The sequence below is a fragment of the Perognathus longimembris genome, chromosome 2 (assembly GCF_023159225.1).
Source record: "Perognathus longimembris pacificus isolate PPM17 chromosome 2, ASM2315922v1, whole genome shotgun sequence".
Classification (NCBI taxonomy): domain Eukaryota; kingdom Metazoa; phylum Chordata; class Mammalia; order Rodentia; family Heteromyidae; genus Perognathus; species Perognathus longimembris.
Window position 1 is genome coordinate 56,232,687 of NC_063162.1, and position 288,358 is coordinate 56,521,044.

At 41.5% G+C, this 288,358-nt stretch overlaps 6 protein-coding genes and 2 long non-coding RNA genes across 15 annotated transcripts; 4 read left to right on the forward strand and 4 right to left on the reverse strand.

The window, feature by feature from the left end:
• Positions 1-4,114: 4,114 nt before the first annotated feature.
• Positions 4,115-13,387, forward strand: C2H10orf99 (chromosome 2 C10orf99 homolog). The gene is made up of 3 exons (XM_048339174.1): positions 4,115-4,214; positions 5,546-5,626; positions 13,302-13,387. The coding sequence occupies exons 1-3, from the start codon at positions 4,145-4,147 to the stop codon at positions 13,385-13,387; spliced, it is 237 nt and encodes a 78-aa protein (XP_048195131.1). The 5' UTR covers positions 4,115-4,144.
• Positions 13,388-16,608: 3,221 nt separating this feature from the next.
• On the forward strand, positions 16,609-39,183 carry Cdhr1 (cadherin related family member 1). Its single transcript, XM_048335916.1, has 17 exons — positions 16,609-16,663; positions 17,335-17,430; positions 18,764-18,909; positions 19,741-19,791; positions 21,160-21,249; positions 23,759-23,845; positions 25,254-25,370; positions 26,209-26,352; positions 27,456-27,534; positions 28,183-28,283; positions 31,728-31,931; positions 32,593-32,745; positions 34,709-34,873; positions 35,426-35,493; positions 36,051-36,279; positions 37,221-37,478; positions 38,653-39,183. The coding sequence occupies exons 1-17, from the start codon at positions 16,609-16,611 to the stop codon at positions 39,181-39,183; spliced, it is 2,574 nt and encodes an 857-aa protein (XP_048191873.1).
• Positions 39,184-43,766: 4,583 nt separating this feature from the next.
• Lrit2 (leucine rich repeat, Ig-like and transmembrane domains 2) lies at positions 43,767-47,957 on the reverse strand. The gene is made up of 3 exons (XM_048336840.1): positions 47,848-47,957; positions 46,773-47,554; positions 43,767-44,515 (listed from the first exon to the last, which is right to left on the reverse strand). Exons 1-3 carry the CDS (start codon positions 47,955-47,957, stop codon positions 43,767-43,769), a joined length of 1,641 nt encoding a protein of 546 aa, XP_048192797.1.
• Positions 47,958-54,476: 6,519 nt separating this feature from the next.
• Lrit1 (leucine rich repeat, Ig-like and transmembrane domains 1) lies at positions 54,477-63,323 on the reverse strand. Its single transcript, XM_048335928.1, has 4 exons — positions 63,202-63,323; positions 60,855-61,321; positions 57,166-57,471; positions 54,477-55,435 (listed from the first exon to the last, which is right to left on the reverse strand). The coding sequence occupies exons 1-4, from the start codon at positions 63,321-63,323 to the stop codon at positions 54,477-54,479; spliced, it is 1,854 nt and encodes a 617-aa protein (XP_048191885.1).
• Positions 63,324-67,962: 4,639 nt separating this feature from the next.
• On the forward strand, positions 67,963-79,966 carry Rgr (retinal G protein coupled receptor). The gene is made up of 7 exons (XM_048335941.1): positions 67,963-68,041; positions 70,173-70,329; positions 71,669-71,790; positions 75,482-75,635; positions 76,476-76,593; positions 79,215-79,328; positions 79,835-79,966. Exons 1-7 carry the CDS (start codon positions 67,963-67,965, stop codon positions 79,964-79,966), a joined length of 876 nt encoding a protein of 291 aa, XP_048191898.1.
• Positions 79,967-113,592: 33,626 nt separating this feature from the next.
• LOC125346531 lies at positions 113,593-127,486 on the reverse strand. Its single transcript, XR_007209955.1, has 3 exons — positions 127,201-127,486; positions 125,298-125,301; positions 113,593-113,604 (listed from the first exon to the last, which is right to left on the reverse strand). It is a non-coding gene; the product is annotated as an uncharacterized LOC125346531 (long non-coding RNA).
• Ccser2 (coiled-coil serine rich protein 2) lies at positions 119,935-237,588 on the forward strand. 8 transcript variants are annotated; one of them, XM_048339176.1, is made up of 11 exons: positions 119,935-120,153; positions 128,075-128,109; positions 151,409-152,868; positions 154,113-154,309; positions 181,923-182,013; positions 190,355-190,517; positions 196,641-196,836; positions 206,068-206,151; positions 207,540-207,626; positions 214,518-214,607; positions 236,311-237,588. In XM_048339176.1, exons 3-11 carry the CDS (start codon positions 151,452-151,454, stop codon positions 237,118-237,120), a joined length of 3,135 nt encoding a protein of 1,044 aa, XP_048195133.1. In that variant the 5' UTR covers positions 119,935-120,153; positions 128,075-128,109; positions 151,409-151,451; the 3' UTR covers positions 237,121-237,588. The 8 variants fall into 8 exon arrangements, with proteins under 8 accessions (XP_048195133.1, XP_048195138.1, XP_048195139.1 ...); XM_048339181.1 differs by lacking the exon at positions 128,075-128,109 and adding an exon at positions 221,441-221,573 and having other exon boundaries at positions 151,413-152,868; positions 236,311-236,552; XM_048339182.1 differs by lacking the exon at positions 128,075-128,109 and adding an exon at positions 221,441-221,525 and having other exon boundaries at positions 151,413-152,868; positions 236,311-236,552.
• On the reverse strand, positions 211,541-212,915 carry LOC125346530. The gene is made up of 2 exons (XR_007209954.1): positions 211,835-212,915; positions 211,541-211,619 (listed from the first exon to the last, which is right to left on the reverse strand). It is a non-coding gene; the product is annotated as an uncharacterized LOC125346530 (long non-coding RNA).
• Positions 237,589-288,358: the final 50,770 nt, after the last annotated feature.

Consider the following 288,358-nt stretch of genomic DNA (forward strand, 5'->3'; position numbering starts at 1 on the left):
GAAAAGGAAAAAGAGGAACAAAAGAAAGGAAAAAGAAGAAAGAAAAGAAAAACAGAAGGAAGAGTAAGAAAAAATACAGAAAAAAAGGAGGGAGAGAGAGAGGGAAGGAGTGAGGGAAGGAGGGAGGGAGGGAGGGAGGGAGGGAGGGAGGGAGGGAGGGAGGGAGGGAAGGCACACATGCACTCACACACGTAGGCAAGTGGGATCCTGTCCCATGTCATTGTCCCAGGACAACCTGCTAGTCTGTGAGTTGTATGTGTGAATGAATATGTAAGGGGAGAAGCCCCTGGGCAGCCCATTCCTTCCCTTATCTGTGCAATTAATTACCCTAATCCCTATCCTCTCTCTTAGCTAGTCTTTTCCCCTCTGATGATGGTTTGCCAAAAGCAACAAGGATCTATTTCAGTGCAAACAATATCTGTTACAACAGGTAACAGGTATGCAACAGCCCAAAGTGAGCTGCTGCCCAGAGAACTTGGACAGCACTCTCAAATGACCCTTGGTGAAAAACAAGTGATAATGGTCCTTGACATGGACAGGGGATGTTGTCCTAATCTTAGGTGATCACCTTTAGGACAGTTGGCTGGCTGTATAAGTCTAGGTCTTAAGAACCTTGTGCTGGCCTACAAGTGCCCAGTGCCTCACCCTCTTTCCAACAGTGAGCGCCCTAGGTCTCTCTTGGGCACCAGCTCTAGAGTTGTCCCTGTAGTCAAGCAAGGCCATCAGGACTTAGAGCACACCTGGCAGAGGGACTCAGGCTGGGGCCTGGGCAGGTGATTGACATAACATGACATATAATGCTTAAACCTAGCAGCTTCAAATAGTTCTTTCTGAAAATTAAAACGGGGGAGGGGGTGTGCGCATGCGCGCACACACCATTCCTTGAACTCTGGGGCCTAGTCTTTGTACCTGAGCATTTTTGCTCAAGACTGGCATTCTACCACTTGAGCCACAACTCCACTTCCGGCTATTTGGTAGTTAATTGGAGCTAAGAGTCTCACTAGCTCACGCCTGCCCAGGCTGGCTTCAAAGCATGATCCTCAATCACAATAGCTCAACAGCTATGTACATATGATTATATAAGATGAGTCTAAGTAAAATGAACTCCATGAACAGGAAACAGGAGGAATTTATTGTTGTTGTTATGTTAAATGTACTAGGTGAATTTCCTTTGGCATACAACATGTTGTATATGATTTTGGTACACTGAATATTGTATATATGCTTACCTGAACTAGGGAAGGGTAAGAAAAATGAGGAAGGATGTAACAAATATGACAAGAAATGTACTCACTACTTTATTATGTAACTGTACCCCCACTGTACATCACCTTGTCAATAAAATTTAATTAAAAATAAAATAAAACATGATCCTCAGATCTCAGCCTCCTAAATAGCTAGGATGACAGGTGTGAGCCACCAGCACCCAACAATTTTAAAGCTTTTGATAATATATAGAAGCATTCAGGCTATCCGAATATTCCCTACTCATTGATTTGCTCATTTAGCTGTTCTGAGCATATGGCCTATTTTTTTTTAATCTATAGCAGAGCAGGAGGGCTAGGGGAAGTATATCATGAGCAACCCAGCAACAAGGAATATCTGATTTGGCTGCCAGGAGCCACAGAGATCTTGGAAAGCTGGACAAATACTGGCATCCTCCAGTGGGAGTTGCCAGGATAGGAGCCTGCATCATCTCCTTGGGTAGAAAGACATACTTACCAAGGCAAAGGACAGATGGCCAACCCTCTTCACTGGCTCATCTCCAAAAAGAAGCTCCTGGTCTACCTACAAAATAAAAATTCTGTTTCCATCTTCAGCCAGAGATAATGAAACCCCATCACTCACATTTCCCTTCCACTCTTGTAGCTGGAAGGGTGTTTACATCTTTCTGTCTGTATTCTCTGGACACCAATCTGGGAATATGGTACCGTTTCCTCTTCTGTAGGGTTGCCTCTTCCTGCCCAAGCCTTGTCTCCCATCTCTATGGATGACAGCTTGCCCTGGGCAGGAGAGCAGGTGCCACAATGGATTTTCCCCACATTCAAAGAATTTCAGTACCCACACATTGCTCACAATTGACCAGATGGGCCCTACTAGGCCATAGCACTTACCCCAACTCTCAGAAATTCAAATTTCCATTTGTGCCCTGGGCTGAGGACCAGGATCTCCAGAATCTGTATCATGATGGAAATAGTATGAGTGCTAACATCACAACTCTTGCCAGCGCTGCCTGTACCAGGGGCCAGGAATGCTTTGGAAGAGGGAATCCTAAACTTGGTCTGGAAGACTAGCAAGAGCTGGCTCAGAACATGGTCTATACTCCTAAGCAGGGGCTCGTCAGAATTAATAAGAAATACCTGTCCCTCCATATCCCTGAAGTCCAGGGACTTCGTGGATCTGGACACCATTATTAGGAGAACACTTAGGAGACCATCCCTGGATAGAAAAGAAACCTTGTTTATATCATCAGTCTACCCAACCAAATCTTCCATGCTTCCTTTTCCTTTGTTCTTCTTTTAATGATTATTAAGTAGTTCTATAAGGGGTTACAATTCCATAAGTCAGGAATACCAGTGCTTCTTGGTCAATATCACCCTTTCATTCTTTCTTCTCCATTTCCCCCCTCCTGCCCCTACCCTCAAGTTATATAGTTTTTACACAATGTACATTGAATGTAATGACTACATATACTCACTCCTATTCCTGTGTGTCCCCTTTGCCCATCCAACCAAAATATGTTTCCACTTCCTGGTATTCATTTTCATAAACAGAACATTACTTGTTCAGAGGAGTTACACCTTTGGAGTCCTAAGTATACAATCACTTAGTTTGTTTGAGTGTAAATGCTATAAGCCCCATATCATGCATAGTTGTATTTTAGATCTAGTTTCTACAGATGAGAGAAAACATGTTTCCTTTGTCTCTCTGGGCCTGGTTTACTTAACATGATTTCTGGTAGGTCTATCTATTTCCCTACATTTCACATATTATTCTTTCTAGAGAGTAAGTAAAATTCCATTCTGTATACGTACCACATTGTCTTAATCCATTCATCCACTGTAGGCATGCATGCCTCCATTATTCAGACCTTAGCTAATCTAACTCCTCTGCTATCTCAAGAAGCCACCACAACCTAATTTACCAAGCTAGCCCAGCTCCTAGCCTGCCCATTCTCTTTGTACAGCTTCCTCTCTCTTCCCTCTGCCACAGCCAACACTTACAACAGCTATGTGTCAGACACTTGTCCCCACACCTGCCTCTACCAACAGAAGCCTCCCAAGTCTAGGCAAAGCATCTTCTGTATCCCTGAGGCTCAAAGCATGTCCCATCCTGGGACATGTATCCAATGGATGGACGACAACTGAATCTGCTGCCCAGGTCCAACTTTCCCAACTCATGCCCTGGTGAAATGCCCCCTTCCCTCCTCCATGTCTTGCTCCAGCTTACTTTGTACCTAAAGTAGCTTTCCATTTCATCCCCTCCTAAACTCCTATCAAGGGCCAGGTGCAGCCTAAAATAACTCAAGAATGGGGTGAGTGTCCAGCTTGGTGCAGATGGCTTTCTCATATACATTTTCATGTAGTCTGTGAGAAAGGTAACCCTGTACCATTCCGCAGGTGGGCAGCAGATTCAGAGACATTCAATGACAAATTCAAGGTCACACCTCTGTCAGGTGTCAGAGCAAGCCTTCCAAGCCAGGGCTTTTGACCCTCTCTGATGCTTTGCTGATGATTTTATGGCCCTTATTCTCCCAGCCACATCTAAGGAAAGAATATGAAAGTCTGAATTTGATGGAATTATTACTAACATTAAAAGTTAACCTTCAACCTTAGAGCAGGCATTTCCTGCTCTAACCCCTGAGGCCAGGCAGAGAGCTAGCTCTCAGGGCTAGGCATTTATGGTTCTCTTCACTTCAAATCACTTAATGTTCTTAACTTCTTGAAAAACTGGGTGGTTTTTTTTTTCCCTCTTAGGAGGGGCTGACTGTAATTTTTATGAGACTTCCCAGGGTGTGGTGCCCTTGCCAATCAGGAAATACCTCTCTGTGTGTCTTTATAAATGTCTGCCAGGATTCAAGGGAGACCTTCTGTGGGACATTTTCCTTCCCAGGACCTGAGACTGAGACTCCCTACACTTCACTATGAGGCTTGGAGTCCTTTCCAGCTTGCTCTTCATCCTGCTGCTCTGTTTCTCCATCTTCTCCTTGGAAGGTAGGGCTGCCTGTCCCATGCCTCCTCTACCTACACCCTTCCCCCTCACTCCTAGAATTCAGGGACAGCTATTGTAATATCTGAGAAGGTCCCAACCAAGAAGGTCCCCTATATACTATAGTACCCTAACGTTGCTTGGGGGCAACTTCAGACTCAGAATTCCACCCACCACTCCTGCAGCTCCCTTACAATTCATGGCTGCTCCACTAGACAGTGGGAGTCCTTCTTGTCTGGAAATTCATAACCATCCATTTGTATTGTGCTTAGATCAGAGTACATTTGTGCTGGGTGAATAGTCACATTAGCTGGTTAACTGTTTGATTTTGAGCATTCCAAAACCTCATGCACACAAAACACCCACAGGCATATGGAGTGAAGTGAGATGGAGTGGGATGTGCTTGTATGTGTTCAGCAATGGCAGGGAGGGGTGATCTTTTCAGCCTCATGGATGGGCATATTTGGCTCTTCTATCATTCCTGATCCCAAGAGGTAAGTGTTAGGGCTTTTTTCCCCCTGTGGCCTAGAAACTGCTTACTTCAAAATATTGGCTGAGAACAATTTCTGCCTTTCCCCATAAAGTTTTCTATCTCCTTAAGATTATCTGGCAGATTCCAGAATTGGTATTATTCAATTAGCACTTTGTATATGTAACTTCCCACCCTGAGTGATGCATGCTACCATGAATTAGTATGCTTGGGCATCACAGTGATTTATAACTTCACATTGTATTAATAAATGGAACAAAGCTATATGTACATAAAACATTTCTTCTACTTAGGATTCTTACACTAGATTGCCAAGAGAACTCCTGCATGGAAGAACATCATTTCTTCACAATGCCAAAAGGCTTTTCAGACTGGGGCAGCATTGAGAAAGGTCTAGTCTCAAAGCACTGTTACCTGCCAAAGCTGACTTTGCTATCTATGAAAAGTAGTAACAAAGCCCACCCTTTATCCTGGTCCAAAGCCAACTAGGGAAGAAAAATCCTGAAGATTTGAATTTCCAGTTAACCACCAAAAGGCTAGAAGTGCAGTTGTGGCTCAAGTGGTAGAGCTACAGTCTTTATCAAAAAAAGCCAGTAAGAGCACTTAGGCTCTGAGTTTAAGCCCCATTACCAACACACACACACACACACACACACACACACACACACACACACATACACACACTCACAAACGACCACCTCTTCCCTCCTCATCCTGAGTTTTCTTGAATAAATACTTCTGTACACTGAGCCTTGGAAGTAGAAACTTACTAGGAAACTCACTGCAAAGCTCTACCCCAGGGTGCCCCAAACCCACTGAAGTGTCTGTGTTTCTTTGTTTCCTCAGGGAAAAGGCATTTTGCCAAGCCTGGGAAACTCAGGTCCTGTTGTCGTCTAGTTCCAAGCCGCAACCAGACAACCCAGAAAGGTAAGTACCCATGTCCTGCTGGCACCCAAGGGAGGCATAGAGCAAGCCAGACTTGCAATCGGCCCCACATGTCCCTACCCTCACGCACTAGTACAGAGGGGCCCACAAACAGGTGAAATGACAGTCTCGTGGAGCTTTATATCGCCAAAGAGGGCAACAAAATCAATGATTTCCAACTGGACACTTTCTGTTAAGTGAAAACATTAAGAAATGACGTGAAGGCTGGGCCTGGTACATACCTGTAGTCCCAGAACTCAGGATACTGAGGCAGGGGAATAATGAGTTGCTGGCAAGCTTAGGTTACAATAAGAGATCCTGTCTTAAAAAAAAAAGGGGTGGGGGAGGCATAGGATGTAATTCAGTGGTAGAAGAGTACTTGCTTTAAATGCACAAGGCCCTGAGCTGGATCTGAATACTGCAAGAAAGGAAGAAAGGAAAGGAGAGGTGGAAGAAAGGAGGGAGGGGGGAAGGGAGGGAGTGAAGAAATTTAGGAAGGAAGGAAGAAGGAAGGGAGGGAGGAAGGGAAGGAGGGAGGGAGGGAGGAAGGAAGGAAGGAAGGAAGGAAGGAAGGAAGGAAGGAAGGAAGGAAGGAAGGAAGGAAGGAAGGAAGGGAAGGAAAATTGGAGTGTGTTGGGAGAGCATCTACACCTTGGGTGGGAGGAGTCAGAAGGCGTTGTCTTGACATTTATGAAATCCAAGGAAAGGCCAGCAGAAGAAGTAGCTAGGATGAAGGCCTGCATGATGATGGAGGTGATGATGGAGGCAATGATGGAGGCATCATTTAGTGGAAGGAGATGAGGAGTGAGGGAGCAGAAGCAAGAGGCCTGGAATAGGTCAGCAGGAGGCACAGAAGAAGAGAGGAGCTGCTCACACACTATAAACCAAGCCTTCCGGCCTGCTTGCCTATAGACATGAAGTACATGGCATAATGCAAGTCACTGATGGGGTGGAGTGGGGGGATGGTATCTGGGTGTGGGAAGCCCCAATTTGGTGGAAGATGAGGTGGCTCCCAAAGACTCATGCATCCAGACTTCAGTCCTGAGCACCCTGATGGAGGATAAAAACCAGAATCCATGCTCAGGATGAGTTGCAGAAGACCAAAAAGACTGACCTTTCTCAGGTTTGGAGAAGAGAGCCACTGAGTAATAAGGGGGAAAGAGCCTGGCCTATGAGGGCTGTGGGCTCCTAGCACTGGAGCTCCAGGCCAGGGGTAGACTGACACATTGGGATTTCTGTTCTGAGGTATGTGACCTGAGCTGCAGGACCTCTGTGGCTTTAGGCCAGAGGATCATAGATCCCGGAGTGGGCAGAGCCCTGCAGGAAGACTGCAGAGCCAGGACGGCAGCTTCTTGCCTGAGCTCCAGCTCTGAGGCCCTGCTGGCTCCTCTGGATAGCAGATAAAGGAGTCCACGATCAAGGGCAGAGCCCTGGGTCTTCTGTCTACCCAGGAAGAAACATGGGTGAGGAAAGATGGTGGTAGAGGTAGAGGGAGGGGAGGAGGGTGCCTGAGTCCTACATCTACCTGGGAAAAAACATGGGTGAGAAAGATAGTGGTAGAGGTAGAGGAAGGGGAATAGGGTGGCTCCAGGCTCAGGCCACCCAACAGCCCCTCCTCCCAACCAGCATCACACCCAGAGCGGGGCTGGGTAAAAATAACCAGTTGTCACACATACACCTCGAGAACTGAGAAAGGAGTGTGAGGCATCCGCCTAGGTAAGGTGGAGGGCGAGCAATGGCTGCCTACAGCTCCATCCCCCCAGGCTGAGAGGAGGAGGAGCCAAGGAGCAACAGTGTTTCTGTGAAATGAGGAGGTGCAAACCTAGGAAGAGAGAAGTGAGGCTCTCTGCTGAGAGGGGCTTGTTCCAACCTGCCCATGCTCTCTAATCCTCCCTAGCAGGATGCTCAGCAGTAGGAGGGAGAAATTGGAGGGCAGGTGCACCCATTCATACTACAATCGTACATACCCCATACATATAACACATATACACAACACACAAGTACACACACAGGGACATACACATATTACCCACAGATCACTCAGACAGATACAAATACATACACCACACACTACACACAGAGAGATATATGCAGATACACATTCAGGCATACGCAGATATGTATACAAATATATACATACACAAACATATGTGCCACACAACTATGTACAAGTATACACAACACACACACACACACACACACACACACACACACACACACAGGAAACAGCCAGGATTGCTCCTTGTACACAGCCCTAGGTCAGCCTTCTTGCCAGTCATATGACAATGTGGGAGAACTGTTTAGATCCACGGTTCTTATGTGGAGATTAGAGTTCTTACTTGTGTGTACATTTTCAAAATCCCATTGCAGAAATGGATCAACAACTTGGAACAAGAAGAGTGAAATCAATGTATTGACTGGGTCCTAACCATGTGATCTCTCTGAAATCATTGGATCTACCCTTGAGGGTTTTATGTCTAATGTATAGTTTGGGAAACAGACTCAGAGAGAAACTGATGCAGAAACAGAAACCAGGGTCTATGGACTTCTTTCCTCGGGACAATCTGACTTTTCTCTGGAGGGAAAGTTCCTGTAGTCCATGAATGGAGACAGGCACAGGCCATGGGATGCAGAGTGTGCTGGCTGTGTGTCCTTGAGCAGTCCCCAGCTTAGCTGAGCCTCCGGCTGCGGTGAGTAATCAGTGGGGTCATGTCCATAAAGCCCTTGGCGTCCAGCCTGCCACATGACACACAGCCTGTTACCTGAGATGAAGGCTAGGCCAACGCAGAACAGAAAGCCTGCCCATTATTGTCCAGGCTGTCTTACAAGCCAACCTGGGAACCAGAGAGAAGGAAGGAGATGAATCAGGTGTTAAGTGACACACAGCAGGATTTTAGAATTTGCCAGGTTCGTGAAATCTAGACTCATGTCCCAGTTCAGAGAGAAGACATTGCCTCCAAGAGCTTGTCAAACCTTCAGTACACCTTGTCCCTGGTTATTTTGGAGACAGAGTCTTTCTGGATGGCTTCCAACCATAAGCCTGTGCCAGGCTAGGTTCGCCTCCCCTGGCACGGAGATGCTAGGCTTATTCTCTTATCTGTGCTCCCTTTCTCACCCTCTCCCCTGGTTGCCCGACCAGCAGGCAAGACCAGGGTGGAGTGAGGGGCTAGGGAAGGCCTCAGGTGCACGTGGCCGAACGAGATCCCCTTTCCTCCCTCCTTACCCACGAAGGAAGCCAGGCGTACGTGGAGTCTTGGAGACAGCTTCAAGAGCAAATCTGATTTAATAGGGGAGTGGCTAACAGTTAAGATAGTAATGCTGACGAGAAAAGGGGTGATAGACCAGGAGCTGGCGATAGGCTGGCAAGCTTGTCTTAAGACCCCCTCATGGGCTAACGTCACTCCCATAGCACCACCCCTGGGCAAAGCCCGTGAAGAGGGGAGCACACGTGCTAGCTGGCGAGAAGTTGGGGGGCTGGTTGCCAAGCCACCCCTTCTGGTTCCAGACCCAGAGAGGTGTGGCTTGCTTCCACAGTGCCCCAGGGCTGGGGGAAGGGCAGCGTCTCAGGATAGCTTTCCTTGCCCTTCCCCCCCTCAAGGCCAAAGCTGAATCCCCAACAAGCCTGCACATCTCAGTCTCTTGAGCAGCTAGGATTACAAGCCACCAGCACTCAGAATTATTATTTTTTTTTGTCTTTTTAAACTGAGAGCCAGTACTTGCTAGACAAAGGTTCTACCACACCCTCTATGACTCCTTCCCCAACCCTCCCCCAAAGCAACATTCAATATACTGACCATGTTGGATCTTGAAAGACATCAAGCACTGGCCCCAAACCTGTGAGGTCAGATTGATGATTGTTTAGGCCCCATCAGGTGAAAGGTCTATGAGTCTGAAGCCTCTGTCAAGCACTTTCCTTAACTATGTCCTGAGGCTGCCAGAAGGAAAGCTCCTGGAGGCTCTGGCACCTGAGAGACTGCCCAGTTCCAGAGAGCCACTGCCACCTCCCTGTGTCAGAGCTCAGCAGAGGAACTCTATCCTGGGGGCAGAAGGTATAAGCCACCAAGTGGCTACATTTGTCCTCAGAAAAGACCTCAGGCTGCAAGGACAAAGGCTCCTATTGTATATACTGTGGTGGCTTGTCGTTTCTGATTTCTGCAATGGGCCTTGAATGAAGGGGTAGAGCAAGCTCAGATGGATAGTCTTGATCCTTGTAATGATACCCATAGCTGCATTACAAGCCATCCCCAGCTTTGTACTTAGGATGTTTTCACTAATCTTCATGTCACTATGTATGTTTTCTTGGCTTAGCTGATTCCATCCCCTTCCTTTCTTCTGTTCTTCCTTTATTTCTCCCTCCTTCCTTCCCTTCCTCCCTCCCCTTTTTCTCTCTTGTTTTCTTTCCTTCTCTTTACTTTCCTTCTCCCTTCCTTCCTTGATTTCTTTCTCTTCCTTCTTTCCTTCTTCCCTTCCTTCCTTCCTTCCTTCTTTCTTTCCTTTCTTTGTTTTCTTTCCTCCTCTCTCCCCTGATGACTTTCTTTCCTTCCTTTCTATTTTCTTTCTTTGTCTCTTTTTCTTTCTTTTTTTCTCTCTCTTTCTTTCTTTCTTTCTTCCTTTCTTCTTTCCTTTCTTCCTTCCTTCCTTCCTTTCTTTCCTTCTTTCTTTTTCTCCTTTCTTTCTTTTCTTTTTTTTTACTTTCAGGATCAGGTACCTTTTCATTTATTTGTTTTGCTTTTTGTTCAGTCCTGGGGCATGGACTCAGGGCCTGAGCACTCCCTGGCTTCTTTTTGCTCAAGGCTAGCACTCTGCCACTTGAGCCACAGTGCCACTTCTGGCTGTTTTCCATATATGTGGTGCTGGGGAATCGAACCCAGGGCTTCATGTATACAAGTGAAGCACTCTTGCCACTAGGCCATATTCCCAGCCCCTCGTCCTCCCTTTCTTTCTTCCTTTTTTTTTTTTTTTTTTCCTCAGAGAGAGTCTCACTATGTAGCCTGGGCTGACTTCAAACGCACAATCCTCCTGCCTCCACTTCCCAGTGATAAGATCATAGGCTTCATCCATCCTTCCCCAAGTTTGGGAAAGTGGCTTTGTGGATGGCTGGGCTCCCCGGCCTGTCTGGAGTTGGAGGATGGGTCCAGTTGGAGCATTTAGAATCTCTGCACAGTGTCTTTCATTCCCCAAGCATCTTATTCCAGACTGTTCATGCAGGGTTGCTGAGCTCTACTTACATGATGGGAAATATGTACTTTAGGCAGGAGTCCAGAACTGATCCACATTCATCCCACCCCATGCTATTGGCTGAAGCAAGTCACAAGGCCAGTCCAGATACCAGAAGCAGGGAAATGTATTCCATATCTTAATGAAAGTAACCACAAAGGAGAGATGGAGGATTATTCCCATATTTTCAGTCAACCACAATGTATATTGTAAAAACTAGAAAAGGTTGTCTGAGATTTAAAGGTAGGAATAGGAGCAGAGGAAGTTGTCAGGAAACCATGGGCCTCCATCAGGAATGCAAAGGAAAAAGAAAAAGTAGGAAGGAAATCACACCAATTGTAGTTATTTGTGGTTATTGCATGAGGCTTGTAGTTGAATTATGATCATTAAATCTATTTTTAGTTTAGCATGTGTTTGTTTAACAATGACTAGGAGGAGGATTTATAACTGCTAACAGACTTAATCTCAAAATAATCCTAAGGCTGGGAATATGGCCTAGTGGCAAGAGTGCTTGCATCACATACATGAAGCCCTGCGTTCAATTCCCCAGCACCACATATATAGAAAACGGCCAGAAGTGGCGCTGTGGCTCAAGTGGCAGAGTGCTAGCCTTGAGCAAAAAGAAGCCAGGGACAGTGCTCAGGCCCTGAGTCCAGGGCTCAGGACTGGCCAAAAAAAAAAAAAAAAAAAAAAAAAAAAAAAAAAATCCTAAAAGTTACATACTATGACTGTCCTCATTTTCACACAGGAGGGACTAAAGCACAGAAAAGATAGAATTCGTTGGGCTGGTGCTAGTGGCTCATACCTGTAATCTTAGCTACTTAGGAGGCTAAAATCTGAAGATCAAGATTTGAAGCCAGCAAATCAACAAGATTTTTTTTAAATTTTAGTTTAGTTTTGCTGGTCCTAGGGCTTGAATTCAGGGCCTAGGTGCTGTCTCTAGCCTCTTTGTGCCCAATGCTAGAGCTTTACCACTTTAGCCACAGTGTCACTTCTGGCCTTTTCTTTTACCTTTCCTTTCCTTTTTCTTTCCTTTCTTTCTCTCTCTCTCTCTCTTTTTTTTTTTTTGGCCAGTTCTGGGGCTTGAACTCAGAGCCTGGGTGCTGTCCCTGAGCCTCTTTGGACTCAAAGCTAGCACTCTATCACTTGAGCCACAGTGCCACTTCCAGCTTTTTCTGTTTGTGTGGTACTGAGGTATCGAAACCAGGACTTCATGCATGCTGGGCAAGCACTCTACCACTAGGCCACTTTCCCAGCCCCACTTTTGGCTTTTTCTGAGTAGTTCATTGGAGATAAGAGTCTTGGACTTTTCTGCCCGGGCTGGCCTTGAACTGCAATCCTCAGGTCTCAGCTTTCTGAGTAGCTAGGATTATAGGCATAAGCCTCTGGTGCCCAGCTATGAGATTCTTATCTACAATTAACCAGAAAAAGCCAGAAGTAAAAGTATGGCTCAAATGGTAGAGTGCCAGCCAGCATTGAGCAGAAAAGTCACACAAGAATGTGTGTCTCGGCTGGGAATATGGCCTAGTGGAAAGAGTACTTGCCTCGTATACATGAAGCCCTGGGTTTGATTCCCCAGCACCACATATATAGAAAACGGCCAGAAGTGGCGCTGTGGCTCAAGTGGCAGAGTGCTAGCCTTGAGCAAAAAGAACCCAGGGACAGTGCTCAGGCCCTGAGTCCGGACTGGCAAAAAAAACAAAAAACAAAATGTGTGTCTCTGAGTTTAAGCTTCATTACAAGAAGGAAGGGGGGTGAGGAGGAGGAGGAGGAGGAGGAGGAGGAGGAGGAGGAGGAGGAGGAGGAGGAGGAGGAGGAGGAGGAGGAGAGAAAAAGAAAACTTGTTGGAAGTCACACAGCTAATAAGTGGCACAATGGGCTTTGAATCCAAATAATTAGGCTCCAGATTCTATGTTTTTAACTTCCACATTACAGTGTATATAGTAATGATTTGGACAAATGAGAGGAACAATTTTCATTACTACCACTTAACCCTTCCCATTCGTTTCTCCTTTGTTTTTCCTTTTAGTTCAGAAACATTTACTTAGCTTTATTTATTGTCTTGAATGACTGGCCCCTTCTGGGCTCCAGGGAGGACCGTAAGATCTGGTGTTTGCTTTGGTGCTTAGCAGGACAGTGGTGGTTCACATCTCTAATCCTACTACTCTGGGGGCTGGCATCTAAGGATCATGGTGCAAAGCCAGCCTGATCAGAAAAGTTCATAAGACTTCTATATCTGGTTAGGCACAAAAAAAAGCTGAAAGTAGAGCTGTGGCTCAAGTGGCAAAGCACAAGACTTAGGAAAAAAGCTCAGGGATAGCACCTAGGCCCTGAGTTCAAGCTCCAGAACCAGAACAAAAGAAAAAAAACATCATGTTTGAGAATGAATCTTGTGTCCCTCCTTCTCTCCATTCCCCACTTTCTGCCCCCTCCTTCTTGTCTGCCTGTTGCTCCCTTCCAGGAAATCGCATAAAGATCTGCAGAGTGTGCAAGATGAAGGCAGTGGCCCAGCCTTGGGTGGTACCTGGTGCACTCCCACAGGTGTGACTTTCCCAGCTCCAGGCTCTACCAACTGAAACCCTCATGTCCAGAGCTGGACACATTCAGAAGCTCCCAGATGGCTCCTGTGACTTCCACAGCAGTATACTGTAGTGTTGGAGGGCTTCATCTTGGGCAGCAAGGGCCCTGAGAAAATATTAGAACTCCAGGGCCTGAACATGATCGCATCATCAACCTTCATAATTATCATGAATCAGGCCAAGCCCACCGGGCTTTGGACCCCACAGAATCCTTCCATTGCTGAAAATTGAGGACCCTCGTCATGACCTGTGGCAACTCAGATCCAGAAACCCCCAACTCTGATACAGTGCAAGGTAGCAAGACCCTGTGATGGACCAGGACTGTGGCATGTCAGCAAGGCCTTACCATCCTCCTAACTTCCCAACCTGAAAGAGCAACCACAAATACATCTAAATAAACACACAGAAAGTACCACAGAGCATCCTTGTTTGATAAAGTTGATGATGGGGCCTGCGACACCATGTTCTTGTAAAAGAAATCTGTGTCCATCTTGGTATCATAGGTCAGGTGAGGGGGAGGGACAGTGTGTCCAGCAAATCAAGACACAAAACCCAGACCACCTGAGATTTTCTGTGTGACCCAGGTACAACAACTCCCTTCCATGCAGAATGGCTATCTCAGAACCTACTCAGAGGATCACGGCAGGAGTAAAGTACTCACGGAGGGGCATGGCTCAGAAAGTCCCTGCCTTTCCTGCCCTAACTCTTTTGGTGTGTGGGGAGGGTAGAGGTGTTGATGTTCACAGTGCACACAGAGCTGAGACACAGAAGGGACAGATGGCTCAGATCTAAGAGGCTTATCTATCTCCCAGCAAAGCTCCCTCTGATCGGATTCTCCCAGCAAGGTGAGAAGTCCCATTCCTACAACATCCATGGGCAGGAGTGAAAACACCAGGCTCCACCGGAGTGAGGCTGAGGCAGGGTCTAAGGACAGAACGCATTATCTTACCATGGTCCAGACTTCTCAGTCCTTCTCACAATCATCACATATAGGCTCTCTCACTCCTCCAGTCACTCATTCCCACATTAGGCCATGATCAGACTCTGTATAAGGTTCTGGGACTCAGAAAAGAATAAACTTGGTCCTTCAACTTCTGAAAGGTAATTAATGCTCCACAAAATTGCAAGTTCCAAGGAAAGACCTGAGGATGGAGGGTTCAGGAAGAGAGTGGAATATAAAAGCAAAGAGAGAAGCTGACACAAACTCAGTGAAGGGGAGAATCCCCACTGGGGAAGGAACACTTGTGAAGTGTGTATGGGCAATGTGCTGTATGTGCATGGATTGTGGTGTGTGTATGTGTGTGTGTATGTGTGTGTGTGTGTGTGTATGTGAGAGAGAGAGAGAGAGAGAGAGAGAGAGGGATCTGGGCTGAAGTAGGTGCACAGCTGAGACTCAGCAAGGAAGACTTGAATGTTAAATTGGAATTCAGCACCTGGACAGCAACATCGAGGTCAAAGGACCCAGAACCTCATTATGTATTTGAGGTTTATCTTGAGAAGAAGAGGTGTGTGTTAGGAGAGAAAACACAGTAAGAAAAGGAAGAATAAACTGGAATGGGTGAGGCACGGGGAAGACATGCAGAAACTGGGTAGGTAGGGACAAGTTAAACCCTCACCAGGAGCCTCATAGAAGTAGGTGGCCAAAATGGCAGAACTGTAGTTCCTACGTACTGACCTTCTCCTTCTCTCCTTTTCCCCAAAGAGGTAAAGAGACACATACAACTTCACCTGTGAGCTTACATCCACCAGGAGGGATAACTCCACGATCATGTTCCCTGAGGCTGAACTGAGCCCCTTCTGGAAATTGACAGAATACAGGAAAGCAGGAAGCCTACAGCCTCCGCCTCTCAAAGGGGGCATACTGGAAGGATTACAGTGACAAAGCTAGCATACATAAGTGACAGAAAGGCCCACCCTGGCACCTTTTCAGGGCAAGGGGGCAGGATTGTGATGCCATGGCTTAAACCACAGTGAAGTGGACATTGGCCTTCCAGAGACTCCAGCCACAGAGCAGTACCAGCCCCAAAAAAAGCACAAAGGAAGATGGGGATTGTGCGAGTGCCTGGCTCCACCTGTGGTGTCTGTGACATCGATCCGGTGCATTGTACACATAACGTGGCATGCTGAATAGAAACCCCTTTGTACAACTACTTAAAGTTAATCTACTTTTTAAAATCACTCACTCTTCCTTGGCCAACTGGAAGGGTAGATCTACTGCCTACCCCCTCCTCACTGTCCCAGACTAGATACAGGGGTAGGGAGAAGATGGTAGGTGTTGGATCCTGCCTACCACTTCCTCTCACACAGTTAAGGAGCGCCTCTGGGAGCGATGGCCTACTGGAGAGGCAAGGTAGGAACAGGCTGAGATCCCACCGAGGGGTCCTCATAACCCCCACAGCCTACTCCCTTCCACCCCTTCTCTTTGTATTTTGGTCTTGCCCTCAAAGCCGAATGTCTGGGTTGTTTCCTAGCCCACTGGCTATTTTATCTTCATGAATACTCAGCTCAGATGAAAGTCCTTGAAAGCCATAGAGGAAGAGTATGACAGAGGAAATCTCCAGCTGGGCACTCAGGAGAATGAGGTTTGAGGATCTCAATGCAAAGCCAGCCTGGGCAGAAAATTTCTTGGGCCTCTTATCTCCAATTGACCAGCACAACGCTGCAAAAGGGTGGAGCACCAGCCGCCAGGGGAAAAGCTTCGAGACAGTGCCCAAGCTCGGAGTTCAAGCCGCAGTACTGGAACCCTCCCACCTTGCTGCCCTAGACCAACTGCAGACTTTCCCGGACTCCATCTCTTCCTCACAGCGCCCCATCCCTGAGGCCCAGTGACCCTTCGCTCCTGAGAGCCAGGCGGGGAGAAGCGGGGCAGAGGGAGGCGTGGCAGGAGGAAGGGCATCCGTGGCACGCCCTCCCGCCCCCTTGCAGTGGCTGGTGCCCACTAATTGGCCTCATTAGGCAGTGGGCAGGAGCCGTCCAGCTGCGCAAATCCCAGGAGTGTCATCCGCTTAGCGCCCCGGTACCGCCCCGCACTCCCGCCCCGCGCCCCTCCCGCCGCCGCCGCCGCCGCCGCCGCCCGCGCTGCACTCTGCGCTCCGCGCTCTGCCCGCGCGCCCAGGGCATGATCCGCGCTCCGGCGCCCGGTCCCGCTGGCGTCGGCGGCGGCTGCGCTCGGCACCCACCCGGGGAGACATGAAGCGCGGGCCGCGGGCCGCCCTGGCCCTGGGGCTGCTGCGCTTCTGCCTGGGTGAGTGGACACGGCGGGGGCGGGGACTCGAGGGGACCCTCCGTTTCTTCCCGCTTGGGCTCCAGAGGCACCGTCCTGGTTCCCAGACTCAAGCCGCGGGACGCGGGAGGGCGGGTGAGGGGAGCCTTCCGGCCACCAAGCCCTGTCCGAGTAGTGTGTGTGTGTGGGGGGTGGTGGTGGTGGTGGTGGGTAGTGGGACGCTCTCAGAGCGCGCCCCAAGAGCGGATTTGCGCTGGAGCTAGTGTCGTCCTCGGTGCTTGGCCTCTGACCCTGGGCGGGAGGGTTTCCTGCTCCGCCGGCGGCATGCGGGGTGGGGGGCGGTCCTGCCTCCTGGCCTCGTGGGGTCATCTGAGCCAGGTCACTGCCCCGCCCTGAGCAAGGCTTCCCTGTCGATCCTTGGATGGAGAAGGGTTGTGTAAATGCTCTCACATCGTGTATGTCCCGCACAAGCTTGAGGCCCACAGCAGTGAGGTGAAGTGGGGGAGATCTTCAGGGTGTGCCAGTGGGGACCATCGGGGCGCTGTGGACAGCGAGTCAGAGCATCCTCCTGCCCACTGGTCCTTAGTGTCCATGCTGCTCTCTCTGTCTCTCTTTGTCTCTCTGTCTCTCTCCCTCTCTGTCTCTCTTGTTCGCTCGCTCTGGATGTCTGAGTGTCTGTCTTTTCTTCCTAGCCCAGGCCAACTTTGCCCCCCACTTTTTTGACAATGGGTTGGGCAGCACCAGTGGAAACATGGCCCTTTTCAGCCTCCCGGAAGACACGCCTGTAGGTAAGTAGCCTTGATTGACTCCAGCACCTCCCCGGACACCATCGGTCTCCCTAAAGGCAGCTCCCATCCCCTGGACTACAGCATCCAATGCCAGGTTGTGTGCTCCCCAGGGTGCCCTGTTTGTGCTTTGAATTCCCCAGAGTTATGAGAGGAAAGAGAGGTTACCGCTGCTATGGTGACCCAAGAAGCGAAGGCCATTCCTGGGGACCAGAGCAAGAGCCTAAGGCAGCATGCAGGCTGCAGACCGGCTCAAAGATGCTGCTAAAAGACTGTGCAATCTTGAGCACAGCCTCAGATCTCTAAGTTGAAAATCATCAACCTAAGCTGGGTACCCGTGGCTCACACCTATAATCCTAGCTACTCAGGAGACTGAGATCTCAGGATCTGCAGTTCCAAGCCAGCCCAGGCAGGAAAGTCCACGAGACTCTTTTCTCCAATTAACCACCCAAAAGCTACAAGTGGAGCTGTGATTCAAGTGGTAGAATACTAGCCTTGAGCAAAAAGCTAAGGGGTAGTGCTCATGCCCTGAGTTCAAGCACCAGAACTAACACAAATCAATAATAAATAATCCATAAGTCAAGAATATGCAACTGGCTGAGATGTGGCAATGGCAAGAGAGAGAAAAAAGGATGCACTTGCATCCAGAAAACCTATAAAAACCAGTTCAGGCATGTGGTGGGGGATGTAACACTAAACATGGGTAGTCAGTGCTTTTATTCCCCCTTGCCACCTCCCCTATCCCAAGGAGTCCCCTAGACTTGCCTCCCGGAAAGAGGAATTGGTCCAGAGAAATAAAGTTGTTACTGTTAGACATAGCAGTTTCCTCTGTAGACTGTAATGGAGATGACAATCTTGAATGTGGCTGATAATATCTAACAGTTGAAAAGATTAGAGATTTCTTTTTAAGTTGGAAGTCACCAACAGGTGTGAGGCCAGCTGTAAGTGCCCTATTCAGGGCTGTAACTTTGGCACTGAATTGAATATTCACTCTTAACAGTTGAATCCTTAGCTCTGAGCAGTTGCCACTTCATGTGTGCGTGCACACGCACATGCACCTCACTGGGGCTTTAACTCATGGCCTATATACTGTCGCTGAGCTTCTTTGGCTCAAGGCTAGCACTCTACCACTTAAGCCAACAGCTTCACATCCATTTTTTTTTTAATGATTAATAGAGTCTCATGGACTTTCCTGCCTGGGCTGGCTTCAAACTGCCATCTTCAGATGCAGCCTCCTGAGTAGCTTGGATTACAGGCATGGCAGCTGCCACTTTTAAAGGGAAGTTTGCATCCCAGAATCTAAGCTCCTCTCTCTGGTCCTTGTGTTTTATTTCAGGCTCTCACGTATACACCTTGAATGGAACAGATCCTGAGGGAGATCCCCTCTCCTACCACATCAGCTTTGACCCCGGCACTAGAAACATCTTTTCTGTTGACCCCAATTTTGGAAACATCACTCTGGTAGAGGAGTTGGACAGAGAGGTAGGGAGAAAGTTTGAGGAGTGCATTGGGGCAGCTGTCTCCTTGACTTGATGGTCTTGAATTTCTCCTAGCTGGGCTCGGCTGGTATCCATTAGGCCCTTTTGCTAGGAAGGGCTGAGGAGTGGGCTGTTCTCCCTCACTCCAGCAGCTCTGGTTCTCATTAGCAGAGGAAACTTTACTCACTCAGAGTGAATAATGGGCCCCCTCACATCTGCCAGCCCTGCTTACCTTTCAAGGATGTGCTATTAAGAAGAAATCTGCATGTTGAAATTTCTGAAAGAGGCATTCTCAAGACTGTTTTCAAGCCAGTGCTTAGAAAGGCACTGTAAGCCACAGGAGATTCTTGCAGCACACAGGAGAGAGAGAGAGAGAGAGAGAGAGAGAGAGAGAGAGAGAGAGAGAGAGAGAGAGAGAGAGAGAGAGAGGAGAGAAGAAATCAAGCTTGGAAAAGCTCCTGTCTGTGCCCTACTGAATCTACAGGGTTGGAGAGTGGGCTTTTGGGCTTTCTCTCCCTATTGAGAACCTACAGCTAGCTAGTCAGTTTAGGTAGCTACAAAGCTGGACCTCTGCTATGAGGTTGTGGATACCTCAGGTTCAATGGCAGAATCCACTAGCTTCTGGGGGGGGGCAGGGAAAGGTAAAGGAACCCACAGAGACTGCTGTGTGGACTCCGTGGTGGAGGCTAATGTCACTGCACAGCCCCGGCATCCTCTGATCTAGTGACTTTGTGATTGTGTCCCCTACATCTGAGGGGATGGAGTCCCACCCAGTCTCTGGTCCCCGGTGACCTGTTACACCCAAGGCTGTTCACTCTATCCCTGTGCTTTACAGAGAGAGGATGAGATTGAAGCCATCATCAGCATTTCTGACGGCCTGAACCTGGTGAGTCTTGCCTCCAGGGGTCTGGGCTGCATGCAGTCAGGCATGAGAGGGCTCAGTTTGTCTCCCAACCCAGTTGAAGCCTCCCTGGCAAGCTCAAGCAGAGACTAGCATGACTTGCCCAAAGTGCCCACAGCAGAGGGCCACAGTAAGACCAGAGGAGAAGGAGGAAAAGAAGAAAGGAAGAGAAAGAGGAAGGAAAGCAGGGAGGAAAGGAACGAGGAAAAGAGAGAGGGAGAGGGGGAAGAAGGAAGAGAGGGAAAAAATGAAAGAAGAGGGAGAGATGCAAGAAGGGAGGAAAGGGAGTGAAGAAGAAAGGGAGGAAGAAAAGGAGAGAGGAAACTGATAGCAGGCTCTCTCAGCTGAGCTTCTGATGTAGCAACCACACCCATGCATCTCCCCAGAGCTGCTTTTCTCAATTCTGTATCTGCCTTCTCCCAAATGGGTCTTGGCCTCTTCCTTCGTTGTCCAAACTAAACACCTGTCCACGCAGCTGTCTCCCCTCACCTACTTCCCCACAGCCACCATGTTCCCTTGCTCTAATTAGTGCTTGCTAGGATTGCTGTAGTAAGTCCCAGAGGCTCCCCAGCCATCCCAACCCCCCCCCCCCCTTCAAATTACCATCACTAGGAAATAAATGTAGATCTTGGCTCCCCAAATGGCAGCTGCTGGTCCCCACCTGTCCATGTGTCTGTCACTCAGGTGCTCAGGGATTCCTGTGCGATGCCACCTACCTCTCCTCGCCTTTCTTCATCCATCCATCCTACAGCCACATAGACAGGAACCTCCTGTATATCTGCAATCACACCCTGCATCTCACCCCTCTTTGCCCTTGCACATGCAGTCCCATTTTCCTGGCCTATTTTTCTACCTTGGCAAACGCACTTTAGGACTTGTAGCCAGCCCTCCCAGGAGCCCCTCGGCTGCGTACAGCTGGGGCTGAGGCTTTCCTTAGAGCCTCTAGCTCCAGTAATCAATCCTGAGCAATGCCTTTATGTAGGCTATGGTGCACAGCATGCCCTTGAGTGGACCCACACTCTCCAAACCTGGCACACTGGCAATTGTCACCCCAAATGATATCTGTACGTTTTCCTCTAGGTTGATCTTTGCTCCATATCTAAGCCACCCATGGCCATTGCAAATCAGTGCACCATCAGACTCTTTCTCTAAAACAGGACTCAATGCTTGACATCCAGTGTTTGATTCATTTTATATATATTTACTGAATGAATGGAACCAAAGAAAAGAAATGGAGGAGGAGGAGAAAATATGGCAGGACTATGCTCCCAGTTGTCTTAATAGCCAACATCTTTTTATCCACTAGAAGGTCTCAATGTCCTAACTCCTAGCCCATCTATCTGCCTTTATCAGGTGGCAGAAAAAGTTGTGATCCTGGTGACTGATGCTAATGATGAGGCACCCAGCTTCATCCAGCAGCCTTATGTCATCCTGGTTCCAGAGGTGAGTGAGGGCTACAGGGAAGAGAGGATGCTCTCACACAAGCCCTTGTCTGCATTATAGCCCAGAGAACTTGAATCTGGACTGCATAGCACCTACCCATCACCTGCTACTCATTAGAGGGCACTGGCTTCTGTGTCTTCCCCCATCTCTGCCACTGTGACCTCTCATGCAATCTATCTGACTATGTGTGTATGTATCTTATCTTATCTATCTACCTATCTACCTATCATTGGGGAGGGACAGTACTGGGGCTTGAATCCAGGGCCTGGGAACCGTCCCTTAGCTTTTTTGCTCAAGCATGGCACTCCACCACTTGAACCACAGCTTCACGTCTAGCTTTTTGCTGGTTCATTGAAGATAAGAGTCCCACAGATTTTTCTGCCTGGGATAGCTTTGAGTAGTTAGGATTACAGGCATAAGCTACTGGCACCAGTCTCTCCCATGCATTCTTATATCAAAGGAATGTTCACTTAGTCCCTTCCATTGTAATCATAATGCATACTTAGTAGAAATATGGTATAGAAAAGTAAGGGGGAAAGACTGAAAAAATTACTCTCAATCCCTCTGTGTAAAGTTTAAATATCTTTCTACTATTTTTGTGTTTTTTCTTCTTTATTTAACATACTTGTGATTGTACTATTCATGTACTTTTTATGTCCTGTTTTTCATTTAATTTATACCATAAGCCCTTTCTTCACTGACCATAAAATTTGAGTGACCATCACTTTAATAGCTTCCATCAAGTTAACACATTCTGGTTAATGGTTCAGTTAACTGAATCATTCCTTTATGCTTGGATATTTAACTTTGAAAATTTTGCTATTGTAATAAACATCCACTACTAAGCATACTCTCTCTCTCCCTCTCCTTTCCTTCCTCCCTCCCTCCCTCCCTTTCTCCTTTCCTCTCTGCCTTCATTCCTTCTCTTCTTTCTTTTCTTTTCTTTTTTTATTGGAGAGGGTTTTGCTATGCTCCCCAGGCTGGCCTCAAACTCCAGGTCCTTCCACCTGCACCTCTCTAGTGCTATAATTCCAGCATATAACAGACATTTTCTTTTGAGATTATTTCCATGGAGCAGTTGTGGTGGTACATCCTCTAATCCCAGCAACTGTTGAGGAGGAGATAGCAGGATCAAAATCCAAGGCTGGGTCAGATTAAAGTATGAGATCCTATCAAAACCTAAACTAATAATCAAAGGGCTGGAGACATGATAAGGTACTTGCCCAGCAACATGGGGGCTTTAAGTTGAATTTCCATTATAAAAATTGGAGAAGAAGCCAGGTGCCAGTGGCTCACATCTGTAATCCTAGCAACTCAGGAGGCTGAGATCTGAGGATCAAGGTTCAAAGCCAACGCAGGCAGGAAAGTCCATGAGATTCTTATCTCCAGTTAACCACCAGAAAACCATAAGTGGCTTGTGATAGAGTGCTAGCTTTGAGCTGATGAGCTCAGGGACAGCACCCAGACCCAGATTTCAAGCCCCATAACCCACCAAAAAAATGCAAAAGGAGAACAGGAGAGGAGGGGTAAAGAAGAAAGGAAGAAGCAGGAGGGGGGGAGGAAGAGGAGGTAGAAAAATAAGAAAGGGAGGAGGAAGAAGAGAAGGAGGGAAGGGGAAAGGAAGAAGAAGAAGAGGAGGAGGAGGAATTATTATTATTTTTTGGAATTATTTCTTTAAGGAGAGGAAGATAAGTCAATGGTGGCATACTTTGCCTATCTGCTCAGGATCCTATGTTCACTCCCACAAAACCAGATAAGAAGAAAGGGAATTGACGTGTTCCATCATATACTTTTTTCATGTACTAGATGGTTAGGATTCTAGGGAATTGATTATAAAATATTTTCAATACAAAAAAAAAAAGAAGAAAGGGAAGGAAAGGGAGTTGGGGGGGGTGAAGGGAGAGGAGGGACAGAGGACAGAAGAGAGAAAGTGAAAGTGAGAAAAAGCAGCAGGATGGAAAGATGATTTCTTTAAGATACAGAATTAAAAGCACAAATATTTATGTTACCAAGTTGCTTTCCTTGCTTTCTCCTTGTCCTGCAACTTAGAGGGTGGTTTCTCCCTGTGTCCCTTGCCTGTGCCAGGAATTCTCAAAGTTTCAAATGTTTGCTCATTCAACAGGAGAAAGATGTTTCATTCTTACTCTCATTGTGTCTCAGTGGTCTCAGGTGAATTTAAATATGTCAATTTGAATATTGCCACTTCATATTTAAACCCTTTATCTATTGGGGGGGGGTGTGAGACTTGCCTTTTCCTTTCCCCTCTCACTTTGAGTGCATCCCTAGCTCCCTGCCAAGTCTTCTGCCTCCCCCTTTCCTTCCCCTGTTCCCTGCTTCCTCCGCCATGTCTCCTCCATGGCTGGTCCTGCCTTGTCGGGAGCACACTTACATTGACACCATCTTCTCACTATTTTTGCTGTCCCCTTCCCTGGGCCCCCATGCATCTAGCTCCCTGAGAACCTTATCACTGCCCCTGACCCTCCCTTGTGGCTGTGACCCCTCCCCCCAGGACACCCCTTCTGGAAGCAGCATCTTTAAGGTTCATGCAGTGGACAAGGACACAGGCTCTGGAGGAAGTGTCACCTATTTTCTGCAGGTAAGATGGGACATACCCATTGCAGCCGGGGCACCTAGCCACCTTCCACCTCTATCACCAGCACCTCTGTTGTTCTCTATACTACACCAGGATTATACTGTACAACTTGAGAGGTTTTCCTCCCCTGACTGTCACTGCCCTCTCCTTGAAGCCCCAGGACTCACAGCCCTCCACTTCCCCCCATTTCCCCAGGAGGCCTGGATACCCTCAGAGCATAAGAAACCCACCTGAGCTTGGGATGATCAACAGGAAGGAGAAATGAAGAGGAAATTTTCAAAATAAGTAGAGTTATGAGGCCCAAGTGTGCATACCTTTCTCCCTTCATGTCACTTTGACAAAAGTTGTGGGTTCTTCCTTTTACCTCTGGGCCCCCTTTTTTGATACCCATCATGGGGCTTGAACTCAGGGCCTGGTTGCTATCTCTGAGCTTTTTTGCTCAAGACTAGTGCTTTACCATTTGAGCCATAGCTCCACTTCCAGCTTTTTGGTGGTTAATTGGAGACAAGTCTCAAAAACTTCCCTGCCCAGGCTGTCTTTGAACCTCAGTCCTCAGATCTCAGACTCCTGGTAGCTAGGATTATAGGCATGAGCTGCAGGTGCCCAGTACCCCTTCCACCTTTTTAGGTTTCCCCAGGAATGAGCCAAGTCACCCTCCCATGGCTGCGATTTCTGCAGCATTTCCTCTCTTCTCCCTATCTGGTTACCAGTCCTTTATAATTTTTAAATCAGTACAGGTTAGTGGGTAAAACCACAGGTTGTGAAGAAATGTCCTGTACTCCATGGGTACCAAGAGTGCCCCCTACTTACAAGTTATGTAACTCCAACACATTACCTAACTTTTATAGCTCAGCAGGAACGATAAGGCATAGGTTCATTACATTACTGTGAAGATCTCATATATAGAAAGCTACAGTCACAGTACCCGGTGCTTAGCCACTGACCTTCCCCAGCAGAATAAGGGTCTGAAGCACAGGAAGCAGGTGCTCCTGCCAGCCTGCTCCAGCCTGCCCTGCCCCAGCAGGGGCCACCGGCAGCAGGACACAGTCAGGTGCTTGGTGGATCTGAAGGTCTCCAAGATTCTCACCTCTCCATGAGTGTTAAGCCCCAGATACCTCTACCATTCTACTTGCTGGATTTTATCCCACGGCTGCATGTTTTCCAGCTGAGCAGATATAAAAAGCTAAGGACTTACTGGAAGGGAACAATTCTCACTTTGACTGAAGTCCCCAATAAACCCCATGAAGAAGGACCCTGGGATCAGAAAGGCCAGTGGCCTTGCCTATGGAACCTCAGCCTCAAGGCCAGCAAGTCCACCATGAGAGTAGATGAGAATTCCTTCACAAGCAGAGTGCACATTCCTGGGACTGGTCTGAGTTCTGCCCTGACATCTAACTACTCTCTGTTACAGAACCTGCACTCTACCTACTTTGCCATGGACCGCCATAGTGGTGTTCTGCGTCTCCAGCCGGGGGCCACGCTGGACTATGAGAAGTCACGGGCCCACTTTGTCACTGTGGTTGCCAAGGTAATAGAGAGGGTGGGGCAGAGGAGGATCCCCCTCTCCTCAGCCTTCACTAGGTTGACACGCAGTAAGGAGGGGCAGGTAGGTGTGTATCACAATCTGGCCAATAGGCACTTCTCTTTACCCTTGCCCCCCCACCCAATTCCTCTTCTCCAGGAGACCAGCTACCCTCTCATGGCCTCTGCTTCCTCAACTACTTATTCCTGAAGCTTAACTAATTTCCTCAGATTTCTGGAGTGAATAGGGCAGCATGCTTGAGAATCAGCAGTGCTCAGTCAAGCTCCTCCCTCCCCACCCCTTAACCCCAGGCGAGTACCTAGCAGCTTCTTTGACCAGAAGCCCCTTGCAGATCACATGTAAGCTATGAGCCATTCTCATCCATTGTGTTGTAGCTTGTTCGAGGAGGCTTGGAAATGGTGCCAGCTGCCCTGTGAGGGTTCTGCTCAGGGCACACTTTCATTACACCTAAGTCGTATTCCTGGTGAGCCTCTCTCAGGAACTGTTGGATGCTTGGTTCCTGGTGGGAAGTGAGAATTCAGCTCTGACTCTTCCCTGCTTTGATACTGGCTTCCCACTCCATGTCCCCAGAAAGACCTCATATCCAAAGGAATGTTGAGCATGTTGAGCACTGACGGAAAGCTTTCATGTGTCATCTGATTTTCCCAGCATCCCTGCAAGGGGACAATGAACTTCAGGAGTACACAGATCTCACTCAGCCAGGCAGCTGACCTCACAGCCTGTAGGTGGCAGGAGACAGTTTCCAGTGGAACCTGTCTGACTCCTGAGCCAAGCCCATCTGTATTCCTTAACCCTCCTTTCTGTGTCCGGGATTCCTCTCTAGGATGGTGGAGGCAAGCTTCGAGGGGCCCACGTGGCATTCTCAGCTACGGCCACTGTCACGGTGAATGTGGAGGATGTACAGGATACAGCCCCAGTTTTTGTGGGCACACCCTACTATGGCTATGTGTATGAGGACACACTTCTGGTAGGTGGTTGTGTCCCTCGTCCAGTATCTCCCTCAGACATACCCTGCCCTGTTCTTTGCAATTCCCAAGTCCCACTGGCTGCCCTTCCCACACAGATGTTGGCCCTGGACTTACCTGGGCTTGGGACACAAACATGTTCTTTAATCTTCTGAAGAGTAAGAGAGGGGAAGAAGCTCACACAAAGGTGTGCAGCATCTCCTGTGTGCTGAGGCTGGGTGCAACATTTGTTCATGCATTCCCAATTACTCCAGCCCAGACACATAGATCCGCTGCTAGAAATGAGTGGGAAATGAGGGGGTGCCAGGTGGCAGGCAGGCTCAGCTTAGGAAGAGCATTTCTCATACATCCAAAAGTTTCCTTTGTGCCTTGTCAGCCCCAAACCTATAGCCTGGATCAGTGGTCCTACCATGATCAGCCACTGCAGAACCACTATGATGTTTGTCTGGTTTCCACAGGCCCAGCAGGAAGTTAGTCTCAATTCCCCTCCTGTTTAGACTTCTGGTGGCCTCCAGACAAACCTCCAATGTTTCCACTCAGCCTGACCTCCAAGGTTCATCCTGCATGAGTGCAATTCTCTTTCCCAGTTTAGCTCAGGCGCTGTGATTCCTATCTCTTTGACTGATATCCTGGAGGTCACAGGATCAAATCCTAAATCTGAGACCTGCTGTTAGAGGTGCTCTGTGACTCCTCCTACTTCGCTTCCACCTACCTCTCACGTCTACCCCTATACCTCTGGGTAGGATGAAGGCCAAAGATGTCAGACAGAGCATAGTGAAGCTGGAAGTAGAGGGTTTAGAATGAGGAATGAAATAAGCATGGAATGAGCAGGAGTCAGTCAAAAGGCTCAAAGTCTCTGGGAAGCCCAAACTCTGACCTGGTGGGTTAGGAAGTGGCCAGGTTCACACTGTCTCTCCACTCCTGGGAGGCCAGTGGGTATTGAGACTTCTCATCTCAGCAGGACAGAGTAATGCTCTAAGGCCAGTAAGGCTTGCTCGTTAACTGTGTGGGAGCATTGCCTCCTCCCTGTGATAGAGCAGAATCTAGAGAGAGGAGATTCCAAGGATATACATCAAGCTCAGGGAGTTTGCTTTTGTCTCCAAAGGGCTCAGAGGTGCTGACTGTAGTTGCCATTGATGGAGATCGGGGCAAACCCAACCACCTCCTCTACAACCTCATGAATGGTGAGTCTGGACACTTTTGGGGTGATGTCTGAATTTCTAAGTGAGTAGAATTGTTTCCAGCCTTTTTAGAATCTGGTTCCCTCACCTACAGGCCTAGGGGGAGCGCAATGCTTTGGAGATGAGGGGCAGGAGATGAGTGCTCCATCCCTGCTTTTCATTATACCCAGAATGGGTCCCATGAAGGGCTGGAGAGCAACACAAGCTGCGGCCATTGCTCCTGTCATGCTGGGCATGCTGTCATAGTTTTTACACTCTTAGAATTGCTTCATTTTGTTCTTTTTAGCTTTTTTTTTTTTGCTTTAGAGCATATAGTTGAATTAAATAATTAAATGCAATGATGCTCTGACATCTCCCTAGTGTTAGCTCTATAAGTGGATGGGAAAACTGAGGCTCAGAGGTGCTAACCAAGAGCCCTAAATCCCCATCAGTGGACTGGAACCCAGCCAACCCTGGTGTGTACTGTTCCCACACCTAGGCAGAAGCTGAGCAGACATCAGGGTCCCTGGTGTGGCTGCAGCCTTCATATCACTTGGAGCCTGATCGCAAACAATGGCACCTAATAAACTCATGCAGAGTCCCTCTCCCAACTCTGCCTCCCCTGCTCCCTCCTTTGGCCCTGTGCTGAACTGCAGGGTATATCTCTGACAGGGAGTGATGGAGCCTTTGAAATCAATGAGACATCTGGAGTCATCTCTGTGATGCAGAGCCCTGCCCAGCTCCGGAGAGAGGTGTATGAGCTGCATGTACAGGTAACACTCCTCTCTTTCATTTGGCCTGCCTTTTCCACTCTCTAGCTCTGGAAATCTACAAAAGGAATACAACCCAGGGGTTAAATCTGGAGAAGGAGCTAGATAACGCTTCAAGGAGCACTTACTCAGATTGTTGCAGATCAGTGTGGTGTCTCCAGTGAAGAGAAACATGAATTTGCAAGCCAGAATCATGCAAAGGCAGGTGAAGGAAGGATGAATGTAGCAACGCATCCAGTATGGGTAGAATCCAGTCTGTGGATGAACACTGGTGGAGGGGCTGCGGGTGGGAGGAATGAAGGTTAGAGTGGAATAAAGGCATCCAAAGCCATAAGCCTGTGAATAGGGAATTGGCCAGGAGTGAAGTGAATGTGGAGCAGAGCCGATGGGTAGCAATAACAGGAGCATGGAAGAACTCCTAGCCATTCCAGGAGAGCAAGGCTCACATGTGAATGTTGGATTTTTCCTATATCAGGGTCTGCAATCTGTGCAGAGGCTGTTAGAAGGGTTCTATACCAAATTTATAATGCCTTATTGTTTGCTCTCTCAAAATCGTGGGGTTTTTTTTTGGGGGGGGGGGGAGGTGATCCTGAGTTGCTAGGATTATAGGCATGAGCTATAAGTGGCTGGCTCTGTTTTTAATTCTATGGTGTGGCTGTCCTTTTTGCAATCATAATTCTAAAAAGCACTGAAAGATTTGGGTCAGAAGCTCAATTACAAGTTAAAAAGCTCAGGTGGGCACCAGTGAGTGATTCATGCCTGAAATTCTAGTTATTCAGATATAAGGATCCCAGTGCAAAGCCAGCCAGGACAATAAAAACTGTAACAGACTCATTTCCACCTACCCAACAAAAAGCCAGATGTGGAAGCATGGCTCAAGTGGTTGAGTGCCAGCTCTAAGTGAAATGAGAGATCAAGGCCCTAAGTTCAACACCAATCAATACTAACACACTAACACACACACACACACACACACACACACACACAGAGAGAGAGAGAGAGAGAGAGAGAGAGAGAGAGAGAGAGAGAGAGAGAGGTTTAAAAGCTTACTCTGGCTGCTCAGTAACTAGTAGATTTGTAAACTATGGCCAAGAAGAAAAATGTTCTCCTGGGTCATCAATGTATCTAGGGCTGTGGATTCTGTGACTGTCCAGGAGATAAGACATCTATCAGTTGAGAACTATGGTCTCCAGCAGTTGGCAACCCTGGTTTCAAGTCAGGTATGATGGGACCTGAAGAGGAGGCAGGGCCATCCATCAAGGAAGAGGGCCTGTAGGAGTGAAGGAGGTGGGCTGACAGAAGGAAACAATTACAAAGTAGGAAGGAAGCAGATTTCACAAAAGATGGCAATTGAATGGGAATAGGAAGGGATGGCAGAGGGTGGATGCAACTCAGGTTGATACTATATGGTAAGCTCAGGAAAGGAGATAAGATTAGTAGAAGGTAGATGATGAGTCTCTGCCTAGGGGACATTCAAGGTTGGCCATCTAAACTTGATCACACAGGTCTGAATCTTGGAGGAATCTATGTCCACACGAAAGGCATGAGAGGGAATGAGATCACCCTGAGAACAGCTGTTGGGAGAGAGGAGAAGTGGAGCAAATACACAACTACAGGAGCATCAGAGGCTGACTTGAGGTGGAGGAGATCCAGGAGGGATCAGAAAAGTCAGTGGAAACTTGCTGAAAACAGAGCCACATTAGCCAAGTGGATGGAGCCCTTGGAAAAATGCAAAGGTGATTGCGCTGGATGCAGTGTAGGACTCAGTGTGAAGCCTCTAAGTGGGGGACAGGTGAGAATCCAGTGGGGGTAGGAAGTGGAGAAGGCACAGTCTAATGGAAGGACAAAGGGCGAACAAATGCAGCAGTGGTACTCACTAGACACTATGTTGAAAATGAACTATACAACTTGTGGGTGGCGACAGGAGAGAAAAACTGGGAGAGAGCAAGGAAGGGTGATATTGTCCAAAAAGAAATGTACTCATAATCTGAATTACATAACTGCTACCCCTTTTTTCATCACCTTTATAATAACAATACATTTTTTTTAAACAAAGAAGGCACAGTCTTCTGAGAAGGTAGAGTTAGGAAGTTAGGACAGCTGCCAGGTGTGAAGAAACAGGGTCCAGGGAAAGTCATTATAAAAAGAATCCTGACTGAGCCAGAGTACACTTATAGAATAAGGGAGGCTGGAGGAAATAACCAATCCTGGGGTTGGAGGCATGGTTCAGGTAGCAGAGTGCCATGCACTGAGCAAAAGCATCAGATAATATATTGAGTGAGTCCTGGTCTGGAACTAAAAAAATAAATAAAATAAAGTAACAAGGGAAAGGATGTGGAAGAGGAATATATGACATTTGCCATATGATTTTTTGAGGTGACTATGGGCCTTCAGCAACTTCTAATACTTCCAAACAAATTTCCCCAAACATCGTGGCTTAAGCTAACGTACATTGGCTGGGTGCCAGTGGCTCACACCTGTAATCCTAGCTACATAGGAGGATGAGCAATCTAATGATCACAGTTCAAATCCAGCCCACACAGAAAGGTCTATGAGACTCATTCTTGTCTCCAGTTAAGCCAGAAGTGGATTGTAGCTCAAGTGCGAGAGTGCCAGAATTGAGCAAAAAAAGCTAAGGGACAAAGTTTTAGGCCCTGGGTTCAAGCCTCAATGCCAGCACGCACAGACAAAAGAGACAATTTGCATTTATATCTGGCATACACTTCTATCTGACCCATTCACACCTGGGTCTTCACACCAAGGTCTCTTCAATGAGTTCTACAATTAGAGTGTCATCTGGGCCTCAGTTCTCAGCTGAAGGCTTGGCTGGGGAAAGATTGCCTTCCTACTTTGGTTAATTATTGGTATGACTCAGTTGTTCAACATGTTAGCTAGGAGTTATTGTTAGTTCCTTGTCACATAGACTTCTCAGCATAGCTGCTTGTTTCAGCAAACTCAGAAAGGGAGACTTTGCTAGCGAAATGCAAGTTAGAGTCTCTTGTAATTGAACTGCAGCCTGCTTTGTCATTTTTACTATATGTTTTAAATTAGAAGCAATTGCTAACCTAGTCTACCCTAAGGAGAGGGGACCACACAAAGGTACCTGGCATAGCACCAAGTATAGATGCTCGAAAGCAGGAATGTATGGACCACTAATATTCCACTGGAAGCCTGGCACCAGTGGCTCATGCCTATAGTCCTAGCTATTCAGGAGGCTGAGATATGAGGATCACAGTTTGAAGCCAGCCTGGGCAGAAAAGTCCATGAGACTTATCCCCAAATAACTGCAAAAAGCCAGAAGAGGAGCTATGGTTCAAGTGGTAGAGTGCTAGCCTTGAACATAAAAGCTTAGGGACAGCACCAACACCTAGAGTTCAAGCCCCAGGACTAGGAAAAAAAAAAGATTCGACTGGACACAGAGCCATGTCTGTTTGTCCCAACTCCCAGGTGACAGAAGTCAGCTCTCCAGGAAGCCTAGCTGCCCAGGCCATGACTCCAGTCACCATCAGGATAGTGGACCTCAACAACCACCCACCAACGTTCTACGGAGAGAGCGGGCCCCAGAACAGGTTTGAGCTGTCCATGTATGAGCATCCACCGCAGGGGGAGATTCTACGAGGTCTGAAGATCACGGTCAATGATTCTGACCAGGTATGCCTTCTTGCCCTCAAAACTGACGGGGCCTGCTTCAACCCTCCTCTGTATAGGCCAGACAGGTAAAAAAACAATGAGGTGAGAAAGTCTGGCCAGGGGAAGTGGAAGGGCAGTGCCTAAGCTGAGTCTAAATGTATCCATAACCAATTAAAAAATGAAAGTTGAGCCATGCACTGGGGGCTCACACCTATATTCCTAGCAACTTAGGAGGCTGAACTCCAAGGATCAATATTCAAAGCCACCTAGGCAGGAAAGTCTGTGAGACACATTTTCCCCCAACTAATCACCAAAAAGGCAGAAGTAGAGCAAGCTGTGACTCATTGGTAGAATGCTAGCCTTGAGAAAAAGGGGAAAAAAGGATTAGAAACCACACCCAGGGCCCAGGAGGAAAATGAAAACCAGTCAAACGAAAGGTCCTCAGATCCCCCAAACAGGTGTTTTTCCATATGTCCTGCCACACCCTTTGCCCAGTTGTTTGTTATCCTAATAACTGTTGCTTAATCCTCATAACCTGCTAAATCTTGCTGATCCTTGACTGACCTTTAGAAAGAAGAAATTACTCATTTTTTTCAGAGTTAAGGCCACAGGAAGGCTCACCACCCAATTTGAAATGAACACTGTGTTTTTGTTCTTATGTTCTTCCATTTTCCTTGCCCAGGGAGCCAATGCCAAATTCAACTTGCGGCTGGTGGGACCCGGAGGCATCTTCCGTGTGGTCCCGCAGACTGTTCTGAATGAAGCCCAGGTCACCATTATTGTGGAGAACTCTGCTGCTATTGACTTTGAAAAGTCCAAGGTGTTAACTTTCAAGGTGAGTAGGGCTTTGCACTTCCTTACCTGGATGAGGGGAGGGGATCGCAGGAACTCATTCCAACATCATCACAAGTTATCCTGGAAGGGACCCGTGTTACTCCCTTCTCTTCCTGGCCCCACTCTTCTTTCCAAAACCCCTGTTCCTCTGCCTCATGGGGAGCAGGTGATGTCTCAGGGTAGGAGGAGAAGAAGGGCTTACAGACAGCTTCTGAAGACCATTCACAGTCCGGGAACCACAAGGGCTGGTGAGTCAAAAGAAGATTGCCAATAGTTTGCCATTTTAACGGATGCACAATAGAAACTCCAACAATCAGGGCAGATGTTTTCTCATGAACCTTTAACATCTGACGTTTATTCTGATAATTCTACTTTGAAATTTGTAATTATATAAAATTTAAACGTATATAAATAATACTATATATTAACATATAAGTTAGGTACTGGGAAAATAATATCTTATTGGATGTCTTACATAATTATTTATAATCACACACAAACATACACACTCATAACATGCATCAGGATGAAAAATTAAATACTAAAGGAATACTAAAGGCAGGAACAAAGCATGACAACCCTCAAGAAGCTGAGATCTGGTTCAAAATCTTCCTAGGCAGGAAAGTTTATGACACTTTGGTCTCCAGTTGTCCAGCAAAATAAGCTGAAAGTGGAGTTGTGGCACAGAGGTAGAGAATCAGGCGAGTGAAAAAGCTAAGGGACAGAACCCAGCACAGAGGTCAAGTTCTGGTACCGGCCTAAAACAAAAAAAAACATTACTGTCTGCTATCACAACTGTCATGTAGCTCAATGTTTAAAATAACAGAATTCCTGGGTAAAGAAAGAAAATAAGCTGCAACATTAGCTGCAAACATTAGAAAGAACATTATATGTAAGGGACATTATTTCCTTAAAAATGTAAGAGAAATAACAGAAAAAACTGTTAGAAATACAGCAAAATTACTAACACTGTTGATTATAAAATGAGCACCCCAAATACAAGTTTTGCTATATCTCCACCTCCAAAAGAAAATATCCTGAAATGAAAGATTCTTTCTCTTTTACAAAAACAACTAACATAAAATTCCTTGAAATTTCCATAAGAAGAAATATTCAGCATTTAAATAATGAAAAGTGAAGAATTTCACAAAAGAATATAAAAAGGACAGGTATGGCTGAGTGCTGGTATCTCATGCCCGTAAAGCTACTTAGGAAGTTGAGATCTGAGGACTATGGTTGAAAGCCAGCCCAGGCAGGAAAGTTTGTGAGACACTTCTCTCCAATTAACCACCAGAAAACTGGAAGTGGAGTTTGACTTAAAAAGGTAGAGCACTAGCTTTGAGTTAAAAAGGCTCAGGGACAGCACCGAGGCCCGGAGTTCAAGCCCCATGTCCAAAAGAAAAAAAAAAGACAGGAATGTACCTATATGCTTTTTAAATTTTGTTTCTTTTGTTTTTCTTTTTGATCATACTGGGGTTTGAACTCAGCCTCTTGCTTGCTAGGCCAGTCTCTACAACTGAACCACACTTTCATTTTTGCTTTAAAAATGAAAATTCTTCTTAAGTTAATAAAGAATTCACAGCCACCCCAATTAATGCTTACCTAGAATTCCCTTTGAAGAGCTAATAAGAATCCTTGATAAAATTATACGGGTTTGATCTAGAGAAAGGAGCTTATAAAAATAGTAGGAAACTTGAAACTAGAGAGGAATGTGCAGATAAGCAGAGCAACAACAACAAAAATAAGGAGGCCCAAAGACAAATGGAAATGGTGAGAAAGCTGGCATTGAAGCAAGCTTATTGGAACAGAAGTATATGAAGTCTCACAGACAGTAGCTGGAACGGCCTGATGGCAGGTGAGAATGGAATGGGAGACAAGACAGGTAGATGCTGCAGCAGTCCTGGGAAGACAGGTAGTGAGAGGGCTTGAGGCAAACAAGCCTTTGATTCCCCTTCCTCTCCCAGCTCCTGGCTATTGAAGTGAATACCCCGGAGAAGTTCAGCTCCACTGCAGACATTGTGATCCAGCTCCTGGACACCAACGACAATGTCCCCAAGTTCACTTCCCACTACTACATTGCCAGAATCCCTGAGAACGCCCCAGGAGGCTCCAATGTGGTGGCTGTCACAGTAAGCTGGGGACCAGCCCAGGGCCTAGGGTTGATTTAATGGGGCTATTTGCACTGCTGTCCTTTCCTAGCCTCTGTTTCTTCATCTGTACAATGAGTTCTGTGTCCTCTATTACTGCTTGGGGGGGGGGGCGGTGTCAGAAAGGGGAAAGGATCTCCTAGCAAAAGAGCAGTCACAATCTTTAATCTATACATGATAGGATATCTCATCATCCACCTTAAGCTCAGTCAGAAGCAAGTAGCAAGGCCACAGGGAAGCCACTTGCTTCTCATTGTTTATAAGGAGGACTTTTATATACATTTCAGGCCTGGAACAAAGGGACCCATCCTTTTTTTTATTACAAGGAAGAAATAAAAGTTTCCCAGACCTAAACCTTTTGGTTCCAACAATGCACCTCCCTGGAAGAAATCTAGGGGCCTAGAGCAAACTGCAGGTCAGATACTCCCTGGCTGCTGAGCCCTAGGCTCCCCTTCTCTACATTGGAAGCAGCCTTGAACTCCAGGAGCCTCCTGGCTACTTGGCAGATACCACTGGGAGCTTTCTTTCTTCCAGGCTGTGGATCCAGACACAGGACCTTGGGGCAAAGTCAAATACTCCATCTATGGAACTGGATCAGATCTGTAAGTACATCTAGAATTCCAGGTGGAGCTTCTGGCAGAGGATTTGGGTGGTGAAGGTCTCTAGCAATTAACAGCAGGAAAGACTTAAAAGGGATAAAAACATGGCTTGAAGAATCCCCAGGTTTCAAGGTAGGGAGAGAGCAAGTGGTGGAGAAAAGTGATGGAGTCTGAGGTAGAGAAATAGGGGCCCTCACACAGTTAGTAACTGAGAAAGAAGAAGGTCAGGTCACAGCCTGGAGTTCGGGTCATGACCTCCCAAGCCAGGCAAGCAGAACTGGGCTCCAGAAGAAGTGGGCAATGGGAAGAAAGGGAAGGGCTGCAGTTCAGGTTGTTAAACTTCATAGCAGTAGATGGATGTACCAGTTGTCAGATCCACCCCCCAGAATCAGGATGCAAGGCTAACAGAGGATTGGTTGGGATACTTTGGAAAAGAAGCTGAACTATGCATCATGCGTGCACAGGCCTGTGTATGTGTATGTCTGGGCATGTGTGCACATGTAAGCGTGATTGTCTGCAGACAGGCACACCCCTGTGCCTGAACTCTTTGTGCTTGGCAGCTTCCTCATCCACCCGTCCTCCGGACTTATCTACACCCAGCCCTGGGCCAGCCTGGATGCTGAGGCTACATCGAGGTACAACTTTTATGTGAAGGCGGAGGACATGGAGGGCAGGTACAGCCTGGCTGAGGTGTTTGTCACCCTTCTCGATGTCAATGACCACTACCCCCAGTTTGGAAAGAGCATCCAAGAAAGGACCATGGTGTTGGGGACCCCAGTAAGAATTGAGGTAAGTGTTACAGGCCACCGAGCTCCCCTAAAAATCCTCATTCCTGCAACTGGGAGAGACTCTGGGAATTAACATTTAGATGGAATAATGGACTACAAGGTACTTTACAGAAGCTTATCTTTGTACCAACTCAGACAGGTCCTCTGAGAAAGACGACCTTACAAACGCAAACCTGAGGCTGAGAGAGATTGTGTCTGAGTGACCATAGCTGGCCTGCTTCAAAGCCTTCAAAGCAATGCTTTTCCTAATGTGGAGAAAGCATAACCTCTGAAAGCCAACCAAAGAGTTGGAGGCATCCCTCAGTTGGTAGAGTGCTGGCCAATAAGTGAAAGCATCAGGTACTAAGTTTGAGTCCCAGTCTCAAACCGCCCCCACCCCAACAAAAAAGAGAACAGAAACAAGTAAAAGCCAATTGACTTTGGTTTGAATCCCAAGCCCCTTCTTTTCACTTCTCCTTTTTTTTTTTTTGCCAGTCCTGGGCCTTGAACTCAGGGCCTGAGCACTGTCCCTGGCTTGTTTTTGCTCAAGGCTAGCACTCTGCCACTTGAGCCACAGCGCCACTTCTGGCCATTTTCTGTATATGTGGTGCTGGGAAATCGAACCCAGGGCTTCATGTATACAAGGCAAGCACTCTTGCCACTAGGCCATATCCCCAGCCCCCCTTCTTTTCACTTCTGTCCTTAGACAAGAAACTCAATATCCAAGCTTTCCTAGACGAATTTTAGGAATAGAACTATGTAATTTACACATTCAACCTTAAGTGACCCCACTTGTGGTAGAGAAGACATTCTCCTTTCCCACCTTAATCTATTCCAGACAGAATCAGCCAGCTTCAACTCAGCCAGCTCCATACTCACTTACACTCACTCCATGCTCACCCAGCCAGTGTGCCCACATGTCTTGCCTCTAGCCCAGCTCTGTCTACCCCACTCTATGTACAGGCAACAGACCAGGATGCAGAGGAACCCAACAACCTAGTAGACTACTCCATCACCCGAGCAGAGCCAGTCAATGTGTTCAACATCGACGCTCATACAGGGGAGATCTCGCTCAAGAACTTCATCCGCTCTCTCGATGCCCTTCACAACATCACGCCCCACAGAGACTGCACATGGTCTGTAGAGGTGCAGGCTAAGGACCGAGGCTCTCCATCCTTCAGCACCACGGCCTTACTCAAGATTGACATCACGGACACTGAGGTAGGTACAAGGCCATGGTGTATACCTAGACAAAGAGGGTAGCAGACTATCCCTGGCCACTCTCCAACACGAGCAGAGAGAGAAGGACCATCTTCTACTTCCTCCAAAAGACATTCAACGTTAAGACTTTTAATTTTATTTATTTATTTATTAATGTTTTCTTTTCCTTCTTTTTTTTTTTTTTTTTTTTTTTTTTTTTTTTTTGCCAGGCCTGGGCCTTGTTCTCAGGGCCTGAGCACTGTCCCTGGCTTCTTTCTGCTCAAGGCTAGCACTCTGCCACTTGAGCCACAGTGCCACTTCTGGCCGTTTTCTATATATGTGGTGCTAAGGAATCGAACCCAGGGCTTCATGTATACGAGGCAAGCACTCTTGCCACTAGGCCATATTCCCAGCCTCCTTGTTAAGACTTTTAAAATTTAGTATACATTAAATATATAAGAGATTTTCGTTGTAATATTTCCATGAATGGATATAAGGGACTTGGATCAAATTCACTTCTTCATTACCCTCCTAGAGCAGGAGTTTTTAATCTAAAAAGGTTGTTCTAGTTGTAATGGGAAATATTCAGCCTGCAGGCTGCAGAATCATTGGGTACACAATAGCTTTTTGTATGCTTCTGGTCAGTTGCTTGTGTCCCAACCTTGATAATTCTGTATTGCTCTCAACTGATGCTATATTTAAATAGCCCTTAGCAGGAAAACGATTCCCCACTTCTGTGAGGATGATTTGCAACATCCTCCCTCTGCCTGTATTTTTTTCTGTAAAGAAGTCTGTACTTAGCCAGGTGCCATTGGCTCACTGTTATAATCTTAGCCACTCAAGAGGCTGAGATCTGAAGATAGAGGCTCAAAGCCAGCCAAGGCAGACAAATCCAAGAGACCCTTACCTTCAATTAAACAGCAAAAACCTGAATCTGAAAGCATGGATCAGATGGTAGACAGCCTGCCATGAGCAAAAATGTCCGAGCCACACAGCTCAAGGCTCTGAGTAAACTCTAACACAACACTTAAAGAATGAATGAATACATATACACATACATACAAAAAGACATAAACAAATTCCATAATGCTTATCTCAAAGGGGTTCCTGGAACTGGAGGAAACTCCTATATCCATTCTGTCTCCTGGGTAGCAGGAGTGAACAACTGAATGCAGGAGGTGATTCTTTCTTCCAGACACTGTCCCGAGACTCCATGGCTGCCTTCCTGATAGAGACCAAAGACAACCCCATGAAGGCTGTGGGTGTGTTGGCTGGCATCATGGCTGTTGTGGTGGCCATAACTGTCCTCATCTCCACTGCCACCTTCTGGCGCAACAAGAAGTCCAACAAGGTCCTACCAGTGCGTCGCATGCTCCGAAGAAGGCCCAGTCCTGCACCCCGCGCAGTCCGTGTTGAGTGGCTCAAGTTCAGGAGGGCTAAGGCTGCTACCAAGTTCATTCTCAAAGAGGATCCTCCCACCGAGAACTACAACAACAGTGCAAGAAGCTCACTGCCTCCCAGGGCTCCCACTCTCCCCCCAGCCCCTAGGATGGCACCCAGCACAGCTGCCCACTGGACCGTGCCTACGGTCTCGGGATCCCTTACCCCCAAGCAACCCCAGCTGTCATCCAAACCCAAGGACTTGGGAGCACCCATCCAGTCTACCCTGGTGTCTGAGCTCAAGCAGAAGTTTGAGAAGAAGAATGCTGACAAGTCTTCCTTCTAGAGTATACCTCATGGCCCTGCTCTTCCTCTCCTCCCAACATCGACTCCCCGATGCTCCTCACCTACCCTCTACTCGTCAAGAAGATCATGACACCCCCAATTTTATACAGAGATATAACTCATATCCAGGGCTCTGAACAGGGAGAGTCTTGGGCAAGAGAATTCGTGGGCTATGGGATGCTATTGGCAAGTACATTGCCATTACCCAAATATTTGGCACAGCTTGAGGTTGGCTGAGCAGCCTCAAGACCTTGAAAACAACAACAACAGCAACAACAACAACAACAACACCACACACACGTTACCAGCTTCTTCAGGGAGCCTAGAAGCAAGTAGAAGAATGTTAAGGCCCCTCTCAGAGGTGCTGTCCCCAGCCCTCTTTGAAGAGATAGGGAAAAATGGTGGACAGATATGAGGGCTGAGATTTGAGGAGACTCCATATTTATCCAGGTCTTTTGTTTGTATTATGTCACCTTAGGGAAACTGCTTAAACTTCCTGATTGCCTTCTTGCTATAAAACGAAGAAAGTAAACCCTTGTATATAAAATGAAGAAAGTAAACCCTAAAAACATAGTGGTGCTGAGGATTTTAACCAACTGTAAGGCAATAGGAATACAAGGTATTTTTCTGCAGGCCAGAGTTCAGTTTTTCCAGAAAGTATTAAATAAAGCCTTGTAGTTTCTCTGTCAAGTGTCCCTCGCCCTGTGGGCAACCACACATCCGAAGCCTGATGCTGGCTTTGGTCTGACTCACACACTTCCCTTCTGCTATCCCTTTACCCCATGCCACTCTTAGAATGAGAGTCAGGCAGCCACATCTAGTTTAAGATTCTGTTTTGTCTGAGATAAGGGAACTGTATCTCCAAGAGAGGAGTGACTGCCCCCATACCACACAGTGGGTGGTGGCAGGGGCCTGGTCCCAGGCTCCTAGTCCATGACAAGATCTTTTAGTTGAGGCATACCTTGTCACTGTAACCATTTCTCCCAGGAAAGAACTCTTACAAAGCCTTCATGCGTAATATATTGAGGTTCTGTTCTACTTTAAGGAACCTCTTAGAAGGAAAATCTAGACATGTAGACAGTGATATAAGTTAAACTTGTTTTTGTATGTTGCTTCGTTCACTAATAGGCTCTTTGGAAAACATCAGTGGTTTTATGTGAATAGATTGTACACACATGTGATTTTCTTCATGAGTTTGTATTTTAAGGAGTTGTTGAGAGTCCTTGCCACGGTGTCTGCAACCCCTGAATCACACAGTATTGAAAGATAGACTGCAGCCTCCTGAGAGACAAGTAGACATGTATTTTCCACCCCTGCTTTAGGAGGGAGCAAGACTGAATGCAGAATCCTTAAAACATGCGTGTAATCAACTCTTTTGTAAATGGCAAATAAAAAGTCTCCTAATGAAAGGACAAAAAAAGGTGTGTGCTCACTGACTTAAGGAGACAAGTGTTCCTGAATCCTAGATCTGACTCTAAGGCAAGCTGCAAAACTTGTCCAAATTGCCACCTTAAACAATGGTATATTTGCAGACTCATATGCTGACCTTGACTTGTTCTAGGCTTGCATAGAGCTTTTATCCACAAACAGGACCAGCTTAGGTAGGGCTGTTTAGGATAGAATGAAGTCTGGAGCTAGAGTTAATTATCCCAGGACAGTTCTGAAGGGGTAAGAGCTGGGAGATTTGGCATGACCCCGACTGCCTGGAAAGCAGGCTGGTACAATGATCAAAAAGACCTCTGAGCTAGAACAGGCCAGCACATGGGCCTTGGAAGGAGAATAGGTCCCTGGATAAGCCCAGAAACTTGACCCAATTGAAAGACAATCTTGGAAACTGACTAGAGGGAAAGGGCCTAGTAGCCAGTGTGAGCCCCACTGGAAAAAAGAAAGAGGTACAGCCAACCAAAGCGACCAGCAAATGTGAGCACTGGAGGAGTTGCTGCAACCATGTCTTACTCTATTAGGGAATGGTAGTGTGAGAAACTGCCTGCTCAGTCACACTGGCACATGCCACTATCTACAAACTGGTACCATGTTAGGCTTCCAGCTAAGCATCTGCAAGGCAGGAACAGTAGCGAGGCAAAGCCACCTTTTTTTTGTCAGTCGTGGGACTTGAACTCAGGGCCTGAATACTGCCCTGAGTTTTACTGCTAGCACTCTACAACTTTGAGCAACAGCTCCACTTCTGGTTTTCTGGTGGATAATTGGAGATAAGAGTCCCATGGACTTTCTTTCCCTGGGTGGGTTTCAAACTGCGATCCTCAAATCTCAGCCTCATGGGTAGCTAAGACTACAGGAGTGAGCCACAAGTACCAGCTCAAAGCCTTCTTTTTCTCCCCAAATCCTAAGAATGGAGCATTAGCCGTGTGGAAAAAAAAAATCAATACTTGTAACTCAAAGGTATTAGTCTTTATTTTCTTGCATGTGGCTGATCTCAACTTTCTAATCATGTGAAATAATCGTTTTTTAACAGCTTGACAGCCTTAGATCTGAATTTAGGTTTTGCCACTTACATGTGATTTGAAGCAAGAGACTAAAGCTTTCTGGGCCTTGCTTTCCTTATCAACACAGAACTTGTTGCTGTTGGAGGTGACAAGAGCTGACATATGACAAGTGCCAAGAGCCAGCTTTGTGCTGCTAGTAGATCAGTAGGCAGTTGGTGTTCTGAGTTTCCAAGAGGATATCTGAGGAAGGCTGAGTGTGGTCTACACATCAGAGCACATGTCCAGGAGGGAGGACCTTTCCCTACAGCCTCATGCCGAGATTTGTCCACCCACCGGAGGCCCTGAAAGCCTTTACTTTGTGAGAAGATAAGGCAGAAGTGGAGGAGAGTAGGCAGACACCATAGCTGTTGGGGATTCACGCGGCCCTTCAACCAGCCCTGGGGCAGTGTGGGAGGGACCCTCCCACCTTCTGGCCTCAACCGGAAGAGAAGCAAGCGGTCCCCGCCTCCCGGCTTGGCCTCCCGGCTTGGCCACTTGTCTAATGGCAGAGGCCTGGCCCTTGGGGGACTGTAGTCCCCGCCCATAGAGGAAGTTCGTGACATCTCCGTGATGGACACGGTCTTTAGCCTATGATTGGCCCTTTGGCCAGTTCCCCTCCTTTCCCGCCATTACCTTTACATAACCGCCCCCCCTCAATTAAATCCTGTGAGACGCATGGACCATCAAACTGTCTCCCCGATGCCTCTCTCCGCCGCTCCTGACACATGAGGGGACAAGGGGCGGGGGAGGTTTTCAGCAACACTCTCTCCTCAGCTAAGCGCAATCCATTAGAGCACGCTTCGCCTCCTGCGGGCAGGAGATTAAAGCTGAGTGCTCTTTGACAGTTTGGGAATCAGGCATTTCCCCTGGGAGATAGGGGGAAAAGGGGGTCCCAAACCCCCCAACCTGGAATTCAGGCATCTCCCCTGGAGAAGTGGGGATAGGGGGTCCCAGAGATCCCGACACATAGCACCTGTTACCTGTGCAGCAAGCACCTTGGGTTTGGGCATCTAGCTATATGCTCCAAGGGAGTGAACAATGGATGAGATAAGAAAACCAGAAGCAGCACAATAGATCAAACATGATAGAGGAGTTTGGGGAAGAGCTAACATCCTCTGCTTCTCTAGGCACTTCAGGGCCTCATCTCGGAGCAATGGGTGTGTTGATGTTGTTGAGACAGAGTCTGGCACACTGATGGTATGGCCCAAGTAGTAGAGCACCAGCCTTGAGTGAAAAAGCTAACCAAGAACACTAGTCCTTGAGTTCAAGCTCCAATACCAGCAAAAAAAAAATTGTACTTCAACCAGCATTGATTACTGACAAGTCCTAATATTGAATAAGCATGGTATCAGTAGTGAGGAAGGTCAGTTTCTGCCCTTATTTGAGGAAACCATGGGGTTAGTGCTACTTGACACCGTAAGTCATTAAACTTTTCGAACTCAAGTTTCTTCACCTATAAAAAAGAGTACTTTTAATTTGTCTTTGGGAGGGTAGGTGTGGAAACAGAATTGGAGGGAGAAAGGATGAAAAAATACAGCAGTGATACTTACTAGACACTATATGGGAAATGAACTTTACAACTTGTGGGTGGGGATGAGAGGGAAAAACTGGGATAGAGTGAGGGAAAGGGTGACCTTGTCCAAAAGGAAGTATACTCATGACATGAATTATGCAACTGTAACTTCTTTGTACATCACCTTTATAATAACAATTACAAAAACTTAAGGATATTCTACCTCCCTGTTCAGGATAACATATATGAAGTGTTATATGCAAATGTACATATGAACATGTGACAATTATTGGGCTATGCACATACATAGAGTAATATATAGATCTATATACATAGATCATAGATTTATCTATCTCCAGGCACTGTCTATAATCAAACAATTAATTTGCTAGGTCTAGGCCTTAGATGCATAAAAAGAACTATGTCTCCCTTTTCACTTTAGAAAACTCTCTGTTAGTTCCCATGCCTGGAATACAGTCGTTATTCAATAAACACTTGTTGAATAAATGGTTGGAGCCAGGTTGAACTGCCATAGATGGTCGGATTCAGAGGAAATTCCACATCATTTCTACCCTGTAGCCTGGGCCATTAGATCTTATTTTCTTCTACTTTTTCCTCATTCTCTTCCAAAACTCTGTGTCCCTTGTCATCCTCACAGACAGTGTGATGGCCTTTAAAGGAGTCATCCTTGTATTGGGGGACAGTTTGGGGACACCTAGGAGCTTTTCTGTGATGAAGATAGCAGTGCAGGCCCCACTCTCTGCAAGGACCCTGCACAGCCCAGACATAAACACCCACAGGCACTGCTAGGAGCACAGCACACAGAACCACCGTGACATGAAGGAGGCGTTCACGAGCCTCTAACTCTCCACTATCTCTGCCTGTCACAAAGACCACACAATGGCTGTGGTGTGGGGGTTGATTCCCCAGACCTAGACATGCCTCATATTTTGTGCCAGGCAGGAGGTCATCCACAGCATATGTGTTGATTCCTGGACCCATGTGGATGACCTCCTTCCTGAGGGCCTCTTCAGATGCGATGTAGAGGGTGATCCACTCCTCAGGGGTGTTGGCCACAGCAAGCCACTCCAGCAAGATCCCACGCACTGTGTGCTTGACCACACGAAGGTCCACATAGGCACTATCTTCTGAGGAGATGGATAGAGAATTGGGTGCAGGCAAGGCCTGAACAGGCTGGACATGGAGGGAGATGACAAGGGTGCTCCTGCCAATGGAGTTAGAAGCAACACAGGTATAATTACCACTGTCCACCAGGTGAGCAGTAGGGATGACCAGCTGCGACAGAGCACCATCTTCTCCAGTAGAAGAAGTCAACACTAGGTGGAAAGAAGAGCAAAAAAGTTCTTTGCATTTCTCTGACAGGCATCTGGAAAGTTCCAATAATGCTGCTCTTTGTCCAACAATGATGGTGACCATCTATTATTAAGTATGTACTCAGTGCCCAGCATTCTCTTCCCAGGACCCCTAATATAATTAATTACATTCTTTAAAATATAAGATGTTGAGGACTAGAGAAATTGAATCTTTCAGATTGGATAGTGAGAGTTGTTCAACAGTGACAACTGATCTGGAACCTGGTTCTTCTATTTATAAACACCACACTCTTTTAAAAACTTTAGTTGCTCCCACCAACTACCTTGCCCTAGCAGAGTCTAGTATCATGGCTTTCTGATACCTCAGAATTGTATGATTAAAGATTAGACACCAACCTTGATTGCAAAAGTCAAGGAAGAGTATGAGGCCCTGATTTCAAGACCCAGTACCAACACACACACACACACACACACACACACACACACACACACACACACACAGAGAGAGAGAGAGACAGAGAGAGAGAGAGAGAGAGAATTGTATGATTGATACTGTGAACACCAATAAGTGCCTTCCAACCTCCCACATGTGCAGTGGTTCAGAGCCTAGAGCCAAATGCCTGGGTCCTATATCTTACTAAATATATGGTCTTAATCAAGGTGCTTTAAATTCTCTTGACTTTGACTTCCTTGTTGATAAAATAGGATAATGATAGCTTTCAAACAATAAGTTTGATAGTAAGTTTCCAATAAGTCTTAGCTGTTATATTTTTCCTGGAGACTAAATATAACACAATGCCAAGAATGATTACAGAACATTTCCTGCTTCTCTACAGTGATAAAGACTTTATCTCTCCTTTATGAGCATTTCACCTCCAGCCAAGAGGATGTGATCAAAATAATGAGGGGAAAAAAACAATCAATTTGGCATTTTTTAAGGTATGACAACTATCTTGTTTGACAAATTTTAATGTAGTACTTTAAGTTATCTTCTAGACAGAGGAAGATAAGGACACCGTTTCCCTCAACTTCACTGACAGCCTTGAAGAGGCCGTGCCTGGCTTTGCAAAACCTCCCAGTGCTACAGGAGATTCCTCTGGAGATCTGAAAAAAGAATACATGGTTCCTGGGAAGTAATGGCAGATTTTGAATACTATTTTGGAATCCATGGAAGTCATTTCCTCTCCTTGGGGCCTAGGGTTATAATTGCAAGATAACAAGGCTTGATCACCATAGTCACAAGACTTGAAAATTCATAGATACATATATATGTTAGTTATATATAGCATATACATATTATATACATAATATGTGAATATTATATACATATATGTATATACCATACACATATATACATATATACATGTTTACAAATATACATATCTGTTATGTACACACATAACACATATATGTTATATACATACACATGTGTTATATAATATATACATATGTATAGATCATATATACTATGTATGTATTACATGTATCATACATATGAGCATATAAGCAATACATATGAGCACAATATGCAAATATTATGTGTAATGTTTACATGAATGTACATGTGTGTATATGTATAGTATATATGTACATGTATATATGTATAATTTATGTGTAATATACATATGCACACATGCATATGTTATATGTGCATTATTTAGACATATTAACATGTATGTTATATATACATATATTCTCAGCCTTACTAGATAAGAGTTAGTTGTGCATTAGGGTTGAAGAGGAAAGAAACACTTGCTAAAATACATGACCTAGGCATTGGATTCACTGAATTCAACTCCCCATGGCAAGGGCTGGGAAATCTTATTCTAAGCAAACACCCAAGTAGCTTTGCTTGCTTTAGAAAAGAATAGATATTTTCTGGAATCAGTACTAGTTGGAAATCCTAAGATTCTAAAATTCACAGTATAGTGAACCTCACCTAGCATACTCTCAAATAATGCATTGTTTAGATAAAATTCTATAACATTTCAATGGTATACTAAATGAGACCCAGTAGATGTACTTCACTTATGCATGCATATATGTTTGAGCAAGATCTGTGCACAACCATTTGAAACAATGCTGACGGTGGAATACTACCTTGGAATCTTTTATGTTCTGTAAAGTTAATTTAGACCTATACCAATTTTACCGATACATAGCTTTCACAATGGACCATTTAGAACCTCTCCAGTGAGGTGGGGTTACTACAGACATCTGCATTTCTCCCAGATGTACTGAGAGGCTACATGTCGCTTACCATCGAATTCTCTCCACATGCTCAGGGGATATGCCCACACAATGGATGGTGAGGGGCTGGCCTGTGAAAAACACTGCAGTGTCACATTCTGTCCTGCCTGAATGGTGATATTGGCACTAGGGGTTGAGATCTGTGGCTTCATGCAAATCCTAAGATCAGTCTCATGAAAAAGCTTCCCTGCTTTAGAGAGAGGGCCCTGGCATATCAGATAGGAATTCACTAGAATAATTGGGAAGCTAATGGACTTGACAAACTGGACAAGCCCCCTTAGACGACAGTCACACTCCCAGGGGTTGTTGTGCAGTGCCAGCACCATGCTGGAGTGAAATTCCACCCCACAGTGAGGCTGCTGGTGTTTCTGGTAGGCAGGCCAGTTCAAGAAGACACTCTTGGATACAACTGTAAGCCTATTGGAGGAAAGATCAAGGTAGGTCAGGTTGGCCAGGAACTGAAGCGCTACCTCAGGGAGGAAATCAATCCTGTTGTGTTTGAGGTCCAAGACCCTTAGGAGCGGAGTGGCACGGAAGACTGTCCATGGTACTGAACGGAGTTTGTTCCCTTCCAGCCTCAGCTCTCTCAGTTCTGGCATGTGATCTAGTGCTCCGAGATGGATCACAGTGACATTGTTAAAGTTGAGCCAAAGGTACTCCAAGGCGCTCATGTTGATGAAAGACCCTCGGGGAAGTTCATACAAGGGTGTGTTTTCAATTCGCATTTGCTTCAGCTCTTCAGGAAGGCTCCCTGGAATCTTTCCCAAAGAAATAGACATACACTTCACAGTCCTGCACAAGAAATCAGAAAAGCTTTAGGATGAGTATTGGAGATTTGAAAGTGATAGATGGTAAATCCTGGCATGAGATTTGTAAATTAGATGGAAAAAAGCTACTATTTAATGAACTAAAAGAGATCTATATTTGATTTAAAAAATGCTCAGCTTACCAAAATCCAACACTAACTAAATGAGACCCATAGACATTCAAATTTCCTGCCAATTCTAGATACAGGTACACTTTGCATCATCTCTACAGAAAACCCAACCCCTATAACACTCTGGCATTCTGCCAGAACAGCGCACCTGCCAACACTCTCCTCTGAGCAGATGCATCCTGGCAGGCAGAAAGGCTGAGCTGCCTGTGTATCCAAAAGAACCAGAACTAGCAGAAAATAGTAACAACCTAAAGCCATATTTCTCTGTGAAAAACTACCTTGTATGCTTTGAATAAGCATAGCGCCAGCTTCCAAATGACAAATCCTATTATTGGTAATCCTTGGTGATGTAGGTCAGCACAGTGGTAGCAAAGCCCTTGCATGCCCACAGGTCTATTTTGGCCCAGATCACAGGCTCAGGCAGAGCCCATGTAGAGGGAGCTAGGTCTCTTGTCTAAGATCAGAACATTCACCCTTCATCTACTTCTTGAGTTTGGAAAGAAAACTCTTAAGTCATATATCCAGATTTCCTGGTTCTCTCTCCTCTTGGTCTCTTGGAGAAAGTAGGTGATGCTATGCTGGGCACCACTGCAGTTCAAGAGATTTGGCCAGAATCCATCAAAAACTTCATATCTCCCAGCTGATCCCTTAAGCCCAGGATTTCTAACTATTTATTTTTATTTTTTATTTTTATTTTTTTGCCAGTCCTGGGGCTTGGACTCAGGGCCTGAGCACTGTCCCTGGCTTCTTCTTGCTCAAGGCTAGCACTCTGCCACTTGAGCCACAGCGCCACTTCTGGCCATTTTCTGTATATGTGGTGCTGGGAAATCGAACCCAGGGCCTCATGTATACGAGGCGAGCACTCTTGCCACTAGGCCATATCCCCAGCCCCTCTAACTATTTTCTTGAAGTGACAGCAGCAATCATTCCTGTCAGTTGTTCTCTCTCCTGAACTTTGGGTGGTGAGTTAGCCAAAACAGCTGTATCTACCCAGCATGGTGCAGTTTCAAACACAGGATGGCATTTTCCAATAACACAAAAGCTTTGGGGACTGGGGGTAGAGATCAGTGGAAGATCTTTTACTGGCTTTTATCTTAAATGTGGTGTATTTCACATCATAATATTAGTTACTTGCATTTTAAAGTGGTGTGGGTAATATGACATCGCTCTGCTATAATTCAGTCTCTCAATATCTACTGGTCATCTGCTCTAAGATAGACACTTACTAGATGCCAGAAATGGACTGGTGAGCAAAAATAGTTATAAATTATCCCCTTTGCAATTTTCTCATTGCTTGTGCTTCTGAGTCTTGAGGGTTTGTCAATGTCAATGTCATTTTGACCTCTATGAGTCTGAGTTTCTCTTCTTCAGAGTGAGACTGTTAGGAAATGCCCCACAGTGCTTCTGGGATATTTTGACATTATTAACAGAAAGCACCTGGCATACAATACATGGTTTCAAATCAAGAACCTAGCTTGTAGTAGATGCCCATTCATTCACCTTCTATGGAAACAGATTCTTGAGAGGCAGAAGTGTAAACTTCTCTATTAACTGGGAGCACTTTGGATCCTGTGATTTCCTGTAAGACTCGTGATATAAAATGTACCATACAAAAGGCCTGAGTGAAAAAAATCCGCTTAATAGCCAACCAGTGAGCAGGAAGTGGGTCACCACCTAAGCTGATTACACTGCAGGGTTTCACTCATCCAGATGTATTTGATGGAGTTCCCAGGCAGCCTAAATCTACAATCTGGATACATCTCTGTGATCTCCCTCCACACAAAGTAAAAATCCAAAACAAAATGTGTAAAATAGAAGTAATGTTTATGATACTGGTAAAGATGTGCTGCCTTGATCATCATTCAAGAGTTGAGCTGCTGCTTAGCTCTAAGAAGTGTTTGGGGCCATGCCCCTTCCAAAGCAGCCCATTCCCAGAGACAGAGGAGTGAGGGAGCATTGTGGGCCAGTGTGTTCTGATGGAATCAACTTCTGTGTGTGTGTGTGTGTGTGTGTGTGTGTGCGTGCGCGTGCACACGCACGCGCCTGTGCTGGAGCCTGAGCTCAGTGCATCATGCTCCTGCTGCGCTTTTTCACTCAGGTCAAGCCCTACCACTTGAACCACACCTCTGCATCAGGCTTTTTGCTGGTTCTTTGGTGGTAAGGTTTTCTGGATTTGTCTTCTTGGTCTGGCTTTGAGCCTCAGCTCTCAGATGTCAGCCTCCTGAGTCCCTAAGATTAAAAACATAAGTCACTATCACCCAGCTGATGGATCAACTCCAGAGTTCTCACTCCAGAGTCTGCTATCAAGTTTTCCAAGACTGCATCAGACTTGCTTTTGAAAATACACACAACTCAGTCTATCCCAAACCATAAGTGAATTCCTTTCCTCTTAGAGCCAAATAAAAGCCTAAAGAATCTTCTTGCTTCCCTATTTCTTCTCTGTCCATTCCATGCTAACCTTTCCACAAAAATCCAGCTCCATCCAGCTTTCCATAAGTTGGCTGAGAATGTGTCAGAAACCCCCCTGGCATTCTATCACATAGGGCCCCCCTCCTCTTTTGACCACTTTGTTCTCTAGTTTCCTGATTTGGCATAAAGGTGAAAGGAGTAGTTAATGGTGGGAGTCAAGGCAGAGGACTGGGACAATTAAAGGTGTTAGGGACAAATCACTCAGGTAAAATAACTTGTGGCTAAGAAACTCTGACAATAAGGGGGAGGGACCCAAAACTATGCTGACCTCATTTCCCTTTCCTTATCAGGAATTCAGCTCTTAAGAGTTCTTAGAAGAAACAGAATTACTCTGTGCTTATGAAATAGCTAGATATAAATGGCTCCTGGGAAACTTCTCACTGGCTAGTCTTTTTCTTTTTTTTTCCAGTCCTGGGCCTTGGACTCATGCCCTGAGCAGTGTCCCTGGCTAATTTTTGCTCAAGGCTACCACTCTGCCACTTGAGCCACAGTGCCACTTCTGGCCATTTTCTATATATGTGGGGAATTGAACCCAGGGCTTCATGTATACAAGGCAAGCACTCTTGCCACTAGGCCATATTCCCAGCTTGTCTTGTATTTATAGACTTGGTAAGAGACTATCCTGCCTGTTCAATTAGAAAATTCCACTCACTACTATTAGCAAATAAATATTGGCATAATTAACAAAACTTTCACATAGCACAGATAGAGAACTGAACAGCCTATGAGAGATGAGACATGTCTTTCTTTTCCAAGCTAGAACTCTTTCCTATCCTTCCCAAGACACCTGAGAGATCACAATATCCAAGCCCCCCTGAAATACAAAGACCATGTGACTCATGTTATACCTAGTGAAATGTTAGGGTAAGATGTTTGAAAAATCCCTACATTCTTCTCCAGTCTCTTTGTTCTCCGTCTGGGGCAATTGTTGGTATTCTAGATGGTGGAGCCTCCATTAACCTGGTCCCTGAGTAAGTGATGCAGAGTCTGCTCCTTCCACCCCCACCCTCACCCCAATCTACATTCCTACTCATTCAAATATACTTTTTTACTCTTTTAGATTCAGGACCAGGATTTGAACTTGGTGACTGATGCTTTTGCTCATTGGCTAGTGCTCTACCAAGTAAGACACATCTCTGACACATTAAATTCACTCTTAAAGAGCAGGGAAAAAAAGATATGTGTTAAGCCACTAGAATTGGAGAAATGCTACTGTGTCATAAACCTAATGTAACTACAATGTCCTTGAAACTGAGTAAAATATAGTCTAATGCTTATCAATCCATACTTGCCTTTACTAGATTATATGTTAGTTAAAACCAAAATTTTCAGCTCTGCTCCTCTAAATAATCTGCTCAGTGAGTCTTCTTGATTGACAGCCTCATCTGATGCCTATATCCACTTTCCAGAACATATGGTCTATTGTTTTAATTTACCCTGAAACCTAGGTAACTGAAATAAGTGACTTTGGGCTTATCTTCTGCCTCCTTAGAGAAAAAAAAGATGTGCTGGAGATGCCACAATTACAACCAACCTCCAAAGTAAACTTGTAAGGTAAACCTACTGGGAGCTCATCATGAACCATTATATTGATCATCATCTTCTGGGACACTCAGAGGTCATTCCTTTTTCATGAACTGACTCATGCTTACTAGATATATACTAAAATATTAATAGATAAACCAGACACCATTTATTTTTCTGTAGCATGGTAATTTTTGAAATATTTGTGGAGACAATTCATAATGACCTTCCCCTATAAGAGCAAATCGGGGAAGAGCAAACACATAAAGGGAGGTTGACAGAAGGACATTGGAAGGCTGAGGCTGACCATTTTGAGGACCACGACTCAAGAGTTAAGACCTTAGTAAATCACTGAAAATTTTAATCTGCTCCTTCTCCTCCTCTTCCTCCTTTGAATCACTTACTTCCCCCAAACAATTCTCTCTCTCTTCTCTCTGTCTCTCTCTCATACTAATGCTTGCTCCCAAGTTCCTCATTTTTCTTCAAAGTCCATTAAAACTGGCTAAATGTCAAATGTTTGGGATCAATAACTTTTCAGTCAGGCTTAAGTCAACATTTAAAGGTGACATCTTTGATTACTTGTAGCTGTGTGTGTGTGTGTGTGTGTGTGTGTGTGTGTGTGTGTGTACACACCAACTCTGGGACTGGAACTCAGTAGATGGATTCTGTCTCTGAACATTATTTTGCTAAAGGCTAGCACTCTACCAGTTAAGCCACATCCCCATTTCTGGTTTTTGGATAGTTTATTGGAGATAAGAGTCTCACAGACTTTTCTGCCTGGGCTGGCTTCAAGTTGTGATCCTCAGATCTCAGCCTCCTGAGTAGTTAGGATTACAGGCATAAGCCACTGACATCTGGCTCACGTAGCTCTTTTTATCTACTATATTTATATTTGTTCTGATTTAAGAGTAGTCTGCAACTCTCCTCCTGTACTGAACTATTGTAAATAAGTCTTGAGTATCTAAAGACACAGCAGATATATATTTATATCTATATCTATCTATACACACACACACACACGCACGCACACACATATACACACACAATATACCCAGGGAAGGGGTTGACAAACTATAGTCTATGGGCTCAATCCAGATTTTCAGTTTTTTTATAAATAACATTTTATTGGACCACAGTCATGCCATTAACTCACAGATTGTTATTGAATTTACATCCCATTGGAAGAATTGAACAGTGATAGACTCCATAATATTTATTATCTGTTACTTGTTACAAAAAAAATGGCCCTTGATATAGATAGTTTTTGTCATCATCAAACTGAATAGTTTCTTTTGCCAATGATGATGGCTCACAGATATAATCAAACTATATCCCCACACAATGGAAGAAAAATATCCAGATATTGAAACTGCAAGCTTATCTACATAGGTGTTGTCATTGTGTTGATCCAAAACAACTCATTTTCCACAGTGAATCTATTATGGATCACATTGCAGAGATAAATACCAAATAACAACTCTTTGCCTGGCTAAAAAATTGCCCAATCTATATTTCAAAAGCTACTCCACTCCTCCCCTGCAAAAATCAATTCTTTGGTTCTCAGTTTTGTCATCTTCAGAATCAAGTAGAATCAACCTGCAGAGTGGGTTGTCATAAGAATTCAAATGTGAGAAAGTTAGAAGAGATATTATGAGAGGTCATTTGTAAGTGTGAAAAGGATTTGTATCTAGAAAATGTCCCCATGATGTTGAGTTTCTTGCTCATGACTAACCAAGTAATTCCTTAAGATCATTTTCTGCCCCCAAATATTCTCAGTTGTTACCCCAAATACTTGAAACTAGGTGTCTTGGTTGCTCCCCACTAGAGCTGAGCTCTGTGGATAAGGAACAAGAGAAGCCATCACTTCCCTGGGAATATTCATTTTCTCCTATGCAATGAGATACCAACTCAGTGGTTTCCAGCTTTAGGCAAAGCTGAGTAAAAATCATCTTCTGAAGGGGTACACTGAGTGACCAGGAGGGCTCCAAGACATTTGCAAAAGCCCATGTAAGTTTCTGTAGGGATCATCGAGGAAAAGGTGATCAGGGAGCCTGGCAGCACTGGTGTGACAGTAGCTCTGCCAGAGAAGGTCTCTTGGATTCCCCTCTCCCTCCCATCTTGAGAACAAATGAGCAAAGCTCTCCTGAGCATCAGCCAGATCTTAAAATTTATTGAACATCAATTGATTATCACTGAACAGAAGTGACATCCAGAAACAAATGTTGGGATTTAGAGAATAGATGTTGGAATTCCACCACATGGATGAGTGACGTGTGTGTGTGCTTGAACTCAAGTCTCAAGGCCTCATACTCTTGCTTAGCTTTTACAGTCAAGGCTGGTGCTCTATGGCTGGAGTCATACCTCCATGTCTGGCATTCTGCTGGATAATTGAAGGTAAGAGTTTCTTGGATTTGTTTCCTCAGGCTGGTTTTGATCAGGGATCTTCTGATCCCAGTCAGCTTCCTGAGTGGGTTTACAGGAGTGGGCCACAGGAGCCTGGCAGCTTTTGCTTCCATTTGTTATGTAGCAAAAACACCGACTGTCAGAGACCAATCTCTTAGCCCCCCCCCTGATAAACCAATGACTGTTTTCAGAGCTTACTGAGTTAATGCATATGAAGGACTTAGGACAGACACTTTCTGGCACACGATTGCTTAGAAAGCATTTGCTGTTGCTGATGGAGACCATAGGGATGAGCAGGTATCCATTCAATCGAAGTGTCTGAGCCCATCTTCAGGCGTTAGAGTGACTGTCGGACTCTGAGTGGACCAAGCGGCTCTGGCATCAGCAGAAGTATTCATTGATGCGCCGGCCACCCCTGGCCCCCAAGGCCTGGGAGTCCAGGCTGGAGCGGGCCGAGAGGAGCCTGTCCCCCTCCCCAAGGCTGCTCCGGGACAGCAGTTCGGAGCCGTCCTGGCTGTGGCGCAGCCTCTCCAGGTGGACATAGGCCCCAGCGGCCTCCGCCGAGCCCCGAGCGCGGCACTTGCGGCAGCGCCTGCGGAGCGCCCCACAGCACACCAGCAGCGTCGGAGGCAGTGCGATGATGGCGGCTACGCTGATCACCACCACGTTGATGAGCCGCTGGGTGCCCTCGGCGTCCACCACCTCGTCGGTGGAGAAGACCACGCATTGCTCCCTGCGGGGCGCCAGGCCCCGCGCGCACACGCACGCCACGTACTTGGTCTTGGGCGCCAGGCCCTCGAGGGTGACGCGGGTCTTCCCTGGTGGCACCAGCACCCGGCGCATGTCCCGCTGCCCGAACACCGCGTAGAGGACGCTGAGGGCGGTGGCGTTCCATGCCTGGGGGGCCTTCCACACCAAGGACACACTGTGGTAAGTGTCCCCCACCACCTTCAGAGACCTCACCATCTGTGCCTCCGGAGGCTCCTCCTGCCGGCCGGTGGCACCCATCTGCAGGTGTTGCAGGGTCAGTGCTTCCTTCAGGCTGGGCACAGAGGGCCGAGGGGCTGCGGGCTCGGGGACACGGGGGACGTGCCTGGCCACCAGCTTGTTGTTGTAAGCTGCGGCTTCCATCCCCTCCCCCATCCTGGCCAGCAGGGCCTCCGGAACCCCACTGTGCTCCGTGGAAGTCTGGGGCTCCGTGACTAGCAGGGAGATGAGAGTCTCCGAGGCTCCCAGGAAGTTCTGGGCCTGGCAGATATAGTCACCGGAATCTAGGCGAGTCACGGCAGGCAGCTCCAGCAGAGACCAGCTGGAGCCATCGCTGGAGACTTCCTGGTGCACTAAAGAGAGAAGAGGCAGATGTGAGAGGAGGAATGAGCTCAACTTCCCCCATGTCCTCTGCCAGGGATAAGTTCACAGCTTCTGATTTGCACACTCGATAATGGCCTTGCTATGCCAAGAAAACACGGCAAGCATTTAATATCATTCAAGGTTCAGTTCATTGGGTCATTCAAGGCTTCTCCACCAGCCCTTTCCCTTCATAGCTGAATACTATTGGCTTAGACTAGCCAGGGGATCAAGATTGCCTGGGCTCCAACTGTGAGGAGTTCATGAAGCTTCAGGCTGACACTGAGCCTAAGAATAAATTGCCTTTGAAATCTGAGCTGTTCAAAGTGGTTTTTTGTTTTGCTCTGTTTTGTTATTGTCAGATGTGGGACTTGAACTCAGGGCCTGGATGTGGTCCCTGAGCTCTTTTGCTCAAGGCTAGCACTCTACCACTTTGAGCCACAGCTCCACTTCTGGTTTTTGAGTAGTTAATTGGAGATAAGGGTCTCAAGGGGATTTTACTGCTCAGGCTGGTTTTGAACCTCAATCCTCAGATTTCAGGCTCCTGACTAGCTAGAATTACAGGTGTGAGCCACCAGGACCCAGCTCAAAGTGTGCTTTTTAGGGTGTAGGAGTCTCATAGAGGTTATTCCTTAGGAGCACCAGACAGGTGAATTGGAAGGTAGGATGGTCAGGTGGTGAGCTCAAGGCAAAGGCCCAGTTGGAAGTTCCCTTCTCATCCCTGCTCACACCCACTACCAAGTCAATGAGAGCATCTTTACCTTCCTGATTTACATAATGGAGCTTTGGGTACCATTTTGCTTGTAAATTTATTTATAGAACCCTCTGACAATCTAGTTGAGAGAGAGGGCCAGAAGGCATGTGAGGTTTACTGATTCAGTGCTAAATCACCCCCCCGCCCCCATTTCTGCCTGCGATGGCTGTGATTTCCACCTTCTCTGCCGCCATGGCAGAGATGAGTCATCTCTGCCCACACAGCCTCACAGAAATAGGACACACTATTGGAATCCCAGTTTCTTCTCACACAAGCTGTATGATGTAGGCAAAGCATTTACTTGCTTGAAAAGTAAAGATAATCAGGTTGTTCATTAAAATTCTAGGCATAATTCACTTCACATAGTGATAGGCACACGTGAAGAGCGCAAGAGATGATTACCTCCATTATTAATTACCCCTGATAACACTACCTTCATATTCACAACTGGGAGACTTGCTATAAGTATTAAATACATCAAAAGAGTATCTTTAAAAAAAAAAGAGTATCTTTGGCCAAATATCACTTTTTAAGATTCTTCCCCAAATGCCCTGAGTCTTGAATACAGTGCTGGTTACAGCACAGGTTTTGAGCATGGGGACAAGGGGACTTAAACAATTTTAAGTTGTTGATATCCAACTCCATTCAGACAAATGAAAGTCCAGCCTGGGTCCAACCTGTCTACCACCCAGTGTGGAAGTACAGCACAGAAGTCACTGCACAGCTGGGCACAGCTGGGTATACTGGTGGCTCATACCTGTAATCCTAGCTGAGATCTGAGGATCATAGTTCAAAGCCTGTGAGAGTCTTATCTCCAGCTAACTAGCAAAAAGCTTCACATCAGAGTATGGCTCAAGTGATAGAGCACCCCCTTGAGCGAAAAAGCCAAGAAAGAGTGAAAGGCCCTGAGTTTAAGTCCTAGTACTGGCATACACACCCCCAAAAAAGTCTCTGCTGTAGCTCACATACCTGTGCCATTGAGTGGGTGCCCATTGGCTCTCCGCCAACTCATCTCGGGCCCAGGGACCCCCGTGGCTCCACACCGCAGCAATACCGTGCTACCCACAGGGGATATGATGCTGGTCACCCCTGGATGCAGCTCCGGGCCCTGACATTTCCGGAGCTCCAGCTGGCTGAAGGCCACTCCAGCCAGGCTACGTGGGTTGCCACACTTCAGTCTGGCTTCAATGAAGACTAAGTTTGGGACCCAGCCATCCAGAAGATGGACCAGTTCATAGAGTCGGCAGTCACATACCCAAGGGTTGTCCTGTAGACCTGAAGGAGTGTGTGAGAGAAGGCAAGAAGTGAGTCCCAGGTCTCCCTTTCCCCTCAGGTAAAATGAAGCAGCTCAGGCAAAGGAAACAGAACTGGCCTACAGGCCCAGCTTCTTGTCTTGCTAGTTATATGACCTTAAACATGCTTCTTTATTTTGAATAGCACCATTACTTCCCTTCTACATTGCTGCCGGCATCAATAAAAACATATAAGTACAGGGCAAGTCATACAGCATACTGACAAAATGCATTACCACCATCATACTGAAGCTAATTCTCTCAAGCCACTGGCAGGGCTAAGGGCAAATTGTAGTAATTGCAATATGCCAAAATCTGCTTTGTTTCACTGACTCCTGACCTTTGACCCCAGGCCTCCCTGTCTAAATGGCATGTTTGGCATCAATAAGAATGGTTCATTTGACATAAGCTCAAGTGGGGAAAATGGTAGGGTAAGAAGAATAGAAAATAAAATCGTATGCTTTAGCCCCAATCCTCTTATTGTTGAATATGAGCAGATCACTGGTGGCTTATACCTGCAGTCCTACCTATTCAAGAGGCTGAGATCTAGAATTGTTATTTGAAGCCAGTCTGGACAAAAACGTCTGTGAGACTTTCATCTCCAATTAACTACTAGAAAACTGGAAGTGACACAGTGGCTTAAAGTGATAGAGTGCTAGCCTTGAGTAAAGAAAAGCTCAGGGACAGTGCCTAGGCCCTGAGTTCAAGTCCTATGACTGACAAAGAAAGAAGGAAAAGAGAGAGAGAGAAAGAGAGAGACAAAGGCAATGAATCTTGTTGAAATTGTTTTGAGAAAGGGGGGACAGGGCAGGATAAGGGGAGAAATAGAGGGGATGAGTTTGCATTTCTAAAATACAATATGAAAGTATTTGTTATAATGTTCTTTTTTTCATGGGGGAGGTATGCCAGCACTGGGGGTTTGAACTCAGGGCCTGAGCATGGTCCTTGAGCTTTCTCATTCAAAGATGATGTTTTACCACTTGAAACACACTTCCACTTTAGCTTTATGGTGGTTAGTTGGAGATCAAAGTCTCAAAAAGTTCCCTGACTGGGCTGACCTTGAACTGTGATCTTCAGTTCTTAGCCTCTTGAGTAGCTGGGATTATAGGTGTGAACCACCAGCATCCAGCTGTGATTTTCTTTTTGTATACTCAAAGGTTGCTATTAAATTTGATAGAATATTATAATCCATGTTATGTTATTCATTTATGTACATATATTTGGAAAGGGGATGTCAAAGGCTTAGAGAAGGTATGTTTGGATCTGCTTCATGTCACAGACTCTCAGGTCCTTTTGAGTGCAACTGGGGTACAAGCTGCTTCTTTGTTCCATCCTAACAAAAGCTGGTGCCTGGTGTTAAATGCACTCATAATACATCTACAATCCAAGATTCATCACTAATTCAGTTCTGGTGGTAAGCTACTTGGCAAAAGCCTGTTACAAAATGATCCCAAAAGAATCAATACAAAAAGTAAAGTAGAACAACAGTAAACTTTCACCTTTCAGATTAACAATAGTGAAGCGTTTTGACCAGTTTAGTTGTTAGTTGAATAAGGGAATCAATTTCTGGTTTCTAGTGGGAGTGGTGGTGGTAGTGTGTAAATGCCAATACTGGGGCTGGAACTCAGGGCCTCACACTCTGACTTGGCTTTTTCACTCAGGCTGATGTTCTACCCCTTGAGTCATACCTCTACTTCTGGATTCTTACTGGTTAATTGAAGAATCTCATGGATTTTTCTGCCTGGGTTGGCTTTGAAGCTCAATCCTCAGGTCTCAGCCTCTTGAATATCTAGGATTATAGGTATGAGACATCAGTTACCAGCCTAGACTTCCTGTTTTGTTCATTGATGTATATCTAGTACCCATAATTGTATAGCACAGGAAAAAAAATTGCTGGATGATTACAATGAATTAATGATCTTGACTGGTGCAGTGGCTCAAGTGGTATATTCTTCCAACAAAAGAAAGGGAAAAGGGAGAGAGAAAAAGTGAAAGAGAGAGCTAGAGTGTGAGAGAATGTAATTTGTTGGGCTGGAGGCAAGGCTCAGCAGTAGAGCACTTTCCTAGCTAGCACAAGGCCCAGGGTTCAGACCTCAATGCTGTCAAAAAGAAAAAAAGAGCTCATGAATGAATGGCCTTACACAGTAGTGTGGAGAATGGGAATTGTGCCAGGTATGTTTGAATTATGAGGCTGATTCTAAAATGTTCGCTATGCACACTCCATGATCTAGCAATTGTGCTTTCTAGCTCTTATGCTTCGGAAACATGAGAGTGTGCACACAAAAATATATTGGCGAGAATGTTCTCTGTGACATCCCAGGTTTTAACAAAATAATGAGGACATTCTAAGGGTGCTTTGAGGAGGGATGGCCACTATAAGATATGGTGAAATACACTATGGAATATTGTGCAGTAGTTTAAAAAAGGGAACTTGTTACATTTGTAGTAATTTGCAAAGGCCTCTGAGATACATAGTTAAAAGAGAAAGATAATAGACAGATAGATAGAGTAACACATATATATGTATAACTTTATGCATGCTTATATGTAAGAATTTGTATACATATACAAATGTATTTCAAAAGATAGGGATGTTTCTGGAGAGAATGAGAATAGGAAAACAAACTTGTCCTTAGCCTCCTTGGTTATGTTTTAAATATTTATATTCATGTAAGTGTTATGTGATTCAAATAGATTTTCCAGATGTGCCTCATCTATCATTCTCAGGACCAGGTGGGTGCCTTGGGAAGAAAATGGGACTTGGTTCACCTGGTAAGTCTTTATTACAAAGAGGAAGGAAGAGGAGATAAAGGAATCTGGTGATGTGATGTGTTAGGCTAACCCTGAAGTGGGAAACTGAGTCACAGAGGGAGCTTCCTGTTACTTTTATGACCTGGAAGGCCTGTTGTAGTTTTGTTTCATTTTGCTTTGTTTTTGGGGGGATATTTTTGCTTATTTTTTTTTAATTCACAGCACTGTGACATGAATTCCTATAGTAGGGCTTGAACCTTCAGCTCCCAAGACTGTTATGTTAGGAAGCCATGATTTTTCTTTTCTGGCCAATAAATTAGACTGGCCAATAAATTGGACTTTAGTCCAATCTACTCAGAAGGACTAAAGTTTGAAGCCAGCCTGGTCAGGAAAGTCCCTGAGAATCTTTATCTCAAAAAAACTACTCAGAAAAAATCTGGAAGTGGCGCTGTGGCTAAAGTGCTAGCCTTGAGCAAAAAGAGGCTCAGGGCAGTGCCCAGGCCCTGAGTTCAAAATCCATGACAGGCAAAAAAAAAAAAAAAGACAGAAGCTTAGAAACTTATTCAAGACCTCAGGATCCTATGAGAAGTTGAGAGGAAGGATGCCATCTCTTACCTAGGACCAGCCTGGTGTGGTGGCCTGGAGGGAAGGAGCCTGTCTTCAAGTGAGCCCAGGTGAGCAGCAGCTCCTGCGGGAGCCTCATCAGCTGGTTACTGGAGAGGTCCAAGAAGGTGAGGTTTCCTAGGAAGCGAGCAGCCTCAGGTGGCACCACAGAGAGGCGGTTGGCCTGCAGGTCCAGCAACCGCATCTGTGGGACGTCCCTGAGTGCAGCCCAGGGGAAGGTGACCAGGCGGTTCCCAGGCAGCCGCAGCTCCCGAAGGCGATGCAAGCCTCGCAGCATGAGCACACTGAGCTCACTGAGGGCATTGAAGGGCAGCCACAGCTGCTCCAGGCGGGCCAAAGACCTGAAGGCCTCCCCTGGCACCCTGCGGATGGCTGTCCTCTCTAGGCACAGCCTGCAGGTGTCTGGAGGGACAAATGCTGGAGGCAGGGTCATATCAGGGTCACTGCAAATCACTGTCCTGGACAGAGAAATGAGAGATACTTGAGTAAGGGTCCTGCCAGGTCAGGAGCTCACCACCACCACCCTCCCGCCATTACCTATATGAGCCTCACTCCCAAATCTGCCAGTTAACAAAGGACACTATGTCCACTGCATGATGGGCTCTGGAGAAGCCTGGAAACAAGCAGCCTATGTTTTCATTTTGGAGGACTATTGCTTTAAAAGCAGAGTCTTTCTGGCACTTGTGGCTCACACCTGTAATCTTAGCTACTCAGAATGCTGAGATCTAAGGGTCACTGTTCAAAAACAGCAGGAAAGTCTGTGAGACTCTTATCTTCAACAAAACTACTCAGAAAAGGCTGGAAGTGGTACTGTAACTCAAGTGGTAGAGTGATAGTCTTGAGCAAAAGAAGCTCAGGAACAGTGCCCAGGCACTGAGTTCAAGCCCTAGAACTGGCAATATATATATATATATATATATATATATATATATATATATATATATATATATGCATATATATATATTTTTTTTAATAAAAGGGATAACATACAAATTTAGCCTACTGAGAGTCTGGAGCTCTCATTTTCAAGACTTTTATCATTGTAGCCCCTGTGAACCAATCAGAGAGTCTTACTAGCTCCTTCCATTGCTCTTTTTCCCCAAACAGTGACAGGCATGCTATGTTTTGTTCTCTTATGCTTGTGTCTAAAGTTGAGGCTGGAGAGACCTCAGGAAGCTGTCTTACCGCCACCTAACACAAGGGAAAGAAAGAGAGGATGGAATTCCAGAAGATTGGAGAGTGGATAGGACAAGGCTGAAACAGAAGCTGAAGTCTTTGCAAGTAAAGAAATGCAGAGGTCATTCATGGATAAGCTGAGAAAGTTAGAGGAATAATGGTGTAAGGACTGTGGAAGAAAGGAAGAAACCCAGCTACGGCAGAAGAGCAAAGGTCCACAAACCACAACGGCCCTGAGAAGGTCCTATGGAAAGAAAGGAGAAAATGAAGATGTAGACAAGGACATCAAGAATGAGGCTGAGCCAGGCACCAATGACTCACACCTGTAATCCTAGCTACTCAGGAGTCTAGATCTGAAAATCTGGGCTCAAAACCGGGACAAGCAGGAAATTCCATGAGATTCTTATCTCTAATAAACTACCCCAAAAAGCTGGAAATGGAGCAAAAGAAGCTTGGGGATAGTACCCTGTCCATGAATTCAAACCCCAGGACCAGCACAGGGAAAAAAAAGTGCAGCTGAGGAAGGACAGATCATGCTCAAATGGACTGGAAACTCCTGGCATTTAAGAGCACCTACGGAAAGGGGTCAAGGCTAAAGCTCCTGCGGGCTTCCAGAGGTGTGAAGGGGAAGTCCTGGATATGCTTTGACATCCCAGAGATCAGAGGATTGGTAAAGGCCAAGGACACAGGGACTGGGATCCACAGAAACAAAAATCAAATGGAAGGAGGCAAAGATAGGAGAAGAGAGATGTAAGGAAGTGACTTGCTGGACCTTAAAGAGGGCTCCTTCCCACCGGGATCCTAGAGAAGGACGAGGAGGATGTCCAGGAGCAGAAACACTTCTTAAGTAAAGGTTCCTGAGACCTGCTGGGCAGAGAAACCCTCCTGCTTGCTGGAATACGAAAGAGCACAAACAATTCCTATAGGAGCCTGGGTTTCAAGAGCCAGGGAGTTGGGGCCTCTCCTAGCCATGGGTCAGGGGCCATGAAGCTCACTGTTCCCAGAAGCTCACTGGACCCAGAAGCTCACTATTCATCAAATTGTCTCAGGTTTTCAGGTAGGGATAAGTGCTGAACATCTAAGCACTCCCAACCCAGCCCAGCCCATAAGACAATGAGGACTCAGCAACATCCTCCCCCTCCCCTTACTCCTGGTGCCATACCTGGCCTTACTGCCATCGCCCAGGAGGTGAAGGCTGCAGCTGCATTGAGAGGGGCAGGAACCCCAGGCTTGGTAGGGCCCCCCAAGGGCCAGGAGCCAGAGCATGCCCACTGCTACCCACATGACTCCTGGATCCTCTGTGGCCTGGGCAGGGGGCCTGTACTTGGTCTTCTCCGTCCTGCCAGCCCCACAAACCCAGCAGCTGCCCACTTGCTTGCTGCCCTCCCTCCCTCTACATCCCTGCCTAAGGCCATCGGATAAACATGGACAGGCTGGGGATTAGGGAGGGAAGCCCTAGCCACACCACTCAGCCGCTTATTGCTTCCTGAATCACCAGCACTGAAGGCGGGAGATGGAGGACCCCTTTCCATAGCAACAGCTCCAGACTGCTGGGATGCAGCAAAACAAAGCAAGCGCACAGCTGGCCACAAGCAAACTGGCTACTAGATTGGCTGGCTGAACTGCCCACCTGCAAAGTACTCCATGCCAACCAGGCTGTGGGTAGCTCATTGGGCTGCTGGGATTCTGGGAAAATGGAATCAAAATTCAGACTTCTAATGAGGGCCTTTGGAAATGCTCTCTGATGACATTCTCTTTACTGAAAAAGCAGTCCATGGAGCAAGGCCTTCCTGAAAGTGAGAAGGGTATTAGGAAGAGCCCAAGCTCTACAGTCATGCTCCTAGGTTCAAATCTTAGCTCTTCCATTTACGGGCTGTGACATCGGGTGAAATTATATCACCTTTCTTGGCCTCTGAGTCCACATTGCTACTAAAAAGGAAACAAAGTTATTCCACCTATAGTGCTGATGAAAGTCAAACAAAGCAAGTTTCCATGGCCTTGACCACCTGGGGGAATGGATGATCTGTCATCAGTTGCATATACTCTGTGCTATTGGATGTCCCTGCTCAGGAGAAGCTGGAAAGATGCTGATGTTTCGGAGACCTCAGAGATGGCTCCTTTGGGCTCATGAGCCATCTCATCTACTGTGCAAACTGCTGCCTCCCCTGAAATCCCCATAAGACCTCCAGTCTTTGAATACTGAAATCACATCTGCACCCTTCTGGGTATTATCTTCAAAGCAAAAGGGAAGAGGTATGTCTGTGGGAAGGTAGAGTTCCCTACCTCAAGATGTGGTGCTCCAAGGAGGGGCCCAGGCAAGCACCTCCTATGACCTCCTATGGTTTGTAGAGAAGACACTTGTGGTCTTTACCTGTTGGCCCCTCCCCAATATGATCCTGCCTAACCTACTGGGAAAGCAAAAGCCCTAGGGGACTGGGGAAGGGGTTGGGAGGGCGGAGCTGAGTCACACTCAGGTGACTCATCCCTTTGTTCTTCACATTTGACTCTAAGATTTTGCTTTCTGGTCCAACATCTCTACTCATACCCTTTGTCTTTTCTAGAAGGTTCCCCTTTCCCTCAAGCCCAGGGTCTGGGTTAGTGATGTTGGCTTGAGGAAGATACCCAGGGACCCATTGCATACATAGGCAATGCCTAGCTCTGGGATAAGTCTGTTTTGATAATATTGGCTTCCAAAAGATGATGACTTCCATTACTTTCTCTCATCCAATTTAGCCATTAGGATTTCTTTAGTGTCATTACTGTGCCTGTAGCCTCCTTCCCCAGCTGAAAGACAAGCTTTGCCCTTTGCCTCATCAGGGCTATCTTTTCCTCTTCACTTGTGCTTCTTTTCCTCTTTCATTTGCCTGTGTTATGCCTAGATTTCGGGTCCTCAAAGACCACCAAGGAGCTGATTCCTATGCAAACACACAAGAGTCTTTATTGCAAGCTCGAGCCTGGACTCTCAACCATCACTGAAGCAGCGGATCTGGATTGAGAGCCTCGACCCTCAGATAGGCAAGGTTTTTTTTATTGTGATTACAACAGGGGCAGGGTATTTCCAACTTGGCAGATACTTGATTGGATGGCACTTAGCAAGCAAGTCTTGTCCTATTTCTATCAGCTATCTACCCTTGCAGTTATCTATTTTGGCTTTGATAAACAGGAACTGGCCTTGGTATCAGGAACTGACAACAGGTGGTCACATAGCACTGATGCAGGGGGTTAATGCAGGGGGTAGAGCAAGTCACAAATGGGTTAAGCAAGCCATTTACAGAAGCAGAATTTTGTGGTCAGACTGACCTAGTACCAACTTTATTTTAACAATTGCTACTATGTTTTCCCATTACTACTAAGCAAGCTTGAGTGGGCTAAGACAATCCAGTACTCAATCATAAGTAAACCAACCCAACAGTTACCATGGCATTTCTACTACTATTATGGTTATTTCTATAGTCTATCACTATGATCATTTTTTTTAACTGTCCGTTACCATGGTTGCTACCCAGGTACAGAGGAGAACAAGGGCTCCCTATATTTTTAAATGTCAAACTACAAGAAACTAGTCTCACAGGTGGGGGTGTACCCCTCGAGCATGGAGTCATCACCAGGGTTTAGAAGCTGTTATAATTTTAACACTAAAACTTACATTTAGTTACTCAGGTTCTCAGGTCAGCCCTTACACCTGATGACACTTTGGTTTTTTATTTATTTCTTAGGTCTGGGGCTTGAACTCAGGGTGCTTTCACTAAGCTTTTCTGCTCAAGGTTAATGCTCTACCATTTGAGCCACAGCTCCACTTCTGGCTTTCTTAGTAATTAATTGGAGAGAAGAATCTCATGAATTTTTCTGCCCAGGTTTAGCTTCAAACTATGGTCCCCAATTCTCAGCCTCCGGCGTAGCTAGGATTACAGGCATGAGCCACCAGAACCCAGCTTTGATACTACTCTTTATTGCTGGCCTTCTCCTCTCTCATTTTTCATGAGTTCTTTCTTGCAGTGTTTCAGGCATGGAAGAAAGATGGACATAGGTATTATGTAAAGAATAAATGGGTAGAAATGGGGGAAAGGGCAGGGCAGGCACTAGAAGACATGACTATAAGCTCAGCTCTGAGGGATAGATAGGCTCACACATCAATGGGAACTTACAAGGGAGAAGCCTGGGAATGAGACAGCCAGAAGAAGCTGCTTGGGCTGGGAAAGTGGCTTAGTGGTAGAGTGCTTGCCTAGTATGCATGAAGTCCAGCGTTAGATTCCTCAGGGTAGATCTCTAGCCTTGAGCACAGAGAGGCTCAGGACAGAGCCCAGGTCCTGAGTTCAAGCCCCAGGATCAGCAAAAAGAAAGAAAGGAAGGAAGAAAGAAAGAAAGAAAGAAAGAAAGAAAGAAAGAAAGAAAGAAAGAAAGAAAGAAAGAAAGAGAAAGAGAGAGAGGGAGGGAGGGAGGGAGAGAGAGGTAGGGAAAAGGGAGGGAGGAAGAGAGAGAGAGAGAGAGAGAGAGAGAGAGAGAGAGAGAGAGAGGAACATGCTGCTTAGATAGAGGGAAAATGTATGTGAAAAACACCCAAACCTACAAAATGGGAAATGAGACCTTTGTTCCAGCACCACCTAAAAATTACAGCAAAACTTCAGGTTGATTCTTAGCTACTTTTAGCTGCAGTTTTCTTATTTGAAACAAAGAGAGCAATGGCATCTAGTTTATGGAGTCCTTTCCAGGAATCATCAGAAGATGTCTTAGCACAAAGCCTGAACTAAGTAGACACCAGTTACATCGTTATTACACCTCTGTGACTCAGGTTCTTCTTCTGGTAATGAATTTAGTTGCACAGATCAATTTTATTGGGTATGGATTTCACCAGGGGCTGGTGAAATATAACTTATATAACTTGTATAACTTATACAAAAACTTCATTTGTAGAAGGCAAAGTTCTTAGTGGGTCATGAGGACACTTAAAAGAAGATAGTAGGGGCTGGGGATATGGCCTAGTGGCAAGAGTGCCTGCTTCATATATATGAGGCCCTGGGTTCGATTGCTCAGCACCACATATATGGAAAACAGCCAGAAGTGGCGCTGTGGCTCAAGTGGCAGAGTGCTAGCCTTGAGCAAAAAGAAGCCAGGGACAGTGCTCAGGCCCTGAGTCCAAGCCCCAGGATTGGCCGGAAAAAAAAAAAGAAGATAGTAGACCATCTGTTCCAAGCTGATATATTAGGATATTTTTTAATGCTCATAAGGTCCAAAGGCATTATGGGAGACAGAAAGTAAAGGCTTGCAATATATATCCATGATGTATTCTAATCAAGGATTAGTTAGATAGGACAGGGTATAAAAGATGCTCTTAAACTTCAAATGAGAAAATTGAGAAGACCCACTTGCCAAACTTTAGATCATGAATCTTGTTACTGATAGGTTCCAAATCAGAATCCTGGGCCTCAGCTAAGGGTTTTTCTATGATACCAGGTGCTATCTCAAACTTCGTTCTTTCCAGCACATCCATGTGATCCGACGAGTGTGTGCATACACACACACACACACACACACACACACTACTCTTACCCAGTTCTCATGAACAGCTGCCACTCCAATCCCTCCTTCTACTCCCCTCCTTGGTTATGCAACACTTTTTCAATTCAATTCTCAGCCACACACTATTTGGATCCCCAGATTTTAATCCTGCCAGTGGGGCTTAAGTGAATGAGTCGGGGCTCTGTTGTAACTTCACAAAGGCTGCACTGTCCAACTGGTGAATGGGTTCCTTTGTCTTGGTCCAAGAGGATGATTTAGAGGAGGGGAGGAAGAAAGAAGGAGTTCAAGCCCTTATTTCACAATAATTTGCATGTGCCATCATGTGGAATGGTCCTTTATAAAGGAAGGGCCTGAATTTGGAAAGCCAGAACAGAGCAAGACCTCTGACAGAAAGGAAGGCCAAAGGATGGCAGCATCGGGGGACCTGCCAACTGGCTTCGGAGAGCTTGAGGTGCTGACTGTGGGCACCGTGCTGCTGGTAGAAGGTGAGCCAGGCAGTGTGTTGGGTGCAACAGGGGCTCAGTGGGTTCTCAGAGCTCAAGCCACAGAGCTGGCTAGAAGTCCCTGAACTCAGCTGTGATGTTTTGTCATCTTGATACCCAATTCTTGCATCAGGAAGTCTTAGGGCAACCCCTCTTTGGGAGATGTACCATGCTGGACAGGAGCCAAGAGAAAGAAACCAGGCACAGGTAAGGGAGACAGAGGCTTGGATAGTCTATCCAGGAGTCAGCCAAGAAGCCAAACTCAGACTTTTCTTGTCCCTCTAACCAGGAGAAAATATAATTCTCTCCTGATAAATTCTGCTATGACGCCTACAAAAGATTAGGCCTTCCAAAGGCTCTTTAGGCAGACAGCTCGGACACTTGCTGTCTAGGTGACTAGAAAACCAAGACACTTCAGCTTTTGACCTCCAAAGTCTTGGCATTGCAAGTAGATAATTATGGAGGTTAAGAGGGAACATCCGTGTAAAAAGCTAGACTAGATAGACACTCAGGAGACTTCAGTTCATTGTTTCCTGTCCTTTTCAGTCCCACCATTAACTTCAACTAAGCCACTCACACAAACTCACATTTCCCCAGAGTAACTAGCTGGGCCCATGAGCTACCTGTGTCCACACAGAATCGCTGACATGCTCAGGGAAGCCAGAGGTACAGATATGATTGACCCTGGAGTTCATGGAGGATGCAGAATTGTTCAAACAGATCCAGAGAAGCAATTAGCACATTTTCTTGCCCAAAGAGAATTGGTGGTAGAGAAGGAGTGACAGTCATTTATTTTTTCTGGAGGCTCTAGACATGACTGTCTGCTAGCACAGTCCGTTTCTCCCTCATCTGGGTAGACTGAAACCTATGGTTCTCCAACATGCTGCAAAATTTAATCACATTATGTATTTGCACATACCATTTCCCTTTGCTGGAATGTTGTTCCATGCATTGTCTTCCAGGTAAAGGCTCTTATGGTTTTAAAAGGCTAGAACCTGCTGGGCACCAGTGGCTCATGTCAGTAATAGGCTGGGATCTGAGAATCATGGTTCAAAGCCAGCCCAGGCAGGAAAGCCAGTGAGACCCATATCTCCAAATTACTACCTAAAAGCCAGAAGTGAAGGTGTGGCACAAATGGTAAAGTTCTAGTCTTGAGCAAAAAAGCTCAGGAACCCTGCAAGGCACTGAGTTCAAGCCCCAGGACCAGCAGAAAAAAAAAGATTGTATTGATGGAGGAAGCCGAGGTTCAGAAAGTTCAAAGGAAGTTCAAAGTTCCTGTCCTTTGGGGCATTACTACCTCACAGGGAGGAATCAAGCTAAAATTCAAGTCCACCTAACTGTCTTGGGTCCTGGACAGCTCCCAGCTCTAACTTGAATCTTCTGTTCCTGGGTTCTCTCGTACCTTGTTCCATAGCCTTCAGAGAAGGCATTTTGGAATCTAAAGCACCTGAGATGGAGCCCTAGCTCTGCCACTTACCAAATGCATACTTAGGGCATGCTAGCTAGAGTCTTTGAGCCTTGGTTTCCAAACTGTACGTGGAGAGGAGAGGACTAATGACTGAATGAGCTGCATACCCGTGGCTTATGCCTGTAATCCTAACCACTCAGGATTCTGAGATGTAAGAGTCATAGTTTGAAGCTAGCCCAGATAGGAAAGTCTGTGAGAATCTTATCTCCAATTCACCAGTAAAAATTCTTCCTCCTGCCTCCCCTCTCTAAACCATCCTCTTAAGGTATGATTCAAGTGGTAAAGTGCCAGATCTGAGCAAAAAAGCCAGGAAGAGATTGAGAGCCTGAGATCAAGCCCCCAATACTGGCACACACACACACACACACACACACACACACACACACACACACACACACACAGATTGAGCAAGCTGATTCATGTCACAGGCTTTTATCAGAGCTGCCATACTTGCTCAGTGCTTATGTAACATGGTGTTCCTCATGGTAGGGGGGATGGCCAGGCATCAGAGCATTCAGCACCTCAGTAGAATTTAATGAAGTGCACCTAGAGAGTTGCTGAGTTTGAAGTGGGTGTAGACTGCTGAGGCTCCACCCATCACAGACCTGGTTGGGACCCTAGGTGACTCATACCAGCCCAGATGCTAGTCACTACCCTTCCTTTCAGCTCTCTCTGGTCTCAGCCTCAATGGTCTGACCATCTTCTCTTTCTGCAAGACCCCGGAGCTGTGGACCCCCAGCCACCTGCTGGTGCTGAGCTTGGCCGTGGCAGACAGTGGAATCAGCCTGAATGCCCTCATCGCAGCCATCTCCAGCCTCTTACGGTACCAGCCTACTCCCTGGTCCACAGGCTCTGGGGCCCTGCATGAAGCCCAATTTGGAGGTCCTGGGAAGCCAGGCCAGAGTATAACTCCTATAGAAAATGGATCACTTGCAGACTGAAGTAGTCTAAATCTAAATTCCAGATTATCCCTGAAGAACCACAGCCAATGTCTAGAAATCTCTCATACCTGAGAGATATGACAGGCTGTAAGGATTAGGAGCATGAATCTTCTAACAGGGTAGCCTCATCTTGAATCCTCCTAGCTTTCTCTTTCTGGCTCTTGGCTACTTCTTTTACTTCTATTTTCTTTCTTTTCCCTGAATGTGTGTGTGTGTGTGTGTGTGTGTGCACACATGCGGGTGTTTGCACGTGCACCAGCACGTCCATGTGTATATCCACAGTAGGGCTTGAACTCAGGGCCTGGGTGCTGTCCCTAAGGCTGATGCTCTACCGCTTGAATCACAGCTACACTTCTGGCTTTTTGGAGGTTAATTGCAGATGGGTCTCATGGAGTTTGCTGCCCAGGCTGGCTTTGAACAGGGATCCTCAACTCTCAGCCTCCTGAGTAGCTAGAATTACAGGTGTGAGACATCAGTGACCAATATCTCTCACCTACTTTTTAGAATTGAATATTAGTATCTAGTTCATATGGGTGGCTGGAAGTATTGATTTAACTACTTACAAATAACTTGAAACAATGCTGTCTAGGCAGCCTCAAATAAGTATTAGTGAGAACAAACAGGATTTGTGATTGGAGTCTCTTGTCTCCTTGCATGCAAGCTGAGGTGTCCTCACCAAGCTTGAGAAGGCATTTCTAGATTCTTTTCTTAAGCTGAATGAGCATTTCTGATCTGTGTAGGTCACTATGAATGAAAGTTGAGTTCGCTTGGGTGTGAAGGCTCCAGTGGGGTATAAAGCAGTGGGAATTCTCCTTCCACAATGGACTGATCCCTGGCCGATGGCTCTGAGGGCTGAAGGCTTGGGGTCTTCCCTCTGACTTTTCCTTTATCTATCTGTGTGATGGTTGCTCAGTGCCTTTTCTCTCTGAACATCCTTCCTCACCCCGTAGAATAAAGGCTGAACAGTTAGACCTCAGGCTTTGCAGAGACCTTTCATCCAGACTGGGACATGGCTTGCACTAGGCTCTACCCCTCCATCTGGGTGACTTCAGCTCTAAGGCCCTGCTTCCCTTCCTGGAAAAAAAAAATAGATGACAAGACTCTCTTTGTGGAAGCAGGAACAGCTTGCAGGAACCTACCAAACTGTAGCTGGGTGGGTGTGGGAATGGGGAGAGGGGAGTGGGTGCTGGAGAGATCACTTGGACTCAATGTTTCCAACAGGCGCTGGCCATATGGCTCAGAGGGCTGCCAGGCTCACGGTTTCCAGGGCTTTGCCACAGCCTTGGCCAGCATCAGCAGCAGTGCAGCCATTGCCTGGGGGCGCTATCATCACCACTGTACTCGTATGTCTTCCCCCCATCCCCCCCCCCATCCCTGGAATGAAGGGATAGCTCAAGCTTGGGTGTGAGAGGATAAGAAGCAAGATGGGGATGGCCACAAATAAGTGCCTTCCCACAGGTGAGGGAGGGAGTGGGGTACATGGGTACCAGGAAAGGAGGGAAGGTGGGAGAGCATGACACCTGCTTCTAGGCACAAGTTGGGAGAGCTATGTCAGATTGTGTGCTACAGCCTTAGCAAGTCAGGGGTTCCCTCTGCACCTTAGTCCTCTCTTCTGTAAGATGATAAAAAAACAAAAAAACACCAACTTCATAGTTTTGTTTTGAAAATCAAATGAGATCACAGATACAGAAAATGCCCTTGCATTCAGACACGGGGCAGGTGTTGAGGGAGAGAAGGTGTGTATGTGCATGCTTGTGTGTACATGTGCATGTGCATACATGAGTGTGTGTGTGTGTGTGTGTGTGTGCATGTAGCTGGGCATGTGGCCTGCTACCTCACACATTTACAGACCTCCGCTGTGGCATGGTTCCATGGAGACTTGTTCAGTTCTGAATTTTGCAAACCACATTTTCAGCACATGTCATTGCTACTAGCTCTGATTTGTGACTCTGTGTGTGTGTGTGTTTAAGCTAGTACTGAGGCTGGAACTTAGGACTTCCTCAAAGCTAGATCTCTACCACTTGATTCACAGCTCCACTACTGGCTTTTTAGTGGTTAAGTGGAGAGAAGAGTCCCACAGACTTTCGTGCTGACCTGGCTCAGAGCTCAGACTCTTGAGCAGTTAGGATTACAGGTGTGAGTCATGAGCACCTGGATTTATTTATTTATGTACTAATTTTTTAACAAGGACTCATTGCTTTTTCTTTTTCTTTTTTTTTCTTTTTTTGCCAGTCCTGGCTTGAACTCAAGGCCTGGGCACTGTCCCTGAGCTTCTCTTGCTCAAGACTAGTGCTCTACCACTTCAGCCACAGCAGTAGTTCTGGCATTTTTGGAGTAGTTTATTGGAGCTAAGAATCTCAGAGACATTCCTGCCCCAGCCAGCTTCATACTGCGATCCTCAAATCTCAACCTCCTGAGTAGCTACAGGTGTGAGACACAGGTGCCTGGCTTCTAAATTTTTAAATACTTATTTTAGTCTCATTCTGAAGAATATGTAACATAATTAGTTTAGTGTTTTATCATTTTAACACCCTTTGATGTACAAAATATGTTCACTGCCATACATAAACATGCTTGAGGCTCTGGGCCTCAGCTGACCACTGCAGCAACTCCATCTTATACAGAGAAGTTAAGCAGCTTTTCCAGTGTCACACGGTATATAGGAGCTAAGCTGGAATGGAGTGGCGCAGTTGTTCTTGTGGTCAGCCAGGCTCCAGGTTCTGAGCTGTGGATCAGCCCCACATTCAGGCTATGGCGGGGGCCATGGCCAGCATTGCCTACTCTTGGACATGGCCCCTTGGAATGCACAGATTTGCCCTTTCCACAGATGCTTGCACTGGTCACCAACCCTGTGGCTCTCTCTCATCATGTGTCTTCTCAAGCCAATATGTATTTCAAATGGTGATAAGTTAGTTTCTCCTACCCATGTGGCCTTGGAGTGCCTCTCCCAATATGTCCATCTCAGTCCTTGAACCATCACACACACACACACACACACGCACGAGCAGTTAATCCCTGCTCTGGGCCCTCAGCTCACAGCTCTCCTTGCCTTGAAAGGTGAACGAATATAAGGTAAAGACAGGGAAGGGCTGAATCATCTGGTCCACTGTTGGGCAGCTTTGGGCATGCCACTGTAGAGTTGAAGTAAACCCCATTTTTGAGGCAGTAGCCATTTTGTTGACTGTTTAAACTATGAGTAACCCAGGCCACCAATTATCCCGGCTAGCAGAACAAGCTTATTAGGGCCCAGCCGGTCAGGAAACTCCCTGCTTAACTCTAACCACGTGGGAATGCTTAACTCTCACCGCCCCGGAATGTCTCTAGCCCTGAGCCAATTAGATTTGTACCCATATCCTAATCTTGCTTGAACACCTGATTGCTGTAAACTTTGTGGTTTTTTGCCATTATAAGCCCGGTGAAATTTCAGCTCGGGGCCTTCCTCCTAATCTCCGCTGTGTCGGAGTGTAGGATGAGGCCCGAGCTGCAGCCCGCCTGAATAAAGCCTTGCTTTTGCATTTCAGAACATCTGGCTCTCGGTGGTCTTCTTAGTGGTCGTCTTGCGACTTGGGCATAACAGCCACCTTGCCTATTTGTCTCTGATGTTTCCCCCAAAGCTGGTGTAAGATATAGACCAAAGAGAGTATTAATTATTGTGCTCATAGATGGGGTGGAGGGTATGGACTACTGAAACAGAATAGATGGCTTAACCAGTAGATATTTTTTTCTCATAAGTTCAAGGTCAGCGGAGCAGCATGGCCAGTTCCTTTTGGGTCTGCAGAGGGCCACCTTTCTGTGACCTCACATGGAGGACAGCATATTTCCCGGTGCCCCTTCTTATAAGGACATTAATCTCACTCAGGGGTGTACCCTAATGACCAATCACCTTGACAAGGGCCCTACCTTCAACTATCATCATATTGAGGATTGAGGCTTTAGCATATGAATTTGGGGGTGCATACATCCCATCTATTGCAAGGCAGCATATCAAAAAAACTCCATTTGGGCCAATTTCCTAGGAGCAAAATGTCCAATGAGGGAGGTTGTAGACCTGCTCTTCTGTGCTGACCAAACTCCATGCCATCCATCTCTCGTCTGCCCTGGAGTATCACCTACAAAGCCACACAACAAAGAGACACATGGGGACACATGTAGCAGTCATTCAGAAATCAGGTCCAGGAAGAAGCTCTGGAGGGATGAGTGAATGTACTGCACCCATCTGTGTGGAGGGGTTGAGGGAGATTCGGTCAGTAGCACTGGGCCACACCCAGAACCATTTCTGGGACCTGTCATCTGCCTGCAGAGCTGAGATGGAATCCCAGGACCTCAGGTGGGATTCTGGAAGCAGAGTTTGCCAGCTTCTCAGCAAGAGCGAAGGATAGTCCAGACTTGTGCCTCCTTCTTCTGTGACTCTCCAACTTCCCCGATCTGCCGCCTTTGTCTCATCCATAACTCTGGGTTTGGGAAACACATCTCTTCATTTTGTTCTCTGAAGAAGCTAGTACCAAATACCATCTCTTCTACTAGAAACCTTCACCACCCATGATCTCATTGGCTGTTCATAATGATTTATAAGACCCATTGAAGAGCAGAAAACTAAGGCTCAGAGGAACCCTTAACTTTCTAGAAGTGCCAGGCTATCAGGATGCAGAGCTGGAAGCCAGGTGCTGGCGACTCAAACCTATCGTCCTAGCTACTCAAGAGGCTGAGTTCTTAGAATCGCAGTTCAAAGCTAGCCCAGATAAGAAAGTCCAGGAGATCTTACCTCGAGTTAACTACCACAAAAAGCCAGAAGTGGAACTGTGACTCAAGTGGTCGAGTGCTAGCAAAAGAAGCTCAGGGACCATGGCCAGGCCCTGAGTTCAAGCCCCAGGAAGGGCAACAAAAAACAAACTTAACAACAACAACAAAAAACCCAAACAAATCAGAGCTTGGATTTAGGGACATCCTGGGGCCCACCCTTTGTTGTTGTTGTCATTTTCACTTGGTCAAAGTATCTTCCCTTCATAACTCTGCTTCCTCCTCTCTTCTGTGCAGGCAGCCAGCTGGGCTGGGACACAGCCATTCTGCTGGTGGTCTTCGTGTGGCTGTCCTCTGTCTTCTGGGCAGCTCTGCCCCTGCTGGGCTGGGGTCACTATAATTATGAGCCACTGGGGACATGCTGCACTTTGGACTACTCCAAGGGTGACAGGTGAGATGGGAGGAGTGGCTTGCGGGCCCCTTGGCCTTGAGTTTCTGGGACAAAGATGTCTGAAATCACCACAAGTTCTTTCTGGGTCAGTCCTCCCTCCCATGGCCATGACCTGAGACTCCAGGCTCTTTTGGGGTATCTTCAGTGGTTTCTTCAGAGGCACACTAGACAGTCTCCTTGTCATCCAGAGTGTATGTCTCTCTCTCTCTCTCTCTCTCTCTCTCTCTCTCTCGTCAGTGATGGGGCTTGGACTGAGGACCTGGGTGCTGTCCTTGGGCTCTTTTGCTCAAGGCTAATGCTCTACCACTTTGATCCACAGCTCTACTTCCAGTGTTTAGGTGTTGAAGTGGGGAGAAGAGTCTCATGGACTTTCTTGCCTGGTCTGGCTTTAAACCGCAATCCTCAGATCTCAGCTTCCTGAGTAGCCAAGATTACAGGTGTGAGCCACCAACACTGGCTCCAGAGGCTCTTTGCAAATCTTTGTACCTAGAACACACTGTGAATGTCCCTTCCTCTTGGTTCCAGTGATATCATTTAGTGAATACATTCCCCGAACCAAGTTACCCCATTTTCCATGTTGAATAACAATTTCAAGTTCAAGGCCAGCCACTTGGACTTGAAGGAGCCTTTCTTATCTCAGCAACCTAGTTCCCAAGGCCAAATTCTAGGGAAACTTCATGAAGAGGTCAGCTGGGGCCAGGATTGAGCACGCTTCATGTGCTTGTCTGATGGAGGCTGTTCTTCCCCACAGCCATCTGTGGGGTACAAAGGCTGGGGGACTTGGGAGGGCAGGTGACCATCCTTGGGAACTGATCCTTGCCTTCTATCTCCTTCCTATAGAAACTTCACCAGCTTCCTCTTCACCATGGCCTTTTTCAATTTCCTAGTGCCTCTGTTTATCACACTCACTTCCTACCAGCTCATGAAGCAGAAATTCACAAGGAGTGGCCGATGCCAGGTAAGAACCAGATTCTAAAGCAGCCTTCGCTTGCTTGGGAGCCTGTATGATGTGATGGGTGTCCACCAGAGTTTCTTTTCATTTTTTGTGCTGGTCCTGAGGCTTGAATGCTGGGACCAGGCACTGTTTTTTAGCTTTTTTTTTTCTTTACTTGAAGATAGTCCTCTACCACTTGAGTCACAACTCTACTTTTGATTTTTTTTGATAGCTAATTGGAGATAAGAGTTTCATAGACTTTCTTGCCTGGCTTGGCTTTAAGTTACAATCCTTAGATCTCCTGAGTAGAATTACAGACGTGAACCACCAATGCCTGGCATTCAATCAGGGTTTCTGCATTTGCAATAATCAAGATAAATTTCAGCTTCTGTAGAGCATGGTATGTAAGAGGTGAAAGGTCACCCTCCCTCCTCACCAAGAGCTGGGAAGAAGGTCCTGGGTGATTGAGAGTGATGCATACCCTTCATCCCTGAGGATAGGGACTTCCTGCATGACCCTGCCCATGCCCTTACACTTAGCACGAAGTTACAGACCCTTTAAATATTACTTCAGTTGCTTTCCAGTGTTTAATTTAATCACAGTCACAGGCAGTTACAACATAAGAATCACACCTACAGGCATATTTGTCCAAGAAAAACAATGTTTCAAAAGAAGTCCTCTGGTCCATTTCCACATTTCTGTATTAATATTCCTTGCCACTTTTAACTCTGTTACCTGGACAATTTAGCAAATAAGTCATAGCAAACAGCCTGTTGAAGGGGCGGTATTTTTAAGACAGTTATCAATATTATTTTATGTGCATTGTCATTTCCTCTTCGTGACCACTCTCTGAGGAAGCAAAGCTTTATTCACCCTGTTATACAAACTGGATTGAGAAGGAGGTTAGCCAAGCTGTTCGTCAAAAGTCACATACCTGGTGATAGCATGCATGGATATGAATCTTGCCTGGGAGTCTACCACTGTAATGCTCAGAGAGCATCAAAAAGCACACTCGCCTGCCCGGTGCTGAGGCCTCACACCTGCAAGTCTTACTATTCAGGAAGCTGAGGTTTTCTGAAGCTAACCAAGGCAGACAAATCTTAGAGACTCTTATTTCCAATTAACTAGCAAAATGCCAGAAACGAAGGCATGGTTCAAGTGGTAGACTGCTAGCCTTGGGGGAGGGCGGGGGATCTAAGCCAGAGTACAAGGTTCTGAATTCAACCCTAGGTCCCACATCTAAAATAAAAATTTGTTTGTGATTGACTAGTATTTCTTTTTTTGTCATTCCTTTTGAACAGCTATCACCAATTACAAACAGCATTATATATCTTTTTAAAAATCCAGTTTCATTATTAAGACCCTTAATCTGCTTCTTCGTTATTTTATATGTTCCTATGAGTTGGTAATGGACTGTATAGATTGATTTCAGCAGGAGGTCACAGAAGAAGGACAAGGACTTGCACTGGAGACAGGGTCTCAACTCCCAGCTCCCAGCTTTCCAGCCTGATCACAGCCTGTACTCTGCTCACCCCAAGCCTTGTCTGAGGTTCAGTCAGACAGGGGATGAGGCTGGCACAATGTCTTTCTTGTTATCTCTGTTGACTTATTCCACCAGCAGAGGTCATCACACTGAGGCACCGATAACCTTGGAGAGATCTGAGTGGTCACCCACTGGGGTACAGATTCTTCTCCAGCCTCAGCTTCTCCCAAATACACTCTTTATCCATATTGACCCCCCCCTCCACACACACACCAGAAGAAGGGACAACTCAAAAGAAAATTTTATCCCCTGACTGGTCATTGGTAGCTCACACCTGTAACCCTAGCTACTGAGGAGACTGAGATCTGAGAACTGACGTTTGAAACCAGCTCAGGCAAAAAGAAAAAAAAAATTCCAGGAGACTCTTATCTTCAATGAAGCATCAGAGTCAGAAGTGCAGGTGAGGCTCAAGTGATAGAGTGCTAGCTTTGAGGGAGAAAATCCAGACAAGAGCATAGGACCCTGAGTTCAAGCCCCAGAACTACACACAAAAAAATGTGGTATTGATATTTATACTTTGCCTCAAATTTTTACTATGTGAGGAGCATTCAGGATAGAGAAGAATATAACAAATCCATCCTGAAATTAGAGTTCTACTTCCGTGCCCCCTTGTGGCCTTAGGTGGAACTTGAGCATCCACCACTCTCCAGTTTGGATCACATGCCCTGGAAATCCATTGAGCTCTGACCGGTCGCTGTCACCAGGTGCCTGCTGCCACTAATGATGAGCTGGTTCTGTGCCCTGGAGATCCTTTTGTACACACAGTCACAGAGCCCAGAATACTCCTAAAGAGGAAAGATCCTCATTATCCAACCCACCAATAGCTCTTGCCTCCAAGCAAGCCTCTTGAGTATCTATTCAGAGGCTCTTTTCAACAAGGCAACAGAGCTCAAGTAAACTTAAATAGCAGGCTTTGGGTCATATGGTGTTCCAAAATAGAGAGGCTCACAAGGTCCCTAGGTCTTCTGCTGATTCCACCTCTTCCTGAAGCCTTCCACTGTTGCTCAGAACTGGTGAGTACAGACCTAGTCTCCCTACCTACTCAGGACTGCAGCCACTTGGGGTGAACTGATGACTCTGATGCTTGTTTCTTTCTCTCCAGGTGAACACCACTCTGCCATCCAGGACGCTGCTTTTGGGCTGGGGTCCCTATGCCCTCCTGTATTTTTACGCAGCCATCATGGATGTGAACTCCATCTCCCCCAAGCTGCAGATGGTACCATGTCTAAAGCTAGAAGTCTCTCCTTTTTTGCATCTCTCTGTCTCACCTTCTGGTTCTCTCTTTGTGTCTCTCTGTGTCTCTGTCTTTCTCAATTTCTCAGTCTCTGTTTCTCTATCTGTGTCTCTCTGTCTGTCTGTCTGTCTCTCTCTCTCCCTCTCCCCCACTCTCTGCATCCTCTCTTGTCCCTCTGCATTCTCTGCTCACATTGTGCTGAGATGATGGGGTGAGGCAGACAGAGGATGAACGAGTTCACTCTTCAGTGATGAGGGGTTAAGATCGATGCCCAGGTCGGGTGCATGTGTGCCTGGATGGGCTGGGTTTTCATGGGCTTCATGAGCCAGGCACATCTGCTAGCTACTTAGGAGAGGCCCAGAGGCTTCAGAATCAAGGTGAGTACAAGGTGAAGGGCAGCCTCAGGGAGAGGAGAGAGTCACCTGGTAGGATGAGGAAGGAGAGGAAAGGCCCTCAAGCATCTTTCCTGGACTTTTCTGCCACCACAGGTGCCTGCCCTTGTCGCCAAAATGGTGCCCACGGTCAATGCCATCAACTATGCCCTATGCAGTGAGCTGCTCTGCGGGAGACTCAGCCCCTGTCTCTTGCCCCGTGGGAGCAAGCAGGACCACGCCAAGTGAGTCTCTCCACGGAGCTGCCCAGGACCAGGCCCATGCTCTACCACCCTGGGGTAAACTCCCACAACAGAATCCAGCCAAACCCCGAGGCTAAGCTCAGTCACTCATCCACTAGCAGTAATGGATAGGCTAAGTGGGGCTCCAGGCTAGAGCTAGGAATTCAGAGAGACACCAGGCTCTGTGGAAGAAGCATTGGAAGTGTCACTGTCTCCAACCCGAGCTACCTGAACCCAAATGTAACAGGCAATATGAATATGAACTTATACTAGGTTTCTGTGAAGATTGAACTCCAAGCACATAGCAAATGCTCATTAAAACAGCTGTCCTTATAAACTGTGGCTGTGTCTCCCAGTGATTCAGTCTTAGTCAGGAGACAAATCCCTGAGTGGAGGGGTTTCTTGTGGGAGCTTGTCCCAGGCCACCAGCATTTAGACACTATACATTAAATTGCATTGGCACCTTTGGCTTGCTCTGACACCAACTCAGAGACCTCCATGGGTATCTGGGTGTTCCTATGCCCCCCTCAGGACACTTCAGGGACAAGGTGCGGTGGGTGCAGAGTTCTAGGTGGGACGCAATGTCTTAGAGGGAACAGAAGAACAGGGTGATGGGGGCTATACAAGAAGACTAATAATGAAGGAGCAGTTGGTCCAGGCCCCATGGAGGCAGAAGAAAGAAGGCCCATTCTGTGGAACTGAAGAGATGGAGGGTGGTCATTCCAATGGCAGCTAGATCTCTAGACCAATGCAGGAAATCAGGCTACATATACCTAGAGCCCAAGAAGCTTGCACAAAACCAGCCAGTCCTATCACTTTGCAAAGCCAGGTGGGGAGGGGTGGGGGAAGGGAGGCCACCTTTCCAAAGCACTGTTTCCTAAGTCATGGCCATTGTGTTGTGGGGACGAGATGCCCCTCAGCCACAGTCAGTTTTGTCTTGGGGCAGGAACAAGGGCAGGATAGGGAAATGTCTGCACCTGAGCCTCAGCTGGGCTCTTACACAAGCTGAGTGGTGGCCAGCCAGGAAAAGTGATGGGGTCCATGCTGACCATCATGACCCTGCTCTCCACAGCTCATTCATCCCCAGAAACCTCAGGAGGGATGAGGGGAGAGGGCAAGAAGCAAAAGTGGGAGGAGCTTCCCCCAGAAAAGAAGGGTTGGAAGAGAAAGAGCCTGAAGACCCACAACAAGAGTGAACCTTGTCAGCGTTCTCCATGAGCCAGTCCCCACAGTAAGAAGAGGAAAACAGAGCAAACAGATTAGTACCCTCCCTGTGCTTAAGAGGACAGGAAAGGAAGGACAATTTATACCATCAAGCCTGATTCTTAAAGTTTGACTGATGTTTCCAGGTTTCCAGCTTCAGAGCTTCTTGGAGAGGAATAAAGGCTTGGTGCTGAGTCTCTCAGGCCTCCCGACTCTGCCCTGGGTTGACAGGAAAGGGGAAGAGTGGAAGCAGCTCCTGGTGGGCATGACCAAGGGTTTTCACTTTGGAAGCTTTGACTCTACCCACACCCCCCAAATCTTACTCATGGAATAACCCTATGCATCCTCACAACTTCTGGGTTTTCTACCCATGTCCCAAAGCCCTTTCCGGATTGCAAGTTTCCATGGACAAACTGCACTCAAGCAGAGCTCTGCACTGCCCCTTCCCACCAACCTCCAGCACCCCAACCTTGACCCTGGGGCCAAGGTTAAGGTCATCTCAACTGCCTCAGGGTCAAAATGGACCAAGAAGATGGCTGTGTCCCACCTGGGGTTTACCTCCCTTCAGGCCCTTTGCACATTTTTTACTACTAGGGCTTAAGCTTGGGGCCTTAGCTTTTATCCTGTAGGCTAGTGCTCTGCCACATGAGCTACACCTCCACTTCTGACTTTTTGCTGGTTCATTGGAGGTAAGAGTCTCAAGGACTTTCCTGTTCGGCTGGCTTTGAACCGTAATCCTCAGACCTCAGCTTCCTGGATAGCTAGGATTATAGATGTGAGCCCTCACAGGCCAACTCTACATTAGGTTTAAATTCAAGCCTTCCTCTGCCTGGTTTGCTTTCTACCTCTTCCTCAGGATGCTGTAAAGCAATGTATAATCTGTTCTTGGGAACCCTGGGTCCCCCCACCACCATTCCTTTAGTAGTCTCCTTGATACACACATTATTCCAACTTTTCCCATGCAGAGACACAACGGGTGTGGAAGAGGCCACACCAGCAAGGCATGTTAGCCCACACAACCCACCACTGGTTCCACCACAGTCCCTTTGATCCTCACACCCCAGGGAAACTGAGGTCCCTTCACACCTAAGGAAAAACAAGAGCAAGCTGAGAAAATTGAACCCCAAGAAGTCAGAAAGAAGGGCTGAAAGCCAGACTGCTAAAATCCCAGATCCAGAGGGCTCAGCGTGTTACCATTGGAGTGCTGCCATTGGAGGGCCCCCAGGCCTGCCTACGACCATGACCACTGGCCGCAGGCCAACCTGCTCCATGCAAGGAAAAAGCTGATGCCCAGAACTCCAGAATGGATTTAGGAAAGGCCACTGTGAGGCAAGAGGCTTATCAAAACCAGGCAAGCCCCAGGCATCAGAAAAGACCACCTGGAATAAGAGCTTTCTCATCTACAAGCCAGAATCCCCTTTAAACCCCCATCACTACCATTTCATTTTGCTCTTGCTCATCTATTAATCTAATATATATATATATATATATATATATATATATATATATATATATATATATATATTTAACGAGCAGGGGCCGCATGCCAGACACAACATGCGGCAACTGATGCTGCCAAGATCTTTTCCAGTGACTCAGGGAAGTGTCTGCTACCTCTTCTTCTCATATACGATTTATGAGTGTGGAAAAAAAAAACTTGGCCAAGTACCAGTGTTTCAAGCCTGTAATCCTAACTACTCAGGAGGCAGAGATCTGAGGATCACAGTTCAAAGCTGGTCTGGAAAGTCCATGAGACTCTTATCTCTGATTAACCACCAGAACATCTGGAAGTGGAACTGTGGTTCAAGTGGTAGAGAGGCAACCTTGAGAAAAATAATAAAAACCTATTGGCATGGAAGTCAAAGTAGAAATTATGGTACAACTGTGTCCAAGTAAGTGCAATAGAACATAATAACTAGGGTGATAAAGATAATCCAAAAGTTGCCTTCAGAATCTCTTCAAGTCCTTACCTCAGAAACACATTGTTTTCCCTCATTCCAGATAGATGAAATAGGTACTCATTCTCCACTTTAGGTGCCTCACAATACATAAGTAAGTTGGACTTTCTTACTTAATTTACTTCCCCTTTCAGCCCCATTCTGGGTGTGTGTTCTACTGGGGCTTGAACTCTGGGCCTCAAACTCTTGCTTGGCCTTTTCTCTCATGACTTTCTTTACCACTTGAGCCACACCTCTACTTCTAGCTTTTTGCTTGTTAATTGGATATAAGTCTCTCAGAGTTTTCTGTCTGGGCTGCCTTCAAACTGTGATCATCAGCTTCATGAATGGCTGGGGTTGTAGGCATGAGTCACCAGCTCCCAACCTTGGATTTCTTTATTTCAGTGTCTAGGGTTTAACCCACCATTATTTTTCAGAGCAATTTCTTCCTTAAATGAAACCTGCCAAGGAAAAAAGTAGCTCCATACATCCCTGTCCTGGCATGATCAGACACTGGTTCTGCTATGCCTGAAGTGGGGTTAGTGGGCTTAGAAAAAGACAGGCAGGCAGACAGAAGGAAAGAAGGAAGGAAGGGAGAAAGGAAGGAAAGAAGGAAGGAAGGAAGGAAAGAAGGAAGGAAGGAAGGAAGGAAGGAAGGAAGGAAGGAAGGAAGGAAGGAAGGAAGGAAGGGGAAACAACAAAAAATAGTAGAGTAATGTCCTCTACCCCTCCCATCTTATCTCCTTTCTGGGAAAGATTTCTCTATCTTGCCAAATGGACTTGGATTACAGTCACAAATAAACTAATAACTTGTTTTCAAAGTAAAGGACTGGCTCATCACCAAGCTTCTGCTGAGATAATTTTCCTGGAGAGACACAATGTCTGTATACAATTGATTAGCAATTGGAAATTGCCTACACTCTATCTATCATCAATCCATCTATTTAAATATAGATTGCTTATTAAAGGTAAGGGTAATTCTGAAATTTTTCCACATATGTAAAAAAGTTCAATCCTAAGAAAGTGATTGTTTATTTTTTGCTGCTTTTGCCACAATAGTGATGAGACTTCTGCTTGTTTTCCTTATCAGAGCCTATCTTGATTCAATTTGCTCAAATACGAACTTACTATCCTCACTCTCTGAGTAAATACCAGTGCTTATCTATCTAACTTAAAGTAAAAGAAATGGAGTAGGAAGAGTAAAGCTCCAATAAACATAAATTGTTCTTCCCAACAGTGGTGCTGTGCAATGTTTAGTAGATACCATGAGGTGGCAGTGTCATCTCAATGATTAATTTTATCCTGGTTCATGGGCCCTTGTGGAGACTTTCTGCAAAGTCTGAAGGTACCCTAGTAAGAACCTCTAGGTGGAGTGTTGATTCTTGTAGGGTCTTAAACAAACTTTCCTTTGTCTGCTTTTGGTGTTGAAACATGATGCCCAGCTATTTCTATGTCGGGAAATAAGATTCTCATCTTTCCTCAAAAGAACAAGAATCTCATGGGCTGTTTCCAGGACAGTCAGTCCCAACCAACTCCAGGCCTATAAAATAGTCATTGGAAGTTGATCTGGAGACCTACATCTTCCCATACACCAGGGAATTTGGTTGTGAGCTCTAGATTTGGGCTTTGTCTTTGTCTAACTGACAAATTGTGACTATCCCTGATTTTTCTGACCCTGAGTTATTCTTTGAAAAGAGGGGCTGAAGTCAGGAATGGTGGCTCATGTTTGTAATCCTAGCTACTCAGGAGGTTGAAATCTGAGGATTCTTGTTCAAAGCTAGCTTGGGAAGTCAAATCCAAGAGCATTTTACCTCCAATTAACCAGCAAATAGCTGGAGGTTGAGATGTGGCATAAGTAGTAGAGTACCAGTCTTGAACAAAGAGGCCAAGCAAGAGCACAGGGACCTGAGCTCAAGCCCCAGAATGAGTGCATGCATGCATGTGTGTACATATGCGCGCACACACACACACACACACACACACAGTGGGGCTGAGAGCCCATAAGTTAGGGTCTCAAATGAGAGCGTGTTGTAGGAGGGAGTGGGGGTGCGTGTCTGAAGAGCATTCCTGGTTCAGTGCCTGCAAAAGCAGCCCAGGCCTTGGCAGATGCAGAATAAGTAACATTTGGTGATAGACAATGTTTCCAAGGTAACAAATGCTGGGAAAGCACTGGTTGAAGTCCAAGGACATAATCCCTAAATTTTCCCTCCTCTTGGTTGTGATCATGAGCCACACCCTTAAGCTGTTCCTTGGCTCCACCACCATACACCTGTTTTTTCTTCCATCCATCCAACTCTCCTACAATGGCTTCCATTGTCTCCTGGAGCAGCACCGTTGGCTCAGCTGCCCATCTCCCCTGCAGCTGTTGGACATATGCAACTCCTTCACCCTCCTAGGTAAGAGACAGAGTGGCAACTTGGAAAGCACTTGAGTCTGGTATTGGGAAGACCTGGGCATGAATCCATAGTTTGCCAGCATACTCAATATGACAGTCTCTGGTTGATCAAACTTTCATCCACCTCTGATCCCTTCTGTGCACTTCCTTGTAAAACCCAGTTCGAATAAAACTCTGCTGAGCTAGTTCAGCAAGAGTACTCAACTTTCTGCATCTGATCAGATCCCTCAACCTCTACCATATCCCAAGCAATTATATGTGCCCCTTGGCCTATCTTTCAAGCAAGTATCCTGTTCACTTGGTGATACAGCTTAGACCATGGAAATCCTTAAAGGCCCATGTGTTAAAGGTTTGGTATTATTGGGAGGTGGGACCTTTAAAAGGCAGGGCCTACAGAGAGTTCTTTAGATCATTGGGGCATGATGCCCTTGAAGAGTGTGTTGGGAGTCCAGCCATTCCTCTTTCTCTCTGTTATTTCTTTCTTTCTCCACAAGGTAAGCAGACTTTTTCCCACCACAGGCCCAGAAACAATGGTGTCAACTGGCCATGAACAGGAACCTGCAAAACAAAGAGCTGAAATAATCTTTTCCTCTTTATAAGTTGGCATCTCGGGTATTTGGTATAGTGACAGAAGGCTCAGTTTAGCCAGAGTCCCCTGAAGGCCTTCTCTGGATCCTTTTCTATCTAGTTACTCTCCACTTTGTTTCTTAACTATAAATTTCCACTCACCCCTGTTGTATTTAGATATAAATATACAACATCTCTTGACAAGGTCCTTACACCTATACCAGTGGCACTAATAGTACCTTCCCTGCTCTGTGTGTGTGTGTATGTGTGTGTGTGTGTGTGTGTGTGTGTGTGCCAGTACTAGGCCTTAAATTCAGAGTATTCTCCCTTAGCTTTCTTGCTTAAGACTAACACTACCACTTGAGCAACAGCTCAACTCTAGCTTTTTGATTGTTAATCAGAGAAAAGAGTCTCACAGACTTTTCTGTCCTGGCTGGCTTTGAACTGTGATCCTCAGATGTCAGTGTCTTGAGTAGCTCTGATTACAGGTATGAGCCACCAGCACCTTCCATTCCTAGGTTTTTGGAGACACCATATGGTGAGATAAGGAGGAAGACAACCTAGGCTTAGGGTGGGGGGAGGGAGTAGACATTAGATATTTGTTTCTTACATATTCTGCACCCAGTGAGCATTTGGGAGTGTGGAGTCATGGCTGTCACATGGTCTCTTCTAGGTGTGGTTCAGAGTAACAAACTCCTTGCCACTTCTCAACAGTCTCTTCAACAGCTCAGGAGTCAGAGTAAGAATAACCCTGTGATGAATGAGCTGTGACGTTTTTTTTGTTTTTTTTTTTTTGGCCAGTCCTGGGCCTTGGACTCCGGGCCTGAGCACTGTCCCTGGCTTCTTCCCGCTCAAGGCTAGCACTCTGCCACTTGAGCCACAGCGCCACTTCTGGCCGTTTTCTGTATATGTGGTGCTGGGGAATCGAACCTAGGGCCTCGTGTATCCGAGGCAGGCACTCTTGCCACTAGGCTATATCCCCAGCCCCAAGCTGTGACATTTTTAAGCCAAATAAAGACATGAATGTAAGCATTCTGCTATTGAAAGTAGGAAAGATGGATTATAAAAAAGGAATTTATAGTGGGGCACCAGTGGCTCATGCCTGCAATCCTAACTAGTAGGAGGCTGGATCATGATTTGAAGTCAGCTTAGGCAAGAAAGTCTGTGAGACTCTTTTCTCCCAATTAACCACAAAAAGCTAGGAGTAGAGATGTGGCTCAAGAGGTAGACCACTAGCTGTGAGCAAAAGTAGCTCAAGGAAAGCACCAGGCCTCAGATCCAAGACTCAGGACCAGCATGAAAAAAAAAAAAGGAAAATAAATTATGGGAGGAAAACCTTCAATCTTCACATATCTCTTGTGTTGATGACCTTCAGATCACCCGAGGGAAGCAGGAAGGGGCTGCAGAATTCCAGTATTTGGATGGGAAACTCACAGATGAAATGGTACCTGAGTTCACACTGGAAACCTGTCCTCTGCATCCTAAATCAAACTCTAGTCCCTTCAGATCCCAACAAGTAGGGTCAGGAAAATTTGCTTGAAAACAACATTTCTACAGATCAGGACATTTTGTGACTCAACTCAGCACATGCAAGACATTTTTTTCAGGTGCTATGGGAGGTGGAAGGTGAGGTGGAAAAAAACTCTGGACTTCTAGACACACAGACAACTAACTCTGGAGTCCTCGGATGGCTGCTCCCTTCCTTTGTGACCTAGGATGAGTCAACACATTTTTCTGGGCTGCATTCTCATTTCCCTAATAGGAGGTTAGATTAATTAGTTGTTTTCAGACCTAATAATGGAAGCATTATAGAATGAAAGGTGGAAGGAAGGAAGGAAGGAAGGAAGGAAGGAAGGAAGGAAGGAAGGAAAAAAGGAAGGGAGGAAGGAAGGAAGGAAGGAAGGAAGGAAGGAAGGAAGGAAGGAAGGAAGGAAGGAAGGAAGGAAGGAGAAAATAAAAGCCACTTTAGAAAGTATAAGTTAGAGAGAAGCCAGGTGCTGGTGGCTTATACCTGCAGTCCTGGCTACTCAGGAGGCTGAGACCTGAGGATCACAGTGTGATGTCCATTTGGGCAGGCAATTATGAAAGACTCTTGTCACAATTAACTAGCAAAAAGCTGAAAGGGGAGGTATAGCTTAAGGGTCGAGCACTAAGCTTAAATAGAAAAACTGAAGGAGATTATAAGGCCATGAATTCAAGCCCCAGGACCAATCAGCACTAACTAAATAAATAGACTCATTGATTAGTTAATAAGAGAAAATCCAGGCTGGGAATATGGCCTAGTGGCAAGAGTGCTTGCCTCATATACATGAAGCTCTGGGTTTGATTCCCCAGCACCACATATATAGAAAATGGCCAGAAGTGGCGCTGTGGCTCAAGTGGCAGAGTGCTAGCCTTGAGCAAAAAGAAGCCAGGGACAGTGCTCAGGCCCTGAATCCAAGCCCAAGACTGGCAAAAAGAGAGAGAGAGAGAGAGAGAGAGAGAGAGAGAGAGAGAGAGAGAGAGAGAGAGAGAGAGAGAGAATCCATTGTATCACCCTTTATTAGATGTTTAAGAGAGAGCACGGGAAAAGCTTCCTCCCTCAGAATTCTTATCCTGGAAGCTCTCCTGCCCTTCTGCTTTGCTTCTCCACACCCCACCCCCATCCTGGGACTTGAACTCAGCATTTGAGCATTGTCCCTGAGCTTCTTTGCTCAAAGCTAACATTCTACCATTTGAGCCACAGCTCTACTTCCAGCTTTTTTTAAAAAATATAATTAATGGATGTAAGAGTCTCACAAGCTTTCCTGCCTGGGCTGGCTTTGAACCACAATCCTCAGCTCTCAGCCTCCTGAATAGCTAGGATTACAGGAGTGAGCCAGCTTGCTTTGCTTTATAATAATCTGCTAGGTAAGCAGATTATCTTCCTAGGTAAATTCTGGGATTGTCTACCTTCTCCCAGCCCTCATGCCTTCACTGCTAAAGTTATTTTCTTTCTACCTGGCCAGTGCCACAAGGCAGCAGGTGCTCACTGTTGATACCCCTACCTCTACATGAGCCCTATGGATGGAGTGCCTGGGCTATTCTCCTTTCCTGAGTTTCAGAGACCTTTGTGGTTCATCAGTTGCTATTGGCAGGTGCATTTTCCAAACTCTTGGTCAAGTTAGACAGGACATGATTAGAACACTCCCTGAGGTAAGGAAATGCAAAACTAAGCACTCACAACTAGAAAGTAGCCTTTGTTATATATATATCTCGTATCAACAGAGCTAATCCTCTAAACAATGTCAGGATCTCATTTTAATTTTAAGTTTTATTGCCTATCTTCATTGTATGCATGAGAAAATACAGCCTTTGATTATGAAAATTGCCTTAGGATAGCTTAATAAGTGATAAGATTAAGACACAACACCCTAGAACCAAGTAGATACAAAAGCAAGAAGTTTTTCAAGGGTTTTTTCAGATTAGAAAGAAATGTTAGCCAGGCACAATTAGCTCATTCTGTAATCCTAGCTACTCATGAGGCTGAGATCTGAGAATGGTGGTTTGAAGCCAGCCATAGGCAGACAAATCTTCAATACTCTATCTCCCATATCTAGTAAAAAGCACAAGTGGAGGTATGGCTCAAATGGTAGAGCTCCAGACAAGAGGGAAAAAAAGCCACATAAGGGTGAAGCTCTGAGTTCAAATTCTAGTACTGGCATAAAAGAAAAAGTAAAAGAGGAATAAAGACATTCCAAAACTGGAAAGAAAGAAACAAAAAGCAAAACAACAAAAATCCCAGACTTTCTTTATCTCCTCAAGACATATTACAGAATATCCCCAAACAGAAATGAAGGACACTACACAATAACTAGAATCCACAGGAAGAAGGATAAAGTGTCTTATTTGGCCTAAGTTGCCAACAAAACACCATATATGAGGTATCTAAACAATAGAAATTTACTCTCTCCAAGTTCTGGAAGCTGAAAGTTCAAGACCAGGCTGTCACCGTAGTTGAATTTGGTTGTTACTCAGAAATTCCTAGCTTAGAAGTGGTTGCCTTCTTGCTATGTTTTCATGTAACAGGCAGCCCTCTGTCTCTGTCTCTCTCTCCCTTCTACTTCTATCAGATTAAATCTTCACTACTGCTGGATACCAATGGCTCACTCCAGTAATCCTAGCTACTCAGGAGGTGAGGTGAGATATGAGGATCACAGTTCAAAGCCAGCCCCGGCAGGAAGGGAGCTGTGGTTCAAGTGATAAAGCACTAGCCTTAAGCACAAAAACTCAGGGATAGTGCCCAGGCCCTGAGTTCAAACCACAGGACTACCACCACCACCACACACACACACACACACACACACACACACACACACACACCCCTTTATTATTATGCCTCGGCTAATCTTACTTACCTCTTAAAACTAAAACTCCTGACTCCAAAGACAGTCAGCTAGAACTTCATCATATGAATTTAGGGAGCAGGGAGTGCCCACAATTCACAGCACAAGAAAGGAAAGATACAAAGTAACCCCTAAGAAGAAAGAAGGAAACAAAGATTACAGAGGAAATGAAATTAAGAATTGAAATTAATAGCAAAAACCAATAGGCCTAAAGTTTAGTACTTTGAAAATATCAACAAAATTAACATCATATTACCTAGACAGACCAAAGGAGCGAAAGGAGAGAAGATTCAAATGACTCAAATTAAGACCAAGAAGGGTCACATCACTATGTCCCAGGGGGGGAAGAAATGGAAGAAAGAATGCAGGTGGAATGCCATCCTGCCATTTCCAGCAAGGTTTTTACTAATCACACAGCATGATGACACTGTGGAGGTAAGGAAGTCACAACCCATTGACAGGATCCATCATGTTTTTCCATTGATCTGAATAGGACAGGAGCAATAGATACACACCAGGGCATGCATACACAGGCACTGTGGGTGGAGGACTGATTTGGAAATGGGCCGTACTGGGAGGAGTGGAAACTTAGCTCTACGTCCTGGACCAGGGAATGTGTTCATCTGTACAACAGGAAACAGCCTTTCCTCTGGCGTTCTGCACTTAGTATTGCTGAAATTTGGGAATGTTGTTCTCTTTTAGTTGGAGTGTTTTTGAGATGAAAGTGAAGGCACTGATTCAGGCCATTGGTGCCTAAGACAGGAAGTGGTCTGATGAAGCTGGACAGAAGCCAACACAGGAGCTGGTGGCTGATGTCTGTAATTCTAGCTACTCCAGAGGCTGAGATCTGAGGATAAAGGCTTGAAGTCCACTGAAAGAGGCTATAGGAGCCCCCTTGAGTAGGAAGTTACCCAAGCCCCTCTCCCTCCGGGACACGAGGACAAACCCCCCATCCTGCCATCTATTGTCATCTGGACTTTGCAGTTATCTGAACTATGCAGCCTGCAAGCAGTCACCCAACCCCACCTTGAGGGGAACAAACAAAAGGCGCCAGCCCATCCAAAAGGTCACTTGCACATTCCAAGAATCCTCGCACACATACAACTTGGCACGTATCCCTTACCAGCCCAAATTAGGATTCCTTAAAATGATTGGTAAATGTATGTGACTCAGTGTAAAATGATTGGCTGCCTGCGTGCAGACCACGATGTGTTACTTTAAATCTATTGGTTACAAATGCGCGGGCTTTACCCTAACGGATAGTAGAGTCCTATATAAGGTCACCCTCAGAAAAGCTCGGGGCTCTCAGTTGTTGACTGGTTTACGGTCATGCTGTGAGCCCGAGCTTGCTCGAATAAACCCTTTGCTTTTGCATGAGAACGTCTCTTGGTGTCCTCCATTCCGTGGATGCGCTTCTCGACCCTTTCACCACCAGGGCAGAAAAGTCCATGAAGGGGGCTGGGGATATAGCCTAGTGGCAAGAGTGCCTGCCTCGGATACACAAGGCCCTAGGTTCGATTCCCCAGCACCACATATGCAGAAAACGGCCAGAAGCGGTGCTGTGGCTCAAGTGGCAGAGTGCTAGCCTTGAGCGGGAAGAAGCCAGGGACAGTGCTCAGGCCCTGAGTCCAAGACCCAGGACTGGCCAAAAAAAAAAAAAAAAGTTCATGAAGCTCTTACTTCTAGCCAGGAAGAAGCAGAAACTGAAGATATATAACTCTAGTAGTGGAGTGCCACTCTGGAGCAAAAAAAAAAGCGCTAAGTGAGAGCATGAGATCCTGAGTTCTAACTCCTTACCAGCAAAAGAGGAGAAGGAGGAGAGGGAGGAGGAGGAGGGAAAAGGGAGGGGGAGGGGAAGGGGAAAGGGAGGGAGGAGGAGGGGGAGGAGGAGGAGGAGGAGAAGGAGGAAGGGGGAGGAGGGGGGGGAGGAGGGGGAGGGGGGAGGGGGGAGGAGGGGGAAGGGGGGAGGAGGAGGGGGAGGAGGAGGAGGGGGAGGAGGCGGAGGGCCATTTAAGCCCCTTTTGCTCCAATTTAAGAATTTGGGACTTTGTGCTAGGGGATAATATGATCTAACATATTTTAGTGTTCTAGAAGAAAGAACAGACTTTAATAAATAGAATAGATGAAAGGAGACCAGTTAACATCTACTATGGTCATCTAGGTGAAGACATTTGTGATAACGTGTTCTGTGATAGTGGTAAAGGAAAGAAACTGAAAGATTATTGGGTTTATGGGGCATGATACTAAATTCAGCCTAGTTTAGCTGTGGCTGATGTACTTTTTTTGACAGCCAAGTAGTGATATGGAAAAACAATTTAATATAAATGTTTGAAGTTCAGAGAAGGCTGGATAGGGTGAGCAGAACTGAGGACCAAGTAATTTGTCTAGGTATGGGTTTATTTCTCTTCCAGGTACAGAATTAAGAGGCAGGGTAGTGAAGTATACTGAAACAGTAAGTTTACTGAAAGCAAAAGTAGAATATAGACTTTCCACAAAGAGAGGCCCCAGAACTAGGAGTCCAGTGGAGTCTTCTCAGAGAGTGATGGTTACATATTATAGTAAGTAGGCTCCTCCCTGGGGCTTTACCTTGATTGCTTGGTGGCTTATGTGTGTACTACCCTGAATCTTTGTATTGGTTGAGTAGGAACCCAGAGCATTATGGGAAGAAGAAGCATTTCAGCAGAAATCCAGGGTAACATGGGAAGAAGAAATGCGATGATGGGTCACATGGCATAGCTAATGCTATTGTGTCTATTTTTTTATCCCTGTGTCTAATCGAGGAGGACTTGACCTAGAGCCTTGCAGTCTGTGAAGTAAGTGGTGGGTCAGTTGTGCCACAGGTCAATTTGAGTTGACAGAAATATGCTCCCCAGATTTTTTTTTTTTTGCCAGTCCTGGGGCTTGAACTCAAGGCCTGAGCACTGTGGCTGGCTTTCTTTTGCTCAAGGCTAGCACTCTACTACTTGAGCCACAGAGCCACTTTCAGCTTTTTCTGTTTATATGGTGCTGAGGAATGGAACCAGGACTTCATGCATGCTGGGTAAGCACTCTACTGCTAAGTCACATTCCCAGCCCACCTCAGATTTTCTCCCCTATTGGTTGGCCACAAGAAAAAACTCACATGACATTTGGAGAGTGGAATAGAAGAGTGGTCTTGTTTCCTTGTCACTTGGAAGTTCTGTGCAGGAGACAGTAAGTTTAAGCACTTTATTCGTTATTGACTAAGACACCAACTTACCAATAGCCACTCCCTTCTCCCCTGAATTGTAATTCACCTTCTATTCCTATGCCACCTGTGCTTAGCTCCGTTCGAAACAACAGTATTAGCCAGGCACCAGTGGCTCTTGCCTGTAATCCTAGCTACTCAGGAGGCTGAGATCTGAGGATCATGGTTCAAAGCCAACCTGGGCAGGAAAATCCCCATGAGACTCTTACCTCCAATTAACAACTCAAAAACTGGAAGTGGAGCTGTGGCTCAAAGTGGTAGAGCAGTAGCCTTGAGCAAAAGGAGCTTAGGGACAGCACTCAGGCCCTGAGTTCAAGCCCCAGAGCCAACAAAAAATATGTAAGTAGATAATAAAATAAAAACAACTGTTTTCTTACATTCAAAGTTGAAGCAGTGATACAATAACATGGATTCCAGCTGCAAACTCAATGCTACTATGTATTCCAGCTTAGTCTCTTTTTCCTCTCTCCCCTTCACAGCTTGCCCTGAAGACTTCAAGCTTCAGCCTCAGCTCGGAACATGGCAGCCTCATTGGAAATATTTAACTGCTTCTCAGGTAGTTAAGCTCCTCACCAGCCAGTAGAACATCAAATCATTGTAATAACTCACTATTATATATAACTGCCTACTGGTCTGCTCCTCTCATAGAATCTCAACTTATAGGTAAGAATTTTGACAAGAACACATTTAATGATTTCTAATGTGGGAGAAGGAAACTCACTTCTGTTGGATAGGAATGGTCATATAAGACTCTTTTCAAAACAATCAATTATGACACTGTCCACAGTATTGCCATCCTGCCCCCATCCCTCACAGCTGTTCTATGATAGTAGGCATTTCCCATGTATGTGCTTCGCTGAAGTTTAGGTACCTCTATCTAAGTTGTCCCTGTTTCTTCTTGACTAATGACCCCATCAAAAATGGCTCAACTTGAGCTTAGCCTGCTTTGTGTTGGCCTGATTTTCTATACAGAATACATAATGTAGGTAGATGGGACAAGGGGTAAAACGAATTAGGAAAGCTACATTTAGATCATTGTGTCTGACACTCAAGCTATCTCAGGAAGACATTCTCTTTCCTATTTGGGAATCTTTGGATTTGAGCCCTTCAGGTTGAAGGAAGTAATGTGAGTGTTCTTTATCTAAACTTTTTATACAGCAAATATTCATTTAGCTACTTACTGTTTTTGAGCTCTTCATACAGCAGTTTGGAGTGACAGTTTGGGGTGTCCAAGTGACAACGTCTTCCTCTCTTGGAATATACTTTGACCTGGAGAGTAGGAAGGAATCAAATGTTGATCATCATACTTTGCTATAGAAATGTCTCTCCCCTAGCTAGGTGCCAGTGGCTCATGCCTGAAATCCTAATGAGCAGACTGAGACCTGCAGATCCTGGTTCAAAATCTTCCCTAACAGACAAATCCATGAGGTTCTGAATGCCAATAAACCAACAAAATCTTGAAGTGGAAGTATGGCTAAAGTTTAGAGTACTAGTCTTGATTGAAAAAGTCAGGCAAAAGTCCTGAGTTCAAGCCCCAGTACTGGTACACAAAAAGAGAAGTGGGGAGGGAGAGAGGGAAGGAGAAAAACAAGGAAGGGGGGAGAAACTGCTCTCTCTTCTCATTCCTTCATTATACACTGCCCTGGAAATATTCCAAATATGTCCAAAGACAGCTTCCTTGAATACAATCACATGGCATTCTCCTTCAGCCTGGGCATTCTCTCGACAAGCAGCATCTTGAAAATCATGCACCTGCGATTAGACCAAATGTGGTAGAGGCATTATCTATCCTTGTCTCCTTAGTGCCAAAGAAACAAATTTGATTTTCCACATTTGTCTCATTTTTCCTTTACTCACAGCCCAGGGATCTGCTCTCAGTTCCTGCCCCACCCCCATGGAAAGGCTGTCTATTCAATCAGAGACACAAAGTTGGCTTGTGCAAACCAAGCGTAGAAGACACAGGAGTGATTTATTCTGGTTAATAAGCTGAGAGAAAACATATAGAGGCCAATTGTCTGCTGCAAAGAAAAGAGTTTTTTGTGTGGGGAGTGTATAATGTTGGGGCCAACAGCATCACTTGTTTGCCTAGTGAACAGCCAGCCTCCTTTATTACTAAAAGAAAACTGCTATAGACAGTAGGCAGGTGGCTACAGGATTTGGGAGACAATGATTTGTTACCAGTCCTGAAGGATGCATGAATCAGTTTCTTTATATGTTTATTATATAAACCTTCAAAATCCTATCAGTGATTCTTACCTCTGTGATCTCATGCAATCTTTTGCTGCAATGCACAGGGTAATGTGCCACCAGTAGGATATTGTGGAAAGTGCAGGATTTGACTTTTGAAGCTAGATCAAAAAAGATACGGCAGTGTTAAGCTGGCTCTCTTAGATCATTTGCATTCTGAAGGATGCACAGTGGAATATCATGAAAACTTTCAAGAAGCCCTTTGGTGAGGTCCATATGACTTGGACAATCATCAGAACAAGTTTGCCAAACATACAAATGAGCTAACTCTACTCAAATTACTAAAAGCCCAGCTGCTACCTTGACTGCAATTTCATAAGAGATTACAAGTCAGAACCACTTAGCTAAGTCTCTTATAAATTCTTGGCCCACATTAAAAGATGTGTATTATAAAACATTGTGAATGTAATTTTCTCCAACTCTATACCCAAAACATTTGCATTACAATGTATAAATTTCCTAGGTCAAATAATAATGAATATCTTTTTTTTTTTCCAGTCCTGGGCCTTGGACTCAGGGCCTGAGCACTGTCCCTGGCTTGTTTTTGCTCAAGGCTAGCACTCTGCCACTTGAGCCACAGTGCCACTTCTGGCTGTTTTCTGTATATGTGGTGCTGGGGAATCGAACCCAGGGCTTCATGTATATGAATCAAGCCCTCTTGCCACTAGGCCATATTCCCAGCCCAATAATGAATATCTTAATTTGAAAATACTATCATGAAAAAAATTCTTGGCTCAAAAACTATAAGAAGTATAGATTGTTATATTAGGCCACAAAATGTCAGTGTGATTTGCTATGCAGCAATGGTTAATTAACCTACCAAGAATATTCATTTCCATGGGAAATACTAAAAAGTAGGGGCACATTCATAAGAAAATAGAAAGACTTGGAAAAAAATCATACTGAGTGAAGTGAGCCAGACCAAAGAAACATAGACTCTATAGTCTCCCTTATTGGTAATAATTAGTATATGTCTAGGATAGTCCTAGCAGATGATCACAATCACTCAATAGCTCTGTACATATGATCACGTAAGATGACACTAAAGAAATGACCCCCAAACTATGGAAACAAGTGGTCCATCGTTGATGCTGTTATTTTCAATGTACTCTGTGAAATGATTTCTTTTTTCTTCTGTTCATCTTCCCTATGATTGATCCCCTGTTGTCACTGTATTTGATTCTGGTACCCTGAGTATTTTATATATGTCTGTCTGAATTAGGGAAGGGAAGGGGAACATTAAAATGGTGAGAGAAAGGGTAAAAGGCAAAGCAATGCAACAGCAATAGTTACAAAACAATATGTTGTAAACTAACTGTACAACTCAGGGACGGGGTGTTGGGGAAGAGGGAAGGTAGTAGAAAAATGAGGGAGGGAGTAACAAGTTTGACAAGATAAGTAACTACCTAACATATGTAATTGTAACCTCTCTGTACTTCACCTTACAATAAAAAGAGTAAATTTCCTGGTTCTGAGAGTAATACACACACACACACACACACACACACACACACACACACATCCTAAGGACATAAATAATAGCCCTTAACATTGCCTATGTCTTATTCTAATATACTTGGCCAGTGGCATATTAGTAAGTCCTATCTCTAGAGAAAAATTAGGAAGCCTTGAGTTGTAATATTTACCTAATTCTATTGTGTAAATATTCCCAACTTGACTAATCTTATGTTACAAATGTGGTGTCACTGAATACAGAATTGGAAAGAGATGGACACAGTTGGTTATCATAAGACCACAGGAGATATCTCATCTGTGCACCACAAGATTAAGCTAGCAAGAAACAGGTGAGACATATAGTCATAGTATTTAAGTCTTCTCATGTGGCCAGGAGCAACTTCTTAATATGCTTCTTAAGTACCATCGTGAGCTGAGAACTGGTATCTCCCTCCTGGAACCCTAGCTACTGAGGAGGCTGAGTTCTGAGGATCAAAGTTTGAAGTCATTTTGAGCAGAAAAGTCCATGAGAAACTTGTCTCCAATTACCCAGGAAAATGTCACAAGTAGAGTTGTGATTGAAGTGGTAGAGCCCCATCCTTGAGTGAAAGAGCCAAGGGAAAGAATAAGTCCCTGAGTTCAAGCCTCAGTACTGGTATTGAGGTCGGGGGAGAGAAGTAACATAATGTTCTGACAATAGCTTTAGGACCAAATAATGTGTAGTGTCTAATTTTGACTCTGCTGTTGTGGCCCCAACAATTATTATTTTCTGTTGACATGTCAGACACTTCATCTATGAAATAAAAATAGAACTTTCTGAGTTCTATGATATCAACAATCAAAAGAAAAGCTATTAGTTGGGTGCCTGTGGCTCACGCTTATAATCCTAGGTATTCAGAAGGCTGAGATCTGAGGCTCATAGTTCAAAGCCAGCTGAGGCAAGAAAGTCTGTGAGACTATTATATCCAACTTGTGGTGATGTGGCTCAAAGTGGTAGAGCACTATCCTTGAATGAAAAAGGTCAACTGACAGTGCCCAGGCCCTGAATTCAAGCCACAGTACTGACAAAAAACAACAAAACAAAACATGGATCACCATCTGAGCTTATTACATATTATTATTTCATTTAATAATATAGAGGAAAGTAGTAAAGACTTTAACAAATGCTAGCTATCAATTTCCTTTATTTTATTTCATTCCTCAACAGGGTGAATTCTGGTCATTAGGATTCATAACAGATTTGAAATGGTTGAAACAGGCTGTCTCCTACTGTCCAAACTGATTTAGCATCTTGTTGAACTGGGGAAAAAATGGCTCCAGTGGAGAGTTGTAAAGCGTACACAGGAGAGGACCAGAAGCCAAGCCTAAGCTGCCCACAGATCTGCAAGTCACCCAGTAACCCAAAGGAGTAACAGAAAGAGCAGTGAAGGGATCCAGGAACATGTCCTTCAGCACCATGGCCAGAAGTTGTGACCCTTGGCTGGAATAAGATCTTCTCCCTGTCCTTAGTGCTGAACCAAAGTTAGCATTGGTCTCCTTAAAGGGGGTCTGACTTGTGCTCCTAGCACTGTGTGGACCACAGGGAATATGACCTAGCAGAACTGGGGTCCCCCTAACAGCAAGAAATCTCTGAAGGAAACAAGTAAATAAAATATGACTCAGCCAATGCCTCCAACCTCTGTAAGCTGCCTTGACATCCACATATCTTTATAATAAGACCAATGAGCAGACATCAAAAGATTCACACTTTATTTGTCCCTGGGCTAGTTGCATTATAAATGTTCTGTTTTTTCCTCACCACACTATATGAACTTTTCCCTACTAATGAAGAACGTGAGCCACAGAGAATTTGAGTAATGTAGAAGACCAATCACCTATTCATCAGTGCGAAAAACAGTTTTTTTCTTTGTGCCTTTCCCAGGGCTTGAACTCAGGACCTTATCTCTGTCTCTGAGGTGTTTTTGCTTAAGATTAGTGCTCTACCACTTGTGACATAGCTCTAATTCTGGCTTCTTTTGGTATATAATTGAAGATAAGATTCCCACATGCTTTCCTGCCAGGGCTGGTTTTGAACCACAATCCCCAGATTTCAGACTTCTCAATAGCTATGAGTATAAGCATGAGCCATTGGTGCTTGGTAAGAAAAGAATTTGATTTTGTGTCTGTCTATCCAAAGCCCCAACTCATTACTCTCTGGACACTGCTACTTCCAAAATGTTAACAGTAACTGCAAACCCTCAAGCTAGCTAAGAACTAAAGAACTTATGGAACAGCTAAAAAATGTTGTACTTTATTACTGCACGTGTTTTTCTTGAAACCAGAGAATAGGACTTCTTCCACATCTCCCTCTCAAGGCTTTTTGAGGAGTGGAGGAGTTTCTTTTGGTGTTAGAGGCAGAAAACACAAGTTACAGAAGCTAAAGTCGTGGTAGGCCATGCCCTGGAGGCAAAGCACACCAGAACTTAACATGAGTTGCGAGATTTCCTGGTATGTACTTGGCTCCCTGGTGAACAGTATGAGCCTCTCACCCTAGGACTGGGAGCCCCACATGAGGCTGTGCCCTGATATATGGTCAGGTCAGTAATAATCCTGCATTGGAATAAACTTTTGTGCTAAGATCATAGCACAGTAGTGAAGGGTTGACTCTGATTTTCTGCATCTACATCAAGTTTCCTCTATCCATGAAGTTAGGGACATTTACTTAACTCTCTAGCCCTCTGTGTTCTCATGTTTAAAATATGAATAACAAGGTTGGTTGTAAATAATCATATACCATATTCTTGGCTTGAGGAACTATTCAGTAGGCTTTAGCTACCACTACTACTATTATAACTACTACTACTATTGTTATCTATTATTATTATTATTATTATTATTATTGCCACTGCTCTGTGATGCAGGTCACTGAAGGAAAAAAAAGTTTAATAATTAAAGGGGGTGCAGCTCAGGAATAGAGTTCTGAGACACTCCTAGGAGTGTGCATTTTCCCTGAAGGGGAGCAGGAAATATAGAATGACATATCATGTGCTTCCTGCCCCAGTCCTTCCCTGATGAGTCTTAGAGACATTCCTTGTTAAAAGTTACTCACCCACATGCTGAACCCTTCTTATCCAGGACCAGAGACACCATGACCTCATCCCATTAGCGATGCCACAATCAAATCACCTTTTTTAGCTTTGTGTTTGCTAGGCAAGTGATATACTTAAGCCATGTCCCAGCCTTTCTGCTTTTAATTGGTTTTCCAGATGAAGCCTCTCCTGCTTTTTGCCTACACTGGCCTGGACCTCCACCTTTGCCTCCTAGCTGCTGAGATTAGGAGTGCATGTACCCACCATGCCCAGCTCTTGAGCTACTTTTCAAGATGCTTACTAAATCTGGGGCCTTCTCTTTTCTGTCCTGTGATTCTTGTTCTTCTAACCAGGCTTCTGACTTGCTTCCTCTGCTGGATATCTGTTAGGGGATGGAGGTTTATCTGAATCTTGTACATCTTGTCCAAGATTGGGGGAGGGGAGAAGCTGTTCCTGTGCTTTGAAGTGACAGTGGCATTCAGTCCTGTGTGGTTGTGTTGACTGTCAGGAAAATGATGGCTCTGTCTGGGTAATGTGCCAGTTGTCACTATGATTCTTTCACCCAAATGAGCACTTGTCAAACCCCTGTAGATCACCAGCTGCTTCTTAAAGAAGAGCTCAGTCTTATAATTACCTAATCTGGCTTTTCAATCTACATTTGATAGATCTGGGGGCCCTGTGAGGCTTGAAGATGAACCTGTCATGACATTGAAACCATCCTGCAGTCATTGTTGGAGCCCCACCTCACCTCAGACTGCAGCCAACTCTCTGATTTCCCATGTAGACCAAAGGGATTCAGATGTTTTCCCACTCACTAGAGCTGACTGACCGCATTCTGTACCATAGTGCTGAGTGCAACAGAGGGAAATACCATTTCTCTCTTCCCTAGCTGTCTGTGCCCTGGGTTAATCTCAGTATCAGATTCCTGATGGATAGAGGAATGCAGGAAATTAGCAGCCACCTAAGAAATTGAGTTCAGCTCTGGAATACTCTAGAACTGGGAGAAATAAATGTCTGTTGTTTATATGCTACCCATCAATAGCATTTTGATATTTCATGTCTAATGGGCTAAGGGACAGAGAAGTTGAACTCAAATACAGATGGGGTCAAGTAGGCAGGTCGAGGGAAAGGACAGAGAATTACTAAGAACAAACATGGGCGAGTTGAGATAGGGGCAGAGGAACTTACTTAGAAAAAATGTGGAGATGATTCTTAAACTGGCTCAAGGCTCAGAAGATTATCTTTTTAACTGGAATTGGGCTTAATAGCAGGTCAAGGACAAGGCTTAGTCAAGAAAAGACTTTAAAGGGGTCAGACTAATTGGTGAAGGGAATAATCATGGTCAATATTGATCAGAGTTCTCCAGAAAACTAGAATCAACTTAACATATACATGTTCATATTAGCTGTATAGCTGTAGGAGCAGTGAGAGAAGAGAAGGAAGAGGGAGATAAGAGAATAGACTTTATTTTAAGGAATTAAGTCACGCAATTTTTAGAAGCTAGCAAATCTAATATTTGTAAAGCAGATCAGTAGGCTGAAAATTCGTGCAGAAGTTGAAGTTAGTCAAGTCTAAAATCTTCAGGACAGACCAGAAGTCCAGAAAATCAATTTCTTTTCTTTTAAAAAAAAAGCATTTTCTGATTTTTAAAACTTTTTTATTGTCAAGGTGAAGTATAGAGGAGTTAGAGCTACATACATTAGGTAGTGAGTACATTTCTTGTCCAATTTGTTACTCCCTCCTTCGTTTTTCTCCCACCTGCCCTCCACACACCCCCAGTTGTACAGTTAGTTTACAACACATTATCTTGTAAGTATCACGGTTGCATTGGTTTGCCTTTTACCCTTTATTTCACCATTTTAATGTTCCCCTTCCCTACCCTAATTCACACAGACATATATAAAATACCCAGGGTGCCAGAATCAAATACAGTAACAACATGGGGCTAAATCATAGCAAAGATGAACAGAAGAAAAAAGAAATAATTTCACATAGTACATTGAAAATAACAATATCAGCAATAAACCATTTGTTTCCATATTCTTGGCGTTCATTTCTCTTAGCGTCAACTCAAGCTAGACCCTTATATATCACCCTGAACCAGAATCAATTCCAAATGGGTCAAGGACCTTGAAGTAAAAGTAGATACCCTGAAAACATCGCAGGAAGTAACAGGAGAAATACTAAGGTTCCTTAGCACAGGTTGAAACTTTCTTAATAAAGACCCAGAAACACCACAAATCAAAGAAAGGCTGGAAAAATGGGATTTCATCAGAAACACAATTTCTATGCTGTAGTCTTCTCCTCTTCTTCCTTTTTCTTCTTCTTTTTTTTTGGGGGGGGGTGGTAGTATTGAGGCGTGATGCTATTCGGTGCCTCATGTTCTCACTTAGCTTTTATATTCAAGGTTAAGCAGTATATCATTTGAGTTACAGCTCCACTTCCAGCTTCTTAATGGTTAATTGGAGATAAGCGTTTTATGGACTTTCCTTCACAGGCTGGCCTTGAACCTCAATCCTCAGATCTCAGTCTCTTGAGTAGCCTTAATTATAGGCATGAGCCACTGGGGCCTATTTCTGTTATAGTAAGAATACGTTCTTTTCTGAGAAACCTCAGGTTTTGTTCTTAAAATCCTTAGCTGATTGAACATGGCCCCTCCAATTTTTGAAGGATAATCTGCTCTATTTAGAGGACGTTGATTTAAATGACACTCAAATCTACACAGTATCTTCCTGCAAGGACTAAGCTAATATTTGGTAGAACAATTGGCCAGAATAGCCCTGCAAAGTTGACATGTGAAATGAACCATCACAGGGCCAGGGAGTAGTATGGAGGAGCCTACCTAAGCATCTCAGTCCACCTTCCCTTCTGAGAAGTGCTTGCCAGTCCTCCCCACTTGATCGCCCTTTTAGACAAGACAAAGCAGAGCCCCCTTTCCCTGCACAACAGCTGTCTTATAAGACAGATAAAAATGAGGTAGAAAATACTCCCAAGTGAACATGGTCTATTTGGAGGCCTCTTCAGGGAACATCAGCCCCTCAGCTTCTGACTGCTGAGTAGAGACAACTTGGGCCGTTTCCCACAGGTTGTTATCCAAGATAGAACGAAACAGAAGCCAAACAAAGTAGGGTCTCATTACAGAACAGCAACATATGCATTTGCTAATGTTACTTCTGTGGCAAGGAAAAGGATTAGAATCCGGACCTTCAAATTGCAAAAGTAGAAAGACCCACTTCCTATGGTCTATATCTTTCTGCCTTTCTCTCTCAATTATATTTTTATTATCTTTAAGTAGTTATACAAAACAGTTACCATTCAATAAATCAGTTTATAAATAAAATGCATCTTGATTGATATCATCCCTTTTGTCATTTTCCATCTCTCCCAACCCAATTCCTCAGGGAAGAATTCAAACTGTAATTCCTTAGAAAGACTAACTCACAGTCCAACTAAATGAATACCAGGGAACTAGTACTTGAGAGATGGAAGTGGGTTAAGGGGGGGCTGTAGGAAAGGGGGAGAAATCAGTCTTAAAATGCAGTGCACATCCTTCTATCTCTTGACCCTGAGAAATGAGCTTTGAATTTGAAATTTGAATTTAAATCTCTATCCTTTCTTTCCCAAGTAAAACAGTGTGTGTGTGTGCGTGTGTGTGTGTGTGTGTGTGTGTGTGTGTCTGTTTGTACTAAGGTTTGAAATCACATCTCATACTCTTATTTGGCTTTTTATGCTCAAGTCTGGCACTACAGACCACTTGAGCCACCCTATGTTTTTGGCCTTTTACTGGTTAATTAGTGAGTCTCACAAACTTTTATGTCTGAGCTCCCTTCAAGTCATGGTCCTCAGATCTCAGCCTCCCGAGTACCTAGGATTACAGGTGTGAGCCACCAGCACCTGGCACCAAACATTTTAAGAGAGCATCTTGTGCAATGAATCTCAGAAACAGTATTGAAAACTAAGCTGTTGCCAGGGTGCTCAGAACCAAGTTCAAAAGTGCTGGCTTCCTCTGCTGCTTTACCAAGCACCTCAGCTGCACTGGGGTGGGCTTTCTTATGTTTCCCCAGAGAAACCTCTGGTGCCAATGATTGCGGGTAGTTTACAAAGGAGCAGAGGAAGGCGCATACTCTCCCCAACTTCTTTGATGCATTTCTCTTGGTGCAGCTCTAAAGTAAAGTTTTTGTTGTTAGAATGACAGCTCTTTCCGTTTTCACTTACAACATCCTGTTCTCCTGGGACCCAAACATTGAAGGCTGGGCTGAGAGACAGAGCTGAGAGACGCCTGGTCTGCTTTTATCCCTAATGACCAAGTTGGATCAGTTTTCCTTCAGCGATGCCTGCCTGTTCACTCACTTGCTGAAAAATAGATTGAAAACATCTTTTGAGTATCTGTTATGAACCAGGCGCCACTCTAAGTGCTGGAACACAGCTGTGATAGCACTGGTTCTGCCATCCCAGAAGGCCTAATTCTTAAAAAGAGAATTTTTTTTTATCACTGTCTCCCCAGTAATCAGATGTGTCCCCAAATGCCTAATTCCAGCTCAAATTCTGCTCTAAATGTTTAAATATTTTATATTTTGGTTTTGGTACTGGAGCTTGAACTCAGGTCTGGGTTCTGTCCATAGCTTCCTTTTTCTCTCAATAGTAGCACTCTACCACTTGAGTGTCACCTTTTCTTCTAGAGTTTTGGTGGTTAATCAGAGATAAGGCTCTCAGGGACTTTTCCTGCCTGGACTGGCTTTGAATTGGGATCCTCAGACCTCAGCCTCTTGAGGAGCTAGGATTACATACATGAACCACCAGTGCCCAGCTTATTTAAGTACTTTAAACATCTCTTACATAGTATCTCATGGCAGGTACAGTTTTAGAAAAGTAGGAAATTGTAGAAAGCACAAAAAAGAATGATCACCTTTGCTTCCATATCCTCTGCTTTTATATTCCTCTATTCCTTCCAGCTTCTTTTTGCTCTCCCTGATATACACAAAATTAGCAGCATCCCACACATTCTTGTAGTGCAAGAACTGGCCATTATCTCTGTTTCTTTCTGAATGAGTTGGGGGGAGCAAAGACTCTTGGCTGGGAATGAAAAGAAGGCCTTTTTAGGAGCGTCATTTTGCAGCCTCTATCTGGGTAACCAAGGCAGCTTCCTCTGAAGTATAATTTGGCTCCGTTATTTTGCAGGTCTGTAACAAGGAACAGCAGGAAACATGATAACCATGACGCAGCATCACAATGCATCCTGCTGGAACTCTCAGAAAAAAGGGAAGCCCGGGACTAATTATGAGGTCTCCAAGAAAAGTGCTCCGTATTCACTGTGAGTTTGGGTGCTGTCCTTGACACTTAGTGTTTATCACTGATTGATGTGAGGACTGGTATTTGATTTCTTAAGTGTTTAATTTAAGGAAGCAAGGTGACCTATTGCAGTAGCTATCAGAGCACCAAAGACCCTCTAGGCTCAGAATGCACTATGGTCTTTGTTCCTGGAGACCTTTCCCACAACCTAGCTGGGAGGCACTTGAGAAGAAAGACTCAGACTTGGAAAAAGGGACTGGAGTCCTATGAAGGGATGGGTGTGGGGACTGAAATCCTCTCAGCCTGCATTGCCAGACAGGCCTGGCAAAGCTGGCATAAAGAGTTGTCATCACAGACAGTCGAGTAATCAGGTGGCAGAACCTAGTTCTGGGATGGGCCCTGAGGTGACCCCTCCACAGGCCTCATCTTCTGCAGGCAACCCTCTCTGATTCTCAGAAGCACTAATTATTACTCAGAAGTACTAATTATTACTGAGACAAGCATTCAGCAGCAGGTCTAGAATAGAGTAGGCCAACAGGCAAACAGATGCTATTAAGAGGGCCTTTGTGTCCTGGCCAAAAAAGAGTAGTTACCTCCATACCTGTTACCAAAAAGATGTTGCTTTTGTGGTTATTGTTTAATGGAGGTGGGGGAAAGAATTTTAGAACTCCAGGACAGAAAGACACAAAGCCATACCCCTTCTTCCCCCTAAAAAGGAAATGGACTGAAAACATACTTTTTCTCTACAAAGAACATTGTTGATGTAGACATAATAAGATAGCTTCTCTTTATTGATTTCACTAAAAATAGGAAGAGAGCTATATTGGGAAAAAGGATGTAAGAGAGCTAAATCATGAGGAATAGGAGTTGTCTATGTCCATTTTTTGTGCTGTAACAAAACTCCTGAAACTGGGTAGTTTATACAGGAAAAGAGTTTACTTTGTTTTTGGTGTTTTGTTTTGTTGTGTTTGTTTTTGCCAGTCCTGGGGCTTCAACTCAGAGCTTGAGCACTGTCCCTGGCTTCCTTTTGTCCAAGGCTAGCACTCTATCACTTGAGCCACAGTGCTACTTCTGGCTTTTTCTATACACGTGGTGCTGAGGAATCAAACCCAGGGCTTCATGTATATGAGGCAAGCGCTTTACCACTAGGCCATGTTCCCAGCCCCAGAGTTTACTTTGTCTCATGGTCTAGAGTTGTAGAAGTCCAAGATTTGGAAGCATCATGGGGGAGGGTCAGTGCTTCAGCTCAAAGAGGAGAGGAGAAGGGAAGATGAGTGTGTACAAGGACTCCAGACATAGGAGGTGTCCCCATGTTAAGTAATTCAGTCTTGTAGTAACAAATCCAGGCCTGAGCAAGGGACTTCACTCCTGCTCCTTGAAAAGAATAAAGCTCTATGACCTAATGATCTTTTGAAAGTGCCACCACTTATTCAGTGGAAACTACATTGAAAATGAACTATACAATTTGTGGGTGGGGATGGAAGAAAGAATTGAGAGAGAACAAAATTTGTAGAAAGTACAGAAAGCATTTTTCTGTTTCCAAAGATAACTCCTTTAATACTCCTATATTCCTTCCAGCTGTTTTTTTTGTTCTGTTTTGTTTTGTTTTTGCCAGTCCTGGGGCTTGGACTCAGGGCCTGAGCACTGTCCTTGGCTTCTTTTTGCTCAAGGCTAGCATAGCACTCTGCCAGTTGAGCCACAGCGCCACTTCTGGCCATTTGCTATATATGTGATGCTGGGGAATTGAACCCAGGGCTTCATGTATATGAGTCAAGCACTCTTGCCACTAAGCCATATTCCCAGCTCCCCCAGCTGTTTTTTTTTTTTTTTGCTTTCCCATATATATATGTGTATATATACACACATTATCGCTCTTTCTTTCAGAATTACTTGGGGGGAACAAAAGACTCTTGGCTGGGAATGAAAAGAATTTTACTCATTGTCTGACTTATGGAATGGTAATTAACCACCAAAAAGCCAGATGTAGAGCTGTGATTCAAGTAAGCAAAAACACTAAGGGACAGGCCCAGAGTTCAAGCCTCAGTACCTGCACTAAATATAAAACAAAAACAAAAACACAGAAACCCTTAGGCTGGAAGTTCATTTCCCTGCATCCTATTCAACATGCAGCATTCCCACCGTCTTGATATCTAAACCCATTAAACTCTTGCTGTGGTTTGTCCCCTGAATAATGTACATTTGGTCCCAGCATAATTTAAATCTATTGAGATTGGGATTTCTTTGCTCTCCTCCTCTTGACTGTTTTGTCTTTTTCCTTTTTCAAATGGAAACTAAAAATTTTACCTTCACCAGGAAAAGGGATATGCCAAGGGGAGATGAGATTGGGCACTGAAATGAAGATAACGAAAGCACTAACTTCTGAGGACTCTTCTGGCCCTTTCTCCCCAGGTCAGCTGAATACCCGACATCATTGGTGGCTCATGCCTATAATCCCAGCTATTAAAGAGTCTGAAATATGAGGATAGAAGTTCAAAGCCAGCCTGGCCAGGAAAGTCTGTGAGACTCTTATTTCCAATTAAATACCAACAAGCTAGAAGTGGAGCTGTGGCTCAAGTGATAGAGTGCTAGTCTTGAGCACAGAAGTTCAGGAACAGCACCTAAACCCTGAGTTCAAGCCTCAGAACTGGGACACACACACCAGATAAGTTTTATATCTGATACTTGTTGAATATGGTAAGGAAGATTTTACTGGAGAATTACTATTGCATTGGGGGTTTGACAGTAAGGCAAATATATGAAACTCCTCTCTGAATAAATGGAAAAGTGGAAACTTAGAGCTAAGTAGTAGGGTAGGGTCAGTGAATGGCAAATTCCTAACAAGAAACATGAAGACTAGGAAGGATTCTGGCTAGATCAACTTAACAGGAATTTTTTTGTTTCTTTCCTTCAATCATTTATTATTTTTACTTTATCTTAGTTTACTTTTTCTGTGCCACTCCTATGGCTTGAACTCAGGGCTTCATACTCTCTTAACTTTTTCACTCAAGGCTGATGCTATATCACTTCTGTCTTTTGTTCTGGCTAATTAGAGATAGGATTCTGTGTGTGTGTGTGTGTGTGTGTGTGTGTGTGTGTGTGTGTGTGTGTGTACATGTGACTGCTCAAGTCCTAGAACTTGAACTCAAGCTTGGGTGGCATCCTTGAGGGTTATTGTTTTTTTTTTTTTTTTTTTTTTGTTTGCTCAAGGCTACCTAGATGCTCTGCCACTTGAACCATAGCTCCACTTATGTCTCTTTGCTGGTTAATTGGAGATAAGAGTCTCATGGACTTTCTTGTCTAGGCTAGCACACTGACATAAGGTAGAAATTAAGTCTCCTTTCCTTTTTTTTTAGAATTTTTTGCTGGTCCTGGGGTTTGAACTCAGGGTCTAGGCACGGTACTTGAGCTTCTTTTGCTCAAAGTTAGTGCTCTACCAGTTGAGCTACAGCTCTATTTCTGGAGTTTTCTGAGTAGTTTTTTTTTTTTTTTTGAGATTAGAGCCAATTGAACTTTCCTGCCTGAGCTGGTTTTGAACTATGATCTCAGATCTCAGCCTCCTGAGTAGCTAGGATTACCTGTACGAGTCACCAGTGCCAGTGTCTTCTTTCTTTTTGCATCTCATAGTATCAGACTACTGCTCTGAGGAAGCACCCATGATTACCAGTTTCTTGAGTGTCTTCCCAGAGATGGTCTTTGAGTTTATAAATATTTATGTATTAAATATATCTATTTTCCTCTACTCAAATTTTGTGATGTACTACACAAAGTGCTTGCTCTGTGCCTGGCTTTCGCACTTTAACATCAGGACTTGGAGAGAACTCCATTTCAGCACACAGAGAGCTCGCTGTTCACTCTTGCTAATAGGCTTTTAACTCTTTAGAAAAATGTCTTGGATCGTTCTGCAAATCTCCCTAAACCTTCTCTCTACTTGTACGGAAGCTTTCTGTAATGTGTACCCTCTTCTATCCACTCCACCTTCAGAGACATGTGTCATCCCCACAGGTTTCCCTGACACTCCTGCTAGTGGTAGAGAGTAGTAAACAGTGCTAGCCTTAGTGCTTGTATTTCTTCCACAGAGCAACTGAGCAGGAAAGGGGAATGGCTCTTTTCTGGAAGGGAGTCTGTGGACCTTCTTCAATGACATGCTGATGACTGGCAAGGAGCCCAGATTCACAAAGCCTCCTCAGCCATATCGGACAAATGGTATTTGTACCATTAGGGCAAGGCTCAGCAGTATCAAATCAGCAATCCTTCCTGCATTATATGCACGTTTCTCCTTTTGGATAAACAAGGGGTCATGTTACAAGAGGAGCAGCCAACATCCTTCTCAGGGCTTCATTATGTCTCCTTTTCCTTACTCATTGATCCTGTGTACAAGCACCAAGCATGAAATCTCTTAGCAGGTTAATATATTTTCATTGTCACTTCCTAAAAACTTAGTCTCTCTCACCTTCAATTCAGTAGATGTGTTGTTTTGCTTTGTTTTGTTTTGGGACGCTTACTGACATTGATGTGCTCCAGGGGTTGACATGCCTGTAATCCTAGCTATTCAGAAAGCTAAGATCTGAGCAAAAGCTGGAAGTGGAAATGTGACTCAAGAACACTAGCCTTGAGTAAAAAATCCAGTCAGCACAATGAAGTCCTCAACTCAAGCCTTAGTACTGGCAAGAAAAACACAGTGCCAGCACTGAGTGAAATGTTTATGGACATGACTGTGCACATGAAGAAGTGGTGTCTATTTGAAGCCTAACATGTTTCTCTTCCTTTTGTAATTTTCCCGCTTACCCTAAAATCTACATGTGGGCCACTTCTTGTGTAAATTCTCCACTGGAGAATGTCTTGAGAATGACAGAAGGGGTGATGACATTGATCAAGATGCACTGCACTCATAACTGATATGCTGAATTGAAACAACCACTTAAAGATAATAAATAATACCTTAAAAACACATCCCTTAGTTTTTTACTCAAGACTGGCTTTCTACTACTTGAGTTAAGCTCCAATTCTGATTTTTTGGTTGTTAACTGGAGATAAGAGTCTCATTACTTTCCTGCCAAGACTGGCTTCAAACTGCTATCCTCCAATTTCAGCATCCTGAGTAGCTAGGATTACAGACATAAACCACTGCCATACAGCTTGCTTTTATCTCTTCTTTCTTTCCCCAGAGATTTCCACAGACACAGTATGTCAACCACTAGCTTTCTTTGCTTAATGCAAGGAAAGAAATTAAAAAGAGATGAAATTAGACATTTCACTAATGCTTGTGGCAGAAATGATTCCTAATATCCATGCTTTTTTTTTCTTAGATACTTGCAGATTTTGTGTAGGGGCACAGGGTTGCTGAGAAGAAAGAATATATTTTCCAGTCTCCCTCTAATGTAGTATGTCATGAACTATAACTTTGGCTGAAGAAATGTAAGAGAAAGTGTCCTGTTATAACATGGAGGAAAGTTCCTTAAGCTTCTACAGCATGTCCTTTGCTTTTTATTTCCAACTTTTGGTTGGCAACTGCCTGGAACATAAATGCTGACTTATATCTCAAAGATATGAAAGAAAAAAATTGTTCAATGACCCTGTTAAAGATAGCAAGACAAACTTTATTTAGGACCATTGCATCAGATGAAGGAAACAGAAAGTACAAAATGGAATTTATAGCTAAGGATTAAGGAGAGGCGCAGAAGATCTAAGAGAAATTATCAAGGAAAATTGGACTCAGCCTTAGTAGGGATACTGCAGAAGGCAGGTGGGAGTGATCACACCACCTTGGAGAGGGGAGATTTGTACAGTAGGAGGAGTCTAATCAGATATTGAAGGTGATCAGACATCAAGGATGGAGAATTCTAGCCAAACCCAAGTAGTACAATCCTTGTTAAAGCTGAACAACAAACACAAAGACCTATTTGAGAATGAATTCAGAAAAAGATCAGAAGTATTTGTTCAAGGAGAGAGTCTTTGTCAACAACTACATTGTAAGCTGGGTGCCAATGACTGTGTCTACAATCTTAGCTATTAGGAGGCTGAAATCTGAGAATCCAGGTTCAAAGCCAGTGTGGGCAGGAAAGTCCATAAGACTCTTATCCCCAATTAATCACCAAAAAAACAAAAAATGGAACTATGGCTTAAGTGTTAGAATGGTAGTCTTGAGCAAAAATATTTCAGTGATAGCACCTAGGCCCCAAGTTCAAGACCCAGGACCAGGGCACAATCTCACAAAAAAGTATTATACTCTAGAGATGGTAGACTGCTAAGGAAGTTGATAACCCCATCCAATTTGGATTGCATATGTACTGACCTTTCCACAAGGGAGAAGTCAGTTATGATCTAAACACAGTTTGTGTTAAATTGAATTTTCCTTTGTGAAAATCCTAATCCAAGGCAGATGCTGGTGGCTCATGCCTATAATCCTAGCTACTCAAGAGGCTAAGATCTGAGAATTGAGGGTGGAAACCAACTGGGTAGAAAACTTCATGATATCTTTATCTCCAGTTAAGCAGCCCAAAGTCACAAGTGGGGGTATGGCTCAAGTGGTAGAGTGCCAGCATTGAGCAAAAAAGCTAAGAGACAATGTCTGGGCCATGAGTTCAAGCTCCAGTATTGACACTAAAAAGTGAGAGATGGGGTGGTGAGGAGCAGAACTGACAGGAGAGAGAGGAGCAGTGGAGCAGGGAGGAAAGGGGAAAGGAAGGGAGAAAAGAGGAAGGGATGGGAGGAGAGAGGGGGCAGAAGACAACACGCTTAAGAAAACTTAAAAACTCAATTTTTTCCTATTTCTATAAGGTCTTGAAAACTACAGCACTCATCCCATATAGTTACATCATCTTAGAGAACAAAGTCAGAAAATGGGGGCAGTCTTGGATACCATGAGCCTTTTTATCCAAAAATGATTCAAAGCTTCTTAAAATGTGTTGTTTAGATTACATATAAATTTCAAATAGATGGATATTTCAGTACTTAAAAAAAGATTCAGCAGGTAGAGATTTTTTGGGGGGGGAGGGAATCCAGATTGTCTACATGAAATAAAAGACTTTATATTTCTCTGTCATTATTGGCTGAATTGTGTTCTAAAATTCATGTTGAAATCCTGAATTTTCTCAGCTACTTCTAGCAGTTTAGATTGCAAAGTCTCTTATGTTTGGAGACTACATCTTGAAGGAAGCAATAAAGTTAAAATAAAGCTGAACATGTGGCTCAAACCCATAATTTTTGCTTCTTGGGAGGTGGAAATGAGAGGATCTCTAAGGTCAGTGCAGGCAAAAGTTCACAAGATTCCATCTTAACCAATATCTGGGCAGAGTGGCATGAGCCTGTTATCCCAGCATAAAGCAAAAATCTTGTAAGATGCAACTTAGAAGTCCTCCAGCTAAACCTGTGCCCTTTGTTCTGACCTAATCTCTGCTGAGTCAACTTTCAATCCTCATGGGCTCCAAGAAAGATCCACAGGTTATCAATCTGATGTGGAAAGACAACGATCTCTCAAACAAGCAATATCTTCTCCCTATTATCTTAAAGCAAACAGCTGAAAAAAATCCAGGAGACCATTTTGTTCCTGTTCCATTCCAGTAGTAATGTGATAACTTCTCTGGAACTCCTCCAAGGACAAAGACCGGGCTAATCGTCAACAAGGCCACCAGTTACTTGGGATTGTTTTTAACTGTGCATACCTTTCTCATCCCTTGCCCCCAGTTCTCCCTATTTAACATGAAGCCAATGTCTGTACCTCTGAAGATGGTTAATGATGTACTGAAGTCCTGGCTTCCCATGGCTGCCATGTATAAGTCTCCTTTCTCTGCCCTTTACCATCTCTTTTGATTTGGCATAAGGAGATGAATGGCCAAACCTAACTCAGGACTCCTGGATTTGTGGCATGAGGTGTCAAAACTTGATTTTATTTATACTCATGTGAAAAAGGACTGGAGGCATGGCTCAAGTAGTAGAGCACCTGCCTAGAAAGCCCTTTAATTCAATTCCTGGGGGAAAAAAAGCAAACAAAGTTAAAAGACTTTCTCTAGTATAGACCCTAGTCAAATATGACCTGGTGTCCTAGTAAAAACAAAAAGGATTTCAATACAAACATACACAAAGTGAACACCATATAAAGACACAGGGAGATGCCAATGTTTATAGCCAAAGACAGAGATCTCAGGATGATGCCAGTCCCACTGCCATTTGCTGTCAGACTTTTCCAAACCCACGAAAAAATCTCTATTGGTTGTTTAAACTATTCAGCCTGCAGTGCTTTGTTATAGGGAACCTAGAAAACGAACACATTTGTAAATCTGAATAATAGTGTGAATACATTTATATCATCATCACATCTTAATATTTCACATCAATGGAAGCATGTTATAATAAGAATACCTAGTTATTTCATTACCTCTCAAATTCCTCAGTGAGAGTAGTTATAATTGTATTTAGTTAGTATTCAGCAATTCTTACATTACAGGCATTATTCTCAGGACTTATATATTTAACTCATTGACTGCACAGAGCAATTTCATTTAACACCTACCTACAGTTGTGAAAACTGGGTACTAGACAAATAAAGTAACTTGCCCAAAGTCTCCAGAAGTTTAAATGGCAATGGATATTGCCAAGATTCCAAGTTAGATGGTTAGGTTTAGCTGCCACATTCTTCTTCAGCACAGTGAGATGTGGTTTTTCACTTCGAATACTTCCTTGCAGTTTTTCATGTCAGTACATACATATCTATTGCTTTTGTTATGTAAGCATGAAGTGAAATCTTTGCTGCCTTAATAAGTAGCCTTTAATCTCTCCTCAGGAACAAGAGAAAATGGAGGTATTTCCTCTCTCCCCACAGGGAAAAGTAGTCCTTTGTGCTTCTATGCACTGGTAGACCTGCCTCCATTTATAAGTACAATAATTGGTTTTGCTGACAACTACAACACATCTTTTATTTGCGTGGGAAGAGAGGGCCTGGAGTTTGAACTCAGTGTCTCACACTCTCATATCACTTTTTTTGCTCACAACTTGTACTCTGCCTCTTGAGCCATGCCTCCACTTTTAGCTTTTGCTGCATATCTGGAGATAAGATTCCCAATGATTTATATGTCAAGCTGGCTCCACACTGGGATTATCAGATCTCAGCCTCCTGGATTGCTAGGATTATAGGAGTGAGTCTCAGGTACCTGGTCTCTTCGCAGAGCTTTGCCAGAAAGGACTTCACATCATATTGTTTGAGAAAAGAAAGCAAATGAATGTTTATAGGGTACTTACTGGAAAGATTTAAGGCTAGAACCTTAAGAAGTGGTAGGGAGCAGAATATAAGAAGGACAATAGCCTTGGTCCTGTGCCACAGCCTAGCCCTTGAGTGGTCCCATTTATGGTGTGTATGCAGCCTGGAATAGGTCTGAATTGTAAGAAGGGACCATAGCATGTCTGGCACAGTGCCCAGAAGGAATAGCAAATCAGAGGATGGTTGTATGAATGCCCAGAGGCAGCTCTACAGAGCAGGCCAGGCACAGGACCCATGTCGTGCTTATGGAGCCTCCTGCCTGAAATCTTTTCCCATTGGGAATCTGCCTCACAACTTACCTGCCAGGTAGGACTTCTTAGTTACCCAGGAATCTTGAAAGGTTTCAGATAAAATCCATTGGGTTTTTTTTTTTTGCCTCCTATTCTCAGATCTTTTATTCCCTTGTGCATTCCAAATTGCAGACTTCCTCTTTATTTGCTATTGCTTTTACTGAGTTTCATCACTGCTGTATCTTTTTCATTTCCAAGGACTCTTTTGTGTGTTGAGAACATTTTTTTATGACATCTATTCTTGTATCAGGGGGTCAATTTTCTTCCTTATTGCTCTGAACATATTATTTATAACTTTGGAGGAGAGGAGTGCATGACAGTAGTTTTTCTTCTTGTTGTTATGGAGATTTAGAAATGTTCTATTAAACAACCCTAAGTTAAAGGGATTGTTTTCTAAAAATTGAAAAATTTACTGATCTACAATCTGTAATACAACTAAAGTAGTTATCATAGGAAATTGGATTACCTGAAATATGTGGCACAATAAAAGTGGAAACACAAATATAAAGGAATTTCACACCTAAAATAGAAAATAAAATAACAAAGTACTATAGTAAGGATCTAGTGCATATCAGGTTCATAACTCTGTTGGCTTAATTTGCCTTCCTCCCATGGGAAGAAAGCATAAAATTAATGTGGAGTTCCTCTAAAGTCAAAAGATGACATTTGGAAACTAGAGGCCCTCTTGAGCCTCTCTGGTGGGGTGCAAAGAAGGCAAGCAAGTGATGGAGTCAGAGTTAGAAAGAAGGGCTTGAAGCTACTCTAGCAAATTGGAGAACATGGAAGATATGGATTTTAGGGGTTTTGTCTGTTTGTTTTTTGTGCCGGTCCTAGGGCTTGAACTCAGGCCTAGGCACTGTCCATAAACTTTTCTGGTCAAAGCTGGCAATTTGTCCCATGAGCCACAGGTCCATTTCCAGGTTTTTGGTGGTTTATTGGTAATAAGAGCCTAATCTGGCTCCAAAGTACAATCCTCAGATGTTTAGCCTCCTGAGTAGCTAGGATTGCAGTTGTGAGTTGTGGGCACCTGGCCCTAGCGTGGCATTTTTATACTGTCAGCCTCTGACTTTTTGTCTTCTGTCTATTTCCCTAGCTCAAGGTCAGAGGTCAAGCCCTCAGCTGTTATCCAGTACTTGAAGGCTCCACAGCTGTGATATTTGTTCACATGATAGTAAGTGACACTTAGACTTTTGTGTCTCATCAATTTTTCAGGAATTCCTGGAGATGTTCCTTCCCACCTAGTGTGGTGATGGTTAAAGTTAATCTAATGAGGGAGAATGATAGAAGGACTGTCATTGATCCAGATGCATTGTACTTCATGACCTGTAGAATTTTACCTTTGTACAACTACTTAAAAAAATAAAGCTGGGTACTGGTGGCTCATGGCTGTAATCCTAGTTACTCAGGGGGCTGAGATCTGAGGATTATGGTTCAAAGCCAGCCTGCTCAAGAAAGTCCATGAGACTCTTATCTCCAATTTACTATCAAAAAAGCCAGAAGTTTAAAAAAAAAAGCCAGAAGTTTTAGAGCTGTGGCTTGATAGTGGAGTGCTAGCTTTGAGCAAAAAAACTCAGGGGTTGTACCCAAGCTCTGAGTTCAAGCCCCGGAACCAACCAACACACACACACACACACACACACACACTTTAAAAAGGCAATTCTAGTATAATGTTTTTCAAAATATGATCCCTGTGGAAGCAGTATTAAAAACAGAAATTTATTAGAAATGTTAATTCCTAGATTCCATCCCAGGGCTACTGAATTTGAAAATCTGGGTTTGGGGTCTAGCAATCCATGTTATATCAAACCTCCTAGAGGTTTCTGAAACATACTACAATTTGTGAACCACTGCTCAGCTTTGTCTGCCTTTTTTTGTGCCAGTCCTGGGGCTTGAACTCAGGACCTGGATGCTTTCCTGACCTTTTGTGCTCAAGGGTAGTGCTCTACCACTTAAAGCACGGCTCCACTTCCAGTTACCTTTGGAGGTTAAATGAAGATTAGGATCTCATGGACTCTTCTGCCAGAGTTTACTTGGAATAGAAATCCTCAGAATCCTCAGATTTCAGCCCCCTGAGTAGCTAGAATCATAGGAATGAGCCACTAATGCCCAGCTTGTCTGCCTTCTTATCCTTAATTCTAGCCATACACAGGCTTCAGACCCTCATGGGTCAGGAGATTATATATATATATATGTACATATATGTATATATGTACATATATATAATGAATACTTCTAAGTGTTATTCTAAATATACTTTCTTAGGATCCAAACTTATGGCCTATAACAACTTTTACACCTGTCTTACAATCTACCTTTTGTGGGCATGTGAAAGTCTTATTATACATTCATCAAACAGTTTAAAGCTACTCAACTACCCCCTTTATCTAACTTTCACATGCCAAGTCAGTATTTCCCTTGCTCTAAATCATCCAGGTCCAGGTATCAGATAACTGGAGAACTAGAGAACATTCCTATAGCCTCAAGGCCTCTGACCTTATTTAAACTAGGCAGTTCTAAGATGTCTACCTTCCCATGTTTTCTTCTCTCACAGAAATTGCAGTAAATCTCTGTCTTGTGCTTCATCCTGACTAACTGTGATGCTTCTTCCCATGGCTCTGCACTGCTCAGTGTGTCCAATTCAAAGAAAATGTAAGTCATAAAAACCAGTTACTACTGACCAGTGGTGAATACCTAAAATCATAGTTCTTTGGGAAGCCTAGCTTCAATTAACCAGCAAAAGGCCATAAGTAGAGGTGTGTTTTAAGTGGGGGAGCCCCCAGGTGTGAGGGAAGAAGGCACTCAAGAATATGACGGCTTGAATTCAAGGCCCAGGACTGGCACAAAACCAAAAATAACTAAACATGTTTCAATACTATTGACTTCTTCATGTCATCAAGGTCATCCCATGAATTAAAACCCAAGGGTACACATTGAAGCAATGCCTAATGGTTATATAATCAATGTGACATAATGGAAACCAAGAAAAGAAGAACATCAGGAAAAGAACAAAATGTGAATAGGGAAAATCAATTTAAGGAAGTACTCTTACCTTTGTAGAAGAGGAAGGGAAGAGTGACCTAGTACTTCACAACTGCCAAAGAAAACAGAATATATAATCATCCCAAGCATTCAGGAGTCACAAGACAGCAAATCAGCACTTAGAAAAACAAAATTCTTCCTGGTTTGGGACTTGAGAGATATTTCTTTCCAGATTCTTCTATGTTGAGAAAGTAGCATCTTTCCTAACTCCCAAGGACAAGCCAAGAAGACCATTCCTTTTCCCATTTTTCAATTTAGCTGATGGCTTAAACCCCAAAGCACATTTTAACAACCACATCTGTTGAGTGGTGTGTGTGAGGGGCATGTTGAAGAGCTCTCAGGCTGTCTAATGATCTCAACCCAAAGACATATTGTAGAGCATATATATGTATATATATTTAGACTTATAGACTTTCTCAATATTTTAAGCATACACATTCATCAAGAAACTAAATATATTAATATTTGATCTTTGATTAAAAAGTACTGTTTTCTGTTGTTTACGAAATATAAAGATATAGGTAACTAGAGAGCTGAAAGGTGGGTGAATTTGATCATAATATTCAATGTACATAAATAAAAATGGACTCAGGTAACTTAAGGGGATGGGTAGGGTTGGAAGAGATGAGTATGGAAGGGGTGACATTGATCAGATACATTGATACTCATAAACTGACATGGTGAATTGAAACCCCTTTGTTAAAGGTAACAAAATTTTTTAATGCTAAAATACATAAATAAATATAAAGTTCTATTATCATGTAAGATATGACTTTATAAATCAAACATTGCTGTCCCCTCTTTCCTCCATTGAGTGTCCCTGGTCTGGAGACATAGAAGTGGATAATTTTCAAAAATTTCTCTTTTATTTAATGTTACTTACTGTAGTCGAGCTATTGGGACCAGCAAAGATTTCAGTTTAGCTAGTTTGGTGTAAGGGCAGATCTCGTGCATCAGCAGCAGGCCAGATATGAAGCGCTGCAGGATAAGGATTCTCAGGGTTGGTCCAACCATCTAGAAGGAAGGAAGGAGGGAAGAGATGGTCTTTGGATAGCAGCAGTCTTCAAAGGCACGAAGACGTGGTCCCTGGCAAAAGAAAATTCAGACCCAGGGAATCTTAGCACTGAGGGCAGGGGGTGGGGGGAGGGTGTAGCACGAAGGGCCGATGGTGGGTGATGATTAGGTGGGAACGCTTCCCTATGGTCTTAGCCAGAGTCAGTGTTGTGGTGAGATAGGTAGGATATGTGTGGTCCATAGTGTAGAAGGGCAGGGGAAGAGCCATGCTAGTGCCAGTGTTCAGACCACTCCTAACTCTTCGGTCTGAACAGGGAGGTGGCAGGTTTGGTCCATAGTCAAGAAGCAGGCGTTGGTCCACAGGGCTATCTCGACTTGATGTCTGTGGCAGGACTGAGTCAGAGGGCAGGGAGGCCAAGGTGAGTTGGAGCAGGTGGCCACGGGGTAGGGGCGGGGCTGAGAAAGGCAGGGCGGGGCCACCAGATAGCTGCGGCTGGAGTCAAATGGGAGGCAGGAGCTGGGCGGCGGGAGGGGCGCGGCGCCGTGAGGTTCGCGCCTGCGCACAGCGCTCCAGGGGGGCGGGGCTGCGCGCGCGCGTTGCGCAGGGGCCCCTGAGGGCGGAGTCCGGGCGGGAGGAGTCCGAGGGAGGGGGCGCGGTGCTGTGGAGTCCGGCGCTCCCTCAGGCCCGGGACGCGATGCTGGCTGCTACGGCTCGGGCGGCGGAGCTGACCGGGACGTGACGGGCGGGGGCCCCGGCTTCGCTTTCTGTCCTTTGCGTCTGAAGGTCGCTTCGCTGGGCGAACCTCAGCCAAGGCCACCGTCGCGGAGGCAGCGCGACCTCCGCAGGGTGAGCGGGAGCCGGGTGCGGGCCGGCGCTGGGGTCGTAGCGGGCGCCCGCGGCAGCCCGGGACTGGGGGTCCGGTCCCGGGCGGGGCCGAGGCCGCGGGGCCCGGCTGGGGCGCGGACGCCCGCGGGTCTCCCGCCCTTCCTCCGACCCCCTCAGGCGCCGTAGGCTGCCTGTCACTGGCGGGCGTGGAGCGGCGAGGCCGGCGCCTCTGCCCGGCGGGCCGGAGACGGACGCCCGGGACGGACGCCGGGGGCCTGGGGTCGCCCGGGGCGCCGCCTCCTCCCTTCCTCCGCGGGGAAATCGCGGCGAGGCTGAGATGCACCGTGACTTCCCCGTCAGGATGCTCCGGAGGCTTGCTGGGGGAAAGTCCTGGGGCGCCCTGTAGCAGCGAGCTTTCATTCCTATTTATTTATATTTTTGAAAACAAAGACACGCCCTAAAACTCATCTTGAGACAAAACTTCGGTGCATCTTCACACCGTGGCTGTGATTTGGATGCTCATTCTTTTCACTTTGGATAGGTGCTATTTTTGGGCATTAAAAAAATGCACCTACTTTCTTAACCGAGTGAAAAGGAGGAATGCTTCTTTGGTGCTCACTGGTTGGTGGCTGAGCTTGAGTTTGAATTTCAATAATTGCAAATTCATCTCTGTAGGCTACGTAGCCAATTAGGGTTGCTGTTCCTACGCTAGGCCTTAAGCAGTGTGAGAATTACTGATGCACAGACTCTTCCTGGTCCTAGATTGAATGGTTCACTCTTAGGAGGAGAGAGACAAGGAGATTTAAGCATTTCAAATTAGACCTTTAAAAAGGATTTCCGTTTCTTTTGAGCATTAAAATATTAGTGGCACATACTCATTTGACCGTATACATTTGGTGATACACATTTGGCCATATGTATAGACAAGTATGTATATGTGTGTATGTTTTTATACGTATGGATCATCATTTAGGCTTTCAAAGAGATAAGATACTGTTCTGCAAAAGATACAAAATGTCTTCTAATCTCTAATCCAAGCATGACATGTAAACATTGGCTTGATGTCTTTCTTGAAGTCAGTCTTCTTTTTGGACTTGCCTCCCTTAACTGATTTAAGCTCTTTGTTGTTTTCTTATATGGTGCTTTTTTGTTTTTGTTTTCTTCTTCAGTTCTGGTGGTAGGGCTTGGATTCAGTGCTTGGGCACCATCCCTTAGCCTTTTCTGTTAAGGCTAATGTTCAGCCACTTTAACCACAGCTACACTTCCAGCTTTTTTGCTGGTTAATTGGAGATAATAGTCTCATGGGCTTTTCTTCTCTGTTTGGCCACCAACTGTTATCCTCAGATATCAGCCTCCTGAGTAGCTAGTATTGCAGGTGAGCCAGCACCCAGTTTTGTGGTTTTCTTTAGTGATCTCAGCAACATTGATTTTTGGTAATCTTTAGGTTAAAATGCATAATTTTATATATGCCATAATTTATACTGTCTTACCTCAGTGTCAGGTTATATGTCATAATAAGTGCTAAAGTCATTCTGAGAGCAAGAATTTTTCATTAAAATTATTTTTTCTACCTTTCTACAATTAGTGTTTTAGCTTATGTTACTTTTACTGTATGGGGGAAGAAGAAAGCTTTGGTTTCATGTCAGACTCTTCATATGAAGTCTCAAAATCCAGTTTTATACCATTTCTGGTTGTTGTCTCTGTTCTAGCTTTATCTTCTACTTTAGGCCTGTTCTCTTCCTGTAAAATGATTGGTCATTTGAAAAAGGTGACATCTTCCTTTGTGGTTTTGCTTGGTTTTCTCTGTTGAGAATTCTTTTTCTCCCAGTAAATAACATTACATCACAACATTACTGAAATACCACCTGAGTTGTTCTTGTCCAGTCACTGATCCAGAAGTTTGTGCGCATACTGCAGTTGACATTTTGCAAACTGGTAGTTAATTATTTGCTTCTGTGCCAGGCTTTTCAGTTTCTTCTGGAGTTTGCTATTCTGGCACATCTTGTTGTATGGTACAGGTGCTCAAAAGCTGTTTACTGAATACATTTGTGAGAAATAGTTTCAGGCTTACACATAGCTTTAGATAGGAAATATAGGGGCTGGGGATATGGCCTAGTGGCAAGAGTGCTTGCCTTGTATACATGAGGCCCTGGGTTTGATTCCCCAGCACCACATATACAGAAAACGGCCAGAAGTGGCGCTGTGGCTCAAGTGGCAGGGTGCTAGCCTTGAGCAAGAAGAAGCCAGGGACAGTGCTCAGGCCCAGGACTGGCCAAAAAAAAAAAAGATAGGAAATATAGGTTAGATTACTTCAGTATCACAAAACTTAAGAAAATGCTGTGAAAGTTTTTGTTTTTGTGCTGGTGCTGGGTTCTATTCTTGAGCTTTTTTGCTCAAGGCTAGCATTCTTCCACTTGAGCCTCAGTTCCACTTCTGGTTTTTTTGTTGCTTAATTGGAGCTGAGGGTCTCACAGACTTTCCTGCCCAGGCTGGCTGCAAACCTGGATCCTCAGCTCTCAGCCTCCCGAGTAGCTAGGGTTACAGGTGTGAGTCACTGGTGCCTGGTTGTAGAAGGTATTTTTGAATATCCAAGAAATAAAAGTAGTTGCTGGATATTTATGAAATTCTAGTTAGAACAAAAACAAAATTTCCAGACCATTCCATCTTATGGTTGAGGAGTAAGTGGGATACAGCCAGTAAAGACTGCTGTTTCATTGGTTCTGGAACTTTATTTTGAAGTGCAGTACTTTGCCCAAGGTCATGTGGGTATAAAGGAACAGAGCTAGAATGTGATCCAAGTCTTTTGACTATCTTTGTATTTCACCTTTGCTCTTAGTCTCCTACTTCTAAGTTTTAATCATTGTTTTACCATCTGAGTAGAGACTGAGAGAAGTGGGTGTGTACTGGGAAAGGGGTATGTTGAGGTAATAGTTATTGAACTTGAAAGAATAAATAGGTTCCTGGTTCAGTTTAAAAAAAAATTTGCCATTGAGCAGCTAAACTCTGAAAAGCCTGAGATTACATGAGATGCTTTCTATCTCACATCTCCTGACTTGACCCCATGCTTTTTTTTTTTTTTTTAACTATATTATTGTGCAGTGGAAGAAAATTAGGAATTTGCTGTTTTTTCACATGGAAAATGAATGTGCTTGTAATTTCTTTCTTTTTGGATCCTTAGCTGCCATTCTGGGGGATATGGAACCTGTGAGTGGTTGAGAAACATGATAACTCCTTGGGGAGTCCAGGAGAAACCCAATCACCACCATTCCACTCAGCCATGTAGTTTTAACTTCAGTGTTTGAGGCGTCTCTCCAGATGCCCCATAACAACTGGCTTCTGGTTGCCATATGGAGATCCTGCAGACAGTTATGTTTTGATGGTAAAATGAGAATTTAGTATGGTAAGATTAGAGCTAGCTGGTAACATGGCTAAAATTACACAAGAATAGCCTCTCTGATTACTCCTGTGTGATAGGTTTTTAGGGGAATAAATTAATGATTGTGGTTTTATGCCTCTGAAAAGCCAGTTTTGAAATATGTACTTAGTGGAAGAGGCCTGATCAATTCCGACAGGCTTTTTAGTTTGCAAATGATGTAATAGTCCAAGAAGTCAAGTCAAAATAAGCTTGTTTTAAATTTCTTGTCACATCTGCATGATTTTGTAATGAAACTGCAGCACAGAGCTTCTTATTTGCTTTATATGTAATATATCTTTACCTTTTGACAGCTTACTATTACCATGAGTTGAATCACTTTCTTAATATTTGGACATTTTAGGTTGCTTACCGTTTTGTAAGTCTTGTATTTATTATGTATACTTGCCTTTCTTGACCTCTCTAAACCTTAGCTTACTAAAATATCCCCACTGAGTCTTGTCCAGACATTTCATCCCTTTTGTCTTTACTGATTCAGTAGTAAGCCTTACATTCTTCAGCTAGTGTTCTGCCATATGGTCATCATTTATTTCCTTTCTTGAGACTAAAGGCTCAGGGGAAGGATTACAAGGTCATAGGGTTTGAAGGTTTTGTCAGCTTCAAAGATACTGCCAGGTATACTTTTGAGCGGTATTTTTGTACTGCCTCCAGTGAAATTTAGCTGGAGTCTGTCTGCCTTTTGGTTTTTAAGAGTTTTGTTTTTTGAAATGATAAAAGAATCAACAGTAGAAAAACAGTGGCAGCACTTTTCTAGCTTTATTTTCTGCTCTATATGGATTGTTTACTTTTGCCTATAAATCTACTGAAATAGTTTCACCAATTCTCATTAACATTGATGTAAGTGTTAGTGTTTTAAAAAGCATTTCTGGTCTGCGTCATTTTGGTTAGTGTAGAAGGCTTTGTAATTTTTTATATTGGAATCATTGACTTAAAAATTGTGATGTTAGTTGGGCATTGGTGGCTCATGCCTGCAATCCTAGCTACTCAGGAAGCTGAGATCTGAGGATCATGGTTCAAAGCCAGCCTGGGCAGAAAAGTCCCTGTGAGACTCTTATCTCCAATAGAGCTGAAGTAGCACTGTAGCTTAAGTGGTAAGAATGCTAGCCTTGAGGCACAGGCACAGTGCCCAGGCCTTGAGATCAAGCCCCCGGACTGCTCCCCCCCCCAAAAAAAAATTTGTGATTTTTGAGGTCAGGGGCTGGTAGTTCATACTTCTTATTCAAGCTCCTCAGGAGGGTACTCTTTTAGCTTCAAAGAAAGCACTAAAAAAGCCAGAAGTGGAGCTGTGACTCAAGTGGTAGAGCGCCAGCTTTGTCCAAAAAAGCTCAGCGACAGTGCACAGGCCCTGAGTTCAAGTCCAACGACTGACACACACACACACACACACACACACACACACACACACTGTGATTTTTGAGTTTTGATTATAAAGTGTGAGAATTCCTTCATTTGATGCATGCTTTTTATTGAGCTTTAGACTTTGTTTTGTTATATATATGCATCTTTAGTAAACTAAATTATATACAGTGAAGTGGAATTTGATTATGTAGATTTTGTGTTACAGAAAACCAGTTGATTTTGAACTTTTTAAAATGATGTTATGGGGGGCTTGAACTCAGGGCCTCCCAACTCTCACTTAGCTTTTACCATTTAAGGCTGGGATTCTACAACTTGAGCCACTTCTCCACTTCTGGCTTTTTGTTGATTAAATAGAAATTAGAGTCTCACGGACTTTCCTGCTCAGACTGGCTGTAACCTTTGATCTTAGTGCTCAGCTTCCTGTGTAGCTAGGATTGCAAGTGTGAATCACCATTCTTGTCAGTAAGTTTGAAATTGAATGGGAAACAAATGACTTTTTTTTAATAATAAAAAAGATAGTCACTTGCTTTTAAAAAGAAATCGTGGTAATTTTTAGACAAACTAAAAAATTTAAAAATAATTTTATTGTTATTATTAAGGTATTGTACAGACGGGCTACCATTTCATAAATCAGATATCTTTTCTTTTCTTTTTTTTTTGGACATGTCACTCCTTTCTTTACTTTTCCCCCAGTTTCCTCTTCTCACCCCTGCCCATAGTTACATAGGTCATTTTCCCCAAAGTGTATGCTGAGTAGCATGATTGCATTTATTAACTCTTTCTCCTTCTTTTTCTGCACCCGTAAACTAACATTATTATGAATGCAGTTGTATTAAAGGTTTTTGTGTTGGTTCAAGATTAACCAGTTATTTCTAATTTACTTCTTAGTTGTTAATCATTCTAAAATACATGAAACATAACCTTGGTTACCTTCTCCATTTAGGGAGTGATATGTTTTAGATAGATGAGATAGTCAAGGAAAATGGTTAACAGATTCACTGTGCTGATACTTAGCGTGGAGTTCCCTCCTTCTCATAGCTACTCAGAAGGTAGTTTTAAGTTTTGTAATTTTTAAATTTTATTTGTTATTGTGAAGGTGATGTACAGAGTGGCTACAGTTACATAACTTAGTCAATGAATACATTTCTTTTTGAATAGTGTCACCTCTTCCTTTGTTTTCTCCCAGTTTTTCCCTTGGAACCATCTCCCCTGCAAATTGTGTAGTTCATTTTCAACACTGTCTAGTGAATGTCACTGCTACATTTGTTCACCCTTGGTCTCATAATTTCTGTGCTCCCCCTTAACCTCCTCAAAATAGGTAATCATACATGAGATGAAAGGTACAGAAATCAAAAATAGTGACAGAGGAGGAAAAAAATGCAAGAAGCAAAGTAACATAAGCCCCTTATATCCATTTCTTGGAGTTCATTTTGATAATCATTTAGTATCATATGCTCATATCTATTGAACCTTTGTGATCCTCTCCTAAGAATATCCTCCTTTGGTGAATGTCCAGAGTCCTGTATACTTTATCATGTCCAACTGTCTTTTTCCATTCAGTGCGTTTACTTGCAGATTTATAGGCATTTTCTAATTACAACAAATGAGGGATACCATGCAACCAGTATTTCTTTGGCTTATGTACATTTTCTTGATGCATTTGTGCGCTGAAGGGCATCTGAGTTGATTCCATATCTTGGCTATGGTAAATAATGCTTTTGTGAACTTGGTTGTGCTGGTAGCTTTAGTATGACCTTGTTTGTGGTCTATTGGACAAATGCCCAGGAATGGCATTGCTGGGTCCATTTTTTTTTTAAATCCCTATTTTTGTGGATGAGAAAGCATAGAGATATAAAGTTACCTGCTAAAGTTAACATAGCTTGTAAGCAGGGGAACAGAAGTTCAAATTGCTTTTAAATGGTGCTATTCCAAACCTGTATTATATTCTTATTCCTGGGCCAAGGATCTGGATTTCCTCTGTACGACATTCTGAAAGATTTAGATCTTTCAAAGCAAAGGAAAGATAAGGTATTTTATCTCCTAGAGAGATGGCTGATGTTACTAGATGAGAATACATTGAAGTAAGTTTCTTACAGGAAGTAATTCACATATATCATATGAGAAATGGAGTCTGAATTGTGAGGTGGAAGCAGAGATCAGGGGTTATTTTGTGAAGATATGGGACTGCTTAACCAACTTATAAGAGAATGGGAAGGCGCAAGTGTTGGTTAGAAGAAACCAGGGAGCTAATGAAGACAAGTGTGTTTTCATAACACTTTCATTTCACTGGCTGTGGTGCATTGTGCTTAACCTAGACACACATCTAATCACTGTTGGATTGTGTGCTTGTTAGTGGTAGGGACTGAGTGGAAGGTATAAGTGAATATAGGATGAGATGACAGGAAGAGGGCAGGTTGATCTGAGAAATACTAAATCACCATGAGTAGGTGGGAGAGAAGAGGTGTTCTAGAACATGAAAGCTATCCAGGAGGGGTGAGCCATCGGTGCTGAAGCCCAAAAGGAGGTATTAGCATACAAAAGCAAGCACATATAGATTGTTAATTCAGGCTATAAGTAGGTGTGGTTGGTGCAGTCTAAAGTGACAAGCTGATGGCCAGAACTGTATAGAGGTAAGTTGTGTTTCCATAGTTACTGACACCTCCTATCCTGTGGCTTCCTGCCTCTTGGTTTCTAACTTCTATGTGCTAGGGTGTTGATGTTGGAGTATGACTCAGTTGATTGAGATCACTCAGTCAAAACACTTCTAATTTATAAGAGAATTGACCAGACAATTACATGTAATCTCAAAAGTTTTTCATTTTTCTATTATGAATTGGCTTATTTTAGTTGCAGTTATGTATCTGCCTTTTAGAGACTTCTTAAGTTGAGGTTTGGAGCCAATGGGGAGCCACAGAATTTTTCAAGCCTAGATTCATGAAGTTTTCCTTCTGTGTACTTTTCTGTGCTAATTTGTAGTTTATAGTTGGATCATCTCTAGGGCTTGTTGGTCCTTATAATGCCACAGATTACTCCCAAATAGTGAAGAATCTGTTTTCTTTGCATGATTTTTATAATTATATAAAAAGTATAGGAAACTATTTTAAATTCTTTTGGTCAGTTCCTAATTTCATTTTTTATTTATATTTTTAATGGTACTAGGCTTTGAACTTGGGACCTTGTGCTTGTTAGATGAGTATTCTATTTAAGCCACACTTCTGGTCTTTCTTGCTTTAGGTTATTATTCAGATAGGGTCATGGTTTTTGCCCAAGGCTGGCTGGCCTGGGATCATATGATCCTCCTACCTATTCCTCTTCCCTTCCTTTCTATAGTTATTACCATCCACCTACCCCCATCATTGCTCCAAACTGTTTAACTTGGCATGGCATCCTGTTCCAAATCTTGAGTTCTGAATATGGAGATAGGGGAAGTAGGACATGGCTCTTTAGCCAAGGATACTGGCTATCACAGGCTGTTTGGTATGTGATTTCAGTTTTGGTGTCTTGTATTGAAAACAGCTCAGTTGATATGTCATATTTTAGCAGGTAAGGTGAATATTTCCTCTCTACTACACCACACTCTTTTGAAATAAAAAATGAAAAAAAAATCTGTTGCTTTAAATTGTCTGCCTTTCCCTCAACCACTGTATCCATCTAAATCTTCTCCTCTCACCAAGATATTATAGTCTTTGATGACTGAGCTGCTAGTATATACACTAGGGACGTCTTAAGAGCAGCAGACTCCAGAAGGTTCTTTGAGTTGTTGTCATTATATTAATGATATTTGGTTGCAGTTTGAGGGCTTTGGGGAAATTTGAGAGCTTTCTCTGACCATTATGTCTTGGCAACCAGTGGTTGGTTGGGAGTTACAGTTTTAGAAAAGCAGGAGCCTTTCATAATAGCTATTAAGAATGTAGAGTGAGGGCTGGGGATATAGCCTAGTGGCAAGAGTGCCTGCCTCGGATACACGAGGCCCTAGGTTCGATTCCCCAGCACCACATATACAGAAAACGGCCAGAAGCGGCGCTGTGGCTCAAGTGGCAGAGTGCTAGCCTTGAGCGGGAAGAAGCCAGGGACAGTGCTCAAGCCCTGAGTCCAAGGCCCAGGACTGGCCAAAAAAAAAAAAAAAAAAAAAGAATGTAGAGTGAGCATGGCACTATTTTGGTCTGAGCTGGTAGGCCAGTTGCAGAAAGTATCCAGGTGTCATTTGTTTTCAGGGGGTTCAATGGCAAGAATGGCCATCTCATTGTTGTCTTCTTTATGTTCCTCCTTATCCTGTTCTTCTTTTTTTTTTTTTTTTTTTTTAAATTTTTTTTTTTTTTTTGCCAGTCCTGGGCCTTGGACTCAGGGCCTGAGCACTGTCCCTGGCTTCTTCCCGCTCAAGGCTAGCACTCTGCCACTTGAGCCACAGTGCCACTTCTGGCCGTTTTCTGCATATGTGGTGCTGGGGAATCGAACCTAGGGCCTCGTGTATCCGAGGCAGGCACTCTTGCCGCTAGGCTATATCCCCAGCCCCCCTATCCTGTTCTTCTTGGTATGCACTTGTCAGTACTTGTTCATTATTGGTGCCAGGTAGAGTTGTGTACTTGACTGTTGTTGTGGCCACTCGTGCAGTCAGAGTTTATCCAGGACTTGTGAATTCTACACGGAAAATTCCCTTAGTCTTGGCTTTGAGACCAGATCACAAGTCTGGATTTTCCTAGTTCTTCTATTACTTAAGAGGGGTGAACAATTGCTACAGTTTGTTTTGCAATGACCAGAACTAGCTTATTTAAGCTTACACTCAAATGAAAAGATACAGAAAACGAATACCTAACTATACAGTATATCAGCGGAATAAGGCAGAAAGAACATGCAAAGGGCATACTGCTGTTGTACATTACACTAGATAGTTAGGAAAGATTTCTATGAGAACTTCTACTTGAAGTGAGAGTGTGATCACTGCTGATTCTGGGAAGGGAGAGCATTGCATAAAGATGGGCCAGGGATGCCAGGAACCTGTGCTGAAGCATGCTAAATCTCTTCTGTGAGTGACAGGTACTACCTCAGTGGAAGCACTGAAGGGAATAGTTAGTAGACAAGTCAGGTAGGATGGGTAGGTGGGTAGAGGTTAAAGCATATATGATGGTACAGATTAGTAGGAATTTTGGGTTTTACTCTGTAGCTACGAAAAATTTTGACTTAAAAAATGTGATACTGGGATTTGAACTCAGAAAGGGCCTCATGCTTGCTAGGCTGGTGCTTATCCATCTCTATAGCCCTGTTTTTCTCTGTTTATGCTTAGGATAAGATTTTGCTTCTTGTGTGGGCCATGATCCACTGTCTTTACCTTAAGGATTCCCCTCGTTGCTGGGATAACAGGTGTGCACTATCTCATCCAGCTTTCCTCCAAGGGAAAGGAGTCATGTGGACTTTTATGTCTGGATGGGTTTAGATCCATGATCTTCCCAAACTCATTCTCTTAAGTAGCTTGGAATGATCAGTGTGGGCCACTGTGCCCAGATGCAGGTTGAAGAAGAAGGGTGGTCTCATGAACTTTTACTGCCAAGTCTGGCCTTGAACTTTGATCCTTCTGTTCTCAACCTTCCAAGTAGATAGTATTACTGATGTCACACTTGCCTTGTTTAAAATGGTCCTCTGGGTTGCTATGCAGAGAATGTCAGGTGTCAGGCATAATAAGAACACTTAGTGAGCTGCATCAATAATCTTGGGTAGGTAATGATATTGATTTTGGGCAGGAGCTGGGAAAAGCACTCCCATTGTGGATACATCTTGAAAGCAGAACCAACAATTTGATGGTGGATTGGATGTGGCATGAAAAACTGGAAAGATGGACATTTACTGAGATGAGTAAGACTGCAGAAGAAGCAGGTTTCAGGGGGAAATCATGAGTTCAGTTTTAGTTTTGCCAAGTTAGCAATTCAAGTAAAGATGTTGAGTATACATGAGTCTGCATTTCAGGGCAGAGATTTGTGATAGCTGGAGGTAGATGATGACAGGTAGCATTTAATACTATGGAAACAGATTAAGACAGGTTATGAAGTGAATATGGGCACAGAAATCTAAAGACTTCTCTGATTGGGAGAGTAAGGGAGAGAGAGAGGAGCAAAGGCATAGGAAGAAGCACCTGATGCAGGAAGAGAATTAAAAGTAAGTGGTATCCATGAAACTCAAAAAAATGTTTTAGGAAGGAAGGAGGGAGTGATGAACTATTATACCAGATTGTTAGATCTACAATATGAAAATTATTGGTGAGGTTAAATGGTAGGTATTTTTCTAGTGTATTTGTATATATACCACAAATTTATGGTGAATGGAGTGATCTAATAGAGAAAAAAGTTAAAAGAATCATTGCTTTGAAACAGAAACAGTTTCATCCTAATGTATTCAGCCAGTGTCCATCATTATCACATATATATCACAAGTATTTCCCTTGCTCTCTCAAATTAAGACAGTGGCCACACTTTTTAAAAGAGAATGGTTGCATTTTCATTAGTTAAAAATCATAGTTTTTATAGGTAGGTAAATTTTTTTTTTAATTGTGTGGTTTGAACTCAGAGCTTTGCACTTGGCTAGGCAAGCATTCTTCTCTTGAGCCACACCTCTAGCCTGTTTTGCTTTAGGTTATTTTTTCAGATAGGAACTCAAGCTTTTTTTTTCATGCTGATCTTTGAATTTCCTAATCTCTATGAGTGTCTGGGATTATATGAGTGATGTATACCTCTGGGCTTAGGTAGTCATACTTTTAATGAGTTATTTGTAAATGAGTTAAATAGCATGCTGTTACTTATTCTCAGCTGTTTTTCACATTGCTTAACCTGTTGTGGATTCCAAGTTATGCTATGGTAATCTATCTGGTAGTAGACTTAAAAAAATTGAAGTATAGTGAACTAGTTTTTTTGGGAATTGCTCTGTTAATCACCTCTTCCTTTTTTCCCCTAATACACCTGAGACTTTTACTGTAATTTTTTGTGATTATTGTCAGTATTTTGCTGTGAAGCAATTTAGTCCTCATTCTCCACTTTTTCTTCCATTAGCAACTGATCCATGTTCTTAACCTTTGATTTTCTGAATCCAGTCTGTCCTATTATTATTGCAAAAGTCTCTGTGACTCCTTCTTGTCTATAGAAGTTTGACTCCCTCACTCCCTTCTTAATCTCTCACTCACCTTCCGCCCACACAGGGAATGTGGAGTGCTTTGCCGAGGATTTTAAAGTACTCTGGATGTATAGGATAAAGGTCAGATTCCTTATGACTGTACATACAGTCCTCCATGAACTCCCTTGTCCTTGTCTTCTGTCATGGTTCCAGGAAGATGAGAATCTGGACATGTCTATGCATGCATCTCTATTGCACATCTATTTTTTTCCCTAGACCTATCATTTATCATCTTAGCTTTCTCATTAAATCATTTTGTCTCCTTAAGAGCTCAGTATAGATATTTCCTCTTCTAGGAAATATGCTAGGCATATTTTTTTCTGCCTTTTTCAACTGTCCCTCATCTTGTTTTGTTACCTGTCTTCCTGTAACACTGTACAGTTTATAACTTGCTAAATTTTACTCTATTGGTTTTCATGACTAGTCTTTCTTACCCCCAGCGTAAGATAACTCTGTAAGTTTTTCTTGAATGAATGATTGAATAACACAGGTAATTACTCACTGTTGACCTGGTTTTGATTGATATATTTAGTTGAGCATTTATATCATTTAGTTTGCACAATTTACACAGCAATTCAAATAACATTCTTAAGGGCATTCATACCCTGGTGAATCTTAGGCAGTTAATATTTTGTTAAGTATTTACTGTTGTTAGGACATGGTGATATGTGTTGACAATTTTACTGTATTTTCTAAATCTCTGGATTTCCCTTCCCCCCCTGCCCCCTCTTCCCCCCCTTCCCCCTCTTCCCCCCCTTCCCCCCTGCCCCCTCTTCCCCCCCTTCCCCCCCTTTCCCCCTGCCTCCCCCCCCCACCCGCCCCCGTTCCTTTTTTTTTTTTTTTTGCCAGTCCTGGGCCTTGGACTCAGGGCCTGAGCACCTTCCCTGGCTTCTTCCCGCTCAAGGCTAGCAGTCTGCCACAGCGCCCCTTCTGGCCGTTTTCCATATATGTGGTGCTGGGGAATCGAACCGAGAGCTTCATGTGTAGGAGGCAAGCACTCTTGCCACTAGGCCATATTCCCAGCCCCTCCCCCGTTCCTTTTTTAAAAGAAAAAACTCTCTTTGTCTCTCTGTCTCTGACTCTCTTTGTCTATTTTGGTGCTGGTCCAGCCGCTTGAGCCTTTGTATACTGGGTCTGTATACTGACCCTTAGCTTTTTCTAGCACAGTACCACAGAGCCACATCTCCACTTCTTGCCTTTTTTTTTTGGTGGTTAATTGGAGATAAGAGTCTCCTGGACATTCCTTAGCTGGCTTCAAACTGCAATCCTTAGTAGCTTGGATTACAAGTTTGAGCCACTGGGCTTCTTTTTCTTTCTTTGATATTTCTATTTGTCTTTTGTCTTTTAGACTTCCTCCACTCTAAAATCTAGCATGTCTTACACCTCATTCCTTAAACTTGATTCCCCTCCTCACTTCTCTGTTAATGTTTACCACTGTCTTGTAATATACTTAAGTGTCTTGGTAATCTTTTTTGGTCTCACTTCTATATCTAATCAGTTTCTTAATTCTGTAATTCAACAGATTTTTTAAAACAATTTCCTGTGGTGCTTAATTGATAGTACTTGTGAGAGGCAGAATAAGAAAAGTTTATATAACTGATTCATAATACTGCTTGGTGAGCATAGTAAGTACAGTAACAGTGGAATATTCAGTGCATCATTAAAAGTCAGGAAAAAAAAGGGAAAGCAGGTTTCTCATCTACATTGCAACACAGCTGTCTTTTAGCAGATGAATCTTCTACAATTTATCTCAAGTCTGACATTGTCTACCTAGACTTAGCATAAGATCTTACAGGATAAAGGCTTGGTTCCATAAAACTGCTCCTCACTAAAGATGCCTTTTGCAAGTTCCAGATTGTGACCTGTGCTTATGATTGACCAGCTAGCTACAAATCATAGTTCACAGGAACCCCTTCTTGAGTTCATTTGCTCATAGAACTTAAGGGAGCATTTTATTATAAGAAACACAGTTTGTTATAATAGATGTCTAGCATGTAGGTGAATAAATAAAATAGCTGGTGAAAGAGATTTTATCCTGTCTTTGGCCAGCCCTCCCATCAGCAACCTAGAAGCTCTTTTGTAAACCTTGTTTTTTGGGTATTGAGGCAGATGACTGATTATATCCTTGGCCACTGGTGATTAGCTTAACCTTCAGCCCTTGTCCCTCCCTGGAGGTATGGTGGGTGGAGTTGGAAGTCCTAGTCCTTTAATCAAGGCTTGATCTTTTTGGAGACCAGCCCCCATCCTGAGGCTGTCTATAGATGTCCTGGGCTGCTTGGAAGAAGGAGTGTCCCAAGTTATTAGTTATCTTGTTAGATGAATGAACACATAGTCTTGTCACTGGTAATTCCACTGGATTAGGGGCAGAGACCATATATATATATTTTTTTTAAATTAAGAAAGTAAGGTTAAAGGATATATGAAAGAGATACATTCTTTATTCTATGGTAACTGTGATATTATGATGTAACAATACCCTTCACCATCTTCCTTTTTTTTTAAACTTCAATTTATTTTCCCTTCTCCCAACGTTTTGCTTTCGCTGCCTAGTTATTGAGATTGCATTTGTCCTTGTAGTTTGTAACTGTGAACCTTTTATATGCCCATATTACCGACACCCTCTTTCGCTTTGCCTTCTGAGACATAGCTCTTTCCTGTTTCTTTTTGATATTCATTTTTCTCAGTTGTCTTTACTGACTTCTCCGTATGTGTTCACTTCATTTTTCTGTCTGCTTAATGGTGATGCCAGTAACTCGGCTTCACAAATTGTAATTCTGGAATCAATTTAACATTCATTCTACTGTCCCTTATTTTTCACTAGTTATATACAGTTTTGTTGTTGGATCTATTCCTTCTCCCTTTTCTCAGGCTGGGTGTAATGTCCTCCATAAAAGTCATCTGCCTGATCTTGGCATCCTATATAATATGTGTTCTGGAAATGCATGTGTTAGTTTGACTATCCTAGAATATAGTACTGGAACCCCAGGGCTAATAGTTTTGTTGTATTAATACTTTAATATCTGTTAACTTTGATTTGCAAAATATTTGTTAGACACATTGCTATAAGATACCCTTTTTGCAAGAAACATAACGACTAGGAATATTACTTGTTAAGATTACAGGGAAAAATGGAAGGGATATATGGAAACAGGTCTAGCTGGGAGAAATGCTATAAATAATCTTATAGGGCATTTTCTCAAGGATATTGTTAAAGGTTTGCGAATAACACTTGGCACTTACTGTCCAAATACCTTTAAAAAGCACAATTAAACACAGAAAGATTATGATAATGTGAATAGACAAAAACATGAGTTTTAGTGTGGGAAAATTTAAGCTAATGTATTTGAGTAGTACTTTGAAGAGATGTTGATTGATACTCAAGAGGAACTCATGTAATTATTGCATGTTACTGGTATAATGTACTGAAATTTAAGATGTGAAACCTAAGATCGTCTAGCATGCTTTATAAGAACAAGCAGTTGGGTCTTAAAAATTATTATTTTTACCTATATAGTTGTAGAAGAGCTCTTTGGCTTCCAGAAATGTTTCTTGGTTTGCCAAGCATTACTGATTTGTGGCATTTAGAAACAGTACAGTATTGCAGAACAAAATAACAATTGAGCGTGTTGGCACATACCGGGTAGAGCACACTTATTATTCCAGCACTCTGGCGTTTGAGGTAAAGGATATAGAGTTCAAGGCTAGCTCGAGTTACATAGCAAAACCTTGTCTCATAAACAAAATAAACAACAATAGTAAAAAATCCTCTATGTTCTGAATACTTTAGTACTTATTTCAAAATAATTGGATTTATGTTTTGTGAATAGTTTGCACATGTTTTCAGAGTGAGTTGAACTTAGGTGTTTATGAGGATAGCAATAGATTTCCATCTAATACGATGTATGTATCATTTTGATTTGTATTAATCTGTCTAGAGCCTTCTCACAAAAGGAGATGAGGAAAAGAGGAAAAAGGCTTCACAGAGAACTGGCAAGGTGGACCAGCATAGATGAGTGGCACTTTGACCCAAGGGAGGGATGTATACTATGGCAAACAGTTTTGAAAGGACAGAATTTGGTCAGGGGTTCTTAGGTGCTTTGGTATAGTTGGAAGACAGGGTTTATTGAGTAGTGGTCACAGGGAACAGCTAAAAAGGAATTACAAACCAGATTTAGAAGGTTTTATATACTTAGCTACTTTTGCTCATTCGCTGTGTCTCTAGGCAAACAATACGATTTAAGTTTGAATTTAAGAAACAAAAACAAAATTATAACTGTAGGATTGTGAGGTTTAAATGAGGCAATTAATGCATATTCCTGACACACAGGTACTCGACAAATATCAGCTGCTGTTGTTTGCACTGTTTTAAGGTAATTTATACTTTGGAAAATGATCCACAAGGGATTTTAAGTAAAAGAGTGATATATATCTAAATGACTTGTAATTTTCAATATTAATTCTGGGGAATATAAAAAATGGGTCAAGGAGAACAAAAGAAGGCAAGGAATTAAGTAAGGCAGTTTATGCTAGAATACTAGTTAAAGGTGAAAGTTCTACACTTTAAAAATGTTGTAATGGAGAGGGTAGGATATCTCTTGAGAATATTTGCATATTGCCATGTGTATTGTATTCTACCACCTGGAGAGGTCAAAGTGGAGCTAGGAGAACTCACAGCAAAGATATGGTCATAGTGCCCAGCTGAATAAGACAAGAAGCACTGTAGTCTGTTGTCTCCTATTTCTAATTGGCCTGGAGAGGATGGCTAGTCTGTGCTCACTCACCACTGCCAAGGATTTATGGCTGAACTTGGCTGCCTCCTGTTTCCCAGATGGCAACTCTTAAGTAATGAGTTCAGAGCAGTAACTTTGAGAAGCACACTTGGGGATTCCAAATATCTGGAAGCCTTCTTGAGTGCAGGAGGGGACATGAAATAAACCACAAGTAGACCTCATTACCAAGTATGATACAGACCAGGAAATTATTCCTAAGAGATTGGAGTGACAACTGAAACTCACAGGATTGCATTATGTTTGGATTTGAGTCTCTGAATTCTGTCCTTTCTGAGTGAAGATCAGGCAGTAACAAGTGTAGACTTATGTAGGTTTTGTTAATTTTGTAGCTCAGGAACATTTTTTGTAACCTTCTTATGTTTTGGCATTTTGTACTTGGACATTTGGAAGTGTTACCATTTAATTGTTTGGTATAATGTATTTCTACCTTACAGTTTTTGGAGTACTTTATGAAATTCTCACTGAAAGCTATTTTCTTTAGCAAATTCAAGTGCAGTAGTTTTTGAAAAGCTACCTTTTTCAGTACCATGATTAATTTTTAACTTGTTTACTAAGTTAGGTGTTCTTTTCTTTCTTTAATAATTTTACTTAAAAATTCTTTGAAAATAGAGAACAAAGTTCTGTCTAAAATATGACGTGTGTTTTCTTGTCTCTGAGATGTTCTTTATATTGCATTTACCATTTGTAAGTATCAGTTAAGTATAATGTACTTTGATCATAAGGTATGGTTGATATCCAGATCTTAGCTTCAGATTCCATTTTACGTGTGTGTGTGTGTGTGTGTTCTTCCCCTTTCCCCCAGCAGTACCAGGTTTGAACTCAGAGCTTCATGCTTGCTAGGCTGGTGGGAGGCTTAGCCATGCCTACACTCTGGTTTTCATTGATTATTTTTCAGATAGGGTCTTGCTTCCTACTTGGGCATGTGCTTGAGTTGAGATTTCCTATTTTAGACTTCCTGTCCTTGTTGGGATGCCTGGTGTGTGCCACCTTGTCCAGCTTTCTACCATGGTGATGGAGTCTCATATATTCTTTTGTCTGAGCTGACTTGAACTGTCTGTGATCTTCCTCATCTCAGTTTCCAAAGTAGCTAGGATTGTAGGCATGAGCCACAGGTGACAGCTTTATTAATCATGTTTTATAAAATTATAGTACTTGTGTTATTGAAGTAAACAAGATTTGGGGATTGAGTAAGGATTTATAGACATTTTTACTTGTTTATCAGACACTCCTTGATGTTATATCTTGTTTGCTACTGAATTAGAGAAGGACTTCCTGCATATTTCTATGTCCAAGGTCAAAGAGAGTAGCTTTTATTATAGCTGCATCCTAACATATTTACATTTGTAGTCTATATTTCTTCACTCAGTAGCTTTTATTGCTGTTGATGCCTTTTCTGTATTGAGCTAGTATTTAGGAATATAAAAAGTATTTTGTGTTTTGTGTCCTCAGGGAGTTCTTTGTCTGGTAGAGACAGTAGAACACAGGCAGACATGCTTTTAAAAAGAAAATAGTGGGATGATTACTACACTAAAAGAGCTCTAGCTATACTGTCTGAGCATGTAGGAGAAACATCTAACTCCAGCAAATATCACATGAATTTGCTAATTCATATAGTAAGTCTTTATAGTGAGAGTTACTGCTATGTATTACATGAGAAAAGAAATTATGAAGCTGAAAGGAAGCAGCAGTCTGATACAGATTAGGATGCTGGACATTGCAGAGAATGGAGTTGAAATAAATACTAATGGGAGATTATAGTACTCACCTGTTATAATCCCTCCGCTTTATAAGGTGTGTTGTGTATACTTTTTGTTTTCTTGATGGAGACAGATGGCTGGAATGTGTTGAGTTGAAAGGAATTAAACTTATTTACCATGAACAAGAGAATGCAGTCATTATATTAGATGCATATACTATGAAATTTAAACAAATCAAGGGGAGGGATTAGGGTGGGAAGGATGGGGAAAATTATGAAAGGAGTGTCATTGATGAAGATGCATTGCACTTATAAACTCATTTGTTGAATTGTAATTCATTTGTGCAACTATTTAAAGATAATAAATCATAATTAAAAAAGAAAAAATCGAGTATGAGTTGCATTTTTAAAATTATTTAGGGCTGAGGTATAGCTTAAGTGCTGAGAGTGCAGTTCTTAATTCAAGTTTCAGTATATATACATATATAGTGTATATATACATATATATGTATGTATGTATATATATATACACATAAAATTTCATCATCAGAGAAATGTTGCAACATCAAGAATATACAAAAACTATTTCAACAATATCTAGATTCACTGGTTAATCTTTTTTTCTTGCTATTTTCATATAATTTGCCTTCTCCCTACCTGGTCAGTACTGAGATTTGAACTCAGGGCCTTGTACTTTATCATTGACTGTCTTGTATTTATATATGTGTGTGTGTGTCATTATGTATCTATATTTGTAGATATAGATATATGATGTCTATGTGTCATATTCCCTAAGTATTTCAACATATATTTCCTCAGGATAGATTTTTTTTTTCCAGTCTTGGGGCTTGGACTCAGGACCTGAGCACTGTCCCTGGCTTCTTTTTGCTCCATGTTAGCACTCTACCACTTGAGCCATAGTGCCACTTCTGGCTTTTTCTATATATGTGATGCTGAGGAATCAAACCCAGCGCTTCACATATGCAAGGCAAGCACTCTACCACTAAGCCACATTCCCAGCCCTAGGACAGAATTTTTAAAAGAAAACAGTACCATTGACTTCATTGGATTAACATTGATATAAAAATTTAATCTCCCATGTGTACTTCATTTGATCTAATCTCCTTTATATATTTTCTCCTTCCAGTAGGGGGAAGTTTCAATACCTTTTAAAGAACAAAAATGAATCATGAGTGATTTTTGTTTTGTATAGATTTTCTATTAATGATCTAGAAAAACTCATGGAGACTGAGATTTGGATTCCTATTTGGTCCTACCTATCCTGTCCTCTTATCTTTATCATTTTAGAAAATGATAGCACCATTTGATTATTTTTCAAGTCAGAAACCTGGGAGTTATTCTTGATTTTTCACATTCCTTAATTCTGGGTTTACCCCATCACCAAGTACTCTCAATTTTATCACCTTCATATGTCTTGAAAGTCTTCTATTGCTTTCTATCCCATTCACTTCAGCTTTGCTAGTCCATAATCTTTCTTTCTTTCTTTTTTTTATTTTTTATTTTTGCCAATCCTGGAGCTTGGACTCAGTGCCTGAGCACTGTCCCTGACTTCTTTTTGCTCAAGGCTAGCACTCTGCCACTTGAGCCAGAGCTCCACTTCTGGCCTTTTCTATATATGTGGTGCTGAGGAATCAAACCCAGGGCTTCATGTATACGAGGCAAGCACTCTTGCCAATAGGCCATATTCCCAGCCCCATAATCTTTATTATATTGACTTCTACCTAGCTTTTTAACTGATTTCCCTGCTTTCAAGTTTTCTTCCTTCCAGTTCATTCTTGTGACAGTCACAGTGATCTTTTAGGAGTATAAATCAGATCTTGTCACTCCTTCTTACACATTCAGAGGTTTTCTAAAGTACCAGAGTGCTCTGCATGGTCCTCATTGTTTAGCTCACAATTAAATTATTCTGTTTAATTTCTTCATTTGTAAAATATGGATTATACTGATTTCATAAAGTAGTTATGAGCAATGAATGAACTAATATATACAAAGTGCTTAGGTGATTTTGTAGAGTTATAAAAGTTGCTGCTCTTACAGCTGCTGCCATCTTTTCCTACCATGTTAAATGCCACTGACTTAGCTTCTGATGTCCTTGTCCTTTCCTCTCTGTCTTAAGTTGGGCAAGCTATTTAATCTCTTTAAATCACTACTTCTTCAGCTGTGAAAGGGAAACCTGTACCTATCTTGTAGTTGTATGGGGTTAAGATATAATTCTTGTAAGTGGCTTGGCATAATTCTATACATACACTGTACTTGATAAAAACTAGTTCATGTCATTAAGGGCCCTTACCATCATGTTCTCCTTGTCCTCAGTGGGGAAAATTAGATCTTTCTACGCTTCTGGTCTCACAGAAGAGGTTGTAGTCTTGATCATGGAGTCACTAAAAACAGCCTACTTTTTATGGGTGTTCTGTGTGTGAGATTTTGGCCAGAGCCAGCCTTAGGAAGTCGTTCATTTATGGTACTGTATGCCAGATTTTGTGCAAGATGCTGACTTAAAAACAATAACACACATCTTTTATTAAGCTATTAATATACTATAGATCTTTTCATTATAATTTTGAAGATTTTTAAAAAATTATTTTTGCCTGTACTGGGGCTTGAACTCAGGGCCTGGGCTCTGTCCCTGTGTCTGTGCTCAAGGTTACTGCTCTACCACTTGAGCCACAGCGCCATTTCTGTTTTTTTTCTGAGTAGTTTATCTGCTGATAAGAGTCTCAAGGACTTTTCTGTCCAGGCTAGCTTTGAATGTAATTCTTAGATCTCAGCTTCCTGAGTAGCTAGGATTACAGGTGTGAGCCACTAGTGCCTGCTTAATTTTGAAGTTATTTATGTTGCTCCTGTCGAAGTTATTGTGTTCCCCATGATCTTGTTGATTGAGTTCACTCATATTACTTAGTAAGACCTAGCCCTACTTCCTCTAGCACCACTGAGCTGCAGGCAGTGTTTCTATACTCTGCAGGTTCAGCCAGTCTTGACTAAGGTATGTGAGTGAGGCCTGCAATTAGAATGGCTGCAGTGTTTCTGGACCACAGCCCTGAGCAGTTTGCTAGGGCTGCCACCTTCTTGACTCATCACCTGTAAGTCAGAATCTCTGCCTTTTTCTTAGCATTTTAGTTCTTAGAATAGAACTGGAAGCTTGTCCTCACTATATGCTTTATTTTTAATATTCTCTTTGAGCCCTTTCCCTGAAAGAAAAAGCACTGAAAATTAAAAATCCAAACTGACAAATGATGTGCTTCTGTATTCTCTGAAGTTACTACCTTTAAAAAAATTTCTTTGGGGCTGGGGATATGGCCTAGTGGCAACAGTGTCTGCCTCATATACATGAGGCCCTGGGTTCTATTCCCCAACACCACATATACAGAAAATGGCCAGAAGTGGCGCTGTGGCTCAAGTGGCAGAGTGCTAGCCTTGAGCAAAAAGAAGCCAGGGACAGTGCTCAGGCCCTGAGTCCAAGCCCCAGGACTGGCCAAAAAAAAAAACAAAAAACAAAAAAACAACAAAAAAAAATGTCTTTGAAATAATATTCTGTTTTCCAACTCCATTTCCTCCTTAAATGATAGAAAATGAATGGAAAGGACCTAGCATACTAGGATTGTCCAAGTGAAATAGGGATGGTGATAACTTTTATTAAGGGAAACATCAAATGAAGTAAGTGATCAGAAACATAGCATGTTCATGTGGACCTTGACAAGCTGACATTTTCATTCTTTTTTGTTGTTGCTGTTTTTTTTTTTGCCAGTCCTGGGACGTGAACTCAGGCCTCTGTACTGTCCCTGGCTTCTTTTTGCTCAAGGCTAGTACTCTGCCAACTTGAGTTGCAGCTCCACTTCTGGCTTTTTCTATATATGTGGTGCTGAGGAATCGAACCTAGGGCTTCATGTACACAAGGCAAGCACTCTTGCCACTAGGCCATATTCCCAGCCCCAACATTTTCATTCTTGAACCTGCTATAGTTAGGTTCATTTTTTTTTCCTTTTTGCTACAGTCATTGTTGTCTCTGTTATAACCTCTTTACCCCTTTCTTTTTCTTCTTTTAGTCTACTATAGTGAAATCAGCTCAAATTATTTTTCTGTTCTAATTGGAAATGTTTTGTTAATGTAATTTCCCATAGTAAAGCCTGGATTTCTTAATAAGGTCCATAAGGCCCTCTGCTGGCTACATTTTTCTCCAGTGTTCTCTTATCTGGATACATTTCTTTGAATGTTATTCTTTCTTTATTCAACTGCTAATAGCTTTCTCCAAAGATGCATTATACTAGTTCCACACTTTTGTTTATGCTTTTAACTTGGGCTGTAGTACTTCGTACAATTAGTGTTTTTAATTAGTATTGACGCGTACTTTTTGAGGTTGAGCTCAAGCATTGACTCCTCTATAAAACCATGTATGCTATCTTCCGCTCTCAACTAAACGCTTTGCTTTGTGTCTCCATCTGCTGGCCATTGTATTTTACAATATCTATTATAGCATTGCATTGCCCTTTCCTTGTCTGCAGAGCTTTTTCTTTGCATTGGAATATCTTATTTGTACCTTTCAACTCAGAGCTAGAGTCATAATAGGCTTTGAATAAGTTTTATTGACTGAATGTGTTTTAAGTCACTGATGTAAAGGAGAGCTTTCCTTTCTTTACCAAATTGCAAGTTTCTTATAGCAGATACTGTGTTTTATGTTGTTTACTCTTCAAGATCTTGTCTTATAGTTGCATAATAAAACACTGTTAATATTAACTTGAAGTGGAGGTATGGAGTGGAGTAAGTGGGGCCTTCCTGCCAAGAAGTTTTTGTGTTAGTCCAGATCACAGAAAGAGTACTGATAGATTTGATGTGCATCATGTCTTATGTCATCATTAATATATAATTACCTACGTTGTGCTCAACTTTAGTTACTCTGATATTTGGCAAATCAACTTGATCCCCTAGTGAGATTCTTGAAATTAATTGTATTAGCTAGTTTTTAGGATTCAAAAATGAAATAGTCTGGGTGTCTTTTTAAGCATTATGTGAGTAGTTGTCTAAAATACCCAAACTTGAGCAGCTACAACCTTTAACCATTGCATTTTATCAGAGTGCCTGGGATAGGGTGGGGCAAGGAGAGAAAGGACTTGAAAATGAGTAAGAGGACACATGCACACGCACACACACACTCACACACACTCACACACACACGCATGCCCGTGTATACATACATATATATTCTATCTCTTTTTTCTATGGAAGCATTGTGATTAGGGGTTAGTTGTATTTCAAAGGAGTTATGTGTAGTTTCTTAAACATAATGAGTAGAGAAAAATCTGATTAACCTCCAGCATATTTATTACTCAGCTTTTAGTAGTTACCAGTTTTATCACTATAAATTAGCAGATCTAGAGGCTTTGGTACATTTAGATTCAGTTTGTTTAGGCAAGTATATTTCGTGGTGCTTCTGTGTGTTTCTTGTCTTATAAGGGGATGTCAAAATCGATTTGAGTTTCAGGGGTCTAATGGAATTCACCTAATGGATTTAGTTATCATTGGTGATTGCTACTTAGACTAGTTAATTCATTAGAATTTATGAAGTAATTTCTATATTTTTCCATTTTTTTGATTCTATAAAGAAAAATTTTTCTTGCCAGCTGGTTGATAATCTTAAAATAGGAGCGTAGCAGGATAGATGATCACTTCTTGTAATAGTTTGTAGAATTGTTGTTTTGGCAAGTTGTCTTATTTGATGCAATTAATATGAAGACTCAAAAGTTTTAGAGAAACTTAAAAATTGAATTATAAGCCTACATAAAGCCAAGTGTATAAATCTTCATTGACATACCTTTTGGTGTTTATATATATCATTCAGAACAAGTTGTAGACTCATATCAACACCTTAGTCAATCCCTTTTCCATCAGCTCCTTTCCAGAGAAACTTTACCCAAGGATTCCTAACATGTGAACCCTGTATCAGCAGTTTAACCCCCAACCCCCAGGGTCTTGCTAGAAATATATTTTCTAAAGTCCTCCCCTTACCCAAGGATTCCTAACATGTGAACCCTGTATCAGCAGTTTAACTCCCAACCCCCAGGGACTTGATAGAAATATATTTTCTAAAGTCCTCCCCGCACATTGACTCTGAATCTCTGGGGGTTAAACCCCAGAAATCTTATTTTAACTAAGTCCTTCAGGTAATTCTGATACACGCATTGTCTGTTCACTAGTGGCTGTCTTGTAACTGCTATGATTATAATTAGCTTAACTTATTCTTTTCCTTTACCTCACATAAATGGGTCAACTGGACATTTTTCATATTTTATCCTATTTCCTCCAGATGGCAATGGATTTTTTCCCAGTGGACTTGGAGCAAGAGGACTTGCTGTTCCTTCCCCAGAATTAAAAAAGGCCTTTGTGTTTGTCTCAGGGTACCCTCTGATTATGTCATACATGCCAATAGCATTGAGAAGAGAGATTTTTTTCTGTGCTCCTTTTTTTTTTTTTACAAGTTACTTTGATCTCTGTCTGAGTAAAAATTAAGTTGTAGTTAGAAGACAGAAAAGGTAAATTGACCAGACAATGAGCTCATGTTATTTGGGAGGCTAACATCTGCAGGATCAAGTTTTAATACCAGCTGGGTAGAAAAGTGTCTGAGACCCCATATCAACCAATAGCTAGGTTTGGTGGAACAAGCTTATCATCATGGGAGGCTGACATTGGGAGGATTATAGGTCTAGTTCAGCCTGGGCAGAAATGTTCACTAGATTCCATCTTAGTGGAAGAAGCTGAGTTTGGTGGCATGCCCCTCTCATCCTGGCTATTGTGGGAAACATGAAATAGGAGGATTATGGTCCATGTATGTACCAGGACAGGCACAGAGACCGTGTCTCAAAAATAACCAGTGCAAAAAGAGCTAGGTGCATGACTCAGTGGTAGAACATCTGTCTAGCAAGCATTAGGTCTTAAGTTCAAACCCTAGACCAACACCAAAAAGAAAAAAGGAAAGGAAAGGTCGATGCTCTGTCATGGAGCACAGTGTACCCTTTTCAAAACCATGAAAAATCTGGAATGAAGTTTGACTGTTTTTAAGTCTTTGCTTTGGCCAGAGATATTCCTTTTCACTAATTTAACTGCCATAATAAAGCCTTTGAATAGGCTTATGCCACAGATGACAGCCAGGAAAAAACAGAAAAGGGAATATGGGGGAAGTAGTTGAATAATACAAGTTAAAAAATCATTTCAAATTATGATGTAGATTTCTGAATGTGAATGTGAATTTAAGAAGTGACTACTTTCATCTATGTGTCATTAGCAATGTTGTTCAGCTAACTGCTCTTGGACTCAGAAATGAATTTATACCTATTTAAATTGCTAAAATGCAGGCACTTCATAACCTCCTAAAAAGATATTTGGAAAGCTAAATAAAGAAAATGAGTGGGTTACTTCTCAGAGGATAAGGTAATGGATATGAAAGGAGTGAAAAAGTGACAGGCCTTACAGTTCCTTTGCAAAACTTCTCCTTTAATCAGTACCTTGGCCCTTTGAAGTTTTTATGCTTTTGCTGTATAACATACCGTCTCCAGTTCCACCCTTCACTCTTATCCTAGTTTTAGAATATTTTATTCCTCTGTCATAACGGTAATCTACATTGGCCCTGGAATCAAGTAGACTTGAACCCAAATGCTGTCTGGCAGTTTATGAACTTGTGGCCATTTATGAACTTATTTTAGCCTTTGTCTACCTTGATTTGTCCCGGTAAACTGGGATGAACTCTACCTTATGTCATGAAAGGTAAGGTGGTAAGCATAGATAGTACTTAGCCTGTATGTGGAGCCAGCACTAGGGGTTATATCTCATTAAGACCTTTACAATAGCAGCTGTGACTTAGTCTCTTCCTTTTAATACACTCTCCCAGTACATATTTTGAGAAGTGTGTGTGTGTGTGTGTGTGTGTGTGTGTGTGTGTGTGTGATTCTCTGTCTGCTTCTGTGTGTGTGTGTGTGTGTGTGTGTGTGTGTGTGTGTGTGTGTGTGTGATTCTCTGTCTGCTTCTGTGTAGTTGAAGGGTATGTGGTGGCATTGATGGGAGAGCTCCTCTGGGGTTCTAGGCTTCCTGGTCTCCTTTTAGGTTGTCTTAAGTGTCTCCTGCTAGCCTCTTTTTGAGGGTGTCATACATTTTAAGGAACTTAAAGTTCTTCCTCAACTCAGCCAACAGTAGACTTTTGGTATGCATGGGTCTATGAATTCCAAAAAGATCACCTTTGAGAAAAACCTACCAGTGCTCAGAATGTAATAGAGCTCAATGCTGTACTGCAGATACTTGATGCATTTTTTTCCTATAACACTGCTGCTCAACTTCCATTACAGACAAGAGATGCCTTTCAACAAATGTCAGATTTTCACTTCTATGGTTAGACCTATTAACTTGCACTTGCTTTTGGACTTAGTTAGACTTTTGGGAGGCTTATTATCACAAAATTAAGAGTAGGGAGATACTCAGATCACATAGTGATTTAAACTTTTGGAGACTGCGCTGTGCATTGCATGATAGGAAATTAAAATTTTTGTTTTTGAAATTTCTTTTGATTGACCCATCATTTCTTTGAGTGCTCTTGGTCAAAACTGCACTCCATAAGTCTATACATAATTCTGACTTAAAGTAGATCAGAGTCTCATGGACTCCAGTCTCTATCTGGATGGGACTCCAGCCTTACTTGGGCTGGCTTTGAACCTCAGTCTTTACATTTGAGTCTCTTGAGTAGTTAGGATTACAGGTGTGAGCCACTGGCATTGACCGGTTTTTCAAAACTCTTATGTTCATATTTCAGACTTTATTTTTAAAGCTCACACGAACAAAGCCACTGACATAGTTCATTGTTTTTTAAAGGCTGTTCATATCTTCTAGAAACTCTTAAGTCTTAAGCTATAGTTGACTTGGAGTCAGTTATTATATTTTGGTAGTACTAGCATTTGAATTCAGCTCCTTGCACTTGATAGGCAGGTATTCAACTACTTGAACCATGATTTTTCAGTACCCTTTTGCTTTAGATACATCTTGAGTAGAGTCTGCAGTCCTATTATCTTTTCTGCATAGCTGGAATGACAGGCATGTGCTCCCCCCTTCCCGGACTTTTTTTGGGTTGGGATGGATCTTTTGAACTTTTTGCTTAGGCTACTATTGGAACCATGATCCTTCCAAAGCTACCACAGATGCTAGTCATCACATCTGGTGGAATCCGGTGTTTTTTTTTTTTTTAATTAAAAAGTTTGACAAATTAAGCTGGGTGCTGGTGGCTGGCTTTTGCAATCCTAGCTACTTAGGAAACTGAGATCTGAGGATCACAGTTCAAAGTTGGCCTTTGGTGGGAAAGTCCAACAATTTTATGTCTGAATAACTACCAAAAGAAAAGCCGGAAGTGGAGCTATGGCTCAAGTGGAAGAGTGGTAGCATCTAGGCTTTGAGTTTAGGCTCCAGGACCTGAGTTCAAGCCCCGGGACTTGTACGTGCATGTGCATACACACACACGCACACACAACACACTTTTTTGACAGATTAAAAGATGTCATAATATACATAAAAATATCAGTGATCCAAAGGCTCACATTTTCTTTTATTTGTATTTTGCTCTTGTATATGTTTTTTCAGAATTACATAGTTACTGGAAGCAGTGACCATATTATGTTTTTCTAAAAGTTTAGACAAATGTTTTAATTTTTTTTATAAGTTTTAAAATAATCTTATCACAGGATGTTGTAATTTGTTGAATGATTACTCAAAGAGGGGATACTAGTTTCAAGTTTTGTGTTCTTGTTATGTACATTGAACTTTTTTGTATGGGTAGTTTTGTGTTACGTTTAAAATTAATTTCATGGATTGAGATTAATGATTGATGAGTCAATCAACCTTATTAATTTTTTTCTTCTCACCCTAGCACTGTTTAGTGTTGGCTTGTATTACTAGATAGAAATTCTTTTGTAAACTGCTTAAAAAGAAAGCTGAAATCTCAACCCTTAGTGCCATTGCTGTTGCATTCTTCTCATCCTTATTATGACTTTAGTAATTATTTTGAAATGCATTCCAGTTTTTGTAAAACCTTATATAGTTTTTACAAATAAAATTACATGTTCTTATTTTTTAAAGAAGAGTTTATAACCTAAAGTGAAACTATTTTGATAGTAAATTGGAAGATACACTGCAGAATTTTTTTAATCTAGTCATAATTTATAGTCTACTATTATTATCTATGGACATTTCTGTTATCCATAGCCCAAGTTGTTAATAAGGTATAAGAATGTTATTTTCTTGCAGCATGAAGTTGTTGCTTTAATTAGCATACTCAGTATTTGTTAAGATGTCTATAAGAACCATTAATAACTTTTGAGTCGTTCTTTGTGTTATTATATATGCACATTTACAAAGGCATGAATTCTTTTTTTTAGTTTTTTAAACATTTACTGAACACAAACACCGTTTTTTCCTTTTACATAGCAAGATTGTTAGTTTCAAATTAGCTGAACTATTAGGACTGTCAATTGCCATGAAATTGAAAATGATTCTACATGTCAAACTGAAATGGAATATATCATGAAATATATAAATTGCTAGTGGACCTCTGGTCCACTAAATTTACTAAGTTTATTAAATTCATGTAGAAGGTTTGACAAAGTACATAATAGAATGACACCACTGGTTTATTATAAATCACAGTGAATTACTAGAATACAACAGGGAGGACTGCAGGATGGGGTAAAGATTATAAAGGACAGGAGTTTCTCATTAGGTTAGGCCAGTCAGCTTTCACTCTCCAGCTATGAAGACTGCTCGAGAAAGCAGAGTCTTTTCCTCATGTGTTTTTCTCTGACAATTACTAAGCAACAACAAAAAAAGCCATGCACAAATTTTACATCTGATAAAAAATAGATATAAAACCTGTTTGCTCCATGAATAGGAAAGCTTGCATTTTGGCTCTTTCACTGTTCTCACTGGGCAGCTCCCACATGATTCACCCTAAACAAAAAGCTGTTAATGACTTAGCAATATTCACCCCTCCACAAACATCAATATAGACTCCCAAGACCATCAAGTCACTGACCCTTCCTTACACATCAACACACAAAAGTATACATCACAAATCTAGGACCACATTTACAGTTTTAAAACTAGGCCGTCATTAATGGTATAGTGTTTATTTTAGATCCTGTATTTGGGGGAGAGGAGTACTGTACAGCCCATTTGGTCTGAAGGTTTGCGCAGGTCTGCCATATAGGCCTATAATGTGATATGACATAAGCAGCAGCTTTCCCCTTTGAAGAGGTGTTTCACTACAAAACTGGGTTTGGAGAGTAGGCAGGAACATAGCTTAAAAACTTCTGAACCACAACATTTCATAAACCAAAGGGCAGAGTTTTATTTCCTTGTGCCCCTTTTAATACTACAGTATAGCCAGTGAAAGAAGGAAAATACATTTCTGTGCATAGATACATCTAGCTAGCTGAATGAAACATTTCTGATTTTTACAGAATATTATAGAAACAAAGTCATTGTACTTTCCTCCACCTACTCACTAGTTCAAGCACTGGCTACCTCTAAACCAGCAAATATAGTGCAAAGTTCGACAACTCACTCCCCAGGCCACCCTATTCCACAAACAGGCAAAGTGGCCTCTCATTGAGAGAGCAAGTGTTTCTACTTTGATGGAAACCATTAACAGGGTGACACTCCTTTAAAGTTTGAAATTTCAGAAACACTTGTCAAATGCAGTGCTGACATTTAGAGCTAATGCCCTAAATCATATTTTACTTCAATGCTATCATACCTCAGTCCTCAGAATTACCAATCCTGAATCAACTATTAGTACAATAAAATTTCTCACAAACAAGACCAAAACTTGCAGATGGCCTATCAGGTGTGTGTTTAAAGTTGCCACAGCAAAGAGCCTTGGAATAGCTGGGCTAAAAGAGCAATCCAAGGTGGACTGAAGGCAGCTGAACCATCAGACTCAGTTCTAATGCAAAGTGCTGCTCTTCATTATCTACCAAGGGGCATGGATTTCACTGCCCATTCCTTGGGTTACTAAATAGTAAACAGTTACTAAAACTGAAGCGCTCAATTTCACTGACTCCATTAAAAGTAGAAAACCCACTTAAGTTCCACATGATTTACAAATGAAAATATCCCCCGGGCTCTAGTTCATTCAGATTTATAGACAATTCCCAAGCAGGATGGAGAAGTTGGAGAGAATCTATAATGCTATCAAGGAGCATTAATGTTCAAAGCATCACTCTACAGTAAGAAACATTAAATGACAAAAGTGGCTGCAAAATGAAGCCTAATGTGCTGAGATAAAGACAGAACTATCACCTTCTTACCTATTTTCCCTTAAAAAATAAGTTTATAAAAGATTTGGCTACATGTATTTAAAAATAACTCTAACAAAACAAATGTAAGTAACAGGCCTGTAGATCACTTGTTTCAAGAATGGCTTTATGCAGGTGTTCACAACGCTTATTTGGATTGATATCACAAGACAAAAATAATTAGATCCTCAGCAAGAGAGTACAACTATAGTAAGAGTACTATAGTAAGAGTACAAGAGTATAGAGTACAATGTATACTATAGTAAGAAAAAAATCATTACCAGTAGCACAGTTTATTTCATTATCTTCACTTCCTTCTCCAGCTGTAAGCTCATTAATCAGCACAGTTCAGTTTTTCCAGTATTCAGGACTCCCTTTTCAAAAACTGTCATTAAATTCTGATGTGACTATGTACATAGAGTCACTATCTCCTCATTTTGTAAATAAGTCAAGGCATGAGTTATTCTTACTTATGGATGTTTTACCTGTTTGTTTTTTTTTGTCTTTAGATTCTGTCACACTTTAAGAACAAATGTACCTAATAGCTCATGGAAGAGAAGACACAAATCAAGACATTTTTGGGTTCCAGGTTGCCAAAATATGGTGCAAAATCTGTAAGAAGTACACTGAAGCCGATGCCCAGTGGAACAGCTGTTACTCTATTTGGAACGTCCAAGGATAGTAACATCAAAAGTTATATAAAAAATAATGGCTCTGATTGTTCATTGTCTCATTCCTTTAATTGGAGAAAAGCAAATAAATATCAACTTAGTACACAAATTACTGAAGAACCTAACAATACACAAAACTCACATGATAAACTAATTGATCCTGAAAAACATGCTCCTACTCAAGGAATGCCAGATAAAAATGGGGTACAGGGAGAGTTAAAAAGCATTCCTTTATTTACATCAAAGTTAACAAAGCCATCCACGATGTTTGTGTCATCTACAGAGGAGGTAAACCAAAAGTCTTTTTCTGGACCATCTAATTTGGGTAAATTCACCAAAGGCACATTACTAGGAAGGACTTCATATTCTTCAGTAAGTGCTCCAAAATCTCAGTTGAATGGATTGTATGGAAATCGATCAGCTGGTAGCATGCAGAGGCCCAGAGCAAACTCCTGTGCCACTCGAAGCAGTTCTGGAGAAAGCTTAGCACAATCCCCAGACAATATTAAGTCTATGGCTTGTGAAAGAATGGTAAGGTCACAGAGTTTCTCACATTCCATTCAGAATTCATTCCTTCCCCCTTCATCTATAACCAGATCACATTCCTTCAATAGAGCTGTTGATCTTACAAAGCCTTATCAGAACCAGCAGCTACCCATAAGAGTGCCTCTTCGGTCAAGTATGCTAACAAGAAGTTCTCGGCATTTGGAAGTACTCAATGGGAATGAACATTTGGGGTATGGATTTAATAGGCCTTATGCTGCTCATGGAAAGAAATTGGCTTTAACAAATGGTCCAGGTATAACATCAACTTTGGGTTATAGGATGGTTCACCCCTCTCTACTGAAATCCAGCCGACCTCCATTTTCTGGGACTATCACAATCGATGGTAATAAAAATTCATCTGCTAACACGTGTGTAGAGGAAGAGGCTACAGTTTCAGTTAAGGACAACACCACCAATAAGGACCAAGAAGTAGTTGAAAATGAAAGTTATAGAACAGAAAATGACCAGGCCATGAAACATGATGCTAAAATTAGATACCTGAATGATGATGTGGATGATATTTCCTTGTCTTCTTTGTCATCTTCTGATAAGAATGATTTAAGTGAAGACTTCAGTGATGATTTTATTGATATAGAAGACTCCAACAGAACTAGAATAACTCCAGAGGAAATATCTCTCAAAGAAGAAAAACATGAAAATGGACCTTCGAAAGATGCATTTGATTCCCCCAAGGAAAATGAAAAAACCTTTTGTAAAACTGATGAATGGATAGATTTAAGTATTTCTGGTAAATATTAACATCCTTATATTTACTTGCTTCCTCCTAGATATTATAACTGAACTTATATTTAGGTTTAACTTCTAAGATATTATCAGTTTTACTGAGGGAGGCTGGATCTAATGAATCTGGAGTGGGGCAACATTTATCTTCCTTGTGACTTTCGGTCCTTGTCTTATTTTTATACTATCTTAAGCAAAGTCAGTAAAAGGTCTTTTATCTTTGCTCTTTTTTGGCTGTCTTATCCAGGGCTCTTCATATTTAATACAAGGTTTTCCAAATGATCTTTCTACCTAGAGTAGTAGATCATTGGTATTTGTTAAGAATAAAGCTATGTCAAAGAAAAAAAATGAGATAAGGAAGATCATGCCCAGTCTGAATTTCCTTGTTTAGTAATGTTAATAGTGATGCTTCCTGAGGAACATCATTTCTTTAATTGAAGAAAGTGAAGTAATACTCTATTAATCATTTCCTCTGATTGATAGCTATATTGGCATTGAATACTAGTGAAAGTATATTTGTACTTTCATATGCCCTAAAAGAAGAACTGAAAGGATTGGATAAAGGCATGTGATCTAATCAAGGGACTAGGTCATGCCTAGAAATACACACAAACCCTTGATTGTCTTCAGGTCTTATAAAAAGGACTGTGAAAGCAAGTTTATTTCCGGAGGCAACTATGAAGTTAAATAACATACACAGAGGAAAGGAGTTTCCTGAACAGTGGTTAAAAAAGTATCTTGGAAAGTATTAAAGGAATATAAGGATATCAGAAGTGTTGCAGAAGTGAAGGATGGCTGAGTGAGTTTTCTTTTTGTTTACTAGAAATCAGTTATTTTAGAGTTTACATCTTTATTTTTATTTATTTATTTTTTGTTTTTGTTTTTTGGCCAGTCCTGGGCCTTGGACTCAGGGCCTGAGCACTGTCCCTGGCTTCTTCCAGCTCAAGGCTAGCACTCTGCCACTTGAGGCACAGCGCGCTTCTGGCCGTTTTCTGTATATGTGGTGCTGGGGAATCGAGCCTAGGGCCTCGTGTATCCGAGGCAGGCACTCTTGCCACTAGGCTATATCCCCAGCCCTACATCTTTATTTTTTATAAAATTGATTAAGACTTAGAAGATGTTGTAGTTATGAGTTTTGGGCCATCTGTATGGCCATAATATATTGAATTGTTAGAACTTCTGTTTTAGAAATGACAAATAATTACATTTTGTGAATTAATAATATTTCTCTCTCTTTTAAACCAACTGAAGATAAGAGTGAATATACAAAACATTCTTCTGGAAATAACTTGATTTCACCGGATGCGGACTACAGAGCTGGTTCTTCGTTTGAACTCTCCCCATCGGATAGTTCTGATGGAACATACATGTGGGATGAAGAGGGCTTGGAACCCATTGGGAATGTGCATCCAGTTGGCAGCTATGAGTCTTCTGAAATGAACAGCATAGTATGTATAGATTTATGTGCCCTTTCAAAATACTTTGTTTACCTTACTGTAGTGAAACTTGACAGACACTAATTGAGTTATTTTTCATTTATGAAATAACTTTCCCGGTTTGTATCTGTCTTTTAAGGGCCCATAGTGAACACAGAATGTATAACGTTTAGTTGAAATATGTACACATATACACGTATTCATTATAATACATATATTCATACATACATATCTATGGATATAGCATAGTGGTCAGGTTAAGCTAGGCCAGAAATTCTCAAGGAGGTAGAGGAGGCCACTTTCTGGAAACATTTTTGAGTCTTTTCTTTTTTCTACTGGGGATTGAACCTACAACGTTGCACTTACTAGGCAAGTACTGTGCCACTGAGCTACATCCCAGACTTTTCTGGAAACATTTTCAGTTGTTATATTCCAGTGTTACTTGGTGAATAGAAGCTAGCAGTTCTGCTTTAGTGCCCATATTAAAGCCTTACCTAGCAATTATTCTGTTATTGAGAAACATATAGGTACCATTCACAGACCATCTCTAAATTTCTTCACACAGGAAGGTTTTTTTTTTTGTTGTTGTTGTTGGTTGTGGGGCAGGGCCTGGGTGCTATCCTGGAGATTTGCTCCAGGCTATCACTTTGCCAAGTTGAGCCACAGCACCACTTCCACAAAGTAAGTTTTAATTTTTACTCTTATAAGTTTGTTGAAGGTCTGGACAGCTCTCTGAGGTAGCTGTCTATAGTGACTTCTGCAAGTTTGATCTAGGAGTTTGACTTTTGGAAGCCCCTTGTTGGAGAGGAAAATTGTATTGTCTCACTTATGTAATTACTTATTTTGGCCTGAAGGTGCCCCTTGCCACTTTCACTTACCACCTACTGGCCAGACTAAACTTATGGTTCCACAGAAGTATTAAGGGAACAGCAAGTACAAGTTTCTTATGAGCCTGGAAAGCAAAGGAACCAGGTATAGGTGAGTGCTAGAAAACCTACTATGCATTTATCATACACAGGTATTTTAAGAAACCATTGTAAGTACTGTGGTTAATACACTGTTTGAATAAAGTGTAATAGGTGTGTTTAAAATGACTCATTGTTAGCAGAGCATCAGTGGCTTTTGTGCCTGTCTTCCTGAACTTAGGAAGCTGAGATTCTTAGAATTGCCATTCAAAGAAAGCTTAGGCAAGCTACATATCCAAAATGACTAAGAAAAACGGCGTAAGTGGTAGAATGCTGGCTGAGTAAGCAAATTGAGCCCAGCAAGCTCCTGGAGCCACTGACTATTAAAAAAAAAAGACTCATCATTTATTATTTAGCATGTAAAATGAGATTTTCCCATAAAATCAAATTGTGGTTTTGTGACTATATTACATTCAAAGTAGATTTCAGGCAATATAATTTCTTCTACTCTTATAAATTAATGACAGGGAGAATAGCCCAACATTGTTACCAGGTGTTTTAGGGGTAGAGGGTACAGGTGAAGGGGGAGTGGTTCTAGTATGATCTCCAGGTTTCTCTGGGTAGGTGCTTTACCGCTTGAGCCACACCCTAGTCCTTTGTATTTATCTGTTTGATAGGGTCTCATGTTTTTGTCTGCGGCTGGCTCTAATCACATTCCTCCTACCCATAACCTCTTAGCTGGTATCACAGGTGGTTGCCACCATATCTGGGTTATTTGTTGGGATGAACTCTGGCTTTTTGCCAAGGCTGGCCTTAACTTGCCATTCTCTCAATCTCTGCCTTCTAAGTAACTGGGATTATAGTTAAAAACTACTATACTCAGATGTAACAGAAATTTTTTTAAGTTATGCAGACCTATAGAGGAGTCATTTAATTTAGAGAACACATTTTCATTTTGTTAGATAAAGGAGGTAAAAGTTAAGTTTATGGTTCATTTTGAGGCTTTATAAAAGCGAATGTAATTGATGTGCACATGGTCGTGATGTCCAGCAGATGGCAGCATTATGACATTTAGTATCTGATGTCTTAAGAGGTTTACCATTTTCAGCTCACGATTCCTATAATAGAAAAAAGGCCTTCTCTGAGTTTTCAATATATCTCCATTGAATATTAGTTCCTAATATCCATGATTTTCCTCCTTGATCAGTATTCTTTTGTTGACTTGAGATGGGAAGGAACAAAAATGTGCTTTCTATCCTTTGGAATGAGATAGTGACTCCAGTTTTCCTCTTCTAATCTAAAGAGAACAGGCTAAGAAAGGATGAAGAAGTGATGGAAAAATTGAGAAAAGTGTTGAGATTCCCTTTTGTGATAGTTGGACTCAGCATTTTTGCTTGGAATTTCAGCTGGATGTTTGCTTTGAGTATTTTAAGCTTATTTATATGGCATGTACTTGTTTAGAATGGTTTTATGATCAGTTCTTTCACCCCTTATTTAGTTTTCATATATCTTCTATTCCTGTTTGTGCATTTTATCTTACAATCTCTTTTTCTCAAAATAGTCATTTGTATATTTTCTTTTACAAAATAATAAATGTTTTGATACATTGTAAATAATTAAAAATTAGTCATTTCAGCCTTGTATCTACTCAGGGTATTAAGCATTTTTGTACTCAGTAAACCTTTAATTGAAACCTAACTGTTTCGGAGATGAAATACAGTATTTTTTTCTGCTATGTTTTATTACAGTCATATTTATGTATACAATATTAGGCTAAGGCATTTTTTTCTTTTCTAAGCACAGCAAATCATACTCAGAATCCTCTTCTGTCATGCTGTGACCAGTAAGAGTGCTTTTATGGAGGAGAGATGAACTACAAGGTCACAATGACTGATTTCCTAACTCTAAAATATTTAGGAAGTGGATATTTTAAACTATCAAATGGGATGCTTTTCTTTATGGAATTACTTTTTCTTCTGTTGTTTTAAAAAGGCTCTTGCCATGTAGGTTAGGATGGTTTGGAACTTGCTATTTATTGCCCAGGCTAGCCTCAAACTCATGATCTTCCTACCTCAATTTCTCAATATTAACGTCATCAATCACCGCACACAGCTGGAATGATTTTTATAGGATGCCAAAGAAGTATTTGAATCTGATAATCCCTAAAAATGTCTAGCTTTGTTTTTCTGTGTCTTATCAACTTTGCCTCATTTTCTTGTAGTAGTCTAGTTTAATTCCTTATTATTTGAATAGTCTTGAATATTAAAGGTGAAGTTAAGCCTGATATGCCAACATGTGATTATTCATTCCTTCCCATTTTAAATATACTGATATATTTTATTGAACATTTGTGGTTTACTAAAAAACAACAGTCTACATTTATTTTTATTTTTGGTGTTACTGAGGGTTGAAGTTAGGGCATTATGCTTGCTAGGCAGGTGCTCTATCTCTTGACTCATATCTACAGCCCTTTGTGCCCTTGTTATTTTTTGGAGGGGGTCTTACAGTCTTGTATTTGTGCCTGGGACTGGCTGGACCTCTAGCCATCTATTTATACTTCCTATGTAGCTAGGACCCTAGTATAACTGTGTCTGGTTGGCAATTGAGATTAGGTCTTACAGTTGTGCCTAGGCTGGCCATGAACCATAATTCCACTGATTTCAGTTTTTGAGTAGCTAGAATTATAGATATGCGCCACTGACATCTGCTTCTATTTTTGAGTTTCTTTATTGGTGATTGCCATAGATAGACTTTATTGAGACCTAAATGTGTTCTGAGTGTAATTAGTAGTTTGTGTGTTTTTTAAAAAATTTCCTAGTTACTTGTACTGAAGTTTGTAATATCTCTAGTATAAAATTAGAGAAGAATATCAACATATTTAATTTTATTTTGAGTTCTAGAGACCTAGAGAATTTTTACAGTTTTCTATTTTTTGGCATGAGTGATCTTTCTGTCCTTTAACTTATCTTGAGTTATTTTACCTTAAGGAAGAGAATAGACATGCTTACAAAAACTTTCTAAAGAGTTTTTACAATATATTATTTATTCGCAATTTTTGTTTATTCTGCTGTTTTTTCACCCCACTTAACAGGCATTCTACAGCTGTCAAATAGTTTTCATTTAACTGATTAATTTATGTGGCTTCTTTGTTCTAGGACTCTGACCCCCCCTATTCTTTGCTTATATCCTTGTGCAAAGACTGAGATTACTTGTATTTTTCTATATGTTGCAATTCTTACCTTTGCCAATGCTATTCTTAAGCCTAGGAAGTACATTTGTTCTCTATTTTTTTCCCTCCTTGCTCCCTAAGCGTTACTGTTTAATGATGACACCTGGTAGCACTTTATGTGTGTGTGAGTGTGTGTGTGTGTGTGCATATGCATATATGTCCATATGCATATATATGTATATATATATGTATGTGTATTCATTCATCCTTTTTATTGCTGGAACTAGAGTTTCAGCTAAGGGCTTCACATTTGCTTGGTGATTTATTTGTTCTCTCAGATGGCTCTCTACCACTTGAATCATATCTCCAGCCCACCTCTAACATTAAAAAAAAAATCACACTCTGGTTTTTTGCCGTGTATGTGTGTGTGTGTGTGTGTGTGTGTGTACTATATATGAAGTGATACTTGCTTCCCTGTGCCCAACTGACTTAGTGTACTTAGTAATCATACTCAGTAAATCCCTCTTTTCCATTAGAATTAATCACTCTTTTCTCTCTACTTCTAACTGCAATTCTTTCTCCACGTATCAGTACTTTCCCCTTTGGGGTCACTTTAAACCCCTCACCTTCTGAAGGTAAGGACCAAATTGTATTTTATATTTATTTCTGGACAAGTACAAGTAGGATTTATTGATTCATTGGAATGGAATTAGTAACCTAGAGAAGTTAGTACTAGTGATGATTTATACTTAAATTTTTAATTTTCTTTTGGAAAATTATCATTTCATAAATATATGTGCTCCTTCAGCCTGGATTTTTACCATAAAGCCTACATTAGTGCTGAGTTTCATAATGGTTATTGATGTTTAAATTCTGTCCCTGTGGTTTACAGTGAAAACTCAAGTTTTGATTTGTGGTCCATTGGGCCATTTTCAAGTCTGAACTTTTGGTTTTATTCATGTTTGTCTCTTGTTTAGTTGTGAATTAATAGTCCCCCCTCCCTTTTCTATTTGAGTCCTCTATAGAGATAGCATTTTTCTCCCTATTAATTCAGATTCATGATGTGAAGTAACAAGTATAGAGTAAATGGTATTGGTTGTTTATAAAATGATGTAAAATCTGGGCACTAGTAATCCTAGCTACTCAGAAAGAAGGCTGACATCTGAGGATTGAAGTTCAAAGCCATCCTGGGCAGAAAAATCCATGAGACTCTCATCTCCAGTTAACAAGCCAAAATGATGGACTTCGAGGTGTAGCTCAAGTGGTAGAACATCAGCTGTGACTGAATGAGAACACGAGACCATGAGTTTAAGCCCCAGTACCAGCATACACACAAAAAATGATGCAGCTACTAACATAGTTTTGTATTTATTAAAAAGTGACAGGGCTAGGAATGTGGCTTAGTGGTAGAGGGCTTGCCTAGTGGGCATGAAGCCCTGGGTTCAATTCCTCAGTACCACATCAACAGAAAAAGCCAGAAGTGGCACCGTGGCTCAAGTGGTAGAGTGCTAGCCTTTGAGCAAAAGAAACAGTGCCCAGGCCCTGAATTCAAGCCCCAGGACTGGAAAGAAAAAAAGTGACAGGGGGCTGGGGATATGGCCTAGTGGCAAGAGTGCTTGCTTGCCTTGTATACACGAGGCCCTGGGTTCAATTCACCAGTACCACATATACAAAAAATGGCCAGAAGTGGCTCTGTGGCTCAAGTGGCAGAGTGCTAGCCTTGAGCAAAAAAAGAAAAAAAGTGACATCATGGCCCTTTTGTAATGGCACGTGTCTATAATTCTAGTACTTGGATGACTGAGGCAAGAAGACTGGCTTCAAGGCAAGCCTGAGCTACATAGCAAGTTCTAGATTAAGCTGAGCTACATAGTGAGACTATCTCAAAAAGCCAAGGGGGGACCTCCTCCAAACAAGCCCCCAAAACAAAAAGAATACATGAAATTATAATATGTTCCACTTTTATAAGCCTCAAACAATCTTTTTTTTTTTTTTTTTGCCAGTTCTGGGCCTTGGACTCAGGGCCTGAGCACTGTCCCTGGCTTCTTTTTGCTCAAGGCTAGCACTCTGCCACTTGAGGCACAGCGCCACTTCTGGCCATTTTCTGTATATGTGGTGCTGGGGAATCGAACCGAGGGCTTCATGTATACGAGGCAAGCGCTCTTGCCACTAGGCCATATCCCCAGCCTCACAAATAATCTTTGACAGCTACTTTTGCATCATTTTTCGGACCCTTTCCCCTTTCTTGAATCATCATGGCTTTCCTAGAGTTCAAGAATGCCTATTGTTTATATTCTACTATATATAGTTACACGTTCTCCTATTTCAGCCTTCTGAGTGCTGGGATTATAGACATGTGCCACAATACCTGATTGAGATATTAAACTACTTTGCTCTTAGTGTTTTATTTTTGCCAGTCTTAGGTCTTGGATTTAGGGCCTGAACACTGTCCCTTGCTTTTTTTTTGCTCAAGGCCAGCACTCTACTTCTTGAGCCACAGCTTCACTTCTGGCTTTTTCTATATATATAGTGCTGAGGAATCGAACCCAGGGCTTCATGTATGCGAGGCAAGCACTCTACCATTAGGCCATATCCCCAGCCCCTTAATGTTCTATAATATTTTGTTTTTTTATGTATATATATTTATTATCAAACTGAATTACAGAGAGGTTACAGTTTCATACATTAGGCATTGGATACATTTCTTGTACTGTTTGTTACCTTGTCCCTCATTCCCCCCTCCCCCCTCCCCCTTTCCCTCCTCCCCCCCCCCCCGCCCGTGAGTTGTTCAGTTCATTTACACCAAACAGTTTTGCAAGTATTGCTTTTGTAGTTGTTTGTCTTTTTTACCCTGTGTCTCTCAATTTTGGTATTTGCTTCCAATTTCCTAGTTCTAATACCACTATACCCAGTTTCCAATATACTCAGATAAGATACAGAGAAAGTGTAGGTACAACCACAGGAAGGTGATACAAGAAGATGATCAATAATAGAGGCTACAGTTACGTATGGCACGTTGAAAGTAGTTACAACTGTGACATAACAATCGTTTCCATAACATGGAGTTCATTTCACTTAGCATTATCTTATGTGTTTGTAAGGGTATAGCTATTGGGCTCCTGTGATCCTCTGCTGTGACTTGCCTAAACCTGTACTAATTATTCTCTATAAGGGAGACCATAGAGTCCATGTTACTTTGGGTCTGGCTCACTTCACTTAGTATAACTTTTTCCAAGGCCTTCCATTTCCTTACAAATGGGGCAATGTCATTCTTTCTGATAGAGGCATAAAATTCCATTGTGTATATGTACCACATTTTCCTGATCCATTCTTCTACTGAGGGGCATCTGGGTTGGTTCCAGATTCTAGCTATGACAAATTGTGCTGCGATGAACATTGTTGAGCTGGTGGCTTTAGTGTGATTATGTTTGTGGTCTTTTGGATAGATACCCAAAAGTGGGGCTGCTGGGTCGTAGGGGAGCTCTATGTTTAGCCTTCTGAGGAATCTACATACCGCTTGCCAGAGTGGCTGAACCAGTTTACATTCCCACCAACAGTGAAGTATGGTTCCCCCCTTTTTTTTTTTGGCCAGTCCTGGGCCTTGGACTCAGGGCCTGAGCACTGTCCCTGGCTTCCTTTTTTGCTCAAGGCTAGCACTCTGCCACTTGAGCCACAGCGCCACTTCTGGACGTTTTCTGTATATGTGGTGCTGGGGAATCGAACCCAGGGCCTCATGTATACAAGGCAAGCTCTCTTGCCACTAGGCCATATCCCCAGCCCTATGGTTCCCTTTTGGCCACATCCCCTCCAACAGTTGTTATTGTTAGTTTTCTTGATATAGGACATTCTTACTGGGGTGAGATGGAATCTCAATGTTGTTTTGATTTGCATTCCTTTTATGGCCAGTGATGTAGAGCACTTTTTTTTTCATATTTCTCTTGGCCATTCTCATTTCCTCCAGAGAAGTCTCTTTAAGTCTCTAGCCCAATTGATGAGGGGGCTATTGGTTCTTTGCGGTTTTGTTTTGGAGGAAGGTAATTTTTTTAGTTCTGCATATATTTTAGATATGAGGCCTTTGTCCGTTGAATGGCCAGTAAAGATCTTCTCCCAATCTGTGGGCTTTCTGTTTATCTTGCGAGCTATGTCCTTTGCCCTGCAGAAGCTCTGCAGTTTGAAGCAGTCCCATTCGTCCAACCTTTGATTTGTAGCCTTTCTGGGTCTTTGTTAAGGAAGTTCCATCCTGTGCCAAGGAGCCCAAGTGTTTCTCCTACTCCTTCCTTTAGTGTTTTCAGGGTATCTGTTTTAATTTCGAGGTCTTTGATCCATTTGGAATTGATTTTGGTGCAGGGTGATATATAAGGATCTAGTTTTAGTTTTTTGCATGTGTTGAACCAGTTTTGCCAGCACCATTTGTTAAAGAGGCTATCTTTCTTCCAAACTATTGTTTTAGCTCCTTTATCAAAGATTAAGTAGGCATAGTTCTGTGGGTTCATTTCTGGGTCTTCAATTCTGTTCCATTGGTCTTCAGTCCTGTTCCGGTGCCAATATCAAGCTGTTTTTATTACTATAGCTTTATAATACAGCTTGAAGTTGGGTATTGTAATTCCTCCAGCACTATTCTTTCTGCTTAGGATTGTTTTTGCTATTCTAGGTCTTTTATTGTTCCATATGAATTTCTGGATTGCTTCTTCTATTTCATTAAAAAATGGTGTTGGGATATTAATGGGTATTGCATTGAATTTGTAGATAGCCTTTGGCAATATTGCCATTTTGATTATATTAATCCTCCCAATCCAGGAGCATGGGAGGTTTTTCCATTTCCTTAGTTCTGCCTTAATTTCATTTTTCATGTTTTTAAAGTTCTCATTGTAGAGGTCTTTCACTTCTTTGGTTAAGGTTATTCCTAGGTACTTTATGTTTTTTGAGGCTATTGCAAAAGGAGTTGTTTTCCTGATTTCAGCCTCGGTCTTTGGGTCGTTAGTATAGAGAAAGGCCATTGATTTTTGAGGGTTTGCCAAAGTTTTGGATCAGCTCTAGTAGCTTGGGAGTAGAGTCTATGGGGTTCTTTAGGTATAGGATCATGTCATCTGCAAAGAGATAAAGTTTAACCACATCTTTTCCTATTTGGATCCCCTTTATATTTTCTTCTTGCCTAATTGCTCTGGCTAGGAATTCTAGTACTATGTTGAAGAGAAGGGGAGAGAGTGGACATCCCTGTCTTGTTCCTGATTTTAAAGGGAATGGCTTTAGTTTTTCACCATTTAGAGTTATGCTTGCTGTTGGTTTGTCATAAACTGCTTTGATTATATTCAGGAATGTTCCCTGGAATCCCAATTTTTCCAGGGCTTTTAACATAAGCGGGTGCTGGATTTTATCAAATGCTTTCTCCGCATCGAGTGATGTAACCATGTGGTTCTTTACCTTGCTTCCGGTTGATGTGGTGAATTGCATTAATTGACTTGCATATATTGAACCAACTTTGCATCCCTGGAATGTATCCAGTTTGGTTGTGGTGTTTGATTTTTTTGATGACCTGTTGAAGTCTGTTGGCCAGAATTTTGTTGAGAATTTTTGAGTCTATATTCATCAGGGAAATCGGTCTATAGTCCTCTTTCCGTGATGAGTCCCTGCCTGGTTTTGGGATGAGGGTTATACTGGCTTCATAGAAAGTGTCTGGTAGTGAATGTTCTTCTATAATATTTTCTATGTCTTAAAATAATTGGAATTGACAAAATTTTATAACTGATTGGCTGAGGGGGGGGGCTTATCTCTTCACTTTTAGAAATTGTTGAATAACATTACTGCTTCTATTTATTCTGCCACATCTGAAATTGGCAGTTTGACTTGTTACTTTCCTTTTTTTTTTTTATTCTTTATATGTGATTTCTTTTCTCCAAGATCAGTTCATGCTGTACTTCAGTCTAGACACTTTTGCTCTCCAGTTTCTACTATACATCTTGAATATAGTGTGCATTTTGTTTTTCGATTTCATTTATTTATTTTTGTTTGGACATGGGGCTTGAACTCAGGGCCTGGGTGCCGTCCCTGAGCTTTTGTGATCACGGCCAGTGCTCTTTGAGCCTCAGCTCCATTTCCAGTTTTCTGGTGGTTAATTGGGGTTAATTGGAGATAAGAGTCTCATAGATTTTCCTGGCAGGGCTGGCTTTGAACCATGATCCTCAGATTTCAGCCTCCTGATTAGCTAGGATTATAAGCATGAATCATCAGTGACTGGGTAATGTGCACTTTATTAACTCATTTCTGCTTTAGGGTTCTGATACTTAAGTAAGGTTTCTGTAAACACTTGTTTAAATGGATACCTGAAGACCTGATAAGCATAACTATTTTGTTCAAAATAAATAGAAACACTTAAAGATACTGTTTATTGCTGCTTAGAACTACTTTTTTACATACTTTGTGACATAGCCTCTTTTCAGAGTAAGTTTCTAAGGTATCGCGTGTCATAATAGCAAGCTGCAACTTGCTGAAAATGTGATGTTTGCACAGATGGGATAGTGGAGGGACGGCTTACAGAAAGTTGAGACGGGCTTAATATAGGTAAATCAAAATCTCAGACTCCTATTGTTCCTTCCACTTATACTTGACCACCAAATCACAGAGAATTAGAAGGGATCTACTCCACACAGAAATAAAGGGATACAGTAAGATGAAGAAACTTTTTTCTCAAAAGATTGTTTCCCAAGAGTAGTAAAGCCTTCCATGTATACTTATCAGCATAGGTTCATTTTGTCCTGTTATTATAACTTTTATGTTTGGTAAGAATTTAAATTTGCCCAATATAGTGTGATCCTTTAAACACAATTTTTTTCACTTACTGTGCTTTATAATTAAGTGCAATATAAAGTTTAATTTAGTACATTTTTGAGCTTCTGTGATATTGCAGGTACACTTAAATTTTGAGGACACTGATATGGATAAAGCTTTTATTTTAATGAGTTTAAATCCTAGTATGACAGAAGTAAACATGATCATAAGATGGATTTATAACTGATAAGGTGTAATTAGCATACATAAGGTATTGAAATAACAAGGAAAGAAATTATGTCTTCATATATATGTGTAATAGAGTGGAGGAGGCAGAGAAAGAGGAGGGAGGGAAAGAAAAATTAACACATTCAGGTTTCAAAGAAGAAGTAAAGTTTGCATTGAGTTTTGAATAATGAGTACAAAGTTAACCTCTTGACCAAGGACTTAAAATGCCAGTGGCATTTTAGCTATAGACAACAGCATGTAGTCTGAGAGTACCTCAAAAACATGATGTGTGGGAGGAGTATAGGTATTGTTAAGAATATAAAGTATGAGGTAAAGAAAAGAAACAAAACTAGGGGGGAAAACAGGAAAATAAGATGGGAAGGAAGGAAAATCAGGTGTCTTAGAAGGACAGATAATATGTACAAATCACATAGAAATATTATATGACTAATACATTAAATATTAGTGTTTCTATTTCAAATCTTCATATACACTTCCTATGTGTGAGGTGGCAAGCAAAGTATTTTTCTTAGTACTTTAATAAATAAGTAGTTGTTGGACTATTTAAACTTCCCAGTCAGAGACTGTTTCAGAGCAAAAATTAGTGAGCTTAAAAGTAATTTTACTTCTTTCCATATCCCCTTTATGTAGCATATAGTACCTGGCATAGAGTAGATATATGATATTTATGGAAAAAATTTTGAATTCTGTGACTTGAAGCAGATAGTATAACTTGTATAGTTAACAGGTACACTGAAGCTGAGAAATTAGTTTTATAAACTGGAAAAATTTTAAGATTTGAGGTTGCTATTATGACTTAATTGTAATTACACATTTTAAACTCAGGCTGCTATTAGTATTCTCCTCCTCCTTTTTCTCCTCCTCCTCCTCTTCCTCCTGCTTCTCATAATTTGTCCTGTAACAAAGCAAAAGTCAGAACATATTGCCCTTAGGCTCTTCCATTTCTAGTGTCGTTTAGGTCGTATTTTCCTTTCATCTCTTTCCTAGTTTTAGGAACTAGGTAATCTGTATTTGTAGTTGGTTGCATGGAGGCAAATAGAAAGTTGATTTTTACTGGTTTTAATGAAGTAGAAAATAGCATGAGAACAATAGACTGACTACAAGGAACCCCAAATTTGGACCTTAATTTTACAATTAGTGTTATACTGTTCTTCCCTCATGAATTTCATTAAGTGACTAGAGATATTTACTAGCCCTGAGGCTCTAATATTTTTCTATTACTTGTAATGTTTTCCCCCTTGCCTTTAGTACTTGCAAAACAGAGCCATTTGTTGTGAAAATATATTGATTGTCTTTCTTTGAAAAGCTTTAATTTCCTAAGTTATACCTATTTGTTTTTGAGATTCCCTTTCTTATTAGTAGTTGATTAACTCTGGTTAATCTGAAGTGATAAATAGGAACTGTTTTACTACTCAGATGTGCTATGTAAAAAATTACTTGAAATTTTGTTCCATTCTTGTAGCTTTTTAGTTTTAGCTATTTAGACTTACAGAGAAAAATTGAAAAGCAGAGTTGGAGTGTTATTTTGTATATTATCTCCTAATGTTGGCCATGATGCAATGATCAAAACCAGGAAATTAAATTTAGTATCATGCCTTTTTAATGCCTATACTGGGGCTTTTACTCAAGGCCTTGTGCTCTTGCCTGGTTTTTTGTTCAGGACTGGTTCTCTACTATTTGAGTTACAGCTCCACTTCTGCTTTTTTGGTGGATAACTGGAGATAGTATTCTCACAGATTTGTCTGCCCAGATTGGCTTGGAACCATAATCCCCAAATCTCAGCCTTCTGAGATTACAAGTGCTAGCCACTAGTGCCAAGCCTATCTGATTTTTAAAAATTTAATTTATAGTGGGCATATATTTTTTTCTTTTTTTTTTTGGCCAGTCCTGGGGCTTGGACTCAGGGCCTGAGCACTGTCCCTGGCTTCTTTTTGCTCAAGGCTAGCACTCTGCCACTTGAGCCACAGCGCCACTTCTGGCCATTTTCTGTATATGTGGTGCTGGGGAATCGAACCCAGGGCCTCATGTATATGAGGCAGGCACTCTTGCCACTAGGCCATATCCCCAGCCCTATATTTTTAGAGTTAATTTTTGCATAATACTTGAATTTGGGTTAATTTTTTTTTGCATTTTTGTTGTGAGTTTTAGCACTACTTGTTTTTTTTTTAATTTTATTTATTTATTTTTTTTGGCCAGTCCTGGGCCTTGGACTCAGGGCCTAAGCACTGTCCCTGGCTTCTTCCCGCTCAAGGCTAGCACTCTGCCACTTGAGCCACAGCGCCGCTTCTGGCCGTTTTTCTGTATATGTGGTACTGGGGAATCGAACCTAGGGCCTCGGGTATACCGAGGCAGGCACTCTTGCCACTAGGCTATATCCCCAGCCCTAGCACTACTTGTTGAAAAGACTTTTCTGCAGTGAATACTAGTGTTCTTTTCTCATAATCAGTTAACTCATAATCAGTTATATGTGGGTTTATTTCTGAACTATGTGTTCTGTTCATTGATCTATGCATCTTTGCCTTTCCTCTCTTGATTCCTGTCTTGTTTTGACTTGTGGTATGTCTCTTGCTGTGTAATAAAGAATTCAGCTGTTTGTTCTCCCTAGTTCCTGTGTGGGAGCTTCTATAGATCCTTGGAATTCTCAGAGTAACAGAGGTATCTTTGTTCTTGGTAGGCCCTACTAGTTTATGCTAATCAAGTGACAACATGGGAGAAAACAAGCTATATCAGAAAGACTAGATATGTGGAGGCTTGGGTTTTGAGCCATATAGTACAATCTGACTTTTGGGGAGGGAAGTAAAAGGTGCTAGAGATTGATTCAGTCATGTGGTCAATAACTCAGTTCAGTGTATGTAGGAGACTGACAAATAAAAACCTTGGATACTGAGTCCTACATGTTTTCCTTGGTTAACAGTACTCTTGTGTATGTGCAATTATGTGTCCATGTGACAGGAGAGTGACATGTGCTGATTTTCTGTAGGCATAGAAGCTTTATGCTTGGCCTCATCTAAGAACTTGTGTTGTCACTCTTTTCAGGTTGCCACGAGTTATATCATTTTTTTGCTATAATAAAACTATAAACATAAATATACTGCTTTTTTTGACTTGTATGAGTTGTTCTAGCAGATTATCATACCCGAGAGAGAAGTGAGTACCTCTGAATTTGTACTCAGTTGTTCAGAAGTGCAGATACCTTGGGAACCTCTCAACCTGCAGTTGGTATTTGTAGTAAAGATGTTCTTTTGGGAGACTATTTCATTCATTTCTGATGTGTTGCTTATAATTCTAGATAGTTTTAGATAGTTAGATAACCCCTATGGATTGAAATGTGGTTTGGTGTAAAAAAAGTATGAAAGGTAGACTTGAGTAACCTTTGATTTGGGGCTACTTCCTAATTACTTGTGGCATGAAATTTTGACTGTGATCTGTTACTAAAGATAAAAGTTAAGAGATGGAAACTGGAGTTTTTTTTTTTTTCTTAAAAAAATGTTAAGGGCTGGGGATATAGCCTAGTGGCAAGAGTGCCTGCCTCGGATACACGAGGCCCTAGGTTCGATTCCCCAGCACCACATATACAGAAAACGGCCAGAAGTGGCGCTGTGGCTCAAGTGGCAGAGTGCTAGCCTTGAGTGGGAAGAAGCCAGGGACAGTGCTCAGGCCCTGAGTCCAAGGCCCAGGAGTGGCCAAAAAAAAAAAGTTAAGAGATGGAATTTGGAAAGGGCAGTAGGCCCAGTTCTTGAGGAGATGCCTCAACTAGACATAAAAGGAATTTCAGTATAAGAAACCAATTAAATATGAAGTTCATTAGTAGTTATTACCTGTAATAGCGAAAAGTGAAAGTCATAGAGCATGATGAGGCCCCTGACCTTGAACCAAACTAGATTATTTCCATCAGTCAGTGCCACGATGACTAGAATCATGGTGGCTTTGTTATAGTGGATTGTTATAGTGCACTGGAGAGTACTATTCATGCCTTCTGATTTCAGGGAAGGTAGTAGGGGAAAACAAACCAAGACATTACTGAAATCTGGGTATGGGGTGAAGGAGTTGCCTTATTTCATGGCCCATTCTCATCAACATCCTGAAAAGTCTTGTTAAAATGGATTTTGAAACTAATTTTTATTTTTACTTTGATTGCTACACAATGGAAGAAGATGGTTGGTTGATATAGGATATCACTTGGGACAGTGTTCCAGTAAATTAATCAAAGAAGAGTTTAAAAAAAAAGGCCATTATTGGAACTTAATGTATTTTAGTGGCTAATGTGGTCATGGGGTACAGAAGAGACATATCTGCCACTCCTGGACCCAAAGCCCCATGTACTTTAGGTGAAGTCTAAATTAGGGTAGTGATTACTACTGGGAATATAGAAATGTATAGATTGATTTGATTAACAGGAAAGATGGGGATGAAAGTTGACTTGTTTATACAGGCTTTATTTATGTAAAGTGGTTGCTGCTTTTTTTTTCCTAAATGGCTACTATGTTGAACCAGGAAATACTTTCTCCACCTGGTATAAAACCAAAACCTGTTGAAGGGGTCCATAAGACTACTCTACGTGTAAAAGTTGATGGAATTGTTATGTATGAAGCCTCAGAATAATAATACCTCTATCAACAATATATACAATTATTGAAAACAGTATGGGGGTTATTTTCTTTTTTCCCTATATTAGATTACTTTTTTTCAGAAGGATTATGTCATTATCTTGATGTAGTCAAGTTTGTGTATATTGTTTTATTTTTTATTTTTAGGTTTTTTTTTTTTTAAAGCATTTAGTGGTAACTAGAAGACTGGAAACAACCCATACATCGAATAATAGTCATTACTACCTAAGAGTAGCATACTATAAGGACTTAGTAATAGGAGGGATATGAAATATATATATATATACACATATATATATAAATCAAAATAATTATGCAACTTTTTAGAAACAGAAGACCAGCTTCTAGAGATATATTACATTGTGCTATTATAGATAATTCAGTAATTGGCGATGCCATTTTTATATTTTGGTAATATATATATAGAATTGGAATGTTAACCACAGGTAAATTTTTAAGTAATTTTATAAGTTATCTGAGCACTAACTTAATTTTCAAAAGATGTCCTTTTTAAGTTGGATGAACTTTACAAAACATAAAAACATTTTGGTGAGCATTTTGGTGGCATTTAGCTTGTTGAAATACTGCATACCAACAATCTATCTAGTTCCAGGACTTTTTTTTTGGATGTGGAAGGAGACTTTGTGCTTGCCTAGGTAGGAGGTGTACCACTTGTGCTGTGCATCTGGCAGTTTTAAAACATTTCCACAATCCCAAAGTGGGACCCACCCTGGGACCCCTCAGCCTCTGGAGACTACTAGTGTATTTTCTGCATAATTTATGTAAAGATAGAATAGTAGAATGGTTTTAATCACTCCTTTAAAGCTGAGTAATACATTCTGCTTTTGAGCACCTGTTATAAATTTGGGGGAAGTGTATATGTAAATGTGAAATTGCTGAGTCATATGGCAGTTATTATGTTTAACTTTTTGAAGAACAGCCAAACTTTCCTAACAGCTGAGTCATTTTACTTTTCTATTAATAGTATATGGAAGTTTATATTTTTGCACATACCTGCCCACATTCTTCACTCTTACTTTTTAAATAGCCATCTTATTAGGTGGTAAATAGTATTTAATTGTGTTTTTAGTTTGCATTTCATAAATGATGTACAACATTTTCCATGTGCCTATTAGTTACTTGCATATCTTCAGAGAAATATTAGCTCCTCTGCCTAGTTTTCATTATTGGCTTGTTTTCATTATTGACTTATAAGAGTGCTTTATATTTGTGGATATTACAGATATTATCATATATATGATTTCCAGATTTTTCTGTGATTCTGTAAGCGGTTTTGATTTTCTTTTTAATTTCAAGAAAGTGCACAAAAAGTTTTTTTTTATGAAATCCAGTTATTTCCTTCATTATTTATAATCCACATGCCATGTCTTGAAAATTCATTGCCAAGTACAAAGTCATGAAGATTTGTCTTGTTTTCTTCTAAGAATTTTATGTTTTTTTTTCTATATTTAGGCTATTGTTGTATTTTGTGGTTTTTGTATAGGATGTGAAATAATGATCTAGGTTCATTCTTTTGCCATTGGTTGACAGTAGAAAATTTCCATACTTTACAAATACCACTCCACTGCATTGGACTGTAAGCTTTCTGATTACAGTGTCATTGTTCATCTTACTGTGGGTCTCTTATATGTGACATCATTTCTCTCTTTCTGATTTCAGAAAGTCTTTGACTTTTAACAGTTTGAATGTCTTTGTGTGGTTGCATATGGATAGCTATAATCTGCTGTAGGTTTTCTTCTAGTTTAGGAAGTTTTACTCTTCTCCCGTCCTCTCCCCTTTCTTCCCCTCCTCTCCTCTTCCCTCTCAGTGTTCTTTCTGTATTAGGATTTGAACTCAGAACTTTTTGCTTCCTAAGCAAGCAGTCAACTACTTGAGCTACTTCTTCAACTGTCTTTGCTTTAGTTTATTATCTAGATAGCATCTTGTATGTCTTCCCTACCTTCCCCAACTGGCTGACATTTTGTCTTAAGAATTATTATTTTTTAAGCATTCAGTTACTTTATTAGTATTCTCTTCCTGATGAATCTAGTTTGGGTCTTTGCTATATATTCAAAATAGATTTAAAAAAAAACATCTGGCAAGTTTAGAGCCTACTGCTTATACCCTCTGTCTACTTAAAATTACAGGTGTGAACAACTATTTTTGACTTTTTTGAGATATCACACTAACTTTTGATAGGTGTTGAGCCATGATCTGCCACCATCTGCTTTCATTTCCACCTTCTGTGTAGCCAAGATTATAGGCATGAGACATTATGACTGGTCCTCTCCCACTATTTCTTCAAAAAAAAAATTTTTTTTTTTGGTCGTGGGGTTTGAACTCTGGCCCTCAGCACTATCCCTGAGCTCTTCAGCTCAAGGCTAGTGCTCTACCATTTGAGCCACAGAGCCATTTCCGGTTTTCTGGTGATTAATTGGAGATAAGAGTCTCATGGACTTTCCTGCCCCAGCTGGCTTTGAACCATGATCCTCAGATCTCAGCCTCCTGAGTAGCTAGGATTATAGGCATGAGCCACCAGTGTTTGGCCTCAAATATTCTTTCTAATCCTTTCTCACTTCTGAGAATCTTTTTCTTAACATAAATGTTGATTAATAAGTGCTTCATTTCTGTGCCCAAAGTTTCTTAGGCTCTGTATGTTTTTTTTGATTGTGTGTGTGTGTGTGTGTTGTTGTTGTTGTTGTTGTTGTTGTTATTTTCTCCTTGGCCTGCAATTTCACTTGATCAAGCTCATTCTCTCTGGTTCAAATTTGCTATGGAAACTTCCTAGCAAGGTTGCTTTTGCTTTCTTTTGAGGAACAAATGAAACTATTAGAACCATTTTCACAATATCTGCTTTGCAATAGGAATGCAGTAATTATAAATGACATCTTTATAATATTATTCTTAATTAAGATTTGCCAGTTCTTGAGATTTCTAATTGTAAAACAATTTTAAAATTTACCATCTTAAAACAGTTTTAGGTGTATAGTTTTATAACTTTAACATTCAGGTTGTTAATGCAACATACATTCAGATTGTTATTTTAAGTCAGAGTCTCAGTATGTAGCCCATGCTGGCTTCAAATTCTCCATCCTAGTCCTACCTCACTTTAGTTCTGGGATTACCACCACACTCATCTTGTATTTTGAATATTCTATATCTATTGAATAACAACTCTTTTCTAGTCCCTGAGAACTATCTTTCTGCTTTTTGTTTCTATGAATTTGACTGTTTTACATACCTCATATTAGTGGATTCATACAGTATTTGTCATTTTAAGATGCTTTATTTCACTTAATACAATGTCCTTAAGAATTATCCTTTTTCTTTAAGATTGAATAATGAGCTGGGTGCTGGTGGCTCAGGCTTGTTATCCTAGCTACTCAGGAAGCTGGGAGATTCAAGGAGCATGGTTTGAAGCAAGATCAGGCAGGAAAGTCTGTAAGACTTATCTCTAATTTAACTACTAAGAAAGCCAGAAGTGGAGCTGTGGCTCAAATGGTAGAGTACTAGCTTTTGGCACAAAAGCCCAGGGACAGCACCCAGGCCCCAAATTCAAGCCCGGGACTGGCCACTTGAAAAAACAAAAAACAAACAAAAAAAACCCTCATTTTTTTTTTTTATAGCTGTATATCACCTTCTTTTGTAAGGTTTATTCGGTTCACAATTCTGGAGGCAGGGAAGTTTATGATCTTGGTGTCAACATCCTTTAGCTTCTGGTGAAAGCTTCATGTTACATCAACTTGAACAGAAAAGTAGAAGGTGGAACAGCCATACACTGAAAGAGTGGAGTATATGAGATTTAGGCCAGGTGCTAGGTGCCAGGTGCTACCGTCTTGTGGGAAGCACCCAAATCCCCTCCTGAGGATGGTGCACCTTTGGCATGATTACATCTTAAAGGACCCATCAACTTCCAGAAATGTTACACTGGAAAAAAATTTTAACATGAGATTTGGTGAGAACAAGTCACACTGAAATCATTAGCAGTGACTACAAATATTTCTTCAAGATTCTGTTCGCCATTCTTTTGTATGTATGCATAAAGTTATATTAAGATTTTCCTCTAACTTAATCTGTCATTTCTGTCCAAAATTTATCTTGGGGTTCTTTTTAGAAGTTTTCTTATTTTACTGGTGTTCCTGGTAATGCAAGTACTGATGAGACTTCCTTATTAATGGTTTCCTTTGGTTCTATGAGCATATTTATAATACATTATTTTAAATCAACGTTTAGTAAGTTCAGAGCCGAGATTTTCTCAGATGTTTCCATAAATTTCTGTTCTAGCCATGTATGCTCTATGATACCTCTGTTACTTTATCTTGTGGTTACTTAGTGTTTTCTGAATATTCCTTGAATGTCATAAGCCAAGAAATTAAAATTATACAAAAACAAACAGGAGGGAGAAATGTAAGGAGAAAGCAAGTGGGGGCGGGGGAGGATAGAATAAACAGAGGAGGAAACAAACCCTGAATGACAAAATAAAAGACATGTCTGTGGACTGTGTCCTGGTTACTCCTCCAGTGCTTGCTTCCCTTTCTGCTCCACTGAGCCAAGGGGAAAGCGGGCCTCTTAAATGTTTACCAAGAGTAACATCCTGCTCTGCGTTTTTGTGGCTTTCTAAATTTCCCCAGTATACCCGGCAACATTACATTATCTTTTCACTCCAAGCTTTTATTCTAAAAGTCAAATAGAATTTACCCAATTACATTTTACATGGTAATATTTAGTGAACTTTGTCCCAGGAGGCTATGATTTAAATTCCTTTAAGGAATTTAAGTCCCTCAGTCTTTGGTCATCAAGAAAAAGACATGCTAGAAATAGCAATAATTTAATCCAAAGGTCAGGTGATTAATCAGTGTATTTTCTTTGTATTTATGGTATTTGTTTCATCCATATGTTAGTATAGTGATAGAAAAATGAGTGCATATTATGAAAAATGAGTGTATATTATGGAAAATCAGTCTATGTTGTGCAGTAGGAACAGATTTGGAGTTCACATCTCAGAATGAAAACATACAAGGATTTCTAGCACAACTAAAGCACTTTTCCAACAACAGCAACAACAAAACAATCTTAGGGGTGAAGGTAAAAACCTTAGGGAGTACTAGTTACCCAACTTTGGAAAGAAATTCTTCCTGGCTTTTTCTCTCAATTGTTCCACATTCTGTTGTATGTTTTAATTGTAATCTTTTCCCACAGGTGACTCTCCCTAGTTCCTTTGCCTTGCATTGTTTTTGAGAACTTCCCTTAGCTTTTCTGCCCTAAGGAATTTTCAGGTACTTCTGGTAACCTCTGACTGGTTAGAGCAGATAAACAATTCTTTGAGAATATAGGCTTCCACTTTGCCTCTGGAACCAAAGAACCCAGAGGGAGTATGCTGTCTTTAAGTATGGGGGTGAGGTATGGGAGAGACCTAGAAAAGCTTTTCAAACTCTGTTTTTATATTTGGTTGGTTGCTCTAAATTTGTTTTTATTTTATTCAGTTCTGACAGAGTTGAAATTGCTTCATGATTTTTCAGTGTTCGTTTAGAGAAAGGGCCTAGCTGCACCTAAGCCTTTTTTAAAAATAAGATCACTGGATTTTGTTAGTTTGGGGTCTGGGGATGTAGCTCAGTAGTAGAGCACATTCTTGTGTAACTTGGTGGTACAGTCCATTCTTAGCATGTTCAAGGTTCTGGGTTCAGTGCCCAGCTCCAAAATGATTTGCTTTTGTCTTATTAATGTGTGTTTTTTATGTTAATGTATATTTTTCTAGTAAACTGGAGAATTTGTCAATTTACTAGAACCCAAATTTAAAAAAATGTAAGGGAGAGAGTGAGGGAAGGGGTGACATTATCCCCCTCCAAAATATTCTTTACCTGACTTACTTAAATTTCCCCAGTACATATTATCTTTTCACGCCAAGCCTTTATTTTTAAAAGTCGAATAGAATTTATTCAGTTACATGCAACTCCTCTGTACACCGCCTTTATAATAAAAGTAGTTTTTTTTTAAAGTAAGGAACTTAAACAGACACTTTCTACCAAAATGATATAAGGATGACAGTCTTGTGATAATGTATTTAGACATCATTAGCAAAGTCAGACTATACTGAGACAAAATGAATATGGCATACCTACTAGGATAGCTAAAATATAAACCTATATACTAAGTGCTGGTGAGGATATCAAGCAGCTAGAAATCCCATTCATTGCTGAATAGAATGCAAAATACTATAGCAACTCTGGGAAATGGCTAAGAAGTTTCTGAAGATGTAAACATATACTGATTATATCATGAAGCAGTTCCACTCATGTGCATTTTTCCTAGAGAAATGAAAGTTTATATTTGCACAAAAACTTGTACATGAATGCTTTTAAGTAGTTTTATTTATAAAAGCTAAAAGCTGGAGGGTGCCAATGGCTCATGCCTGTACTCCTAGCTACTCAGGAGGCTTAGATCTGATGATTTTGGTTTGAAGCCAGCCTGGGCAGGAAAGTCCATAAGACTCTTAGCTCCAATTAACCACCAGAAAACCGGAAGTGGTGCTGTGGGTCAAGTGGCAGAGCACCAGCCTTGAGTTGAAGAGCTCAGGGACAGCGCCCAGGCCGAGTTCAAGCCCCACAACTGTGCAAAACAACAAAAAAAGCTAAAGCTAAAAACTAGAAAGAATCAAAATGTTCTTCAGTTAGTTAAGTTGACACATATGCTGGTGCTCCATGCAGTAGTTCTACAGTCTTAAGTGAACTAATTGCTGATAGGTTAAAATAATTTAGATGAATCTTAGAGGTATCATAAAAAGTGAAAGAAACCACCCCAAAGGGTGTTTACTATGTAATTCCATGTACATGATATTCTTGAAAATAAAAAAACTACACCAGTGGTAAACAGATAAATGTTTTGGAGTGAGGGAATTAGAGGCTTTGGGGATGAGAAAAGTATTTCGTATCTGAATTACCCTGGCATTTACACAAGTCTATGTATGCTCCAAAATTTGTAAACTGTTCATACCCCAAATCAATTTTACAGTCTAACAATTAAAGGTAATGTCAAAAATATTTAAGCTTTCTCCAATGTACAGTGAGGTGAAGTATGAAGCACTGACTCATTACCTCAGAGTTCACTCTATTTGAATGGAAGACTGTTTTCAGGGACCAAGAAAGTACTGCACCAATTCTCTTAACAAGTGATTAGAGCATTAATTTCATGGGGGCCTCTGGAAACCACAGACTGCACATTTAATTTTCATTGTTATACTCAGCTAACTAAAACTGATGTATGAGGATATTGGCTCTGAACAAGTGCAGGTGTTCCAACTTAGATACTGAAGCTTCCATAACAAATATGAGACAGAAACTTACCCACTTTAACCAGTCTCTACCATACCACATGGCATCTTCTCTTCTTGTAATAATGTAGCTCCCACTGTGTGTAGATGCTTTCTAAACCAGTGAAGAAAAAGTTACAGTAGGTTAATTGCTTCCCCTCCTTTTCCTGAAGCCTTATTGTAAGACTCAATTTTATTTGAGACAAACTCATTATTCAACATCTTCCTGCTATCATCTATTTGTTGATGACTCTCTTATATCTAGTCTCTTTGCTTAACTCTCTGCCTCCATATTCAGTTATCTGCTGGACATGTGTTTCGAAGATGCCGAGGCACATAAAAATTATTGGGTCCCCAACTATATATATTGTGTGTGTGGGGGGCTTTTTCTTTGCTTTTATTTTATTGGGACTAGTCATTCTTATTATGCTTTATTTCAATGAGTAGATTTCATATCTGTTTCAAAACCAGGTATCTAAGGTGTCATTGTAGCTTACTTGCTAGTTAAGTTTGATCTTACACATTCTAACTTCTCAGTATGTCTCAAAACCACTTAGTCTTAGCTGAGTGCTGGTGGCTCATGCCTGTGGCAATCCTAGCTATTCAGGAGGCTGAGATCTGGGGACCAAGTTTTGAAGCCAGCTTGGGCAGGAACGTCTGTGAGACTCTTTAACTAGCAAAAAGCTACAAATGGAGCTGTGGCTCAGGTAGTAAGTGAGAGCATGAGGTCCTGAGTTCAAGCCCCCAGTATTGGCTTACATGTGAGTGCACGCGTACTTGCACATGCTTGCTTGTGTGCCGCACGTGTATACACAGTAAAACAGAAAACGAAAAAAAACAAAAACCCACCCCACTTAGTCTTTATTCTCTCCAACACTGATAGGGCTATTGTCATTTGTCACATGGCATCTATAATATCCATAAAACGGTTTCTCTCTACTGCTTAAGTCCATTCTGTGCACTGAATAATATTATTTAATTCAAGTCTTAATTAAACTAATCAGCCTTTTTGCCTGTTTTTATTGGTATATCATTTGTCAAATAGTTGAGAGTGTCTGGTGGTTGCCAGAATTGATTAGATGTTGATGCTAGTGGTGACACATTTATACCAAGAGTGAAAAAATTTATTGATTTATTCCTAACACACTGAGATTTTGTGGGGAGAGGAGGATAGGCATTAAAGGTAATCTAGAGTAATTTGTATGAAGGAGAGTGGGGAACTCTGGGTTTTATTGTGGTTAAGACATGGACCAGGTTGAAGTTTTCCATGTGTAGGTAGGTTGGGCTTGGTTGGTTGAAATTCCCTACTGTTGCTGAGGAAGACTTTCATCATGAAGCTTTTCTATTGAATATGACTAATAAAACTGCTGTTTTTATACTAGTTGTTGAAGAAAGCATTCTCTACTGAGAAGTATTAGGTACTAACTTTATAAAAAGAAAATCCCTAAAACAGCTTATGTAGAATTGTCCATTTTATGAAATAAAAGCACTGTAACATACATAGAAAAAAGCTGAACAGAAAACAAATTGCAGATTAACTCTCATTTTATAATTAGGAGGAGGTTCCTTTTTGTTAGAGTACCTTTGTTTTCTCATTTTATATAATAAGCATTCTGACTTGTCATTTTATAATTATGTATGTACATGAACACATGATATGTCTACACACTATATATACATATATGTGTGTATGTTTGTGTATATATATGCATATATATATATATATATATCCTCTACATAACCTTCACAGTAGTAATTCCCATCTGACCCATAATGTAGTTACCAAAAATAGTTGAGGAATTTTCTCACACATTTATAATCATTTCTGTCTGACCCATTATCCTGTCAACTTAATACATAGTTAGATTTACATGTTTAATTTGCTTTTGACATGTAGATGTTTAGTGAAGCATTTAAAGAATGTTTGCTTATTTAAAAAAAACAAAAAAGGAATGTGGGTTAGTGGTACAATGCTTGCCTAGCATGCATGGAGCCCTGGGTTTGATTTCTTAGTACCATGTAAACAGAAAAGGCTTAAAGTGATGCTGTGGCCAAGTGGTATTGTGCTAGTTTTGAGCAAAAGAAGCTCCGGAACAGTGCCCAGGCCCTGAGTTCAAGCCCTAGGACTGGCAAAAAGAAAACAAAAACCCCACAATTAACAAAACCCACATATTAATTGGCACATATTCATTGTACATTTTAGTACATTTAGATCAGAGTCACTGGTATATCGTCATCTGGGTTAAGAACATTCAAAGTCCTTACTACTATCGATTTTGAAATATACAACTCAATATTAGCAAATATAGGTGACCTTTTGTGCTATATACCTGTACCTATTAACCATCCTCTCTCCCTCCATCTTCCATTTCCCTTTGCAATCTCTTGTAACCACTATTCTACTCTCTAATGTGAATGAAGCATTATTATTTTTTTTTTTTGCCAGTCCTGGGCCTTGGACTCTGAGCCTGAGCACTGTCCCTGGCTTCTTTTTGCTCAAGGCTAGCACTCTGCCACTTGAGCCACAGCGCCACTTCTGGCCATTTTCTGTATATGTGGTGCTGGGGAATCGAACCCAGGGCCTCATGTATATGAGGCAGGCACTCTTGCCACTAGGCCATATCCCCAGCCCTGAAGCATTATTTTTAAAAGCAAAAATAAAAAATAACCTACTCTACCTATTCCCCTACCTTTTCCATATTTATTATTATATTTTTATCACTTAAAGAGCAACAACATACTTTGTTTTACTTCTCTTTAGCCATTTTTCTGTTAGGCATTTAGACTGTTTCTCTTTTTGAAGTTCTGAACAATAACCATACTTTTACACAAACATTTTTATTCACTTGTCTATTACCAAAGGATAAAATCTTAAGGACAGTTTTATTCTTTTGAAAAGGCTTGAGTTTACATTTTTATAAACTGAACTCTAGAAAGTATGTTTTAATGTATTGTGTTCTCTAGTATAGATGAATGCTAAATTCTTTGTGATAAATCAGTATTGATTTAGCATTCTTTTCTATTTACTGAGACACTTGTTTTATACTTGTAAATTGTTAAACCCGTTGCCAGTTCATCTTTCATTATTATGTTCATCTTTTCATTTGATTTTTATGAGGACTATATATTAAAGACAACAGATATTTTCATGTTTGAAAGAGGTTCTGGGACATAGCCCTTTCTTGATACGTAGTTACCCAGAAATTTTTATAAAAATAATAATTATTGTAGTTATTTATAGTCATCAGATCATCCAAGAACACAAAAATTGGAAATATTTGCATGAAACACCTGACATAGAAAATAGAATAATTTCATTCATATTACCTGTAATAAAATAAGTCTTCCCTTTCTAGAAGTGTTTTTCATGGCCATAATCTCAATTTAGTGGACTGGAACCCTTTTACTTACACTAAGTAGAAATTTTACTGTACTGAGTTTAGTTCTTTTATTGCAAGAATCTACCAGTGGATCATAGGTCATACAGAGTTTGTAAACTTAGTTTTTTTGTCTATTCAGTTCTGTAGATTTTTACATTTCTTTTTCTTTTATTTTTGCTCAGGGCCTGAACACTGTCTCTGGCTTCTTATTGTTCAAAGCTAGTACTCTACCACTTGAACCAAAGCACCACTTCTGGCCTTTTCTTATATGTGGTGCTGAGGCATCAAACCCAGGACTTCATGCATGCTGGGAAAGCACTCCACCACTAGGCCCCGTTCCCTGCCCAGATTTTTACATTTCTAAGAACTGTTGTTCATGAAGGTTCAAATAAATCCCCGTTGCTTAAACTAGTTGATGTATTCTAATCTTATCACAGAAAAAAAATGTTGAATCAAGCCTAGAAAGTGGTGTGTTACTGATGGAAGCTAGAAAGAGATGGCTTTTGTTATAAGATAGGAAACAAAATAATATGGAATTGCTGCTGACTAACCATTTTACATAGCTGGTCAATTTCTTGAAATTATGAAACAGCTTTATATGACACTCAATTATTGTGAGTTATCGTTCACTATTTTTGATTATATTATCAAAAAAATTGTTAAAAGCATGGACACAGGCACCAGATTACCAGTGTTTACATCCTATTAAGCTAGGTATTTGCATTAGTTTTATAACATACAGAAATATTAGTAAATGGTGATTTTAACCATTAATATAATTAATATTTACTAATGAATATTGTAAGTTTTTTAAATTGGAAGAAAACATTGTGTTTGAAAGAATCCTAAGGAGGAGGAAGACTAAGACAAAAGTGTTACAAAGAAAATTTTAAATAAGCCAATTATCTTAGATTTCCATCACTGTAACAGAATACCTGTGATAATCGCTTATAAAGGGAAAAGGCATATTTGGTCTCAAAGGAGGCATTCCAATTCACGATTATTGGGCTCCTTGACTTTGGGTCTGTGATGAGGCGTTATATCTTAGAAGGATTGATGGAAGAGCAAACTCATTCGCCTAATGAATGGTAAGTAAGCCAAAGAGACAGCGGAAAGATCCAGGGCCTTTCTTCATTAAGAGAACATACTCAAGAACACAAATTTATATGGTAATATTTGTAAAACCAATGATTATATGTCCTCTGAGCTAGGCTATAGTGAACTTTTTCACCTGGATTTGTTCACAGGATATTCTGAATAATCTTGAATCATGTGACCTTGAGGATGATGACCTTATGCTTGATGTGGATCTGCCTGAGGATGCACCTCTTGAAAATGGTAAGGACACTAGTAAACCTCCAGAAGCATATACTTGAGCTACTTAACTATAACCAATTTGTTATTTGCATATATTACTTGCAGACTTACTCTCAATGAAGCCTTTGAGACGAAGAATCAATATTAAGTGATGAGAAATAGTTCACTTGCAAAATAAACTTAAAATCTGGTTGTCTTAAGTATGATGCAATTCTGAAATGATACAAAAACATAGTATATTCCTCTACCTCAAAGTCAGTGGTAGATTTTTTTGTCTTGGGTACATGAACAAGTGTTTCCTTGCATTTTGAGTTTCAGAAGGAATATATTTAGAGAAACAAATATCACGACTTTTGAAACTGTCTAATGTACTAATTTGATAAATATTTTTTATTTTTTTGTTGTCAAACTGATATACAGAGCAGTTACAGTTTCATACTTTAGGCATTGAATACATTTCTTGTACTGTTTGTTACCTCCTCCCTCATTCCCCCCTCCCCCATCCACTTTTCCCTTTCCCCCCATGAGTTGTTCAGTAGATTTACACTAAACAGTTTTGCAAGTATTGCTTTTGTAATCGTTTGTCTTTTTTTTACCCTGTGTCTCTCGATTTTGGTAAATATTTTAAGAAGATCAATTTGGGAAAGATAGAACTTTTGGAATAAAATCTTCCTCTTTAGCTTCTATTCTGTCTTGCCCTCTGTATGCCAGTAACTGACATTGTGGGGCCTCTATTCAATAAGATTGCCCTTGGGTTCTCTTGCCTCCCAGTAATAAAGCATTGATAGAATTTTTATATTAAGAATTAGTGGGTAATAAGAGCCAAGAGTAGTAGGACATGGGACAAGTGGTTCCCTGGGAAGAAGAATGACTCGAGAGATCTGAGGATTCCCTATTTTGTCTGGCTTCCCCAGTGAAGTGAAGAGTGGAGTCCTTTTTATTTATGGTCCTAGGAGAATGCATAGAATTTTCAGAGGGGCAGAGGGGATGGTATTTTGTTCTATAGTTTCATTGGGTATCGGGAACATTCTTCCTACTTTACTACTGACTCATTTGTTATATCGGTTGGTTAGACTTTGTGTGTGTGTTCGTGTGTGTGTGTGTGTGTGTGTGTGTGTGTGTGTGTGTGTGTGTGTGTTATACCCAATCTGAAAGATACATTAATTTTTCTCATTCATTGGTCTTTGAAATGATTTAGCTTATGGGACTGGGTTTAGGTCTTCCACAACTTTGGGCAGGTTATTGTGGCATTTGACAAAAGTATATTAGGACAAGAGGAAACATGTATATTATCTCTCCTAAAGTCTTGTGGTTTTTTCTTTTTTTTTTTTTTTTTGCCAGTCCTGGGGCTTGGACTCAGGGCCTGAGCACTGTCCCTGGCTTCTTTTTGCTCAAGGCTATCACTCTGCCACTTGAGCCACAGTGCCACTTCTGGCCGTTTTCTATATATGCAGTGCTGAGGAATCGAACCCAGGGCTTCATGTATACAAGGCAAGCACTCTTGCCACTAGGCCATATTCCCAGCCCTAAAGTCTTGTTTCTTAAGCCTTTACTTCTAACTACATTTGGCCGACCAAAGCCTAATGGCCCCACTTAACACCATTAGTACTATTCACAGCAAGAAACTCTTCAGTCATGTGATAGGAATTGTGATTTGTTTATTTATTTGGGGGGGGGGCAGTCCTGGGCCTTGAACTCAGGGCCTGAGCACTGTCCCTGGCTTCCTTTTGCTCAAGGCTAGCACTCTGCCACTTGAGCCACAGCGCCACTTCTGGCCGTTTTCAGTATATGTGGTGCTGGGGAATTGAACCCAGGGCCTCATGTCTCTCTTGCCACTAGGCCATATCCCCAGCCCAGGAATTGTGATTTATAAATTCATTAAAGACAATATTGGAAAGTTGAGACAATATATACTCTATCATTGGTTAGAGAATGTCACGCTTTCTTGTGATTCTGCTGTCAGTTGGGATACTTATGCAACAAAGACCAAGTTTCAGTGCTGAGAAAGGAAAATTACAGAGAACACCAGGTATCCCAGGATTAGGGAAGTCAGGGAAATAATGAGGGCATTTCAGGGGATTTTCTTATAGCACAATACTGATTAGAGCTAAGGAACAAGCTTTCCCCATACAGTTCAGTAGTAATAGAATTTACAGCTGCTGTTGAAATCTTATGAGTTAGTGGCCTGGGAGAAAAATCTTATAGAATATAAGAGAGGGAAAATCCCCTATAAAACATTGGCAGTTATAGGGGAAATAATAATTATACTTAATGATCTAGTACATTCAACATGTATTTTTAAGGGTGGTAGTGAGGAATAAGGAATTGACCTCCTTGGAAAAAATTACATCCTGCATAATGCATTTTTACTTGAAAGAATTATAACTTATTGAAAACTTTTTGTCTTTTCTGAACTAAAACAGGAAGTACATATGGTTCAGTCTTGGATCTTGCTTTTTTTTGAGAGTACAATATAAAATTGCATTAAATAAAAGTAAAATCAAAGGGAAATTAAAACTCTTTGACGTCTTGGCTGGAGATTTGGGAGAAGTAGGAGGGAACTCCAGGAACATTCCACATATGTATAGACTTTTCCTAGTAGAAGACAAACAAGGATTTAATATTTTGAACTTAAGGAACACTGAAAGAAAGCAGAACATTGATAAAAGATTTAGCTTCTGGAGGCACCAAAGGTAAAATAGCAATTAGGTTTAATGCTATAGGAAAGTGGAGAAAATGCCTATGAAAGCACCTACTAGGATTTTGACTGGGAGGATAGGAAGGTAATGAACACTGAGATATTATAGTAAGCATTTGACTGTTGGTCTTAGTTCTTTTTAGTTTCTTTGTTTTTTTAAGGATGCTATTCAAGTTTGGAAAGAAGTTTAGATTGGTCACTTTGAACCATCATGGGTTTAACACCACTAATTCTGCCAGTATCGGAGGCTTCAGTGTCTAAAAGATGATTAGTACCTCATTAAGACCTTCCATTTGAGTTTGATGTAGATACAGATTCTTATTATGAGCCTTTGGCATTTCCAAGGAAGAAGTCATGACATGAGTATTTATTTATCTAAAAATTGAATTGTGTCTTTTCCTCTGAATTGTAGCATATGTATTAACATGGAGGAGAAAGAGTATTCGTTGACCAAATGTTTGTTGGGAAGTTATTATCTAGAAATATCCACATTTGAATGTTTTGGTGATTATGAGGGGAGTCTGTACCTGTAGGTGGTGTTCACTGTTGACGTTTTAGTTCTTGTGTCAGTAAAACACTTACTGGATTTTGTCCTTTAATTTACAGTTAAACTTATTTTTAAGCCTTAAAAATTTTCAGTTTAAGGTAAAACAGGAGATTGTACACTTGATTTTCCCCTAAAAACAGATTTAGTTATTTATTTAGCTAGTCATGGGGCTTGGACTCAGGGCCTGAGCACTGTCTCTGGCTTCTTTTTGCTCAAAGCTAGCACTCTACCACTTGAGTCACAGTGCCACTTCTGGCTTTTTCTATATGTGTGGTGCTAAGGAATCAAACCCAGGGCTTCGTGTATGCAAGGCAAGCACTCTATCACCAGGCCATATTCCCAAACTCACCCATTTATTTATTCATTCTCTCTTTCTCCTCTAAAAAAAGCGGATTCTATGTAATTATTTTTCCAATTTGGAAATTATGTTTGAGAGAGAAAAATTTAGTAACAGACTCCAGTCTCCAGCATTTATTTGATTATAGCAGAGCTGGTATAATGCCCTTTATGAAAAGGGCATTTTATTATGAGCTTTTTTCTGCTTCTTTTTTCCCCTTAAAGCTCTTTTTACATACTCAAACGTTAGTGGTCTGTGATGAGGTTCCTTACTCTTTAACTGCCTTAAAGTCTTTAATAGAAAGTAAAGAAAGGTGGGGTCTCCTTTGTTTCAGAATTTCTACTGAGAGTTATCTGCTGAATATTAGCAGTAGAATTAGCAGTTTTTATTTACAGGATGAGTCAGAAATCCAATCTGTGTTAATAGTAAAGAAAATTCTTTCTCTATTCTGTCCTTTCCTGTGCAGTCAAATCATGTTGTTGTTTTTGCCCTGGCTGGCCTGGAACTTGCTGTTCTCCTATCCACAGCCTCCTGAGTGCTAGGATTTCAGGTGTGTGCCAGTATGATCATTCATGGTTTCTTAACTCATCATCAAATTCTTCACACTGTCCCTTTTCCATTCTAGTACTGTTGCATCTAGAGTTACCATAAGCTGGCAAACTAGCTTTTATAGACCTTGGAACAGTGGTTTATTGATTCCTAGAACTATTCAAAATTCCTCCATAAATTTCTTCCTATCCTGTTTATACCTTAGAAAATAATATGACTTAAGGCTCTTAGCTTAGAAAAAGACCAGGCCTTGAAATCAACTTTGAGCATTTTGTTCCTTGTTCTGATGGAAGTTTAGATTTAAGAGGTATTCCACTTTTGAGATCTGGTCCAGTTGGGAGTGGGAACATGTCCTAGAAAGAAATGGGTCAGGACAGGAAAACCAAGGCGCATGAAGTAGGGAATGAAAATAATAAAGGATTCTAAGTTTGAGTTATGCATTTTGGGAGGATTGTTTTGTTGGGTTTTTTTGCTTTTTTTTTTTTGGTTTGATTTTGGTCAGTTGAGGGGCTTGACCTCTGGGCCTGGGTGCTGTCCCTGAGCTCTTCAGCTCAAGGCTAGCCCTCTTCCACTTGAGCCACAGTACCACTTCTGGTTTTCTGGTGATTAATTGGAGATAAAAATCTCATGGACTTTCCTGCCCAGGCTAGCTTTGAACTGCGATCCTCACATCTCAGCCTCCTGAGTAGCATGGATTATAGGCCTGAGCCACTGGTGCCCAGCTCTTGGGTTGTTTTTCTCTCTTGCTTGGCCACTCATTGTCTGTAGACTAAAACCTAGTTTTTGGCACATCACAGCAGGAAACTCAAGTTTATGAACTCTATAATGTATACTTTCTATGTATACAGTTTTTCATTTTATTTTATTTTATTTTATTTATTTATTTTTTTGGTCAGTCCTGGGGCTTGGACTCAGGGCCTGAGCACTGTCCCTGGCTTCCTTTTTGCTCAAGGCTAGCACTCTGCCACTTGAGCCACAGTGCCACTTCTGGCCGTTTTCTGTATATGTGGTGCTGGGGAATCGAACCCAGGGCCTCATGTATATGAGGCAAGCTCTCTCGCCACTAGGCCATATCCCCAGCCCCCAGTTTTTCATTTTATCTATGCTACTTAGACGTTTCTTTGTTGAAAAAGATGTCCTAGTCACTTTCTGAATCCTACAGAAAGTTACAGTGCCAATTAAATTGCACTTTGTGTTAAATTCTATCTATATACATTTCTGGTAAATTTTGTATTGAGATTCAAGAGGTCAGTAACACCTTTGACCACTTCAATTTATCTCCCCCTGGAAATTTCTCTTCCTATTTCAGTACTAAACATGTTCAGTAATGTTTTTACATGAATTTTTCTTCTTTTAAACCTATGCCAGTTGAAAGTATGTTCTTCTCAAGCTTTGTATGGTCTCCCTGCTATCTTTTTGGCTAATGGTTTGTTACAGACAGAAATACCATTTGTGCCATCTTTTGTCTTTCTAGGACTTTAAAGTTGTAGGAGTACTAGTCTAAAATACTTTTTGTATTATTTTTTAAATCGAACCAGCAGAAATGGGTAGTGACTATTACACAGTAGGCATCCTCATAACATATACATTTCAGTTAGCTATTTTAGATCCTTTTACCTCTCTAGAGGATAAAAGTACTGTTCTTATCTCTGTTTCTAAGTTATAGTAAGTAAAAGAACTAAATGTGATGTGTTTTACCTGTAGAGCTTAAGACTCCCTTCAGAAGGCTTCTGTTTATTCTCCAACAGGGCTCCAACATTGTTCGGGTCCGAATCTGGCCAGTAGGTGGTTTGGATGAGCACCTTGCCTTAGGAATTTTGAATTGGATGCCTTTAAGATTGCCATTACTCCTCAGGACCTTACCACAGGCACCATCATACCTTATATGTTACACAGTCAGAACTTTTTCCCCCTTCAGATGTGTTGTTCTGTTCTTCATTTGTCAGACTCTAGAAACTAATTTTGATTTTTCTCCATCTTATAATTTTGTTTGCTCTCCATTTTCTATATTGCTTATTTCATTCTGTCAGAGAACCTTAATCTTGCCTAAGAAACCAAACACTATTGTGAAACATACAAACATGTGACTGATGGGTCCCTCAGGTCCCTCAGTTAGGATCACAGGCAGGGCACTCTCCACCAAGTATAAGAACAGCCATTTCTTTTAGAGGTTAGGCCATCTTTCTCAGTCTGGGCATCAGTCTTTTGTAGTTATGCAGTTGTTTGTTTCCAGTGCTTATTGGCTGTTATGCCCATTGTTGAATGTGAATGTCAGTCAAGATAGGCAATTTGGAGTGTGCATGTAGCACTAACAACCTTAGTAAACTCAAAAGTAGCAGATCAATTTCTGCATTGTAACTGCTCATAGTATTTAACTTTTTTCCTTGGCCAGCTTGCCTGGTTTGCTTGCTTTTCGCTACTCTGGGTTTACTATGTTGATACTGCTCTAAGAACATATTGCATGATTCAGATAATATGGTTTGGAAGTGAAGTAGGAAAAATATAAATTCAAAACCTTTAGAAGTTTGCATGTATGTGTGTATGTATGTGTGCATACCATCTATCAGCTATACAGAATTGCTTAAGGTAGGGTAATGCCAAGTGGGAATACTTAGGACTTAACTGAAGTTATGAATATAATGCAGATATGAGTTTATAAATTACATTACCAAAGGAATTTAACTAAAATCAGTTTTAAATCTTAAGATTTGTTTACAATTTTTCTTTTGAAATCTCACTTTCTATTATTGTTTTTTTTTATGTAGCAGTCACTGTGCTTTTTATTGTGTTAGGTTTTATTTGTAAATGAAGCTTTAAAATATGTATCTGGGTTTATCTCAGCAGTTGCTGGAAATAATTTCAAATGTTAGACTTTAAAATGCCACCTTATATCTTAAAAAAAATATAAAGAAGCCCTGTACCTGTATATCTATACCTTCTGACTCCTTTAGTGAATTCAAATAAAATTTCAGTATTCTAAACAAATGCTTATTTAAGTTGCTACACATTTGGAGGAAATGAGTTCAGTGCATATGAGAATTAAACTTATTCACTTAATTTTATTTGCGTCATCTTTCTTGCAAAGGGAAGTTTGTTTTCATCTGATGTACTGTAATAAAACACTTGGCATATTTCAAATCTAGTTAAGTATAAACTATTTTAAATAAGTGAATTGTTTTTAAGAATCAAGATTTCTGTTGATATCTGAAGTTTTTTGTATCTCATGCCAGACTTGAACTTTCTCATGTAGAAGTTCTTGGACTGGAGAAATCCTTCCTGTTGTGTGGCACAGCTTAGTGTTTAGAAGTATTTTTAGTAACAGTCCTAAGTCAGTAGCTATGTAAGCACTGAGGGAAGATGGAGTCACAGGACGGACTGGGCTAGCTTCCCACAGGGAGGGCTGGGAGTTGAGCAGGAAGGAAGGCCTGTTCAGCAGTGCCTTGTGTGCAACTATGTCTGAGTAGGCAGCTGGTAGCACAATGTCTCCCTTGTACAAAGTAACTCTCTTAGAGAGTGCTCAGATATGTGAGGAAAAAGTATTTGGGTAAGTGAAGAAGCCTGGGGTGTTTCAGATAGATTCTTTTCATGTTTCTGTGGTGTTTGGATTTCAGGGAGTGTACTATTTGTTGTTGCAAAGTACTGGCTTTGTTTCCAGTAGCATTTTTTAAGCTTTTTGAACTAACTCTACCACAGGCAGATAGAGCGTGCTACTTTCTAAAAATGTGAGCTTAGTTTAAGAAATGATTTGTTATGCAAAATTAATTTGTACTTCTTAAAAACTGAGAAAATTAACTGTTGTATTCAGCTTTAGAAATGAACTCTGTACTGTTCTTAAAAATCTACTTTTTTTCCCATGTCATTTTCATTCTGAAATCGGAAGCAACTTGTGATAGTAATGAATGCCACTTGAAACTGATTAGTAATGCATAGGAAATGTATGTTGATTTCAAAAGATTTGCTTATTTTAAAATAATGCAGCAGTTAATTTTTTACTTAAGTGACTAATATAAAAGTGTGAGAATTTACACGAGTTTGAATAATGTAAAATTTAGTTTTCACTAAGAGAACCAGTTATTTTTCTTCTGGAAACTTCATTTTGTGACAAAGTAGCAAAAATAGTTGGTGAAATATATTACTTAAATATTTTCAGCAGCCTTTATTATGTAGTCATAAAGTAACCTTAGATAGAATGTGTGCATGTTTATTGTCTTTTGCTTTTGAATCTGTGTAGTGGAGTGTGACAATATGAACCGCTTTGACCGATCAGACAGAAATGTTCGGCAATCTCAGGAAGGGTTTTGGAAAAGGCCACCCCAGAGGTGGGTTGGACAGGAACATTACCACCTCAGTCATCCTGACCACTATCATCACCATGGGAAAAGTGACTTGAGCAGGTGAGTAGTATTCTAACTTACCTTTCATTTGCTATCCTCTGGTTAGTTTGGATAACAATTCTCTTTCACAAACTAATTTTGTTTAGCTTTCAGAGGTGTCAGAAAAACATTTCAGGTCACATGTGGTACTAAATTAGAATAATATTTACTTGTTCCTTTTTGGTCTATTTTTCTGTAGTGATCATAAATATAGACACTGTATTTATATCTGCTGTTTGGACTTCAAGTTGTATCATTTTTATTTTTTAGTTCTCATTTGATAATGATTAAATATTGACTTAGTTAAAGTTTATAATTTTTCTAAATATATACATTTAATACAAGGCGATTTGTCTCTTTATGCTTATAAGGAAAAATTTAAAAATTCTAACACTTTAGAATTAGAAGATACTATGTGATACTAGACATCTTTTTCTCCTTGAAGTGTGGAACAGTCGTTAATTTCATAGGACTGCATGTGTAATGCCACTTTGTAGTAATTAAAGCATAAGATCAAAGCCTCACCTTGTACAGATAAACCTTGCAAGCTTAGACAATTTATTAAATTCCTTCTCTAGTCGTTTATTACCTATAAAACATACCTTTCTCTGCAGTATTTGGGCATCAGGGATAAAAATGCCTGTAGCAGTGTCGGCACCCCTTTGTGGTCACTATTATTACTTCCTTTTTTCTGTCTCAACCCACAGAGAATGTGTGCTCATTTTGGAGCACATTTGCAGTAAACTGATGAAATTGAGATAAATTAGAAAGGAAGCCATACAGTCCTGTATACTCCTTAAAGTAGGAAATAAAATTGTTTCCAAGATCTTGGTAGCAAAAGCAAAGTACAAAATCTGTTACAAGATAATGTATAAAGTGCTGATATACTTCCCCTGGATTTGCTTCTATAAGATAAAAAACATGGCTTTTCTTACATGAATTGTTAGGAGAATACTTTGGAATATGGTGGATAGGTCATGAGTAGCTTCCCAAAATAAATATAATAATAATTATCTTGTCTTTTTCTTAGTTATATTTGTTAAAGCATGGTATAAAGATTCTAATACAGCTGAAGAAGGCAGTTCTTCAGCCGACCATGAAGTAATAGGGTCAAACTGAAAATCCATTGGTTGGTATAATTCATGACAGGAGGTGAATGACTGAGACTGAAAGAATGCACTGCATTAAGTACATACCATTCCAGCACTTGTTTTGGCTGTTTATTCCATCCTGTTCAAAAATGATAGTATATACTTCTGCTGCAAGGATGCTCAGAAAGTAGGAGAGCCCAGTATATAGACAGTTAGTGTGGTGATAGTGTAATACAGTGATGATGGGTACCTTTAAGGTGATATGTAAGTAACTTACTATGGGCATGCAATGGCTTTGGGGAGGGGTAGGCAGGATAGCACAGACTAAAGAGTATTACTTCTTTTAACTTCTTTTTTTTTTAATTTGCCAGTTCTGGGGCTTGGACTTGGGGCCTGAGCACTGTCCCTGGCTTCTTTTTGCTCAAGGCTAGCTAGCACTCTACCTCTTGAGCCACAGCACCATTTCTGGCTTTTCAGTTTATGTGGTGCTGAGGAATCGAACCCAGAGCTTCGTGCATGCTAGGCAACTAGTCTACTGCTAAGCCACATTCCCAGACCCCCTTTTTTACTTTTTTTTTTTTTTGGGCCAGTCCTGGGCCTTGAACTCAGGGCCTGAGCACTGTCCCTGGCTTCTTCCCGCTCAAGGCTAGCACTCTGCCACTTGAGCCACAGCGCCACTTCTGGCCGTTTTCTGTATATGTGGTGCTGGGGAATCGAACCTAGGGCCTCGTGTATCCGAGGCAGGCACTCTTGCCACTAGGCTATATCCCCAGCCCCCCTTTTTTACTTCTTAACTGATTCTAAAGGAAAGAGTATGGAGATAGAGAAGGGTTGGTTTCTATAGGAGAAGGGTGGGTGTTCCACCTGGAACAATGGCATGAGTAGAAGCTTGTGGTTTATCATAGCAGGATTGCTTGATCACTTGGAGGAATGATTAGATGTAATCTCTAACTCTAGATAGCCAAACTATATACCTGCAGTTTAAGATAAAAGGTGACAAATCTCACCGTAAAGTGGGAGTGTCCCAAGTAGAATGAAATAATTGGCAGTAGGTCTCTTTGTTCTTGGGAATGATCAAACTGAGATTATCATCACCTGCCAGAAAAACTAAGCAGCATTCAAACTAACACACTTATTTCCTAGATGTCAACAGATGTAGAAGAGACAAGTTCTCTGGTTGAACAAGTATGAGAATGAATAGTTATTTGTTTAAATGGTGGATTCTGTATGTTGGTAATGTATAACTATAGTACTATTATTTTACAAAAAATGTGGTAAAAGTTAACAGACACATAAATCCTTTCTAGAGAGTGTATATTAAATTGCTTAGCGTTTGTAAATCTGTATCACCGACGTTGGTGATTCTTAGTGAGAGAGAAATGCATGGTGTTTATAGAGGTTGGTAGTCTTACTTAGCATACAGCTTTCTAGTGGCTCAGATTCACTGATTTGTTGTTAATAGATGTGACAGTTTTTTTTTTTTTTTTGCCAGTCCTGGGGCTTGGACTCAGGGCCTGAGCACTGTCCCTGGCTTCTTTTTGCTCAAGGCTAGCACTCTGCCACTTGAGCCACAATGCCACTTCTGGCCATTTTCTGTATATGTGGTGCTGGGGAATCGAACCCAGAGCCTCATGTATATGAGGCAGGCACTCTTGCCACTAGGCCATATTCCCAGCCCGATGTGACAGTTTTGTTTAACCTTTACTGATGATCTTGTTTTCTGTATCTCGCAGGACCAATTATAAGGGATGAGTAGTATAAAAAGAAACTACCAAAATAAGCCTCATCCCAGAATAATTTAAAACTGCTGCTTTCACATATGCCTTAATATTATATGTTAGATGCACCAACTTCATGGGTATTTTAATATTACATATCCTAAAGTCTCTCTCCTATTACAGAATTTTTGAGTACTGGTTTCCTTTGCTCTCTGTATCTCAGCTTTCATCATTGTCATAGTTAAGTACCTTGGAAAGCCTTTGAGTTTTACAACTACTGATGTTATCTCATTGACAGCATATTACTACTCTCATTTTTAAACACAGTTAATCATTCACCTCTCTTTCTTTAAGACCTTTCTTTTCCAGACACTTCTGTTATATCATATGGTATTTTCTCACACCCTTACTAACTCACACCCTTGACCACCCTTGACCCCTTTGCCTACATTCTACTTGTAACTGAAATCTAGCCCTTTCCTGATTGTACTTTTTGCCCCAGCAGCATTTTTACAGGAAGGATTCTTATTTTCCAGTAACTGTAGTACTTTACCATTTAGAGGTGAGGTCTTTGTCCTTATTCTTTCTTGTCTCTTCTAGATGAAGTTTTCTTAAGTCTTTTTCCCTCCTTTGGACATTTAGCACATTTGACTGAACCAGTTCCTCTTTATGGATCCATCCCTACAGTTTACGAAAATCATAACTCCTAGCTCACTTTTCTCCTTCATTTATGAGCTTTGGTATAGTCCTAGTAGCTCTAGTGTTATGTAAATGATATAATGTTCTTAGTTCCTTACAGTTTTCTCTTGGAAACTTTCCTTTTTTTTTTCTCTTGTACAATTGCTATGGATTTTTGAACCCTCGGATAAAGCTAACAGCTGTATTTCTTTTCTAGATATTAAAGAGAAAACAATTTACTGTTAAGTAAAGTATTTGTATGTGTACATATATGTAATGTGTGTATATCTATATATGTACACATGTACATGTACATATAAAAGAGGGAGGAGGGAGGGAAGAAGGGAGGGAAATTATATATGTTGAAGAAGTTCCCTTCTAATCATAGTTTGTTGAGTGTTTCTATCATTAATGTTGAATTTTGTCAAATGTTTTTTCTGTATTCATCGAGATAATATTTTACTCTTCATTTTGTTGTAATAATATGGCATATTACATTGACTGATTTTTATATGTCAGCCTTTTTGTTTCTTGATTAGCTCTCAGTTGTTTGTGTTATATAATTATTTTGTGTTGTCTGATTCAATTTGGTAATATTTTATTAAGGATTTTTTGTGTATGTTTTTGAGAAACACCAGTCAATAGTTGTTGGGTTTTTTTGTTTGTTTGCTTTGTTTTGTTTTGAGATACTTGAAATTTTGGTGTCTAAACTGTATATAATGAATTATAATAAGTTTTCTTCTTTTATTTTTGGGAGGTTTGTGAAATATTTTTGCTAACTTTGGTTTGGACCTGGGCTTTTCTTTGTGGCAAGTTTTTTTGATTACTAGTTTAATCTTTGTGGAATTCTATACATGGCTTTTTTAACTTGTTGGTGTGTAGTGTTTCCTAATCTTCTGTTAAAGTTGTTCGATCATCTCTTATTTGAAGATGAGGTAGTGGAGATGTTCACTGTCTTTAAGGAAGATCTGCTAGTAGCAAATTCTCACATTTTTTATTACCTCTCTTAGTTTCTTCTTATTTTGAAGGTAATTTTGCCAGATTCAGAATGCTTAATTGATAATCTCTCTTGTAACATTCAGTCTTGCTTTCTGATGAGAAATTAGCCCAAATTTTGCCAAACATTACTTCCACATGATGAGTCATTTTTTTCTTGCTGCATAAGAATCCTCAGGGATTTTTTTTTTGTATTTTGTATTTTTGTATTTTGAAAGGGAAATTTTGATGTGTATAGGTGGGTCTTTCATTTGGCTTTTAATTGGAGATTGTTGAATTTCTTGGGTATGTTATTTTTTAAACAAAATTTGGGAAGTTTCTGGTCATTGATTCATCAAGTTATTTCCTCCTTCCTCTTCTTCCTCTTTATCCCTCTGGCTCATAATTCTTTTCTTATCTCAAAAACTCTGAAAGATTGCCTGGTACCAATGTCTCATGTGTGTAAACCTAGGAGGCTGAGATCTGAGGATCAAGGTTCAAGGCCAGCCTGGGCAGGAAAGTCTGTGAGACTCTTATCTCCAATTAACTACTCAGAAAGTCAGAAGGGGAGCTGTAGTTCAAGTGATAAAGCACTGTTCTTTAGCAAAAAAATCCCCCTCAAGGATAGCACCGAGGCCCTGAATTCAAGCCCCAGGACTGGCAAACACACACAAAAAGCTTTGAAAAGATAAAAGGAATATGCAAACTACTCAAATAGATCTCCTTTGCAGGATTTGGTATGATATTCTTACCAGCAGAGAATGAGAATTTCCTCTCCCCTCCTCCCCTCCCTTCCAGTTTTGAAACTGTATAGTCTAGGCTGCCCTCAAGACTCATGATCTTACAGTCTTAGCCTCCTGAGTGCTGGGATTACAAGTATGCACTATCATAGCCTGCTAGGATTCAGTTTAATTGGGTAAAAACAAGGGCTCTCTGTGTGCATCCTTTTTTTTTCTAATTGATTTTATTGGCTGTACTTCCAGAACAGTGTTAAATAATATTGGTGATAGCGAATATTTATTATTACTATTATTAACCTCAAATAATTGTACAGAAGGGAGTTTAATATGTCCATCAATGTGTAATGCATCTTGGTCCAGACTTTGGTAAAAACCTGTTTAATTTTTATTGGTAAAGATGGTTTATCATCAGTTTAAAAACAAAAGAATAATAGTTCATCTGTCTCAATGATTGCTAAGGCTTATTTAGGCAATGGTAGTCCAGAGGTGTGTCCAAACTGGGAACTGATGTGGATGGCTAAGGAATTAGTGTAGGCAGCATAGTTTATAGGGCTGAAAACAGAGTGGAAATTAAGATACAGAGCAGTGTCAAAAGCTGAAGAGCAAACAGACAGTATGGAAAAAGTTGACTATATATAATTTTTTTAGCTAAGGCCTTATCAGAATGTTTGGCCTTTATTCTGGTTCTTAAGAAAGAAGTTTTATTCAGCCATTTCTGTAAAATACACAGAAAGGCAGGATAGAAGTGATGCAGACAATCATTTTAATGACACTTAGTGTTAATTATGTTTTCCAGTGTAATGTTTTCCATTCAGTGTCAGAAGTAAGTGTAATTCAGAAACTTTATGATCATGGTAAATTATTTGTAGACTGCTGAAATAATTTATTTTTTTTTCTGAAGTTATGTATCTTTCTCTCCATCTTTTTTTCCTGCCATTCTAGAGGCTCTCCTTATAGAGAATCTCCTTTGGGTCACTTTGAAAGCTATGGAGGGACCCCTTTTTTTCAGTCCCAGAAGATGTTTGTAGATGTGCCAGAAAACACAGTGATACTGGACGAGATGACCCTTAGACACATGGTCCAAGACTGCACGGCTGTGAAAACTCAATTACTGAAACTGAAGCGTCTGCTGCATCAGGTGAGTGCATGGCAAACATTTCCAGTTCGAATGTACTGAGCTGTAAAAGGGATCAACTTCCTTCTCTTCAACATTAAGTTGTTTGGGTTTCTACTATCTGCTTAGATGTGTAAAGAAATTATGCCTGTACATAGTGTCAGTAAAAACCCTTTTGGAGAGAAATTAAAAAATGTGAGTTTTGGGCTGGGAATGTGGCTTAGCGGTAGAGTGCTTGCCTAGCATGCATAAAGCCCTGGATTCGATTCCTCAGCCCCACAAAAATAGAAAAAGCCAGAAGTGGCACTATGGCTCAAGTGGTAGAGTGCTAACCTTGAGCAAAAAGGAAGCCAGGGCAGTGCTGAGGTACTGAGTTCAAGCCCTAGGACTGGCCAAAAAAAAAAAAAAAAAAAAAAAGAAAAAAGTTTTCTATGATGGTCTGAACTCAAAACACAGCATCAACATTTATAAGCTGTTGGATATTTGATAAACCATTCTTTTTGTTTCACTTCTTCAGTTTTATAATACCTACCTTGTAGGTCTGTGGAGAGAATGAGAAATTGTAGCCACCTAGAACCAGAAATGCTGGGCATTCTGGGGTCATTAGTTGATACTATAATTTCAGTTAAGAAATAAAAGCAGTTTGTTCTTAAAGAGTCATATAGTTTAATTTTTGTCCTAGACCTTCAAGTTTAATCTTTTGAGAAGATCTCAGCTGATAGTAGTGACATTCTTTATCTAAAATCATGGGTTGGACTCTCTAGTAGAACTTGGTTTGTGATTCAAGAATACTCTTTGTTTAAGCATTTAACATTTTCAGATGAGGTCAGGTACTCAGCACCTTAATAAGATATTAATGTTGAATTGTGGCTACCTTTGTATTTGGTTCTAAATCTACATTTATATTTTATTTAGTAGCCCAAACTTAAAGCTATAGTTGATAAAGGACACTGTGAATTCTCTGGTCAGTTTTCTTTCCAGGTCACCTTGCTCAGAGTTGCATGTTTTAGTTCATATATTTGAGCAGAAACTTCACCTTAGAATTTCTGGTGGCCATCAAATTAGATTCATGTATCTGCTTAGCTAAGGTTAGCTTAAATAAGATAACTGTGGGGCTGGGGATATGGCCTAGTGGCAAGAGTGCTTGCCTTGTATACATGAGGCCCTGGGTTCAATTCCCCAGCACCACATATGCAGAAAATGGCCAGAAGTGGCGCTGTGGCCCAAGTGGCAAAGTGCTAGAGCAAAAAGAAGCCAGGGACAGTGCTCAGGCACTGAGTCCAAGCCCCAGGACTGGCCAAAAAAAAAAAAAATAGATAACTGTGAGCGCAAACATTCTGTTACTTGGCTAAATTGTCTCACTTGTTTAGGATTTTTTCATTTCTTGTTTAGCCTTTGGAATCTGTACACCTTTGGAATGTGTACGTGGGGGGAGAGAGAGAGAGAGAGAGAGAGGTGCACATATGTATGCACATAGATGAAGAGAATATTGAAAACAGTGGTATCCTGTATAAGTGCTCTGAGTTAAAGAGTTACTGAATGACTGCTGGTGGCAGAGAATGTAGAAAAGCCAAGACGCTTATACTCTTCTATGACTACCACATTTTTCTCTCATCACTCAGGACAAAAAAAAAGCACATGAATTTTGTATGAAAATAATATAGACAGCATAAAAGTTTGGTAGCATAAATAATAAACAGCTTTGTACTATCCGTCCGGGTTAAGTAATGAGACATTAACTAGCTTCCCTATGTGCTACTCCTGATTGCAGTGCTTTCTTTCCTTTAGTGTCTATGATTTTCTTTTAGTTTTATAATCTATGTTTATAGTTATAGGAATATTTTGTTTTGTCTCTTTGAATAAGTGAAATGATAGGCATTTCTCTATGACTTCCCATGTTTTTAAAGACTCAGCTATGTTTATGTTTAGCTTTATTTTGTTTATTTTCATTTCTCTTTTGTTGTTCCATTCTACAGATTAACCATACCATTTCTTTCCATTTTACTTACTGCTTATTTTGTTTCCAGTTTTTCTTTCTCTGACAAATACTGTTGCTAAGAACATTTTTCTGGTACACATATGAAAGAGCCACTCTGGAGTATATAATTAGAAGTGGAATTTCTTAGTCACAAGGCACAGAAACATTCTCCTCTATAAATGCCAAACTGTTTTCCACAGTTTTGTCTTTTTCACTCCGATTGAGTAGTAAACACTATTTCCCATTGTCCCACATCTGTGCAGACTTGATATCTAACTTCTTCATTTTTGTCATGTGGATAGAAAAATGGTTAATTTTGGTTTTAATTTGCATTTTTCCTGTTACTAATAAAGCTGAATAACCTTGAATATTTGTTGAATTTTGTTTCTTCATTGTGTCATTGTGTGAGATTTAGTTGTCTTTGTATATTATCAATGTGAGTACTTTGTTTATAAGTATTGCAAACATTTTCTTCAACTCTGTGAAAATTTAGTATCCTTTGATGAACAGGAATTTTAAATCCTAATGTTGAATTTTTTTATGGTTCTTTTAGAAATACTTATTTAGCAAGAATCATTTCTTGCTTTGTGATCATGAAAATACATTCTCCTATTTCTTAAAAACAAGAGTTTCTTTGGTCCTCATAGTTAAATATCAGGTACCTTGGGATTGATTTTGGTATATGTTAAGTATGAGTTAGAGAACAAATTTTGTTTCCATCTAGATTGTCACTGGGTTCAGGACAAAAACTATTGAGTCTATTCTTTCTTCACTGGTAACCAAGCAGTGGATGCTTGCATTTTTATGAGGCAAGCACTCTTATCACTAGGCCATATTCCCAGCTGAATGCTTGCATTTTTAAAGAACAAAAAACCAGATGTCTGTGTATGATACTATCCCAGTTCCAAATTCTACAGTTTAACTGCTGCTTAGTATTTTATCATCATGGTTCTTTGCTCTTCTTCAAATGTTATTTTAACTTACATATTTTCCTCTTCCCTCCCCTCTCTGTCCCTCAGCATTCCCTCCTGTGTATCCTTTGTTCTTTGATATTTTTGTGAAATCTTGGAATCATTTTGTTGAATCGTGTGAAAAACTGTCAGGATTCTGATGGGCATAGCATTGAACTTACTTTATCCTATAATTTAAATTTTGTATCTAAGAAAATAAAGTATTGGTTTATTGCTTTAGTTTAGAAAGCACAAATGGCTTGTCTGAATTTGTCAAACTCAGTATCTAAACTCTAGTATCAAAGTTTTTGTTGCTGTTGTCTATGTACTTTTGCTTGTACATACATACATTTGTGGGTATTTTATATACATATTGTGACTATTTCTGTGTTTATGTATTGATACTATGATTTCATATTCATATGTTCAATTCTAGTTTATTTCAACAATACATACCCTTTCTACTTTTCCCATATGTATATCCCCTTTTGACAATGAGAAAACTGGTTTTCATTATTCTTAGTATTTAATCAATTTAATCTTATTTATTTAACCAATTCTCCTGGTATAAAGAATTTCTTACTGTGCCAGTCACCCTTTCTGTGTGCTTGCCATTTTCCGCCCACAAGGTTTGATAGCTTTGCTGGGCTCTGTGTGTTTCACAGCACCCTCCTTAACCCACTGAGATGATGAACTAATGCATGGCCACCCATCTTCTTCATACCACTCAGGCTATGAGCTCCAGTACCTCACCATAGTGGAAGCCTCCTCACACTAATTGGCACCATTTCCTGGTTTATGCCCACATGTGAACATCCTTGTTACCCTCCTTTGCTCTGACCCAGCCCCGAGCTCTTGCAACGCTTGGAAGGAAGATAAAAAGCCCATAAAAAGGATTATCCAGATTCAGATTTTTTCAAATTAAACTTTTAGGATTGTAGGCACTGTTTACTTAGAATATTATGAGGTTTTTTTTTCATATATAACAACATTTTAGTCTATTTTTGAATGCTCAGTGGATTGGTTTTTCACTTGTTCTAAAACCAAGCTGTCATCCCTGAAACATTCATTGAAAACCAGGTTTGTTTGGTTCCATTTTTTAAGTCCTCACAAATGTAGCTTGGATCCTTACATTCTAAATTGCATAGGTGACTACAATATTACATAAAGTTTGTTCTTAATGCACATTCTAGATTATGTGCAGTGGTAATGTTCATTCATGTATTGTTTTATTATTTTTGAAAAACCATTTAAAATTTACTTCTCCCTCTGTTGCTTTTCCTAGCATGCCCCTTGTGATTGTGTTGTAGCATTTCTGAACACAAGGCAGCTTTGTTGACATCACTGATGATGCTTGTTAGCAGGGATTGGTCAGTGTTGCCAGATGTTGTTAATCACTTCAAGTATCCATGTCCATTGCAGCTGCTCTAGAACTCATAGGCCGACCCCAGTTTTTGCACACTCATGGAAGAACCACCTGGGTAAGATGGAGCATCAGGTCTTTCAACAAACTAATATGTGGAAGAATTATATAGTATTCGTGCCCCAAATGTACCATTTATGCTAAGAAAAGGAAACTAGAAGATCAATTGCTGACAGAAGTTCTTTAAGAAGGGGCTTATTCCATATTTAATAAAATGCTGATAAATTTTGAGGATGTTACTCAGTAGTAGAACTCTTGCTTAATACTAAGGTCATGGCCCTGTGTTCAACTCTAGGCACTGCAAAAAACTCCAAACAAACCAAACAAAAAAGCCTTATTTATTTTGTTAAAATGCTAATGGTATTCTAATTGCACTTAAAATTCAAATGTCCTAACTAAACCTCATAGAAGTTGCCTACACTTCACCTAGTAAAGCAGCCCACAATACCGGACAGTCAGTTAACTATTAATTGCTTATGCTTTGCTTATGTTTTCTCCAGTTGATGTGTTCTATTGTTGTTGTGGTCGTCGTCATCATCATCATTGTCATTATTATTCTGGCATTTGAACTCAGCCTTGTGCTTACTTGCTAGACAGACATTCTATCACTGAGCCGTTCCTCTAGTCCCATTTTGCATTTGTTAGTTTTGAGATAGGGTCTTGTTTCCTGCCCCAGATGCATGCTATACATCAGTCTACCTATTTTATACTTCCTACTATAGCTGGGATGAAAGACACCTGTCTTTGTATCCAGTTTGTTCCACTGAGGTAGTGTCATTGGCTTTTCTGCCTGGGATGGCCTGGAACTTCAGACTTTTTAATCCCAACTTCCTATGTAGTTACTACTACAGATATGATCCATCAGCAACTGCCTGTATTCTGTGTATTTTATGTGGAGTTTTTGTGTGGAGTGTTTAGCACAGTGCTCATCTCTGCTTAGTAAATGTTCTTTGGGATATATAATTTGAAGCATGAAAAACCACATGTGTTTGTAGTTTTGTCTTTAGCCACAGCATGTGAGATTATATCTGGACTTTTTCTATTCCTTTGATCCAAGTCCTTGACAACAACATTCTCATGATTGCTAGAGTTTCAGAGCAAATCTTGTAGTGAAATAGTGTGATTTCTATTTCTTTTTCTTTTTTTTTTGCCAGTCCTTGGACTCAGGGCCTGAGCACTGTCCCTGGCTTCTTTTTGTGCAAGGCTAGTACTCTGCCACTTGAGCCACAGTGCCACTTCTGGCCTTTTCTATATATGTGGTGCTGAGGAATCGAACCCAGGGCTTCATGTATGCAAGGAAAGCACTCTTGCCACTAGGCCATATTCCTAGCCCTCTATTTCTTTTAAGAGTTTTATAGAGCTTTAAATTCAGAAGGAATTTGCCAGTGAAACATCTGGCCCAAGATATTCCTTTCATGGAAGATTTTATGCTGTGAATTGAATTTCATTGATAATTATGGATTTACATGATTATCTTTTTCATCTTGATGAGTTTTAAGAATGTATTGGGTTTGAACAATTTTTTCATTTTGTATAATTTATGAAATTTGTAGAGTTTTTCATAGTATTATTGCTTTATTTACTCTCAATATCTGAGACATCTTTAATGATATTCCTGTTGACATTTCTGATATGGGTCTTGATTTGTTCCTTCCTTTTTGCAAGACATTTTAGCAGTTTCTAAAGAACATGTTTTTGTTTCATTGATCTTTTTCTTTCTTTTGTTAATTTTTGTTCATTATAATTTTCTTCCTCCTACTTGTTCTAAATATATTTTGTTCCCCTTACTGAATTGACAACTTTATATTAACATGAACATTTTATGCCATAGATTTCCTTCTACACACTGTGTTTAATTCTGTAAAATTTGGTGCTTGGTGTCTTCATTTTTCTTCAGTTCAAAGATTGTCTTGTTTATTTGTGATTTATTTTTTTTAGACCCATGAATGACTCAAATCATATATCTGATCTATACAACATATTATTCAAATGGGGTTACCCTGTTTCTTATCAGATTTGCTATGTTCAGAGAGCATAGTCTGTGTTTTCAGTTCTTGTAAATTGAGTTTCTCAAGTAGGTAGGTTCTTCTTGAACATTTTTTTTCTACCCAATATTCTTTCTTCTATCACTTTAATCACAAGAATGTTAGATTTTTGTATTTGTCCCCATGGATTCTTGATTGGAGAGATGCTTTTCTTTTTTTTTTTCCCTTCCATATTCAAATTAGATCATTTCTCCCTCTCCCCATATTGAGGATTGACCCAAAGTTTTTCACAATCTGGACAAACTGTTTACCCTTAGCTTGGATCATTTTCCATTAATTGTTTTCTGCTATGCTGATATTTGGCCCTTCAAGTTACATTTAAAATTTTTATTCATTAATTTGCTCACTCCTAAAAGTTCCAATTATTTTTGGTTTATATATTCTGATTCTTTGATGAAACATTTTATTCTATTCACTTTGAGTTTACCCTACTTTCAGAAGTTTTTTGTTGTTGTTGATAGCTTTATTAATATTTCCTCTAGTTATCCCTAAGTTGTTAGCTGCTTTTATACTGGTATCTGTGTGAGTTGAGATTGTTTTTTCCTTGTCAATATGAATAATTTTGGACTGTGTCATAGCTATTTGAACATTATATTATGAGACTAATTATCTTATTTAAATCCTTTAGGGAATATTGATTTTATTCTTTTTAAAGTGGGCAAATAATCTCGTTGAAGTCAGACTCCCAAGTTCTAAGTAGCCAACTTTGGATTGTGGTTTTAATGTCAGTTCTGTTTTCAAAGCTTCTACCCTGCTCTCTGATCTATTCTGAGTATACACCAGACACTGGATGGTTAGTTTATTATTCTATTTTTCAGCCTTTGATAAGCTATTTTGAACCAAATGTAAGGAAGTTCTGCTCAGGGATAAATTCATGGATTTACATACAAGTTAGTGGCATCTCTTTTGTGATTTCGAGTTTGTAGTCTCAGTGGTTTTAGCTGGCCTCCTCTTTTTTCTCACCCTAAAAACTGTTATTTTATTTTTCTTTGCCTGCTGTACATTTCTCACAACTGCACCCACATCGATTGTAAAACTATATGTGCTTGCATTTGTTCCTAGTCTTTTGAGTTCCTGCTTTGCAGTGAGCAGGAAAATATTTAGATATTTGCAAATAATTTTCAGTCCTTTTTTTAAACATACTTGTGTATATGAGTGGTCCTTTATTTACATGTCATCATTAGTAATGATGGTTAAACTTTTCATTGAGGTGAGTCTTGTAAAATTTCTCTCCCCTCCTTCTCCCTACCTCCTTTTTAAAAATAAAAATATTTTGAGAACATTTGCTGTTCATTAGGATGTTGCCCATATTCTTGGCTCAAGTCTTAAAATATCTGTATGATATCACTAATAAATGTCATTGTTCATACTAGAAATTTAGCAACTGATTAGTCTTTACTGTATAGTCAGTATTTGATTGAGCTTTTCAAAAGCTTAATTAGGTCTCATCCTTAGAGATTCTGATTCAGAAGATACGTAGTACAATAAATAACCTAAATTCTTCTACCCAAATACTGACTGACCTACCTGAATGAAAGTTACTATCCATGCATGGTATGAAGTTTCAGAACAAGTATGACTTGGGTAGATTGTGATTGTAGTACTATTTGAAAGTGGCTGGTTCAGAGGTATTGCAGTTTTGCTGCCTTCATCAGCAATTCAATCCCTCACCATCTCAGGCGGATTTGGTAGTGGTTCATCTTTCTTAATGTTGTTTGTCTGAATCATTGAGTCATTTCTTTTTTTTTTTTTTTTTTTGCCAGTCCTAGGGCTTAGACTCAGAGTCTGAGCACTGTCCCTCGCTTCTTTCTGCTCAAGGCTAGCACTTTACCACTTGAGCCATAGTGCCTACTTCTGGCTTTTTCTGTGTAAATGGTACTGGGGAATTGAACCCAGGGCTTCATGCATGCTAGGTAAGCACTCTACCACTAAGCCACATTCCCAGCCCTGAGTCATTTCTTATTGTGTAAGAAATCACTGGTTTCTTATTTACAAGCCTAGCAAAAATTAGAACTTAATATTATTATCTTGTTTTCTTTATCATGTTTAAAGAAAAAGTGTTTAGCTTTTCACCTTTAGTGATTACCCCATACCTTCAATAAACTCCATAAGGTGTATCAATTGTAACCTTCATTGATATTATACTGAATCTGTAGCATACTGTACATATACTATACATTCATATTATACATATATACTATATATAGTATACTATATATATGTACACACATACTAAACCATAGTAGTTAAGATATAGAACATTTCCTGATTCTTGTGAGGTCCTCTAATGTCCCATCCCAGAGTCAGCCATGACTCTTATTCTTCTGAAATCTAGCACCATAGATTCATTTTCTGTGTTTTAGTATAAATGGAGTTGTGTATTATGTACACAGCTAACCTCATGTATCTAGTATTTTAAATCAAGTGATCTTTGTGGCCAAGCCTTGTTGACATATTTAATATTTGTAATTTCTAACTTCTTTATACTTAAAATATTTGTAAACCAAAGTAAATTCAATTGACTTATTTTAATTTTCCTTAGTGGAGATAATCCACTCTTGTAATTCTTTAGGAAATTCCTGTATTTCTTTTCCAGTTTTAAAACATTTAATGATTCTCTGCTTTATGTATTCATCGGATGTCTTATTTATTCCACAGATTACTCTTGGCTAGCTCTCTTTTTCTTCTACATTTCTTTCTACTAGTGCAGAGAAGAAAAATGATTTCTGAAATCTTACCTCTTATTTTTCCTTTGACATGCTAGCTAGTGGTTGATTTGGGGTGAATTCAAGTTAAAGTGAATGTCTACAGAGTTGTTATATTAATCTTGTATTTTCTTCTCTCTCTCTCTTCTAACAGCATGATGGAAGTGGTTCAGTGCATGATGTTCAGCTCTCATTGCCATCCAGTCCTGAGCCAGAAGATGGGGATCAGATGTATAAGGTATGAATATGTAGACATGCTACAGAACTCAGAATTCTTATTGCTAAAATAACAAATCAATGGCATCTATGACTTTGAGTAATAAAAACATTAAAAACTAGAATTTTACTGGTTGGAGAAATAATCAGATTTGCCCCTAATCTTTTCTATTTTGTTATGTTAAAAATATCCCTTTTTAGCCCCAGCTGGCTTTGAACCAGTATCTTCCTAGTCTTTGCCTCTAAAGTAGCTGAAATCATGGGCATCAACCACTGCACCCAGCCCTTAAATCCCATTTTGTTGGGGTTTTTTTAATATAATAAGTAATCTTTCCTAGTTACAGTATGTACAGCAACAATTTACAAAAACTTCCCATTGTTTGTGATATTTAGATAATATATTAAAACCTTTGTAAATATTTCTGATTTCTTGTTACACTGTAATATTCTTATGTTCCTAGCATATCTGAAAGAGATGACATACTTTATCACTCAGAACATATAATTAATCAGTATTTTCTCACATATTTTCCTTTCTGGAATGTATGTGTGTATATGCATGTGTTCTCCCTCTCTAATTTTGTTTTGCTGATACAAGCTACTGTGTTTTGTATATAGGACACAGCAATACAGAAATGAGGTAATGATAATTTAGACTTTGAAAATATGCCAGATTGATGCTTAACTTGACAGTATTATTTATACAATTAATTAATTGTATCAAGCATATCTTACTGATGTACTTGTTTTCTCCTTAATTCAGGCCATACTCCTCAGGATTCTTTTCATGGAAAAAAAGAATCTCCTTCTTATTCTTGAGGCACATTAACCTTTTGCTGATTTCTGAACCAGCCAAAAAATTCCTCCTAATTATACTTTTTCCTTTCATTACTATGTCTTTTGTTTTCTTGCATAGATAACTCACGGACATCCCTTGACATCATAGCTAAAGTTACTGTTTTGTATGCTACTTCTCTACTCTGTTGCCTACATCTCAGTTTTCTTATATATAAAAGGGATAAGAAGTTGGAGGCATGGATCAGTGGTAAAGTGCAAGCCTACCAAACTTGAGTTCAAACTTCAGTACGGCCAAACAAAACAAAATTAAAAATAAATAAAAGGGATAACAGCATGTATGCGTCAGTGTAGTCAGGATCAAATGCTTAAATACTCAAAAATGCTTAGTCTCTGACAACTAGCAAATGCTCCATGAGTGTTAGCTGTTACTTTTTTGTTACTGTCCATTGTTTACATGTCACATGCTTTAGAGCATGACATTTTAGTTGTTTTTTTTTTTAATAAAAGGCTTTCTCTTTAAATGGACAAATAGTTTATTCATTACTGGTTTTCATTGATTTAGTATTTCTCAGAATATTTTAAGTAACTCAGTTTAATTTTTTAATATTTCAGAATGAAGATTTATTAAATGAAATAACAAAACTTAAAGAAGAAATAAAGAAAAAGGATGAAAAAATTCAACTATTAGAAAATCAGCTTGTAAGTAATGTTGTAAAAAATGTAAATGGATGTTTTTCATGCTATGCCAGTGTATGCTTTTTATTTTTTTGTGCCAGTCCTGCGGCTTAGACTCAGGGCTTGAGCTTTTTTTGCTCAAAGCTAGTTCCCTACTACTTGAGCCACAGCTCCACTTTCAGAAATTTTTGAGTAGATGATTGGAGAGAAGAATCTCATGGACTTTCCTGCCTTGGCTGAGTTTGAACCTTAGTCCTCAAATCTGTCAGCTTCCTGAGTAGCTAGGATTATAGGCAGGAGCCACTGGCACCTGTGTATGCTAATGTCTGTCTGTCTGTCTGTCTATTTATGTATATATCCATCCATATATTTTCTGTGCAAAGTTACATCATTACATAATGCTTACATTATATGTGATCTGGTAAATGTCTGTGACTTAGCCTAAATATGAAGGATTTGAATTCTTAAATTCTTTGTTGTACATACATTTTTAGTGGGCCTCTGTTGTAAACACTCAATTCAACAATTTATATTTATTTATTTACTGATGTAAATTAAATGTCCCTGAGACATATTTTAAGATAATAGCTGTTAGGAACTTTTTTGTGAGTAAGACATTTTCTCTGAGAAGAATGACAGTAGGTATTTAGGTAATGTGTCATATTGAAGGAGATTCCAAGAAAATTCATTCTCTATGGATCATGTTGAATGATCCCTCAATGCCATGTTTGAATCTTGATAATTTCATAATTGTTGTAGTTTCAAATTTTAGTCCCAAATGGAAACACCTTGAATTCAATTATGATGTATTTAATAATAAAAATCAAAGGCCAGAATAGAAAGAAGATAATGCATAAAAGTTAAAACAGTTAAAAGGAAATCTGTTGGAAGTCAAAAAGTGTCTTCATATAGCGAAGCAACATGGTCTTAGGAATATTAATCTCGCTAAGAACATAAATGATAGAGCATATTGCACTAAGTGCGATAGAGACCAGAGTATAGAGATCCAACTCATGAATAAATAGAATAGACAGATTTTATACTATGATGATTAAAAGCCCAAAGAAAATTTATGAGTTTGAATACAGGACATCTTAATATTACAAACTGAGGTCCTACCAAATACAAGACTAAGAAAGAAAGTAATAAAACCTAATGTGAAAACTTATGTTTCAAAGCTAAACATAAGGACCCAGCAAACCTTAAAGGAAAGAAGTAAAACAGAAAATTGAATAGACTTTATTTTTTACAAAAATATATTATAGAGCCAAGAAGTTTATTGTCTGGCATACAAGGAGAAAAAATAATGACCCTTTGTATTTTATATCCTGGAAAGTTTTTATTTTTTTTATTTATTTGTTTATTTATTTATTTATTTTTGCCAGTCCTGGGCTTTGGACTCAGGGCCTGAGCACTATCCCTGGCTTCTTTTTGTTCAAGGTTAGCACTCTGCCACTTGAGCCACAGCGCCACTTCTGGCCGTTTTCTATATATGTGGTACTGGGGAATCGAACCCAGGGCTTCATGTATACGAAGCAAGCACTCTTGCCACTAGGCCATATTCCCAGCCCGGAAGTTTTTATTTATACAGAAAAGTATTCATATCTTTAATGTCTTGATAAATATGCCACATACTTCTGTAGAGGAATGGGCAACCATTGACTGCACATCCCACACAGTCTCTTATCAGGTCCTGGAAAGCTGTGAGCCTCTAATTGGGCTAGTATCTGTCCTTAAGACTGGCCATTTCTACAGGGTTCCCTGTGCCCCTAGCTGGCCAACATTGTCACTTTCTAAACATGAAACAGGTTATTGAGTTAATACAGAAGCAGTAGAAGATGCTGATGGAGAGAAGCTGTTGGTGGAGCTTTTGGAGGCTTTTCATTCTTCAAGATGCAGCATGGTGAGCACAAGATATTTGAGGCCCATTTCTGCTAGTGCTCCTCAGTCCAAGACTATGCTGTAGGAAACCACATGAGCCATTGTAATGTTGAAAAATATCCATGAGTTAAGGATGACTGTCCTTTTAAGTAGGATGATGCATCATCTTGGTTGTCCACTGTTCTTTCTTTGTTAGGGTATAGAAATAGTATCCCTGATCTATACCCATGTAAAGAGGAAATATGACAGCTGAGGAAGAGATTCTTCCAAGAAATTCAGGCCCTTAGCTTAGGATAAACTTCTACAAATTATGAAAGGAAGCATGAGACACAGAGCTTATACTGTAGAACAAACAACTAAAGGTTGGGTACTGGGGATGTAGCTGAGTGGCAGACTACTGGCCTAGCACAAGAACCAAGTTTAATTCTTAGTACTTTAAAAGAAAAGTTGGAGATCACAATATTAGAAATGGGATCATAAATTTAAAATTAGGAGATATCACTTTATATTGACTTGTGATTAATAAGTAATGGAATTTAGATAAAATGTTATTTTTAACATCAGTATGCATCTTTTTCTTATTTTCCTCCTAGTGCTGGGGTTTGAATTTAGGATGTTGAGTTAGCTAGCTTGCTTTCTTGTTTGATGCTCTCCCACTTGACCTAGGCTTCTCACCCTGATTTTTCCTTGATATTTTGGAGTTTTTTTTGTTTTGGCCATTGACTCAAGGCCTGAGCACTGTCCCTGGCTTCTTTTTGCTCAAGGCTAGCACTCTGTCACTTGAGCAATAGCACCACTTCTGGCCATTTTCTATATATGTGGTACTGGGGAATCAAACCCAGGGCTTCATGTATACAAGGCAAGCACTCTTGCCACTAGTCCATATTCCCAGCCTTTCCTTGCTATTTTGAAGTTGGAGTCTCATGAACTTTTCTACGAGTGATCGCTTTTGAACTACAATCCTATGGACCTCAGGCATCAGAATGTCTACTGTTAAAGGCCTGAACTGAGCTTCTGGCACCCAGCTTTATTGTCATTAAAAAAATTAGGTCTTTTCATACCTGCAAAAATATTATGATCTTTCAGCAACTTAGTATGCCATAGTATTTTCTAGTTTCTAGTTCATATTCAGACTTCTCCACTTGTTCCAGAAATACAGAACTGTCCCATATATTTGATTAGATAACTAGAATCCAATCTAGTATTTTGTATAGTAGTGGCTATACCTGTCTCTTAAGCTTCATTTAGATAAAAATCTTTAATTTTTTAAAGTTAGTACTAGTTTAAAAGATGAGTCAGTGATCCTGAGCAGCATCTTGTGCTGAAATGTATTTTAAAAAGATTTCAGAAGTATGTAAGAGGTTACTTCCCCCAAAAGAAAAAAATACAAGGTAAGTGAGAGTATTACTCTTTAGAGTTACATACCTGAAGTTCTCCATATTTGGACGATATACTGTTTCTTATATTAATCCTATGTTTATTGCAAAAGGGCCTGCCAGTATCTGTGATATACATGATTTTCCTGTAGATTGCTCTAGAGGCTGCAGTTCATAGTGGTATCATAGTCATACCAATTCAGTTTTAAATGGTGCACCATTATGGCTTATCATAAAAGAATTTTAAGAAACTTACAGTCAGTTCCTGTCAGACTTAAGTCTGTCTTAGTCAGACCTTCCATCACTGTAACAAACTTTCTGACAAACAACTTAAGGTAGAAAATATTTATTTTTATTCCCACATCCAGAGATGTAAGTCCATAGCCCTAGGCCCTATTAATCCTGTTTTGCCATAACATCGTGGTAGAAGCATGTGGCCAAAAATACCCACTTCATAGCAGGCAGAAAGAAAGTGAAGACAAGCTATAGCTCCCAAGGTCATGCATTCTGTCAGTTACTTTCTTTGAGAGTTAAATTCCACTTCCTCCTCCTACAGCTTCCCTAAAATAGCACTACTAGCTGAGGATTGAGCCTTCAGTATATGAGTATGTCGGGGTCACTTTATGTCTACATCATAGCACAGTTATTGAAATCTAGAGACAGTGTCAGTATAATTTTTCTTAGTTAAATTTAGAGGATTGGAAACAATGATGCTCTGTAAAAGAAATACTTTACTATAATTTCTTCCTTCCCACTTCACCTCACTTTTTTTTTTTTTGTGGCCAGTCCTGGGGCTTGGACTCAGGGCCTGAGCACTGTCCCTGGCTTCCTTTTTGCTCAAGGCTAGCACTCTGCCACTTGAGCCACAGCGCCACTTCTGGCCGTTTTGTATATATGTGGTGCTGGGGAATCGAACCCAGGGCTTCATGTATACGAGGCGAGCTCTCTTGCTAGGCCATATTCCCAGCCCTTCACCTCACTTTTAAAACTAAGGAATTAGAAGTCATTCAGAGCCAAGTATGTCATTGCACACCTATAATTCCAGCACTTTGGAAGCAGCGGCAGTGGGATTGTGAGGTTGAGGACAGTGTGGGTTACATAGCAAGAACCTTGTTACAAAACCAGGGGCTATAGCTGTAGCTGTAGCTTAGTATTGGAATGCTTGCCCAGTGTGCATAAGTCCCTGGGTTCCATACTCAACACTGACAAATGAAGTCATTTAGGAAGAGTGCAATAGTCTAAAGTTTACTTATGGAACTCTAGAAAGTCATTTGATCAAATCAAGAAAATTGAAGGATATAAAACCTTGGAAGTATAGACAGGTAATAGCAATTTTTGCATTATCAAAATTAAATTGTCCTTCTATTTAAAGTTTATCTCTCTAAAATACTTAAAACAGTTTTAATCAGCTGAATGACATAGGCAGATTCCATTACCCATGTTTCTTTATGTGGAATGTGTAGGTCTTTCTTGTTGGTTTCAATGTCCCCTTCTAGTTCTAGTCTACTGTGCATTTTTTTTATTAAAAATATGCTTCCATTTATTCCTATATTTGAATGCCTGTACAATCTGTCTTCCTTTGACCTTATCTAGCTTTTCTCTTCTTTGAGCATCATAAAGTCCAGTGTATTTCTAAATGCTGTACTGGGAAAGTGTCTTTAGCAACATGTAAGATGTATTCATTCTTAGATTATTGATTGTTGTTGAGGCTTTGGACTATTTCAAGTAGTTAATGTAAACTATTAAGATTATTCAGAAAACACTTGTAATTCTTTTTAAGGACAAGTACAGGTACTTAGGCAAGACTATGACCCAGTCAGTTAAAATAAACATCTGTGAAATTCAACTTAGATCCACATTAAGAAACATGTGTCTCCTTTTATCTTCTGCAGTAATCTGAATATGTTACTTTAGTCCCCTGTATTTCAGATGCCTTATCTGTCAAATGAAGATAATGATGACAACACATACTCTATAATTTGATATGAAGATTGCACATAAGTCACATGGAACAATATTTGATATCCAACATTTCAGTAACTTTCAATTTCAGTAAATATATAATTAATTTAGCATTATTATTGTTAGTTCAAATCAGTCCCTAAGTGGACACCATCTAGAATGGGAACTTTTTAGTTTTTACTTCATCCATTGCCTTGAAGGTCAGATTTCTGTTTTTAATTTGAAGACTCTATGATAAATGAGAGTAACTAAGAATATAATAAAAGAGTATAATAAAAGAATAAAAGAGTAATAAAAGAATATAATAAAAGAGTAAAAGTGTCTTCATCTTTTATCTTTATTTTCATGAAAACTGAAGAAAAATAAAGTGACAATATAAGGTCTAATCTCAGTGCTCTGAGAATGTAGCAGAAAACTATAGAGATTTGGCTATATAGTCTTTTTTTCATAGTGCCAAGAACATTAATTGGATAATAGTTAATTTAGATATTCTCAGAATAAATTTGTGAGTTTGCTAGCATAGAATTTCTTTATGGAAACATGAAGATGGAGCATAGGTTAAACTGGCGAGCAGTGCCATCTGAAAACCATGACATAGCTTGATTAACATCCTGTCTTTGAAAATCCATAGCTGTGTTGTTTTGTTGTTGTTTGCTTGTTTGGAGGAATGCTATATAATTTCTCCTAAGCTCTTGTAAGTGATGGTAATAAGAACAGCATTGACTACATAAGCTTGTGATAATTAAGCTAACTATATATGTAAACTATTTAGTACCTATTGAGTATGTGATAAATAGCAGCTTTTATTAAATGATTTGTCCCAAACCACTCAGCATATATCAGTATATATCTTATGGTGCTTTAAGTTCCATGTAGAAGTCCTTAATTAAATGTGAGTTAAAAAAAAAAATAAGAGCCAGGCTTGTAATAAGTTTATAGGCCTGTAGTCCCAGTTTTTGGAAGATCGAGGCAGGAAGATTGAGAGTTTGAGGCTTGCTTCAGCTACATAAGGAGGCCTTTTCTCAGAAAACGAAACAAAAAAGGTTTGTGAACTCAGCAAGAAACTGAACTGAGATGGTCAGGAGGCTTCATAGTACTGTACGTGTAGGTAACCTGATCTCTTAGTATTGTTTGTATTTAATACTCAGTTGACCTATGAACTGTTAGTAGTTAATTTCAGTAGAATCCCATCAAAAAATGCATTTAGGAAACTGTGATTATAGAACCATAATAGTTTAGAGAGATAATATAAATCTCATAGTTGTATTCTTTATATACCTTACTTATATCCTACTTAATATATCCTACTTAATACAATAATGTTCAATATTGTATATAATATTACATGTATTGTGATATTGTAATTATTGTACACATAGTATTGTATACATTTACATATAAAATCATATACAGTGTGTTTTATGGACAGTTTAGAAGACTTATTAAAGCAATCTGGTCTCCTTGGAATGCTACTTTTAGTAGGTTATTTTTTACCAAGACCCTGAATAATATGGTAGACAACTGAACAGACATTGAGGTTTGCTACAGACACAAAGAAAGTAACCAGAAATGTATTGGCAATATTTGGTTTTGTTGATGTTGATTTGGTTTTTTAATCCTAGATAGAGCCTCTAACCTTGCAGTGTGTATGTGCAGAATTAAATTAGTATAAAAATTGTGTTGTTGTTTTTTTCAGGCAACTCGTTGTAACTGTCATCAGAACTCTAAAGAAGGAAAATGCACATATGCTGATAAGTACACCCAAACACCCTGGAAAAGAGCTCCTGTAAGTGACATGCTCTTGGCTTCTTCTCTTATCATTTGCTATTGTCATGTTTTGTTTTGCTCTTTTAAGCTAATCACTAATAATTTTGAATTAGCCATGGCTACTGTTTTTCTTAGGTAAGTTTTTTTTTTCCTTGTCTTCTAGGTGTTTGTGTGCTTTCTAAGGCTTCTCATGTGTTCTATATACGCGAATGTGCATTTACTAGCTTTTCCATCTGCACATTGTAGCTCATGTTCTTTGAGTGTCCACTCCTCTCGCTGCATGTTTTTAGGAGAACAGTGTTTTTACCTGCCCCACAGAAGCCCAGTATGCAGCTGTCCCAATTCAGCAGCATATGACACTTTGAAGAGACATGAAGTAGCATTCCTTTTTTTTTTGGTTAAAGTTTCCAAATGCATTTTGCTATTACACCTACTTACAAAAATGTTGACAGCATTAGGAAATATTAATTCATGGAATAGTTTGTAAAGGTTATGTTTAGGCAGTCCGGGTATGGTCTCTTCTAAACAATAGCTTTATCCCTTGTTGTTGTTTTTAATTTTATATCTCATAGCATATGTAGGGCTAAAAATATCCTCTCCATTATTTAGTTTGAGTTTTCTTGGAACTTAGTTCAGATTGTCATCATATGACCACCAGTCATCATTATTCTATAGTATGGGGAGAGTAACATTTTTTTCTTACTAATAGAATGCCTGACATGACATGTCCCAGTAGTCTTTTGCCTTGCATTTAACTGCAGAGTCCAAGTAAGAAAAGTTAGGGAAACAAAAAGGTTAGTATAATCAGTTCAACCATAAAATGAACCTATAAGTAAAAGCCTTGAAAGTTTATAAAATAGTTACTTTATTTCTTTCTATCTAATAAGTAATTACCTTTTGTGTGCTGTTTAGGTGTGATGGTAGAATCAATCTACTCAAAGTCGGTTGATCATCTCTTAGCCTAGGTATTAGGATTTTAAAGTGAAAGTGAGATTTGAGGAAGGAAATGCACTTGAGGAAGGAAATAATGATTCCTCTGATAATCACTTTTTAATGGGAGCTAAACCTGGTCATTTAATCATTGATATAAGCTGCTGTAAATTATTTGAAGTCCAGAAGATGGGGAAAGTAATTGGAAAAATAAAGAGCTTGATGAAGAAAGGAAAGGCAGCTTTTTCAAAATCAAAAGGCAATAGATTGAAGTAATAAAACATTTCTTAATGTCAAAGCATATAAAATTTACCTGTTTGGCAGCATTTCAAAGAAAAGATCTTGCCCTTATAAATAACGTGTTTTTTCTAGATTTTTCCAGTTTCTACACATGATGTTTGTGAGTTCAGGCCATATTATTTAAGTAGATTGACATTCCTGTTCACATGAAAAATTCTCTTTTTACCATCTTCATGGAAGTCTTCATATTTTGTGTTATTCTCTCTGGCTCCCTTGATCTCACTGTTCTGAAAACTGGATTTTCAGTCCTCCTTATTAGACAAAGTAACTGGTACAGAGCAATACCACTACACTTTGCAGTGTTCCTGCTCTTGGGAGCAAAGGTCAGTGCTCCAGTGGTATTCCCCTAACAAACCCAGGTTTCAACTTTCCCTGCTATCTGCTAGTGAAGAAATTACCTGGCTTAAATGCCTATATTTTTCAGATAAGTTAACAAAATCCAAGGATAGTAAATGGCCTACTAAAGTTCCTACAGTAAATAAGGCTGGGATAGTACTCTTGGGATTCCTGACTTCTAGCTCAGAGTTCCTTGTCCTAAAACCACAACGAGGAGCCTTGGAAGACACGAGGTTTTGCAAATTAGAATAGATAAATGTCCTTGGCACAAGGAAAAGTAAAGCAAAGAGATAAAGAGGTACAGTTGGGCAGTAGTTAAGTACATGATTATGTCTGGAACATAAATGTAGGGGTTTTTTGTTGTTTGTTTTGAGAGAGTCTTGCTATATATATAGCCCAGACTGGTCTTAAACTCATGATCCTTCTGCCTGAGCCTAGTGAATACTGAAATTACAAGTATGAACTATAACTCTTGTCTCAGATGTATGTTTAAGGAAATCATGGAAATTTATGTGAGATCAAAGTAGTGTGGAATTACATTTTCTAAGCTAGGAATTACTATATAAGAAGTTTTACTAAGTTTTGTGCATTTAAGAAAATAATCTCAAAAGTAATAAAAATTGAGTTTATTCTCTTTGAATAATTTTTCTGCTCTTTAAACTTCATTTGAAATATATTAGGTGAGAAGCCATGTACTATAATCAGAAAGACATTCTTTTCTTAAGAAGGTAATTACACTTAACTCTAAATTTTCCTTTTTACTAGGAGCTTAACCATATTTAAACAGTTTTGATGATATGAAAGTGTAAGGATATAACCTGATTCTTTGACAACAATTGATTTGTTAGGCCATAATTTTAGCAATAAAACGCTTGTTTAAAAATTTCCAATCTTGGGCTGGGAATGTGGCTTCGCGGTAGCATGCATAAAGCCCTGGGTTTGGTTCCTTAGCACCACATAAACAGAAAAACCCGAAAGTAGAATTGTGGCTCACGTAGTAGAGTACTACTAGCCTTAAGCAAAAAGAAGCCAAGGATAGTGCTCGGGCCCTTAGTTCAAGCCCAGGACTAGCAAAAAAATTAAAAATTTCCAATCTTATTTTAAGGAAAATATTTTTGATTTAAGCCTTGACAAGGGTAAAATTTATCATCTAAGTCTGTTTTTCTCCTTTTCTTACAATATTTTGGGAAGTTTAAAGGTTTTATTGAAATATCTCAGTCACTTGACTATAGAATCTACCTCAGATTAATGAGGGAACCATTTTCCTTTGAATTCCTTCCATACACAGAGAATTTGGCTGCAGTGGGAGTTGGAAAAGAATGGAGGTGAAAGGGTTATTGTCTGAAGGCCTGTGGCAGCCATTAGGAGTTAGTAGACAGACATGGCGGTCAGGAATTACTGGAGGAAAGAGAGTGGTTGACAAACAAGACAAAGGAAAAGACAACAAAAGCCACTACCACAATCTCTGTTCCATTTCTTGGAATTCATCTTGTAAAATGCTGCTTTTGTTGCTTTTTTTTTTTCTTGTTTGTTAGCTTATTTGCCTTTGTGAGGGTCAGTGGGGCATGGAAAAGGTGGCACAAAGGATGAACAAATACAGCAGTACTGCTCACTAGACACTGTCTGGAAAGTGAAGTATACAACTTGTGGGTGAGGATGGGAGGGAAAAACGGAGAGAGTGAGAGAAGGGGTGACATGGTTCAAAAAGAAATGCATTCATCACCTGACTTATGTAACTGTAACCCCTCTACATCACCTCTACAATAACAGTAAGATACATTTTTAAAAAACTAAAGAATGGCTGGCTTCCAGTGGAGCAATAAAATGGCAGTTTTCTGGTTATCCTTTAATGGCTAGAAAATAGACAACAGATATAGGAGCAAAAAACAAAGCATGAAAAAGGAAAGGACAAAAGGCAAATTATCACTCAGTCACCAATTACCTTCATGCTCATTGTACCAAGCACTGGGTTAAACAGGGAGTATAAGCATGAATAACAAGTCCTACAAGCACCTCCTGGTGCTTTCCAATATCTCCAGTATGCCTCTGCCTAATTGCTATTAACCTCACTTTCCTACATATAAAGACTAAGAAGTGACAGGTACAAGTGTACAGCTTACCTACAGAACTTTTATACCTGAAAGTAGATTTTCTTCCCTTTTAAGTGGCGGCAATTAGTGAGGTGACAAGAAGGAACAAAGAGAACACAGACCTCTGGGAAGGGACAGATAGATGCTTGACACCAGATCACAGAGGGACTTCCTTCCTTAAGAGAGAAGCAGGGGCCCACAATTGTACTATATGGTAGAGGTAGTCCATTGTGATACTAAATTTTTCTGTGTTTCTTTGTTGCTGTGACAGAAAAAAAAAAATATCCAGCAGAAACAACTCCAAGAAGGAAAGGTTTATTTTGACTCAAAGTTCCAGTGGGTTCAGTCCATAGTTGCTTGACACCAGGTGCCTTTGGTAGAAGAACATCATTGCTGCTGTGATGATGTTACAGAGGAGAGTCCCTTGGCAAACAGGAGGCAGAAAGGAAGGGACCTGGGACCAGGTATAACTTTCAAGTCCCATCCTTTCCCCCTGCAATAGCATCACCACTGGGAACCAAGCATTCAGCTCATGCGCATGTAGGGACATTTCATATTCAAACTATAGCACCAAGGAAACATACTTTTAGTATTAAAAAAATTGAGGGTGAGGGGGATTATTGAAAAAACTTAGTTTCAGTAAGGATGTAAAAGTTCAACTCAATTTAGTAGCAATAAAATGTGATAAAATTCAGTGCTTTTTTTCAGTGTATTGATGAAAAAAGGAGTATAATACTTTATAAAATGACATAATGCTAGGTACCCATGGCTCACACCTGCAATCCTAGGTACTCAGGAGGCTGAGATCTGAGGATCTCAATTCAAAGCCAGCCCATGCAGGAAAGTCCGTGAGACTCTATCTCCAGTTAACCACCAGAAAACTGGAAGTAGCACTATGGCTCAAGTAGTATAGTGCTAGCCTTGAGCTGAAGATCTTAGGGACAGTACCCAGGCCCAGAGTTCAAGCCCCACAAATGACCAAAAAAAAAGACAAAGTGAAAGAAAAAAAAACCTTTCTAAAGTGACTTTTTCCTTTTCTGTCCTTTTTCTATTGAGATATATCAATATACTTAGTCTGTAACAAGAAATAAGAAAGCAAAATTATTTAAGAAATATTTACATTAATCATACTAAGTGCCCACAACAGTTATTAACATTCTATATATGATCTTACAGACTTGGTAAGTCATGTTTCTGGGTATGTGAAGATCTATTAAATCTATGTAAGATGGAATTATTGTACAAGCTATATTTGTCTGAGAGAAGTACCCAGATAAAATTGTGAAATGGTTAATTAAAAAGAATAGCAGCAGTGTGAAAGGTGCCTACTCATTCACACAAAAATAGTGTGAGGGCTGGGTGTTTGTGGCTTGCACCTGTAATCCTAGCTACTCAGGAGGCTCAGACAGGAAACTCCATGAGATCCTTACCTCCTCCAGTGAGCTACCAGAAAAGCCAGAAGTGTAGCTGTGGCTCAAGTGGTAGCATGCTAGCCTTGAGCAGAAAAGCTCAGTGAAACCAGAGGACTGACACGAAAAAGAAAAAAAAAAATGATGAGAGGGACTAGGAGTACTGTTGGATGGTGGTAATTTTTGAGATCAAGCTCCTTTTTATCTATACAACTTAGTCTTTACTGCTCTGTGCACAAACATCTCCTTAAAATAGTATTGTTAGATAATTCATTTGTATGTATTTCCAGTATTGCTTTAAAAGTATTTAACTTTGGCATTTAAAGACAGGAATAGATATTTTGCACATTAAGTAAATTCCCAATTTTCATTAGTATATAGCTTTTATAAACTGTTTGAACATCTAAAGTTAACTAGAAAATCTTTCCAAAAAATGAGAAAAAAGTTTCTGGGTACATGCTATCAAATCCTTTCTTATTTATTTTTCCTATGAAAACAGAGTGTAGGAATAAACAGATGGATTTTGTCAATATCCGAATAGAGTGAAAAGATGCTACCAGTTAAAACTCACAATGTGTACAATACTTTTAAGAACTATTATACAAAGAGAGGCAAAGAAGATTATTATGTATTTCAGATGTTTTGTTAAACTTAGTTTCTAATACTAAATCAAAGATTAGTCCACATCATTGCATATATCATGCATACATATAATTTACAAATTCAACAGTGGAAATAGTATGAATATTCTGAGAAATCCTTTGTACTTAGAATTAAGTTTTCGTGTTTCAGGTTTACTGAGTCAGATATACTCCCATTATAACTTTGTAAAATAGAAAAGATATAAAGTCAAGTGCTACCACACAAATCATTTGCACGGGAGAAAGTTTAGCAAGTTCCTAACAACTACAATTTTACTAGGAAAGAACCCATCTTCTTATTTTTCTTGACCGGGACATGCATTTTAAATAGAATGATGCTATTGACATATGTTTTCCATGATATTTTAAGAGTGTTTTAAAGTTTGATTTGTGGATATCTTTGATTAGCTGGGTGTAACAGGCAAAAACCCAATCTGGTCCCATGTGGGTGGAATTGAACAGTCAACATTTCAGGGGTATTCTAATTCTGATAATCTGTAATTAAAAGTAATCAGGCTAAGAAGCTACATGTTACTCAGATTAAAAAGCATATGTCTATACTCTGTGGCCTGCATGCCACATTCTTTATAAAGGACTTACTGTCTCAGTAGCCTAATTCTTTTTAATGGTATGCAAGTTCTGTAACTTAAACTAATGTTCTTTATTTTTACTTTCTAATTTTCTAACATTCCATGACTTAAATGTTTATATGTTAACTTTTTGATTGTCTGATTCACAAATGAATGCAATATCTTTAATACCTAAAATCTGTTTCTCTGAAGTTCTTTCCTTTTTTGCAAACAGGTAACTAGTATATTAAAGTAATATATAAAGATGAATGTGATATATTCTGGAAAAATTATTATTTCATATTTGTTAACTACAAATATTAGAGGAAAATAGATTTTCCTTAACATGTTTGAAAAATATCTAGGGTTGAATTGTAATATAATTTCAGTAATTTGAGCTGCCTGTGTTGTAAAAAAAAAAGTGAAGTCTATCTTCTCATGAACACTGTTGCTGTGTTATTTAAAAAAAAAAAAACAACCCACAAAAAACCGAATTATGACTTTGGTTTCTCTATTTTCCGGTTCCTTTTTTTTTTTTTTTTTTTATACTCTCCCTACCCCATCTCTCTTTGCACAGGGTGGGTATTCTGCTCCCTCCTTCTCTCCTTGGCAGGGCTCCTTCCAGGGGATCCCACGGACTGTTCCATCGCACCGCAGACAGAGTGAGTCTGTGTCTCTCACTCCTCTCCTGCTCTGGCTTCCAGTTCATGGTATTTCCCTTCTGCATGACCTTCCCTCCTCTCCCTCCTTTCCCAGTACTGAGAGACCTGCAGGCCAATACATTATTAATGAGCTACCTCTGATCTCTCTTAACACTTAACTTGACTGCATGTGAATAGACTTTAAACTTGTGGCCTTCTGAAAGCTCTGAGGTTTAATGACATTCTAATGCTGTTTAAACCTATTGCCAGGGATCCTAGGCCCACTGACATGCATCTGTCTAAATGCATTTCTTTTATGTGGGAATAAACTTGTTTTTACCCAATTATTGTAAAAATGTGCATACTATACACAATGGTTTGGTAGACAGATGCATATTGTTTAGGGATTGGGCTTACTAGACCATTGCACATTTCTTTAAACATTTCCTAATCAAAGGCTTTGATTGTGCTTTGCTGTCATCTCAAATATATTTTCAATTGTTTTTTTAAGGTTTCTTTAATATAAAAAAACTAATACATCTTTTTAATTTGTCAGCTGCTTTCCAGCACAGAAGAAACTGCTTTTGAATATGCATGGTTTACTAATATTTCTAATGACTCAGTCATTGTTTGACCTTATGATTGCTATTTACATTAAATTTACTTTCCAAAATATTGTTTATTACTTTATATTATGTACTTAAAGAATCCTGGTAAGTTGGTTATATTTTATCTTTTCTGAAAAGTCACCCAAAAAGCTAATATTAATGAAGAATATAGATATATTCAATTGGAGTCACTTTTAGGCCTTTTTCATAGATTTAATATCACTTGTGATTTATATTAGTTTTTTCATTAATCATCTTACTCATTATGAGAAATGTCAAAGGCTGAGCTTTGACACTTTGAGCAAGTGGGAATTTGATTTATTCAAGTACATTTCATTTCTTGAAAGAGTCCAGATTTTAAGGTATCAGCATGAATTCCAGAGAAGACATGGAGTTTGCTTTTGGCTCCTCTTCTTCTGTACTTTTTATTCTAATGAGAAAGGGAGTTTGTCTCATTTAATGAAAACAATAAGAAGAGGAATAGTCTGCCACTTATTTTATACATTTTCTGTTTTACTTGTTGTGTTCAAATAAGTTTCATCCTTTTCTCCTCTATTTAAATTAAGCATCCCAGTGTGTAAGAGATCAGTGCAAATTGCTAGTGAAGTGATCTGAAATTTCAAAGGTCACTGGAAACCAGGACAGGTTGCTCTTAGACTTAGAGCCAGTATGTGGCAGGGCTTGACAGGTTTACCTCAAATCAACCCACTTAACTTGGCTCTTAAGTCCCTTTTTAATTCCTATTTTTTTACCTGGCCAGGTTCTTCCCCCCCGCCCTTCCTCTTCAGTTAGCTGGAATATGCAATTGAAGTTTAGGGTTAACAATTCTGTATACCAAGTAGAGTTGCAGGTATATTTTTATTTTATTTTTTTTTTTATTTTTATTTTTTGGCCAGTCCTGGGCCTTGGACTCCGGGCCTGAGCACTGTCCCTGGCTTCTTTTTGCTCAAGGCTAGCACTCCGCCACTTGAGCCACAGCGCCGCTTCTGGCCATTTTCTGTATATGTGGTGCTGGGGAATCGAACCTAGGGCCTCGTGTATCCGAGGCAGGCACTCTTGCCACTAGGCTATATTCCCAGCCCATGCAGGTATATTTTAAAAGCACGTCTCTTAGACACATTTGTTTCACTGGTTTAACTTGCATGTCTGTAGGTGTTTTTTGTCCTTTTTTTTTTTTTTTTTTTTTTTTTGCATCAGCAGCCTTCCATTTTCAGATTTTTCTTCCTTGGGTTCAGAGCAAATCCTTCCTCTGTAATCATAAGTGGCACTCTCCTGTAGTACCAGCCCAGCTCTATATTTTTTACTTTCTTTTTGTTTTCTTTTTGTGCCAGTACCATGACTTGAACTCAGGGCTTCATGTTTTCATTCAGCTTTCTTGTTCACAGATGGTGTTCTTCTGCTTGAGCCATGCCTCCAGTCTGAGGATTTTTCTTCCTGGGCTGGCCTCAGACCATAGTCCTCTGATCTCAGCCTTTTGAATAGTAAAGAGTACAGGTGTGAGCCATCAGCACCCAGTATATTTTTTAGTTTTTTAGATCAAGCCTCTGTCTCTCCTTCGCCAGATTAGCAAGACAAAAGTTTTTGTTCTGCAGAGTTTGTATGTTTGGAAGTCAAACATTGAAGTTGTGTCATGAGGAAGTTTTCATGCCCTGCACAGCTAAAAGAACCAACATTGGAATTCCATCATTGGTACTTGAAGAGCCTTTTCTATAGGAAGTGATAAACCTTAGGACCCTTCCTGATAGTTCCTGCTGGGCTTAAGAGCTTCCTTTAGATGAGAAATACGTTTTAAATGTGTTAACTATTTCGGGTTTACCCTAAAATAAGCTGAAGCGGTTTGTTTATTTATTTGCTTTATTCATGTGAGATTAAAAGAGCAAATCCAGTGTTTCTGTGGGTATTGGGAGTCAAATTACCTCTTTCTGCAGTAAGCTTATATTCTGTTATAATGTCTGTTTCTACATTTAGACAGTATATGTTTCCAGTGTTGAGGATGTTACTTGTGCAAATAATGGAAGATGGTGAGGGGTTTATGCTTCACTGTAATCTATCGTGCTCTCTCGCTCTCTCTCTCTCTCTCTCTCTCTTGCCAGTCCTGGGGCTTGAACTCAGGTCCTGAGCACTGTCCCTGACTTCTTTTTGCTCAAGGCTAGCACTCTTAACACTTGATCCACAGCGCCACTTCTGGCTTTTTCTATATATGTGGTGCTAAGGAATGGAACCCAGGGCTTGCATGTATACAAGGCAAGCACTCTACCACTAGGCCATATTCTCAGCCCTTCACTGTAATCTCTTTCACTCACACCTTCACCTTATGCCTTCTTCAGCACTGACTTGTGTGTGTCATAACTGTCCTACCAAGGCACAAGTTGCCAGGCTTGGCCACACTTGAGTAGAGAAAACCTGGTTTTGTTTCTATTGGTTTTTGAGCTTAGTAGAGTAGAAGACCTTCCAGCAAGAAAAGCTGAGAGAGTATGCAGAATAGATAATTCATGTTTACAATGCAGTAACCTCCGGTTACTCCGGAAAGCCAGATTGTCCTGGCTGAAATACGGTTAGCTCTAGGAATTAGAGAGAATTGGAAGTTCCTGATATTGTTTTTCTTTTTGTTTTCCTTTCTCTGGAGACTTTTAACTTTTACATATCTTGTGAAGTTTACTAGTAGTTACTTCATGATCTTTATTTTCTGACTGCAATTGTTCTTTCTAGGTTAGCAGAAAATAACATACTTTTAGACATATGGAGATCTTTTCTGGTGTCTGTTGGGATTTTAGTTCTGGTCCGTGTTCATGTAACTGGGTTTGGTTTAGTGTGTATACTCTAATTTCAATTGTTTAACATTATGAATAATAATCTATCTCATAGTAGATTTTAATTTAAAAAATTGCTTTTTGACAAGTAGAAAGCGTTAATGATAATCCAGGTAGCATTTTCTTTTGTAGCTCGTGTTTATGGGATACTTGCTGTTTCACAAAGCATATTTTAAAAATAACCTTCTTCACCTTCTTTCCTCAGGACCTTACTTGGTAGCTTAGGGTTGGCCTTAAATTTAGGAGCCTCCATGTTGGGATTATGGGCATATACCACCATACTTGTCTTTAATAGCACCTATTTCCTTATTATGACTAACTGATCTTTTAAAACTTGCCTCTTAGTACCTTGCTTTTATGAATTCAGAAATTCCTATCTTTTTCTATATACAGTGTAACTTAAATAGAAAGGGAAAAGTGATTTCAAAATAACCAAAGGCCTTGTGTGTTTTTTACATGCTTGTAATTCAAACTACTTTGGAGCAGAGATTTAGTTCAAGGCTAGCCCAGGCAAAAAGCTAGTGAACAAACAAGCCAGGTGTGGTGGGGCACATCTGTACTTCGAGCTGTGTGGGAAGCATAGAACATAATATGAGGCTAGCACTGGGCAAAAAATTGTAACACCCTTTCTGAAAACTAAAACAAAAAAGGGCTGGATTGTTCTTCAAGTGATAGAATAGCAAGCACAAAGCCCTGACTTCAAATCCCAGTACTGCCCCACCCCAAATTACATAAATGCATGTATATAGGGTTTAATAGCTTGTCAGTTTCTTGGTATAGTGCTGCCAGATTTCTAATTATAATTTGTACCAAAATTGCATTAAGAATCATAGATCTAGCTGGACACCTGTGACGGTAGCTATTCAGGAGGCCAGCCTGGGCAGAAAAGTCTCTGAGACTCTTATTTCCAATTAACCCACAAAAAACCAGAAGGAGAGCTGTGGTGGCTCAAATGGTAGAGTACCAGCCTTGAGTGGAAAAGCTCAGGACACGAGTTCAGGTCCTAGGACTGTCACCAAAATAAGAATCATAGTTCTATATAGGTCTATATTTTCTTGTTTTCTTCTCATAATCTTCAGGGATCCTTCATAAAAGCAGTTTTGATATGTGATCATAAAGTTATTTTAAATTACCAACTAATACATTTTTTATTGTAAGCATATATTTAGCACCTAGTATATGTGTGTTTATTTAAAATTCAGACAAAAGATTTATGAGATAATACATTCTCTTAGAATATATTTTCTTCTTTAACCTTAAAAAATATGACTAGCAACTTGGAGTTAGAAAAATCTTATGTATTTTGCCCATTGAGTTTGGAACATGTAGGTTTTAATGCACCAATCTTAATGAGAAAGTCAATCAATACCTTATGTAATTGAACATGCATGCATTTTGTTTATAATCTTTTTTTCCTTTGCATGTATAATCTTTCTTTGATAGAAATACTATTTTTAATTGATGTCTTCTAAGGAGTGAGCCTATGCCAGGAAATCTTTGTATTGTTGGAAAATACAATGGCTTAAATAGCTGGTCAAGCTATGATAGAGCCATTTGTTCTCAGTCCAACCAAATTTCCATCTTCCCAAATCCTCCCTTGCCCTTGGCCTGCTGTCTTTGATTCTGCTCCCTAACTTTAGCATCTTCCTGGCTTTCTTTTTTCTTTAGTCCTTTTAGTTCCTAATTGTTCTCTCAGGACTTACTGTGTGATGAGTCAAATAATTACATTAAAATTGCATATGTTACTGTGGCTCTAATGGTGGATAATCTGGTGCCTAGCAAGTGTGAGGGAGGCCCTTAGATCAAGTTACCTTACTACCAGAAAAGTTGTCAGATTATATATATATTGGAGTTTGAACTCAGGACCTTATACTTGGTTGTCGGACTCGGGTCGCCTCCCCAGGCGTGGAGATCAAGGCTCAGCTATGCTTCTCACAACTCCCTTTCTCACCCTCTCCCCTGGTCACCCGACCCGCAGGTAAGGCCAGGATGGGGGGGGGGGGGGAGCCAGCACTGACCTCACGTGCACAGGGGGCCGAAGGAGAACGCTTTGCCCACCTCCTTACCAGTAAAGAAAGCCAAGCATATGCGGATCTCGGAGAAGCTTCAAGAGCAATCTGATTTATTAAGGCGGGGGTAAAGGGAAATGATAGGAAGGAATGAAAGGAGACTGACCGGCCAGGACGCTGATAGGCTGTGAGCTTGTCATATGACCCCTCATGAGCTAACGTCACTGAAAGCGCCGCGCCAGGGAAAGACTGGGGGCACCTGGGCTGGCGAGAAAGTTGGGGGCTGGTTGCAAAGCTGGTTCTTCTGGTTCCGACCCAAAGAATTGTGGCCTGCTTCCGCATTCCCCAGGGCTGGGGAGAAGGGCGGCGTCTAGGGTGCGCTCTCTAATGCCTTTCCCCCATCAAGTCCAAAGGCTGGATTCCAACACTTGGTTACTTACACTAGGTTTTTGTTTGTTTGTTTTTGTGCTGGTTACTGGGGCATGAACTTCGAAGCCTCACACTCTCAGTTTGCTGTTTTGGTCAAGGCTGGCACTTTATCAGTTGAACCGTATTTCTACTTCCAGCTTTTTATTGGTTAATTGGAGATAAATGTCTTGAAGATTTTTCTGCCTGGACTGACTTTGAACTAATAGCTATAATTACGGGGATGAACCACTGGCGCTTGGCTGCCTGGGTCCAAGCAGTTAACTAAATTACTTTAGTTTTCAGATAGTCTTGGGTTTTTTGCCTGGGGCTAGCCTCAGACTGATCCTTTTGCTTGTGTATTCTCTGTGGCTAGAATCACAGATATATGCCACCACTCTAGGCTTGTTTGTTGAGATTAGAGGTCTAAGGATTTACTCCAGCTGACTTCAAACCCCAATACTCCTAAACTCTGTCCCAAATAGCTGAAGTCTTAAGTATCGAATACTACACTGAGCCTTATAATGGTTTTTAATGTTAAGTACTTTTCTAGTTGTTTTATTTAAATTGTCACATGATAAGAATTAATTTATCACAGTAACTTATAGAGTCAGAGCTATAATCCCAATTTTATAATAAAGAGAATATAAATAAATATGAATGATGGTAGTAATTTGCTCAGGGTAAGTAAACAAATGAAAATTAAATTCTTCTCTAAGTCCTGAGCTTGAATCTTAACTATTTATTGTGGATATTATTTTCAGTTTTATAAGTTTACAATCATAGTTATCTAGTTTTTTGTGATTTTTTTCATGTTATCATAAACATTTTTCACATAGTAAATATCTTTGAAACCACTGTGTTACCTAATGTGGATAGTAATGCATTATCATGTTCCATTTCTTGACGTAACTCTTTTCTCTTGTCTGACATTGATATAGTTCTAGTTATGGAGATCCTATTACAGCACAATTATCCTGTATATTAGCCAGTGCCTCTATCTTAGGTGTATTTGTAGAAGGACATTATTTAATTAGAGGGTTGCACTTCTTTGGGGCACTCGATGTGTGTGGTTCAATTGTTAGATGGTTTAACAAAGTATAGCACTACATGGCTCACTCGGGTGGACTCCAGTATGTGGATGTAAGCAATTTTATATGGGAGGACAGGTTTAAGCCTTGGTGTTTTCATGAAAATTTAGCTCTGGGAATGACTTTTCATGAAAATAAAATATTGTCAAGTAAAATATAAACTCGGATAACTTGATAAGAAACTGAACTAATTCATCCTTACAGTAATTTTTTTAAATTAAAGATGGTAATAAAAATAGAATATGATACTGTGTCCATTTTTGCAGCTGTTTTTCCAGTGCTGTCTAGCCTAGCCATTGGGCAGCTGACTAGAAATGTGCATCTTACTTAACTCATGGTCCAGTAGGCCTTCCCATAAACATAGGCATGGTATAGTTTCTCTCAGGACTGCAATTATGGTAGACACAGAAATTTGTGCTTTTTTGTGTAGCTTTCTGTGACAATCTGCTCTAAAGATTGAGGGATTGTTTCTAGTCAGTATTTGCTTCTGCACCATACTGCCAGTAGCAGCTACCCTGGGCTAATGTACAATGCATGTTGGGGATACCAGGAGCCTGGTACAGCTGTGATGCTGGTCACTTGCTTTCTGAACTACTGTGCATCTGAGAGGTAGATGCTGATGATATTTTGCCTCTAGTAAATACTTGAGTCACTTTCACTCACCTGGATAACATTTAAAAGCAATGATCTGGTCACCAACATAGAAAACTCTTTGGATTCCTTGTTTCTGAGTTTTAAACAAGATAACTTACATTCTTCAATCAGGTATCTTCTAGTTTTCTAGAATCTAGAAGCACCATTTTGAAAAGCAGAGAAATAAGCATTCATAGTTTCCCCAAAACATCAGAAACGGTGATTGGTCCATATGAATTCCGGAGCAGATGCATTCAGTTATATGTGTGACTTGGTTAGAGCTTTCATCTCTATAGTGATGTGTGAAGCCTCTGGCCTGGTATTTAAGTTAGAGTCAGATTATACCTTTAGTGATCTTTCAGATGCTCAAGTTTTCTTTGCTTCTGTAATGTACAAGAAGCGCTAAATTTATTTTACAAGTAATTTCTACCTTCAATAAAGGGTTACAGAGGGCCAAACCTTTTCTCTTTGGAGTAGGCATTGTGTCAAAATTCCTTCCAATGTTTTGTTTGGTAAGATCCAAGTGATTGCTTTTTGTGAGAAATTTTATATGCACCATTGTATGTGCAGGGAAGTTTGTGCTAACTTGCAAACCATGTTAGCAGGAAAGTATGAATGATATTAATATGCTGTCATTTATAGTTAAGTAAATAAGGAAAAGTAATAAAGAGTGCCTAGAAAAATAAAATAGCAAAACAAATTCCCTGGGCCTCCACCTCGTCCTGGCGATCCTCCATGTTGCCTGTGGTCTCTGATGCCATTGTCCTGTCTCTTTCTTGTCTCTGCTCTCTCATTGTGCCTTTGGCAAGGAGTTGAGAAGTTAGTCCATTACTTCTCTGACAAAGCGTGGTACAGTACAATTTTGGATTTTCTCCCACCATCTTCCTCGTAATCATGTTCTATTTTGGTTTTTGTTTCTCCCAGTTTGCATGATGCATGTCAAAGTGTGCATGCAATCATAGGCATGCTGCCAGTGGTTACATTTCAGTTTGTGCTTTCATCCTTTAAAGTGTATCTAATGACAATAAACCTTTTGTACCCCCCAAAATAATTTTAGTTAATTCTGATGTGAAATGTTTTTATACGAGAATATTTCCTGATTTCTACTTTATACACTGTGGCATATGTCTACTCAATCAGGACTTGCTATCTTAGCTGCCATGTGTAAGAGGTAGTACAGTAGTAGAGACAGTTTTTCTCAGTGCCCAGTGTTTCTTTCAGAGGGTCACTGTGGAACTACCACTTTCCATAAATATGGCTCTAGAGTATGACTTGAGTTTGGTGTTTTAGAAGTCTTCTTTGTAGGGGAGATCTGCTAAGATGGAATAGAATGTCAGGAAAGCTAGCACCTGAATGAAAGTATTGAGTCTGTCCGTAGAGTCACCACTCATACTGTATATTCTGAAAGCCTATGAGCTCAGAAACTATTCAAATAATACAGAAACAGTTTTAGTATTTCATTTCAAATTCTCTGATAAGTCAGCTTCTACCTTTGCCACTTGCTAAAGTATGTGACATTTCAACATGCAATGTTAACTTCTTTAAACTTCTGTAGTAAATTTATGGACAAAAAGAAGACACTTTCTGTAACCCCTCCCACTCACAGCTTCAGGAGAATTAGACATCAGGCATGTAAATTAGAGTTTGGCTTTCTGCCTCATCTCTGAGACCAGAAATGTATTATTTCTTAAGAATTTTCAATGTAATAAGCATTTTGCATACATGTTATTATTTACAATTCTGTGAGGTACAGATTCTGGAATTCTCACCATTTTCAAAATGGTTAAATTCCTTTCAGTATAGTGAGATCATTTGTCTACGATCTCATTAATAGTAAGTGATTGATCATACGGTCCACACATGTGATGAGATTTAATGCTGTGAGAGAATCTCAGCTTGAGAGTGCCACACATATCCCAGCTCCTGTTCCCATCTCCAGGAAGGTAGTAAAGGAATCTTGACTTGTTGTATGAGATATAGCCACTGTTAATTTAAAACATTCAGATATGACTGGAATTATTGGATTATACATTGAAGCTTAGAAATTTTATATTATGTAACAGTTAGCTTATTATATTGCTAAAGAACTTGTCTTTCACCTAAGACCCTGTTACAAAACAGCCATACCTTGAATATGTACATAGTCATCCATGGCATGTACTAAGCACTTAACAATACTCTAGGAGGCCCTGTGCTGAGTGCTTTACACATACAGTTATATTTAATTTAAAAATGGAAAAGAATAAAATGCATAGTTCTTCCAGCTACTTAGTCTAAAAATGGCTAGTCTTAAAAATCATTGAAGCCTAAGTTTGTAGGTCATTATGAGATGTACTTATGTTCAAATTAGCATAATTAATCCTTCTTGCTAGCCTTCTAAACATGAATTATTAACACCAAACCTGCCAGAGAGAACAGTATACTTACTGTATCATCAAATTTCTTTTTCTTTTCAGTCAGTACTAGAGTTGGAATGCAGGGCTTTGTGTGCTTGCTAGACAATGCTTTACCACTTGACCCATCTGCCCAAACATTTTTGCTTTAGGTTATTTTTCAGGTAGGGTTTTGTACTTTTTACCAGGGCTGGCTTCAGACTCAGTCCTCCTTCCTCTGCCTGGATTTACAGGCTTGTTTTTAGAGACAGGGCTTTGGCCAACAGTTTTGCCTAGCCTGACTTTAAACCGTGATTCTTCCATCTTTGTCTCTTGTATAGCTAGGATTACAGGCATGCACTGCAGTTTCTGTCTTAACAATTTTTAAGGTAGTTTTTATTTAATCATTAACACTCCATAATTAGTTTTTATTTAATCGTTAACACTCCATTGTTGACCTGATAGGAAACTATCACTTTGATGTTTAATGACCAAAGAAGCCATTCTTAAATCTTCAACTGATTTTCCTCTAGTAACTTATGAAAATAAAATATTGTCAAATGAAATATAAACTTTTGTAGCAGGCATATATATAGAGAGAGAAAGAGAACTTATAGGCTGTTAGGAGTACCAAGTACACCAAACAGTTAATAAGGATTGGTATGGGCACCTAAGGAGCTCAGGTTCCTTTGGTTATTTTATTTTATTTTTTGCCAGTCCTGGGCCTTGAACTCAGGGCCTAAGCACCGTCCCTGGCTTCTTTTTTGCTCAAGTCTACCACTCTGCCACTTGAGCCACAGCGCCACTTCTGGCCATTTTCTACATATGTGGTGCTGAGGAATTGAATCCAAGGCTTCATTTCTTAACGAGGCAAGCACTCTTGCCACTAGGCCATATTCCCAGCCCCTCTCTGGTTATCTTTGTAAGCAATGTGAAGCAGGCACTTAAGCTTAGCATTCCAGGTGACCTTCCACCCCAGAGGTACGCACCTGCTACTGTTGCCGTTGACGCATGTAAATGTTTAGTGGGGGAACTCACAGAAAAATATTTTGAAGTTTATGGATCTGACCTAAGAAGTAAGACTTAGAGGTGCTCATTTCCAGTGAGAGGCCCACGGTACTGAGGTAGGAGCTGTGGCTGCATTTCCATTTCAGCGGCCAGCCCCTCTGCAGGCTGCTGGGACGGAGTGTGGGCAATGCCCTCTCAGGGTGGCTGGAGAGCATCTCCCTGGTTCCTCAGGTCTGGGAGGCTGCTAGATTTAGGGCAGATTATTGGCAGTTTGGAGATGCCTTTGATGACCTCCCCAGTCCTCCTTATGTTTTCTTTTTTGTTCCTTTATGCTGTCATGCCTGAGATGCAGTCTCCTTGTGTATCTGACCAGGTCTCAGAAAGGTCATTAAGCAAAGGAATAAGTATGACTGTGCTCCCTGTGCATGGTGTGGCACATGACACATGATAGACAATGCAAAAATCTCCCACATTCCTTTCTAATAGTCCTATTATCCATGAACACATGGGATCTTTACATTTAAATTCACTCTAAATGTGCCCTGTAATTTTCAACTGACATTTGAATTGTTACGCCTTTTGTACAACTACCTAAATATAACAAACATAATTTTAAAAGAATAACAGGAATGTGTTTTAAAAATAAATAATATCTAGGTAAGTAAATTCATTCTGTAGGTATCGAGGGGCATCTTTTATGGCATTTGGAGCAGTAAGGGATGTGTGCAATGTGAATTAAACATTGTGTAAGTGTGTTTAGGGCTTGGGGAGAGTGAGTTCATCTGCTTGGTTCACCAATGGTAAAGGGTAGCTTGTTGTGGATCCCTGCCAGCAAGAGCTTAGCAGTGCCCAAGCTGAACTGCAGGACGTCTCTGTCCTACAGTGTGCCTTTACCCCCAGTGTTGTCCTCCATTTGCCAGGAGCAATTGTCCCCTTAGCCCTCTGCTATGTTACTGTTACTTCCCATTCTTCTTGAAAACAGACCATCCTAATTTAACTGAATTTAAGTTAACTTGTTAAACTGTAGTTTTCCATATTCTATCACTAAAAATAATTTTTTTTTTTTTTTTTTTTTGGCCAGTCCTGGGCCTTGGACTCAGGGCCTGAGCACTGTCCCTGGCTTCTTCCCGCTCAAGGCTAGCACTCTGCCACTTGAGCCACAGCGCCGCTTCTGGCCGTTTTTTCTGTATATGTGGTGCTGGGGAATCGAACCTAGGGCCTCGTGTATCCGAGGCAGGCACTCTTGCCACTAGGCTATATCCCCAGCCCTAAAAATAATTTTTAATAAATTGCAAACCCTACCTGTTAGCAATCACTGATTTGGAAACCACCAATATGATTACGGTAATTAAATGATAATTGAGGCTTTCCTTTATTCAGCTGTTCGGTCTAACTCCTCCTGGGTAAAAGACTCAGCTATTCTTAAAAACCTGGTTATTTGCTTTTTATTTAGTATTTTGAATGGAGCTGTATCACCTAACCATACAAGCAGCACCGCTTTCTACCCTGGCCTAGGGTCCATTGCTCTGGGTGGTGAGGAGGCTTCCGCCATATAGTGCAGTAACAAAATAGTGTGTGTGGATCATTTCTGCAGAGTAGTTTGTGCAGTTAGAAAAGCATATAACCTTTGGATGTTCTGAGATAGCACATGTCCATTCCTTTTTGTTCCTGTCAGATTACAACACTTAATTTTAAAATTTTCCATAATTTTTCCAGTCATAAAATATGCCAAGAATTTTCAGCTTGGAATGAGAATATCTTACATGTTTGCGGGCAGGAGGGGGTACAAGGGAGATGTCCTCATGCCATCAGGCATTTTGTGCCATCTCCTCCCCAGAAGCCCTTCCCATGCCCTGTGGTATATTGTCATTCCTTAATATGACATAACACTAGTTTTCCACACACATGTCTAAAGTTTTTAAAAATCACTTCTGCATGGTTGTTCTTTTACCCAGGGAACTTCAAGGAGAATCTATTGAATTAAATTAATTAGTGTTTATTTTATTTTAGTGCCTTCCACATTGTATTCATCTCTGTGGTAAAAGGTTGTGAAAATGCTCAGTGCCTTTAAATATGGGACATATAACCTCATGTGACAACTAGACTTAGGTGATAGAATTTAATGTCATTTATCTATATAAAGAATTCTGAGTAGACATTGCTATTATTATTATTATTATTGAAATAGCAAATCACTCCTATTACAGCATTGCCTCCAGTTATCTATCCTCAATTATGAGCCTGTTCTCAGTCACTCCTGTTTTTCCTCAGTCTGAGACCTGACTTCCTCCCATCGCAGCCACTTCCCAGTGCTAATGTTGGCAGAGAAAGAACACAGATGGAGCAGTAAGATTGCCCGCCCTTTCATAGGCGACTGTGTGGGTTTATTTGTGGATTAACACAAATTATTATTAGTACTATTGTATTACTACTAACTATTGTACTATTGTTCATAATAAAGTTACTTTATTAGTAAAAAACACAGTCATTTGAAGTTCATATTTCAAAGCCCTTTTCCAAACTCTTTGACATGTTAGCCCTCGTTATTCAATAAAAAGCACGTTAGAGAGAGGAACTGGTTGTCATTTGTGATGACCCACTGTGTGTCAAGACAGATGATGTCATTTGTGATAACTGTGTGTCAAGATGGGTGCACTCAACTTTGCCCCATATATTTTAATTCCTTGGGCCATAAGATTATTTTCATTTTTCCTGGATGCCCCAAAGTAATAAAAGTTGGACACATTTCCTCTGATTTTTTCTTTTTGGTGGGGGAAGATGGGGGACAAGGTAACCACACAGTAAACATCAGAAGGGCCTGTGAGGCCTTAGGAATGTTGCTGTTGCATTTTTTGTTTTTGTGTTTGGAGGGGCAATGCTAAGTATTAAATCTAGATTTTGTACATGCTAAGCATGTACTACATAATCCCCTGAGGCTGATTGTGTGTGTGTGTGTGTACGTGCACGTGTGTGTGCAAGCACGCTCATGTGTGTATGCCTGTGTATGTGCCTGCATGTGCTGGTACTAGGGCTTTAACTTAGGGCATCCCACTCTCACTTGGCTTTTTCACTCAATGATGGCACTCTACTACTTGAACCACTCCTCCACTTCTGGCTTTTTTCATGGTTAATTGGAGATAAGAGTCTTTAATTGGAGATAAGACTTTTCTGCCTGGACTGGCTCAAGGCTCATCATTTTAAATTTTACTTTAATATATGTTTTTTGTGTCTTAGCAATAATGACAGTGAGATGGAACAAGTAAACTCTGAAAAAATGTTTTGTTTTCAGCTTAAAGGTAGGCTAGTATTAGCTAAGTGAATGAACTTTGTACAAACTTAAGAAAGTCATGAAAAGTGACAGTATGACCTTTAAGCCTGTTATCAGCTGCTAATTTTAATTTGTCACAGAGGTACAGCACTTGGTAGTGTTGCACACAACTACCAAAAGACCTTTAAGATGGGTGATAATCCTAAATCCACCATCACATCAGAGCACTGCTTGTGGAGATAAAGTCAAGGTGCTATAGAAATTATTGTCAGGCTTTTTTGTAGATACAATTGCAAACACTTAGTGAAAGCACTAAGGCAAGAATGTTTCCTACAATGAATTGGAATGTTAAGTTTTCTTTTCTTTCTCCCATTTTTTTTATCATGTTCAGTGTATATTGCCTGTACCATTTTTTGTTTGCATTACTACTTTTATATATGTCATGAGATTGCTTGAATATTGCAATTCATTTTTGTATGTTTCAGATACCCCACATACTTTCCATATTAAAGCATACGCAGCCTACTACCAATTTCACTTACATTAACTCTGAGTACTTTTATGAGCTACACTGTTAATGATATTGCTTTTAATCTCAACAGCCTCAACTACTACACCCTTCCAGCAGCCTTCCCAGACCCACAGACCACGCACAGGGAAAACTAATAAGGCCACAACGTATCGAGGCCCACAGTGAATGTACGGGCCAGGGCATGCATCAAGGTGCTGCACATCCAGATGGAAGCTTCCCACATGGCTTACAACAAGAAAACAACTATGGTTTGGAAGACCGGCCTGTTTCCTCAAGCCCACAGTTTAGGATGAATGTGGCAAAAAGTATGTCTGACTCAAACTTGACCGTGACCGTGAGTGCTCAAGAGCCTTCTCGTTTGGCAAAGAATGAAATTGGTGAGATGCAGTTTGGACCCGGTTCTCCCCCAACACCTCCCCAGTTGAGTGCAGTAGAGCAGGCTAAGAGAGTTGGAAGAAATCCGTCTCCACTGGTGGGTTACCTGTCTCAGCCCAAGTCCTCACATCTTCTGAAGCCACCTATCTCGAGTTCTTCCGCCCCACCTCCAGGCCATGAATCATCTCCAAGTAGGACTCTTGGTTGTAAGAAGCCACCCATCATTGCAGCTCATTCAGCAAAGCTTCAGCCCACTAGTCAAACAAATCTTGCAAATAATCTGAATCTGAAAGCATCTAAGCTCCGCCCTCCTTCCAGCTCTTTCAGACAGAAACAAATAAGTAGCCCACGACTGGAGCCTCAAAGCTTGCAGGCCAAGACGAGTATCCCCAGGCCACTGGCAAGGCACAAAGAAATCATGCCAAATCCAAATGGCAGTTTGCATTCCGGGGATCCGTTGGCCTCCAATCGATATTCTCGTCTTCCTAAACCAAAGATACATTAAGCACATAGTCAACGTCTGCCACTTTGTGTTTTAACAGCACTCTTTTCTGTAATAGCTTTATGTGCAGTTTGCCACCACGTTGGAGGTTCTGTTGAAAGCTTGCGAAAACCTTAAAATTAAAATGTGGAGGCTTCTACTCCTTTGGCTCTTCCATTTTATATCTTGGTTCAAGCACACTTGTCTCAGATCTGCCTGCCCAGATATCTCAGAGGTCCACTGTCACGTCTGCCCGTGCTGTCCGCTCTTTGCAGGCAAGACGTGTGCTTTGCTGATTAAGTCCAAGTCCCATCTCCGTCCTTATTGACTGTGGTTATCAGAACCTCACCTCTGTCCACCATGGCTACTGTTTTAACTAACAGCGTGGTGATAATGGAAGATGGTAGTCTGTAAGCAGAGTTCTGGCCAGTGTTTTGTATATTTGAAAGGTCTATGCAAAAGCTTTGTGATGAATAAAGATCCGGCTTTTAATGGGAAATCGATGTCAGCTTTATTTCTTCTTGCCTAGGATCAGCAAACTAGTCTTAACTGTTCATTCATTTACCAGAGGAATTCCCTAAGCTGACAGTGTTCAATAGTATATATGTATAAGCTGCTGGTTGTCATGTTGACATTGTGTTTCTGTCACTCACATATACCATTTGTGCTTGTACTGTGTACATTTGGAGAGCTTGAGATATACCTTGAAACCTGTGCCTAAGGTGTATCCACTTGTAGCCTGTGTTGGTGCTAGAGTTTTGCTGGCTGTTCAGTTTTGAAACCTAGTCTAGGGCTATGGATCCATCACAGCTGTTGTCAAGGTTATGCAGCATCTATTTTAAATGAAGTTGTTATTGTAATATTTGTATTTAATGACTTTCTGCTGATATCTGAAGTCTGGAATAATAGACTTGAAATATTTGCACAAAATTCTGATGGGCTTGAAGTACCCCTATACATGGGACTTAAAGCTTATTTTCTATAGAAAAAGGAGTTAAAATATTTTGAGAAAAATGATAAAGTGAGTAAAACTGTCTTGAGAAAGCTAGAATTCATAAGAGCTTTGCTTTTCACAGTTTCCTAGGTTACCTTTTTCTGTTGATATGCATTTAAATAACAATTTCTTGAAAAGTAGATTTGGCAAGAATTATATATTGGAAATTGTGCTTCATTAAGAAGTATTAAAAACTGGATGCTGGTGGCTCACATCTAAAATCCTAGCTACTCAGGAGGTTGAGATCTGAGGTTTACAGTTCGAATCCAGCCTGGACAGAAAAGACCATGAGACTGTCATCTCCAAGTAACCACCAAAAACCACAAGTGGAGATGTGGTTCAAGTGTTAGAGCAACAACTTTGAGCAAAAAGGCTAAAGCTAAAATATCCCGGGTCCCGAGTTCAAGCCCCAGTACTTGCACCAAAAGTAAGTAAATAAAAAGTTATGAAAGTACATTATAAATGCAGTAGCTCGTTTATTTTTAACGTGCTACAGAAAGTAGCTTTGGAACCTACAAGCAATCCTGTGCCCAAACTCAATCATGTCATCTTCAGGCTGCCTGTTCCTGACTGCTTTAGATGGAATTAATATTCATCAGACAGCCTTACAAGGTGAGTTTTTGTTTTGATTAGCAGACTCAACATGTATCAAAAAAGGAATTACGGCCCTAAAGTTCACCACTCAATTTTCTAGGCATTCCTTTAAAACAGTACCTTGATGAAATTGTCTATCCATTTAATATAATGGACAATTAATTTGAAGTGCTTTAGTGGGAATTTCCAAAGAGGTATTTGCTCCCATTATAATGCAGTGGTCCTGCTGTGCAGGGATTTGGTAACAAGGGGAGGGGCAGCACTGGCCCACCACTGCACTTGTGTCTGCCAGAGAAGTACTGAAGTTCAGGAAATCATTCATTCCACCAGATACTGCCAGTGTGCGTGCCATGGTATGGGTCAGCCCAGCACACACCTGCATGTGAAGATGAGCCAGGGTGGCCACAGCTGTGTGAGGGAGGTGTGCTCTTTCACCTTGGAGGAGAAAGAACACTGTGTGGAAAATGCTATATACTTATTTCCCTAAAGTAAAACATACTAATGAATTAGTAGAATTTTTTATTTACCTATTAGTAGAATTTTGTATAGACCCTCATGAAATATTATTCACAGGTTGGCTTTAACCTTTAGGGAAAAGATTTTCAATGTTTAACTTATTTTTTAACTTCCTGGTCTGAGAAAAAAGAATCCTTATTTCTACTATGTAAAAATGTTGACTCCAGGTATTTAGTTTCTTTTTTCTACCATGTTTATTTCTTCCCTGGCCAATTGGCAGAAATTAACCCATCATCAGTTTAGCTTCTTTGCACCTTTGCTGAGCCTTAAACTTGGCAGAAGATCCGCTCCTGAATACAATTCTGAACCATAACACATTTAAGAGAAAACATGTCTAGGATGCGTCCATGAACAACAAAAGTATTTACTGTATATAAAGTGCGTGCTCCTTGGGCAGTGTGAAGTAGGAAGTGTAAGTGAGGATGGAGCCATGTACTAGCCAGGGCTTGCCTTCTCCTATTTGTCTCCATCTGCCTAACAAATGATGTGCCATGTCCTCACCCACAGGAGTTTAAGTTCCTTATTCTCTTCATTCCTGTGGTGTCAGTGAAGGCGGAAATGTATGGATTCAAAATCGTGAGGGGAAGCTTGGATGCAATTGGTTAAGTTTCAGAGAGAGAAAATTGGACAAGAAGGCAGAATTATATATTCAGCCACTAGTGGGATGCATAGCAATATTTTAAAAGAGGCTTGCCCTAATACGTTTATTTGTATAAGTACAGATAATTCTAAAGTACAGACATTAAACCAGGGATTAGAGAGTTCTGTGTATGTAGAATGTTTCTAATAACAGACCATTGAGCATTTTCCTTTTGGAGTCTCATTTTTCTTTGTGCAATATTTTCAAGCATACAGACTACTATTCAGTGTATAGATATTATAGGGATCTTACTATTTTAAATTAGTAAAAAAAAAAGTCTGACTATGAAAGAAAATAGTGGATTTGCACTTTAAATGAGCTTAATTGCTTAGAGCTGTGCCTGAAATATCAAAAATGCCTCCTCTTGGGTGTGGCTTAGTTTCATGGAATGAATCTCTGTAATTTGTTGCTATCTGAAGATAGCAGTTCACCATTCACAGAGTTCTATCCTCAGCATGAAAGCACTAAGTTTTCTTTGAATCTTCCATTATCCTCTGTAGTATTCGTTCTACTTGGTGCAGTCAGAGAGGCTGTGGCCTGCTACAACTGTCACTTCCCCCAAGTTCTTGTGAAGATGGGCAGTGTTCCAGGCCCATCTGTGCCTGGGATGCCCAGCAGGGCTGACCCGCTAACTTCCTGGGCTCCCGGCTAGTGGGGAATAATGCACTTTACAGTTGCCATGCGGGCTTGTCCCCAAGCCCAGCAAGACTGCTGCCCTGTCAGCAGTGCCCTCTGTCCCTTTTAACACATCAGGTTTCACATTGCTAAGTTACTTTGGGTAGTTAACGTTTGCATGCTTACATACACATTTGAAAGTTATCACTGTAGCACAAGTTTGTCCTCAGGGCTAACAGCCTTGCTGTTTTTCTTGATGCTTGAAATTCTACTTTCTGTTGTCCCCCCCACCCTCCCGCCCCCATAACCCTTTGATTTTCCTGCTGTAGCAGCTTGAGAGAACAGTACATTTGGATCAATGGCAATGACAGTGGGCAACCATTCTACAGTTATGTTACTAATTAAGGTATTTGTCTGTTGGAAAGAGCTCCCCCTGCCTTTGGCTTTGATGTAAAGCATCACCCTAAGGAAATTCTGGCCTAGAGAATTGAAAATCTGTCATGACTGGAGTCTTTGTGTCATGACTGATTATAAACAAGTAGTATTAGCAGTGCTATTTCCCCCATGGATTTGAGAAGCCAGTTCAGAGTACACACTGTATATTAGAATTTGCTTGTAAAATGAATTATACAAACCCCAGATGTAAAGTCTCTTGAAAATGTTGGCATAGTAAGTTAAAAAAATAATAAAGTTCATAATTATGAAAATACTTTTGTCTTTCTTCACGTTAACTTCCCCAGTTTATATTTTCCCCTGATAGTTTTTCTTCATGAAGATACCATTCATTTGCTTGATGTTTTTCAAATTCTTACACCCTTTCTTCTGCATGTCATGCCTCAAGCCCTGATGATTGGGTAGGAATTGAGCAATGTTTTCTTGTGTTTCCACACATTCTGTCAACCTAGTATTTCTGTTTCATGTTAATAAAATATCTGCTTCATCTTAGGAAAATAACTGGGACAATGGGTAGAGAATATTTAAGGAAACAGCACCTTTATAGGAATATTATGTGAAGAGGAAAACACTCATTTCATTTCTTGTTTCTAAACGTTGTACATTCCATTATAAAATACTTTGAAACAAGAATGTTTTAGGTCAAGTTAACATAATTTGAGAGAACAAAAGGAATGGAGAACTTAGTGTTTTTCCCAGTTTGATTAAGTATGATTATATAATACAAAAAAGGTTGATAAGTTGTTAACATGTTAATCTAGAATGGGTCCATATATACCAGAAAACGTCAAACAGACTTGATCAGTAATAAAACTTGACAATGGCATTTGCCGCTGCTTGAGATACCAGTATTGACTTAAAGGCCATCTAAGTTATTTACCATGTTTCATACTGCCTCAGATTTACCCTTTTATTCAGTCAAAATAGGCATTTTAGTTTCTTCATTTGCACTGTTTATTTTACATTTGGGAAAAAAATCTTTTCCCTACAGAAAAGACTGAAGCAAATGTTAATAGTTGTGTGTTGACTGGGCTCGAGTTACATTGGTGGGACATCTCATGTGTGCCGGTCACTGCTGTGTCCATGCAGAAGACAGTGATGAGGCCACAAGCTAGAACCGCAAGAGGTCTTGGCGTCGTGGGTCCACGTCAGGAGTGGTGCTTCCCTCCTGCTCCTTTCCTCTTTTCCTTTGTTACCCTCCACTTGCTGTCAACACGCAGGAAGCTGCTGTCCACACACTTCCCATCCGATTTCATTTTCTGTCTTTCATGCACCTTTCTCTCTGCTCCTGTGTTCTTGGTTTGCATGCTTCTCCCTTTGAAAGTCTGGCCTTTTTTACAGGCTGATTTCATCCCAAGAACGATACTCTAGCAATGCTAGAAATTATTAAATATTATTACTTCTGCTTTAGGGCCTTAGAATTTAATTTTGAGGAATTTCAACTATCCTACGATTCCTTTCCTTTAACAACCTTAAGGTCCCATTTTCTAAAGTCTACCTTTGACATTCAGATTTCTGTCTAGATTTTGTTCACCCTTGTTCCATTCCCTTGTTTATATAACATCCAGACATTTTGGAATACCTGGTTTCTACTTTGCCCTGGAGTCTCTAAACAGGGGCTTAGGTCATCCTCAAGGACCTTCTCCTCATGGGTGAATTCTCATTCCCACAAAGCAGCCTCTGACTTAATATCTATTCTCTGTGAAAATGTGAAGAGGGAGAGTTCCTCAGAGGAACTACTCTGACTTAGCCAAACAAGTGAGAAATCACCATTTTCTGGATTCCCCATTACCTAACCATCTATGAATTCATTCACGCATGCATTTTGGGAGTGATGGTCTGGTGGTAATATTTTCAGTGACTACAGAATGGATGTTTGATAGCAAAAGTATTTCTCAGTGTCTGCCTGCATTTCCCCTACTCCCCTTGACATTGGAAAGCCATTTGCTGTGTCTGCTCTGCCGAATGTGTAGATGAATGACTGTGTGCTCGAAAAGCAAGAAGTCACAAGCACTTCACATGCACCCCCAGACCCCCCCCCCCAAGGGGAGATGGTAGGATCTCATGAGCTCACTTCCAAACCAAGTTCTCAGGGCTGGAAGTGTGACTCAAGTGATAGAGTATTTGCCTAGCAAGCAGAAGGCCCTGAGTTCAAATCCCAGTAATAATGATAATAATAGAGAATACAAAATTCCCCCTCAGCAAATGTGTGTTGACAGTTAAACAAAATGCAAATAGATCTTAATCACCCAACAATACATTTATTAATCTGAGACTAAACATGGTAAGTTCCCAATATTTTTCTTAAGTTATGAGGAATTTATGTGTGACAAATCTCAGCTGAGTGTACTTTTATAGCAAAGGTAGATCAAATACAAATGTGAACTGCCTTGAGAAAATAGGAACTATGATGAATTATTAATATAGGTTATTTCTTAAATGTGTTCATGACTAATGGGGAGATGCAATTAGAGACTTTCTGAAGCCCCAACTCAAGCAGGCTTAGAATGCAGGGTGAGCAGAGCGGAGAGGGGCACTGAGGAAAGTCTGTGGACTTGGGGTCATTTGGAAAGATTATACAAGAAATGTAAGTCACACTAAGGACAAACCATCGAGGCACAAAGCATTGCTAAAATGTGAAAAAAAATCTTTTCTAGTAATCAGAGCTGTGTGATACAATATCATTCTATTATAAGCCTTTATGTGCAAAGAACTGTAGAAGCAAAAATCAGATTATATATATATATACATATATATGAAACCCAATGATCTGACAATAAAAATGACTAAATTATTTCATCGACATAAAAATGATTTCATAGCTAGTGCTCTTGAATTTGTTAGCTTTATAATATCCACATAACTGAATTAAAAGTAGTCACTGAGGAACAAACCAAAAGCTATGAAAGCAATATGATCTTAAAACAGGCATGCTTATAAATACCTATACGAGACAAAATAGTAAATAAAGAAGATCAAATTCTAATTGATTTTACTTTTCTACCTCTACCTTACATATTTCCTATTTTTAAGAAATTGTATTCTCAGAAAAAAAATTGTATTCTGGGCCAGTGGCTCATGCTTCTAATCCTAGCTACTCAGGAGGTTAAGATTTGAGGGTCACAGTTCAAAGCCAGCCCAGGAAGACAAATCTGAGAGACCCATCTCCAATTAGCTAGGAAAAAGAAGTGGAGGTATGACTCAAGTGGTAGAGCTCTAGCCTTGAGTGAAAAAGCCAAATGAGTGCAAGCACACCTGGTCCTGGGCACACACACACACACACACACACACACACACACACACACACGAACACACAGCTGTGAAACTATATGCTTATAGAAAGAAAATGGTAGGTGTGTTTTCAAATAGAAGGTCAACGTCATTTCTATTGCCTGGACAATATTGGCAAAGCACATGACACTTAGGTATCCAATAACTGACCTCAGCCACTGAGTCAGTGCACTTTCTGTTCACAATGTCCTATCACAGGAGATGCTCTGGGACACTAAGTCACTTGTGCAACACACAACTAATGGGCTTACCTGCCTGATCTGAAACTGGTATTGCTGCAGCATGGCCCCTCCCTTCCCTCCCTCCCTCCCTCCCTCCCTCTCTCCCTCCCTCCCTCCCTCCCTCCCTCCCTCCCTCCCTCCCTCCCTCCCTCCCTCCCTCCCTCTTTGGCATTACCAGGGTTTGAACCCAAACCTCACCCTTGCTGGACAGGTGTTTTATCTCTGAGGCCATGCCTCCAGCCATTTTTTGTGCTAGTTAGTTTTTAGATATTGTCCTGCTTCCCCCTCAGCCCTGCTCCTGGATGTTGATCCACCTATTTTAGGTTTCCTGTCAAAGTGGAGTTGACTGTCCCAGGTGGCCACACCCAGCTTTTCTGTTGAGATGCTGATTCATGGACTATTCTATCCTAGTTGGCATAAAACTTTGATCCTCCTGATCTCAGCCACTTGTGTGGCTTAGGATGACAGCTCTCTGCACCCAAATGAGAAAGGAGTCTCATGGACTTTTCTTCCCACACTTTGAACCACAATCCTCACATTTTCAGCCTCTCAAGAAGCTACGATTGCAGGCACATACAGCACCTGGCTGGCCCTTTGTCCTTTCTCTGACCATTTTGTTACCCTTTTCCGTTCTCCAGATCAGACAAACATATATACAAGACACAGGGTACCAAAATAAAAAACCGTGACAACAGGGGATAAACGAAAAAAATGAAAGAAAAAAGAAATAACTTCATACAGTACATTAAAAAAGAAACAATAAAACTATTATAAAAAACTATTGTGATCTGTTAGGACTATCCTAGACATGTACTAATTATTACCAATGAACCATGGAGCTTATGTTTCTTTGGGCCTGGCTCACTTCAGTTAATAGGATTTTTTTCCCAACTCTTTCAATTTCTTTATGAATGGGACGATGTCATTCTTTTTATGGAAGCATAGAATCCCATTGTGTATATGTGCTACATTTTCTTGATCCATTCATCTACTGAACCATCCCATCTGGGATGGTTCCATATCTTAACTATGGTAACTAAGCAGAGCTTCTACACAGCAAAGGACATAACCAGCAGGATAAATAGAAAGTGCACAGATTGGGAGAAGATCTTTACTCACTATACAATAGACAAGGGCCTCATATAAAAAATATACCTAGAGCTCAACAAATTAAACCACAAAAAAAAAAAAACACTCCAATAATATGTGGGCCAAAGACTTGAAGAGAGACTCTTCTGGAGAAGAAATAAGAATGGCCAACATGAGGAAATGTTCAACATCTCTGGCCTTAAAACTACATTGAGATTCTACCCTAATTAGTCATTATCAAGAATACAAGTAATAACATGCTGATGGGGATGTGGCCAAAAGAGAAAGCTACTGCACTGTTGGTGCTGTAATATGGAGGTCAGATCTGGCCAGCGCCATCATTGGCCATATGGCAAGTTGTACTATCTGGCATCTTGTCTTGATGTGTGTGCCTGCATTCCTACAGGAAGGGAGGACCCATCCCCAGGAAGTGGGTGTTCCTGAATCCCTAGAGACAACTGTGGACACATGGCCTATAGGTTACTAAACCTGTCAGTCAAGTGCTTGGGACTGGGAGCTAGCTTCCTGTGACCCTGCCCCCTGACCTGACCCTATTTAGGGTCAGGCCAGCTCAGGCACCATTACGCCATGTCATGCCACATGTCTCCATGTTTGAGTCCCGTGTCCTGTCGCCTGGCTCATCTCTCATCCCCATGGCGTCCCAAATTGGCTCTCCACCAGAGCTGAATTGGCTTATTGGTATCGTTTTTTTGCTCTTTCCTCCCTCTCTGGCCTGTTTCCTGATAGTGTTAAGGGTATGTGTGGGCAGCAGGAGTTACTTAGAAATCTTTCCGAAGTAAGTCTCTGTGTCTCGGTCCTGTTTTGTGTTATATGTTTTTCTGAAGGCTGGAACCGGCCCATCTGGAACTTCCCCAATAAATTCATCTTTTTGCTTGAGACTGTCTCTGAATGGTGGACCCTAGATGGACGGGAATCCCCTTCCCTGAACCCCGTAACAGTGGGACTGTAAACTTGTTCAACCACTCTGGAAAGCAGTATGGAGGTTCCTCAGAAGGCTAAACATAGAGCTTTCCTATGAACCAGCAGCCCCACTCCTGGGCATCTACCCAAATGACCACAGACAAGGCCACGCTGAAGCCACCAGCACAACCATGGAGTATTTTCTTACTTTTATCAGTTCTACCCACACCCTCCCCAAAAAGAGTGCTGTGATGGAAATATGAACAGAATGAGCAATCTTGCCTTGGGTTCTGTTGCATGCCATTTCTTTTCCTCTAGGGTTCCCTTCATGCTGTGCTAGCGATGCTCAGCTGTGGGTGAGGGACAGAAGACCCCAGTGGACTCCATTCCTCTGCGCCTCAGCGGCAATGGGCCTGACGGGGGCTTTCTCCCCAGAGGAGCAGTCGCAGCACCTGTGGCACTAGGGAGCGGGCCCGGGAGCCAGGGCGCCAAGCTCCTCCAGCCAGCGACCTGCAGGAAGCCTGGGCGGCTGCAAGTGTGCTTTGGACGGAGAAGGAAGACTCTCTCCCCTCCACAGCTACTTTCCTCTGGTCCGCAGTGGCTTTCTCTGCCCCTGGGCGTGTGTGGCCAGGCCCGGTGAGCTCGTTTCTTCCTGCATTGAAGGGCAGCGGAAATGATGGTCGTCTTTGTCTCTGAACAAAGTCCAACGTCTCGGGGCTGTGCGCCCCGGGTGGGGCAGCGAGTACAAAGCCAAGCCAGGCCTCGCCTCGCTGGGGCCGGCAGCGCGCCCTGAGGCCGATAGCAATAATAAACACCTGGGGTCATCATGGGGCTCACGCCCAAGAAAGAAGGGAGGAGCAAGACACATGGGAGCCTTCTCCCGGAATTTCAGCGCCGTGAAACCCCAGGCAAGGACGCCAGAAGGCGGGCTCCGTGTCCCTGGCTCCGCAGGCCTGAGCCCCGACATCCCTGCCCTCGGGTGCAGCGCCGCTGTGACTCACGGCCGCCACCTTGCGGCCTGCTAAGGCCACAGCAGGATGAAGGAAAGACGATCCAATAACAATTTTAATTTTGTTTTCCAGCTCTGAGCTGCTTGTGCTGCAATATAACCTGATAAAATCAAATGCAACAAGCGGCGTGCTGGTGGCTCATGTCTGTAACCCTACTACTACTCAGGAGGCTGAGGTCAGCGTGCGCAGGAGAGTCCCTAATACACTTGAGACAACAGAGAACTCGAATTCAGCCATCTGCATTGGACTCGGTGTGGGGACTGTAAATGGCCGTGGCCTTTTGGGCTCAAGGCACACTTAATCTCAGTTCATTTTTTACAGTAATTCTTCCTTTCTCACATGGAAAGGAGGCCCAGGTGGCTCACAGCCACATGCTGTTCAATAGCCATGTTTGGCCCTGGTTGGGAAGCAAGGGAAGAGGGCTGCAGCAGGGCTCTTCTCTTGTACAAGGCTGACATCTCGTGGTCACACGTGCAAACCTCCTTGCATATGGATAACCTACAGATAAAAACCCAGAAAACGATTTCTAAGGTGCTCAAGTAAGAGCAAAAGGAAGAGTAAAAGGACAAGTATTGGAGAACAATGAAAGTATGGCTGAGGGGCTGTCTTCTAAGTGAGACGACTCAGGTTCTACTCCGAGCTTTCTGACAGCCAGGATAAAGAAGGAGACTTACATATCCCATTGCTGTCATTGTCCAGTTAGAAGCTGAACATCACGGGAGTTTTCCTAGTTTGGGGATTTGTAAAATAATCCAATGACCTCTGTTTGACATTCACTTACCCAGAAAAGCCAGTCTTGTGTCTTCATGTGGCAGGCTTGCCTGTTTCTATAGGAACCCTGGCCAGCCTTGCTCAGATTCATATAAAAAACAACAACAAAGTTAAAACAACTCATTTATAAGCTGGGCACTGCTGGCTTGTGTCTGTAATCCTAGCTGGGTCACCAGAGGATTGCAGTTCAAAGCCACCCAATCAGAAAAGTCCTCAAGGGACTTCATCTCGAAATAACCAACAAAAAGCTGGGCTGAGCTTGAGGCCCTAAGTTCAAACTCCAGTACCAGGAGAGGAAAAATAAGTCTTATTTATAGTGTTTTGTACTTATTACATACTGAAAGAATTATTTCCTCTTGGATTATTAATTTCACTTGTTTTCATATCTTAATATACAACTTGTAAATGATTTATAATTGCACAGATGTCTGGGGTTCTAATTCTGTTAACTCCTGCAGTGCTGGCCCAGGGCATCTGTCTGCCTCTTCCTTCAGCGACTCAGTGGAGGCTCCCAGTTATCACATGAAAACTCAGGAGCCTCGAAAATCTGCTCTCATAAAATGTTTCTGTCCTTGTCCTCCACAGCGGGGAGAGGGATGTAGGAAAATTCCATTGAACGACACCAAAACTGCATTCAAACTGGGGAACTTAGGTGCACCATTCAGTGTCCTAAACAGCCTTGTGGGGAGCAGCAGGGAGCAGCTGGGAGGGGGAGGAGAAAGCAAGTAAGTCTCTCTGCAGCCTAAGATAAATGGGGTGGGCCCTCTTTTGACACAGGTTCTCCATCCTAAGCCAGAGAGTACCCAGAACTCATTACTCCTGAGGTATCATTTCCCCTACATCATGTACTAGGAAGAAATATTGAGTCAATTTTCTTTACTGTTTTCCGATGGTTGCACCAAATATCAACCAGTGTCTCACAATCAAGTGGATATCTCCAGATCCTTGGTCACTCCCAATCGTAAGGTGTAATTGCAAGGTTTAAGGGCTGTCTCTGGGGCTGGGTGCCTCGCCCCCTCCCCATCCTTCCTCCAGTCCCAGGGGTTGCTTCCTTTTGGCGGCTGGTCCTCAGCCCTCAGGCGGCCCAGCCTATCAGCAGAACCTGCATTCTCAGGAATGGCCACATGAGGGCGCGCAGCTCTCGCTCCGGTGCAGACTCGCTTTGGGGTCTTTATCACAGGATATTGGTAAGGCCTGCTGTCTGTAGGTCTTGGTGTCTCTGCCTTCCCCCTTCACTCCCCGACCCCAGGACCTGCCTGAGTATCTCAGGGGCGACGCTGCTGGCAGAGATTCCTTCGATGACTTTGTTTCCTAAAACAGTACAGCATAGACAACCGGGGCTCCTGCAAGAACACAGCCAGGTCCAGCCCATTGTAAAATGGAAACTGCATCCCACATTGCTCTTATTATGCTCCCGGTACTCCTGTCCCAACACGTTTTTCTCTTCACCAGTCTTTCAGAGGGGAAAACTGGAAACAAGGAAACAAGGATTCCTGAGCCTCAGCGGCCAGACCTAGTGTCACAAGAAACAACTTTCCCAGGGAAAAGATGAGGCCCCATCTTGCATTCCCAGGCCCGGCCACACGAGGGCGCCCAGGCACAGATGAGGTGATGGCAGGCCCTGCACTTCCAGACAGGGCCACATGAGGGCGGGCACGGACAGACCAGCTGAGGGTGGGCCCTGCATCATAAGTAGCTACACCTGGATTCTTAATACAGCTTGCTCTGTGCCTCTGTGACACGTAATGTGTCTGTGACCTTGCTCAACCCTGGGACATGGGTGCTGGTGCCTTTTCGGTTCACAGGAGGTGAGCTCCCAGCTATAGGTGGCAGAGCAGGCATGGTTGCTAGGAACAGCCCTGTGTGGGGAACTTGAGTGCCCATTACTCAGCTCCCTGTAGCATTAAGACCTATTCTTGCTCTGATTTCCTGTCTTCCATGTCTCCTAGGCCTGGCAGGCACTGCCAGTGGCACCAGGTTCCTTGCAGGACGCTTGAGACCGTGCAGGCTCAGGGGCTTTCAGGAAACAGCTTGACTCTCCCTTCCCTTCACTGGCCAGTGAGCAGGGGCTCCAGCCAAGGGCTTGCTGATGCAGAGCTTGGGGGTCCAGCTGTGAGGGGACAGGGAGAGCCTGGAGGAGGGACAGTTTTGCAGCCCACTCCCTATAGGGGGAGTTTGCTTTGTCCCAAGTGAAGGTCTGGAGGCACTTTTTTCGCCTTACATTATGGAGTACCTACTCTGTGTGAGACCCAGTTCTAGGGCCATTAGACATCCTCCCTGCCTTTCTGAAATTTCTTTCTTTCCTTTCCTTTTTTCCTTTTGCTGCTGGCACCAGGATTTGAACTTGGGACTTCCTGTTTGCCAGGTCATCACTCTAGCAATTGAGCAACCTGGCTTTTTCTTGATTATTTTAGATATGGAGTCTTGAGGACTTTTCTGTCCACACTGGATTTGAACTATGATTCTCCAGATCTCCACCTCCTGAGGAGCTGGGATTATGGGCATGAGCCACCATGCCTGGCAAACATGCCTATTGAATTCCATTTCTGGTTCAGTCTTAGACCACAAGTCTCATTGACAGTGAGTGATAAATTCCTGTGGAAGGGCACTGTGACCTTGGGGAAAGCTTGAGTAGAGAGCAACGCTCCTCTCCTCTGCCTGCACCTCCACCTGTGACTCAAGGGTGGATGGATGCAGTTTCCCTAAGGGCTATGAATGGGATGGGATTCAACCTAAAGAAGATCAAAGCCTGAACTGTTCCAGGCCCATGCTGGGTGTCTGTCTGTGGCTCTGAGCTCAGGTCCATGCTGGGTGGGTGTCTGTGGTTCTGAGTTCAGGTCCACGCTGGGTGGGTGTCTGTGGTTCTGAGCTCAGGCCCTCGCTGGGTGGGTGTCTGTCTGTGGTTCTGAGCTCAGGCCCACACTGGGTGGGTGTCTGTGGTTCTGAGCCCATCAGGCCCATGCTGGGTGGGTGTCTGTGGTTTTGAGTTCAGGTCCACGCTGGGTGGGTGTCTGTCTGTGGTTCTGATCCTGTCAGGCCCATGCTGGGTGGGTGTCTATGGTTCTGAGCTCAGGCCCATGCTGGGTGGGTTGGTATCTGTGGTTGGAGCTCAGGCCCTCGCTGGGCAGGGTCTCCGGATGCGAAGCTTACTGGAAGCAAAAGCATGGTAAGGAACAAATCACAGGCTCCTTCCCCCTTGCCGGGGGCCACAGGGGTGAGGAGTGAGAGGAGGGGTGGTCCAGGGGACGGGGCAGGCCCGGGGCGGAGCGAGCCAAACAACAGGGTAGGCCAGGGGGGTGGGGCGGTCCAGGTGGGGTGGGGCTGGCCAGATGGTTGGGCAGGCCAGGGGATGGGGCGGGCCAAGAAGTGGGACGGGCCAGGGCATGGGGCTGGTTAGGGGGCGGAGTGGGCCAGGGGTGGGGCGGGTCTGGGGGTGGGGCAGGCCTGGGGAGTGCAGTGTGGAGGGGGCTGGGCAGAGGGTGGAGTGGGATGCGGGCTGGAGGTGGGGCCGGGGGGGACGCTCCAGGCGCTGCCTCTTCCCTTGGCCATCACAGAGCTGGTAATAATCTAAAGCTCATATAAGCCACACTAGTAGCTGCCTTCTTAGGAGTTTGTGAGCTGGCTGCATGTTGTGTGTTGTGTTGTGTTGTGTGCATGTGTGGTGTTTGACAATATGACACGTTCCCGTGCATGGTGTGAGGTATGTGTAGTATCTGTGCCTGGTGTATGGAGTGTGTATGCCGATTGTGTATGTGCATGTGATGTGGGTTGTACACGCTAAGTGTAGTGGTGTGTGGGATCTGACGTGTGTGTGTTTGTCTGTGTGTAGACAGGGGAAGGAGCTCCCTCCCCTGAGCCAGCAGGCTCTGTCAAGAGGCTGCCCCCTAGGGCAGGTGAGGGGCTGGTTCCCAGGAAGCCTTGCCCTGGGATGGGAAGTTCACAGCCCATGGATGGGCGCTGCTGGAGGCTGCTTGCCCTTCTCTGTCCCCACCCAAGCCTGCAGACATCTGCTCAGAGAATGGATGTCCCATGAATAGGTTCTGGGTTTACTACTTATTTTTATTTCTTTTCTTGTTCTCCTTGCCTGCCTCCCTGCCTTCCTCCCTCCTTTGTCTCTTTCTTCTTTCTTTTTTTTTTAATCCTGGTCCTGGGACTTGAACTTACAACCTAGGCCCTACAACTGAACTGTTTTTCTTTTTTTTCTTCTTAAGATTATCATTCTAACACTTTGAGCTACAGCGACATTTCTAGCTTTTTGGTGGTTTATTGGGGATAAGAGCTTCACAGACTTTCCTGCCTGGACTGGACTGGACTCAAACTATAATCCTCAGATCTCAGCCTCCTGAATAGTTAACAAGTGTGAGCTACCGGTGCCTACCTTGATTTTCTTTTCTTTATTTTTTTTAATCTATTGATTAACTGAAAAAAATCAATCAAGACTCAGGGTCCTAGCCTCTTAGATTCTGGTTTTATTTTCTTTATTCTGCTGGTGGGAGCTGAAAGGTTGCATGATTTCCATTGTGAAGCCACAGAACATACCACTTTCAGCCACACCAGTGCTATTCAGCACACACAAGCCCCCTGTGCTGTCATTTATTCATCATCATATTCTCAAGATCCTGGCGTTTACCTGGCGTTACATACCAGGTAAATTAGGCTTGGGGCCCAGCCACAGCTACTCAAAAGCATTTGGCTACCAGGCAGGAAAAGCCAGGGAAGTTGTTGGGGAAGGTGCCCCCTATGGTTCATTGCAGCTGAGGTGTAGCTGAGCCACATTCCTCCAAGATCTGAAAACAGAAGCAGAGTTGCAGCAGCAGCACCTTCAACTCCTTTCAGAGTGATGAAATAATGAGGGAGAATTACCCTGTGACACCTGACACGGGATGTTTCTGTTCCCAGTTTACCCAAATAACAAGATCATTTAATTTATAATGAGATAAATGGAGAGCGAGGCTAGGTAGGGCTGGGTGTGATTATAGAGCTATTTCTATGTTAATAGTGGTTGGGAAGGGAAGGCAGAGATGGTTGTCAGAGGTTGGGAAGGGTGATGTGAAATGAGCTTGTTGAATGCAGCCAAGGAAGGTCCCATTTCGATGAGGAGAATCAACCAGCAATGTTTAATTTCGGTGGTTCTTGGTGAGTGGATCTTTGAGCCCCCGCATAGCCTTGCTCCAGGAAATCTGTCCATCACTCTCCTCTCCTCTAGCATTTGGTCCACTAGACCCTGGGGTAGGAATTCCAGGAATGATCCAGGAACATTCTCAAGATAGATACAAACCCCAGGCCATCTGCCTAGGTAACAGCAGGCCACAGAGGAGACAACCCATGAAGAGATCCGAAGTTGAAGAAGGAGGAGCCAACTCAAAGATGGACAATGGATAAAGACATAGAATCAACTCAAGCAAGCCAGACATCAGTGGCATCAGTACTCCCTAGTTACTCCGGAATCTGAGATCTGAGAAGCCTGATTCCAAGTTAGCTTGGGTAGGAAAGTCCATGAGACTCCTATCTCCAATTGACAACCAACAAGGCAGAAGTGGAGGTGTGGCTGAAGTGGTAGAGTGCCAGCCTTGAGTTAAAAAGCTCAGGGGCAGTGCCCAGGTCCTACATTCAAGCCCTAGGATCTACACACACACACACACACACACACACACACACACACACACACACACACACACACAGAAGATGGTAGAAAAACAGATGTGAACTGGCTTAAGCATAAGGTGTTCTGGTATGGCTTGTTTTTGCCTTAAAGAAGGTTGTAAGGATGCCATTTATCAGTTTCTTTCTTCCCACATTCACTTCCCCTTTGGGTCTACTCCAGGCTCTCTCTCAGGATCTGGCTCTTTCCCCTAACAGTACAACACATCTGGTCATGCCCTAGAGAAAAAAAGAGACCTTTCTAGAAAACTTGGTAAAAATGTCATCGCCAACCTGTGTCTTTAACTGGAACATATGCTCACCTCTAAAACATTCCTCATTCCTATCAAAATGCACAGTGCTGATTGGCCAGATCTGTGCCTTGGGCTCTGCCTGAATGACATGGCCCTTAAATGGTAGTACTGCCCCAAGGACTGTCTGTGTTTCTCACTTCCAACCTCCCAGGCCTGCTGCAGTGAGTGTCCCTTCTGTGTTGGCAGTACATCTGGGGGTTTGGATACCTCAGCTCTCACCGATGTGTGAAGTGTCCTCTAAATAAAGTTCAAAATAAGCTTTGCCAGGACAAAAGTCATAGTGACAGTGCCTAATGTCCCAGTTACTGTGGAGGAAGCCCAGGCATGGGTCTAGCCAATCAGAGGGTAAAGGGACCCAAGTGCAGTTATCCTTGGGTTTGTCTGTGGATAACAATTCCAGCCCAAATAAAAATAAGACCAGGGTGTTATTTTATTTTTAAACACTTAATTGAATGATTCCTCAAATTTATGCAAAATAATGCATCTAGAAAGCCATATGAAACACATCCAGACATTTGACTTGTTTCAGATAGGAAAACACATTATAATGGGACAATCACTGGATTAACATCATTTTGGTACAGAAGTTAGGCACATCAATGGATAACATTCCCATGCAGAAATATACACAAGTAGTGCACAAATTTATAATAAAAATGGCTTTTCAAAGCAATGGGAAAAATCAGTGGTGTTGGAGTCTCTGTCAAAAAATATTTGGAAAACAAGGTCCGTCTTATCCCAGCCACAAGTAAATTCAAGTTTTACCCCCTTGAATGTGGTGTGCTCTCTCTCTTTCTCTCTGTCTCTGTCTGTCTCTGTCTCTCTGTCTCTATCTCTGTCTCTGTCTCTCTCTCTCTCTCTCTCTCTCTCTCTCTCTCTCTCTCTCTCTCTCTCTCTCTCTCTGTATCTCTGTTGTTGAAAACTCTGGAAATCAAACTCAGGTTCTCACAAGTACCAGGAGAGTGCTATAGTACTGAGCCACATCCTCTAGTCCTTCCCTAAAGCTCTTCAGGGGTTGAGACTTAATTATTTTCTTCAGTGCTGGTCCTGGAGCTTAAACTCATGGCTTGGGCACTGTCCATGAGCTTGTTTTGTTTAAGACTAGTATTCTACCACTTGAGCCACAGCTCCAGTTTGGGTGGTTAATTGGAGACAGGGGTCTTATGGACTTTCCTACCTGGGTTGACTTTAAACCTCAGTTAGGATTATAAATGTGAGTCACCTGTGCCTGGCACATTCTTTGTACCTACCTGCCCTTTCACGAGGAGATTGCCACATTCTTCTGTTCGAATTTGAGGGTTCATTAAGGATTAATTAATTTGGGTTAATTAAAGAAAACGTTTCTAGGAGAGTCAGTGATTACAAGTGTTAGGTGTTGTGTTGATGTATGCATGAGAAGGACAGTTCAGCAAGAGTCTGCTGGTCAAAACTTGGAAGGGAAGGAGGTCAAGGGAGCTCCCCAGGAGAGAGGGGGGATCTCTTGGTATGGAAAGGGAATGGGGGGAGGACTCTGTCATTCAGCCGTGTGTAGTGGAGTCTGAATCCACAGCCCAGACAGGTCTGAGCATCTTCAGCCTTTGCCTGAGCAGGCCTCGTCCTATCAATGGTTAACAGCTATCAGTTGAGGCTGGGAATAGTAGCAACGCAGGCAGTCTCTAAGTGGCTAAAACTTGGCTTGTTTGAGCTATTTTAAAAATAATTGGATGCGTAAAAATGTGAATTTGGTGCTGGCAGGCTTTTGAACCCACACGTCTCAGGTTGCAGTGGGGAATATAAGCAAGCTAGAGGCCACTCCACGATGCCATTTGTATGGCTTCAGTTGGAGTTGCTATAACACAATCTGGCTGGGTACTTTATAAATAAAAGTGGTGTCTGTAGCTTACTGTTTTGGTGTTTGAAATTACTGAGTTTGGGTGGCTCTGTTGGCTTGGCATCTGGTAAGGAGCTTGTGGCAGGTGGCTTCACAGGGGTGGGTGAGAGCTAAGGTGATGGCAAGACAGGAAAGCCAGACAGTGGAGAGCAGGTTTTCTTCTTTCTTTTTAAAATAATCAGCTGTGTCAGAAGCAAATGAACCCCCTGTGAGAGCTACATGAATCTATTCCGAGGGCTGCACCTCCCAGGATAGCCATAGCAGAGACTGAATTTCCAACACAAGATACACAAGCCATACCCTAACCACAACACCCACCTTAGCTTGTTTATGTAACATGTCTACTTTCTTTACAGGCAGTGAGGTCTTCGCTCTCACCAAGGCCCAGCTGCTCCCCAGTGGGGGTTCTGGGTGAACCCCCCAGTCTCATCTACAGGACTTGGGATGTCTCAGAGGCTCACATCATCTCCAGTTCCTGATGGACTCTGGCCTGTCAGTGAGTTGTGTCAGCACTGCATTGGCTCAGTCTGGTCCAGCTCTGGCCTTTTACCTCCTGTGAGGGGCTGCATGAATTGGCAGAGGGACAATCAACTTGTTTCTGGTCCTGTCTTAACCATTCTGCTGCTGTAGACCTATTGTAGGGCTGTGGTGTTCAGTGTTCACTAATTAGCAATGGGAATCCCTAGGTCCCTGTGTATCCAATCCACAGGCTGGGAGGGGCACAGCTGTCAGTGAGGCCCTGGAGGTGATTCTGATACCTGGGAATCATTAGCCAGGACCAGTCCACAGCAGGCCGAGCAGGTCCAGAGCAGGGCAGGCCATCTGTGCCCAGAGCAGGGCAGGCCCCACTGATCCAGAGAGCAGGCCCGCAGGGGTCCAGAGAGAGCAGGCTGTGTGAGACTAGAGCAGGCCATGCTGGTCCAGAGCAGAGCGGGCCTGGGAGGCCAGAGCAGAGCAGGCCGTGTGGGTCTAGAGCAGGCCACACAGGGTAGCATCTTTTCAAGCTCCCAGGGATGCTGAGGCTTTAATCTGACTGGCCCAGGTCAGTGGTCCTCGTGCAGAGCTGAATAATCGTGTAGATTCCAACCTTCTTTCACACCTCAGGCAGTCTTAATTTTGAGATCGGGCAGGTGGGACCTGAGTAATCCTCGGATTCTCCGGGTGAGTGCCAGGCGCAAGGAGGAGCAGCAGCGGAGCGCGGGGGTGGGCAGCCTGAGGAGGGCTGGCAGGGCCGCTGGTGACAGGGTTGGCTGCCTCCACAGGCCAGGCACGAGTGAGTCCTGATCTCATGTGCTCTCAAATCTGTCTACACGGAAGCCACACCACGCAGCTTTCCCTGTCTTCGGGTGGCTCGAGCTTCTCCCATGGGCAGCCACAACCCCCAGACCATGGGGTCTCCCCCGATGGTCTTGATGGGACACTTTCCTCCCATGTGTCTGAGAGAGCCAGGGGCCTGGCCTCTGTCGGGAGATCAATCCCCTGGGCGCTCTGGCGGGAGAAGGGTTGCGGGTGGGAATTACCTCCGGAGGAGTCCAAGGGTGTGGGAAGGCCATAATCTTGGCCCCCAGAGCTGGAGGACAGCGAGCAGTAGCAGCGGCTGGGAGGTGAGAGCCTTGCCTGGCTCATGTAGTGAGCTAGCTGCCCAGGTGAGGCTGTACTCCCTGAGCGGTTGTTCCTTGGCTGCCTGGAAGACCCCCACTCTGTGTTCTGCAACACCCGCTCCAGCTGTGATAAGCAAGCAGCTCCCTTCCCTATCACCGCCTCTGGTCACTAGTCAGCAGCTGCAGGAGCTGGTGGTGAGGTCGGGGGCAGGCTAGCTCCTTTCTGAGCGCCATTTCCCCACCTCCCTCTCTCCACTGCTCCAGTGGGTGGCTCTGAATGAGGGGTGGAACTTGAGCTCCAACACCCCCTTTCTTTCTTGCCAGGCACTCTGCTTTCATGTAATATCAAATATACAAAGCACGTTGACAAGGTTGGGACTCCTAGTAAATCTCTCCCCACCCATATTACAAATGAGGAAACTGAGGCACAAAGAGGCTAGGCAACTCAAAGAACAAGAAGCAGAGTCAGATTCTGACTCAGAATAACTCTCCCTGTCCAGGCCAATGAAGGCGGGTTTCCTCACCTCCAGTCCCTCTTGCTTCCCAGACATAACTCCCCACACTTTCACTCTCTGTCTTTCCAAAACGGTGTGTGCCATGTTCCTTGGTAAGGTTTTCTTCAGGTCTGGTCCGTCCTTCCTCATCAGCCAGGGTATGGTCAGGAGACAGAAACCACCCATGATCAGAGCAGAGTGTTTAAAGCATTTCCCACAAGGTACACATTTGTTAAAGTCTGTAACTAAAATAGGCGAGAGGATTCCAAAGTGTTACAATAGTAGTGATGGCAGGGATAGGAGGAAGGAATGAAGGAAGAGAGTGGCATTCTTCAGTCTTCAAGGTCAGCAGAGTAGGCCCCATGTTGCTGAGGGAGGTCATGACTGGGGCTGGGTTCTCTCTGGTGGATGAGGGTGGATGGGATGAATGTCACTACAGACAGCACTCTGCCACTGCTGCTGTTGCAGGAAGGCCTGGCCTCTGACAGGTGAAGAAGCCTGGCTGGGGTAATGAGACCCACAGGAGGAGGTCAAACTCTGAGCCCTTGCCAGTCATCCAGTCTCCCTCCGGTGCCCTCCACTGGCAGAATCTAACGAGAAGCATCATTACAAGGCATGGTGGAGAGGTTTGCAGCATCCCTGGGCTGGAATGGGGGAAGAGCTGAGACACAGCTACTTAATAAGTGACCTGTCCTCTATGGTCAAGGTGAAGGCCTTGTCTCCATCCCCCCTACTCCAGGCCAAGTTCTTCATACATTTCCTTTATGCTCAGCTCCCTGGCAGCTCTGTTGCATAATGCCTCAAATTTGTATATAGTACTCATTTCACTTCCACTTGTTTGGGTGAAAGACAGCCAGGAACCATTGACAAACCAGATGACTAGATATGCATATGTCTATGTGTCTTCCGTATGCAGGGCTGGGGGCTTGGCCATATATACACTCCTACCTGGGTGTCCATGGGTGTCCCAAGCAAGTAAGACCCTTCTCAGAGTATTCCACAAAGACGGGGCCAGAAGGGAGTGGGGGAAGGAGGGAAGTTGAGGAACTGCTTTGCTTCCTTTCCTTCTCGCCCATCTATCTCAACCCTGTTTTACACCTCTGTGTGTGGTACCCACACATCATGGAGTTTGACCATTCTAGAAATGAATAATTTGATTTTTCAGCAAGGGACTGAACATAAGATAGGCTTTAGCAACATAAAAGTAGCATATCCATTAAATATCTGCTCATGAGTTTGCTGTGGCTTTCTAAGTTCCAAAAGGCTGACAATAAAATTAACTCCAAAGTTACTGAACTGAAAAATGTACAATTACTGGTCTTGTGCAATAAAATAGAAAGGACTGTTTCGGCACTTAATTGGCACCCAGCACCATGTGAGGACATGTTAATTAGGCATCTATTGCAGCAGAGTACTAATTGACATTTTATAAGCATTCTAACTGATAACCAATGTTTGCTCTGCCAAGTTAAATGCCTCGGTGGGCACTGTTGACAGCTGGGCGGTGCTTTGTGGAAAGGCTGTAGTGCCTGGCAGCTTCCAAATGGCAGGGCTTGGAATATTCTGGAATATTCTTCCAAGGGTCAGCAGTTGGGTTTTCCTCAGATGATATCTAGGGAGGAAAGGGGCCATTTTTCTGCTGGAATCAGATATCATGTTCCCTGGAATATGCAGAAACACTGTTTTCTCAACTTGCTCAGCCCCAAGGATTGCCGACTGTTGACGGGCTTTGCAACCCGATCTATCTAAAGGTCAAGCCTGATTCTAGCACTTCCTCATTGTGACTTTGGGTCTATTTCCTTCTTCTACTTCCCTAGCCTTAAGAAAAGTATTGGCCCCAGTGCTTAGCATGGAGCAGGGGCTCAGTCTCTCTAATATTTTCCTTTTTTTTTTCAAGTAAAAAGATGGATTTATTGGGGAAATAAAAAGTATACTGACCAGCCAGGGTCTCAGCCCAGACTTGGGAGCTGGAACCACAACCATAAAAAGCAGGCTGGCTGGCCAGGGCCACAGCCCAGACTCGGGAGCTGGGACCACGCGCCCTGGGCCATGCTCGGGTTTGGGTTATAAAGGCAAACACCACATGGTCAAGCGTGCCACACGCAGGTAGCAACACTTACAGAGCATGCCAGGTCACACGCAGGTGGCCAGGGGAGTTACAATCTGCCTTATAGCAATTGTTTAAACCAACCTATCATTTTAGTTAGATTTGGCACATGGATTTGGCGGGGCTCACTTGATGCAGGCGGATATGCCTACATATGAGAGGGCACAGGTTTAACCTTGAATGGTCTACTACTCAGGCAGTCAAGCAGTTTACACAATCTTATCACAGTGAAGGGGAACTTCCCTGGATAGGGCGGGGGAGATCTTAGTGAAGATGGAGTCGGCTTCTGCTCTCTTTAACTAATCTGAGCTGGAGTCAATCTGACACCCTTCAACAGCCAGTGATGGCGCTGGCCAGATCTGACCTCCATATTACATTCCCCCTATTTTTCTTGTACATAAAAATCAAATCATTGATTTCTCTTTTAGAGAGCTTAATCTTGCCTGGACTGTAAAGTGACTCTACCCACAGGCTGCTGGGGAGAGCAAGGATGAGACAAGAGCCAGTCCAATAGGACTGCTGCTCTTAAGCTTGCACCCAGAAAGAACCTGGTTCTCTGTAAGGTCCACTCCCAGGTGTTCTCACCTATTTAAATCTCCATCCAGTTACCTAGGTAACTGGCACACTTGGTGGCAGTTACATCCTTCCTTTCTCTGAGGTCACATCCTAATCCATCTGGACACTCTAAAACACTTGGACACACCTCCCACTCCAAGCATCATCTGGGAGTGACTCTCTAGCCTGCCACACATGCTTTCCAATTTTCTTTTTGTTTTTTTTTTGGCCAGTCCTGGGCCTTGGATTCAGGGCCTGAGCACTGACCCTGGCTTCTTCCCGCTCAAGGCTAGCACTCTGCCACCTGAGCCACATCGCCCCTGCTGGCCGTTTTCCATATATGTGGTGCTGGGGAATTGAACCGATAGCTTCATGTGTAGGGGGCAAGCGCTCTTGCCACTAGGCCATATTCCCAGCCCTCCAATTTTCTTAATAGAGCTTTTCAACTCCAGTCAACTCAGAGGAGTGGGAAGGTTCCACAGAAAGAATGTCCCCCCAAAATCTTAGTTTCAGCAGATCCAAGGCAGTCTTCCAGCAGGAATCAGCTGCATGTGATGAAGACCCATCTGCTTTTACCATAGTAGGGGTGCTCAGGGTGGAGATATAGATTCTTCCAGATGATGGGATGTGCAGGGGACATGGTGGCAGCAGGCAGCAGTGTGTTCCAGTGGCTCCAATAGAATGTCACACCTTCTATTGGGCTGCCTGCAACTTTCTACATAGACTGGTTAAAGAAACTTAACCTAGGCCTGACTTTTGTGAAATCTAATATTTTCCTAGTTGCCTTTTAAGTACACTGGCTTTTACAGTCGGGTGCCCCACTGAATTTCAAGACAGCTTTAGGCAATCAATGGCCCTTAGGTAATTTTGCCAGGGCAATAATTTTAAATCAGATATTTCCAATAAGGCTGGGATTTTCTAGGCCAACATACATACAAGGCTTGGCCTGTAACCATTTCTCACAAGTGCAGTTTCTGTAAACTTGTTACCTCTCTTTTCCATGCCTCTATTCTGCCTCATCTTTCCAAAAATACTATTTTCCTTTCTTTCCCTTCTCTCCTTCTGGCCTCTGGCTTGTTCCACTCTGCTTGCTGCTCTGTGGTTCTGACACCATCTTTCTTTACCTTCTAGTTGAATCAGAACCAAATTTTATCAACCACCAGGGAATCCCTGGGGTAGGATTTAAATGCTCATTTCACTGTGCATTAACTCAGTGGCATTGAGTCACTTTGTTTCTCTCTCTCCTCTCTCTCTCTCTCTCTCTCTCTCTCTCTCTCTCTCTCTCTCTCTCTCTCTCTCTCTCTCTCTCCTCTCTGTATACCTGCCAATTCTGGAACTTGAACTCAAGGCCTTGTGCTTTTTCACTCAAGGCTGATTATCTGCCATTGGAGCCACATCACCAATTTTGTCTTCATTTTCCCCCCTGTTTAATGGAAGCTAATACTCTCACTGACATTCCTGCTCAGGCTGGCTTCAAACATCAATCCTCAGATTCCAGCCTCCTGAGTAGCTAGGATTACAGGCGGGCACCAACAGGGTCTGGGAGTTCTCTAGTCACTGGTTTTCCTCCTGTATGTTACAGGGACTGAAATTCCAGCAAGCCTTCTGTATCCATGGGATCTACATCCACAGACCCAAACCACCAACATGCTGAAGCGTTGCAACACAATTGCTTAGGTACAGAATGTGGACTCCTTTTCCCCCTTGAATTGTCCTCTAAACAAAACAGTGTAATTGTAGAGCCTTTGTATTGCATCCAGTGTTCTGCGTCATCTAGAGAGGATGCACAGAATCCAGGAGGATGTGTGGAGGTTTATGTGAATCTGTGATGTTTTATAGAAGGGATTTGGGCATTCTCATATGTTAGTATTTGTGGGGCTTCCGGAACCAACCTTTGGTGGATGTGGGGAGATGACCATGCTTACCTTCTAGGGTTGATGTGAGCATTTAGGATGGTCCCTCTCAATGTTGACTGTTGTTAACTGTTAGAGCTGAAGAGAGAGAGAAAAGAGTGGAGGGTGGAAAGAGATGGGGAGAGAGAGTGAATGTGGGAGAGAGAAGAGCACAGGTGCACATATAGGTTGTTACCCACACTGATTAGGTGCTACTGAGTCTTGGTTCTTTTAAAGCATAAGAAACATGTGGTGACTGCTCTCTCTGCTCTGTTCTCAATTCGTGTGTGTATGTGTGTGTGTGTGTGTGTGTGTATGTGTGCATGACAGTTCTGAGTTTTGAACTCTGGGTCTTCTGCTTTTGCTTGGAGTTTTTGCTCAAGTCTGGCACTCTATCACCTGAGCTATACTTCCACTTCTGGCTCTGATGGCTACTCAGAGATAAGGGTCTTATGGACTTCCTTGCCTGGTCTGTCTTTGAACCTTTATTATCCTTCCATCTCAGCCTCCTGAGTAGCTAGGATTACAGGTGTGAGCCATTTGCACCTGGCTTCTCAGTTGGTATTCTGTTCTAAAACATTACTTTGAAACTGAGATTGCCCACAGATCTAGGTCAATCCAAAAAAAACTAATTTGTTAAATGGATAATTTGCTAAAAGTCAAATAACTAGGAACTAATTTGCTGGCAATCCATTTGCTGAGTCATCAGATGACTGAATGGCTAATTCCTCAGCTGTGCTGAGGAAGGGGCGGTGCCTGGCTGGAAAAGGGGCGGTGCCTGGCTGGCCCAGCAAGACGCACTTGTACAAGTTGAATCAGGAGCTAAGAGAGAGCAAGGCACATGTCTTTAAAACAAAAGGAGATGGGAAGCTGCTTTAACAAGAAGGCTTAACTGGGCAGGCACCAGCAGCTCATGCCTGTAATTCTAGCTATTCAGGAGGCTGAGATCAGAGGAGAGCAGTTCAAAGCCAGCCCAGACAGGAAAGTTTGTGAGAATTTATTTCCAATTAACCATCAAAAAGTTGGAAGTGGAGCTAGCTGGAGGAGTGCTAGCCTTGAACAGGCCCTGAGTTTAAGCCCCAGGACTGGCACCAAAAAGAAAAAAGAAAGAAATACACATACATAGTGAAGTGAAACACTATAAAATGTTAGAGCTTTCTCCTCCTGAGTAGTCTCTTAGCTTGATTCATGTTGTGTTTAACCATGTAGGTAATTATGCATATGGTCATATACACCTATGAATATGTCTGTGAATATGTATGTCTCCTAGGTTTAGCTTCCATATGTGAGTGAGCACATGTAATACACACACACACACACACACACACACACACACACACATTGCCTTGTCTTGTCAAGATGAGAAGGGGATGGGGGTAATAGAACAAGGAAAACAAGCCAGCCTGTAGTGGCTGACACCTGTAGTGCTAGTTACTGAGATCTGAGGATCGCAATTCAAACCCAGCTTGGGCAGGAAAATCTGTGAGACTCTTATCTCCAATGAACCACCAAAAAAGCTAGAAGTGGAGTGGTGGCTCAAATAGTCAAATACTAGCCTTGAGTACAAAAGCTCATGGACAGTGCCCAAGCCCTGAGTTCAAGCCCCAGGACTAACACCATAAAAAAAAGAAGGTTCATAACTTTGTAACACATTGCAAGTGTATAGATCAAGGCACAGTATAGAAATTCAGCAAAAGCTGTTGACCAATAAGGGGTTGGTAAAGGGAAGAGAAATAGACTCTGTAGATGAGTGGGAAGGAGTGGCAGGGTTTGTCCTGGCAGGGAGGATAAAGGAGGTTGAATAGTGTCTAAATAGATTATTTGCAACAGTGAAAATGAAGCAAGGAAACCGTGACTTGGCAGAGGGGTAGAGGGTAAGGGACTGTGACAGAGATTGACTGAGAGAAGTGTAAACATGTATGGAGGTATAACAATGAAATATGCTCCCCTGTATAATTAATAGACACTCATAAAGATTAAAATAAAACATAAAAACATTCTTCTACATCTTACTCCTTAAAACCAACTACTAGTATTTTCTTGTGTACATTTTCCAAAATATTTATATAACTTTAAGTGTGATTATATATGTTAATAATATTAATTACATGTTAACATTTTTAACCCTTTCCTTTAAAAAATACATATGAAAAGTACATCATTTATCCTTTCACTGTTTTCAATTAAAACCATGTATTGGAGTGTTCTTTTTGTGGAACTACATGTGAATACTTCTTTCTTTTCTTTTCTTTCTTTCTTTCTTTCTTTCTTTCTTTCTTTCTTTCTTTCTTTCTTTCTTTCTTTCTTTCTTTCTTTCTTTCTTTCTTTCTTTCTTCCTTCCTTTCTTCCTTTCTTCCTTTTTTTTTTGCCAGTCCTGGGGCTTGGACTCAGGGCCTGAGTACTATCCCTGGCTTCTTTTTGTTCAAGGCTAGCACTCTGCCACTTGAACCACAGTGCCACTTCTGACTGTTTTCTGTATATGTGGTGCTGGGCTTCATGTATACAAGGCAAGCACTCTTGCCACTAGGCCATATCCCCAGCTGAACACTTCTTTCTTAAGAAAACAAAATAAAACAAAGCTGAGTGGCATTTCAACGTGTGGAGCTATTGAACCAAATTTTGTTTAAATGTTTTTAAGAGTTCCCACCGATCTACTTGACAGTGCTTGATACTGTCAATCTTTTTAAGCCGTGATATCCTGGTGGATCTAAAACAGTAGTTCACTGTGCTCTTAATACAGACTTTCTTAATGGCTAATGACGTTTAGTACATTTTCCTATGTTGAGTGAACACTTGCTCGTGCTTTTGTTGCCAATTACCTGTTAAGTGTCTTTCCCATTTTTCTATTGCATTACCTGTCTTCTTGAAGATAGTAGATATTTATAGATTCTGATTCAACCCCTTTAAAGTTATATATGAAATATATCAACATTGAAACATATGAAAACTATATACGATATAATTTCCTTTAGCTTGCAACTTGATTTTGATTTTCTCTTAATGGTATCTTTTGAAGTATAAGAATCCTCAATTTGAAATACCTCTCATTGAGCAATGCTTTCCTCAATAGTTGATTCCCTTAGGATACTGTTCATTTTTTATATTTTGAAAAGGGGTAAAGTATCCCATATTCTACAATCTTATTTTGTGCTATCATTCAATCCAGATTTTTTTTTTCATTTTTTTGTAAGTGGTTCAATGTGGTGAATAATTTATTCATTTTTTTCCTAAATGTTTATCTTGTTGACCCAACACCACAAAAAAGCCTATCATTAATTTTTTTCTTTTCATTCTTTTTTTTTTTTTGGCCAGTCCTGGGCCTTGGACTCAGGGCCTGAGCACTGTCCCTGGCTTCTTCCTGCTCAAGGCTAGCACTCTGCCACTTGAGCCACGGCGCCGCTTCTGGCCGTTTTCTGTATATGTGGTGCTGGGGAATCGAACCTAGGGCCTCGTGTATCCGAGGCAGGCACTCTTACCACTAGGCTATTTCCCCAGCCCTCTTTTCATTCTTTAAAAAAATCATTTATTGTAAAGATGAACATGGGGTTACAATTAGAAAAGTAAGGAAATGAGTACATTTCTTTTTGAACATTATTGCCCCTCCCTCATTTACTCCCACTTTCTACTTTCCGCTCCTCTTTTCCACAAGTTGTAAAGTTCATTTCCAATATAGTGTCTAGTTAGTATCATTGTGCATAAGTTCATCCTTTGTCCTACTGTTTCTTTTTTAAAAAATAATTATTTATTGTCAAAGTGATGTACAGAGGGGTTACAGTTTCACATGTAAGGCCATGGGTACATTTCTTATACTATTTGTTACCTCCTTCCTCATTCCCCCCTCCCCCTTTCCTTCTCCGTCCATGAGTTGTTTGTTTGGTTTATACCAAATGGTTTTGCAAGTATTACTTTTGAAGTCGTTTGTCTTTTTATCCATTGTCTCTTGATTTTAATATTCCCTTTCACTTCCCTAGTTCTAATACCAGTATATACAGAATCCAGGGTACTCAGATGAGAAACAGTGATAGCACGGGGACAACCACAGGAAGGGGATACAAGAGGATCATAGCTATTGGGCTCTTGTGATCCTCTGTTGTGACTAGCCTAAACCTGTGCTAATTATTACCTATGAGGGAAACCATAGAGTCCATGTTTCTTTGGGTCTGGCTCACTTCACTTAGTATAATTTTTTCCAAGTCCTTCCATTACCATACAAATGGGGCAATATCATTCTTTCTGATAGAGGCATAAAATTCCATTGTGTATATGTACCACATTTTCCTGATCCATTCATCTACTGAGGGGCATCTGGGTTGGTTCCATATTTTAGCTATGACAAATTGTGCTGCGATGAACACTGTTGTGCTGGTGGCTTTAGTGTGTTCTTGTTTGTAGTCTTTTGGGTAGATGCCCAAGAGTGGGGCTGCTGGGTCATAGGGGAGCTCTATGTTTAGCCATCTGAGGAATCTCCATACCGTTTTCCAGAGTGGTTGAACCAGTTTACATTCCCACCAACAATGAAGTAGGGTTCCCTTTTGGCCACATCCCCTCCAACATTTGTTATTGTTAGTTTTCCTATATCATTAGCATTTTATAAATTAAACTAGTTAATTTATTTGGTGCTGGGGATTCAACTCAAGGTTCCATGCATGCTAATCATGTGCTCTGCAATGGAGCTGTACTGAAGCCTCAATAAATGGATACATTAAAAACAAACACATGGAAATCCTGCATTGATATCAGGTGCTGTTTCCATTCCTATGGCTTTTAAATATATTTGAAGTCAGATGGTATAATGCCTCTTGATTTATTCTTTTTGTTTTAGATTGCTTTGACTATTCAGAGTATTTTTGATGTCTTCACATTAATTTTTGTATATTTTCTAATTCTGAAAGAATATCATTTCTAACAGCTAACAGTAGAAAGTGTGATATTGTAAACACATTGATTCTTCTAATCCATGAATATGAAATATTCTTCCCTTTGGAACATTTTCAATTGGTTTAATTACTGCTTTATAGATTTTCTTGTGTAGTTCTTTAACATCTTTGGCTAAATTTATTTATAGATTTTTTTTTTTTGGTAATTGTGAGATTGCCTTTTTGGTTTCTTGGTTTGTATTTCAGAGAAATGATTATTAGAGCAATGTTATACCTTTTTTTTTGTCAGTGGTTGGGTTTGAACTCAGGTCCTAAGTGCTACCCTTAGCTTTTTTGCTCAAGCTTAATGTTCTACTACTTTGAGCTACAGTGCCACTTCCAGTTTTCTGGTGGTTATTCGGAGATAAGAGTTTACAGACTTTCCTGGCAGGGCTGCCTTCGAACCATGATCCTCATATCTCAGCCTCCTGAGTAGCTAGAATTACTGGTGCCCAGCTTGCTATACTTTTTATATGTCATTTTTTGTGCCTTCTTATTTTGCTGAATACATTTATTAGTCTGAATAACTTTCTTTTCTTTTTTTTTTTTTTGCCAGTCTTGGGACTTGAACTCAGGGTCTAGCATTGTCCCTGTGTTTCTTTTGCTCAAGGCTAGCACTCTATCAATTGGGCCACATTTCCAGACCCCTTTCTTTGGTGTTATTTTCTGGTTTTCTACCACTTGCCTCACACTTCCAGCCCCTGATGGGGATTGCTAGAGCTTGCCTTTCCCCACGTCTCCATGATTAGTTTCCCAATAAAGTTTATTCATATGTTCAAAGAGCAAGGGGTGTTTTTGGACTTTGACTCTTGTTTTTTCTCTGTCCTGCATTTATTTTCTTCTCTATTGGTTTCTGTCCTTTATCTTTATCATTTTCTTCTGATTTGAGTTTAATTTGTTGTTCTTTCCCCCACCTCTTGAGACGGATGTTTAATCCTTGATTCTTGGCATTTCATCTTTGTCATGAGTGCACGAAATGGCAAATAGACTCTTCTATTTATAGCTTGGACCCAATGCCATAAATTTTCATAGTCCAGTTCCAAATATTTTGTAATTTCCATTGTATCTTTTTCTTTTCACTTTTGTATCACATAGAAATATTTGCTTAAAATGTGATACATTTAGGAATTTCTGGTTATCTTTTTGTTACCAGTTTCTAGTGAAATTCCACTGAAGGCAAGGAAGATAATCAGTCAGGTTTTCATGTCATGATCATTGTTGGCACTTGCTTTAGGAGTCAGTATGTGGTTGAGTTTGGTGAATTTTCTAGAACAGTCTGTGCTTCACTTTGAGCTATTGTGCCATGTATGTTTCAATAAGGTACAGTGTGCTAAACACACTGTTTAAATGTTATTTCTGGATTTTTTTTCCTGTCAGTTCTAGAGATGTTTTGCTCAAGGCTGATTCTCTACCACCTGAGCCACTCCTCCACTTCCAGCTTTTTACTGGTTAACTGGAAATAAGAGTCTCATCGACTTTTCTGCCCAGGCTGACTTTGAGCCAGCTCCTCATTTCTCTGCTAGGATTATGGGTGCAAATCACCATCCCTAGTTTAGGTTTTGGATTGTGTGGCTTTTATTTTGGCATTTATGCTGGAAATAAAATTCTTAGCAGTTATTTTCTTTTAACACTGTACATGTGACTCTATGTATCTATGTACCTACGTACATATGCATGTATCTATGTATTTCATTGTAAATACCTGGTGCTATATAAATAGTTATTTCCTTCGTGTGTATACTCACAAAGACATACATATATTCCTACTATTTCAAACGTACTTTGCTTTGGCCCTAGGAGAAGCTCTACCCTGCATCCCTCAGGAGATTAGGTGACATAGCCCAGCCTGTGCAGCCAGGCCCCTTTACTGACTGCTGGCTCAATTGCATGTGGAGCTCTAAATTGCTGACTGGGAGTTTCAACTTCCCAAGTGTCTGGTAGAAAAATTTCTTCCTTAGTAATTATGAGCTCCACACCAGCAGAGTTCCACATGATATGAACTGAAAGCACCTATTTTGTGTTCAGTAGCTGGGTAAATATCTGACAAGTAAGTTTATGGACCCTGGACAACTAAGGCAGAAAGTACATGTATCACTCACCTTCCATCAGCCCCAGCTTTGCTGGGTGAATTGAAAGGGTGTCTGGATCCTTGGGGTTACTGTCAATTTAGAGGTGATTCTCAGAAAACCCCCACAAACACAGGCAACCTGGCTTCTTCATGGCCCATTGGCCCCAGGTCTGACGTGAAGGGGGATTTACAGCATATCTTCAGTCAGTTTCCCAGGCTTCTTCTCCTGCAGGACCTGCATCCCCTTGTACCCACCCTGATATGACCAAGCTCTGGAAATGAAAGGAGATGCCCCAAGTCTCCCCTGCGATGTACCATCAGACTGAAGTTCAAATCTTCTTTGTTTTGTGTCAGTCCTGGGGCTTGAACTCCTGGCCTGGTGCTGTCTCTAATCTTTTTCTTTTTTTTTTGCTCAAGGCTACCACTTAAGCCATAGCTTTACTTCCAGCTTTCTGGTGATTAATTGGCAATAAAAGTCTCATAGACTTTCCTTCCCAGGCTGGTTTGAATCTCTATCCTTAGATCTCAGACTCCTAAATTGTTAGGATTACAGGTTGACTTACTGGTGCTTGTCTTGCTTTTTAATGTTTTTTTTTTTCTTTTTCCTTATTGGTGAACTGAAGAGATCAATCAAAACTCAGGTAGTCTCCTAATCTGTTTCAGACTTAGGGACAAACACTCCCACACACCAATATATATATTTTTAATTTTTTTTTTTTTTTGGCCAGTCCTGGGGCTTGGACTCAGGGCCTGAGCACTGTCCCTGGCTTCTTCTTGCTCAAGGCTAGCACTCTGCCACTTGAGCCACAGCGCCACTTCTGGCCATTTTCTGTCTATGTGGTGCTGGGGAATCGAACCCAGGGCCTCATGTATACGAGGCAAGCACTCTTGCCACTAGGCCATATCCCCAGCCCCAATATATTTTGATGAAATCCTTTAAACCTGCCACCTACTATAGTAACCATACCTCCCTCATGTCTATGGGTTAATGTTCACACTATTCCTTTTGATTATATTGAGACACTTTTATCATCTAGAGTCTTCAGAAATGCAAGTCTCAGGTTCACTCAGGCCTTCTGAGGGAAATTTTTTTTTTTTTTTTTGGCCAGTCCTGGACCTTGGACTCAGGGCCTGAGCACGGTCCCTGGCTTCTTCCCGCTCAAGGCTAGCCGCTTCTGGCCATTTTCTGTATATGTGATGCTGGGGAATCGAACCTAGGGCCTCGTGTATCCGAGGCAGGCACTCTTGCCACTAGGCTATATCCCCAGCCCCTGAGGGAAATTTTTTGAGGGGGATGGGGACTTATCAAGCCTTTCTGATTCACACCATCATACGTCATCATCCCACTTCAAGCAATATGATTCTCCTAATTTATGTATCATTCAACGTCTGTGTATTGAGAAGGCTACACCTGGTAAATACTCTTACATTCAAGTCTCTCTCATCTCTCTTTCGTTTTCTCCAAGGAAATCACAGCATTTTCACTTGATTCAAGACCACCCCTGAGTAAGGGCTTCAGATATCTATGCAGTCCACAAAAGTATGTCTCCAATGTATTATCTAATGTTGTGAATTATAATGGCTAGGTAGAATACCCATATGAATCAAATAAACTTGGATGACAATAACTTTCTTTCCTCTTTAGATTGTTCTCTTGGAATCTCTTTCCATAATTAACTCCTAAGTATTTGCTGATATCAGTTAGAAAATTATTGTAATTATTGTTGTCTCTTTTTGTGTATCACTTATACTTTCATCTCTGAGATATTTTGGGATATGACTCTAGCTGTCATTCTATTTTTTTTTTCTTTTTTTTGGCCAGTCCTGGGGCTTGGACTCAGGGCCTGAGCACTGTCTCTGGCTTCTTTTTTGCTCAAGGCTAGCACTCTGCCACTTGAGCCACAGCGCCACTTCTGGCCATTTTCTGTATATGTGGTGCTGGGGAATTGAACCCAGGGCCTCATGTATAGGAGGCAAGCACTCTTGCCACTAGGCCATATCTCCAGCCTCTCTAGCTGTCATTCTTAAGCAAGGAATGTTATCTATGCTTAATGGGAATGAAACTCTGCTTACAATTAGAATGACTCAGTCCTAGGACTCTCATATATGGTTTATAAACAGGCAGATTTGTTTGTGCCCAAACTGAGGAGGCAAAGACACTTCTGTTGAAAAGTGATTTGGAAAGACTTGGGGATTCAAGGAGCTCAGACTCATCCAAGTCTACCCCAATGGACCAATTCTGAGAGACAATCTCAGTTATGATTCTAACTTGGCCACTACTATGGCTTTGAATCAAGAAATTCAGTAAACTGTTGTTTACCTCATAATTTCACAGCCTTTGAAAAGATGAAACAGAATGTTATATGTCTGATGATAGTCAACATCATAATTAAAAAAGCAGTTATAATATAGAAAAGTAAGAAGGCTAAAGGATGTGTACAATGATAATGCCGGGTGTGGGATAATATCTTTTCTTAAAAAGTCCATCCACAGATGGTCAGGAGTAGTATGTAGGATCACAGTAGCTCAAAACATCCACCCTCCAGACCCCTGAACCTATGAATAGGTTGGTTTCCTTAGAAGACCAAAGTGTTTTATGAATTTGCTTGACAGATTATGAGATGGAGAGGTTAGCTTAGATTACCCAGGTGGTGTCAATTTAATTCTTCCCAAGCACAAAGAAGAGCAACCTTTTTCTGTCTGAAAAGAACCAGAGAAATGGCAATGAGAGAAGGTCTGATGGCCTGTTATTGCTGGCTCTGAAGACACAGAGAAGGAATTATAAGCAAAAAAATATGAGTGCCTTCCAGAAACAGGAAGAGACAAGGAAACAGACTCTCCCCTAGAGTCTCCAGAAAAGAATAGAGTCTGACTCCCAGCTTGTTTTTCATACATCTGAGGCACATTTTGGATTTCTGATCTCCACAATGGTAAGAAAATGAGTTTGTGTTGTTTAAGCTATCAGGTTTGTGGGTATTTCTTATGGTAGTAATAGAAAACTAATACAATAAGGAGATAATAAAGAACAGAAAAATAGGCAGGAAATGGGAAGAAATAACTCACAGAAGTAATCAAGTAACATGTAAAGATGTGGTTGAGTGCTGGTGGCACACACCTGTAATCCTAGCTACTCAGGAGACATCTGAGGATTCAAAACCAGTTCAAGCAGGCAAGACAATAACCAATTACCCAGCAAAAAGCTGGAAGTGTACATATGGTTCAAGTGGAAGAGTACCAGTCTTCAGTGAAAGAGCCAAAGGACAGCACCCAAGTCCTGAGTTAAGCCCTCAAACTAGCACACATAAAATGTTTTAAAGATATTTAATTTTACTAATGGAACAGATTAATGAAAATGAAAACAATGCGCTACCATTCTTTACTCCTTAAATCTCTAGTTGTTGAAACCAGAAATAAAGAGAAACAATGAGTGAAAACTAGCATTCTTGAATTTGGTTGGTAAGAAAGTGAACTCTTTTGAGAAAATACTAATTGACACCCAATTTTACAAATAACACAGAAATCTTTCTACTTGGCAAAACCACTTTTAACTATGAATTTTGAAAATTTATTGTGGTGCCAAAAATGTAGAACTGATATGCAGGTTTATCTTATATAATGGATTAATGATGGTAGATCCACAATATGAAATATTTTAGTTAACCAGAAATCTAATAACTTCAGTTTGTATATAATATTTCATATTATGGGTATATCAGAGATCTAGAATGTTGTCCATTGTATATTATTGACTAAAATAGCAGGTTGCAAGAAAATTATGCAACCAAAAGAATTATGCAACCAAAAAATAAACCAATTTTTATATGTGTATGATTTTGTTCCTTCATTTTTATGTGCTGGTCCTCAGGCTTGAACTCAGGGCATGGGTGCTGAATCTGAGATTTTTTTTTTTTGCTCAAGGCTAATACTCTTTCACTTGAGACCACAGCTCTACTTTTGGCTTTTTTGTTATTTAATTGGAGATAAGAGGCTCACAAACTTTTCAGCCAGGCTGGCTACGATCCTGGATCCCTATATTTCAGCCTCTTGATTCAGCATCATTATTGATAAGGAAATGCATATACAAAGGAAAAGTGAGAAACCATTTCCTGAACACTGGGATCATGATAAGCAAAAAGATGAGTAGTAAGTGTTGACCAGAATGTGGAGACATGAGGATCCTCCTAGCTGGCTAGTGGGAATGTATTGCTACTGACTGCAGGCACTCTGGAAATAAGTTTGAAAATCCTTCAAAGAGTTAAACATAGTGTTAACATGTCATCCACCAAGTCAATTCCTAAGTTCACACCCAAGAGAAATGAAATATGTATTCAGATAAAACTTTGTATCTGAATGTTCATAGCATCGTTCATAACAGCCCCAAATCAGGAACAATTTCATCAATGGATAAACACACTGGGGAATATCCTTGCAATGTGAAAGTATTCAACAATAAAAAGGAATAGCTTTCTTTTTTTTTTTTTTTGCTAGTGCTGGAGCTTGGACTCAGGGCCTGAGCACTGGCCCTGAGCTTCTTTTTGCTCAAGGCTAGCACTCTACCTCTTGAGCCACAGCACCACTTCTGGCTTATGTGGTGCTGAGGAATCAAACTCAGGGCTTCATGTATTTGAGGCAAGCACTTTAACACCAGGCCATATTCCCAGCCCCAGGAATAGCATTCTTATGTGTGTTACAATATGACTGAACTTTGAAATCATTATGCAAACTGATGGTAGATAATTGTGAAAGACCAGGTTCGGTATCGGTATAATTCTATTTATGTGAAATGTCCAGAAGAGGCAGGAGATAGGTTAAGGTGTGTGTGTGTGTGTGTGTGTGTGTGTGTGTGTGTGTGTGTGTGTGTGTAATGAAATGATCACTAATGAGATGCAATTTCTTCTTTGGGGTAATTAAATATTCCAAAATTAGAGTAGCTGCATTATTCTGTTACTATATTAGATAGCACTGAATTGTGAAAGGATCCATTTTATTGCATATGAATTATTTCTCAATATAGTTATTATATGTAAAACTCTGTAAGATGTATTGCTGGGCACTGGTAGCTCATGCCTATAATCCCATCTCCTTACAAAGCTGAGATCTAAGAATCATGATTTGAAGCCATCTTGGCCATAGAAGTCTGTGAATACTCTGATCACCAGTTAAACATCAAAAAGCGGGAGCTGTAAGTGTGGCTCAAGTGGCAGAGCACCAGCTTTGAGCAAAACAGCCAAGAGAAGACACAAGGCTCTGAGTTCAAGCTCTCTCTCTCTCTCTCTCTCTCTCTCTCTCTCTCTCTCTCCATATACTACATAGTATATGTATTATATATAGTATGCATATGTGTTTGGGAATTTGAGAGCAGGTATAGATAACTTGTGTTTATGTATGTCAATGATAACTGAAATTTAGTGATCAGTACATTTCTAATAATTTTGAAACTAAATAGAGCATACAAGTATTTCTATCAATGCTAAATTTCTGAGAAGTTGTTTAATCAAATAATATCATGCATTTTGAGAACATTCTTAATAAAGGGCCTACGCATTTAAGAAAGAAAAAAGAACTTTGGAAAACCATGGAAGAAATAGGAATGAAATGTTAGAGATGATATTAAAAGATTACAGGTGTCTGGATGTCATGAAGCTGGGCAGAGCACACCAAATAAAGAGGAGAGCACTAGGGGAAAGAAGAAGGAAAGGTCCTTAAGGACCAGTAATAATGAAATTTCTGGGTCTAAAATTATCAGCAAGCTGAAATGAACAGAGAAAAGCAGCAAGGGAAATATGTGTCCAACTGGGAGACCTGAGATACAAGGTCCTAGAGATAATAAGCAGACATATCAGTACCTTATTAATAATGACAGGCGTCTGGTAGAGCTGCTGGCTACACCAGGAACATCTGGTCAACTAATGAAAGGTGCAAGGGGAAGGCATTTAATACATGTGAATTATACCTCTCCCTTTCCTACACACACATTGCTTGATTTCCTACAGCTGTTTTGTGCCCTATAAGCCATTGACAATGGGCTTGGTCTGTACTGAGAATGACCAAAGGTCTGTGCCAGGCTTCAGCTGGGGAAAACATTGATGGAAGGCCAAGGTCAATGTCACAGTGTGAGGAAAAGTGACTCATGGTCTTCAATGAGCTGGGGAACTGAACTTCGGTGTACTTGCACGAACTTCTGGATAACACATACTTTGAAAGGAGCATAAATCACATAGACTCTCAGGTCCAGGGACTCTGTAGAGTGATATGTGTGACAATCTTGGGTGTGGCAAATCAGCTTTAAGCTTATTGTTCCTTAATCAATTCCTGGATGATCTGTGCTAAGTTCCTGAGCAGAAGAGGTGTCAAGTAATACCCTGAAAATGTGAGCCAAATGGAAGGGCCTAAACAAGAAATTCTCCCTGGTACTCATGGTGAAGGCTGAGAACACCCCCAGCTGAGGGCAACAAGGATCCTCTACCAATGGTCAGAAAAGAGGAAGGCACAAGACTGGGAGTTCTGCAGTGGCCAAAAGACCACAAAACAGCTTCAGTCAGGCAGGGCGCAAGAGCCCGTTTTGTTCATTACTATAGCAAATACCAGTGGCTGCTAACTTTATAAAGAGGAGAGATTATTTGGGGCTCATGGCTCTAAAACACCAGGTGTTGAGCCTTTGTCTGTGTTTCTCTTTTTGCTGAGAGTCCCGAGGCATCTCAGAGTAGCATATCTTACCTTCTGTTTTTAAATCCATGAGGTTTCAATCACAGTCAACTTAAGTTCTGCCCTCGTAATTATGATATAGCTTTGGAAATGAATACCAGGAAATTGAATCATGTTTTGTTAAAGAGGGGAGGGAGTCAAGAAGAAAGAGAAAGGTAAATGGAGAAAGAAAAGGTGACCAAATATGGTCAAATATTACATACAATATATATTTATATAATATATAAAATAGTATCAATATATAGATAAGCATTTATTTATATATAATATAAAAATGAATACATGGAACCAAGTAACTTGAGGGAATAATGAGTTTGGGAGAGATGGGAAAGAATGATAGACAGGGTGACAATGATCAAGATGTAGTATCCCGCTGGGATCTGCTGACTCACAACTGTAATCTCAGCTACACAGGAGCCAAGAGCTGAGGATCACAATTCAAAGCCCACCTGGACAGAAAGATCTGTATACAATCCAATTAGCCAGCTACCCCACTCCTCCACCTACCCCCCCGACCCCAAACCCCAACAACCCAGAAATGGAACTGTGGCTCAAGCAGTAGTTGACATTGTGAGTGTGCAACTCAGTTGTGCAACTGCTTAAAGATAATATTTTTTTAAAATATGGGTTTGGGGATTGAACTTCTGCATGATCCTGGGGGGGATGGGAGCATGGGAGATGTACACCTATATTCAAGGCATAGCAAAAGGTGAGTTCACTTCCTGACCACAAGCCTACTGTGACCTCAGGGATGAGGTATAGAGGGGATGTGGAGGTGGGAGGGCAGAGGCTGCTTCAGGGCATGGACAACAGAACGTGACTGACAGTTAGGGGGCTTGGGTCCCTGGGGTCAAGTGAGAGACCCTGGCATCTGTGATTCACACTTCATGGTAGTGGTTTATTTTTTTTCATTTCTTTATTGTCAAAATGATGTACAGAGGGGTTAAAGTTTCATACATAAGGCAGTGAGTACATTTCCTATGATGGTGTTTTTATTTTTAATTTTTCCATTCTGGCCTTAGCACTGGGCACTCCACTCTGAGCTGCTCCCTTAACCCTTCAGGACATCTCGTTTCCTGTAACTCAGCTCTCTCACATGGGCATACCCCAAACAAAACTCTGTCAAGATCTTCTATTTAAAAAAAAATATTATAAAGGGGATGCACAAAGAGGTTACAGTTGTATACATCAGGTCATGAGTATATTTCCTTTTGGATAATGTCACCCCTTCCCTCACTCTCTCCCAGTTTTTCTCTCCTGTCCCCATCTGTCAAGATCGCAGGACACCCTGTGCCTAACTCCTGGCTCTCTTATGCAGCTGTGTCTGCACTGGACTAGTTTTGCTATTGTCCATTTATTTTCATTAAACTGTAGAATCTCAGGTAACATAGTCTACCTGAAGCTCTCTGTGAGGTCTATAAAGAGAATCTGAATTTGCAAGGCCAACTGGAAAAGTGAAAACTATGTTGCTGTTATCCTGCTTTACTACCTTGTCAGGGTAGACCTCCAGCCATGGGTTTCTTAAGGAGGGAATGACGAAGACAGGACTCCTTGGTGTACAGATCCTTTTGCAGTTGGACAAAAGTCAGTTTGGGGAAGGAAATGAGTCTTTTCATTTGTTTGTTTGTGTTTTTAAGTCTGGCCAAGTTATTTTGAAAGAAATTCATCCTGGGATCTAGAGCCTTGAGGCTGGTGGACACCAGATAGGGAGTTGTGATTGGGAAGATTTGGCCTTCTGCTTGTTGGTATGTAGCCCAGTTGGTAAAGACATTGTCCAGTGTGCTCAGAGCTGCAGCTCAGGAAAACGACCTGTCTTATGGCCAGTGCCACAATGGGTGATTGAAGTGGGAGCAGAGCGGGAGAGTGGTCAGCTCAGTGGTTGGGAGTGTTCTGTAAATACGTCATTGTAGACCACAAAGCCAAGCTCTAGTGGAGGAGGGCATGCATAGAGTTAGTGACTGAAGGAAATGAAAACAGAGCAGAGTAATTGTGTATTGTTTCTAGCAGAGAGGAAAGAATGGTGTCAGACACTCCTGGTTGTAAATATTGCAGATTAATTGCTCCAACTCTGGGAACAATGTCTGGGAAGCACCAGTTTAACCCAATATGCCTTCCATTGTCTTACACTCTCCCTTTCCTTCACAGGTGATGAAGGAAAAGCAATGGAAAGATGGCTGTTTTTGTTTCTCAACAAAACTACGACAGTAAACAACCTGTCTAGAACTTCAACCCCAAACAGTGCAAATATGAGTAATTTTATTTTTCCCCAGTCACTTCTTTTCTCCTTGTCCTGTCAAATCTCTTTCCCACTCTTACCAACATCCTTGGTGAGATTTGGTAGCTTTTAGGTCTCTCTTGGATATTACAATCTAATCTAAGTTTAGACCTTCAATCGCAACCTTGATTTAAATCTCTCATTTTGTTTGGCATATAAAAGATAGCTTAAGCAGGTCTAACCATTAATTTTCACATACCTGGAAGAATGCCACTTAGTATTTATTGGCTCTGTTGCTATAACAAAATAATCAAATTGAAGAATTTATAAGGAAATGAATTTTATTTGTCATACAGATATAGAGATCAAAGAATACAATGCTGGCATTAGCTGGGCTCTGGTAATGGTTGGTAAGATCACAGTGGCAGAAATACTCAGGGAGGAATTCAGGCCAGTTGCCTGTTCTGTCAACTTATTTTCATTGAAATTAGTGCAGTCTCCTGTGACCTGCACTCATTCCCCTGAGCTTAGTACCCTACGCACAGCCTGATTCCATCACATAGAGTCCTACCACCCTGGAGAATGAGCCCCCAGTCATAAAGTTTGGAACACAGTTCAAGCATATTCTAACTATCACAGGGTATGATGGAGCAGTTGAACTGTACAATTCTTACGTCTTTCCACTTCTGGGAACTGTCCATGAATGAGGAAGTGTCTGGAATTGTCCTTGAATGAGGCAGTGGCTGGGAGTGGGGAGGGAGCATTGTTGCTTGCTCTTTCTTTATCCCAATGTGGCTCTTCATCTGGAGGTACTAGAACCTCATTTAAGGAGTATTGGAAATCATCTTTCTTCTGAATTCTTTATTTTAAAAGTATTTATTATCAAACTGAATTACAAGGAGGTTACAGTTTCATACATTACGCATTGGATACATTTCTTGTACTGTTTGTTACCTCGTCCCTCATTCCCTCTCCCCCCTCTCCCTTTCCTTTTCCCACACCCCCATGAGTTGTTCAGTTCATTTACACCAAACAGTTTTGCAGTATTGCTTTTGTAGTTGTTTGTCTTTTTTTTACCCTGTGTCTCTCGATTTTGGTATTCGCTTCCAATTTCTTAGTTCTAATACCAGTATACACAGTTTCCAATGTACTCAGATAAGATACAGAGATAGTGTAGGTACAACCACAGGAGGGTGATACAAGAAGATCATCAATAATAGAAGCTACAGTTACACATGGCACATTGAAAGTAGTTAAAACTGTGATATAACAATCGTTTCCATAACATGGAGTTCATTTCACTTAGCATCATCTTAAGTGTTAATAAGGGAATAGCGGTAGAGAGGAAAGATGGCGCCGAAAGAATAGTGAGGAACCCCGACTCGCACCAACTGAATAGCGAGCTGGGAACTACAACACCCAACACCCCACCAAGAACCCAGCAAAACCAGCACCCAGAAGCAGTGGAGAAACGCAGGAAAACAAAAAGGAGCAAAAAAGAAGAACCGAAAACCTACACGGAGCCGGAAATTCATCGGGGCCCCCTCCCCCCACCAGCCGACCCTGGCCCAAACAGGGTCAGGCTGGGAAAGGGGAACCCGGCGATCGGCAGACAGGTTGCCAGGAGCGCAGAATCCATATAGCGGGAGACCCCACGGACACAAGGCAGGGTGCGGAGCAAGACACACACCTGCAGCGACGAGAAGTTCGGGTCCACACCGGATTCGGACAAGGGAACCCAGTGCGGCAGAAAGAGGGAACGGGGGAAGCCACCACAACACTTCGCCAACCCCTGAAGGGCCAACGGCTGCGCGGGACACACACACAAAGCAGCAAAAGTGAGTCCCCCATAATCCCTTCCCCCAACGGGAGACCCAAGCCCGACAAAGAAGCTATAGCTCCCTCCCTCCCCCTCCCCACTCCCGTGGGAACAAAGATCTCCCAAATCAGGCGGGAAGCTCCCATCAGGCGCTGGGAAGCCAGTCTAGCAGGGGAAGGGTGGAACAGCCCCAAGCCCCCAAAGGTTCCTGAACTGGCAGAACCGGCCCCGTCCCCTTCCCAACAGGGGCCGGGGGACGGCCGGCAGGGCAAGCCCCACCCGAGGCGCCTGGACCTTGCGGACTCTTACAACTAAAATCACAGGCGCTGGTGGGCAATACCAGCCCAGCAGGGTCACCTGAGCCTGATCACGTCCCCCCCTCTCGCAGCGGAGGCGAGGTCTGAGGGTGCCAAGCCACACCTGGACAGTCGATCCCACTGGGCCCCACACATACTGCCTCCCCCCCCCAACGGACTCGCGGGAGGGCGCAAGCACAACCCAACAACCCAGAGCTCGCTCTGGGAGGCAGACCCCGCTAAAGTGCCTGTTATAGGCGTCTCACAGTGCACAGGAGGGCGGGGCCCCGGCGAAAGCGCCCGCTCTGGTAGGCGTGCCCTGCACTGGTGGGCGGGGCCACAGCGACAGCACCTGCTGCCGTGGACACGCCTACACAGAAGCGAGGGAAGACCTACACACACCTCCAGATGCGCAAATCACAAAGAAACATAACTCAGTTCATCAAAGGACAAGCCAACTCGCCAGCTCCAAAAAGCAGCTCGACTGAAGAGGAGATGGAGAATAAAAAAGCAAATGAGGCCATGTTAACAGGAATGATCGAAAGCGTCAGAAATGAAATCAGAAAACAATTCCAGGAGTTTAGAGCGGAAATCTGGAAAGACACCCAGGAAGCTAAGAAAGAAATGGAAGCAAAACTGGATACAATGCAAGCCTCGTTTAAAGAAATGGAAGCAAAAATGGATACAATGCAAGCCGCCTTTAAAGAAAATCTCCACACCCTGAGAATTGAAATGCATGAAAAAATAGATTTAAAATACAACTCTTTAAAGGAAGAAATTTCCACGATCAGAGCTGATATGACAACAATGAATAGCTCTCTGACATCCATAAACTCCGCAATTGAAACCATAACACAAAGAGTTGACCATATGGAATCCAGAATCTCTCGCCTGGACGATGAAGCAGCTGACAACAACCAGAAAATGACCACACTCCAAGAAAAGGTGAAGATTCAGGGAAGATTAATCCAGGAACTAATGGACAAAGACAAGAGATATAATCTGCGCATAATTGGAATAGAAGAAGGAGCCGAATATCAGAGCAGAGGGCTTAACCATGTCCTCAATAAAGTTATTGCAGAAAACTTCCCCAATCTCACAGGGGACCCCATCCAGGTAACCGAAGCCTATAGGACACCTGGCAGGCCAGACCCCAGGAAAACCACCCCAAGGCACATAATATTCAAGACTACAGACCTCAAGATTAAAGAGCAAATTCTGAATTCAGCCAAAGCGAAGAAGGAAACTTTTTTCAATGGGAAGAGGATTCGAATAACATCCGACTTATCCACACAAACTTACCAAGCTCGAAGTGAGTGGAAGAACACTATCCAAGTACTTCAGAATAACAATTTACAACCTCGGATCAAATATCCAGCGAAACTGGAGTTCACATTCGAAGGGAGAACCAGATCTTTCCACACCAAAGAGGAGCTAAAGGAGTATGTGAATAAAAAACCAGCCCTACAGCGAATATTAAGAGGGGAAGCCCACCCAACAGAGATCGTAAAAGACACACAGACAGAATCAGAAAGAAACTTCAATAGCCAAAGTCCAGCAGAAAGACCAGCTCACTAAAGACAAGAAGAAAAAAAACAAAACAGGAAAAAACAGCCCAACAAGAAAATGGAAGGAGAAAAAACACCCTTATCCTTGATCTCTTTAAATATAAATGGCTTAAACTCCCCGATTAAGAGGAGCAGACTGGCAGAATGGATCCGCAAACAAAAAGTTGACATCTGCTGTCTACAAGAGACCCACCTTACAGCAAGGGACAAAAACAGGCTTCGAATGAAAGGATGGAGCAAGATCTACCAAGCAAATGCACCCACCAAAACGGCAGGTGTAGCCATTCTGATCTCAGACAAGCTGGACTTCTCTTTAAAGTCCACTCAAAAAGACAAAGAAGGACACTACATATTAATACAAGGAAAAATCCAGAATCAAGACATCACGGTGATAAATGTATACTCACCGAACAAAAGAGGCCCGACATATGTCAAGCAAATTCTCACAGAATTACAGAGCAAGATAGATGCAAACACAATCATAGTGGGTGACTTTAATACTCCTCTCTCTCCAAGAGACAGATCCAACACCCAGAGGATTAGTAAGGGAGCTGAGGACCTAAATAACACCATTTCCCAAATGGATCTAACAGACCTATATAGAACCTTCCACCCTACAGAGACCCAATACACCTTCTTTTCAGCAGCCCATGGATCATATTCCAAAATAGACCACGTCATAGCCCACACAAAGAACCTCAGCAAATACAAAAGTATTGACATCATCCCATGTATTATATCTGATCACAGTGGATTAAAGGTAACCCTCAACAACAAAGGATACCACAGAGCCTATACACACTCTTGGAGGCTAAACCCTACGCTGCTATCCAACACTTGGGCCACAGATCAAATTAAAGATGAAATCAAGGAATTCATAAGCCACAATGACAAAGAAAACACATCACAAAGAAACCTATGGGACACAGCTAAGGCAGTACTGAGGGGCAAGATCATTGCACTCAGTACCCACATTAAAAGAATGGAAGCAGAGCAGGTGAATACCCTCACGATGAAACTAAAACAACTGGAGAAACAAGAAATGACAGAATCTAAAACGACTAGGAGGGGAGAGATTACAAAGATTAAAGAAGAGATAAATCTGATTGAAAATAGAAAGACCATTCAACAAATAAATAAGACTAAAAGCTGGTTCTTTGAGAAAATAAACAAAATTGACAGGCCTCTTGCAAGACTCACAAAAAAAAGAAGAGAAGAGACTCATATTCGTAAAATCAGGGACTACACAGGAAAAATTACGACAAGTACACACGATATTCAAACAATCATAAGGAGCTATTTCCAAAACCTCTACTCAGCAAAAAACAATAATTTTACAGAAATGGATCAATTCTTAGAGAAGTACAAACTGCCCAAACTGAACCAAGAAGAAATAAATCAACTAAATAAACCAATAACTTACAGTGAGATACAAGAGGTAATCAAGAACCTCCCTACTAAGAAAAGCCCAGGCCCAGATGGATTCACCAATGAATTCTACAAAACCTTTAGTGAGGAGCTAATTCCAATACTCCTCAAACTCTTCCGCGAAATAGAAATGGAGGGAGAAATACCAAACTCATTCTATGAAGCTAATATCATACTCATCCCCAAACCAGGCAAAGATCCAACAAAAAAAGAGAACTACAGACCAATATCACTAATGAACACAGATGCAAAGCTTCTCAATAAAATATTAGCTAACAGGATCCAGAAACTGATTAAGAATATCATACATCATGACCAAGTAGGCTTCATCCCTCAGTCACAAGGATGGTTCAACATCCGTAAATCAATCAATGTAACTCACCACATTAACAGAACTAAAATCAAGAATCACATTGTTATCTCAGTTGATGCCCAAAAAGCCTTCGACAAAATACAACATCCATACCTATTAAAAGCTTTGGAGAGAACAGGAATAGATGGAACATTCCTCAAAACAATAAAAGCCATATACAACAGACCAACTGCTAATATCATATTAAATGGAGAGAAACTTAAATCATTCCTCCTAAACACAGGAACAAGACAAGGATGCCCACTCTCCCCACTTCTGTTCAACATAGTGCTGGAATCCCTAGCCATAGCAATAAGGCAAGAGGAGGACATCAAAGGGATCCACGTCGGCAAGGAAGAAATCAAGTTATCCCTATTCGCAGACGACATGATCTTATATCTCAAGGACCCAAAAAACTCAGTACCCAAACTCCTACATCTAATAAACCAATTTGGCAAAGTAGCAGGATACAAAATCAATCCACAAAAGTCAGCAGCTTTTCTGTACACCAGCAATAGACAAACAGAAAAGGAAATTATGGAAACAATTCCATTTACAGTAGCCAAAAAAAGAATAAAGTACCTAGGGATCAACTTAACCAAGGACGTGACGGACCTATTCAATGAAAACTACAAAAATCTAATAAGGGAAATCAAAGAAGACACAAGGAGATGGAAAGACCTCCCATGCTCATGGGTAGGCAGAATCAATATAGTGAAAATGGCCATATTGCCCAAATTGTTATACAAATTCAATGCAATACCAATCAAAATCCCAGCCACATTCTTCACTGAAATAGAGAAACCAGTCCATAAATTCATATGGAACAGCAAAAAACCTAGAATAGCCAAAGCAATTCTAGGCAAAAAACATAGTGCAGGAGGTATCACCATACCAGACTTCAAGCTCTACTACAAGGCCATCATAACAAAAACAGCATGGTATTGGTATAAAAACAGATCGGAAGACCAGTGGATTAGAATTGAAGACCCAGAAATAAAACCGCACTCTTACAGCCAACTGATATTCGACAAAGGAGCTAAAGACATACAATGGAATTAACATAGCCTCTTCAACTACTGGTGCTGGGAGAACTGGGCAGCCATATGCAGAAAACTCAAAGTAGACCCAAGCCTATCACCATGCACCAAGTTCAACTCAAAATGGATCAAGGACCTCAACATCAGACCTGAATCCTTGAAACTACTGAAGGACAGAGTAGGAAAGACACTAGAACTTATAGGCACAGGAAGGAACTTCCTGAATAGAGTCCCAGGGGCACAACAAATAGGGGAAAGACTCAACAAATGGGACTACTACAAATTAAAAAGTTTCTGCACAGCTAAGGTCATAGCCACCAAAATGGAAAGACAGCCAACGATATGGGAAAGGATATTTACCAGCACAGCAACAGACAAATGCCTGATATATGTCATCTACAGAGAACTCAAAAAACTAAGCCCCTCCAAGCCCAATAAACCTATTAGGAAATGGGCAAAAGAGCTAAAGAGAGACTTCACAAGAGAAGATATAAAAATGGCAAAGAAACACATGAGGAAATGCTCAACATCCCTGCTAGTAAAGGAAATACAAATAAAAACAACCCTGAGATACCACCTCACCCCAGTTAGAATGGCCTATACTCTGAACTCAGGAAACAACAAATGCTGGAGGGGCTGTGGGGAAAGAGGAACCCTTCTCCATTGTTGGTGGGAGTGCAAATTAGTACAACCACTTTGGAGAACAGTATGGAGGTTTCTCAAAAAGCTCAATATAGACCTACCCTATGACCCAGCCATACCACTCCTAGGCATCTATCCTAAACAGCAAAACCCAAGATATCAAAAGGACATTTGTACTTCCATGTTTATTGCGGCACAATTCACAATAGCCAAAATTTGGAAACAACCCAGATGCCCCTCCACAGATGAATGGATCCAAAAAATATGGTACTTATACACAATGGAATACTACATAGCGATTAGGAATGGTGAAATATTGTTATTCGCAGGGAAATGGTCAGAACTCGAACAAATAATGTTGAGCGAGACAAGCCTAGAACACAGAAAACAAAGGGGCATGATCTCCCTGATATATGACTGTTAACAAAGGGAGATGGAGAGACAGTAGAGACCAAGTCTGTGAACACTGTATATGTGCTTGATACATTGTATATTGCATATGGGTCTACCTGACCTAGACAAGGGATGGAAAAACAGGTTGTAAGATATCACAAGAAATGTACACACTGCCCTACTAAGTAACTGTACCCTCGTTGCACAACACCTTGTAAAAAAATTTTTTTTGCTTAATTAATAATAAAAAAATTTAAAAAAAAAAGAATTCTGAAAAAAAAAAAAAATAAGGGAATAGCTATTGGGCTCTTGTGATCCTCTGCAGTGACTTGCCTGTGCTAATTATTCTCTATAAGGGAGACCATAGAGTCCATGTTTCTTTGGTCTGGCTCACTTCACTTAGTATAACTTTTTCCAAGTCCTTCCATTTCCTTACAAATGGGGCAATGTCATTCTTTTTGATAGAGGCATAAGATTCCATTGTGTATATGTACCACATTTTCCTGATCCATTCGTCTACTGAGGGGCATCTGGGTTGGTTCCAGATTCTCGCTATGACAAATTGTGCTGCGATGAACACTGTTGTGCTGGTGGCTTTAGTGTGATTTTGTTTGTGGTCTTTTGGATAGATACCCAAAAGTGGGGCTGCTGGGTCATAGGGGAGTTCTATGTTTAGCCTTCTGAGGAATCTCCATACTGCTTGCCAGAGTGGCTGAACCAGTTTACATTCCCACCAGCAATGAAGTAGGGTTCCCTTTTGGCCACATCCCCTCCAACAATTGTTATTGTTAGTTTTCTTGATATATGACATTCTTACTGGGGTGAGATGGAATCTCAATGTTGTTTTGATTTGCATTTCTTTTATGGCCGGTAGAGCACTTTTTCATATGTCTCTTGGCCATTCTCATTTCCTAATCAGAGAGGTCTCTTTTTAAGTCTTTAGCCCCCTCGGGCTATTGGTTCTTTGCGGTTTTGTTTTGGAGGAAGGTAATTTTTTTTAGTTCTGCATATATTTTAGAGATGAGGCCTTTGTCCGTTGAATGGCCGGTAAAGATCTTCTCCCAATCTCTGGGCTTTCTGTTAGTCTTGCGAGCTATGTCCTTTGCCCTGCAGAAGCTCTGCAGTTTGATGTAGTCCCATTTGTCCAAACTTTCTTTGGTTTGTAGCCTTTCTGGGTCTTTGTTAAGGAAGTTCCGTCCTGTACCAAGAAGCCCCAGTGTTTCTCCCGCTCCTTCCTTTAGTGTTTTCAGGGTGTCTTTTTTGATTTTGAGGCCTTTGATCCATTTGGAATTGATTTTGGTGCAGGGTGATATATAAGGATCTAGTTTTAGTTTGTTGCATGTGTTGAACCAGTTTTGCCAGCACCATTTGTTAAAGAGGCTATTTTTCTTCCAAACTATTGTTTTAGCTCCTTTATCAAAGATTAAGTAGGCGTAGTTCTGTGGGTTCATTTCTGGGTCTTCAGTTCTGTTCCATTGGTCTTCAGTCCTGTTCCAGTGCCAATAGCAAGCTGTTTTTATTACTATGGCTTTATAATACAGCTTGAAGTTGGGTATTGTAATTCCTCCAGCACTATTCTTTCTGCTTAGGATTGTTTTTGCTATTCTGGGTCTTTTATTGTTCCATATGAATTTCTGGATTGCTTCCTCTATTTCATTAAAAAATGGTGTTGGGATACTAATGGGTATTGCATTGAATTTGTAGATAGCCTTTGGCAATATTGCCATTTTGATTATATTAATTCTCCCAATCCAGGAGCATGGGAAGTTTTTCCATTTCCTTAGTTTTGCCTTAATTTCTTTTTTCATGTTTGTAAAGTTCTTATCATAGAGGTCTTTCACTTCTTTGGTTAAGGTTATTCCTAGGTATTTTATGTTTTTTGAGGCTACTGCAAAAGTAGTTACTTTCCTGATTTCAGCCTCAGTCTTTGGGTCGTTAGCATAGAGAAAGGCCATTGATTTTTGAGGGTTTATTTTATATCCTGCAACTTTGCCAAAGTTTTGGATCAGCTCTAGTAGCTTGGGGGTAGAGTCTATGGGGTTCTTGAGGTATAGGATCATGTCATCTGTGCAGAGAGAAAGTTTAACTTCATCTTTTCCTATTTGGATCCCCTTTATATTTTCTTCTTGCCTAATTGCTCTGGCTAGGAATTCTAGTACTATGTTGAAGAGCAGGGGAACGAGTGGACGTCCCTGTCTTGTTCCTGATTTTAAAGGGAATGGCTTTAGTTTT

Excerpts from the sequence above, each read along its gene's own strand:
- Lrit2 (XM_048336840.1), bottom strand. The coding sequence starts at position 47,957 with ATGGCTTTAGGTTGTTACTATTTTCTGCTAGTTCTGGTTCTTTTGGAT. Across the intron at positions 47,555-47,847 it reads TCAGAGGAGAGTGTTGGCAG|GACTGTGAAGTGTATGTCTA; the intron begins GTGCGCTGTTCT and ends TTTCTTGTGCAG. Across the intron at positions 44,516-46,772 it reads CATGTGGAGAGAATTCGATG|TGTTGACTTCTTCTACTGGA; the intron begins GTAAGCGACATG and ends CTTTCCACCTAG.
- Ccser2 (XM_048339176.1), top strand. The coding sequence starts at position 151,452 with ATGGAAGAGAAGACACAAATCAAGACATTTTTGGGTTCCAGGTTGCCA. Across the intron at positions 154,310-181,922 it reads CTTCTGAAATGAACAGCATA|GATATTCTGAATAATCTTGA; the intron begins GTATGTATAGAT and ends ATTTGTTCACAG. Across the intron at positions 214,608-236,310 it reads CACCCTGGAAAAGAGCTCCT|CCTCAACTACTACACCCTTC; the intron begins GTAAGTGACATG and ends TAATCTCAACAG.
- Rgr (XM_048335941.1), top strand. The coding sequence starts at position 67,963 with ATGGCAGCATCGGGGGACCTGCCAACTGGCTTCGGAGAGCTTGAGGTG. Across the intron at positions 68,042-70,172 it reads CACCGTGCTGCTGGTAGAAG|CTCTCTCTGGTCTCAGCCTC; the intron begins GTGAGCCAGGCA and ends CCTTCCTTTCAG. Across the intron at positions 75,636-76,475 it reads GACTACTCCAAGGGTGACAG|AAACTTCACCAGCTTCCTCT; the intron begins GTGAGATGGGAG and ends TCCTTCCTATAG.
- Lrit1 (XM_048335928.1), bottom strand. The coding sequence starts at position 63,323 with ATGTGGGTAGCAGTGGGCATGCTCTGGCTCCTGGCCCTTGGGGGGCCC. Across the intron at positions 61,322-63,201 it reads GGCGATGGCAGTAAGGCCAG|GACAGTGATTTGCAGTGACC; the intron begins GTATGGCACCAG and ends TTCTCTGTCCAG. Across the intron at positions 57,472-60,854 it reads CCACACCAGGCTGGTCCTAG|GTCTACAGGACAACCCTTGG; the intron begins GTAAGAGATGGC and ends ACACTCCTTCAG.
- C2H10orf99 (XM_048339174.1), top strand. The coding sequence starts at position 4,145 with ATGAGGCTTGGAGTCCTTTCCAGCTTGCTCTTCATCCTGCTGCTCTGT. Across the intron at positions 4,215-5,545 it reads CTCCATCTTCTCCTTGGAAG|GGAAAAGGCATTTTGCCAAG; the intron begins GTAGGGCTGCCT and ends TTGTTTCCTCAG. Across the intron at positions 5,627-13,301 it reads CAACCAGACAACCCAGAAAG|GAAATCGCATAAAGATCTGC; the intron begins GTAAGTACCCAT and ends GCTCCCTTCCAG.
- Cdhr1 (XM_048335916.1), top strand. The coding sequence starts at position 16,609 with ATGAAGCGCGGGCCGCGGGCCGCCCTGGCCCTGGGGCTGCTGCGCTTC. Across the intron at positions 21,250-23,758 it reads ATGTCATCCTGGTTCCAGAG|GACACCCCTTCTGGAAGCAG; the intron begins GTGAGTGAGGGC and ends CCCTCCCCCCAG. Across the intron at positions 37,479-38,652 it reads TTGACATCACGGACACTGAG|ACACTGTCCCGAGACTCCAT; the intron begins GTAGGTACAAGG and ends TCTTTCTTCCAG.